At 38.0% G+C, this 273,087-nt stretch overlaps 39 protein-coding genes, 1 long non-coding RNA gene and 1 pseudogene across 74 annotated transcripts in view; 19 read left to right on the top strand and 22 right to left on the bottom strand.

Annotated features, from left to right (window-relative positions):
- Positions 1-769, bottom strand: part of LOC137936739 (protein PIN-LIKES 2-like) — a 2,268-nt gene extending 1,499 nt beyond the window's left edge. Inside the window, exon 1 of the mRNA XM_068781598.1 lies at positions 593-769. The gene's annotated coding sequence lies outside the window, so the exon portion shown is untranslated. The remainder of the gene's footprint in view (positions 1-592) is intronic.
- Positions 770-1,780: 1,011 nt separating this feature from the next.
- Positions 1,781-2,850, top strand: LOC137937770 (probable ribose-5-phosphate isomerase 2). Its single transcript, XM_068782938.1, has one exon. The coding sequence runs from the start codon at positions 1,854-1,856 to the stop codon at positions 2,691-2,693; it is 840 nt and encodes a 279-aa protein (XP_068639039.1). The 5' UTR covers positions 1,781-1,853; the 3' UTR covers positions 2,694-2,850.
- Positions 2,851-10,445: 7,595 nt separating this feature from the next.
- LOC137937560 (uncharacterized) lies at positions 10,446-14,371 on the top strand. Of its 3 annotated transcripts, XM_068782631.1 has the most exons (9): positions 10,446-10,699; positions 11,006-11,053; positions 11,758-12,019; positions 12,741-12,812; positions 12,910-12,977; positions 13,127-13,277; positions 13,489-13,569; positions 13,656-13,745; positions 13,834-14,371. In XM_068782631.1, the coding sequence occupies exons 3-9, from the start codon at positions 11,768-11,770 to the stop codon at positions 13,921-13,923; spliced, it is 804 nt and encodes a 267-aa protein (XP_068638732.1). In that variant the 5' UTR covers positions 10,446-10,699; positions 11,006-11,053; positions 11,758-11,767; the 3' UTR covers positions 13,924-14,371. The 3 variants fall into 3 exon arrangements, with proteins under 3 accessions (XP_068638732.1, XP_068638731.1, XP_068638733.1); XM_068782630.1 differs by lacking the exon at positions 11,006-11,053; XM_068782632.1 differs by lacking the exon at positions 11,006-11,053 and having other exon boundaries at positions 13,656-13,752; positions 13,834-13,926.
- Positions 14,372-14,795: 424 nt separating this feature from the next.
- Positions 14,796-17,483, top strand: LOC137936460 (transcription factor IIIA-like). Its single transcript, XM_068781150.1, has 6 exons — positions 14,796-15,040; positions 15,197-15,334; positions 15,947-16,223; positions 16,399-16,640; positions 16,760-16,903; positions 17,053-17,483. The coding sequence occupies exons 1-6, from the start codon at positions 14,924-14,926 to the stop codon at positions 17,224-17,226; spliced, it is 1,092 nt and encodes a 363-aa protein (XP_068637251.1). The 5' UTR covers positions 14,796-14,923; the 3' UTR covers positions 17,227-17,483.
- Positions 17,484-17,612: 129 nt separating this feature from the next.
- LOC137937086 (uncharacterized) lies at positions 17,613-23,746 on the bottom strand. 4 transcript variants are annotated; one of them, XR_011109604.1, is made up of 11 exons: positions 23,659-23,746; positions 22,297-22,540; positions 22,139-22,204; positions 21,948-21,990; positions 21,716-21,770; positions 21,508-21,556; positions 20,335-20,402; positions 19,730-19,838; positions 18,759-19,244; positions 18,594-18,635; positions 17,613-18,478 (listed from the first exon to the last, which is right to left on the bottom strand). XR_011109604.1 is itself a non-coding variant. In XM_068782138.1 (10 exons), the coding sequence occupies exons 2-9, from the start codon at positions 22,471-22,473 to the stop codon at positions 19,131-19,133; spliced, it is 681 nt and encodes a 226-aa protein (XP_068638239.1). In that variant the 5' UTR covers positions 22,474-22,540; positions 23,659-23,746; the 3' UTR covers positions 17,613-18,635; positions 19,118-19,130. The 4 variants fall into 4 exon arrangements, 2 of the variants coding, with proteins under 2 accessions (XP_068638239.1, XP_068638238.1); XR_011109603.1 differs by having other exon boundaries at positions 17,613-18,635; XM_068782138.1 differs by having other exon boundaries at positions 17,613-18,635; positions 19,118-19,244.
- Positions 23,747-23,932: 186 nt separating this feature from the next.
- On the bottom strand, positions 23,933-31,306 carry LOC137937085 (pentatricopeptide repeat-containing protein At3g24000, mitochondrial-like). 2 transcript variants are annotated; one of them, XM_068782134.1, is made up of 4 exons: positions 31,140-31,306; positions 30,564-30,662; positions 30,387-30,444; positions 23,933-26,068 (listed from the first exon to the last, which is right to left on the bottom strand). In XM_068782134.1, the coding sequence occupies exon 4, from the start codon at positions 25,928-25,930 to the stop codon at positions 23,951-23,953; it is 1,980 nt and encodes a 659-aa protein (XP_068638235.1). In that variant the 5' UTR covers positions 25,931-26,068; positions 30,387-30,444; positions 30,564-30,662; positions 31,140-31,306; the 3' UTR covers positions 23,933-23,950. The 2 variants fall into 2 exon arrangements, with proteins under 2 accessions (XP_068638235.1, XP_068638236.1); XM_068782135.1 differs by lacking the exons at positions 30,387-30,444; positions 30,564-30,662.
- A 1,345-nt stretch (positions 31,307-32,651) lies between these two features.
- On the bottom strand, positions 32,652-35,799 carry LOC137937096 (eukaryotic translation initiation factor 5-like). The gene is made up of 2 exons (XM_068782158.1): positions 35,744-35,799; positions 32,652-34,571 (listed from the first exon to the last, which is right to left on the bottom strand). The coding sequence occupies exon 2, from the start codon at positions 34,220-34,222 to the stop codon at positions 32,888-32,890; it is 1,335 nt and encodes a 444-aa protein (XP_068638259.1). The 5' UTR covers positions 34,223-34,571; positions 35,744-35,799; the 3' UTR covers positions 32,652-32,887.
- A 2,795-nt stretch (positions 35,800-38,594) lies between these two features.
- Positions 38,595-39,881, bottom strand: LOC137937516 (loganic acid O-methyltransferase-like). The gene is made up of 3 exons (XM_068782575.1): positions 39,816-39,881; positions 39,050-39,712; positions 38,595-38,936 (listed from the first exon to the last, which is right to left on the bottom strand). Exons 1-3 carry the CDS (start codon positions 39,879-39,881, stop codon positions 38,595-38,597), a joined length of 1,071 nt encoding a protein of 356 aa, XP_068638676.1.
- Positions 39,882-42,762: 2,881 nt separating this feature from the next.
- LOC137937018 (uncharacterized) lies at positions 42,763-44,056 on the top strand. Its single transcript, XR_011109602.1, has 2 exons — positions 42,763-43,181; positions 43,530-44,056. It is a non-coding gene; the product is annotated as an uncharacterized lncRNA (long non-coding RNA).
- Positions 44,057-44,081: 25 nt separating this feature from the next.
- Positions 44,082-46,546, bottom strand: LOC137937016 (triacylglycerol lipase 1-like). The gene is made up of 9 exons (XM_068782032.1): positions 46,281-46,546; positions 46,090-46,197; positions 45,867-46,007; positions 45,628-45,738; positions 45,356-45,499; positions 45,227-45,267; positions 44,932-45,014; positions 44,671-44,766; positions 44,082-44,548 (listed from the first exon to the last, which is right to left on the bottom strand). The coding sequence occupies exons 1-9, from the start codon at positions 46,428-46,430 to the stop codon at positions 44,247-44,249; spliced, it is 1,176 nt and encodes a 391-aa protein (XP_068638133.1). The 5' UTR covers positions 46,431-46,546; the 3' UTR covers positions 44,082-44,246.
- A 645-nt stretch (positions 46,547-47,191) lies between these two features.
- LOC137936553 (uncharacterized) lies at positions 47,192-53,532 on the bottom strand. Its single transcript, XM_068781297.1, has 7 exons — positions 52,901-53,532; positions 51,831-51,956; positions 50,475-50,681; positions 48,874-48,970; positions 48,076-48,179; positions 47,832-47,883; positions 47,192-47,741 (listed from the first exon to the last, which is right to left on the bottom strand). Exons 1-7 carry the CDS (start codon positions 53,113-53,115, stop codon positions 47,526-47,528), a joined length of 1,017 nt encoding a protein of 338 aa, XP_068637398.1. The 5' UTR covers positions 53,116-53,532; the 3' UTR covers positions 47,192-47,525.
- Positions 53,533-54,117: 585 nt separating this feature from the next.
- Positions 54,118-54,660, bottom strand: LOC137937515 (uncharacterized). Its single transcript, XM_068782574.1, has one exon. It carries the CDS (start codon positions 54,658-54,660, stop codon positions 54,118-54,120), a length of 543 nt encoding a protein of 180 aa, XP_068638675.1.
- A 6,892-nt stretch (positions 54,661-61,552) lies between these two features.
- On the bottom strand, positions 61,553-62,026 carry LOC137937514 (uncharacterized). The gene has a single exon (XM_068782573.1). The coding sequence runs from the start codon at positions 62,024-62,026 to the stop codon at positions 61,553-61,555; it is 474 nt and encodes a 157-aa protein (XP_068638674.1).
- Positions 62,027-63,318: 1,292 nt separating this feature from the next.
- Positions 63,319-67,142, bottom strand: LOC137937513 (GDSL esterase/lipase 6-like). The gene is made up of 5 exons (XM_068782572.1): positions 67,113-67,142; positions 66,591-66,795; positions 66,324-66,504; positions 63,703-63,734; positions 63,319-63,548 (listed from the first exon to the last, which is right to left on the bottom strand). The coding sequence occupies exons 1-5, from the start codon at positions 67,140-67,142 to the stop codon at positions 63,319-63,321; spliced, it is 678 nt and encodes a 225-aa protein (XP_068638673.1).
- Positions 64,632-66,502, bottom strand: LOC137936544 (loganic acid O-methyltransferase-like). Of its 5 annotated transcripts, none has more exons than XM_068781287.1 (5): positions 66,391-66,474; positions 66,157-66,293; positions 65,994-66,086; positions 65,233-65,898; positions 64,632-65,114 (listed from the first exon to the last, which is right to left on the bottom strand). In XM_068781287.1, exons 3-5 carry the CDS (start codon positions 66,057-66,059, stop codon positions 64,770-64,772), a joined length of 1,077 nt encoding a protein of 358 aa, XP_068637388.1. In that variant the 5' UTR covers positions 66,060-66,086; positions 66,157-66,293; positions 66,391-66,474; the 3' UTR covers positions 64,632-64,769. The 5 variants fall into 5 exon arrangements, with proteins under 5 accessions (XP_068637388.1, XP_068637389.1, XP_068637386.1 ...); XM_068781288.1 differs by having other exon boundaries at positions 65,994-66,098; positions 66,204-66,293; XM_068781285.1 differs by having other exon boundaries at positions 65,994-66,293; positions 66,422-66,502.
- Positions 67,143-67,610: 468 nt separating the features above from the next.
- LOC137936953 (uncharacterized) lies at positions 67,611-76,451 on the top strand. Of its 2 annotated transcripts, none has more exons than XM_068781935.1 (14): positions 67,611-67,876; positions 69,365-69,474; positions 69,567-69,677; positions 69,853-69,910; positions 69,986-70,075; positions 71,223-71,317; positions 71,521-71,574; positions 72,159-72,296; positions 73,878-73,935; positions 74,038-74,152; positions 74,762-74,831; positions 75,410-75,481; positions 75,868-76,002; positions 76,136-76,451. In XM_068781935.1, the coding sequence occupies exons 1-13, from the start codon at positions 67,702-67,704 to the stop codon at positions 75,982-75,984; spliced, it is 1,263 nt and encodes a 420-aa protein (XP_068638036.1). In that variant the 5' UTR covers positions 67,611-67,701; the 3' UTR covers positions 75,985-76,002; positions 76,136-76,451. The 2 variants fall into 2 exon arrangements, with proteins under 2 accessions (XP_068638036.1, XP_068638038.1); XM_068781937.1 differs by having other exon boundaries at positions 76,110-76,451.
- A 3,168-nt stretch (positions 76,452-79,619) lies between these two features.
- LOC137937512 (loganic acid O-methyltransferase-like) lies at positions 79,620-80,978 on the top strand. The gene is made up of 3 exons (XM_068782571.1): positions 79,620-79,781; positions 79,857-80,516; positions 80,634-80,978. Exons 1-3 carry the CDS (start codon positions 79,620-79,622, stop codon positions 80,976-80,978), a joined length of 1,167 nt encoding a protein of 388 aa, XP_068638672.1.
- Positions 80,979-101,122: 20,144 nt separating this feature from the next.
- Positions 101,123-107,405, top strand: LOC137937511 (uncharacterized). The gene is made up of 6 exons (XM_068782570.1): positions 101,123-101,269; positions 101,345-102,004; positions 102,122-102,421; positions 105,905-106,126; positions 106,291-106,950; positions 107,061-107,405. The coding sequence occupies exons 1-6, from the start codon at positions 101,123-101,125 to the stop codon at positions 107,403-107,405; spliced, it is 2,334 nt and encodes a 777-aa protein (XP_068638671.1).
- Positions 107,406-119,096: 11,691 nt separating this feature from the next.
- LOC137937510 (loganic acid O-methyltransferase-like) lies at positions 119,097-120,413 on the bottom strand. Its single transcript, XM_068782567.1, has 3 exons — positions 120,348-120,413; positions 119,587-120,252; positions 119,097-119,491 (listed from the first exon to the last, which is right to left on the bottom strand). Exons 1-3 carry the CDS (start codon positions 120,411-120,413, stop codon positions 119,147-119,149), a joined length of 1,077 nt encoding a protein of 358 aa, XP_068638668.1. The 3' UTR covers positions 119,097-119,146.
- Positions 120,414-133,044: 12,631 nt separating this feature from the next.
- Positions 133,045-139,190, top strand: LOC137936649 (transcription factor IIIA-like). Of its 3 annotated transcripts, none has more exons than XM_068781452.1 (6): positions 133,045-133,122; positions 136,800-136,937; positions 137,579-137,855; positions 138,031-138,272; positions 138,402-138,545; positions 138,710-139,190. In XM_068781452.1, exons 2-6 carry the CDS (start codon positions 136,821-136,823, stop codon positions 138,881-138,883), a joined length of 954 nt encoding a protein of 317 aa, XP_068637553.1. In that variant the 5' UTR covers positions 133,045-133,122; positions 136,800-136,820; the 3' UTR covers positions 138,884-139,190. The 3 variants fall into 3 exon arrangements, with proteins under 3 accessions (XP_068637553.1, XP_068637552.1, XP_068637551.1); XM_068781451.1 differs by lacking the exon at positions 133,045-133,122 and adding an exon at positions 134,545-134,589; XM_068781450.1 differs by lacking the exon at positions 133,045-133,122 and adding an exon at positions 136,527-136,643.
- On the top strand, positions 133,079-176,461 carry LOC137936650 (CAX-interacting protein 4). 3 transcript variants are annotated; one of them, XM_068781454.1, is made up of 3 exons: positions 133,079-133,122; positions 174,267-174,341; positions 175,396-176,461. In XM_068781454.1, exon 3 carries the CDS (start codon positions 175,455-175,457, stop codon positions 176,280-176,282), a length of 828 nt encoding a protein of 275 aa, XP_068637555.1. In that variant the 5' UTR covers positions 133,079-133,122; positions 174,267-174,341; positions 175,396-175,454; the 3' UTR covers positions 176,283-176,461. The 3 variants fall into 3 exon arrangements, with proteins under 3 accessions (XP_068637555.1, XP_068637556.1, XP_068637554.1); XM_068781455.1 differs by lacking the exon at positions 133,079-133,122 and adding an exon at positions 171,563-171,643 and having other exon boundaries at positions 175,430-176,461; XM_068781453.1 differs by lacking the exon at positions 133,079-133,122 and adding an exon at positions 171,563-171,643.
- LOC137937509 (loganic acid O-methyltransferase-like) lies at positions 144,770-151,245 on the bottom strand. The gene is made up of 5 exons (XM_068782566.1): positions 151,168-151,245; positions 150,434-151,099; positions 149,994-150,315; positions 145,179-145,262; positions 144,770-144,921 (listed from the first exon to the last, which is right to left on the bottom strand). Exons 1-5 carry the CDS (start codon positions 151,243-151,245, stop codon positions 144,770-144,772), a joined length of 1,302 nt encoding a protein of 433 aa, XP_068638667.1.
- Positions 157,487-158,860, top strand: LOC137937508 (loganic acid O-methyltransferase-like). The gene is made up of 3 exons (XM_068782565.1): positions 157,487-157,633; positions 157,760-158,419; positions 158,516-158,860. Exons 1-3 carry the CDS (start codon positions 157,487-157,489, stop codon positions 158,858-158,860), a joined length of 1,152 nt encoding a protein of 383 aa, XP_068638666.1.
- Positions 160,086-161,768, top strand: LOC137937507 (loganic acid O-methyltransferase-like). Its single transcript, XM_068782564.1, has 3 exons — positions 160,086-160,157; positions 160,319-160,978; positions 161,424-161,768. Exons 1-3 carry the CDS (start codon positions 160,086-160,088, stop codon positions 161,766-161,768), a joined length of 1,077 nt encoding a protein of 358 aa, XP_068638665.1.
- On the bottom strand, positions 167,243-168,513 carry LOC137937506 (loganic acid O-methyltransferase-like). Its single transcript, XM_068782563.1, has 3 exons — positions 168,467-168,513; positions 167,705-168,371; positions 167,243-167,587 (listed from the first exon to the last, which is right to left on the bottom strand). The coding sequence occupies exons 1-3, from the start codon at positions 168,511-168,513 to the stop codon at positions 167,243-167,245; spliced, it is 1,059 nt and encodes a 352-aa protein (XP_068638664.1).
- A 362-nt stretch (positions 176,462-176,823) lies between the features above and the next one.
- LOC137936985 (fruit protein pKIWI502-like) lies at positions 176,824-181,178 on the bottom strand. Of its 3 annotated transcripts, none has more exons than XM_068781979.1 (6): positions 180,455-181,178; positions 179,817-179,916; positions 179,636-179,731; positions 179,390-179,470; positions 177,731-177,796; positions 176,824-176,948 (listed from the first exon to the last, which is right to left on the bottom strand). In XM_068781979.1, the coding sequence occupies exons 1-5, from the start codon at positions 181,036-181,038 to the stop codon at positions 177,734-177,736; spliced, it is 924 nt and encodes a 307-aa protein (XP_068638080.1). In that variant the 5' UTR covers positions 181,039-181,178; the 3' UTR covers positions 176,824-176,948; positions 177,731-177,733. The 3 variants fall into 3 exon arrangements, with proteins under 3 accessions (XP_068638080.1, XP_068638079.1, XP_068638078.1); XM_068781978.1 differs by lacking the exon at positions 176,824-176,948 and adding an exon at positions 177,044-177,255; XM_068781977.1 differs by lacking the exon at positions 176,824-176,948 and having other exon boundaries at positions 177,267-177,796.
- Positions 181,179-181,849: 671 nt separating this feature from the next.
- Positions 181,850-185,802, bottom strand: LOC137935946 (ATP synthase subunit beta, mitochondrial). The gene is made up of 9 exons (XM_068780384.1): positions 185,194-185,802; positions 184,455-184,530; positions 184,264-184,352; positions 184,037-184,154; positions 183,849-183,952; positions 183,590-183,748; positions 183,232-183,456; positions 182,824-183,135; positions 181,850-182,221 (listed from the first exon to the last, which is right to left on the bottom strand). The coding sequence occupies exons 1-9, from the start codon at positions 185,674-185,676 to the stop codon at positions 182,108-182,110; spliced, it is 1,680 nt and encodes a 559-aa protein (XP_068636485.1). The 5' UTR covers positions 185,677-185,802; the 3' UTR covers positions 181,850-182,107.
- A 764-nt stretch (positions 185,803-186,566) lies between these two features.
- LOC137935947 (histone chaperone ASF1B-like) lies at positions 186,567-190,265 on the top strand. Its single transcript, XM_068780386.1, has 3 exons — positions 186,567-186,876; positions 189,367-189,482; positions 189,579-190,265. Exons 1-3 carry the CDS (start codon positions 186,768-186,770, stop codon positions 189,906-189,908), a joined length of 555 nt encoding a protein of 184 aa, XP_068636487.1. The 5' UTR covers positions 186,567-186,767; the 3' UTR covers positions 189,909-190,265.
- A 597-nt stretch (positions 190,266-190,862) lies between these two features.
- On the top strand, positions 190,863-192,773 carry LOC137937772 (uncharacterized). The gene is made up of 4 exons (XM_068782940.1): positions 190,863-191,254; positions 191,649-191,831; positions 191,933-191,992; positions 192,209-192,773. The coding sequence occupies exons 1-4, from the start codon at positions 191,045-191,047 to the stop codon at positions 192,491-192,493; spliced, it is 738 nt and encodes a 245-aa protein (XP_068639041.1). The 5' UTR covers positions 190,863-191,044; the 3' UTR covers positions 192,494-192,773.
- Positions 192,774-196,381: 3,608 nt separating this feature from the next.
- Positions 196,382-200,831, top strand: LOC137936921 (2-hydroxyacyl-CoA lyase). Of its 3 annotated transcripts, none has more exons than XM_068781891.1 (3): positions 196,382-197,937; positions 198,665-198,980; positions 200,421-200,831. In XM_068781891.1, exons 1-2 carry the CDS (start codon positions 196,498-196,500, stop codon positions 198,977-198,979), a joined length of 1,755 nt encoding a protein of 584 aa, XP_068637992.1. In that variant the 5' UTR covers positions 196,382-196,497; the 3' UTR covers position 198,980; positions 200,421-200,831. The 3 variants fall into 3 exon arrangements, with proteins under 3 accessions (XP_068637992.1, XP_068637991.1, XP_068637990.1); XM_068781889.1 differs by having other exon boundaries at positions 196,383-197,937; positions 200,424-200,831; XM_068781890.1 differs by lacking the exon at positions 200,421-200,831 and having other exon boundaries at positions 198,665-200,378.
- Positions 200,832-202,997: 2,166 nt separating this feature from the next.
- On the bottom strand, positions 202,998-207,848 carry LOC137936459 (protein DETOXIFICATION 16-like). 9 transcript variants are annotated; one of them, XR_011109539.1, is made up of 10 exons: positions 207,716-207,848; positions 206,515-206,815; positions 205,719-206,263; positions 205,508-205,594; positions 205,271-205,327; positions 204,955-205,193; positions 204,705-204,823; positions 204,513-204,599; positions 204,292-204,395; positions 202,998-203,783 (listed from the first exon to the last, which is right to left on the bottom strand). XR_011109539.1 is itself a non-coding variant. In XM_068781143.1 (9 exons), the coding sequence occupies exons 2-9, from the start codon at positions 206,788-206,790 to the stop codon at positions 204,345-204,347; spliced, it is 1,461 nt and encodes a 486-aa protein (XP_068637244.1). In that variant the 5' UTR covers positions 206,791-206,815; positions 207,716-207,848; the 3' UTR covers positions 203,812-204,344. The 9 variants fall into 9 exon arrangements, 6 of the variants coding, with proteins under 6 accessions (XP_068637244.1, XP_068637246.1, XP_068637247.1 ...); XR_011109537.1 differs by lacking the exon at positions 202,998-203,783 and adding an exon at positions 203,812-204,208; XR_011109538.1 differs by lacking the exon at positions 202,998-203,783 and adding an exon at positions 203,812-204,197.
- LOC137937505 (DEAD-box ATP-dependent RNA helicase 35-like) lies at positions 203,024-203,768 on the top strand (annotated as a pseudogene).
- Positions 207,849-208,911: 1,063 nt separating the features above from the next.
- LOC137936973 (protein DETOXIFICATION 12-like) lies at positions 208,912-212,985 on the top strand. Its single transcript, XM_068781964.1, has 8 exons — positions 208,912-209,302; positions 210,066-210,610; positions 210,692-210,778; positions 210,874-210,930; positions 211,012-211,250; positions 211,796-212,001; positions 212,152-212,228; positions 212,415-212,985. The coding sequence occupies exons 1-7, from the start codon at positions 209,060-209,062 to the stop codon at positions 212,215-212,217; spliced, it is 1,443 nt and encodes a 480-aa protein (XP_068638065.1). The 5' UTR covers positions 208,912-209,059; the 3' UTR covers positions 212,218-212,228; positions 212,415-212,985.
- Positions 212,986-213,451: 466 nt separating this feature from the next.
- LOC137936621 (uncharacterized) lies at positions 213,452-216,638 on the top strand. 3 transcript variants are annotated; one of them, XM_068781409.1, is made up of 4 exons: positions 213,452-213,678; positions 213,788-213,881; positions 215,355-215,543; positions 215,874-216,638. In XM_068781409.1, the coding sequence occupies exons 1-4, from the start codon at positions 213,604-213,606 to the stop codon at positions 216,575-216,577; spliced, it is 1,062 nt and encodes a 353-aa protein (XP_068637510.1). In that variant the 5' UTR covers positions 213,452-213,603; the 3' UTR covers positions 216,578-216,638. The 3 variants fall into 3 exon arrangements, with proteins under 3 accessions (XP_068637510.1, XP_068637509.1, XP_068637511.1); XM_068781408.1 differs by having other exon boundaries at positions 213,453-213,678; positions 215,334-215,543; XM_068781410.1 differs by lacking the exon at positions 215,355-215,543 and having other exon boundaries at positions 213,453-213,678.
- A 427-nt stretch (positions 216,639-217,065) lies between these two features.
- LOC137937549 (sec-independent protein translocase protein TATC, chloroplastic-like) lies at positions 217,066-220,740 on the bottom strand. Its single transcript, XM_068782617.1, has 4 exons — positions 220,442-220,740; positions 218,012-218,337; positions 217,633-217,923; positions 217,066-217,505 (listed from the first exon to the last, which is right to left on the bottom strand). The coding sequence occupies exons 1-4, from the start codon at positions 220,671-220,673 to the stop codon at positions 217,296-217,298; spliced, it is 1,059 nt and encodes a 352-aa protein (XP_068638718.1). The 5' UTR covers positions 220,674-220,740; the 3' UTR covers positions 217,066-217,295.
- Positions 220,741-221,180: 440 nt separating this feature from the next.
- Positions 221,181-227,901, bottom strand: LOC137936417 (peptidyl-prolyl cis-trans isomerase CYP21-4-like). Its single transcript, XM_068781066.1, has 8 exons — positions 227,603-227,901; positions 227,316-227,512; positions 227,175-227,214; positions 227,004-227,051; positions 224,268-224,353; positions 223,716-223,853; positions 223,404-223,554; positions 221,181-221,538 (listed from the first exon to the last, which is right to left on the bottom strand). Exons 2-8 carry the CDS (start codon positions 227,465-227,467, stop codon positions 221,452-221,454), a joined length of 702 nt encoding a protein of 233 aa, XP_068637167.1. The 5' UTR covers positions 227,468-227,512; positions 227,603-227,901; the 3' UTR covers positions 221,181-221,451.
- A 3,334-nt stretch (positions 227,902-231,235) lies between these two features.
- LOC137937616 (alpha-1,3-arabinosyltransferase XAT3-like) lies at positions 231,236-233,002 on the top strand. Of its 2 annotated transcripts, XM_068782718.1 has the most exons (4): positions 231,236-231,455; positions 231,583-231,657; positions 231,743-231,982; positions 232,061-233,002. In XM_068782718.1, the coding sequence occupies exons 1-4, from the start codon at positions 231,266-231,268 to the stop codon at positions 232,924-232,926; spliced, it is 1,371 nt and encodes a 456-aa protein (XP_068638819.1). In that variant the 5' UTR covers positions 231,236-231,265; the 3' UTR covers positions 232,927-233,002. The 2 variants fall into 2 exon arrangements, with proteins under 2 accessions (XP_068638819.1, XP_068638818.1); XM_068782717.1 differs by having other exon boundaries at positions 231,743-233,002.
- A 1,528-nt stretch (positions 233,003-234,530) lies between these two features.
- LOC137936811 (alpha-1,3-arabinosyltransferase XAT3-like) lies at positions 234,531-236,642 on the bottom strand. 2 transcript variants are annotated; one of them, XM_068781707.1, is made up of 3 exons: positions 236,318-236,642; positions 236,126-236,188; positions 234,531-236,018 (listed from the first exon to the last, which is right to left on the bottom strand). In XM_068781707.1, the coding sequence occupies exons 1-3, from the start codon at positions 236,502-236,504 to the stop codon at positions 234,799-234,801; spliced, it is 1,470 nt and encodes a 489-aa protein (XP_068637808.1). In that variant the 5' UTR covers positions 236,505-236,642; the 3' UTR covers positions 234,531-234,798. The 2 variants fall into 2 exon arrangements, with proteins under 2 accessions (XP_068637808.1, XP_068637809.1); XM_068781708.1 differs by having other exon boundaries at positions 236,357-236,642.
- Positions 236,643-241,964: 5,322 nt separating this feature from the next.
- LOC137937504 (palmitoyl-acyl carrier protein thioesterase, chloroplastic-like) lies at positions 241,965-243,721 on the top strand. Its single transcript, XM_068782562.1, has 6 exons — positions 241,965-242,351; positions 242,496-242,629; positions 242,722-242,835; positions 242,922-243,090; positions 243,188-243,256; positions 243,392-243,721. Exons 1-6 carry the CDS (start codon positions 241,965-241,967, stop codon positions 243,719-243,721), a joined length of 1,203 nt encoding a protein of 400 aa, XP_068638663.1.
- Positions 243,722-244,125: 404 nt separating this feature from the next.
- On the bottom strand, positions 244,126-251,419 carry LOC137936719 (CDP-diacylglycerol--serine O-phosphatidyltransferase 1-like). 4 transcript variants are annotated; one of them, XM_068781568.1, is made up of 13 exons: positions 251,283-251,419; positions 248,744-248,941; positions 248,198-248,263; positions 248,016-248,075; positions 247,312-247,402; positions 246,555-246,609; positions 246,369-246,448; positions 246,148-246,264; positions 245,981-246,065; positions 245,624-245,715; positions 244,813-245,066; positions 244,640-244,728; positions 244,126-244,551 (listed from the first exon to the last, which is right to left on the bottom strand). In XM_068781568.1, the coding sequence occupies exons 2-13, from the start codon at positions 248,929-248,931 to the stop codon at positions 244,424-244,426; spliced, it is 1,305 nt and encodes a 434-aa protein (XP_068637669.1). In that variant the 5' UTR covers positions 248,932-248,941; positions 251,283-251,419; the 3' UTR covers positions 244,126-244,423. The 4 variants fall into 4 exon arrangements, with proteins under 4 accessions (XP_068637669.1, XP_068637668.1, XP_068637670.1 ...); XM_068781567.1 differs by having other exon boundaries at positions 251,287-251,419; XM_068781569.1 differs by lacking the exon at positions 251,283-251,419 and adding an exon at positions 251,260-251,269.
- A 2,593-nt stretch (positions 251,420-254,012) lies between these two features.
- On the bottom strand, positions 254,013-270,665 carry LOC137936085 (DExH-box ATP-dependent RNA helicase DExH3-like). The gene is made up of 19 exons (XM_068780624.1): positions 270,105-270,665; positions 265,786-265,940; positions 265,615-265,702; positions 265,091-265,336; positions 264,664-264,759; positions 263,673-263,861; positions 263,047-263,206; positions 262,816-262,946; positions 260,975-261,142; positions 260,605-260,877; positions 260,094-260,288; positions 258,681-258,884; positions 258,419-258,488; positions 258,150-258,298; positions 257,253-257,561; positions 256,940-256,999; positions 256,667-256,819; positions 256,459-256,569; positions 254,013-254,810 (listed from the first exon to the last, which is right to left on the bottom strand). The coding sequence occupies exons 1-19, from the start codon at positions 270,495-270,497 to the stop codon at positions 254,358-254,360; spliced, it is 3,603 nt and encodes a 1,200-aa protein (XP_068636725.1). The 5' UTR covers positions 270,498-270,665; the 3' UTR covers positions 254,013-254,357.
- Positions 270,666-273,087: the final 2,422 nt, after the last annotated feature.

Below are 273,087 nucleotides of genomic sequence, written 5' to 3'. Positions count from 1 at the left end.
AAAAACCAATAAAAAAGACATCACTAACCAAAGGAAGAAAAAAGACATTATCAATCATCTGAGATGCAGCTCTTGGAACGAAGAAGATCTTCTGATATAATCCATTACTACAAGCCTTGCACCGAATTCACATAATCTTTCATCATACGATCAGAATTCCGAACACCGAGCTATTTTTCAAAACCCTAGTTATGCTATCACTGAATTCGTATTACTTTTTATTAAAATTAATGAATCCATATTCGTTAGTATTTGAAACTACTAAAACTCCATACAACTTTTCAAATCAAGTCCTTAATGTTTGAAAAACATACAAAGAAAAAGAAAAGAAAAAAGTTTCCCAAGGTTAACACACATAAACTATAACTGAAGTGGGGAAGATAGATGATCTGAAAGAGGGGGATCCATGGATATCGTTTTGTGTTCTAGTTAAAACAAAACGAGACCCCTACTTCCTTCCCGACGAAGAAACTAGCAGAGTTTCCGATGGCAGACGAATTTTTAAAACACGGGGCATCAAAGATTTATGGCGAAATTATAGATATACAGAAGGAGAGAATCAATCAGAAGAAGAAGAAGAAAAATAACTTACTGGTTCAGAATCCTCAGCACCTGAAAGAAACGACTGCAGGTAATGTGTAGTGAGGATTAATGGAAGGAGAACGGTAGGAGTAGTGAAAGGATTGGGAAATCCGGGAATCACAGAGATTTCACCCCCTCGAGTAAACGATCTCTCGTGAGTTCAAATCCCATCAACTTGGACGGTCTTTCTCGGCATCCTATTTCAGTTAAAAACTACACGGACTTGGTATGAAATAGCAATGCGAGGCAAAGGTTTGTCCTCGAGCGGTGGGGTCCCACCATTAGGGCTATATTTGAGTTATTTAATGACGCATCAGCATTGCTGTGCCTTTCCCCTGACTCTGACCATCGCGTGCATTGTACCGCGAGACAAATAGCAAAACCGTAATTTCCAATTTGAAATTTTTTTGATTTTTCAATGTTGAAGAAGGAAGAGGTTTATCCTTCAACATTAATTCTCATTGGATTAAAAAATATGATGTGCAATTCGTTTTAAGATGAATCTAAATTAATAAAATACTAAATTTGTTTAAAAGCCAGTAGAAATGTAAATAGGATGTTAATTTGATATTTGATTAATTTGTAAGTGCCCAAGGGGTTTTTCTAAAATGAAAAATACGTTACACAGGTGTCTTTCTTTGAGTCGATGGCTGAGAGGTTTAAAAATTTAATTTCTTTTAAGCTGACGAATCCATGCAAGTGACAGATTCACAGGTGAAAGATGCCGGAATTCGTTATTCTGTCTCGACGTCACTCCCTCGTGCTCCATGCCTTCCAAGTCACAACAAGTCAACAACTCTACTTAACTCAATAAATATTTCCGTTCATATCCCAAGGTCAACAAACACTACACACGTCTATGGCCCACCCCCGGCGTGACCCGCAAGGGCCCGTTTCACCTTACTTTTCAACCGATTTCTCCAAAACTCAGTGCTCCCGATGGCTTTCCGATTCCGAGTGCCTGTTACAACTTACACGAGCCTTTTCCAGTTTCCTAATTCCACTCTCATGACAACTCTGCGAGCTACTAAAACACGCAAGCCAGGTCCACGTGTGCAACTCCTTTTCGGACACAAACTCGTTTCCCTTTCCATTTAGGAAAGCGCGGGCAGTGGGAGCTTCTAGTGTTATTATATAAACCGACGAGGACGAGGCCGAGGAGCACCAGGCATCACCCACCTGATTCTGTGCCAACGAGCGCAGCAAACACCTTCTTTGGTTTCCTACTCCTTTGTATCTTTGGTCTCTTCAAACAAGCTCAAACCCTTGCAATGGCGATTCCATCTACGCACTGTCTCTACCCTGAGAAGACGTCTAGGCAGAAGCCGAAACCCATGCTTTCTCTGTTTCCGCTGTCCATTCCGCAGCCGATGCTCACACAGGACGACCTCAAGCGAATCGCTGCCTACGAAGCTGTGGATTTTTTAAAGTCCGGCATGGTGGTCGGCCTCGGGACTGGTTCCACCGCCAAGCACGCTGTCGTCCGCATCGCAGAGCTCATAAATACAGGCAAGCTGGAGAACATCGTTGGAATCCCGACTTCGAGGGCGACGGAGGCGCAGGCGCTTTCCTTGGGTATTCCTCTCTCTGATCTTGATCGTCATCCGGTCGTGGATATTGCGATCGATGGTGCCGACGAGGTCGATCCTCACTGCAACCTCATCAAAGGTCGCGGCGGCTCGCTTTACCGTGAGAAGCGGGTGGAGTCGGTGTGCCGGAAGTTTATAGTGATTGTGGACAAGACTAAGGTGGTCAAGAATTTGGGGGAAAGCGGTCACGCTATGCCGGTGGAAGTCTTGCAGTTCGGGTGGAACGTGACGCTGGAGAGGCTTCAGTCTCTGTTCAAATCTTTTGGATGCGTGGCCAAGCTTCGGACTGGTGGCAACGGCGAGCCGTTTTTGACGGATAACATGAACTACATCGTCGACCTCTACTTCGAAAAAGGAATCGGTGACGTGAAGGCGACGAGCGATGCGATTAAGCGACAAATCGGAGTGGTGGAGCATGGGATGTTTCTTGACATGGCGACTACTGTAATCGTCGCCGACAGCGTGGGCATCAGTGTGAAAAATAACCCCAGAGCCGAACTCCGTCCGTTTTCAGAGGTTTAGCGGTTGTCAATTAACAGTTAAAACTTTTTTTTTTATTTTTTTTATTTTTTGAAGTTCCATTGTGATTTTCCATTGACTAGAACTGGAAGAGCAATCTATGTTTTTTCTCCAATGTACTCCGGAATACTTCGATTAGAATAGAAATAGAAAGGGAGGAAAGAATACAGTGTGTGCTCTGTTTGGCAATTGGCGAAGGCCTGCGAGAGAGAGAAGCAGGATGAGTAGTGATCGATTGCATTGTTGGATTGCTTCTGATTATATTAGTAACGTGTAATGTCTGGTCTGTAACGGGGAACGACAATTGTAAAGAGCAGAGCGGTGAAGTAAGACCAAGAAGAGTGCGACGATGACGACTCGACTGAGTAGCAGTCTAGCAGAGGCAGGGAACAGGGATTGGCTGCTTCTGATCTGACGCTGCTAATGCTAAACATGGACGAATTAAAAAATATTTTCCTCGTGCTAAGAGAAGGCGATGGATTCTAGGACCTAGGGAGGAGACGACGACAGAAGAAAGAAACTGGAATTGGGAATGTGCCGAGAATCTTGAAATTTTCTCCGAGGCGTGCATCTGCAATCTTTTTACAAAATAACAGCTGAGACCCGAGACAGAAGTAGCAAATCAGCCAAGTTGAAGTCTTAAAACGCTAAAGAACGCTGAAAGAGGAGTTTGAATTGAAAGGAATGAGAAGTGAGCTTTTGTGTCCATTTTAGGGAATGGAAAAAAAATAAAAAATCACCCCACTTTTGAGTTCTGACGATGGTTAAAGTTGACCGGAAAATGGGTTGTTTATCGCTGCAACAGGAAACAACGAAGAGGAGTAATTTGACAAGTATTAAATTACTCCTCGATCACCATCTCTCTCGCTTTTATCTTGTTTTATGTTATTTATAAAACTTTTATTTTTGCTTTTAGTGTAAAAAATAAATACTAAAAACAAATTTCTTATCCTTTCTTAGTACAGATGCAAAAAAATTAATTAATTAATTATTTTTTACTTTATTATTAATTAAAATCAGTTGGATTTGGATTGAGACTCTTTTAGATGTTTAAACATACCAACAAATTTTGTCGGATTTAAATTTGAATTTATTCAAATGATTTTAATAAAATAAAATAATAAAATCACATTAGGTCCTGGATGCCATATTGGATTTTTATAGTCATTGCTACCACTAATAATACTAAATTATTATAATTTTTATTCAATAAGTCTCCTAATATAGGTGATTTGGGTCAAAACCTATGTCTAAATGTTATCAAATATTTATTTTTTAATTGGTTAAATTCAAATTTAACCCATTGAGACTATACAAATTGTTTGTGTTTCCATATATCGATTATACTAAGGTTATTGATTGAGTTGGCAGAGTAAAAGGTGAGTTTATGCAAATTTTTATTAATTTGCTACGAAAATATAGACTCAAAACTGGAATGGTGCAAGGTCTGATTAATTGAACTAATAGTTATAGGAGAAACTGAATCCTTAAATTACAAAATAAAATACATAATTTCATAAAAATATATCAACCATTAATCCTAAAATAAGTATTGTCGTTAGAACCATCCGTGTTATCTAGCTTTTTAAGTTATGGGTTTTGATTAAAATTAAAGAAGATATTTATTTTAAATTATCATAATTTAATCCATCAATTTGGTTTCGTTTTGAAGACAATTTGCAAGAATTGCTCAAATTCAAAGAGAGAAATCCCTTATACAAATACTAGGGACTAGGGAGGGACTTCTACGCGAGCTGCCATCTCACAGGTGGCGGTAGTTAACAGTTAGCAGCACGTTTGAGCATGGGCGCCACGTAATGCCCGTAGCTCGCGCCCTACCATACTGATTTCGTCGAAAAACGGAAAGGGCGAGAGAAATAGAGCAGCGGAAAGTTCGAAAAATATGAAGTTTACTGGCCGGAGGTTCCTCCTTCCCTTCACCGGCTTACAGGTATGCCTCTCTCACTCTCCTCTCGCCCCCCTCCCTCTCCTCCGTCTACAACTCGCTGAAACTTAAAAATCTTTTTGCCCTTTAACTCCTTGAATCGTGTCATTCCACTGCACTGCGCCATCGGATAACAAGTATATATCCTTCTAGTATATCCATGTGTGCGAGATGTGGAACCGCCAAATAAATTAGGCAAATGATGCGCATTCGTTGTAAAGACTCAAATAAAGCAAATGGTATAATGTGGAAGGAGCTAACACCGTTGAGAAGAGAAGCTTACATCTTTGTTTGTTTCTTTCGTTTGTCAGCGACGAGACTATCGTTACTGAGATGTTTTACCAATGTGTACGTAGCAAAACTGTTTCAGATTCAAAGTTGTTCTGTCGACTACATCATTTATTTTTCTCCTATTCAGATTGTAGTTGGATGCACTTTGATCTGTCTCGTTTCTTTGCCATTTTCTTTACATTCTCAGAGGAACCAAGAACTCTTGACTTGCCGAAGAAAGGTAGTAACTTGAAATTTTGCATTTGTGGACGGCAAACTTTATGACTCTACTGGATTTTTTTAGCTCTGATTCCATGGACAGACTCCGGTTTCAACAAAAAACTACATGATATCTTCAAGAGTCTCTGGTAACCTTTTTTCATATTAATGACTCTTCGTGTTTTCAGAGCAGATATGCATATATGTTGAGCTAAAGCTTGCACTTATCTATTATTCATCTTATTACTCTTTTCTTATATGTTTGGTTAGATTTCCTCTCCCCTAAAGGAGAAGATTCCCAGCTTAGTTCAATCAGAAATAGCCTTCCTTTTTTTTTTAAGCTGCCAGGTTTTGTGCAAAATGTCAGGAACCTTTACTTTATTGTTAGCTTTATATGTGGTTGGTTTTGTGTATTGTGGACCAGTCTGGGGCTTGGGAATGAGTTTAATTATGTGAGTAAGCGTATGAGGTAGGATTTCTCTTAGAGTGTGTAGTGAGGATATGTGCTTATGTGTGGCTGAGTGCCGGAAGGAGAGTGGGGGACACTCATTCCAAAAGCTGTAATTGTCTTCCTAGTTAGAAAAGCATCCTTAAGGAACAAGGCGTTGATTCTCACACAAAAATTTCCTTTCTAGCGTGCAAGAGCATTAGAAAGGTAGCTTCCCATTAAAGAAAAAGTTGTTATCCTACTTCGTGTGAATCATTCCGTTACCATCAGTTTTGTCATCTTATGCAAAACTTCCAATCTTTTTGTCTTGCATTGTTTTCTCCAAAAAGTAACACCAGCAAACAACAAAAGGAAATCAGATCTTATCACAACAACACAATTTTGATTCTATCCAATTTCTTTTTTCTCGTATTGAGTTTAATCTTGTAGGTAGGACTTTTGTCTCAATGGATACATGGAGGGAGGGGTTCTCGCTGGGGGTCCTAGGTTTGAATCTTATCAGGGGTTTTGAGTGTGGAATGTAAAATTCAAAATAAAAAATAAAAAAAATGACACAGTCTTCACAAGCAAAGATGATGTATCCATTGATCATTTAATTCATACCATTAATTTTTTTGTGTGGGTTACTATATGAGGATATTCTTTTCACCATTTTTGAGTATTAGGTGGAAATGTGACAATGTGCGCCATGGTCTTTCTAGTAATTTGAGGTATGTCATGTACCATTTGTTGACATGTTCACTTTGAAAAGAAATTGATCCAAAAATCCTCCAATTGTTTGTTTTATGTATATCAAGTTGGAAATTACATGTTATGAATTTAAAGATTCTGATTATCTATGTCAGCTGCAGACTGTTGATAATTGTACACAATGAACTAAGAGACAGACTTACCCTTGATTTGTTGTATGCTATGTCTTTCCTGATCGAGAATCCTTATCTTCTGCTTCTTTTCTATGAAGGATCTTTAGAGATGTAAGTCCATCATACAAATATGTGATAAATGTTGTGAAATATTACCATAGAGGATGATAGTCAGAGAACTCTTCCTAATATCTTCATAATTTTGGAATGTGAACGAAAGACAGTCTACATTTGGAATTTGTTTAAAAATTGTGTTTTTGAAAATCAAGCTCGAATGATGATTTGGTACTATTTGTCAGATGATGCCCCTTTTGACTTCCTTTGTATGTGCCAAAAGGACTGTTTTGCAAGGGCACATTGCTCCATCCGCATATGGCTTTCATGTATAAGATTCATAATGATTTGTATATCTTTATTGAATTACTGTAATTTCTACATGCATCTTGTCTTAAAAGGGGCTGGAAAGTACCATTTGGCATCTAGAATATCCATTTTTGTTGTTGGATCTGGTGACATTTTAAATGTTGGAAAACATACATGTTTCCAAAATCATGTAGTACTCGGATCTGGTGATTGTTAACTGTTAAGCGAATGACTTCTATCAGGCTGAAGCTTAATCAAGTTTGTTGAAGAAGGGAATGCAGGAGAACGTGGCCAGGTATGCTGTAGAAGCTAAAAGATTGCTGGAAGATGTTAATAGAAAAACTGAATATGTAGAAGGCATGGAAAAGGAAGCCAACGAAATGCAGAAGGTATTTTTTCTTTGTTGTATTTGTACTGGGGGCTGGGTTTTCCAACAAAAATATTCTGAAACAGTAGTATTGAAGTGTTAGAAGCTGGATATAGAAAAGCTGACTTAATTGGTTCTAATCAACTCTACTGTTGTGTCTCAGTGTAGAACTATGAACAAACTTTACAAAAGTTGCATCAAACAGACAAATGAAGAAACCTATGTGTGTGTGTGATCTGCTGGCGTTAATTGATAGTGTCTCAACTTATAAGGAACATAAGTAGTTGGAGATCTCGCGGCTGGGGACTCATCTCTCTGACACTGCAGCTTCAATTGCAGAGGCATATAAAGCCTCTTTATGGGATCTGATGTCAGCTTCAATTTGCAAAATATGATGTGGTTATCCGTATCTAATTAAACATGATGTCTGTTGGTATTTCAGCACTATTTCTGATACTTGTCTAGCCATGGTTGAATGGGTGCAAAACCCTCAAGCAGAGACAGCTTTGAGCAACATTTTACCATGTGTTGATGAGAGTACCACCACAAATCGGACTCCCTATCAAAGTAAAGAAGTCATCCCTCAGCTTGTAAATGTCATCAACACAGCAATATACTCCATTGCTAATCCCAATTCTCCTCAGGGCTCAGTGTTCTATTACAATCAATCTGGGCTGGTGATGCCTCCTCTATGCCGTCCTTTTGATTCTCAGCTGCTTGACCGGCAGTGCCAAGAACCAGGGGAAGTGTCTTTTGCCAATGCATCTATGGTACGTTTCACATCACAGCCGCGATTTTGAAACTCTCATTGATGATTAGTATCTGCCTTGACTGGGTGTTTCATTTGCTATTGTTTGCTCCTACTCCCCTTGGTAGTCAGTTGGATTCCTTTTATTGAGAGAGAACATTGAAAGAGCCTTGATATTTTCAACATGCATCGGAAATTTTCTGTTGATTGACTCAATTCTGATTTCTCTTGTGGCAGGTTTGGCAAAACTATACAAGTCAAGTCTCGTCTTCTGGTGTATGTGTCACCAAAGGACGAGTGACTCCAGATATATACAACCAGTTGGCAGGGGCTGTGGATGTAAGTTACGGGCCTTTAGTACTTAAATGTCTCCGGGACTGTTACTTTGTGCGAGACACATTCAGTACCATCACCACGTTCTATTGCTCCCCTTTGAGTCGTTACCTGAAGCTGGTTAATTCAGGATTGACGCTTATCTCTCTTGGGGTTTTTATGGATAGGCTATGCGAACCGTCCCCTGCCAAGGGGAGGTGTTTGTGATAAAGGTTTCTGTTAAAAGTACTTGTTTCAGTAGAAACTGAATCAATTATGCATCTCAACCCAGCGGAGTTAAATTATTTAATCAATTACACTCTTCTCGTCATTGCATATCAAGATCCTATAGGTCCAATATAAGTGATTGGAGGCCACAGCAGACCTAAACTAATGGAGCAATCTTCGATAGACTGAAGTAGTCGTAGTGGTGAAACGCAAACGATGTGGCGTTCTCATCTTTTTGCATCGTACAAGCTCGCTTCACGCGACTGCCTCGTCAATGAAGAAAGTCGAAGCCGTGCCGCTTATTTGTCATTTCTGTTTTCTCCAAGACTTAGCTTTCGGTTATTATTGGCTTAGAGATACGTTTTTCTGCTTAGGTGTCGGTCGGGGTGCCGGGTGGCGGACTCGCATCTAGAAGAAGGCCATAATAATAATAGACTTCTGCTGAGTCCTCACTCCACTCTTTAGGATGATGAAAGCTGATAAGATCATATGCTTGCTCCTTGTACGCTTAATCTCTGCTCTGACGTGAAGCATAGGACAAGTTTGCAGTTTCAAATACGAGAACTGCGTTTCAATTTTCTCCTCGCCGCCACTCGTTGCGAAATTCCTATCCAAGTCCATTAAGCTCATGGGCCCACTTGAAGTTGATGGTTTTGTTGCCGTTGGATCGTCTCCCGCGTCAAACCGACTGGTCGACAGTGGCTTGACTTTTGGTTGGAGTGTGAACGAGTTGGAACGGGAGTAGATGGCAACACGTGTGACAAATAGACATATGAGAAAGGTGTTTGATTTTGACCATTATGGTCCATTGAGATCCCATATCGGACCCACCAAACGGATGGAGGATTTGCCTCGGAAAACAAGAATCTCCGTCGACTGATTTCGAAATTGGTGGGGCCTCATCTGCATCGTCTGGCAAACGCCACCAGGGAAAGTAAAGCGGTTGGGATCTACAAACTACCAAAAGTGGCAAAGTCGCTTCAATTTTCTGAATCTAATTTGTTTAATAATATTGGATTTATTTAGTTTTAAAAAATGGAGGTTTCTGCATGGGGTAGGTTTTGAAATCTGAGGATTACCATCCTCTAAGATCATGCATTACGTAATCTTAACCTATTCCTCTGATTATTTTTGTTCCCTTATAATATAATTAAAAGTAATCTAATAAATACAATAAATAGTCAACCTAGAAGCCTCTTGGTTTATGCTTTGAGTCAGATAAGTGAACCAGGTTGTTCAACCGCACCCTAAGTGAGAAAACCATTAATTATATACTTGATTAATTGCTCTTAGGTGTTAATAAATTAGAGAAAAAGACAAGGTTTCTTTGGAACATTCACATTGAGGAAAAAGTAATTGAAGTGGGTTTGGGCGCTTGCCAACCGAACCAACCAACCAACCAACCAAGGGAGATGTTCATCGTTTCGTTTTTCCAGTGAGGAGACTACTAGAAATGTCTGCTTCTAAATAGGTTAGAGCTTTAGATTATTTTACTTTTAAGAAACGGTGTTAGAGAAATATGTTTATTATTATTTAATGGGTTTTATTGAAATATAATTGAGTCTGTCTTTTGAAAGTTGCGGATTTTTATATAATTTGAATTAAAAATATTAGATATAGTAATGGTTTTTAATTAAGTAGTAGTGATATATAGATATATCTACGTAGTGCGGACTACCGAAGATGGACCCACTAGTTCGGTGGGTTTTTCTTAATGCGGGTCCCACGGCTCCAAAAGCCCGGGGAAGTTGTCAACTGACGCTGAAGAGAAATTTAGACCCTCTCATTTTCTCCCGATATTAAAACGAGGAAATTCTCACATTCATCCTTGCGGTTCATCTCCGCGTTGTTTCAAGCCACGCAATCTAATTTCTCACGAAGTGATGGCTTCAAATTGATGAGATTTTGAAAGGAAAATAACGGCGAAAGCAGCCTCCGCGACAGCAGAAATGGGTCGTGGCGAACGTGGGCTTGCCGTTGGCGTGGCATCTGAGCCTGACTTCCCTTGGCTTTCGTCCACCATAGCGGCATTTTCTCTGTACTTGTAGAGCGAGAGAGAGAGAGAGAGAGAGAGAGGGAGGAAGCTTTAAGGAGGAGATTCACGAGGGGATTACAAGGTTTTTTTTTTCGGGCTTGCCTTGTTCATGTCTGCTAGTAATCGCACTCCATCTCTTGCTTCCATTCAATACCGAGATTTTGAAGAAACCTTTTGCTTTCATTCTTTGAAGAAATCAGATTCTCTTCTTGTAAGTCTTTTCTTCCCTCCTCTTTTATGTTATTTCCTTTCTTCTTCTCTATCATTTCTGGGTTGTTGCTGCTTTTGAACCTCTAAAGCTTCTAACTTTCCCTGCTTTCCTTTTTTCTTTCTGCCTTTTTGGGTATCTCTGTTTTAATTCCGTCCTTTTTGGTGAGGAGAATGCCTTCATTTTATTAACTTTTTTTCGTTTTTTTTTTCTTTCTGAATTTTGTATACGAGGTAGTTTTAGCAAAATTTAGTTTTCTGATTGAATGATTCTTTTGTTTTGTTTTTGTTTGTTGGATCTTTCGGTCAGGTTGAGGGAGTTGCTTCATTTCTGGTTCATTTCAGTTTTATCTTCAACGTGAGTATTTTCTCTTGTTCCTACAACCTGTATGTTGATTTTACCTGTACGTTCTCTGCGCGTTCTATCACCTTTTTTTTGAGTATCTTCTCTCGTAGCTATTAGCCTGCCGACTTGATTTTTTGTATTGCTGGGAGATAAAAAAGATCTCTTCTTACCCTTTGCTCTTTCCCCCTTCCTCTTTTACCTACGTATATAATGTAGTTTTTGGGTTTTGAGAATTATTTTAAATTGAAATTGATCAATTACGGCAGCTTCTAGTTTTTATTTTCTGCTTCGACGCCATATTGGTATTTTCTATGTTTTCATGACTGAAATTTGGATGGGAACCAGTTTTTTTTTCCCAATTTTGACCGAGGAAGATTTTTATTTTGCTGGTTCTTCTCTTTTTTTAGTTGACTTGTTCATTTATATTTCATTTTTCCTGATGGAAAGTCAGGCTATGTTATTTTTGACGCGTTTCCTTTAATGGTAGCCCTGCTTTCTCTTCCTGGATATGTAGATAATGTTTCCGCTTGTTCGTTCTCATGGACATGCCATCCTCTGTATTGGCCTGCATATTATGTTTTATTCTCATTTTAATTGGAGTTAGTCCCTTTCAAATGATAAAAAACATGGATTTTAATTATCAGGAACCGTGGTAAGGAAGACATCATTTATTGCACTTTTTATGCTGTTAGCTGTTTCTGATAAATTTCTTACAGTTTGGAGGGGATGGAGGATCATTTAGTTTTGTTGATGGACCATTTGATTACTGAGTCCACTCTGGAAGCTGCGATTGAGAGAAGAAATCAGTCTCAAACACCCTCTCCCTCAACTGTAGTAGTTGAGACTGAATTTTCTTTGAATAGAAAATTTTATGCTGATCCATCAACTCCAAAACAATTGGTGGAATGCCGGATTTGCCAGGATGAGGATGAAGATTCTAACATGGAGTCCCCGTGCTCATGTAGTGGCAGCTTGAAGGTAAAGCTGTGTTTTGATTTCAATGACAGTATTTTTTTCATATATCTTTTTATAGGGAATAGTTGCATCTTTTTGTTAGGATAGAGCTTCTGCTTGATTTAGTTATCTATGTTTCACTTCTGCATTGCTCTCAACATGGCTAAAATGTAAATACAATGCTGAACAATAAAATGAGAGAAAGTGTGATGTTACATCATTTTACCTTGAACTCGCGAGTGAAATGCTAATTGAATAATTTGATGAAACTATCAAGTCTTTACTTTATTGTAGTATTGATCATTAAAAATAATACAAATCTATGACCGCAGAACATAATCAAACAGCAATGTAGTGGAGAAAGAGTGTTTGTGATCTTCTCATGATTCATTACTTTTCCTTTTTAATGGACTGTTATCTTCTTACTGATATCCCAAATAAAAAGAAGTTAGTGATCAAACCTCCAAAAAATCTGTGGTTTCTAATATGTAAGTAAGCTACTAGTCCTTCTCTACTAAATCACTACTCCCCCCAGTCAAGCTGGTGCTTGATGTTGCATTTGGAGCAGTTGCTGTAGTTTCTGAAGTATGGGTGTCTCCTTTGCACATTTAGTTGCTGACATTTTCATCATTCTTAACTTGTTGGCTTGGGTTCTTCACATATTTTAACTGTGACGACTTCTATTCCTGTAATTTGAGTGAGGTTCCTCAATACTGTCACTTACAAGTTTTGATTTACTTTACAGTATGCTCATAGGAAATGTGTCCAGCGATGGTGTAACGAGAAGGGAGATACCATGTGTGAGATCTGTCACCAGGTCTCACTTTTTTACTCAATCGTCAATCCAGATACTCTTTTTGTGATTCGGTTACTGTCAATGTGATAAACCTCGCTTATTATATGTTAATTGGCAGCAATTCAAGCCGGGATATACCGCACCTCCTCAGTTGTTTCAATATGGGGGCATTCCGATGAATTTTAGGTAATTTCTCAGATTACATCCTCTGTCTTTGATTGCTGTTGAACCTCTTAAAAACACCAATGGACTTGGAGATTTTTGTTTTCGTATGTTTTCTCTTTTCTTCCTTTAGCTGTGCTGTTACTTTAGCTATTTTGATGCTGTTCTGTTAGGGGCAATTGGGAAATTTCTCGGAGAGACATCCATAACTCTCAATTTATAGCCATGGTTGCCACAGATCGTGACTTCCTGGACTCTGATTATGACAATTATTCATCAACCAATACAAGGAGCTTGGTGTGCTGTCGTACAGTTGCTGCAATTGTAAGTGCTTCTTTTGAAATCCAAGATCCTTTGGGTGCTTGGGCAGCTCAGAGGATGATATCTGATTCCATTGTTTTAATAGTCAAAGAAATTGACCAGCCCAATGCAAACATAAATCTGCATACTGCTTCACTATCTTTCTGCAAATGAACAATATGCATTCCCAAGTAAAAATTACAAGCATTTAAGTGGTTTTGTTTCTTTTATGCAGTTCATGCTCCTTTTGGTTGTGCGCCACATTCTTCCTATCATACTCACCGGAACAGACGAGGCTTCATTTACGTTATTTGTAGTAAGGCTTCAGATTCAGAAGATCTCATTGTTGGCATAAATCATCTTACTTGAGTCTTATCCTGATCTCTGGACATTGTCTAATAGCTGTTGCTGTTGAGGACTGCCGGAGTTGTTTTGCCCATTTATGTCATGGGACGCGCTTTTGTTGCAATTCAGAGGAGACGCAACCAACGGGTACATGGCAAGTTTATTGATTTGCTACTCGTTTTAGCTTATATCTTCTCTGCTACTGCGACCTGATGTTTATTGGTGTCATGTGTAGGAGGCCCGTGAATTTTCACTGGCAACTGATGGGCTTGAACAATCTCAACTGCAAGTGCAGCCACAGCCCCACCTCATACATGTTCACTAAGCATTTGCGTTTCATTGGACGTCTGGATGGAAAGACAGCTACTCATATGAAGTTCTTGCATGAAAGTTACATCGATGGAAGCAGAGGAAAGCACAGAAAGGCAAAGAGTGGTTCTCTTTCATTGAAGTCAAGCTCAAAAGAAGACGACACAAAGCCTGAGTGTCTTACGCTGATTTCGTTGTTGGCTCACATAAGTTGCTGTACATACTGTCAAAAAACAGAGGATGGGATGCTTAGTTTGAATTAGAGAAGTAAAGGGAGAAAATGAAAAAGAAAATAGAAAAAATTGTGCAAATATCAAATATGAAAGCATACGGGATGTAATTGATGCATGCATTCAGCTCAAATCAATTGTATACATTCTCCATAATTTGTATTGATGCCCAGAAAAAAAACCAAGTGTTGATAAAGAATAATCTCTCCTCTCAGCTGGTTTTTGCGTGATGTGAATCAGGAATTGATTTTCTTTGTAGACAACACAGTAAAGCAAAGAAACACTTAGTTATGCAGTGTTCAAGGGGCATTTGACTGTCTTTGTAGTAGGTAATCGATTTACAGAGTTAGGGAATACCCACTTACATAGAGTTTGGATCCCACAAGAATATTGATTTGAATCTTAAAATTGATCTTCATCCAACCTCATAATTGCCCACTCACCGAACATGTTTTAATGTGAGAGTTTGGTATGGGTTTTGGCCGACCCCAATGACCCATTTGAGAAAACGGGCCTTTGGCCTAGGTCGTAATCTTTAATGCTTTTCCAAATTATACCAAATATAGCCTTAGTTTTGTATTCTTATTACAAAGTTACCTTTCTCTATATAATCTTCGACAGACAAAGATGCCCTAGTTCTTTCCCAGCTGCCGTCTCCGCTTCTAATCTCTTATCTCTAGTTGCCGCTTGCCACTAGTTGCTGTTACTGCGAGCCTTTCTTCGATCTCTATTCCAATCCATACAGCTTCTCTAGGTTTCACTCCACTGAATTTCGTAGTCTATGATATGGGTGAAGAAAGAGAAGGGACTGGAAAAGATATAAGGCGTTATTATTGCGAATTCTGTGGGATTGGCAGATCGAAGAAGTCTCTGATCAATGCCCACGTTCTTGCTCACCATAAGGTAGTAGCACGAAAGGCTCGTGGATTAGTCTTATTTGTTTATTTCTTTCTTCTGTCTGCATATTTGTTTTTTAACAATTTTCTTTGGTTGAGGATTTTGTTAGTTTGTGTTGTTTATTCTTCTCTTAGATCATTGTCTGTGTTTTTGGTGGTTTAGGAAGAAGCTCAAGATCACCAAATGAGCGAAGATGATGGAGTCGCTGGCCATCGATCTTGTTTCGCTTGTGAAGAATGTGGCGCGACCTTTAGGAAACCGGCATACTTGAAACAACATATGCAAGGGCATTCTCTTGAGGTATTCGCGGTGTCTCTATGAGGCAAAAGGCATTTTGAAATTTAAAGAGAAAGAAGGGGTTTCCATCGCAATTGTTTTTAAGTATCATATCATAGGCACTACTTTTTATCTAAATATTACTGAATCTGCATGGTTTTTCCAAAAATCTTGGCCAGACAAGGCCTATGAAAGAGTTCTATGAAATAATTTTATGTCATAGTTCGAGACTTGTTTAATATGTTTGGAGCATCAAAAGTCCCAAATATCGATCTACTGGGATTTTTTTTCTGATTCGTTGCACTTTGGACTTAACTTGTGGGAATCTGTTTTTTTATATGATGTAGATGATCAAAATTGCCTCGAATTGGTGTGTGAAGCATTGGATCCCATATGAAGAACTCCAAAATGCCGGAGGCTGCATTGAATGGACCAGTAGCAGGTGGGGGACCTCCTGTGAAGCTCCTTCAAGCCTAAGCCTCGGTCACACACAAGGTTTGGTTTTGAAGTATTGTTTTTCTCGTGTTGTCTGAGTATGTATGTTTAGTGCTGTATGTGCTTTTTATGGATATATTTTTCCTTGGTTACATCAACAAAGTAATGTGGCTTAGCCTGGTTTCTTTATCCCAAATGTAGAGGCCATTTGCTTGCACTGTGGATGATTGTCACAAAAACTATAGACGGAAAGACCATTTGACTCGTCACATGCTGAGGCATGAAGGAAAGCTCTTTGTATGCCCCATCGAAAATTGCAGTAGGAGATTTGCTTTCCAGGGTAACATGACTCGACATGTAAATGAGCTCCATGATGGTGAACCCATGGAACGTCAAAAGCAACACATATGTCAGGAAATAGGATGTGGGAAGGTGTTTAAGTTTGCATCACGGCTAAAGAAACATGCAGATTCACATGGTATGCGTCTGATTCTCCTATTAGAGATTTTCCTTGGTATCACTTTTCATGGCCATGGGAGTACCTCCGTCCGATTTAATCAGTGAAATGCCTTTATTAATTAACTAATGTATTTTCTGTTTTCCTAAGGCCAAGTTTAAATGGTCTAATTGTTTCTCTGTCTTTTTATCTATAGTAAAGCTGGACTTCACAGAGGCTATCTGCTCTGAACCCAACTGCATGGAATACTTCTCCAATGCTGAATGCCTAAGAGCTCATGTTCAGTCATGTCATCGCTATGTAGAGTGTGATGTTTGTGATGCTCGACAGCTAAAGAAAAACTTGAAGCGTCACTTGCAATCTCATGAGGGGAAAGTTCCGTCTGCGACTGAGAGAATTAGATGCTCTTACAGTGGGTGCTGTTATACATTTTCAACTGTAAGTCTCTTTAGTGTAACTTGTTCATTCTTCCTATTAAATGGTGTATTTTCCATGTAGTGTAAAGCATTCTAAGAGTATATGTGATAATTTTGAAAACTTGTTTTCTTTCTTTTTAGGTGTCAAACCTCAATCAACACGTAAAAGCTGTCCACCTTGCGCTTCGACCCTTTACCTGTAGATTTTCTGGATGTGGAAAAAGGTTTCCATACAAGCATGTCAGGGATAATCATGAGAAATCTGGGGCTCACGTTTATATCCCTGTAAGTACTACATGCTAGTAGATTTTTTTTTATGTTGATAAATGTTTTTCTAATTTTCCATTCCTCCCTTTTTTTGTTGCCTATCCTTCTTTTGTGTTTTTACTTCATCCCCCTTTTATTCTTATTTATGGGTTCTAACTGCAATGCAGGGTGATTTTGTGGAATCTGACGAGCAGTTCAGGTCCAGGCAAAGGGGTGGACGAAAAAGAAAACCTCTAACTGTTGAAGCATTGCAGAGAAAGAGAGTTGTACCACCTGGCCAGAGCTCTGTTTTGGATAATGGATCGGAATACCTTAGTTGGTTACTTGCTTCCGAGGACTAGTTTTCTTCTTGTGGATATCACACGATCATAATCTAAATACTAGCGCATCATTAATTATGATACACAGTTCTATCTTCAAGTAACCTCGTTTTCCTGCTGGCAGCCCCTCCCTCTCCCCTTTCCTGTTTTCTTTTTCTTATCTCTTCCCTTTCTTTCCTCAGTGATCATCTGTTCATTGTAAATTCTGTGCCTGTATTATGTTCTATGTAATGGCAGTTGGTACTTAATACGATCATACTGGAAGCATTGGCCTTTAAGATTGTGCAATGCATTTTTAAAGCAATTGATGACTAATGGAGTGTCATGACTGCAATAGATGGTGCTCTATGTAGATATCATGGATCTCTTGCAGACATTGAACAGACGTCTGCGAACTCCTTTTTTTTTTTTTCTTCTGAAAATCCATATTAACATATATTAATCCCAATACAGCCCCCAACAGATTTGAGTTCATAAAGTGGGCCAAACCAAATGAGGCCAATGTTTTCAACATTCTAATCTGAAACACATCTAAAAATTGGAACCAGTCTTAGTATTGCTCTATACCAAAACAAGTATGCACAGATTCATGTTGCATTAAGAAAGGATAGTAAGAAAACTACTGTCAGCACCCAACCCATGAATGACATCGACTCTCTTTGGAGAAGATGGTACTGTTCACAAGTAAACCGAATCTATAGCAACCATAAGCATCATGTGAAAGTGATAGCAGTTGAAGGAAGGAGTCTTGACCTGCACCACTCAAGAACTAAGGAATCTTCATGACAAACCCAGATGCCACTCTTATCATCTGTCATTCCTGCCAAAGAAAACCATGACAATCCAGCTCCGTGAAGATAACTTGTTTCTCCGAACAGATACAAATGATTTTTCTGTTTCACGAAGTTTAAATTTTTATCACGTTCCCTAAAGTTGGTACACCATCTCTTTCACCATATTTTGAGTTCGTTCTGCCAGTGGTGGGCGATGCAGAAGATCTTGTTCACCTTTAGCAAGCTTTCCATCCTTACGATGGTAATTATCTCTTAAGATCTGAAGTCTTCTTCATAGTGCTCAAGCTCTTATGGACACTGACTCACTCCCTCTCTCCCTTCCCCTTCCACGTTGTAAACAATCCTGAAAAGATTGTGAAGATTTTCATGGTGTTCTAGCCTTCTCTGAAGCCTCAGTTCTGCAACGCAAAAAGTTTAGGCACATCCTTCTCTATAACCCAAAAGCAGAAAGGTCCATCCTTAGAATCATAAAACGTGAACTGTTGAAATAGCCATAAGAGACAGTAAGTATCCAACATAACTATCCATTTCAACACTTTCAATTATTTTTTTTAGGCTCACCTATCATACCACCACATACCACATACCACATACCTCATAGCTGGTTGGTGTAATCGATTTTAGCAACCACGAATGCTGCAACAAGTCAACATTGGTGCAAACCAATTACATGGCTTTAGATGGAAGATAATGAAGAAAAATGATGTTTGAGGCGTCAGACCAAGGAAATTAAAGAAAAGAGTAGGGTGTGAGACGAACGGCTTCGATTATGTCTCGACATGGCCATGAAGCCCTCTTCCCCCGTCATTCCGCCCGAGGGGAAGGGCCAGCAGAGGGGGGCTCACCTCCTCTCGTCTCAGTTCCTTTTGCCAACAAAGAAGGGCCTCTCTCTCTCATAATTTATAAGCATCTTCTGATGCAGTTAGTTGATGCAACTTCCCAGAAGAACAGTTACAGTTGCCGGTCATGGTTAGTACCCGTGTCTGCTGAGAGAAAACTTCCGGGAACTTTACAAGATGGATAGTCTGAACTGATACTGGAGAGTAATTAATTCAATTTCCAATTCTGACAGTGCAAGAGCATAAAATGTGGAAACATAACGTAAGAGAGAAGCTCACCAGGGAAAGAACTTCAATCACCTTTGGCATGCTTCCATCCTTGGAACACAAGTACGAAGGAGAACGAAGCCAAGACTCCAAGCAAATACCCCGTGACTGCACCGTAACTGACACAAATCGGCCATTCCTGCAAACAATAACAGTACCAAGAAACTTTACCATTTACTTAAACAGAAGAAAACAATTAACATATAATTTATTTTCTATTCAAGAGCCGGATCACATCTTTCAAACATATTAAAACAGTCGAGTAGTATTGCACAAATTTGGGTGATAAAATAAGAAGAAACTAGGAAATAACTTCACTAGTCATGCTCTTGGCATCATCAGCAACACAGACCAAAGATTGTCTGTAGAAGCACTTCAGCCCACAGTAGTTTTTACTATCTAGTTAGTTTAACAGAAAACTGGTTCTAAAATTTTTAAAATAGATATTCTGCTTTTAGGTCACTAGAACCGGTTTAGGTAAGAAGACGACTATCCTACAATTGCTTATATGTGAGAAAAGTTCCATGCTAAAATTTTAGACAAATGCAAATCTTTTTCTTTTTTGAAACCAAAATGAGCACTATGAGATAAGAACTTAAAAGATACAGCTACTTTAGGATGCACCTGCCATGGCCTATCCCAATCTAGTGGCATAGGCCAAGCCCCTAACCACGCGCCAATAACAGCTCCATGTGCCGGTAGACTAATCATATGGTCCACACTTCCAGTAAGCCTGTGACATAAACAGACTAGTTATATTCTGTAACAGACTCACAGTGAAGGATTCCATACCAGTATTGTAAATATATTTAGATGCCTTGGCCAATCCAAACTGTTGCCTGTATCAGTAAACTAATAACTAAATGATTGAGGTAAACATTTGCTATTAAACAAAATGAAGATATCATAAAACAACAAGGACAAAAATTGGCCATCCTTGCATAACTTGTAGTAGCAATATCAGTGACATATTTAAGATATTCCTAGAGAGCAGACAATTCTAAAAATGCCACTTACATGTGTGATCCACTTGTACCTCGCACAAGCTAATCAGTTGTATCCACAGTAGCGTTACTCATTTATTTACTCAACTTCTATCCATTTATTAAGTCTAACTTCTTTCTTAGAATTGATACTTCAAGTTTATTTGCAAGTGGTACTCATGTATTATCTCAACTACATGCTTAGAATTCATATTTACATTTCAAAAAAAGAGAATTGATATTTACTTTGAATTTGCAAATAGACGCTGCCAGTCCGTCCATGATGAGCCAAAAACAGTAGCTGAAGGGACAACCTGTGGAAACACAGTCAAATTATGTAACATCAAAATGAACCCAAAGAATATGGTTGTATACATCAAAACCAAGTGACGACACAAATACCACAAGTGAACAGAGCATCGCTGTCCATGAGGAAAACTACCTTACACCAATGCTGAAACTTTTGTTAATCTAATAATGCTAGAACAAAATGTGCCAAGAGCTACTATGTCATTGCAGCTGAACAAAACAGCAAATACTAAACAATCTAATCCATCCGAGCAAAATCTGTTCTGACTATTGAATTCAAAGGCATTTTTGAGATCATATATACCCCTACTTAAAAATGATCCAAGAACAAACAAGTCTGTTAATGAACATTTGAGATGAGAATTACGAGTCTATCGCCTCACATATTCCATCTAAAGCACGTCTAAAAAGGTCATAACGGCATGATTTGCTGCCAAGCCTTTGGTCAATTTACAGCAAACACGAATTACATGAATATGTCATTGTGCATTGCTTACATGTGGATATTCTATATAAAGAAAGAATCCCCTTGAGTTGAACTTGACAGCATGGTGTAATTTTCATTTTTTGTTTTTACAATAATTTGAAACTTAGAAATGAAATTGTCTACATGAGTACTTTTTTTAGCTATTCATCCAGAGAAAAGTTAGGAAAAGAAGTCCACATAGACGAATAGGTTATTTGAGATGAAACACGGGATTTTATTCCTAAGCCTTAGTTTGAATCTGCCCAAGTTCTTTTAGTAAAATTAAGAAATTAACTCAAGTGGAATGTTCTAAAGTAATCATCTCTGAGATGCTTAGATATACAAACATGCTAATGAAGTAATATAGATGTATTCATAACAGCTAAGGAGCAGGTATATATTTGACCATATGGAGCTTAAATAGTACATGATCCTTGATTAATTTGGTGAAAACCAGTCTCTAAATAAGACTGCATTCAAGATAAATAGATAAACCAAACTCATCTAAAAAGTTATAACGATGGATCAAATAAACTAGTTAAACTAAAATAACCACCAGTTTATAACAAATTCCAATGCATAAAATACGAAAAAACATAAGTACACCTAAGCCAACTTTAAAAGGGTGTTCTTGATTTACTTACGGTGAATAGTGACATAAGAAATGACCAATTAATAGTCTTTGTCAAATATCTGCATAGATTGCAACAAGGAAGCTTTTAGAGAACTGCAAAATCATGATATACAAGACACAAATAATGAACAAAATCAGTATTCCATCTACATTTGGACTTAAAATGAACGAAGTAGTCTTATCTTGTTAAGTGGTCAGCAGAAAAGAAATTCACTTACTCAAGCCCTACTGGAGCACCCAAAATGATAGCCCCAGATGCATTTAGCAAAGCCCCTGCATGTAGAAACAGGATTGAATGCTTTGGAAAATTGAAACTCTAAGAGCTTTTACAAAGTAAAGGGAAAATACCTCTATATAATCACTTCCTACCAGCCAAAAATAAGAAAAAATAAACTCCAAAATCAAATGTTAAAATATTAAGAATAAATCATCAAAATGAGACAGTCCTACCTGCTGGTATTCCTATAATACCCCTTCCAACTGCCTTCCAGTACTGCAAGAGAAGAGCATATTCTCTCAGAAAAATCTCCTACTTTTGTACTTCGATAGGTTCAAATTTGGAAGGAGCAAAAGATCAGAAACTTCCATAAAATATTAAAAAAATAGTAATTTAAAATTAAAAACACTAAGAATTGAATTACTGAACAACTTTCTGGGTCTTGCCGAAAGAAACTATAAGCAAGAAGCACAATTGGGCATTCAGCAATCTACATAAAGAAATTAAAAGGATAAGAAATAAATCAAAGACTAAGGCATCTAATAAAGAATGTGTAAAAAAATGTAGGGCCAGTTTCTTTACCCAGAGCACAAGGAGGGTTTTGGCGGGATCAGATACAAGACTTGAAGAGTCATAAACGTGTGCAACCCAGAATGCAGCTGCTAATGCAAAGCAGCACAGAAAATGCACAACAAAGACCTTAGGAAAAGGTGAATTGCATCTGTCTAGGACTATCTTCACTTCGTTTTGAGGACTCATAGTAATCAGGCTGTAGAGATCTCAAATTTCAAGGTCTGCTTCCTCTTACTCCTCGTTATATTTGTCCCTGTGATCATAAAGTTCTCAAAAGACTCAATAAAAATCTGAAATGACCTTTGCAGGAACTTTCAAAAGAAAGAAAATACAAAAAACAGCACCCTCAGATATCTTGAAAAGAGTAAAACATCACCATTTAGCTGTTATTCCGTGCAATCCACATCGTCAATTATGATGCTGATGATGTTAAATTTGAAGTTTTAAATAGTTGTTGACCTGACACAACCCTCTTACTTTCTACAGTCTTTGATCACCAAATAAGCATTTATATGGCAGGATCAAGTAATCATGAAAGTTACGCCTTTGAAAAAAAAAGAACTTTGAACCAATCCACTTGTAGTCAAGCATAAAGTATACCATTTGCATAAAAAACCAATGAATTCCCTAAATAATCTAGAAATCGAGCCATACAGTTTGTTTATTGCTCCGAATTAACTTCTTAGTGCCTTTCTTCAGAAAAAAATCTCTTCAAGGCTAGGTGGGTAGGCAAATGGTTATATTTCCTTTGGATGGTAATGCTTTTATTTGTAAAATTGAACTTGTACAAAAAAATTTAATACAACAACAACAATCAAAAATTTTTTGCTCTAAAATAAACACAATGAATATTTATGCTAGTAGGTTTTGTTACAGACAAATATTAATAGATTCAAGCACATTGCTGCAGTCATTCCCCCAGAAAATGCAAACCCCTGCAACCAACAGATAGAATTTTGGGCAAGACATAGCTGATACTTTCTCGTCAGATCAACCACTGGACTATTAACAAAAAGCCTATCCCAGTAGATAGTATGGTAAGGCTTATAATTCAAACCATAACAGAACTTTACCCTCAGACCTTTTCCTTGTTATTTTCTTAGTTTCTTCAAAAGTTGGAATATCCTTGTCATGCTCTTCACTACAGAAGAAAATTTTGATACCATTCTTCACTATTGTTTACTTTTTTTTTCTTTTTTTAAATCTATACATTTCAAGGACTTGGAGACATTTCAGAGTACTGACCACCCTTCTCACAATTCCATTAACACTTTGAAGAGTCTGATTTTGCCCACATGAAGGATGCAGGGAGCTGAAACTCCTGAATAACTTGGAAAAAGCACATGCGGTTTTGAAAGAAAAAAAATCCACCTGAAGCTTCTGTTTTTCTCCGTTTTCTCAGAGCATTAACCCAACTAAGATAGCCGTACTGTATATGAATACTCCATTTTGTTCTATCATTTGTTTCCACAAGTCTTCCCTCGATACTTACATAGATGAAATTTCCACCTTGCACTATTCCCTCAAGTAGACTAGGTCTTAATAAAAACTGTCCAAATTATGTGAAGCAACTCCAGTTTATTTTCTTATCACACTGCAAATGCAGCTTATCTCAATCTCCTCAGCACTTGCTCTCCTTTTTATCTTCTCAAAAGCTTCTTAATTACCAATAATCACCACAAGAACAAGAACCGTGACTAAAATGATGAAATCTGTTTTTGTCTCTCACCACAATCTTCCTCTCCATAACCTTTGAAACTAATTTAATGGCAGAATGACAATCACTGCAGATCCTAATATTTTTCTTAATGCGAATGGTGGAACTGGGTGAAGTGTTTAAAAGTGCAAAGGCAAGAGCCAGTTTTTCACTATGGTACTGCAACTTGACCTCCCTCTCTTGGTCATCCACACACAAAAGCACATTACTTGTATCAGGAACATATCCGACTGCCTTAATTTTCTCATATACAGTCTCCCACATTTTATGTATCTTTTCAATCTGGGGATGTGAGTCATCATTTGCCACGAACATGTGAAACAAATTCTCAATCTCCACCCAACTACATGCAGGTTCTTTTTTTACTCCACTCTCTTTCATCATCTTTCTTACCATAGCTGCTTCCTTCCATCTTCCCTGTGATGCATAAATATTAGCGAGTATCACATGAGGACCTGAGTCATGAGGATCAAGCTCAAAAACACGTTCAGCTGCAATCTTTCCCAACTCCATATTGCCATGCATCCGACAGGCACCTAAAAGAGCCCCCCAAATAGCAGCTGCAGGTTCGATTGGCATTTCTCTTATGAATCTTTCAGCTTTTTCAAGATGCCCAGCTCGGCCAAGAAGGTCAACTATAGTTACATAGTGATCAACTCTAGGTTCCACCTTGTAGTCCTTCATCAATTCAAAGTAGTGTTGTCCTTCACTCAATAAGCCACCATGACTACAAGCATTAAGCACACAAAGGAAACTAATTTCATTTGGTTTAATCCCTCTCATTAACATTTCTTCAAACCTTTGAATGGTTTCCTTGCCAAGCCCATGTTGAGCACATGCAGTAAGTATTGTATTCCAGGTAACCACGTCGCTTTTGTCCAACCTATTAAAAACCTTTCTTGCATCCTCAACACTACCAGACTTTGCATACATGTCAAGAAGTGTATTTCCCACAAAAGCTATAAGCTTTTCACCTGATTTTATCATATGGGCATGGATCCATTTCCCCTGTTCTAATGCTCCTATACAAGCACAAGCACTGAAAACGCTAGAATAAGTGAAGTGGGTAGGTTTAAAATTTGCCCTTTGCATCTCCCAGAATAGCTTCAGAGCATCTTCTCCCTCACCCTTCCTAGCATAACAAGCAATCAAGGCATTCCAAGAAACTTCATTCTTAGAATGCAGCCCATCAAAGACTAAATGAGCTTCACTTATGTCATCATGCCTCGCATACATGTCCAACAAAGAACTCCCCACATAAACATCCAAATCAAAGCCATATTTAATACAAAATGCATGTACTTGTCTTCCCTGTCTGTTGCCTGGAGCAGCCCCACATGCCTTCAAAAGACTGGCAAAGGTGAACTGGTTTGGTTTCAAACCCATCAAGACCATTCTTGGAAACAATGTAATAGCCTCCTCAGGTTTATCATTCTGAGCATAAGCTGTAATTAAAGCCGTCCATGTTACCATGTCCTTATATGGCATCTTGTCAAAGGTCTTCTGTGCATCTGCCAAACTACCACATTTCGCATACATGTTAAGGACAGTGTTCTGGAGGAAAAGATCAGATTTGAACTTAGAACCAAGTATGTGGGTATGGACAACTTTACCCACTTTTAGTTTCCTCAGCTGAGTGCACTTTTTGAGCAACCTATTGTATATCTCGAGGTTGGATTCAAGTGACCCTCGATCAATTAGGTCAAGAACATGAAGCCCTGTCCTGGAACTGGAACCAACACTATGACGGAGGAGATCTTTATCTTGGATGATCAGCAACATGGTGTCTTCTACATCTTCATCCAAGTCTGTGGAGGTGGGCTCAGTAGCAGATGTTGTAAATTGGAGAGATGTGTGAGTGATGGCAGGTTTGATGATTTCAGTGAATTTTGTGGAGATAGAATAGATATAAACAAGCTTCTTCATAGATACAATCTGGAGGGGCAACCAAACTCAAAGAGCTTGTGGCTCTTGGTTATCTCTCTGTCACAGAGCAACCAAGAAGCTCTGTCCCCCCAGCACCTGGCTGCATCATCTAATGCCACGCCATGGGAAAGTGGTTCCCTGATGAAAGAAAAAGTAAATGAGTGTTCAAACTTCCAAGAATATCAACATTCTTTCAGGCTATATGTACAATACCTCTCTACAAATTTTACATATTAATAGCTTGTTAAAATATCATTTTATTAAGCTCACTAAATGAAAAAGATACTACTACTCTCCTCCAACAGATGTTGGCACAAATCTTAAATGATCTTGTGCTATTTTAGCTTTTATTATTTTTATAATAACTAAATTTTAAAAATTCTAAGGACTATAGATACATATGCTTTCCAGACAGCGTGTCATTCGGAGAGAGGAAAGACACACCATTCCTAGAAGATCACATAAGTGTAATGTGGAATTTTAATATATCTTTTATAATAATTTCTTTTGAGGAAAATAAGAATGATCACATGGAAAAAAGGCTACGTCTTGACATAAATCAGGAACAACACTGCATTTAAGGACCATGATTGTAGGATTCTCTGATGTTAAAAAAATGCTTTCTCTATCGCCCATATTGCCAACCAAACAACATTATTAATGATCTAAGCTTTTATCTTTAAAATAACATCCTCAAAATCAAATATAAAGTTAGTAATTATATGCGAGTTATGTGTAGCAAGTTGATACTAGTAGTAATTTTTTAATCTAAATCCCTTCCATCATGCTAAATGAACATTATATCAGCTCCATTACATATTAAGGACCTATAGCAGATCAATCTTCAGTCCAACAGGACTTTAAGTGGATCTACTTAAAAATTGAATTTCACTTGTAGTCGAAAGACTTGATTCTGGAGTGGTATGGCCTTTACTGTTGCTTTAGTAGATGAATCCTAAACAACTGGATCTTAATACAACCCACCAAACAACTTAGGTAAAATAAGAGAACCTAACATAGAAATCAAGCAAAAATGGACAACTCTTATATCAAAAAGCAATCTTTAGTAAGGTGGAATCTTATTGTTTTCAACTGGGTCTCTAGTAGTCAATTTCAAATTTTACTTTTGCACATTCTATAGTTTTTTTTTTAAATGATTTTTTTTTTTGGCACATTCTATAGTTAATGACATTTTATCATTGCATAGCTCTCGATCAGTTCAACTTATTACTGTATGTGTTTTCACACTGTCACATCGTGAGAAAGTCTTCAGTGGATTTCAAGAAAAAAAATCTGAAGCAACGCATGCTAATTCTTTTCAAATTCCGGACCTGCTTTTGAGGTTGGAGAGGACTGTTGGACTTTTTTTATCTTCTTGAGCATCTTTCCACAGTCAGAAACCTAAACAAGCAATTCTAGAGACTAAAGAAAGAACATTCTCAATCAAGTTCCCATCTCCATAAAGAAGTGTGGCAGGAGTTATGGAGCCAGTGGCTTATGCTCTGATAATGATATTCTCTTCCACCCAAAAAGATAACAAGTAACAACTAGAAAACAGTAAAGCAGACAGGACAGGGCTTTTCCAGTAAAATGTACAGTAGTTAAGCCGAAAGAAACACCGAGGTGAAGACCTGGTGGAAATGATGAAATTTCATGATTCCGGCCCATATATGTGTATGTATGGGAGAAAAAGAGAAAGAGAGAGACAGAGACCTGCACTCTTCAGTGATAGAGAGGAGGATGGCAAGTACACATTCCACTAATTCACAACAGGAGTGCCCAATAAAATTTACTTCCTGGCTCCTATTTTCTTACATTTTATCTCTTATTCCAGTTGTTAGTCAAAAAGCTTACAACTTCATAAGAAATTAGGAGATCTTGTGAGCGTGCCCCCAATTGAAATTTTTTTTGGCTTTGCTCATTTTAAGAGTGTTATTAGGAATTGTCTCACATAAATAAGCGTTAAGAAAAGTTGATGGCTTGTAAGGTTGAATAATAAGCCGCCTAAGTGGCCAGTCATTAATGGATGGAACCAGGCTCAATCTTAACATAGTATCCGAGAAGAACATCTGCTCGTTGATCCTAGTTTGCGCTCCGTTGAGTTCATACCCTGTTGTATTTTCCACATATCAGGCCCATTATTCGTAAGTGTAAGTTTGGAGAGGCGGGGGAGAGTGTTTGTGAGAATAGTCCCATATAGACAAGTGTTAAGAAAAGTTGTTTGTTTATAAGGTTGAAAAATAGGCTTCCTAAGTAGCTAGTCATTTAGGGACGGAAACAGATCCAACCTTAACAAAAAGGAATCAACATCATTGCAGTTTTCAAACTTTAAGATTTAACTTTGAAAGCAAAAATTGGATGTCTCTTATACTGGCCTAGGGAAACTATACAACTTACCATATTTATTTCTTATTTTTAAAATATATTCTTTTTTGAAACAAGCAAATTTTATTAAGAGGAAAAAAAAGTAGCAACAACAGGAACCCAGCAATGGGCAAAATAGGCTAGAGGTCAGGACAATTAATACAAACAAGGGAAATCTGAAATAACAACTAGGCTATGCTAATGTGACCCATCCTGGGAAATTGGCCAGCCATCCCACTTGCATTTATGGTACATAGCACCAATCAATTGACAATTTCTTGCTAAGGTTGAAGATCTGTGAATATTCCTAATAAAACCTCCACTAAATTGGCTATCTCCTTTAGTCTAGGAAATTATCAACTTGGATCATAGGAAGGAGAAAATACTTTGAGAATATCTTCAACCCATTAAGTAGGGCATGCATCTCAACTATGTTGGAAACCACAACACTAAGCGACCCTAATAGGATAGACTGGTTGCACCTCCATGATCCCTGAAAACTCCCCCAAAACCCACGGGGCCCAGGTTATCGATTGAACTCCCATCGAAGTTTAATAGATGGCCATGAGGTGGTGGTGGTGGGATGTGGGGGTGCAAGGTTTTGCCACCTCACAATTACCTTCAGCTTGTATGTGTCATAGCAGCAATTTCTTCCCAACTCACTAATTAACATGGGGAGAAGGCCCTGAAAGGCAGGCCAGCAGGTTCGCCCATTGGAGGATGGCGTGGATGGATCTCTCAATTTCATCACCGAGATAGTTAGCCTCCAGAGCAACATTCCCATCTTTGGCAACTGGATGGAGAAGGTGCTTGAGAGTAAATCCGATATGCTTGCCAAGAGGCAGGTGGAAAGGCTGAACTGACAGAGGAAGAAGGTCAAGGTTTTCCTCATAAAGGGGTAAAGAAGCAGCAAAGGATCAATATTTTCAGGCTCTGCATGGTAACATTTATAGGTTGGGTTGGACATAATCATATCCCTTTGTTGAAGATGATCATTCAACTCTGATGGTTGGTTAAACTCTGATGGTAGCTCGTGGGTAATCTGGGTATGACTGGAAGGGATGGTATAATTACAAACTCTTCAAGTAACATTCATCTTGTATACACTGCTTCTTTTCGTCTAGAGGATGTTATTATGGCGGAATGGAGGGCCCTACTGCAGAGCATTCAACTTTATGTGAGAAGATTTACAAACCCCTTACTCGTTGAAAGGGACTCTGCAGCTGTCATCAATTAGGCTAGTAGGAAGAAATCACCTCCTGAACGTTTTAATGTACTTTGATGAAATTGAGAGTTTATGTAGAGAAATGATGTATCTTGGCAGCACACCTTAAGAAGTACCAACAACATTAGTGGCAAATTAGCTAGGGAAGGTGTCTCCCAGCAGCACCTTGCTGTAGGAACCTCGTTCTCAGTCTGAACTTTCCTTAGGATTATTTGTTGTGGTGTCCTGCCTTGTTGTTTTCATTTTTCATCTTTCATCTTGTATTTTTGCCAGTGTACTTTTTCCTCCTCCAGGAGCTCTCTTAACGGAATCCAACAGTCCCCCCAACCCCCATTATTATAAAAAAAGAAGTAAATTTGGAAAGTATTCAATCCAGAATAATATTTAAATCCCAAGGCAATGACTCGGATGTGTGTAGATTTTGGAGGATAGGTTGCAGAGGATATGCAGGGCGCTTTGCCTCGTCAATCCATCCATTCAATTTTAAGAGGAAAGCAAAGTGCCAGCTGAAGACATATTGGATGCAGAAAATGGAATTTCTTTTTGAAACCACACAACCCATTAACCAGGAGTTAGCAAAAGTAATGTATGAGATCCATAATTTCATAGCATCACTTGCAAAAGGAGCTAAAGAAATTCAAAGTGGGGATCATGACAATCAGGGATTTGGTTCTTAGTATCTGTTGATAAGGTTTTGCCTGGCGAGTTGGGTGTGGTTAACTTTATATATGAGCCGTCTTTTGTCTTTGCAAAAGCTGCTGAACTGAACTTTAACATTGTGGGTGACAAAGGCATTGGCGGAGAACACAGCATCTCTGACTATGTAGATAAAGTAAGTTTACTACAAATAAGGAAATTCAACCTCACCAAATAAAAGAAAGATTTTCAAGTGATCGTCCCCAAGTTTCTGACTCCATTGCTGACCCTGGAAATTATTCCAGACAAGAGTCTGTAACCCAGCTTTGAACTGAAAGCAAGCAATGCAAGTGCTCACGGAAGGAGATTAAACAGCAGAAATTAGAGAGAAATAATAAAGTATTAGACCTGGTCAGTTGTAACGAGAGTTTGGAGCAGAGAACAGTTCAATTGGATCGAATAGAGAAACTTGTTGAAGAAGTCAAGTCTCAGAAGGAGATAGAAGAGCTGAAATTAGAGAGAGATAACATGTTGTAATGAGAATTTGGAGCAGACAACAGTTCAATTGGATCAAATAGAGAAACTTGTGAAAGAAGTAAAATCTCAGTTAGCTTCTATAAGCTCAAACAGCTAGGCAGAAAAGAAATCGAATTCAAATGTATTTTGGACATAAAAATCAAAATGCTCCAAGGTGTTAAGTAAAAAGATACCCGTTTGGATACGAATACAGTGTTTCACTAAAGCAACTGCACGAAAAAGATCGAACAGCTGCGCACCTTTTAGGATCTAATCTCTCAAATACACAACGAATTCTTCTAAGGTCTAAAGTCTTTGGCACTACAAGTGATAAAAACAAGAAAGCAACTTCCAAACGAATTCTAACAGGAGAAATAAAAGCTGCGAATTCCAACAATGGAGACCGATACTATAAGAGTTAGACACGATTAAATAAAGAAATGGAAGCAGCGAAAACAGCTCGCTCACCTAAGTCCTCCGAAATACCTGCATGGGACCGTTCTTCCGTTTGAGAGAGAAAGAAACCGATTAGTCTGAGAGATCAGGAATTGATCCTTGTAAAAGAGGTCACGGCCGTAGATTTGGGTGAATGGAAGACAAGTGACGATAGGTTTTGTGATGGTTTTAGTCATAAGTTAAACAATCGGAATATGGAGGAAAATCTTTTGATATCTGAAAACCTGGCATTAACCATCTCGAGGTGTTAGTGTGTTTAAGATTGTTATGCTGAGATTTAAAAAATTAAATAATACTAAATAAAAATGAAATTAAAACTACAACTTTTTTATTATATTAAGTTACATAAAATAATTATAAATTATATTATATTATATAAAAATAAAACTAAGAGTGCAATTTCTAGATTATATTAAGTTACATAAGTGAGTATGAAATACATTTTAAAATAATTTTGGTTAACTATTTTATTATAAAATAGTAATTTCATTTAATAAAATTATACAATATTTATTATTTTAGCATTTTTATCATACTACATTACATGTTTCAGAATAACTATATTTTCGCTATTTAATTTTAATATGTTTAAGTACTTTACATTTACTAGGTACTTCAAATTATTATATAAAACACTTTTAAAATATATTTAATAAATTAAATAATTTTAATTAATACTATTATTGTGTTAAATTGTTATCCTATTACCGAGTATATTGCATAATAATGATGCAATTACTATGTTTTAAACGGATTAAGAGATATTACTCATTGAATAATTTAATTTTTAATAAAATAATATAATTTTAATCATTTACTATAAAACAGTAATATTCTAAATAATAAATATACTTTCCACATTATTATTAACTAATCGTATTTAAAATATTTTAAAAGTTATACTCGCTCTTAATATCTTAAAAAATTGCTACATATACTAATGATAAATTCATTTAAAATGATTATAATATTTAAATTAGTTAAATTATTTTCTTACTATTAAAATATTAATTTAAGTTATTATATTTTTAATATATAAAATTTTAAAAACTGCCTAATTTGTATATATTAATATCCAGTACGAGATTCTATTTCAAACTAAATACACTAGCTTCAGAATAAATGCCGATCTTTAATTAAGAGGTTACTCTACATATTAACCCTCATTTATTTCTTAATAGATTTATTTTGTAAAAAGACAGGATCGGCTAATTATCCAACGGAGAGTACAAATGCAGCAACGAACAACTCAGAGAAAGCCTTTGATTGCACTACTTGGACAGGATTAAAGATAACGATCTATCGTCAACCTGAACTCTGGACTCCCTATCTTATGAAAGTTTGACAAAATCCACGTGCATAAAGGCGAAAAATTACAGTTATGAGAAGCCTTTTTTTAAATAAAATAATAAAGAATTTTAATGAAGATGCCTAACTAGTTAAGCAAGGAGATTTTTAGGTCACTTATAAACCAGCCAAGCTGCCACGAGGTTGCTTAGATCTTGTAGGTGCATCTGAAACCCATAACACAAACAACATACCATAGTCTAACAAGCAGCATCATCAAATACGTTGCAATTACTACAACCAAAGACAACCTAGTTAGAAACATATAACAAAGCTGACACTGGCCAGACACATGCTTAACACGCCTAGGACAAGAGCAAGATTGTAGCGACCCATACACCAAACAAACGGACTGGTCCAAAACCGATGGCATAAAAGCATTATACGCCTCCACGTGGAAAGCATCTTTGGGATCACTCCTCTTCTGATTCAGATTCTGCATTTTGAAGCCACTCAATAAAAGGTTTTAGGTTCTTCCATATAGGAGACTTCTTGGTACCTCCAGTCAGACCTTCATGGAACCATTGCATGATATACTCTTCCTTCAATATGTCTGCGTCATAAAGTACCTTCAAAACGAGGGGCACTTCTTTCACTGCATCCGCACTTGCATCCCTGCAAAATGACTCAATGGATCTCAGCAACAGCACCTGGGAACCATCCTCCTGCACGGCAGCTGCCAGGTAAGCTTTCTTCTTCTCCACGTCCTTGGCAAAACCTTTATCAACACCCCGAAATAGAGCTTGGAATAGCGCGTTCAGAACATCCTGAGGGTCTGCAGACAAGGATCCCAGGAAAGACTTGAATTGACTTGGCGTGGACCCTCTCTTCAGGTTAACCTTAATCTCTGAAATGATTGTTTCAACAGAGAGATCGTTGTTTTCACCGTTGGCCTCTTTGGTTGGAGAAGTAGCCTTTTTGTTTGGCTTTGGTTTCTTTTCCTCAGGCTCATGTGTAGAAAGTATCACCATCTCAGCAGTAGCAGCATTAAGCTGCTCCTGGATGCGCCTTTGTGCAGCCTCCCTGGATGTGTCTGTCTGCCACTGGATACCATCATCCTCCTCATCATCACCCAGCATTTCCATTTCGTTATCATCTGCTTGACTTCCAGAAGGAGATTTGCGATCTTCGTCAGATCCGTTAGATTTCTTCTTTGAAATCTTTGAAGCCGGGGCCTCCTTAGAAGTCTTCTTTTTCACCTCTTTCTTTAGCTTTTTCAGTTCTTCATCAGCAACTTCTCCCTCCTTCAGCCGCTCCTTCTCAGCTCTCCTCATTGCCTTCTTGTCTTTACCTCCCTTCTTCTGCTCAGGAGGGTTTTTGAGAATGAAGGTTGTAAGCTTATTCCTCATATCAACATCAGACACATAACCACATGCAGCACACTTAAGGGTAATCATCTGAGTTTTGGTGATTACAATTTCTGTCTCAGGATTACCACATCCATAGCATTGGACATACTTCTTGATGAAGTTCTCAAGGAGCGCTGCCAACTTGGCAGTGTCATGAGCCCCATTCACAAGGGAAACCCCAGTCTTCTCATCAAACTTCGATTGTGCACCCAGTTCACAACCAAAGTATTTTGTAGTGTAGGAAGCAGGTCTGGCCAACGCTTTTGCTATGTCAACCATGTTAACCACATTGGTCTTGATACCATTGCCACGACCTTCAATTTTGGTTACCATTTTAGGCATCTTATACCTGTAGAAGGCATCATCTTTGTTTCCAGAGCCTATGTTCTGCAAAGCCATCTTGCTCTTAAACCACCAAGATCTCGATATAGTCACTAAATAGTAATCAAATGCAGCACGAACTGGTACCACTCAACAAGGGAACAACAGTGTTGCCTGTAAATGCTTGATGTCCTTCAACAAGAAAAGGCTGCACCCCACCAAGATGTTCTATAAAAATCTGATATGGTTCAAGATGCATGTAGCCACCTTCAACACCTTTCAAACAGGGCCAGCACTTTTTTCTAGAAGTAGGGATGTACTCTCCAAGCAACCCAATTGATCCCAAATAGAGCGAATCCTGTTCAGACATAAAAGCTTCAACCTTGACACGCTCCACGTTGGCAACTTCTGCAAGAATGTAAGCTACCTGAACAAAGCAGCATAAAAATGTGAGAGAGGTAAGTAAGCAAGCAGACATCAATTTTTTTTTTTTTAAATCTTTAAACAACCAACTAAAGAGGCTCACGAAGAGGAAAACAGTACTACATGGACAGCATTTCTGTTGTTTTAACACAGCGACAGAATATTCTACTCGTTAATCAGTGTTTTCTGATCACCCACCAAGCACAAAGTTCGTTGACTAAATGCAAGCGGCAAATGTAGAATCAGAACGTTTAAACATTAAAAGCAAATTTTGTCAAGAGTGTTTTGTCAAAGAAATCAGAATATGACAAGTACAGATTATCATTAACTATTCCTACGTTCTGTACACATGATAACTCTTTAACCAACATAAATAGCAACAGAACGTATTTTTTTTCTTATGCAAATAATATGCTCTGTGCATACAACAAGAAATTAACAATCTAAATAGAGTATCGAAATCAATTTCCAGGAACAAATAGTAAACAGAGTATAATCTAGGTCCCGTTCCACTATGGTACAGGAACACTAGCTTGCTTACACAGGACCTGTAACGGAACAATAATCTGCTGATAGAACTTCAACGTAAAGTTCAAAGGCAACTAGCCAATTTCACTCGATTAAACACTAAATACAGGAAAACTAGATCCGAAGAGAAAGTCTTCGACATCGCTCAATCATCGGCATCGGATCTAAATATAAATTCCAAAGCAGATGGAGAAACAAAAGAACTCAAATATAAACGAAGAAACAGGGAAAGCTCATGAAACCAAAAAATAAAAGGAAAATATTTTTCCTCCTACCACCGACGCACTCCCGAGGATCACAGATCACAGATCGTAATCCATCAAAACGTGATAGCATATCGATCGTTATCTACTACGTTTAATAGTTAATAAAAAAATCGAAAGTCTAAATCGTAAAGAAATCAACATACGGCTGCAAATAGTACCAATAAAATCGCCAAGGAAATAATAAACAACCCGAAAAAATCAGTTAAAACATGTCGTCCCCAATCTTATCCATCCAAATTAACAGATAAACTAGAATCGGTAATTTGAAGTCGAATCCAACCATAATCACAACACAATTTAATAAAAAGTATCAGAACAGATTCAACAATAAAAACACAAACACAAATAAAAAAAACAAATGAAACAAGGAGTGAAGAGTTACCTCAACGATACACGAAAGCTTAGACGAATCCTCGCCTCACCTTTGCTTCGTGAAAGAGAAATGAAAGCTTACGCTTTATTTATACGTGTGCGCGATCTAGCAAACCCTATGTGAGAAGGATCCTGCCAAAGAAAGTTACTTGAATACCCTTCCAACTTTTCACCTTTCACCATCTCGACACCTGTTACTTTTAGAACAATAAAGAAAGCTATTTTATTTTTTCTATTCAATGCTGTTGGTTTTTCGCTTTGATGTCGTTAGGCGGTGGAGGCAGGCACGGACCAATTTGTTTTTATTTTTATTTTCCAGAAATTAAAAATTAGAATTTTTATTTAAAAGAAAAAAAAAGAAAAAAAGAAAAACGATTCTTTATATGAGGTCGACCACGATTTGAATCGAAAAGAGACGCGGGAGTTGCCGGAAATGCCCTCGGTAGATAGAAAAAAAGGGGCAAGTGGCGGTGGGTTATCTTTGCCCGATTAAACGACAAAACATGACGCATAAAGGTTCGTTTGATTTTTAATTTAGGCGAATGGATCGACAGAGGGGTACTGGTGTAAATGCATGTGTGATGATACTTGTAACTCTAGTTCCTTCGGGAAGAAATTGGAGTGGCGACGCGATGATGGAAGCCGTTGATGCAAACAAGATGAGCTTATGAACGATCGAAACCGTCAAGAAAGGGCATTTGTGTGACAAAAAGGAAAAAAACCTATTTGGGTTTCCCTAAATCCAACTCGCGAGGGTGAGGTTGGGACTAGACGGAGATGGGGATCGGGTTTGAAGTTTGAGAAATCAACTCTTTTCATAGGGGTTAAATCTTTCTAATCGAGCCTGCCGGCTAAAATTAGCTCCAATTTTTTTGTAGCCATGCTTCTACAATATAAGAATGAAGGGGCCTAATTCCATGAAAGCAGAGCCCCCACGTTGTCTTCTTAGATTTTAATATAAAATCCTTGGCACGGGATGGCGATCAGATTTTCCTCTTGACTCGTACTCTCTAACCATCCTCAAATCGAGATTCTTCCAAAAGACAAAAAATCCATAGTATTCTTTAACCGCATAAGAACCTAGAAACCATCCAAAAACATAATTCCAAAAGACAAATTTTCAGATTTTTTCGCTGCTAGACGAAAGGCCTCCTGGGTAGACCTCTTTCTTGTCTCAACAATCGACAGACTGACCCAAAACAATTCTTTTTCTACGAGAAGCTCCATTAAATCTTGTTCTTTCGTTACACCTGGAAGCTTCAAATGCCGCCCCTTCTGAAAGCTATACAAAATCATATCAAGGGGTCTTCGTTCATGCATTCTCAGCGTTTGAATGATTCGTCTGGGCTTTATTTTACGTCTGACGCTTTGTCTCTGCGTGATGATGAGGAGAAGATGCCAGCTTCTGACTCAATTCTTCTTCATATTATAAGTCAGAAGAATTCATACTAATCAAATATCGACGCCATGGCTTCTTCCCTACAGTCTTGCTTCGCTCTCTGCAAGCGCGTCAAACCTTCTCTTTCCCGTAATGTTCGTGCCTCTGGACGAGTTCGAGCTCAGAGCTCTGAAGACAGAGGTAAAGGGATAACCATTCATGATACTGCCAAATCGAACGTTATGTCGATTGTTACGACCCAGAAGAATTGCATTAATGTTTGAACTATTTCTGTTGTGTTTGGTTTGACAGGTAGATCAACGGATATTGTTGATTCAAATATGAACGTCTTGAGAAAGAGAGTTGAGCAGTTGAGGATGCTGGAAAAGCTGCGGAGGAGCTACAGCGGTCACGAAGCAGGCTGGTATTATCCATCTGGCTACGACTTTAATCTCAAAAGAAAACGGAGAGCATTGGAGTCCATGGAGATCGCAGTTATAATGGTGAGGACTTTTGGATTAACCCTTTTCAGTGGGACTCTTGGCCTCTGCCTCGTCTCCCTTCTGATTCATTTAAACCATTAAGGGAAAAAATAACTGGTACGCACACCAGCTGCGGAATTTATGGTGGCGTCTTGATCGCCGAGAGGAAACTGCTTGGGCATTAATGACGGTCGATATATTCCGAGAGAATTAAGGAGACAAATCTAGTAGAAGACTACCAATTGCAGGCTGGCTTCAGGACCGCGTGGTGTGGATCCTCCTACGGGGGGCTCAGAGAGATTTTGTTCAGATAATATTGTCAAGAGGCAAGTTTTTTTGGAGAATCAGAAACCATGACTCTTCTGTACTACTACAGCTGCAAGCCTGCAAATTACAATATGATAAGGAAAAATTCTTTGATAAACGGCAGCTTTGATGTTTTCTAATAAGAATTTCTTGAACCGCGTCTCAGTCTCATCGCTCGTCCATCCATGGCTGAAGAAAAAAAACAATTATATTTCCCCTACAAATGGAAATTTAGTTGTTGCTTAATTAATTACCAGTAACGTTCAGGGTAAAGAGTGGAAGCAAAGGGGGTTGAACTCGATCTTTGTCAGAGGATAAAAAGCATCTCTGTTGCTTAGACAATAGAAGCTAAAAAAGTAGGAGCTATTCTTTTGAATGCGGAACGAGCAAGCATAGAAGTACTTTCGAGGAACATGTTAGGGTTTAGGTTTTAAGATTTTTAGGAAAAAAAAAAAAATTACTTCTAAACAGAAGCCGGTGAGTCGATCCCATTCAAGAGAAAGCTCTAAAACGACACGAGGAGGACGAACCAAAGCACTCCCACTTCCAATATTGATATAAATATCCTCTCAAGGATTATATACTAATACAGTACTAGGGCGTGAAACTGCAAAGAACTGAACACCACACACCAGAAAAATCACCTATAAGTGGATTATTGGAACCGAGTAAATGAAGGGAAGCTGCCAACGACCTCAAGGTAATCGTTTAAGGAGAACAAACAAATCTTGGCGCGCACCCATGTTCTTTGAGAAGGCGTAAGAGGATTCCTCGACTTTGTAACGGAGCCTCTCGAAGATTTCGTCCACGATTTCGGCTCCAAAGTGTTTGCGCATGATCCCTTCTAAAGGAGCCCTGATGTGCATGCAACACAGCCGGGCATCAAAGGCTATACTAGTCTTCGGCGACGACGGTAAAGGCTGGATCATCTCGACGCTGAAATACCCGTTTCGCTTCACCAGCATTTCGAACTCTTTCGATAGCGGAAGATGGATTGGCAAGTTGAATGAATCGACTGTGTCTTCATCGAGTCTTCCCTGTAAAACGCAAGCGAATCCAATTATTAACCCAGTAAGCTTAACTGCAACCGATCGTATCGTTGTGTGTGAACAGAAAAGGGCGATAAGTATGACAGAATACTCGCACATACAGTGCAAACCATGTCCAAAAGAGTCGCATCCAGGAGCCCGAAGAGTCTTATGAACACGGGCTGATCAACATCGGTCCAACCTCCATTAAATGGAAGCGTGAGTGCCATCAGTCCTCCAGGTACAAGTTCTTGTGCTCTTCCGCGTAGAAAGCAGTCCATGTCACTCTCAAACTGAGCTGCGTAAGCTGCCACAACCTCTGGAGCGCCATACAAGCCGCCGATTCGTCCCCTTTTCCACGCTGGAGACTTCACGTCTCTCACAGCTCTGGGCACCTGAGACAGCCAGTGGAGTGTGTAGGAGGAGTGGAGAAAATGGAGAGATGCCTTGGGAAAGAGACGACCGTGGAAGGACCCAGGCACTCCAGCTGCAAAATATCGACCTTTGCCGAACCGCGGAGAGGCGAACAGAGTGTTGAAATCGTTAGAAACGTGGTCATTGAAGAAGACTTGAAACTCCGGCTGTTTGGATGAGTCGATGCCTTCAGAACTGCACTTGAGCTCCAATGCCTGGATTATGTGTTTGACGGCCAAGAAGGTGTTGGGTCCGACGGAGCAGCCCAAGTCTGCTATGTGATATGGGTTCCAAGAAGACAAATGTTTGATGTCAACATGGTCGCGAATGGCCTCGTCGATCATTGCCTTTATTGCCATGATACCCTTACCCTGTGACACCCATGAAATTAATTCATTCCATAAACGATGATATAAACCTCTTGCAAAAAGCTTGAGAAATCAGAAGCAAGAAGGGAGAAGAGATGAAATTAACCTGTAAGCTAGAATTGTGGGAATAGCTTGTGGGGCCATTTCCACCGTTCATGGGATAGGCTTCCATGTATTTGGCGCTGCAATTTCAGTTTCTTAATCGCAAGTTGTGGCTGTGAGTGTCAAGAATCAGAGGCGTAAGATATATATATATAGAGAGAGAGAGAGAGACAGAGGGAGATCGGTGCATCGTGAATCATGGCACTCAACTACCTGGAATGTAGAGAGGAGCGGCATGAAGCTTGTATAGGCTTAAGATAGAAACTGCATTAATCTGCCTCTCTTCTCCTTGCCGTGAAAGCGGCATGAGGAGGGCTGATTCTCTCATTTGATACGGCAAATTTTAGTTGTATGAAAAAATAATCCTGAGGCATATGGATTTGCTGAAACGACAAATCTCAGTAGGGTGAAAGGTTTGAAGCATATACAATCTTTTTCTCACTGGTTTATTCTGGGAAATTTGACCTCCTTCTCTACGTTATTGATGCATCGGACAACCAGTGAAGCGCATTGGAGGAGTGCACTAAGCGAAGAGATGACACAGGAAAGAGACGACCATGGGGAGTGCACTAATACAAAGTATTCTACTTGAGTAGAGTGTAGTGAGGCAAAGAGGCCGTCTAAATCGTTGGATATTCATTTTCTCTAGTTTTGTTTTAGAGCAATAAGAAACTCAATTTTTTATCCCTTCAACTATAAATGAATTGCAGATACAAAATTCCAACTATAATTTTTTTTTTTATCCCTCTATCACTGTTCTTACTAGGTTAAACTCGTTTTTGATAGAGATAAACGGGTGATAGATATAAAGATAATGATAGAGATAAAGATAACCAATGTTTGAATTAGAGATAAACTCAAATTATAGAGTCCTAATCACCTACAATCTCTGTGTAATTCTATAAATAGTTTAACCTATTCAATAATAATCACGACAATATTATTCTTCATTCTTATATTTTACATGGTATCAGAGCTTCCGATAGATTAAAAAAAAAAAACTCAATGAATTCATCCTATTCGGACAATGCAATTCCATCTATACTAGCCGCCTCTAGTGCCACAGCTCTCCCACCAGATAATGAAATTCCGTCCGCACCCGCCGTCTCCAGTGTCACTACTCTTCCATCAGACAATGCTATTCTGTCCGCCCCAACCGCCTCCAGTGCCACTGCTCTTCCACAAGACGATGCGATTCCGTCTGCCCCAGCCGCCTCCATTGCTGCTGCTCTTCCTCCGGACGATGCGATTCCGTCTGCCTTAGCCGCCTCCGGTGTCGCTACTCTACTTAATCGCAACCAATGTTGTTGCTCTACTCAACTGCTATCGGTGCCATTGCTCTCTCTAAACCACTTCCAAGCACATGCTTCCTCTTCTTGAAGATCAAGATTGTTCTCTCGGAGCTCTATCTTGCAGGGGCATGATAGAGATAAAGATAAACCTAGTGATAGATATAAAGATAATGATAGAGATAAAGATAACCAATGTTTGAATTAGAGATAAACTCTAATTGTAGACTCCTAATCACCTACAATGTCTGTGTAATTCTATTAATAGTTTACACCTGTTCAATAATAATCATAGCAATATTATTCTACATTCTTATATTTTACAATTTTTTCACCCAAAGGAAGAAAAAAAACTGGTTAATCAGGCTGAGATGGCCAATTCTGCTTCCTACAAAAAAACAGATTGATCAAAACTCACAACAATCCAATTCAGGTTCGGCAACAGTGGGAACTGGGAAGGAGAGCTCAAACGCAAACACTCCAAAGTGTTTTAACTTTCACCCTTGATGTAGATTATATATAGAAGGACGGTCCCAAGACTTTCTAAGTTGTGATTTAGTATAGGAATCAAAAATATTTTCATCGATTGGGATGAATTAACAAGACTTGTCTCTTTTAGGGGCCCATTTATTTTTCAAACCCTAGAAAACAGTAAGAAAACCAAATGATCACCCTCCTCTTCCCAAAGGGTGAACCCAGTTTTTCTTATTTAGGACTTCACTAGTTATTTATAAAATCTCAAGTAAAAGCTATACAAATATTAATTAGGAAAGTTTACTATATTATCCATTTTTTTATAAATATTAGCATAAATACCCAACTTTTAAACTTAATATAAAAAATATCCATTTTTGACTTAGTCAATTGCACATGCGTACAATCCAAATCTTCTAATATGTTTAATTAATTTTAAATACAAATTAGAAGAATATTTTTTATTATTTAATATATTAAATTTATATTTTATTATTTTAAGGTAGTAAAACGTGTACTGATAAATTACATTTTTAAACACAAAAATAAAAAAATTAATTAAAAAATATTTAAATCGATTATAAAATGTGTTAAATAGGTAAGAATATAATTTTTTAATCAATTAATATACGAATTTTATATTTTGTTATTATAAAAAAATAAGGTAATAAAATATGTACTAATAAATAAAAAACTTTAAAACTAATTTATTTTTTATAAAATTTTGTATTAAATTTAATAATATCTTAAAGAGATAATGTAAGGTATTAATTACATTAAAAATATAATTTTCTAAATAATTAATAATCAACATTTTATATTTTTATTTTATTAAAGTGAAGGTAATTAAATGTATAAGATTTTTAAAACCAGAAATTAATGTTTTTAATTTTTTAATTAAAAATAAATTAAATCAATAACAAAAGGAAAATGGGAGAAAAATGTAACCTCAAGTGTAGTGCTGGTGTGGCATAATGATGATATGGCAATTTAATGACATGTCATTGGACACTTAAGGTGATGACGTGGTGTGATGACATGGCACCCCCGTTGGGTATTTTTTATATGAAGTTTAAAAGTTAGGTATTTGTGTTAATATTTATAAAAAAATAGGTAATATGTAAAATTCCCTTTTAATTATATACAGGACTGATTCCAAGAATCCAGTTAAAAGTGTTAAAGCTGAAGGCAGGAGAGAGGTTCTGTCCGGGTTACAAAGACTGGGGAGTCAGCTACTTCACTTTCCTAATTCCTGCCGGGGAGTAGATTGTGGCTACCGCTTTGTCAGATATATTATCAATCGAACACTGTCGCGAAGGAACGAGACTAGACAACTCTCCTGGCTTCTTTGATCTGTCTCTGCTCTGTTGGACGGATGGGGCTTCGGGATTACTGGAAATCCTCTTCGGACTCGATCAAGTGGGCAGGCCAGAGTTCCTACAACCTCAGCGCGGCCGCCATCACCAAGCTTGATCATGCTGTACGAGTCGACGGGCTACCGACGGTTAAGTACTACTTTGGGGATCCGGTAGGACGTGAGAAGATCGGCCGATGTGTTTGGTTAGCAGGAACATATGCCGCCCGTCAGTCCATCAATCACGTCCCAGGTTCCTTTCCTTTCTGGTTTTTAACTGAATTTTTGAAGGATCGTCCAACTCTGGTTTAATTAGCTTAGTAAAAAATATGGTATTGAATTCATTGATTTGTTGTTCTCATCGTAATCACCCGATACATAGTAAGATCCTAACGTTAGGATCGAATTACATAGATTGATCATAATTACAGATTCTAATCTATTCTGTACAAGAAAATAAATGTTAGCAAGCTCCGCTTTTTGAACTCTTATGGATAATTTTTGTGATTTCTTCAAAGACAAAAAAAAAAAAAAATCTCCTTTTTTTCTTTCTCTGAGTTACTAATGGATCCAAGAACTTCTCTGCGGTCAATTCCGCCAGGTGCAGGGCCAATTCTGAAGGGCTTTCAGGAAGGATTAAAGGACGAATCTATTTCCGGCTCTAAACGTGACAACAAGGAGATCTTAGAGCAATTCGGCAAAGATTTGAAGGAAGCGCGGAAAGAATTGATGGAGACGAGGGAGTGTTGTCTGAGACTTGAGCGAGAGCTAATCGAAATGAAGCGCCATAATGAAGCTAAAATGGTGCCAATATCTTGTAACCAAACCCTGCACTCTGACGCATTGGGTGCTCAAAAACCAGAAGACGTTGTCAGCGGATTCATGATGAGGGGATTCAAAGGACGAAACTTTTTGGACGATCTCTTAGTTCCTAAGATGGTTGGACACCACACCCAACCTCCTGAGGTTTAATCCCGGAAAATTATTAGTTTTAGTCCACTCCACGAACTACAGATGGGAAATTATATATCTGTTCTTTGCTTGTTATATGTAGAAAATATTTCCGTTCCCCTCTGGTGTTTGTGTTTTGTGTTTTGTGGTGCTCAATGATGCTCATGGTTTCTGCAATTGTTGAACTTGTGACTATCCTCAAATGGTTTACTACAACTTCAGTACTATCAATGGCCAATTTTATGCATCATAGACGAAGGGGAACGCGTAATGAGAGTTTACTAGTTTACTGAGCCGCGGAAACGGAAAAATTTCTACCTCCAAGATCCTTCCAATCGTTTTCTTGAGCTCTTTGCTTTGTGGTAATTCAGCCCTGGAAGAAGCTCAATATCCTCGGGTAAAGATCAACTTGCGCCTGCATTCCGAGGACGAAATCGCTGTGTGAATAGTTGGGTAAGAAGTGAATCTCGACATTCCGTGGGATCTCGGATTTCAGCCGCATTACGTCTTGGGTGTCCGCTAAATAATCGTTACCTCCGTATGCCAACAAGAACGGAAGGTCCTCAGGTAATCTGTGTAGCTTGTATGATGGAGGGATGAAGGACCAGTAGTGAATCAAGTTACGGATGAATCCTCTGTCATACTTGCAAAACTTGCCAGATCTGACGACTACACACATACGTTTTTACGTATATGACGCACCAGCAGACATAAGAGAGAAGAAATGAATTAGGCTTAAAAACAAACTACAAGATCGATGCTGTGTAAAGTTGACACTAACATCAACTTACATTGAGCCATTTGGACGATATTCTTCATCGAGGTCGACTGCATTTCATACTTGTTGTAATAAGATGCTCTTGATCGGTTCAAACAGCAACTGGGACCTGTCCCCAAACCAGAGAAAGAATTGATCCGAGAAGAATGATGAATATATTGCACTTTTGTCTAAAATGAGTCTTATTCATCAGAAGGATCTTATAGGAATGGCTCGTCACTTGTGCTTCATATGCATGAAGATGGATGTAAAAGAGAAGGTAAACGTCACTTACCTTCAATGGCGGTTAGAAGGTCGTTGAGGCAGTATGACTTCGTCCGCAAGCAGGCCATACTGATTATCCTGCTCACAATATCACTGGAAGAGACCCAACAAGTTCAAATCAATGGTTGTCCATGAAAAATTATATGCAGAATATAGGAAAAACGGATTCATCCGCCAGGGCTGCAACTTCGGATTATGGTGGACTTTCGAAAATTGTTAACATATTAAAATCTGATTTTAAGTTTCATCCAGACGCCCAGCCATGATTGGGATGCCAAGTTGCCTCTCACTTGGCCACTACTTACTGGGAAAGACTGAAGCGGGTCACTCCAAGCACAAGTTCAAGCTGTCAAAAAAGTGAGAAATTCCATAAGATCAGTGAACGGGAAGTACTTCCCGGTTGGTAGCTAGGAATTTCTAGAGAGATCCGTCACCTGATCAAGAAACAGGAAAGCGGCCGTCTTTGCCACAATGGATCGAATGTTGGAGAGGTAAGCGACTGGACAAAGCATCACCGCCTTCTCGACCAATCTTGCCAGGCAATTCTCCGTCAAAGCCGCAAACCCGGCCATTGAACCCTGACATTGTTGTTGGAGAAGCAAAATACGATGTAAATATCGAAAAACAGCTAATAAACAACAAGAAAATGGCGGCGTGGCGGAGATTGATCCAGTAAGGACCAAAGGAGGGAGCTTTAAGCCCTTACCTGAGAGAAGCCCACAAAGAGAATACGCTTTTCAGTTACCCCTGAAATGAATCGTAACATGGCAGGGAGATCGTAGGCAACGATGTCGTCGAAACTCCAATCCCAGTATTCCTGCGGGGTAGCACGTGGAAATTTTGTAAGCCTGTTCCCATATAAATATTTCCATAGCAGCCCGTTTCAATAGAAAAGGCGCCAAAATGTTTTAGCGAGTTTTGAAGAGCAGAAGTTCAAGGATTCACCCCCTGAGACGGCGAATAAAGAAGATGCCCGAAAGAGAAATCTGAAGAGCGCGAGTTGCCGATCCAGACATCATAACCTGCCTCCGCTAAAATGAAGCCGAGAGATTCTTCGGCGCCGTTCATCACCCAAACGTCGCCTCCCTGCCTCAATTAAGAAGTGTCAAGATCGACAGAAAGAACGGTAGAAGGCTATAGTCCGAATCTTTCAAGAAGATCAGAAAACCTGCATTATGCCATGGTAGAGGAAAACTGGAATTCTGCCATTTCCAGCTGTGGTGTTTACCGCCAAGATTCGTTGTAGTGAGAGAACGAAGCGATCGTCCGTGCTTACCTGCAAAATCGAAGCAATTCAGAAAAAGGAGAAGGAGAATAATAAGAAAGGAAGATCAGCATGATGAGAGAAATGAAACAAACATGGAACTCTGTACAGAAAAATCCTTTTCCGAGCACGAAGGTCTCGCAAATTCCGTCACTGCGGCCACTGAGGTAGGTTGCTGAGGCCTTCATGAAGACAAAAAAGCAGAAAAGAGATGTGACCGATTTCGCCAAAGAAAGTAGCATCATTCTGACTTCTGAGAGGAGAAGGAGAGACTCAAGGGCGGAGTTTCGATCAAAGCTGCAGCTTCATGGTTCTTGGATGCGGTTTTAACTAATGAAGACACGCTATTTTGGCTTGGCGATGGCGGTTAGCTGTTACAAAGGCTTTTTTTTGTTCATAGTTTTCTTGCTCTGGTTATAGCTACTAACAACTAAGATCTAAGTCAGATGTAAATTGTAATTTCTTTTTGGGACGTGACGTCGGAATCAGGTAGTGCTCTGGACTCTTGGAGTTAGTCTCTCTCTCTCTCTCTCTAGAGGAGATTGTATCTGCTGGACCATACGGCGCAGCAAACCCAATCTTCATTCGAGGGAGAAAATTAATTTTTCCAAACATCAGTTCAAAAAATAAAAAAATTTCATATTCTGTAGAAAAATCCTTTCGTACCATCTTTGTAAATTTATTTATAATAATTAAAATATTACAAAGATTATTAGAACTTACTACAAATTTATTTGGAACTTCGTAATAAAGTTTAAAAAGGTTTGATAGTGTAAAACTTGAAGCAGTTGATTCTAATGCTTGTAAGAATTTATAGGCTAATATGCGTACAAATATTTGAAGGTTAGTATGCTTCGAAAACAAATAATGTTATGTGAGTTCTGATCCTAGTTAACCTTCCAATTAATTCACCTGCAAAAAGATGATAATATTCAACAACCAGCTACGCTGAATGGTTCCTTCCAGGGAAAATGATATACAACAATTTGTACTTGACAGCCAAGAAGCGAGTCTAACGCGACATTCGAACCACTTTACTTTAACAACCAACCCCCTGCAGATTATAGACACATTCAATTTTACTTACAGGATGCCCGAGGGCCAGTGAGTAAAAACAATAACGAGTTACCTCCTAGCAATAATGCCAAGATTTTAATACAGAAACAATCAGCACAAAGTACCATCACAATATTGATCAGACAAACTACCAGCATACTTCTACCCATCCGTTCCAACCTTTCCAAAGTTGAGACTACAGTTGCTTCTGAATCAACCAAGCCAGCAGAATCGACCACAATCACTACGGGAGTACCACACAAGGTATCAAGAGAATCTTGTCTTCAACTTCGGATGAATGCGACTGTCGCAACACGGGAACCTACCAAACCTCCAAACATGAAAGTAGGATAGGACTGGACATGATCGAGGTAACGGAATGGCGATGGCCCTCTCTGGGTTTCAACATCTCCAGCATCCAGTTCACCAATTTTTTTCTGGTTGAAGTTGACCACCTCTTGAACCAATTCATCTTTTGTGCTATTGCATGATGTTATGACCTAGACCAGGACCAACAAGTAGTAAGTATGACATATTATACAAATACTTATAATAATGCTAATGACAACCATGAATGCTATGATGCTAACCAGTACACCGCCTGGTGTAAGCAACCTTGAGACAGACTCCCAATACATGATCCTGAGAAAAATGATAAAATATAATTAAACACAAAAATAAGAAACTGAACCAGTACAAAATATGGTGTCAAATTCTGTAGGTAAAATTGCAATGGTTAGATTTTATTCCACTAATATATGCAACTCTGCCTTATAACTGTTCAGAATCAAATGGTTCTCATCTCTTATCCTCGTACAACAAATTTTCAGTTACCTCCTAAGAGTCCCATCCGGATGTAGCCCAATAGCATCCAAAGTGCCTTTATCCACAACGAGTTGGAATTGTCGCTCCAATTTGGTTTCTAGGATATCATCAACCTACAATGATGCCAATAAGAGACATGACATCTATTAAAAAAAAAGGGAGAGGGAAAGACACATGAACTCTGAATTTGCTGTATTCAGTGGAGCCACATTTAAAACAAAAACCACAAACACTATGTGGAAACTTATCAGGAATTTTTTTTCAAAATATTGTTTTACCGTTACACCCAAGGTTCACCACTTGTCAGACTTGCAACCTAAGCCGGATATTCAGAAACCATCAATGTGGCTATTGAGGTAAGAATTCAACCCACTAGAAATTTAGATTTATAATTATAAAAAAAGAAATTTAGATCTATGAGTGACCGAGAATCTCCTAAGCAATACGTTAGAGAAAATGTAGCATAGAATTTGGCACATCCAATCTAAAATCAAGAAAAAGAAATTGGCATTATGAAACACTCCTTTTCTGCGGAATCGTTTTTAATAATATCTTTATTTCATTCAAATAAATTTTTTTAGTAAACATAATTTTGTAAATATTCAATGGATGTCTCAAATTTTCCTCCAGTAAATGCCTCATTCTACATCAAAAGTGATTGAATAGTTTAAAAAAAAAAATCAAAAAGTGATTGAATAGATACCAATAAAACTAGTCATCAAAGTTACTGTCACTGAGAAACCATTTTGCGACTGTAACAAACAACAAAGTCTCAAAACCAAAACCACCAAATTTTGAGAAGCTTACCAAAAAGTTGATATTCGTGAAACCACCACGAACAGCAAGATTTCGTGCAAGATCAATTGCTGCTTCACTGTAATCAGTTCCCGTCATGTCACAAAACCTAAATCAGGAAATACCTTTGGTCAGTTCATTTTCCAATAAGTATATATCTACATGTTAGAAACAGAAAGTAAGCAACAATTATTGGACTTTAGTTGGAAAAATTCTAACATTGACAAGGAAAGATAATTCTCACTATTAATGAACTTCAAAAGACAAAGTTACAGCTAAAATATAAGAGGACAGATAATGCATTCAGCACCAAAACATCGACATTGAAGGATACCAATTGAAAGTGTTTAGTTAGATAAGCTCAGACACTAGGTACAAATAAATCACATTTAGTACAGGTTTTTGCATAATCATGTATTAATTGCATTTTCCACTTCATGCTAAATGAACTATAAAGTAACAAAAATATATAGCCCATGAAAGAAATTAATTGCTGTGACAGGCTGTGACCAATAAAAATACAAAATTACATCTCCAGACCACATTAATCATTTCCCACAGAGGAAGGAGCAGAGGTATTATGGTCAACTTCTTTTGCCATTTGGTGAGTCTTTTATGCGTATAAATCCTATCCTACATAAAGATACATAAAAATAGCACCATATGCAAAACTGGAAACCACACCTGCAGACAAAAATCCATTATTGGATATTCTTGTTTGAAGAACTAATTGAACTGTTATGTCACCAAAATTAAAAATTTGAATCAAGATGATGGAAAGTGATATATAAGTAGTGCAGTAAACATAATCATTGTCTTGTAACTCAACCAAAGCTGAAAGTAGAGCCTTCTTGAGGGAGCTAAGTGCATCATTAAAAGATTCTCCAGCCTCATCATCATTCAGGGGGTCTCTGCAAATGTTCTATCTTGGATGGAAAAAGGTTAGTTCCATAATGGAGGCTTGGTTTCTTCTTTCATGAAATCAGAACTCTAGTCACTTCCAGGCAAGTGGAATGGAGTCAGAACCCAAGATCAGCCAACAGTCTTTCAGATTGTCACCCAAGTACTATCCACATATTTGCTAGCTTATTATCGCTACCATTTAAAAAAAATAAAATATAGCTACAATTGGGACAACTAAGGCAAAAATATACAAGGTGAAAACCCAAGACACAATGAATTGTTTATTCAACATTGCTTACTCTCAGTTGTTACACAATTTTTAATCTCACTTCTTTTCTAAAAATTATAATGCACTCACTAGTTATGCCTATAAATAAATGAAATAATTTTTTTTCTCTGACAGGTTATAAGAGGAGAAAATGCTCCAAAAACAACTTATCATGACAAATACTATAAGATAGAGCTCATCATGTTGATTTATTGACTCCTCAAGTATGCTACTTTATAGGGGAAGATTTAAAACTCCCAACTTAAAAACACTACTACAAGGAAACATGACATATATAACACTCCAGATTCAAATAAGAAATATGCATACAATACAAGTTCACCCCAAAAGAAATAATAAACATTAGCAATCCTACTAAATTAATTCAGACGAGCTTGTAAATTAGTCAACGATGATATAATACTTAAAGTACGATAACTACCCTTCTTTTCCAAGTTCCTGGAGAAGCACACCATTTCCAGTGCCAATGTCAAGTACACTCCAGGTAGACAACCATTTGTTGACCTCTTCAACTGACTCGCATTTGGAACTGGCTTCATCAGCAAGATTCTGTGTATAATCTTTGGAGATATTGATGCACAAATTTTTGGTCCAATTGACAACAATCTCCATAACTTCAGATCCAAACCTAAGGAAAGTGAAACATGTTTAAGTTAGTTCCTTGTGTTAGAAGAATAGAATGTTCATCAAACAAAAATATGGTAGCCAATCCTACAGTAAAGGAACAAAGTTGAATTACTAAAACACTGAGATATAGGAGTTTGGTGCTTCAACAAAAAAAAGTACTAGAGCGGTATGACTGGAATTACATCTTGTCATTAGGACTAGGAACCTGAAAAAAAAAAAAAAACAATAGATACTTGTTTCGAATGCAATCACTCATTCTTTGCATTCTATATGCAGCCATACAAGTGGAAAGGGGAACATCCAAAAAGTTCAACTGACCTTATTGCTGTTAGATAACTTACATTTAATGATAGCTCTCAAGGTATTCACCTAAGCATTTATTTGATTGGATGTGATAGAAATAATAGACCATGAATAACCCTAACAAAATAGCCACCCAAGAACTCAGAATCATTTCAGTTTTATTTTCCGTTGATGCAACCACAATTACAAGCCAAGTGAATTTAAAAAACAAACAATTTTTACACTAGTGACATGCCTTTTCACTTCACCCCAACCTGGAAATAGTACCACCCACAGATAGTCATGTTCTAGCAACTTGAGGGCATTCTTAGAATATAATAAACCTCCAAACCCATCACCCATTGTGGACATGCATTCATTAGACAACTATTCCACTATATATCTTACCATTGAATCCACTGTCATGGATCAAGAAACATGCCAAAAGAAAAATCAATGTATTTCCACCATGCCATTGGTATTCCCTTTTATCGTGTTCCAGTGTTTCTTTGAGGCAACATTTTTTTCTTGATCCTCAAACCTTTTCTTCAATGCATACCTTGACAACTTGACTAAATCAATTAAAAATAAACAATGGAAAGAAGAAGATAAACCATAAAACTAGCTCCGAAAGTGCAAAAAGACAAAAAGCAACTAAGGAAATAGCAAAAGAAGAACTTTGTGCAGTTATCGGGTATCAAATAACTAATAAACATAAGAAATTAAGAAGAGTTTCACTATGTTAAATAAATGACAATAACTATTCTTCTATGTACTTCTGTCCAGAACCCAAAAAATGAGTAAGCAAAACCACCGGTTGACATGACACAGTCAGCATTCCTCTGTTCCATTTGCTTTTGGTGCTTACCAAATTTCACCTGCATGACCATGTTCATGAAAATTTGCCAGTTCATCTGCATACGCAGCATCCCAATAGCTCTGCAAGCCTAACATAGAGGGCTCAACTTCATCATCTGCCTCATCCTTGTCAGAACTGCATCAACAAAACAACTCTGAAACAATTATTACAACAACAGTGCAAAAGAGTCTGTGCACTACAAATTCATTACAGACCAACTATAACTATCTCTGATTGTTGAAAGTAATGTATAATGTAGTAAATTAAACGAAACAATAACCTATGCAATTAAGGAACTGTTTCAACTTGGAAACTTTGCTAATCCATAATAAATCGAGCATTTCAGTTAGCACAACATCTAACACAATAACTAAAATTTTCCGTAGTGCCATAAGCACAAGGGGGCTATTAGCCTATCATGAAATCATGCTAACGGAATTCATCCCAAATAATCATTTATCACTGTCCAATCAACTGGTCTTACAACTAAAAATGTGTCAATTTCCATCCTAGTCCACACCTATGAGACAAATAAAATTGACAATGAATAACCTCATGTCAGATTCACCAACAAACCAACAGTGGTAAATTGACAAAGAACTAGATAACCAGGAAAATTAACACTAGTAAAATAAATAACCATAACAATTATCACAAAGTCTGACTGCCTTCCTTATTATTACTTACAGGGGTAGGATCGATCTAACACACCTCAAACTCGTGCCTATAACTACATGCCACCAAGGTTATCAAATTACGGGAACCAAACCATGAACCAACAACAATAGTAGCCAAATAGAATTAAAATTAAATGAAACCACGCACAGCTACGTCACGCGAAGTATGAAAGCTACTGTGATCCCTAAAGTTCTTTCACATGGATATAACTACACTGCATTTGTATGACTTAAGAAAACAACAGGCGCCAAGGGTGGGAATTTTCAAACGATATCGGTGAATGCTTTACAAAATCGATGACATTTTGATTTCATCGGCTTGGATTAAACCATTGAAAATTTTGACTCAAATGGTTAAACCACTAGCGCCCCGCAGCTGATGAAAAGGATAATGTAATGCACCTGTAATCAGACGCAGCGGGGAAGTTTCCAACGGAGAGCACCTCGGAAGCATCAACGTGTCGCTGGTCGTCGTCCAACGTGCTTCCATAATCGCTCTTAATGGACCAGGAATCGGCAGCGACGGAGCGGTCATCGTCGGAGATCAGGTCGGCAGTGGTAGGAGCCCTAGCCTGCAAGAGATCGGAATCTTCCGGTGGCCATCGAATTCCGGCCATTAGAAGCTATGAGTGGACCACAAACAAGAAAAAACAAACCCTAGAGATGTACGGAGAAGAATCTTAGAAGATGCTATGGATTAATAATGACAGAAAAGGCAGGCTGGAGATCGCGGATTTATAGGATTTGAAGGGCCTGGTTTTCGGTGTCTGTCCTACTCGACGACCGGGATAAAAAAAACGACGACTGCCCGAGCCATGTGGTTGTCTCAAGTATCAACTCTCCCCCCGCTCTGCTCCCTAACCTCCACCTTCGACTCTCTCGAGTATGAAGCGTCCGAGGCACTGTTACGCAGTAGCAGAGTTGCGGGGCCCGAATCTCAACGACGCCCGTCCGAGGAAACTGACAATTTATGAGATAGCCAACAAAGGGCATTGGGGGTGGACTTTCATTCTTCCGGGCAGGAGGTTTACGCGCGTTACAATCCCGTATCTGGTTGTTACACATTATGTTCTTGTTATACGGCTGATATATGATGTTACATTACGTCACATTCTTGCATCTGAAATAACCTGAGTAAGATTTCAGGTGTACATCGTGGTACTATTTGTGTGTAATCAGTCTCATAAATATCTGATAATAGTTAAAGCCCTTGTGGGAATCGACATCCAAAAGCATCTGAAATAACCTGAATCAAGTAGACGCATCTTAGTACTTTCAGGCATAAATTAGACATCAATTAGTGTTCCAGACAAAAACTTTAATGCACTACATTCTGAGTGTGAGTCGAATGACTCTGGCCGCAGTTCTTTTAAATCAGATCCAAGCCTCAGTCAGGCGCAGAAGAAAATCAATAAAGATTGATTGAGATCACTTAGCTGAGTGTTTAATCCAGATTTCGATCCATTTCTAATTTTCTTTTATTTCTTTACAATTATGGGTGAATCAATATCAAATACAACAATCACCCACGGCCAGAATAAATTGGATAATAAGGCTTTTCCGGTGTAAGTGTCTGCAGTTTGAGGAGGAGAAGAAGAGGATAAAAGACCAAAATCTTGTCATCTTGAGAAAACGTTTTCTTCTACAATCGTCTCCAACATGGGTTTTCTGGACCTACACAAGCTCCACCGTGACTTGAACTCGATCACCCAGTCATCTTCTAACTCATCTAAATTCAGTCTCGGTGCATCGCTTTGCAACCGTTGAAATCCCTCTGTGGCCGCGACCAGCTGGGGAGCCGCTCCAACCTCCGGCAAGATCCTGGCCTTCCCGACAGAAGCTCGACTGACAGCCGAATTGGCGGTGATCAACAAAGCTTCCATGTCGGCCGCGGTGACCACTGAGTTAACTCTCTTCATGTGGAACATAACGTAGACGTTACCGATCTCCAGGTCCTCGTCGGCGGACAAGGGAGCGAACCTGCATCCAATCTTCAACGCCCCAGAATTCACCAAGAAATGGTTGGGCGTCTCGAACATGAGCTCGGCGGCGTTGATAGGGCAGTCGAACTGACGGATGTCGCCGTCGGGGACGATGACCTTGGCGCCCCTGGAGAGGCGGCCGGGGGCGGTGTTGAGGGTGCAAGAGAGGTAGTTGCCCATTGTTCACGAGTGCTTCGAGTTGACGCGTCAGAGCTGAAGGAAACGGGAGTTCGTTTTGCAACCTTGGAGGGTAAGGGATGTGTTTAAATAAAGGAGGGCGAGCCAGAGAAGATAAAGTCACCGCCGATGAGCGAAGTGGATTTTCGGGTTGACAAACGATTTGAATCCGCGATTCCGCGTGAGCCAGCTAAAAAACATAAAAGGAGGAAAAACGTGAATAACCCTGCCCGGCAATTTGAACACATGCTCCGGTTGGGCACTTGGACGTGTGGGACCCACGCGTGTTCGGTCCTTTCTTTCTCCGTAGTAGACTATGTCGATCACACCTGGAAGTGTCCATGCCTTTTTTCGTTTACTCTTTCTCGTACTTGTATCGCGAAACGACGACGTCCGCTGGTGGGCCCTGACCGAGTAAAACTTTAACTAACACTCATCTTTATCAGGCTTACTGTAAGAACTTGCGCTGTCATAAAGCTAATGAGTTGAATATGACCATCCATCTCGCCTTCTACGTATCGTCTCGTACCGCGAGAAATCAGATCACTGAGCTGAAATGTTACGTAGTGCTCAGCAGCTCATCGTGCCAAACCCAAACTAGGTTACGTGATCGTACGCTTCTCCCTGAATATACTTTTAATTTATTTTTAATTAAAAATGGCATAAATAACTAGTTAATATATTATTAATTGTTGAATTAATCGACGCCGGTGCTTCACATTTCTTAGTGTGTGTGACTCGTGTTCTTCGCCGCCAGCGCCCTTCTTTCAACATAATCCAAGACGACTTTTAGCATGACAAATGTGAATACGAGACGTCAGCCGAGTCCAATCAAAAGGCGTCTGAGTTGCATTCCATGGTACAGTTTCTGTGATCGAGAATAATTGGGCTGTCAAAGGGAGTTTATTTTTTTATTTTTAAATATATTTGTCAGACATTCTTAATAATAATTAATTTGGCGCCTTAAAAAAAAAATATTTGTCTGACATTCTTAATAATAATTAATTTGGTGCCTTACTGGTTATGGGGACTTTCTCTTTCTCAATCTCGTCTATGAGTAAGGAAAGGAGATGCCTCCATGGGAGGGGGAGGGGTGTTGTTTAGGTGGGTGCATTTAATATTTTATGAAATATATTTAAATTATAATGGTTGACATACCAAGATAATAATTGATTGTTGACTAAATCTTATTTTTATGTATGTAATCCATTAATTTTTTTATTTTGATTTACTAATTTAGAGAATCGTCCATGTCATGGACAGGGTCAACTGAGTTAGACCGAGTCAAAATTGCAACCTTTCTAAGACTCTTAGATTCATAGAAAAAGTATTTCTTTCTCCACTCGAGCAAACTGAAATATTTGAGACAAATGATGAGTCAGAATCACTCAGAAAAGACGAACATACCAGCAGTTAGCAGTTGCACCTCTTCATGCATTTCTTTCGCAGCAGAAAAGTCGACAAACAATAACAGTCAAGTTGGGTTGGAACTTGGAAGCACGTAAAGTCCTATTAAACTCCAGTCACTGGACGCATCTTTTGCTTGGTCAATTCCCCAATCGATGGCCACGGCAGTTGGCCTGCTCACGCCTCGCTCCTTCTTTTGCTTCCGTTCAAATCTCAAGCTACCTATGGCGATGGAGCCATGCAAGGAGATGGGAACCAGGTCCAGGCTCCTGCCTGTCGATCACGATGAGTATGGACTAACCGGTTGAGGCTAAAGACGAGTCGCGCCCATCTTTTGCCGTTCCGGCGACGGTCTGCTGTTCTTCAGAAGCCGGTTAATGGGAGGATTCCATTAGTGGCAATTTGACATCGCTCGGTTATGCTTTTAAGAAATAACACATGACCCATTTCATGAACAACAAAGTTAGAATCGACGTCTAACACTCAATCAGTTGGTTTTTTTTTATTCAGTTTCATATGGATCCGTAAGATACAGCTTAGAACCCCTGATTTATAACGAGGAAAAAGGGAAACGGAGTGCGGATTCCTTTTTGTGCAAGACTATGAAAGACTAGGGGTGGTATTTAACTGAGCCAGTTCACGGGAGGCTTAGGCTTGGTTTGGTTCCGGCTCGGTTCGATTCGGTTTATCTAGATCGACTTCAAGATCCAGATCAGGCTCGTTAAAGTTAACGAACCATGGTTTGGTTTGAAATCTCGCGAGCCGACTCGTTAACTTAACAAGGGCCCGATCGCGGAGGGAGGGGTCTTCAAGTTTAACTCTTCATTTTATTCTTCGAAAGTTGGAACCGGAGGGGGGGAGTATGGTAAGTCGGGATTCAGCAGCGGAGATTTAGCGAAAATGGGGAGAGAGAGAGAGGAAATTGACTTCAATATGCTCCTTGAGGTATGTTTTGGTTTTTTATTTGATTTCGTCTTCTTATTCTCCGATCATCCTCTTCGATTTCTTCTTCCGAACTTCTTCCTTGTCGACGGAAGTGACGGAACAGAGGTAAGTTCTTTTATATTTATCTTTTTGGTTTTTTTTTTCATCGTCGTCGTATCGATGATTTTTGTTTATTTTTTATCTTCTGTATTTCATTATCTATCTTTGATCTCGCATTAAACCTGCTATGGATGAACGCCTCATGTTGCTTCAGGAGTTCTTCCAACTCATTTCTCGGAGGTAATGGCTCTCACCCTGTTGATTTTTCTATTATTCATCTCTTACGGTTCTGTTGATTTTTTGTGTTTCCATAGTATTATTTTGTTAGGCGTTTTAACTGTTTGGTATGAATGTTTATCTTGCACTTCTTACTTCTTCTTACCCACCCATTTAAAGTGATATGAATCGAACAACCACTCTCAAAATCAAAAGTTCATAATTTTAATTCTTTTTAGGTCATGTTGGAGGATATGATGTAATTAAAGTAGCACTGATGTAGTTAGTTTACATTTTCTCTCTCTTATTCACTCTTATTAGGGTGAATGGTATATATATAATATTGATATTTTTGATACCTATAAATATGAGTTACGGGGGAGGGTTTGGCCTAAGTCCAAAACCTTAATTTCCTATCCTCTCTTCTCTCTTCTTCCTTCTTCCTTCTCTCTTTTTCCTAAAGTTATCATCTATAGACTCCTGAAAATTAACATGGTATCAAAGTTTGATTTTAGGATTCCAATTATTTTTCCCTGCTCGGATTATGAATCATTTAATGGAGTCTTATTATGAGAAGGATCTCTTCTTTGTTGCTTACTGTTGCTGCTATTGATTGATCACTTTGTTACTGTATCTCAGTGATCTTTTGAAAATCTTTTGCCAAGTTATCTGCCTGGCCATTATTCCCATCATTTATCTTACTGCTATTATGGAAGTTATTTCTGGGTCCTCCATATCTAGTTTAATTTTCTGAAACATATTTTTGATGCGCTATCCAAGTTGATTACTGTTGCTGCTGTAAAGCTGCTTCTCTGGAATCGTTGGTTCATGACCGACGACTGTGACGATCCCTCTTTGTCTCTGCCGCTCATCTCGCTCTGTTTGGAAGATGGGAAGAAGACGACACTGGTTGCTCTGTTTAAAATTTGAAAGTTACTATTGTCGATTCTCACAGCTAACTTCTCTGGTTGGAATTGCTTCTCCGTTGGCAAGCCAAAACTATCCCGGCTAGTTTTTCGTTTCGTCACTGCATTGCTGATCTTCGGAAATTGTCTCTGCCGAATCGTTACTGCATCGAGGGGAAGAAGGAGACGTTGGTTCCACTCTCTAGTTGGCATCTTCATTCGGAAACCTTCCGTATTACTGCTAGTTTTCCTTTATTTATTTATCTCTGCACAGAATCTCCTTTGTTGGATTGATTTTCTATTCGGAAAGTTCTCAAAAACTTTCCGTTGGCGGTAGTTATCATCGGTCGAAAAGTTTCCTTCGCTGGTATTTAGTCACTGCTAGCTATCTTCAGAAATATTTTTTGGCAACACACCTATCTCTTCACTGAACTTCCATACCCAGCTGTTGTCCTGCGTTGTTCGGATATCTCTTCATTTGTTGGTTGGTTGGTATCTTTCCGGACTGCTCTTATTTTTTATTCTCTGTTTGTTGGAGTATATTTGCTCTGCCAATTATGCGCTCTAATTGTTATGCTCTGTTTAGTGCCATGGGGAAGAAACTATTGTTGAAAAATTAAAAAGTACCTAAGTTAGGAAACTAGGTTATAATGAGTATGTTCTAACCGAGACCCAAGAGTTATATATTTTGCCGGGTTGACCCAACGGGCAGGCACTGACTCATTCTGTTCCGCTTAGGATTAACCCATAAGGTTGGGTCAACCGAGTCAACTCGGGTCCAGTCAACCTTACTCGACCCACTTATTTTCTGCCTCGGTTATATGGGTCCGGGTCACAAGGCTCATTCCTATTTTTCCTGCAACTAGGCTTTTCCTGCAACTTGGCTATATTGATCTGATATCTTACTCGGCTTGAACCGGTTCTCTTCCTCCAATTGGATTATTATCTTGAATTATTACTCTATTCCAACATACTATGTGGTACAACTTCCTTATTTATTGATGGACTCATTGCAGATTATTTCATGTCTCCTTATTACTCTTAAGGATTTCTATTATTTATCGATTCTCCGCTACTATACAACTATACATGTGGTGCATGTTACTTGGGCATTGGATCTTTTTCGCTGCTACTATTGTGTCTATTTGATTAAGAATTATTTCTAAAGAAGAACTCCTTGGTTGCTTGCCTTGGATTCATTATTTGCTTATTGTTGTTGGCATTGGTTCGTCTGATGCAGAATTTGAATTTCTTAGAAAAATAAAGCATATGGTGGCCTCAACATCTTATTTTCCTCTTTACCCATTACCCTTTGGCAGTCTTTCTCCTACCATCCTTTATTTAACTCTCACTTACCCTTATTGGCCAACCCTTTTAAAGCATTGCTTTGGTTGGTCCCTTTTATTCATATGTGTGTTTTAACATCAAGACTTTTTATTGGTACCCATGGGTCTTTTATCGTCGTCTTGTGAACGACAGGTATTACCCACTTTAGTGATTATTATCACTATATTTATTCAAAAGTCTTTGAGTTAGGTTTCAACTTATGTTTTATAACTCATTTCTACCCTTTGAGAGTTTGTACCTGGTGTCGTACTTATACTTGGGACACCGTGTTGGAGGAGCTTATTACTACATTTATGTTATTCGGTTGAAGCTAGGATCACTGCCATTACCTCCCAGCTTGAGGGGGAGTATTGGAAGATATGATGTAATTAGGGTGACATTGATGTAATTACTTTATATTTTCTGTCTCTTATTCACTCTTATTAGGGTGAAGGGTATACATGTAATATTGATACTTTTGATACCTATAAATATGACTTATGGGGGAGGGTTTAGCCTAAGTCCAAAACCCTAATTTTCTATCCTCTCTTTGGACGTGTAGAATATTTCTATCCTCTATTTTTCTTCTCACTTCTTCCTTCTTCCTTCTCTCTTTTTCCAAAAGTTATCAGCTATGGAATCCTGAAAATCAACAGGTCCCTAAAATTTATCGGTTTGACCTAACCTCCGGATATGAGGAAACATTTCCTCCTTTCCCCCTAAGTATGAGGGGTATTTCAAAAATCTATCCTACTCCTTAAAGATATAAAAAAAAGCATCTACATTTACTTGTTTAGTACAGGTAGTGGATTTAATATGCTTACACCTTGGTAGTTAGTTTAGCATTATCACTTATTTTCTAGAAGGTTGGAAATTTTTATGAACTTGTTTGAGGTAAAAATTAGTAAAGAAACTGCATGATGCTGGATAAAGTTGCAATTTGTATCTCCTCTTATTGTTTGAGGTACTCTCATAATGCTAACTCCACTCAAGTTTTTTAGAAGAACAAATTTTGAGTTCACGAAGTCCGTCTCCCAACCAACAGTATGATCTAGTAGCGTTTTAGAACTGTTGATATATGAATCCATGCTCCAAAGAAAAAATGAAAATGGGTATGCGATTAAGTCATCCAAAACTACTTGTTGTTAACTTTTTCTCTGTCTCGATGATCTAGTTTTCCTGTCCTTGAATCAGAACGATCTCATCGAATACGAATGGACAAAGCTAGTGTTGTTTTTTAAATGAATGTTTTACAACTCTGATATGTAAATAGTGTACGTGATGGGTTAAATGCACTGTTTAACACAATTTGTTATGTAAACAATGTGTAGGATTAATGTACAGAAGTTATGCTCAATTTTAAGTAGAGCCATGTCAAATTTTATATAAAATGTATGTATAAATTTATATACAATTTATTTGACATGTTTTTTTATGCAAAGTTTTAAATGTAGATTGAAGTTTGAACTTGGTTCGAGCTTAATTAAAATTATTGAGCTCGAGCTTGATTACAATTTTAGGCTTGGGTCTAAGCTCGACTCAAACTCAAGTTCGAAATACTTTAATCAAACTCGGCTCGAACATAGGCAGGTTCGGGTTCGGCTCAATTCAATGCCACCCTTATGAAAGACATAAGAGTTCCCATAATATATTTATTTTAAAATTGTATATAATTTATAAAATCATCTTAGATGATTCTAACCTTTACATCTAAGGAGACACAACATTCGTTCCATGGCCTTAGTAGTTTGTATTTAACGTATTCAAATTTCAAGGCTGTCGTTAGCTTCATTAGCTTAATATTCACTTCCCTGAGGATGCTTTTTGCCACGGTTAATCCTCAAAGCTGTCCTTCAAGTATCACCCATACCGTTTTTTGAGCAGCTTCTGGCAACTATTAAAAGTAAACCCAAATTTATTGAACTGATAAACTGCTTTCCCAATTTACTCAGAGGTAGTGAAGCTCGTCGAAAGATAGTTTGTAATCCGCGTATTGTTTGCTGTAAGTAGCTTATAGTGCCAATGAAAAACATAAATAGCCAAGTTGAATTTCTCACTCAGATCCTGGATGGAGTCTCCACAATTGTATCCAATGCAGGTTGCCATGATCTCTGTCTTGCAAATCTTTCCGTTGGTTCTGCGGCTCTTGCATGTTTTGCTTCTGATGGAAATAAGCAAAACTCACCGAGGACAGGGAAGATCTTCGCAATGTTGGTAGAGGCTCCGTTCTTCAAAGAGCCCTTGTGTGAGAGGTAGCTCATTTCCTCACTCGTCAGCACTGAGAAAAGCATGTCCATCGGTAAGAGCAAGTACAGTTGTCGGGGTTCGAGATCTTCGTCGGCAGCCAGGCCGGACACTCGTTGTCCCTCTTCGAGATTGTTGGAGTCGCAAACGAAGTGCCTGGGGTTTTCCAGCATCAGCTCTGCCGCTTTCAGTGGCCTTCTGTATTCTTCAAGTCTGCCATCACGGAACACGACTCTGATCGTTCTGGCTGATGCTATAGACGGAGAGCAAGAAGCAGAGTTCCCCATGAGAAAGAAACAGCAAGCTCGTTCAGTGTAGAAAAAAGGGTAAGACTATTCTAGTGGAAAACTCATTGTGAGGATCTATGCATGAAGATTTGTCGAAAGAGAGATGAAGAGAAGGAAGAGAAGAAATGGGTAGCAAAGTGTGTGATTCTTGATGAATGTGCGAGTCCAAAATTGACAAAAACCATGAACAGGGCATTGACGAATCGCGAATTTATGCATCCTATGGAGTGAAAGGGAAAGAGGAGTGGTTGGCGGCTGGTCCTTTTCCTTCTGGATTAGTTTAATCTGAGCGCACATGGTCAGGCATGGAAGAGAGCACAGAGCTAACTCCAAGAGAGATCCCCACAAATGATTAGACATGGAAGAGGCATTTCTACAAACATTTTATTCGTCTTAGTGGGTCACCTACTCCTGTTCAGTGCCTCGGACAATCTCGTCTTTTCGAGCCTCATGAACAGAAAACAGTGACCCACAGAAACTGATTACCACTTTTACATCCATTCTATTGGTAAATTCAGGGATGAAATATATTCTATCACTTCACAGGGAGCGAGGGGATCTGTTCATCCTCCCAGGTTCATTTCGTTGCTTCGTCTGTTAATGGCCAAGGAGGTCCACCGAAAAGCAAAGCATGGAGATTACCAGCTCTAGTTGGGGCCAAAGTGCAAGATATTGCTGGTTACATGAGGTTGTACCTAACGATTCAGGTGGCTTAACACATGGGCATAGAAAAAAATGCATAACAGAAGAAAGGAATAAAAAACTTCGAAAGCCACCATCTTCTCAAAGTTGTGGTTAGGCTGTCCTCTTTTGACAGGTCGCCATTGCTGCCGCCTTGTTCTTGCATAACGTTAACTTCCATCTAGCGTTAACACGCATACGCCAGCACAAGCCAGTCGTTTCTTGGAGCACTGCTACAGAACTTGGTGTTTAGTAATGGGCGAATTCAGTTCAAAGCGCAATTGGGTCACAACCCAGAAGGTTGCAGGAGATCGGTAATCTTCCTACTTCCACTGTATGCTTAAGATTACGGATCAATGTTTATTCTTTAAAAAATAATGGTGTAACTTCTGCGGAATCTTTAACAGAAAAGAATAGACAAAATGTTGGTTTAGTCTGATTTGGTTCTCATCTGCTGCATGTTAGTGTGATCCATGCTTAAATTCTATACTATTTCTTCTATTACTCTGCCATTTCTTATCACAAGGCTGGCACCGTTTTCCGGGAGAGAGAGAGAGAAATGTTTAAAGAAGAATCAAGAGCTGCAGTTTGCTGTGAGCCTTCACTGCAGTCTACAGAGTTGTATTAGCTAAGGTCTGTAGATTTCGGGGCCTAATTTTCTTCTGATTGCCGGTCCAGAAAGCCTTGGTGAGGAGACTGTACGTGTGCCCCGTCGGATGGAAAAAATCCCAGAAGAGAAACTCGTCAGGCCTATCGCATACTGTGTACTCCCCAACTCCACACTGCCCCATTCCGCGCAGAGTCCCGTCACCACAGCATGCGCTCAATACGTTGGAGTAACCTGTACATTTGATAACCAACTTAGCATTCTAATCGTATTTTCAATTCTCAACTGAAAATGAATCGGAGAAACTAAACTCTAAACTTGGTTTGATTGTGTAGGAGATATCTCAAAGACTTGTTCCTTTGATCATTCTTGTCCGTAAGAAGCAAACCTTCTGATGGGATGGCACCTGGCTTTTGACTGCTGTAGCAATTAGGACCATCCCGTTCATAGGGGTCTTCCATGTGAATGGAAAGGTCAGCTCAAAATAGTAAAAGACAGACAGATTAGAACACTAATCAAAGATACAAACTGACTAGATCATGGCAGTACCCTTTTTCAACCAGAGCCATCGACGACGAGTCACTCTCAGAAAAAAAATCATTCTAAGTTTAGAAGTAAGATTGTCTCGTCACCGTACTGCAGCACAAATTACAGGGTAGCTGCGAAACTCATCTCATCTTAGTTAATGTGATTGATGAGAGCTGCTGTCGATTTCTCATCTGAGCAACGGTCAACTACCCCGAGGACCAGCTATTTAACCTTGTCCTTACACTTAGTTTTGATCTTGTGCACTTTATACAGAGTTGAGATCGGTTGCTTCCACCAGCCTCCTTCAATCACAACAAGGTGAATAGCCAGAGACGGTCGTAAACAGAGAGTCTTATTCATCATTATCCTTTGACTTAAGGAGGTTAATCCTCGCTGCTCCACCTGAGAAACAAATCCCATATCTTTTATACTAATTAAAAACGGCATGTTTAGGGCTCTCTTTGAAATTTCCGCCAGTTAAGATTGGTTTGAGTTATTGTCTTGATAGTGGTGGTGGCAGCATATTCTCTCGTTAAACCTTGGTTGCCTGCTCCTATTGTGGGTTTACTTATTGAAAGTCAGAGAGTTAAGGTCCCTCTAATCACTCTCGTCGAGAGAATGAATGAGACTCATGTTTTAAAATGAACGAGTTTCATTCATCCCCCAAGGTACTAAAAACTTAAAGTGAAACCCACTCAAAGAGCCAATGTGGTGCTTCTGGTTCAGCTCTTAAGGCCGAGCTGACCACCATGAAAGTGGATTTGATCAAATCTAAATATGCAGGCATAATATCTGGAACGAGGTGTTATTATTAGCTTATTATCGAGCCCACTGAGGTAGACAGTAACACAGACACCTGGGATGGAACACAACAATCAGTGTGACCATGCAGATCATGGAACACAACAATCAGTGTGACCATGCAGATCAATTAATCGAGAGAGGTTTACGCTTCAAAAGCACAAACAACTCCGCACCCACACCATGAGGATTTTGAAGGTGAGAGACAATTTTCTTTTGATATCTCTCAAACAAATCATCAATAACTTGACACCCAAAGTGATGGCTAATGATCCCCTCCATGGCAGCTCTGGTGCTCATGCTCACAGCCCGGGCTATGCCATCGTTGGCAGGCATTGATATAGGAGGCAGTGTCTCCATTCGCACAACGCTGAAATACCCGTTGCTCCTGACCAACGTCTTGAACTCTGTGATGGATGGAATATAGATGGGCAAGTTGAAGGAATCCACTTTGCCTTTCTCGATGTCACCCTGTATAGCAAACAAATTTGTCGATGAAATTAGAGGATTAATGCGGTTGCCCAGAAATACTTATCAATGGAGATGAGATTAAAAGGGAGCGTCTGTCACTGTAAAGTGGGACACACACCGTCTTGGCCATGTCCATGAGTGTCGATCCCAATAAACTGAAGACTTTGGCAAGCGGTGACTCATTCGAAGAGTTTCCGTTTTGACAACAGGGAAAAAGTAGGGCCATCAATCCGCCCACAACAACCTCTTGTGCCCGAGCTTGTAGAAAGGATTCTAGGTCTTTGGCGTATTGAGCTGCATAGGCGGTCCCAACTTCAGTTGGAGCCCCTGTGTAAAAAATCCTCCCTTTATTCCATGCCAGAGAATTCTCGTCTCTAACCTCTTTAGGCACTTGGGATAGCCATTGATTAGCATAGGAGGAGTGGACAAAATGTAGAGAAGCCTTCGGGAAGAGACGGTGGTAAAAGGATCCAGGCATGCCGGCAGCAAAATATCTGCCTTCCGATGGAAGCGACCGGAAAAGAGTGTTGAAATCGTTGGCTACCTGGTCGTTGAAGAAAACTAGGAACTCGGGCATATCATCGAAAAACAAGCCGATGGACGACTTGTATTTGAGTTTCACTGCCTCTATAATCGCCTGGACTGCCAGGAATGTGTTGGGTCCGATAGAGCAACCCAAGTCCGCAATGACAATTGAGTTCCTTGCACAAGGGTATTGTCCAATTTCAAATTCCTTAGCAATGCCATCTTGTAGAAATACAGTAGCTGCAGAAACTCCAGCTCTCTGTAACACAAGATGAAGTTTTGTTAAAACATAAAAAGTATGATGAATTCTGAATATCAAGAAACAGCATAGAGGATTCAGAAGATCGTTCGTACCTGGTAGGATGAATTCTGGGCGTAACTGTTGGGACCTTCGCCTCCATTCATAGGTTGTGATTCCATCTTCTTTTTCTCTCTCTCTCTCTCATCCTAGCATAGATGCTTGTTTAAAACGTACAAGGGAAACAGTTAAAAAAATAAATAATAAGAAAACACTTACAAGAAGACAACTTTTAAAAAGTATTAGATGCTATCCTGCTGTCTCACAGATTCCTTAGACAAGCTTGATGGGTGGGTGACCCCGGTGAGTAGTGGAAATGTGTAACTACTGTTACTTCCCTCTCTCTGCAAAGACCCCTGCTCGACAATTACCGCATGAAATGTCACTTTGGGATCATTAAATATGACAATAGAGTATTAAATAAAGAAAAAGTAGTGTCATTTAGGACGCCACTTCCAACGCTTGCGAAGTTGATGCCGTTTACAGGGTACTTGTTGAGGATTCCTTTCGCGATCTCCAGCTCTACTTCGAGGTAGGGTTTTTGCAGTTCGACGCCCAGGAGCTCACCTGCAGTCGAACGATGTCAAATCTGTCACGATTAGAACTAATTGTAAGGTGCAGCAAAGGGTAAAGAAAGTGGGAGAGGAACCTACTGACGAAGTCTATGACTGTTCTGCCATTCGTAAACCTCCCCGTCCGACCGTAGGGAGGAAAATCTGCTTGGATGGAACAATTGGGATTAAAATGGTTATTTCCTGCATCAAAGATTGAATCTCCGAAAGTGAAGATCGCCCGAATGTTACCGGCGACGGCGGAAGAAGAAACAAAGAAGAAGAAGAAGGAGAAAGGGTTTGTAAGCTTTTAAGGGAGAGAATAAAAGAGAGAAACAAAGGAGGGGAAACAATGACAAAAAAAAAACTGACCTCACAAGTAAAGCGTCGGTGCTAGGATTTCTTTATGTAAAGAGAGAAAGCTTTTCCGGCCAGTATTTCGTTGCAACGCCCTGTCAGTTTTGCTTCCGATCAAAATTTTCAGTTAATCTAACAAACGATGGACTCCAACAACTGACCCCTCTTTCGAAGCGAATGGATCTTATTTGTTTTTCCATACTGACTTTGGTAGTGGGTTCAAAACTTGAGTATGGACTACCCTCTTCATCTCTTCGTCTCATCCACCTCTTCCATCTTATGCTTCAGATATCCCATTCGCCGCTTCTTTGGTAGGACTGGAAGTGACTAATCTCCACAGGTTTATGCTGTAGAATCACAAATCAGGCACTAAAACGCTTACAGGTCCTGTATTAGAAATTTTTTTTTTTGTCTAATCTTCGTTGTTAATCTTATAATTTTTAAAATTTCCAATTGTATATCTATCTATACTTATCTTATGGCAAAATTTTACTTATATAAATTTGTATCCACTAATTAGGTCCATCTACTGGTAAGGAAAAATAACAGTCATCGATGTTTATTCGTGGTCTTATCATCTTTATGTGGTACATAAGGATGGTTTCTTTTCATTTCTACAAAGGCTGTAACAGTAAAATCTCAAAGGCATCCTCTTCCGTTGATCAAATTCGGGCGGGCTCGAAATTAAGAAGCCTATGGAGCCTAATTTCGCCCAAGTTCATCAAGACCATCGTAATGCGGACCGAGCTGGCATGTCTACAGGTGGCCTTGACTGTTTTAAAATTCAGGAGTTTGGACACATAAAAATTTCCCGTTTCTCTCCTTGATTCTCAGTCGCCTTCGAGCTCCTGCTAGAATGAGTGGCCCTAGCGAGGTCGAGAATCGGGATTTGTTTTCAGAGGCAGCAGCTGCAGCTGAATCTCTCTACCATCTCTGCGACACTTATTTTCCCGCCAACCCCGATGAGAAAATTTCCGGATTGCAGAAAGAAGCAGATCTGGCGCTTGGCTTTCTCGATTCCATTCCTCCAGGTATGTTACTTATTGGAACCGACTCTCTAGTCATTTCATCAGAAACACTTCATAATCTTTTTTTTTTGCCTAAAATGTCACCTAGTTCCAGATTTGGATTCAGGACTACGAAGTATTTGCACTAATTGGCAATTCTTTCTTTGGTTCCTTTTGAATTGGTTGTCCGTCTTGTCGGTTCCTGTAACCTTCATTCAGTTGTGACTGACAACTTTTTAATCGCAGACTCAAAATAGTTTCCTCATGTATTTATGATTTCATTTGAAATGTAAGAGATCATTCAACACGCTTTATACAGTCTCTGCTTCCAAAAAAAAAAAAAAAAATTCTTCTGATTTACATCATTTATATACAAAAATAGATTACATAAATCACCAGATTTCCTCCTGAAATCTCTCGGAGGATCAATCAGAATCCTCTGATTGATTTAATTGTCGTATGAGAATGAGAGAATGTCCTATCGGAATGAGAAATAGGAGGAAGAAGAATAGAGAAGAGAGAAGAAGAAGAAGAAAGGGGAGGCAGAGAGGGACAGACCCGAAACAGGGAGGTTTCAAAAATTCATTGTCAAAGCTGAATTCAATATCCTGTGACAGCATTTAAATAACTAAAATTAAAATTTAAAATTCAAGATAGATAAGATTACTATTTGATCAAGTCTAATAAAATTAGAAAAGATAAACTAAAATTTGAATTGAAATTTAAAATTCAAAATAGATAATATTATTTTATCAAATCCAGTAAAACTTGGAAAGATAAAATAAAAATAATTTTAACCATAATTGGTAGGTCCACTGGGGCAAGTCTAATAAAATTAGAAAAGATAAACTAAAATTTGAATTGAAATTCAAAATTCAAAATAGATAATATTATTTGATCAAATCTAGTAAAACTAGGAAAGATAAAATAAAAATAATTTTAACTATAATTGGTGGGTCCACTGGGGCCCAATGGGCATACTGGCATCCCCACCAATATAACTCCCAGCCACGGCCAGCAGTGTGGGTCTTTCCATGCTCAAGGACATGACTTTGCCTGATAGTTTCCTGTCTTTTGAGATTGTTGGTATGGAGGTTTGACAAATTTATGATCCCCTTAAACGCAAATGAATAAAACCATTCCTGTTGCATTTGGTTTAGTTGCATCCCTTCTGTGTAGATGCACATTAACTTCAGCATATGTCTTAGTGTCTTCCTTTCATCCCTTATGATTGCTTTTCTCTGATTGGTGTGATCAAAGGAAACAAATAGCATTTGGTCACATTGGATATTGAGCATGAGGTTCAATTCACTGCTATTGCGACTGGAGACCATTGAGTTGTTTTTTCTATATGTGTTCTTGGGTTCATGTCTCAAGCAGGTTCAGCTGTCTTAAGCATCTTGCTGCGGCTTATGTGGCTTTCTTTATGCATTCTACTTTCCAGGTAGAGATGCCATCTCAAGATTGTAACACTAAGCTGGCTTTAAATGCATGTTCCATGTGTTCTTGCAGAAGAGAGGAGAACATCATCACAGCGAGCAACTTATGAATTCTTGAGAGGAAAGATACTGGATGTTTTTCCTGATTATCGGAAAGAAGCTGAAGATCATCTTTCAAAAGCTGTATGTCATACAAGCGTCTTGTTCTGGCAGTTTAATTTTACTTGTATTAAAAATAGTGTTCTAAATTGAGAATAAATGATTTCATGTTTCAGGTTAAGCTGAACCCATCTCTTGCAGATGCTTGGCTAAGTTTAGGTAACAGCCTTTGGAAGAAAGGGGACCTTACTTCAGCCAAGAATTGCCTGTCTCTAGCATTAAGCAAGGTAATTGTGTGGGCATTGTTTCTTTCGTTCTTCTTCTTCTTCTTCTTCTTCTTCTTTTATTTTTTGAAAAAGGTGTAGGCAATTTTGTAGGACTTTTCTTCAAATTTTTTTTTGTAGGACTTTCAATTGAAATTGCATATATCAATTATTTCGTTAAACTTTTCTTCTGAAACAGGGTCCGAATAAGAAAATTCTTTGCCAGTTATCAATGCTGGAAAGAAGACTGGCTCAAGGTAAAAAGCTTAACTGGTGACTCTCTCTTTGTCATGCTTTTCATCTGAATGTTATGTCTTACTCTGTTCCCGCAGGCTCTGAGAATCCGGCTCAGATAGTTGAAGAAAGCATTAAACATGCAAGGGAAGCTGTATCATTGGATGTCAAGGATGGAAACTCTTGGTGTAAGACTTGATCCTTTGCTTGATTTTATGATATTTACTAGGTTAGCTCTTTATAGTTAATACATTTGCTCACTGCCTCTACTGGAATCTCCATGGCAAGTATTTTACATAAGGATGCAAGTATGTCAGACTTTAAAGTTGTTATTTTAACATGGTCTATTTGCACAAATGTTATACAACATAGAGGGATTCTAACATTTTATACAATAAATGCTGAAGTAAGAAGAATTAAGAGAAAATATGGATTTCAGTAACTATTGCACTATAAATGTTAAAACAGGGCAGCAGCCTTCATAGCTATCTGCTGTCCTTCTTTCCTCTTTCATCAAAATAGTATTAGGTTCAGATTAAAGGACAAAAATGCCCTTACAAAGTAACTAACAACACACTACATTTTTTTGAATAATGGAAAATTTATTAAAAATGCAACCACCCCAACAACAAGGGAGGAAAGCCAACAGCACTGATACATTGTATTAGTACATCCCTAGATCAATCTCTCTGGAGTCTTTATTTTACATATAGTTTACAGAAAAAGTCCCTCTCTAGCTGAAGAGTATTAAACATTGCAAGCTTGATGAAAACGTTCCAATTTTTATGCCACTGGCTACGTGCATTACATACCTATTTAGTTCTTTTTATGCTGGTGAGAGAGTTAATGGAAGGAAAAGAAAGAATGAGTCTGTTCAAAGAAAAGGAAAATTGGTAAAGAATTTTTATTTTTAAATAGTAAGGAATATAAACTTATGCAGTTGGCATCAAAGGTGTTTATTTTGTCCACGTCTCAAATTCGTTGTTAATTTATTTAAGTCTGGACATTAGAAAAAAGTGTTAGGGGGACTAATCCCACGTAGGATAAAGTCAGGAAAAATCTTGTGTTTATTAGCTGGGAAAAAAAACTCCTTTAGCTAGTCATTTTGAGATGGACTTGAATTCAACTATAATAAAACCTTTAAAAAAAAAGGTTTTCAAAAATGTAATTAAAGGAAAAAAATCTGAGAACTTTAAGTTCAATTCAATCTACACAACATTGTCCTCTCTCTCTCTCTCTCTCTCTCTCTCTCTCTCTTCTACTATGTGTTGTTTGACTGCACAATTAATTTTTAATCATTCAGGTGCACTTCATTATGTTCATTGGCTTTGACAGACAACTTAGGAAATGCATGCCTTACTAGCTTTTTCGTCACTGGAGCGTGGGACCACCAAAAACTTTCGCAAGCACTGAAAGCTTATCAGCATGCTGTAAGTTGTGATGTTCATACTTTTGGAATGCACTATAAATCTCTTCTAATGATTTTGTGTTCGTAGTTGGCATGTCATTTAGTTTTTGGTAGCAATTCAGATGCATATATCTCATGCACTATCACTGTTTCAGGTCTCAGAGTTCAACTGGTTTTGACCTATTCAAAGTCTTATTTATTCTTTCTTCTGTTTACATATTTCAGGAAAAAAATGAATCAATGAAGTCTAACCCAGATCTTTACTTCAATTGTGCAACTGTAAGTGCGAACCTTTCCTAGTGCTTCTTGATTTGTTGCAATGGACAAATAACTGAATCTATAATCTGCTGCTGGATTATTTAAGTACTAAAACTCATTAGGACAGTTTGCTTCTCCTGGTCCTGCACATTGCTTACACTTCCGAGACAATCAATTACTAACTAGTTCTGCTAAATTTGTTTTAACTTTTTAATGTTATTTTTGCTTTTAATTAGTAACCTATTCAGTGCTTTAGGCATTCAAAAGTTTCTAGCTGCTTGAATCCTGCTTTAGTACTTTGTTCTTGAATTGGGTGATGCATTTAGTGCCATTCTAGTGCATACATTAAGAGTTGTGAGAATGTTTTTCATAACCTCATTGATTGCCTTGCATTTTCAGAATTTGCCATACAGTCATTGAGGAGCATTCAAAACATTGGACTCTTCATTAAGAAAAAAAAAACATTGGAATATTTTTTCTCTATGGATTTTCATCCTTGCAAAAGATTCCATGTTTATTGATCTGTGTTGTAAAGCATGTGATCCTGTGTACCATTGAGAGTTATTCCTATCTTACCATTTTTAATTGGCTGTTCAAATTTTCAGGTGAATAAATATCTGGAAAACTATGAGAGGGCTCTTACTGGGTTTGAAGCAGCTGCTCTCAAAGATCCTGGCCTCAATGCAAGTGAAGAGGTGCAAAAAATGGTCAACCTTCTTGACAAGATAGAGTCTTCCATGAAGGTAAAGCACTTTCATTCCTACCATTTCTCTCTCTTTCAAGTGCTTGTCTCTGTATCTTGCACTTGAATCTTCCTGGCTGCTTGTTCTAAACTTTTGCCTCTTGCGATAGCATTTCATGTAATTGGCTTTGAGCAGTTATAATCTTGTCATCTTGGGATGCATCTGCATGCAGTCTTGAAGTTTTGTTCATTCTAGATCTTTTCTGATAAGAAAACTGGCTTAAAGCCTGGATTGCGTTTACTTATACTTGTTATCCTTCATTGAGAACCATTTTGTTGTAGATCTACTGTCATAAAATTATCTTCCGGTATGGATGGTTGCTTCTGATTTTGCCTCTTTACTGGATCTACTATTGCTTTTTAATTTTTTAATTCCTTTTTAATTTCTTTTGTATTATCCTTTAAAAAGAGAATAAATTATTTACATAAAGTCTAAAAAGTAGCTTAAACCTCTGGAAACTAGTGGCAGCACACCCAATATTAAGCCCGACTCAATCAGGTCTAGTTGAACCCAGGTCAACTGGGTATGGTCATTTGTTGACCCCATAATAATGTGATCATTTTTAAGAAAAACTGGAAAAAAATTCAGATGTATTGTTCCAAGAAAAAGGGGGAAGGGGCCGCCATCCCTCATCCCTCCCTTTTTTGGTGCCACCCTTCCCAGTGTTGATGGCGGGGTGGGTGGGCCTCCTCTCTAGTTGTTGTTGAAAAAGAGAAAGGCAGATGGTCACTTTCTTCTTTCACCGGAGGAATTCTTCTCAACCTCACATCCATATGACAACATCGCTTGGTTGTTCGGGCCATTGTCTGCCAGTTGAACTAGCAAACCCTCCATGGTTGACTGGTTTAACCTAATTCTGAGTCTGTGGGTGTTTTGCTAGCTGACCTTGATGAGGGATCGCTGCTGATTGAATCTGGTATAATCGGCTGGTCTAGTCTAGGTTTTATAACACTAGATATGCTCTTGAAAAATCAAGAACATTACTCATATTCGAATACTGAGGTCCGTTACCTTAAACCAGGATGTGGATAAGACCGCTACTCCTATATCGTACGGGCTCTTCTCACATGGGACTGCTGACTGTAGGATGGAAGTCTATAGCAGTCCCACGTCAGATTTGTGGAAACAAATTGGTATGGTAGGTTCAATTGTCCTAGCAATGGGAAAGACACAGTAACTATTTTGGAGGTGTTTTAATTTTGTTTCACTTTAATTTTATTTCTTTGTATATGTTTTTAGTCATCTTGTTAACTAATAAAATAGACATCATCTAATTAGATATCTCAAGAATGTCTAAATTTGTCATTAGCTTATTCAAGATTGTCTGAATTTGTCATTTTCACGGGGGAGTGTAACAACTAAGTGTTTTTTTTTTTTATTTAAATTTTTGTTTAAAAATCTCTAGAGGTAGGTGGCAGTAGAAGTCTCTTTATCATGCTGCTATATGTTTTGATGAAAGATCATGAATATTTTGAGTTGCTTACGACTTCACTTGCATAATGCAATATCAGAAAATGGATCACATTGTTGGTGGGATTCTTCTTTTAGTGTTGGAGCTGATTCTCATCAACCTTTTTTTAGAGTCAAACTAAGGCCAAGCGACTTGCAGCTGTGGCATCATCCTTGGTTGAGTTCAAGTGTAAGCATCTCAAGTTACTGGCTGACATAATCACATTGTGTATAGGCATCCCTAACTTGAAGTATAATCTATTTTGTTTTGTTTTCTGCTTTCACCTTGAAGTGAACTCACCACTCCAGGGTTCAAAAATAAGCAGCCTTCTGGAAGGGTCAAACAGAGCAGTAGCAGTTGTCGGAAAAGTGCTATTCTTCATTAAGCATGACAATGTTTCTCCTTCGTGAGTGCCCTAATTTTAGTTTTTTAGTCTTGTGTTACCTGGTATTGATCTTTATTGTGTCGTCGTCAATGTGATTCCTGCAAAGTGGGGTGCAAAAGTACTGTGAACATGCACATAAAACGAAAGCTACCTTTGCATCTTTGACATATTTTTTATGAGATTGAAGACTGTGTTAGAGACTTCACCATGTTCTGATGTCATTCTTCCAGTTTGGTCAATTGTAACTGCTGTTAGATTAACTAGGAAGTGAGTGGATTTTCAATCTCTCCTTTTGATGAACGACCTCTTTTCATGTAACTTCAATCTTTGCTTTTACTAGGTTTTGAGGCATTGTATGTCTTTGGACTCTTTGTTTGTTTAATAAAAGCACCATCTTTCCAGAAGGGAAAAAAAGAAGAAGCATAAGAGTATTGGATAACTATATGGTGTGTCATATCACTCTCATCTCATCAACTAGTGTGTCAGTTATACTGTAGAACTCCTGCAGATTGTACCTGGTAGTGTATGTTTAAAATAAAAAGGCATTTTCTGCAGAATTTGACATGTCAGATGCTGTTAGAGAGAAGACTTTATAACGTAATTGTAGACACTGACTTTGTAAGTTTGCAGGTACTATTTGGTATGTGATTCAGATCAGATCTGTTTCGTACTATCAGTATATGGGTTGCGAAGTGATGCTGTAAGAATGATTTTCTTTTCCATTTGGTCCTCTCTCTCTCTCTCTCTCTCTCATTGGCAATTTTGTTTGCTAAATTTTCTAATTATTTTTAGAAACATTAACATTTCAAGTATTCAAAAAACGTTAAAAGTGGGAGTCAATTATGTATCCTTACTCTCATTAAAAAAACTGATTTTCCTTGTTCAGAATCTTAGGGCTTTCCTCTTTTGACTTGGCAATTTACTTCTAGAGTTTAGGTTGCTAGCTCTTGTGAGGATGCATAGACTGCTGACATTCTGGGTTTTTGTGTAAGTTGGTCAGATATGCCTTTTGGTTTTTCTAAGTTCTTAGGTACCTTTTTTTTTTTTGTTTTTTGTTTTTTTTAGTACAACTTTCTTAAGTACTTTGGCATTTTCAAACTCTTTAAGGAATATAATTTTCAGATTACCTATTTGTATAAAAGCTTCATAAATGTATAGGACATTTTTTAATGAACTTAAATATGATCTGTTTAAATTTTTGGAGTTTCATGCAGCTTCTAGCTTCATTTTTTATGGTTTAAATATTAAATTTACTAAGAGTATCATCATTTCTATTAGATTAAAGAAGGAGATCAAGTAACCTTGATGGGACCGCACCATCGAAGTGTGGATTTTTCATGGAAAGCCAAGGTATGTTGTTATGCCTCTCATCTCATTTTCTATGTTTGTCTTGTTTTCTATCTTGTTAAAGGAAATTGCTGAGAGGGACTATGGTTTCTTGGCTTCCTACAAGTTTCTCATGCATTTAAGGCAATAAGTGCTAATTGTAACGGGTGCATAAGTTACAAAAAATAAAACTCTACTAGCATATGATGTAGTGTCATCTCCATGCAAAGATTAACATAGCCTCCTCTTTGTTTTGGAATCCAATTAAAGTTCAAAATTGCTGATGTAGCATGACCTAACTCCTGTTTATTTTTTAATCCAATTAAAGCTTTAAAATTGCTGATATAGCATGATCTTACCTACTTGTTCCTCATGATTGGTAATATTTCTGTTTGACCAATGTGAAGCAGAAATACTTCTTCAAGTCTATACGTGTAGATTTCTTGGAGCAAATTCTTGTGAATGGGAAAACACCCTCTCCACATCAATCGAGCCAAACATCCTTCCATGCTCAGCACAAGCCATGAACTGTTACTTGTTTGAGTGTAAGCCATGAGACCGTTGTCTATTATGTTTCTTGTGATGTCTTTTTGTTTATCATTTATTTTCATGGTGCTTGTTGAACTGAAGTAATGGAAAAACGCTTGAAAAGGATGTTCAAATCTGGATTCTGCGCAGAGGTAATGTGGACCGGGCATCTTCTGTTCCAGATTGTTCTCTTATGAGATGGTGCTTCATGCAATGATGCGTTTTTTAGGAGAGGCAGATGAGGAAATACGAAACGACTATGGTGATTAAGGGTTCAATTTCTGAACTTCTGACCTCCCACTTGATGTTATCTAATATAATATATACTAAGCAGACTGCTCCTTTGATTCTCTAAAGTTTTTTCACACTCGTCAATATATGTCCATGTAGCAAAACAATATGTAGATTTATGGATGATACTTGGGAAGAATAACTCGTTTAATGCACTTTTGTTATACGTATACGATGGTGGGTAGTTGATAAATTAATCAATATCCCCTCTTGTTGTTTGTCTATAAATTGTTTGTGCTATGGCTTAAAAAGCAGAAAGCTGTCCTCCGAGAAAGCCTCAATTGAGTCAAATATAAGAATTATTTTGCTAATGATGGTTCAATAACACTATTAGTAGCACAATTTAAAGTTATCTATTTTGTTATCATCAAAATAACGGAGACCAACATGATTTTACCATTGGTTTTAACACTTTTCACTTGAAAATCTGAACGACAAATATAAATTAAGAAGTTGAACAACTTGAAGAAGAGGAAGAGGCATTTAGCAAAGATTGTTCGTTCGGTCCACAATAGTTAAAATGGCCCATTCTAAATTTTGTAAGTGACTAAGCTATGTGATTCACTACTCAAAAATAAAATTTTAATGATTCCATCAAGATTTTTAGTTTAGATTTTATTGAGTTTCCCAAATGGGCAAAAAATTCATTCCTAAGCTTAACAGTTCACATTTTGATCATTCAGAACTTATTTATTTAAGTTGCTCTACCTGTGAAGGCAAAAGTGACCACTCCCAAGTGCTATGTTACATTGAAACCAAATTTGGGGATTATATTTGGATATTTGAAAACTCATCTAGTAAAGAGGTTAATATTTCTTGTGCTTTTATTTTGAAATATTATTTGCTTAGCCTAATTCTTGCTAGTTTTTTGTTTTGTGCATAAGTTCTTTGAAATCATATCTTTCATCTAGCAAGAGAGAAGATTTAGTGGCATTTACATTGTGTTAAGGGATTTGGGGCTGTGGGGGGATAACTTACAAAAAATCCAAGTGCTTTGCTGCTCTTATTTTGAAATCAATTTGAAACACTTGGTCAAATAAATCTTAGCTTGAGCTCTCTTTCTTTGAAATTGTATTGTTGAGTTCAATATATTACTTGTGGGTTTATACCATAAAATCATTAGTTTATATTTAGAAGCTTTTAATAGTCCTATTTGAAAGAAAAAAATTGAATTTTCTCTTGGACTTTGAATATTGAAATGTGGTGAATTAAGGACCTAATTAAGCTTCTATTATACAGAATAGGCACTTAGAATTAATGTATCTATCGTTGGTGCTAATATTGTGAATTTTGCCTATTGTAGAAATCTTTTGTGATGTGGCTGAATTCTACCCAATTAATTCTTGCATTGTTGGGTCTAGCCTTGGCAAGCCAAGACCATCTTTACCTAAAACTTTATTGAGAGGGTCTAGGTTGGATAACCTAGTTGCTATGATATTTATATGTGAGGGTGAGTTGTTGTAAGTTACTAGTTGTGGGTAATTGAGTGGCTTAAGTCCATTTGTGAGCAATATTATAATTGACTTTAGAACAAATTTGCTTTTAAGTGCTGTTTGACAACCCAAAACATAGTAAATTAACTCTATGTGTAAACACATTCGGAGTGGATTAACAATCCATGAAGATAATTGTCATCCACTTTAAACCCTTTGTTTGAGATCATGAATATAATAAAAGGCTAAACGTAAAGTTTGGTTGAAGGTGCTACTTTTCTTAGTAATTGTGAATCACATTACCATGGGATTCATACTTGTGGACTTATACATTTGACTTCCTGATAGAAACATTGCCATTGAACTGAAAACGTGTCTGGCACTTTAGTAAGTGGAAGCAGATAGCCAAAAACCTGTGAGTCACATGAAGGTGGTATTAACATCAACATCTGAATGGCACTAATCATAACTTTTATGTATTATCACGAAGGAGAAGCGGTAGTGGCAGGCAGCCGAAGGGTCTCCCTAGGACTTGTTCTGTTCGTCTTCCCCCCTTCATCAGGACTTTTGAAGCGTTCATTCCTGCTGTCTTTGCACCTCTAAACTACTCGTCTGGTCTTGCGTCGTCTTCTCTTACATGACAAATGCCTAGATGCCTTGTATAATTGAGGTAGGTGATGTAGGCCGGTATCTGACGTGTTTCCATTATATGATTACTGTATTTTATTAAGTATTTAAAAGTCTGATAGGTATCATAGAGCTTAATATAAGTTTTTATTGATCTTCTATATATATATATTTTAACTTTTGTCTGGATCTATTTTCTAACTCTGCTCTATTTCCTGAGCTTTTGTTTAGCAAGAAAAGGAGGTGGGAGTGGGAATCTCGTCAACGAATGACCCCTATTCCGTCTCTGATGAGAGTGGAAAGACTTCGACCTGGTTAGAAACGACCTTTGTTGATGGATTCATCTATTGTGGAAGACAGCTTTACCTCTTATCTTCGTAAATGTCTCTGTTATTCAGCCCATTATTTTCTCTTGAATCAAATCTGCATCACAGGCCAAGACACCTTCTTTGACCATACAAAGCCAAGCAGTGACGATTCGTAGTTGGCTGATGAAGGGAACGGAAGTCGGTCGTTCACGAATCAATCTATGGTCACTTGGACCAAGACGCCGTTGCTTGCGGCTTTACTCAGAGAATTTGTCGACTACACTTACACCGTTACACCCTCTTTGAATTCTCTACTGGTTGGCGACCTTATCCGTTGCGTTCAAGTCGAGAGAAAGTATAAAGATGCCCAAACTAACCGATCAACTGTGAACACAGGAATTGTATTATCTAAACCCATCCGGTGCCGGATCTTGTCGGAGAGCCCAGGAATGAAGGTAGTAGCTCATCCAAGATTCGTCAACTTGGCCCAGAATTCGAGATCGAGGCCCTTCAAAAATCAAAACCTTTTTGAGATAACAAATAATTAGTGAGTCAACTTTCCGAGATTTTAAACAATTTTACCCTCAATAGTGGTTCCATTTGATTTACCTATACAATGATTGCATTGATAACTATACCATATGAGATTGTAGTTGAGAACGTGTTGTGAGTTGGTAGTGTGATCTTCGTCAGTCAATGTTGGTATGCTGAACGCAACGTTTGAATATTTTTGTCTTCTTTTTGTATTTTCGTTTCTGAGATCATTTGTTTCTTTACATTTATGTGATGGCTACCAGTTTGCTATTATTTTTGCTATGTGAGAGGTAGCTTCCCTTCCCTATCTTTAAGCGTCCGTCCCTCATCAGAATTGTATATATACCAGTCCATCCATCCGTTTCAAATAATGAAAAGCTCAAACTGAGATTCATTAGTCACACAGAAAGAGAGAAAGAGGGTGAAAATATAGTCCAAGAAATGGAGTCAGGTCGCAAGAATGGCTATCACATGCAAGGCAGCGAAGAGGTTTCAACGGAAGCCTATCCTGGCAATGGCGATGGGAGGGTTAAGCCTGTGGAATCCTATCCCATGAACGGAGGTGATGGACCAACCAGCTATTCTCACAACTCTCACTATCAGGTACATGTCCGTCCATTCCTTCCTTCCTCTTGCTCATCTTGCAAAGTGGCTTATGTTGTGATTTTGATGCTGCAGGGAGAGGGCGTGAACGTTTCAAAGCAACTGATCAGCCAAGCCATCGAAAACAACATTACCCTGAAATTCCTCTCCTCCATGGAGACTTATCACATTGCAGACCTTGGCTGCTCCGTCGGACCCAACACCTTCTCCGTCGTGCAGAACATCATCGGAGCCGTGGAACACAAGCTCCTAAGCCTCGGTTCCTCTTCCAAAGTCTTGGATTTCCAAGTGTCTTTCAATGACCATGTGTCCAACGATTTTAACACCCTGTTCGCTTCTCTGCAATCCAAAGGCCGACGATATTTCGCAGCAGGAGTGCCGGGGTCTTTCCATGGCCGTCTCTTCCCCAAGGCGTCTCTTCATTTTGTCCACTCCTCCTATGCGGTCCACTGGCTCTCACAGGTGCCTGACGAGGTGAAAGATGATACCTCTCCGGCATGGAATAAGGGGAAGATTTTTAGCATTAAGGCCAAGCAAGAGGTTGAGGAGGCATATTCAGCTCAGTTTGCCAAGGACATGGAGGTCATCCTGCAAGCCAGAGCGGAGGAGGTTGCTGTTGACGGGTTGATGGCATTTACTTTGCCCTATACAAAAGGACCTGTTTACGTCGAACAGGCTCTCTTTTACAGACTCTTCCACATCTTGGAGCTAGCTCTAAACGACATGGCCGACAAGGTGGACACATCTTTCACTGCAACTTCTAATTTCTAATTTCCCATTTTCCCCTTTTCTTTCCTAGGTGATCCTATGATACATGATGAAACGTGCTCATTGAATCGTGGGTTTTTTCAGGGTCGATTGGATGAAGTAAAAGTGAACTCCTTCAACCTACCCATTTACATTCCCTATGCACAGGAGATCCAGAAGCTGGTGGAAAGAAACGGGACCTTCACCATCGAGAACATGCAACCGCTAGCTTCTGCGACGAAAGGGTTTAGTTCCAGACTAGACGCACGGCAGTGCAGCATGATAGTGCGGGCGCCCATGGAAGGGATCATGGGCCAATACTTCGGTAGTGAAGTCATTGATGAAATCTTTGAGAAATACGTGGAAATCGCTGAAGAGAACTCGGACTTCATCGCACAAAGTGCAGCATTGACTGAAGACTTATTTGTGCTCCTTAAGCGCAAGGCTTAATGATCCCACCTTTCCCAAACCTACTCGATGCTTGTAATTTTTGTTGCTATTTTAATTTTTTTTTAAAACGTTCTTATGCTTACCCCCTCCTATTCTCACAAGAAATTGAGAAGTATATTTTCCCAAAAAAATGTGAGAAATATATAATTTCTACCTTAACTCAAGTGTTGAAGTTTTATATCTTTTTAGCATAGTCTAGTTAATTACTGAGTTCGATCTTTTCACTCGGGTTGTAACGGAGTAAAATTTAGACTTGGAATTAGTAAATGAAAGAATGACATCAAAAGATAGAAGGTAGAGGATCTAGCCACAGTCCGTGGCTTCTTAGAACTCCAAGAGATAGGATTGCGACCGAGGTAAACAATATATGCACCGGTTGAAGTGAAATCATCTTTGTTACCTGCCCAATCAACATAAGAGAACGCATGAAGGGACAAAGAAGATTGCCGACGTAAGACGATACCATGATCCAGAGTCCCACGGAGATATCGTAATAATCGCTAGACGTCATCCCAATGATCAGTAGTGGGGCAGTGCATAAACTGAGATAACTTATTTACCACATAAGCAATGTCTGGACGAATGAGAGACAAATATTGTAGACTTCCAACAACCGTTCGATATTCAGATGCATCAGATAGGGTCGTGCCAAACTGAAGTGTGAGTGTAGATGATATGGCAAAGGGTGTAGCGACAGGCTTCACATTGGTCATGCGTGTGCGAGCAAGGAGATCACAGATATACTAGCGTTGAGAGAGAAGAAGGCCTTGAGAATCTCTGAGCAAGTAGGTGAATGAATGTCGTCATAGCTTGATCATTGTTTCTTGTAATAATAATGTCATCAACATAGACCAGAATATACAACACATCTGAACCTGTGTGTGAGATAAATAGAGATGAGTCTGCATAAGAGTTGGAGAAGCTCGAGATAATAAGAAATTGGCGCAACTCATGACACCAAACACGAGGTGCTTGCTTAAGACCATAGATAGCCTTGCGAAGTTTGCAGACATGATTTGGATTATCACGGTCAATGAAACCCGGTGGTTATGTCATAAATATATCATCAGATAGAGTGCCTTGGAGAAACGCATTATTAACATCAAGTTAGCGAAACGACCAACTACGACTTACTGCAAGGGTAAGAACAATGTGAATAGTGGTAGGCATGATAACAGGACTAAATGTTTCATGATAATCAACTCCAGGGCTCTGGTGAAACCCTTTGGCAACTAAACGAGCTTTGTACCTATCAATGGAGCCATCAGAATGATATTTAGTATGAAAAATCCGTTTGCAACCAACCAGATTCTGCGAGGGATCCGAGGTAACAAGTTCCCATGTACCATTCCAAACAAGAGCATCATACTCCTCAGACATAGCCTAACGCCATTTGGGATTGGTGAGAGCTTGAGTTACAATTGTGGCTTCACGGTTGGTAGATGTGGGAACTTGGGCTGTGAGGTTTAGTTTTTGGATGAGTTTGGAAATGTTGTTCTTGGATCTGGTGACAATAATACGAGGGGGGGGGGGGGGGGGGGGGTTGATGAAGTAGATAGGGATGATGGGTGTGGGTCAGCCGAAGTGGGGTTGTGGGTTGGAGGGGGGAGTGGTGAAGGAGAGGGCCGAGGAGGGGGGTCGTGAACAGGGTTGGCCGGGGGTGCAGGGATCAAAGCTGCAGATGATGTGCCAGTAGTCAAAGGGACACAAAGGAACACCAGTGAGAGAATGTGTCAGATGAGGGGCGGTCAAGATGAGAATGAAGTGAAGTGAATGGGAAAATAGATTCAACGAATTTAACATGACGCGACACATAAAGACGAGATGTAGTGGGATCAAGACATATATATGCACTTTGAGTAGTAGAATACCCTAAGAAAACACAGGGAGAGGAGCGAGGAGTGAGTTTGTGAGAAGAGTATGACCGGAGCCACGGATAACAAAGACAACCAAAACTACGTAGTTTAGAATAGTTAGGAGGATTGCCAAAAAGTTTGGCATAAGGTGAAAGAAAACTTAGTGTGGGTGTGGGAAGCCAATTGATAAGATAGACAACAATAGAGAAAACATATGACTAGTAAGAGAGAGGTATAGAGGCATGTGAAAGAAGCGACAAACCTGTTTCTATAATGTGATGATGTCGTCGTTCAGAATACCCATTGTGTTCAAGTGTATGAGGAGGAGATGTACGATGAGAGATACCATTGGATGCCCAAAAAGAAGACATTGCTTTGTATTTCCCCCCATTATCAGAGTAGAGTGTCTTAATTCGTTTACCAAAGAAATTTTCAACTATAGATTTAAATCGAATAAAAGTATCAAGTACGTGTGATTTTTGTTTGAGAGGATAAAATCAAATATACTTTGTAAATGATCCACAAAAATGACATAATACTTGAAATTATCAATAGAATAAATTGGGGAAGTCCAGACATCTTAATATATAATATCAAAAGGGGAAGAAGAGACAAGTGTGGAGTGGGAAAAAAGTAATTTGTAACTCTTATTGCACTGACAAAAATTGTGAGTAAAATTAAAATTTAGAGGATGAGACAAATCTAACTGAAAAGTGGCTATGATATGCCGTAGAATCGGAGACAATGGATGACCTAGACGATGATGCCAAGTAGACGAAGTGGTCTTGACACTAGAGAAAGCAATTATTGGTGGAGACTGGACTGGGGACGAAGGCCATTCTTACACACCATCCTTAGTTCGACCCTGCAAAAGTGTTACCCCCGTACGAAGATCCTTCACACAAAAAGAAGTGGGTAAGAATTCAATGGAAGTATGATTAGTTTGGAAAAACTGAGAAATAGAAATAAGATTCTTTTGCATGGTGGGAACACAAAGAACATTATTTAATAAAAATGTACGAGAGGGTGTAGAGAGAGATTTGGAACCAGTGTGAGTAATAGGAAGGCCCGTGCCATCACCAATCATAATGTCATCAGAACCGTCATAAGGAGTATGAAGAGATAAATTATTTAAGTCGGTGGTGACATAGTGTGATGCTTCACTATCCAAAAGCCAAGGAGAACCAATAGAAGCGGTGGTGGTTTCAAGATGAGCACGTGGTTGCCATGATGCATAGGACGATGTTGTCAATGAGAGGTGATGCGAAGAGCATGGGGAGGTGGCAGAGATTGTTGCATCTGAGACTATAGCATCTGGCGAAAGACAGGATACTGTGGAACGTTGAGTCCTTTTTCCTGGCACAACTGGCAACGGCCAAGATAAGGTCGAGGTTGAAATCGACCATCCGGAGTGACTATATTGTGGAGACCGGAGGTAGTACCTGGTTGTGGGCGTGATGAGGGCGCCCCTTGCTGTCGATGATTACAATTACCGGTCCTACCGGAATTGGACCGAGCACTGGTAGGATTTGCAGAAGCTAGAAACGAAGAGGAGTGAACTTGTTCAACACGTAGCGAGACTTCTTTGTTGATGAGTTTTTCATGCAGCTCATTAAAAGAGATGGGTGTGTCACGACCATTGATATTGTCAATAAGTGGTTTGTACTCATCATTGAGCCCATCCAAAATTATCTCAGTGAGATCCTCTTGATCCATAGGTTTGCCTAGGGCCGCAAGATCATCAGCTCGCGTTTTAATATACCGCATATACTCGAAAATCGATTGAGATCCCTTAGCGGTATGTTTGAGTTGCTCATTGGTCTGTTTAATGTGATCTCGCGAGGGCTGAGCATATGTAGTGGCCAAAATAGTCCAGGCTTCATGAGAGGTGTTTGAGTGAGTAATAAGTGGAATAATAGATGGCATTAGAGTTCCAATAAGAGCACAAAAAGAAGTTTATCCTGACAAAGCCACGTAGTGTATTCGGGATTCATAACAGCATGATTATTGATCATCTTTGTGGCAGGCGACAGAGAATAAGAACCTTCAACAAACTTGAGGAGATCATAACAAAAAAGAATATCCTCTGTCTGAGCTTTCCAACTAAAATAATTTGTGGATGTGGTGTACCATCAACGGTGTGGTTGGGTCATGAGCATTGGGACTAGTAATACGAGAATCTTCAAAAGCCATGAGTAAAAACCATTTTTTTTTTGGTTTCACATGTGTGACGGTCACACGTGCGCTTCTTCTTCCCGAGATTTAATCTGACCTCGGATTAAACCGAAGGTCGCTGAAAAAAAATTGGGAGATCAGTGACTCGCTTTGACGGCCTGCGGCGACGGTTGGTTGCAGAGACTTCTTGGAACCGTCACGGTCTGCGGCAACGGCGAGCGGTGACGAGTGGTAGCGGGACCAGAGGACCAGAGGGGCTCACGGTAATGTCTACGATAGTGGAACCAGAGGGGTTGCAAATATAGGCAGAGAGAACCAGAGGTCACTAGAGATTGAGCTCGGTGTCGGGAGGTCGAGACTCAACCAGTCGGCAGCGGTGGGGCAGAGAGAAAAATCAGATCATAAACTCTCATACTATATAGAAGATAGATAAAAAGAATAATTTCCCGATAGTATTACTTTCATTGATACTTATATTTATAGTTATAAAATGATAAAAGGATGTACATGAATGTAGATTTACAAGTGTACATGACTGTAGAGTTAAAAGTTGAGACAATCTCAACTTCTCTTATCCTGATCATCTTGATCTGTATCATAAGTTATCTGCCAACTTTTACATTGTCACAATTCAAAGACCAAACTCAACCTAGATTCTCTTGGATTTAAAGAGAAACATGTTGAGAAAATATGGTACTTTGGCATCAAAACAAAAAGAAACATGTTGAGAAAATAGGGTACTTTGGCATCAAAACAAAAAGAAACATGTTGAGAAAAAAGGCAAATACACACAAAGGTTGTTTGGGAATTTGATATTGAAAATTTTGAGCCATGTCTCAGTATTAGAAGGAATCAAGGGAGCATCCCACACTAATAAAATCAATGAACTGATTTTAATACCTTCTTTAATTTAATTATTGTAAAAGAATTTTGTTGAACCATATCTTGTTACAAGTGCATTGCTAGTGGAAGAGGTGTTTGGATGGGGTAGTAACAAACATATGAATCTACTTTACTTCTAACTCAAATTTGATAACTTAGTCGACTAACTTGTGAAGCATTTAAGGTAATGTAGGTGAAATTGTCACATATACTTCCTAGCTAGAGAGTAGTGAATATGTTTGTTAACTTTTACTTATGATTTTAACTTCTTTTGGTTTAATCCCTGGTTTTGCCTTCTCATGGCTTATACTTACAAATTCTATGGGATGGAAATGGTGTTGGCCACTCAAGGATTGAGCCAAATTGATAATATTACTCACTTACAATGGCCCCCCAATGTAATTTGCCTCTCAATAGGCTTTTACTAGCTCTGATTTAATTTGAAAATATAGGCATCTCATATAGTCTTTAGTGAGTTAATTAGAAAATAGAAACAAATCAAGATAATACTTAATGAGTTGATTTTAAAATATTGACTCAATGTAAATTATTATTAAATAAAAGTCAATTACAAAATTGTTGAATCACATATAATTTTCTTTAGGGAGGGTTAGTGCACAATGTAAGTTCAGGGGGAAAGTGAGAGGGAATGTAAAGTACTTGTTTGTGTTAGTGTGTGCAATAGAAAGTGCAGTGTAAAGTACTTGTTTGTGTTAGTGTGCACAATAGAAGGTGTGGTGTAAAGTGCAGATAAATTATTTATTAAATAAAATATTTTGATATATATGACTTTTAGAAAATTAAATTAATATTCGTTAATAAATAAAATATATTAAATATAAAAATTAAATAAATGCTTACTTTTATATTATTAAAATTATAATATATGAAATAATTATACAAACATCCTACTACGCAGCGTACTACAGAAACATTGTAATAATAAAAATAAAAATAATACAAATATAACGCAATCACTTATTTAATATAAAAAAATTACAATTGTATATACAAAAATACAACACACAAAATATTTGTCAAATTAGGGTGGGAAAATAGGGTGGATCTAGTTCCTTTTTTTAGACCTTTTTTTTTGTCAAATTAAAAGTAGGGGTTTAAGGTTAAGGGTTTGGGGGTAAAGTTGAGTTCTTAAAAATATGGCTCGAGGTTAGATTGATTGTTTAGAAACTCCACTTGACCCAAACATTAAACAAAGTTAAAATTATTTTAAAATGAACGAAAGAAAATAAAAATAAATTATTAGTTTTAATTATAGTTTATAATTAAAAAATAAAATTGGGAAGTAATTAAATACTAAGTATTACATAATGAAAAAGTCCAAAATATGAATATAAAATATAAAACAAAAAAACGAGATTATAAAAAAATAAAACATAACATAAATAATAAAAATGGTTATTTAAAAGGAAAATTTAATAATAATAATTATTTAAAACGAGTTACTGTAGCATGTCTTCCTCGCTCAGCTAGTGGAACGAATAACAAAGGTTGCAGCGAGTGGAACGAATAACGGAGGCTGCAGAGAGGGGAGAGAAGTCGTTGGTGCAGGGGATGGCGAGAAGAAAAGAGTCGAGCGCCGGGGAGAGGTCGCAGATGGGGCGACTGAAATCACCAAAGGTCGTGAACGAGAGAGGAGTCGGAGAGGGGAGAAAAGTCGTCGAAGGTCGTCGATGTTGGGGACGGCGAGAGGAAGGGAGTCAAGCGCTGGAGACAGGTCGCATAGAGGATGATTGAAATCGCTGAAGGTCGGTCGCGAGCAAGAGAGAATTTTTTTTCTCCAAAGCCCTCGCTCGGCGGAGCCTTCCTTCTCGTCGAGATCTGAATTTGATCTCTCCCATTATGCCTAAAGCGGGGGAAAGTGAAATACATTTGTATTTTACTTTCCCCTTGCACTTACGCTTCGTACTAACAGATTTTGGCATATTTTACCCAGGCACAACATATTTAATACATATTATTAACAATTTAAATATTTATCATTATCAAAATTATTGCAATAATGATTTTGATACCGAAACCCATCTCCACTTTGGTCCCCCATCTTTTTCCACAACGTCGTTCACATGGTAAAGTATCGCCATATGCGTACCTAAACAACTTACCCACTTGAATGCGACGGCTTAGACGTTTCCTTAAACTCTTCGACCTTTGAAATTGAAAGACATGTGATTGAATAATGTGGTTCTAATTTATTGAAGGGAAGGGACAAGTTTTGCGTGAACCATAATCGTTTACGTGAACCAGACGCACTGTCAACTATGACACGATTCTGAGAATTTATTTCTCCATTCGATTTTTAGAGATTAGACCCAATTGCAATGGCTATTATTATTAGTCGGGGCGACTTTGACCATGTAGCGAATACACCAATATCGGTAGATTGAATTTCTTTGCGTATTTTTATCGTATAGTTTTATTTTTATGGCAACAAGAGCCAATGAATGACTCATCTTTTATAGTCAGGGGTGAAAGGTCAGTTTGTACGAACTGATTGGGAGGGTCACTCCCACTTCCATGAGGTCGACAAGACACAGCATTCCCATCATCAGTGTACCACCCTATCAGTTTAAAAACTAGAACAGAGATTGCTTAGGGGGGTTAGTCAACTTGACTCAGGAGATGAACTTCAGCCGTATTATTCAGTTCATCTCCTGAGGTCGTTCGTGGAGAGCCAGACTTCAAATCATGTCCAAGGCATAAGCCTGTGCTTTCCGCCCATATTTGCCATTCATGCACATGAAACGATCGCCGGGGTTCGAACCCTCGATGATTCCCCCCCCCCCCCCCCCCCCCCCCCCCCCCCTCTCTCTCTCTCTCACTCTCTCTCTCTCTCACACCCTCTGATGCTCTCTTCTCATTTCATTTTTTTTCACCCTATCTCCCGTACCCCCTCTCTCGTCTCCCTGCGGCCCCCGAGCTCTTTGCTCCCTCTCTCGTCTCCATCGTCTCTCTCTGGTCTCCCTCTCTACGACCTCCATATCTCGGTGTGAACGTCCTTTCGGCGTCCTTCTCTCCATCTCGGACTCGCTCTCCCTCTAAACCTCCCGCTCGCTTCTCCCTCTCTCTTATCCCTCTCAGCTTCCCTCTCTTCTCTCTCTCTCTCTTCCATGCGTTTTGCGGCCCCATAGGTGTCAAAAAACCAATTTTTGAAACCTAGATTATTGGGGTAAAAGAATTCAGCTTTAATTGCTGCTCGGTCCACCACGAAAGGTGGTGGTTCCTGGAGACTCTGTTGAGGTGTAAAAATCATAATCATAGAGTAAAACCAGTCATTTCACTGGGAGTGGGAGAAGTCCTTTCATGCTCCCTTTCTCGGTAGACCCCATGCGGTATCTGGGTGTCTGATAAGTGGATGCCTTTTAATGAGGAATCATCCTTGATGGATTGTTTTTCAACCAATTCCTGCAGGCGCGTAGATGGGCCTACATCCGAATATCGGGATGACGTGGGTGGTAAAGAGACTCGGTAAGGAGTATTGTCTTTGAAATTGATTACCACATCGCCATCGGTTAATTGGATGACATGATCAATATCCTGATTAATCAGGAGTCGTGGAGGAACAGCCTGAGGAATGGTCCAGTTGGCTGGGAAACGAACTTCCTCCCAATTGATCATTCTTGGAGTGGCAACATTTGCACTCATAAGATCAGTTTCGATCAATACAATCTTACCTTGATATGGTAAGTGTAATACCTTAGGGATTAAGGTATTCATGATTTTGAAATGAATCCTTGCTATGACAGCAATGGTTTCAGTTCCAGGAATAAAATTGTATCCCTGTGTTAGAATCCGCAATTGGATAGATTCTAACAAATTCCTATCGGTTAATGATAGGGTGAGATTTGGATGGACATTAAAGTAAACAGGTCCCCTACTGAGACTTGTCTCTACAATACCCATTAATGAGGGTTTCCAATCCAAACATCGACCATCTCGGAGGATGGCTTGCAGACATGTGTTCATCCCTAATAAGGTCAAGGGTTTGAACGCAATCTGTATGCATCCTATATGCATATATTTATTCTCAGTATCTGCCAGATACTTATGGAGATCTGTTAACTCTAATAATTTTAGAGTTGAATCTTGATTTTCAAGATTGATTGTTTGTTCCATGGTTTTAATGCCCATGGTACTCGAAAGGGTGAAAGTTTCTTTCTTGTAAATTGAAGTAGGTTTAATGGACGGAATTGTCCAATCATTCAATTGTTGTTGAACTTTATATTCAACTAAAGATGCATTTTTAACTGATCCAGTACTCCTATTACTGGATGCCATGTTTTAACAAATTACAACACAACACAATGCAAGTAAACTAAAGTAAACTACAACTACGATGGTAAAAGAAAACCAGAAGGAGGAATATCCTAGTATGAAGTAAACATATTATAAACAGAATATATAGTAATCATGAACGAAGCAAAATTTAATTCCTAATATCATAATAAATTTACTGTTCATCATCTTCTTGATCAGATACACGTCTGTCAATGATTTAAGAGTATAGCGGCCCTTCAACGCCTACACCTATCCACGGCAACAGCAACACGGGCATACCTCAACGCGACTTGGGTGACGTCCCATATCATAACAAGAAGGATGATGAATAGTAAAGTATTATAACATTATGAAATAAGTTAACTCCACTGATGATTAAGATATAAAAAATTTATAATAACTTACTCCATACCTGGATATTCAGTGTTTAGCCTTCCATGGCTCTGATACCAATTACAGCGGGAAGAAGAAAATTGACAGAAGGCAAGTAATAACGGAGAAACAGGCAGAGAATAACTTTAACTCACTACTATTTATTCACAATATCATAAAGTACTTACAGAAAACTTCAATACTGTCAAACACACTAGTAGGCAACCTTGATGACAAAGGGGAAGGTTTTTTCAGTGATGCCTTTCTAAATGAAACTAACGCCTTATATAGACGGAGTAAACAAAAGTGGATTGGAAAACATTTGAAATCCACCACTAAAACTAAAAAGTAACCTCTATGATTGAGGTGGCTGTGAGTCATCATCTCTATAATTGGGATTCTTGGATGAGTCATCTCGATCATCCTTATCACCTTGATCTCCCTGATTGAGATTAGGACAAGACTTTTGATGTGCTTGGGCCCATAGCAACTTTTGTTGACGAAGAGCTTTCACTCTTATCCTTTGAAGGCAGCTACTAGCGGCATCCCATGAGTGTGACTTGATAGAAAATGGCCGACCAAAGATATTGTAGGAGCCTTGATTAATATGACAAATAGGCCAGCTGGAGGCTGGAGGATAAGATTTCCTCTGATGATTCTGGACGGACTTGGACGACGAATCTGGAACATATTTATCTGTCATAGTAATATCCTGCAAAATTATTTCTTTTTAGATGTTGCTTGAAATGCCTGCAACATTAGATTAATATATTCTTCCGAATCCTCATCGGGTGGCTGACTTTTCGGTAAAGAGTCTTGAGCATTATCATCTGCTCAATGCTATTATAATCAATTTCTTCATCATCTTCAACAGCAAAAGGTTCAAACACTGACATATTGTCGTCTGCTGGTTGAGAGGAAGTGCCTTCATTGCACTGAGTAGCCATAGAATCCTTCATTGTTTTGAATAATTTTTTCATAATATCTTTTTCCGATATATTCAGAATCAAACTCTTTAATTGAGTTTTGAAACTTGCAAATAAATTGTCGGAGTCATAATGGACTTCCGGGATGCGACGCAATCCAAGATTGTTTTCATTGTGCATGATAGCAGACTTAATTTCTGCAACTTTTGTATCAATGTTGGGGAAATTTTTCCACCAACGAACATGAAATGTTCTTTATAATACTGGTAGGCTTTTATCATTAAAGCATGTAGTACAATCCCATCTCCAAATCCATGGTAAAGAAAATACCATAAAGAAGATAAGACTGTCCCAATTCTTTGAGGGTTTTTCATAACCCAGAGCTTTTAGCTCAGGACTGGATTGAGTCCATTTTATAAAATAAGCCTTAATGGGCTCAGGTAAGATAGAAATGGGTGGCCCAAATTTGTTCCACCATGCAAATACCCAACTGCGTAGAGGTAATGACCTCTGAAACACAGTCTTTTCCCATTGGAAAAACCATGAATATCTATGGGAGAAATTTTGGTAATAAAAGGTGTTATACCAAGAATCCATGTAATCCCAATAATTAAATTCCTTATCATTAGGAAGGTTGGCTGCTTTAGCTAAATCAAATTTACCCCATGTTGAGGGATGCATGAATCTTTGTATTGTACATTTACTGTACGCTCTTGGGCTATCCCATTTAGCCACATTAGTCAGTGTATGATGCACTGATATAGAATTCAAATGAACCAAAATGGATTCAAAGGAATACCATCGTTTTCCTGCACAGATGGGACAGTAGGCTTCTCCAAGCCATTTCTGTAACATCTCCCAGGAATCCAATGTACCCTCAAGGTCCTCTTTATTGAGGAGTAAAATTGTCTCCGTATCTGGAAGAGTAATATACTCTGGTTCTACTTCAAGTGTCTCTTTATACGACACTGGGGCTTTGCCCTTCTTGTCTGAGGAATTTCCTCTTTCTGGATTCTTTCGGCCTCGGCCTCTGGATTGTTGATTACCACGTCCTCTCATTGGGAGTGGATTGCCCCTTGCGGGGTTATACATGATTTTGACCCTGGAGAAATTCACGGGTTAGAAAATCAGGTAAGGAGTTTAATTCTCCTTTGATATGTTCTATATCAAAATCAAAGGTGCTTAATTCTGCCTGCCATCTGGCAAAGATTTGTTTGGAAGTAAGATTCTTCACATCCTTCTTAAGAATCGATTTGGCTGCTGAATTTTTGATTTAATAAATCATCCTGAAATTTATGAATGCACTTAATTATTGCCAATATTTCTTGTTTCACAGTGGAATAATTAATTTGTGCATCATGCCAATTTCCAGAGGTAAATCGAACAAATTCTTCTTTACCAGATGGATTTCTTTGTTTTAAGATGCCACCATAGCCTATAAGGGAAGCATCAGTTTCTACAACCTTCAGATAAGAAGGGTTTGTCAGGTTAAGACGAGGGAGTTGTTTAACCTTGCTTTTAATTAATTGGACTGCCTGAGTATGTTTTAGAGTCCATGGCTCAGGATTCTTTCTGAGTCTTTTATGCAATATTGCAGAATCTTGTGCAAGATGAGGATAATAATCTGCAATATAGTTGAGACTTCCTAGAAATCTCTGAAGTTGAGTTTTCTCTAGTAATTCATCAGGGAACTTAGAGGCAAACTTAATACTTCTATTAATGGGAACTATTTGTCCCTTGTGAATATTGTGACCTAAAAATCTAACAGAGGTCAGAAGGAAATTGACAGAAGGCAAGTAATAACGGAGAAACAGGCAGAGAATAACTTTAAATCACTACTATTTATTCACAATATCATAAAGTACTTACAGAAAACTTCAATACTGTCAAACACACTAGTAGGCAACCTTGATGACAAAGGGGAAGGTTTTTTCAGTGATGCCTTTCCAAATGAAACTAACGCCTTATATAGACGGCCTCTATATAAGGCGTCTCCCGCACCCCCTCTCTCGTCTCCCTGCGGCCCTCGAGCTCTTTGCTCCCTCTCTACAACCTCCATATCTTGGTGCGAACATCCTTTCGGCGTCCTTCTCTCCATCTCGGACTCGCTCTCCCTCTAAACCTCCCGCTCGCTTCTCCCTCTCAGCTTCCCTCTCTTCTCTCTCTCTTCTCTCTCTCTCTTCTCCCTCTCTTTTCCCTTTCGGCCTCTCACTCTCTTCTCCCTCTCGCTATTCTCTTTTTCCCCAAAATACCTTCCAATTTTGTTCGATCTCCCCTATTTCGGATTCTATTTTCTTCGATTTTGACATTTGGGTTTCAATTTCTTAATTTCTACTTCTATTCGGCATCGATTTCACCCTTGGACTTCGGTTTTTTCAATTAAATTAGTGTTGTATGTGATTTAATTTTAGTTTCAGTGCCTAATTTGGGGTTATTTGTGCATAATTGCGGCATTTAGGGTTACGGTTTAGGGTATAAAGTCTTGATTAAGGTTAGGGTTTCGTGTTTTTAGAGTTTGGTGCTATGTATTTAAGGGTTAAGAATGCCTCTTTTGTCATTTTTTCTCAGAAATATGTTTTTGCCTTCTATGTATAATGAGTTCCGGAAGCAAGCTTTGGAGGATGCAGCAGCCAAATATAATTATGGAATAGAATGCCTTTTTAGATTTTACAGGTATTGCTCAAAAGATATTAAATCTTCAAAAAATTAGTTTAGTAAATAGTTCTACACAACCTCTGGTTTATTGTACTTCATCTGCAACCTAATGTAGCATTCCTGGTTTTTTATGCTATTATTGCACTGATGGCATTTTCATTTAGTTATGGATTGGAGAAACAATTCAGAGAAGACCTGTACGAGGATTTTGAGCAGCATACCCTTGAATTTTATAAAAAGGGAAATCTGTGTGGCCTTGAAAAGTACTGGTGAGTTTTTATGTATTGTACTGCTATTGTTACTATTTTGGAAATTGTATTTATTTATGAGGGTGCAGGGCATTCCACCACTATCAGAAGTCACGAGACCAGAAAGAAGCATCCAGAGTTGGAGAGGCTATATTATTGAGGGAAGAGTACCGGAACTTTGGATGATTTCAGAGCAAGTGAGAATGCTGCAAGAGAGGGTGGCAGCAGCGGGCAGAGGGATTGAACCCATGTGTAAGTGTGACCAGAAGCAGGTCTAATTTGGGCGGAGAAGTGGAGTTAGCCGCACACTGAAGCAAATGAGAGGTGCGAACGGGGTTGAATAGAATTTTGGAGTTGAAGAGTTGAAGATTATTATAATGTATTTTTGGTTTTACAAATCTGTTTAGCCCTAGGGCATTTTTGTGCAGATTTTGGAGTGACCCTGCGGGTAAAGAAAATCTTGATTTTTTTTTTGTCAGATTTCTAAACAAAAAAATAATGGCTGTATCTGGTATTGTGGAAATGACCAATAAAAAACTGGATTTCGGGCCAGTCCGTATCTTGATATTTTCTTCTTATTGATGCCTGTATCATGTGTTTGGAAGAGTTATCTGCTGTATGCAAGCCGTGCCTTAAATCATATGCATCATTCATGTGTGAGCTGCCCTTCCTGGGACATTTGGAAGTATTTGTGATTGCTAGAACATCAATTGCTCCACGGCTTCAGTTTTATTTGGAGTTTTAAATGTGGCATCCGTTTTTTCTGAACAGACAGGAACCAAACCAAACGAATGCATGTTTTACCTAATTTGAGGTTTAAAGATTATGTAGTAATAATGCATGTTTTACCTAATTTGAGGTTTAAGGATTATTCGTGTAGTAATAATGCATGTTTTACCTAATTTGAGGTTTAAGGATTATTTTTTAATTAAGTGTTTTGTAAGGGTTTAGGGATTCTCTTGTTTTTTATGTTTTTCTTATGTTGGGCCACTAACATTGGAAATTATTTTCCAGTGCACATGAAGTCGTCAACACTAAGGGGGGGGTTAGTCTACAATGAAGTGGAATGAATTCCCCCCGCATTACCTAGGTCATTACAAATAAGGCGTTAGTGTAAAAAGACTTGAATTGAAGTGAGATTACACCATTTCATCTGCCCAGACAAAAACCGGAGGAAAGTTGATTCCTACCTTTTTTTTTCGAATCATTCACTTACCACAAGCGACGGCGTCGTTTCTTCCCTCCCCCCCCCCCCCCCCCCCCCCCCCCCACTCATTTCCTCCTCTCCTCTCCTCTCGCTCGGCCTTCGTCTCCCGACGAATTTTTTCGCCTGACCTTCTTCTCTCGTTTTCGCTCTCTCTGCTCCCTCTGCTGGCACTCGTCTGCTTTCTCTGCTCCCTCTACTTTCTCTTGTTATCTCTTGTTTTCGCCCCATCTCCCTCTCTCGTCTCTTTCTCTCTCGGCCTTTCTCTTCCTTCTCCCTCTCTCGTCTCCCTCTCTCTTTTCCCTCTCGGCCTCCCTCTCTTCTCACTCTCGGCCTCCCTCTCCCTTTTCGTTCTCGCTCTTCTCTTTCCTCCTCGCCCGATTTCCTTTGATTTAACCTATTCCGGTTTCGATATCCTTCGATTTCCTTCGATCTTCTTCGATTTTTTACAGTTAGGCATTGTTTTCTTCCATTGGGCATACATTTCCCCATTCGACTGTGATTTTCCCCAAATTTCAGAAGGTAAGCCGAAACCCTAATTTTTTTTCAACTAATTTAGTGTTGTATTTGAGTTAATTTTAATTTTTGTGTGTAATTTATCTTGATTGTGGCCTAATTGTGGGATTTAGGGTTCAATTTCATCTTGATAGGGTTTAATTTCGGGATTAGAGTTGGGGTTTGGGACTTTTAGTTTTAATTTCTGCAGATGCCCTTTTATCTTGAAAGATACTTGATAACTTTTCTGATATATTTATTATTTTTTAGGCCATTGTTGTTACTCTCACTGTCTGTTCTGCTTCCTCTCTTTTCACTCCTATCTTAGTCTGCGATAAAGTTTTATTCTTGGTACTGTTAAACTAAAAAATGAAGAGGAAAAAGAAGAAGAAGAAGAAAGAAAATTGAGTTAAATGTCTACTATTCTTTTTTCTGGTGTTTTGGCTTTCCTATATTTGAATCAGTGGTAGTATACTAGAAACATGAATTTCTTTTTGTACACTTTATAGCCATTATTAGACCAAGGATTTTCAATTTGTATTAATTACTATTAACTTGTCTAAGCTCGATGGTTACTCACTGGTGTTCTCTTCTAGGTCCTCAAGGCCCACAATTGCAAAAGGTCTTGGCAAGGCTAACTGGGCACAACACTGTTCCAAATGTTTTTATTGGTAATCTAACCCTTTGGAATGCCTTCGCTCTGATGACAAATTTTCCAAGTTGATCTGCATTTTTAGACCTGTCAATTTGGTGTATTAAACGCGTGTCAGATTCCAAGCATTCTTCTATGGTAATATAGTGATGTTTTGGACCACCCAAAAGTTTGAGTATCGATATAATGTATAGCACTAGATGATTTGGTTCTCTGTTTATTGTGTATGACATGTTTTTCCTTTTTCACCTGCCCCTTAACTGTATACATTGGACGCATTTATCTAATTTTATGTGCATGATACATAACTCTACAAATTTTGTGGCTTGTTTTTCTGCTGGGGAAATTTTATTTTATTTTGTTTTGATGATACTAAGATGGCTTGTCCAAAGGTCAAGTTTTACTTTTTGTATTTCTCTTCTTTGTTGTTATCTGGCAATTTCTTTTTAGAGATGAAAGTTTAATTTATGAGGAACAAGTGCTATACTGTTTTAAGCAATCAACTGCCTGCTATACTTGCTCCTGTCACTGTTTGGCATTTGTATATCTGCATGTTTTCACATACAACTTCACCATATTTCTTTTGGATATAATTCTATAGGTTGTTTTACTTGGTGACCAGGTGGTAAGCACATTGGTGGCTGTACAGGTGCTTACCAATGTTCTTCTTCATAATATATATATAGTATGACAAAAAGGGTTTTCTAACTATGGGTGTTGAATATGATTTTATGTCAACATATACTATGAGATTGCATAAAAAATGAGAGCTTACATCATTGTTATCAGAAGCTGGCAGCACTAGCACTCAAAATTTACAACCCTAAGCTTAACGGTTGTTGACTGATACCCTGTCGATCCCATCTTGCTGTTTTGTTTCAATGTGATGAACCATATGTACTTCGTTGGGTCTTTGATATATATCTATTTTAATCAATCTGTGCAATCTTTGTAGGTCACTCTGTATAGTTTGAAACAACCACTAATCATACCGAAAAGGTCATCCTCAAAGAAGAGCGAAGAAATGAACAGGAAGATAGAGAAGCAGAATTATAAAGAAATATTCCGAGTCTAACAAACAGATGAAGAAAATATGAAGAAAAAAAGCAAATATTGATGCCAAACAACACATCAATAAAGAAATTATACTGACAGTAAAAGGGCAAGGAGCTATCTTGATCCGTGAAGTCTTTGATTTCGTGGACTGCGCATTAGTCTCCATGAACGAGAACAAGAACCTCATGGCTGATAGGACTTGTTCTTCTTATTTTCTGCAAGTCCCTCTGCCTCACCAAATCCAACCTTTGAATTCAAAAAAACTAACCCAACTCATTACTCTAGTAATCAGACCAAACTTCTAGTCACGGTTCCATGGTTTTGATTTTTCTACTTAATAAAACCCTAAATTACTTAAAATACTTACCGATAAATTAAATGAATACTTAAAATATACTTAAATAACAATTGACAAGCAAAGAAAATTAGAATCCAATTGTTAAGTTATTTATGTTTAAAATTTTAAATAATTGAGTACATAATAACTATTATTTATATTTTTGTTTGATAAATAAAAAATAGATGAATTATCTGTAATTATTTTTATTGTATGTTCAATTATAAACGGATTAAATTATGATTCGAACTGCTAATCCGCTGAACGGTGAAACCGAGAACGTCATAGGGCCATACCCGATGAGGTATTCAATAAGTAAGTTGATGATGTTAAACGCACAAACTCGTTGTTAAAAATAATTTACTCTAATTATATTCGTTTTTGTCATTTTATACCTTTTTGTCACATGTTTTAATTTTATTTATTAAGTATTTTTATACTATATATTATGTTATTACAAAATAATTTATTTATTAATTATATTCATTTATGTTATTTTTAACTATTTTATGTAGTTTAAATAATTTATTCTAGTCACCCGTAATTAGTATATTAATTTATAATAAACTTTAATCATTAATTGGTTTAATTATGCAATTTCTATAATTAATTAAACAATTAGGTTTATTTATTATATTCCCTTATGTTATTTTTTAATTTTTATTAATTTTATATAATTTATTCTAGTCACACGTAATTAGTATATTATTTTATAATGAATTTTAATCATTAATTGGTTAATTATCCAATTTTTATAATTAATTAAACCATTAGGTTTATTTATTATATTCCCTTATGTAATTTTTTAATTTTTATTAATTTTATATAATATATTCATGTCACACGTAATTAGTATATTAATTTATAATGAAATTTAATCATTAATTGGTTAATTATCCAATTTCTATAATTAATTAAACCATTAGGTTTATTTATTATATTCCCTTTTGTTATTTTTTATTTTTTTTATTAATTTTATATAATTTATTCATGTCACACATAATTATTGTTTTAATTTATAATAAAATTTAATCATTAATTGGTTTAATTATCCAATTGTTATAATTAATTAACCATTAGGTTTATTTTTTATATTCCCTTATGTTATTTTTAAATTTTTATATTAATTTTATTTAATTTATTGTAGTCACACGTAATTATTGTTTTAATTTATAATAAACTATAATCATAAAAGGTTACTCATTATCTTCTTTATTTAGAAAAGGATACTAGAATCTGTTTTCCAGGCACTAACATTGGAATCTGTTTTCCAGCCACTTCAACTGGCCTTAACTAACACCCAAACATGAGTTGAAGTGGAAGCAATTCATCTCACTTCAATTCAATTTTCCACTTCATTGTGGACTAACCCCCCTAACACCCTATTTTGAAGATTTCGAACATGAACTTGTCTACAGTGTGGACAAGTTCATCTTCATCTTTGAAATTTAAAACCATTAATTTTATTAATTATAAAAATAAGTTAATTAAACCAAGTGTTTGAGTTAACAATATTTTAATTACTACTATTAAATCACTAATACAATAGAGTAAATAAAAAATAAATATGAGTAATGAATAAAAAGTATTATATTAATAACATAAGATAGATTTTTTACATGGTATTAATTAATAATATATTTTTCACAAAATTAAAAGTAATTAATTAATCAAATGTATACTTTAATTATATTTTATTTACCAGAGACTTAAATATGAAGTTTAATATAGTAATAAAATTAATATTGTGTTGGGTTGCATCAGGCGCTGAACCGGTGCAACATTAATTTTTTCCTAACTTAGGAAAATCAAAATTTCCAACAGTGTCTCCTTCCCACAGCGCCGAAAAACCAGAGATCACGATGAATAGAGGAAATCAATCCAGGCAGTTGATCAAACTCCAATTGAATTTACGGAGCAGATCAATACGGCTTGTCCTCAAGCTCGAAAGTAGGGTCTATATGTCGACGTCTCCGTCTGTGCCCCAGTAGCATCCGCGATAGCTATGTTCACCCTTTGGATACCCAAAACTGGATCTTATTTATTTTTTTATATTTATTTTGATACCGAAACCCATCTCCACATTGGTCTCCCATCGGTCTCCCATCTTTTTCCACAACGCGTTCACATGGTAAAGGCTTACCCACTTAAATGCGACGGCTTAGACTTTTCCTGAAACCCTTCGACCTTTGAAATTGAAAGACATGTGCTTGAATAATGTGGTTCTAATTTATTGAAGGGAAGGGATAAGTTTTGCGTGACCCATAGAACAAGCGCACTGTCAACTGCCACACGATTCTGAGAATTTTCGACTTTTAGAGATTAGACCCAACTGCGCTGGCTATTATTATTAGTCGGTAGATTGAATTTCTTTAATTCTTTGCGTATTTTTATCGTATAGTTTTAATTCAATAAAGGGAAAAAAATAAAAAATAAAACCTTTTACAATGAAGCTAGTAATTGCTAAAGTAAGACATACGTTGCTGCTATAGTGATTTCCCATAAATCAAATGATATAAAAATCAAGGTCAAGACGGTTTAAGCATAAAAAAAAACCCTTCCACACTTTTGGAAAGCAAGTATTCAAACAAATCTAAAAATCAATGCTTTCAATGGTAAACTTGGCCTTCTTGGCTCTTAACGGGACTAGCACTTTGAGAAATATCTTGGAAGCTTTGAAACCTTTTCTTGGCGGTGAGTCTCATTTAGGAGTTGAATCACAACCTTCTATTTCAGAGTCTTTAAATTATCTTATTTCAAGGAATTCGAACCTTTTTCCATTATCTCATTCACCAAGTCAGGCCTCTATCCATTGTCAGGAGTTAGTCAGCATATGCGGCCTGAGGGGGGCGACCAATGTTGTGGAAGCTAAAAGCTTCATCAAAAGCCCCATCATCGGACTTGGGACTTGTATAAATACCAGTCCATCCTCACAATTCATGAAAAAACTCCAACAGCACTGAGGCCTGTGAGAGAGAGTGAAATATCAAATGGCTTCAGGTTACACGAACGGTGGTGAAGAGGTTTCAACGGAAGCCTATCCTGGCAATGGCGATAGGAGGGTTGAGCCTGTGGAATCGTATCCCATGAACGGAGGTGATGGACCAACCAGCTATTCTCACAACTCTCACTATCAGGTACTTCTCCCTCTATTCCTTCCTTCCTCTTGCTCATCTTGCAAAGTGGCTTATGTTATGATTTTGATGCTGCAGGGAGAGGGCGTGAACCTTTCGAATCAACTGATCAGACAAGCGATTGCAAACAACAGTAGCCTGAAACTGCTCACCTCCATGGAGACTTATCGCATTGCAGACCTTGGCTGCTCCGTCGGACCCAACACCTTCTCCGTCGTGCAAAACATCATCGGAGCCGTGGAGCACAAGCTCCTAAGCCTCGGCTACTCTTCCAAAGTCTTGGATTTCCAAGTGTCTTTCAATGACCATGTGTCCAACGATTTTAACACCCTGTTCGCTTCTCTGCAATCCAAAGGCCGACGATATTTCGCAGCAGGAGTGCCGGGGTCTTTCCATGGCCGTCTCTTCCCCAAGGCGTCTCTTCATTTTGTCCACTCCTCCTATGCGGTTCACTGGCTCTCACAGGTGCCTGACGAGGTGAAAGATGATACCTCTCCGGCATGGAATAAGGGGAAGATTTTTAGCGTTAAGGCCAAGCAAGAGGTTGAGGAGGCATATTCAGCTCAATTTGCCAAGGACATGGAGGTCATCCTGCAAGCTAGAGCGGAGGAGGTTGCCGTTGGCGGGTTGATGGCACTTACTTTGCCCTATACAAAAGGACCTGTTTACGTCGAACAGTCTCTCTTTTACAGACTCTTCCGCATCTTGGAGCTAGCTCTAAACGACATGGCCGACAAGGTGGACACATCTTTCACTGCTACTTCTAATTTCTAATTTCCCACTTTTCCCTTTTCTTTCCTAGGTGATCCTATGATACATGATGAAACGTGCTCATTGAATAGTGGGTTTTTTCAGGGTCGATTTGATGAAGTAAAAGTGAACTCCTTCAACCTACCCATCTACATTCCCAATGCACAGGAAATCCAGCAGCTGGTGGAAAGAAACAGGTCCTTCACCATCGAGAAGATGCAGCCATTAACTTCTGCGACGAAAGGGTTTAGTTCCAGACTAGACGCACGGCAGTGCAGCATGATAGTGCGGGCGCCCATGGAAGGGATCATGGGCCAATACTTCGGTAGTGAAGTCATTGATGAAATCTTTGAGAAATACGTGGAAATCGCTGAAGAGAACTCGGACTTCATCGCACAAAGTGCGGCATTGACTGAAGACTTATTTGTGCTCCTTAAGCGCAAGGCTTAATGATCCCACCTTTTCCAGACCTGCTCGATGCTTGTAAATTTTGTTGCTATTATATATATATATATATATATATATTTTTTTTTTTTTTTAAGCACAAGAAATTGGGAAGTATATTTTTCCAAAGAAAATGTGAGAAATATATAATTTCTACCTTAACTCAGGTGTTGAAGTTTTATATCTTTTTAGCATAGTCTAGTTAATTACTGAGTTGGATCTTTTCACTTGGGTTGTAACGGAGTAAAATTTGGACTTGGAATTAGTGAATGAAAGAATGACATCAAAAGATACAAGGGTTAAAGTTATCTGCCAGTTTTTTCATTGTCACAGTTCAAAGACCAAACTCAACCTAGATTCTCTTGGATTTAAAGAGAAACATGTTGAGAAAATAGGCAAATACACACAAAGGTTGTTTGGGAATTTGATATTGAGATTTTTGAGCCATGTCTCAGAAGGAATCAAGGGAGAGTCCCACATTAATAAAATCAATGAACTGATTTTAATACCTTCTTTAATTTAATTATTGTAAAAGAATTTTGTTGAACCATGTCTTGTTACAAGTGCATTGCTAGTGGAAGAGGTGTTTGGATGGGGGTAGTAACAAACATATATTTGATAACTTAGTCGACTAACTTGTGAAATTGTCACATATACTTCCTGGCTAGAGAGTAGTAACTTTTACTTATGATTTTAATTTCTTTTGGTTTAATCCCTGGTTTTCCCTTCTCATGGGTTATTCTATGGGGTGGAAATGGTGTTGGCCACTCAAGGATTGAGCCAAATTGCTAATATTACTCACTTACAATGGATCCCCAATGTAATTTGCCTCTCAATAGGCTTTAACTAGCTCTGATTTAATTTGAAAATATAGTATAGTCTTTAGTGACTTAATTAGAAAATAGAAACAACTCAAGATAATACTTAATGACTAATGGTTTTAAAACATTGACTCAATGTAAATTATTATTAAATAAAAGTCAATTACATATAATTTTCTTTAAAGACTTTTTGAGCTCCACAACATATTTAATACATATTATTAATAGTTTAAATATTTATCATTATCAAAATTATTGCAATAATGATTTTGATACCGAAACCCATCTCCACTTTGGTCCCCCTTCCACAACGTTGTCCACGTGGTAAAGGATCGCCATATGCCCTACCTAAACAGCTTACCCACTTGAATGCGACGGCTTAGACGTTTCCTTAAACCCTTCGACCTTTGAAATTGAAAGACATGTGATTGAATAATGTGGTTCTAATTAATGGAAGGGAAGGGAAGGGAAGGGACAAGTTTTGCGTCAACCATAATCGTTTACGTGAACCATAATAGATTCTGAGAATCTATTTCTCCATTCGACTTTTAGAGATTAGACCCAACTGCGCTGGCTATTATTATTAGTCGGTAGATTGAATTTCTGTGCGTATTTTTATCATATAGTTTTATTATTATGGCAACAAGAGCCAAAGAATGGCTCATCTTTTATAGTCAGTTTGTGCGAACTGACTGGAGTGGAGGGCCACTCCCACTTCCATGAGGTCGACAAGACACAGCATTCCCATCATCAGCGTACCGCTCCATCCGTTTCATCTCAGGAAAAACTCGAACAGAGATTGCTTAGTACTCTGAGCGAAAGAAATGGCTTGAGGTCGCAAGAACAGCTGCTACATGAACCGTTGTGGAGAGATTTCGACAGATGTGCTAGGGTTTAGCCCCTTGGAGTCGTATCCCATGAACGGAGGTGATGGAGGAGCAACCAGCTACTTCCACAACTCTCGTTACCAGGTACATCATTTCATCTTTTCTCATATCCTTTCCAATCTTTCTTTTTTCTTTTGCAAAGTTAACTCATATTGTGATGCTGATGCGGCAGGGAGAGGGTGTGGACTTTTCAAAGCAATTGAAAGCCATCGCAAACAAAATCATGGCTATCCATGCATGTAAGCCCGCACATATGAAGAAAACCAATGTGCTCATTCTAATATCTTCTTTAGTTTGAACACCACAATTTTTTTTTTTTTTTGAAGTAAAAATAGAAATTTACTATCTTAAACTAAAGAAAACTAGAAACTTACAATCAAATATACTGAATCAAGATAAAAAAAAAAAATTATAGTCTTAACCACTTTAATGATCGGCCCATGAATTGATTATATAGGTAATTTTTAATCCCCCACCCTCTTTTTAATATCGGTGGTTGAATAAGTATGGGATACTTAGCTCATTACAATTCCACATCCAATCCAATTCTCAGTTAACAGGAAGCAAACAAATCATATCGGGTCTCTGTGTATGATGTTCATGTGCGTTTGTATGCATTGATTCATCCTGTTGTTGATTAATTTGGTGATTGAGTCAAGCTCGCTTATCTCATCCATGTTAAATTTGTCCCCAAAGGAAGCGAATAAGTCAATTCCATGAAGTTATAGTGTATGATTTGGCCGAATCAGCCAAATTGACTCGAACCAATTCTTAGGGCTACGATGGAAGAAGTCTGAGGGTAACTCCAATGCCGGTCAAAATATAAATAAGTGTTTATTTGAATTTCAAGCGTAGGCATATGAGAAGAAATAAACTATCCTGTGATTTTCAAACGTCTCACGTAAGCTACCAATCCATGCTGTCCACCATTCACACGGGTTCTACTAGAGTGAATGACCCTAGTGTAAGTCTCATACTGACTTACATTAAAAAATTCTTAGCCAAAAAAATTATGCGTAATTATGTTTAGATGAGCCAAGAACCGGCCTCGGGAGGGAAGACCCCAGTGTCTGACCTTGTAAACGATGACGGGAGAAGAGTAGAATTGGTCCTGGTCTTTAATTTGCTAATTGGACGGATTAAACTTTATTTGATTAGGTTTTCGAACTGATGACTTCTTCATAGTCAACATACATCGACAGCTTTGTTGGATCAAAGCATTCCGAAACAAGTATGATGTATAAACTGTATATTGCCTTTCTGAAGAGTTTCTCTCCGATACACATCCAAATGCTATAGAAGGAAGGTCTTTGCCGTTATACATGAGACATCTCACTTGATTTGTCTGTAAGAGAAGACGTCTACCTAAAGCTATTTATGTAATCCCCGTGAATGTAAGCATCTCTGACTTTAATATGATGCAACAGAAATTTCGGGGCAACTTGGGGTTACGACGACTTTCCTGTTAGTAACTCTATTTTAACGAAGTGGTACCTCATCCACTGACGACTAGTGGATCCTCTAATGGACGTTTAATGTATGTTATCCTGACTTTCATAGATGTTCGTTAAACCTTTTATTCTCTACATTCAGCACAGGGATTCATATTATAGTACTTGCTTCCTGTTTTTCCTCAACGACCATTTTCGAACTAGTAATTAAGGTGATCAGCACGTTCAGACTGAAGTACGGTTGCCTTTTGTGTGCCTGCATCTATAAATACCCATTTCGTCTAGAGAACAGCTCAACCGCAGAAGGGGAAGGTTAGACAAATAGAGAAGCCAAGAGAGAGACAGAAAGAAATGGATTCAAGCAGTCAGAAGGGTTCTGACAGAGATGTGGGTGAGAAGATTTCGGTTGAATTACTTCCCACCAAGTTTGATAAAATTAAGGCTGTTGAATCTCCCATGAATGGAGGCAACGGACCAACCAGCTACTCAAAAAACTCTCATTATCAGGTACCTTCGCTGATCATCTGCACATCTCCTGTCATTTGCAAAGTCGTCTTAGTCAGTTGTTTGTCTTGCTACGCCACTAGAATTAACTGTTACTACCAGACATCAAATCATTTACTGTATGTTCTTTGTGGTTGTAGTAACTGATTTCACGATTTTTGCAACAGGGAGAGGGTGTAAACGCAGCAAAACAATTTATCAGCGAAGCCATAGATAAGCACAGTTGTCTGAAGCAGCTATCCTCCTTGAGGACTTATCATGTTGTAGACCTTGGGTGCTCGGTCGGACCAAACACATTCGCCGTGGTGCAGAACATCATCGGTAGTGTGGAGCACAAGCTGCTCAGCCTCGGTCGCTCCTCCAACGTCATGGAATTTCAAGTGTCTTTCAATGATCACACATCCAACGATTTCAACACCCTTTTCACTTCAGTTCCCTCCCAAGGGCCGCGATATTTCGCAGCCGGCGTGCCGGGGTCCTTCCACGGCCGTCTCTTCCCCACGGCATCCCTTCATTTTGTCCACTCCTCGTATGCAATTCACTGGTTGTCTCGGGTACCCAACGAGCTGACAGATGAGAAATCTCCGGCATGGAATAGCGGAAGGATAGGGAGCATCGGTGCTAAACGTGAGGTTGAGGACGCTTATGCAGCTCAATTTGCCGCGGATATGGAGATTTTCCTACAAGCCAGAGCAGACGAGCTTGCTACTGGTGGCCTAATGGCGCTTACTGTTCCATATAGTAAAGGTTCCGTGTACGTCCAACGAGGTCTCTATAGCAGACTCTTTCGCATCTTGGAGCTGACTCTAAATGACATAGCCGCCAAGGTAGATATGCACATGTTCACAACCTTAAAATTCTATGTTTTGTGATCTATATACGCTTTCCAAAGCCATGGAACGAGGAAATATGCTCGGTTTGTGTTGTGCTTTTATAGGGTCGATTGGATGAAGTGAAAGTGAACTCCTTCAACCTACCCATCTACATTCCCCATGCACAGGAGATCCAGAAGCTGGTAGAAAGAAACGGGTCCTTCACCATCGAGAAGATGCAGCCTTTGACTTCTGCAGCAAAAGGGTATAGTTCCAGACTTGATGCTAGGCAGTGCAGCATGATGGTGCGGGCTCCCATGGAAAGGATCATGAGCGAGTACTTTGGTAGTGAAGCCATCGATGAAATCTTCGAGAGATACGTTGAAATAGCTGAAGAGAACTCTGAGTTCATCGCACAAAGTGCAGCATTGACTGAAGACTTATTTGTGCTTCTCAAGCGCAAGGATTAGCAACTCTAATCCTTCCTGCAGTTGTCCAATGCTCGTAATCTCCTAGCTTTATTATTAAATTTTTTAAATATTTTTGTGTTTCTTCTTTCCGTCGTATCCCTCTCAGAAGATAGATCTCTAGGGAAGTCATCGGACAAAGTGATTTACTCTCTTGATTACTACTCATTACTTCTTACCAACGAGAGACTTGTATGTTCTTTGTAATCTCGTGTAGTATTCATATGTAATTATGCCTATAAATGCCAGGATCAGAGATGCCAGGATCATCTTTTTCTTTTTATTTTATTCTTTTGACACATACCCACAAACACTACATAAAAGTAATAATAACTACCATGCATTTGATTTTAGATCTAAAATTTGAAAGGTTCAAGTCAGTGTCATTTTGAATGGGTTATTTTTGAAATGTGTCATTTGCAATCTAGGTTATCTAACCTAGACCCTCAAAGGGATTTATAACAGTTCACTAGGTATACTAGCCTAAACCCACTAAAAAAAGCAACTTTACTGTGTGGCAACTCCTTTTGCATCTTTTTGGATTAGACAGTTGGGGTTTTACCATGACAGGAGTTGATTTCAAGGCATGAGTTAGCTTGCTTTACTCTTGGTATGGGCTATTTGGACAGACCATGATCAGTTGGAAATTGTAGGGAATTTTACCAAAATATCAGTTTGAAAAAACTTATTTATGAAAACAACGACGATCTCAATTTATTTGCAAAACTACCGAACTTTGACCGGTCCACTATACATGTGGATAGTCGAAGGCGACACGTAAGCTTTGACCGCTTAGGTGTTGCCATATCATCAGTGTAACGTGAATAAATTAAAACATAAGCCGCCACATCATTATCCCGTCACATCATCTGCCACGTAACCTACCACGTCATTATATATTACCTTATTTTTGCCTTGTCATCTTGGGCCATGTAAGCACCCACCACGTCAGCCCTCACATATATTTTTCATTCTAATCTCTTCCACGATTTTTCTCCTCGCCTCTCGTCTCGGCCCCTCTCCTCTCGTCGCCCCCTCTCTCAAAACCGAAAACTATCATTTCATCTCTTCGTCCCCCCCTCTCTCAAAACTGAACCCTATAATTTCCTCTCAGCGCCCCTTCTCTTAATACCCTATTATTTCACTCTCTCGTCGCCCCTTCTCTCAAAACTGAAGCCCTACCCACCCTCCAAACCCCAATTTTAATTTCAAAAGCCGATTTAGCAGGGTGATTTTTTAGGGCGTTTGTTAATTGAATCTAATTACTGTGTTTAGTTATAATGTTGATTTGAATTTAGGTGTTTAATTACTATATTTTTTGTGGTTTACTGTTTAATTTCTGATTTTATATTAATGAAATTTCTGTCAATCGCAGATAAATTAAAATTATTGTAAAGTTTAATTTTAGTTTATGGATTTTCTGTATAATTTTTTGTATTTTAGTTTATGGATTCCTATGTCATTGAATGTTGTATTTTCTGAAGTTGCTAGTTTAATTTTAGTTAATTTCGTTTAATTTTCTGATTTATGAAGTTGCATTTTACTCTATTGAGATAAGATTTGTAGGATTTTTAGTTGCTAGTTGTTGTTAAATAAATTTGAAGTGTCATGGAAATATCATTCCATGTGGTGAGGAGCTTTGGGTGTTATAAATATCCACCACATGGGTTTTTTTGTTTTATTTTTGTTTTATTATGTTTGCCCTAGTTACTAGGATGAGTACAAATTCTGATTAATAGTAGGTTGCATAGTGGAAAGTGGGTTGAGTCCAGTTCAAACTAGGTTGAGTCGCCTGCACGGGCGTCCATTAGCCAATGAAACCCGACCCCCATCACTGACAAGGTACAGTTTGTAGTGACTGTGAAGTCATATGGGGCTCTACCAAGGGTGTTCGGTGAATTTGGACTGAGGTGTGTTTTTGCATTGTTAGGACTAGTCATCTGTTATAGAATTAGTTCGATTAATTTTTAAATGTTGTAGAATGTTGTTGAATAATTTTGAAGTATTATGGAATGATTTTGCCATGTGATGAGGAGATTCGGGTGTTATACATAACCACCACATGGTATTTTTTTTGTTTATGTTTTTTTGAGTTTCAATGTGTCCCTAGGGATGGGTAGAGAATCTGATTAAGAGTAGGTTGGGTCCAGTTCAAACTAGGCTGAGTTGCCTGCACGGGCGTCCATTAGCCAACGAAGCCCGACCCCCATCCATGACGAGGTACGGTTCGTAGTGACTGCGAAGTCATATGGAGCTCTACCAGGGGTGTTCGGTGAATTTAGACTTAGGTGTGTTTTTGCATTGTTAGGACTAATCATAAAAATTAAAACTTAGATAATTTTTTGAATAAATAAACTCTTCCTAATGTATGTAGTTTTTATAGATAATATGGCATCAGTTGTTGGGTTCTTCTGTCGATACAATGGAAAATTGAAGGAGAAGTCTGGATATCTTGATAGTTATGATGGAGGTGAATCACAAATGAAAAGGATTGCAGTTTTGACCAAGTTTAGCGAATTCTTAGTAATGATGTACAAATTCACGGGGTGGGATGGTGATAAAGACTGGTAATAATTCTATCGTTTTCTTTGTATTATTTGTTTCATTTCAATATATAGAGTACTTAGTTGAATGCATTAAGGTTTATTTTTCCTCGTTTCATGTAGGTTCAAGATTTAATCTCCCCATCTAAAAATAATCAATCAAAAGCTTGGATGGGTCCTCCGGATTTGTTTGTAGAACTTGTCCAACAGGTAAGAACTTGTCAACTTTAGAGATAATTCACTTTTAAACAGCTACATCTAATGTCTTTTCAAATCAGGTCAAGCCGGTTCTTGTAAAGAAATGTGGTCTTAATGCTTGTAAGGTTTGTCTTGTTTCAGGAAATGTTGGCTAGTGTTTTTTGAGCGTTAAAAATGAGAACAAATCAAAGTGGATACCGGAAGGTCTTTGTGTTTTCAGTTTAATGAATTTCAGAAACTTCACAACTTCGTTTGTTTGGTAGGAAATATAAGTATGTTCCCTTGAATTTGATCCTTTTCAGTCATCATGGACGAAAACTGTTTTGAGAAAATGGCTAAACATTAGAACTAGAGCCGATGAGTTTCATTGCGATAACATTGTAAAAGGTGAGTACTCTCTCTCGCTCTTTAAGTTTTTTTTGTAATGGAAGTCGCACTAGTTTCATGGTCCCTCACTTTCATGCCTCAATGTGCTTTTCCTTTTTCAGAATAGAGAAGGAAGAGTTGTTTCGACAAAGACCGATACGTTTATCTAAATGAAGAAATTTCAGGCAAGGCCCTTTGTTATAATCCGACAAAAGAGTGGAATGAGAATTTTAATATTCTTTGATATTTTGAAAACTGTGTGTAGATTGGTAATGGGTGGATAGACCCGGAGACAGACCAGAATGGCTTTGTAGATTATGCACGGAGTCATGCAATGATATCAGATAAGAGTTACAGGGAGATTTTAATTTTTCTCTGATTGATGAAACTACTTGGTAGAAGGATGACTCTGATGATGAGGAAAAGGAGCATTATGATGACGAATGAGCTAGGTGTACCTTTGGCTGTTGAGACTTGAGACAACTTTTAAACTTGTTGAATGCATAATTTTATCTTGCTAAATAAATTTTATGTTGGGTTTGCTTTACAGCTTGAGTCTATTTGGTTCGTCCTCTATGAAGGTTGTTAGAAAAACTGGGTGTGCTATAACTTGGTTCAATAAATGTAATTTCACTCTTTTGAAGCCATGTCATATATGTTGGGACGCCATGGCTCCCATTAATGATCTCTTTGACGTCATTGTATAACATTTACTTTCTTTTGTACATTGATCACAATTTAACATTTTTTGCTTCAATTCTTCTATCATATTTTTAAATATTCATATTTTTTTAGTTAATAAATATTTTAAATTAATAATAAAAGGTGTTGTAATATTTTTAATTAAATAAAGTATTTTTTTTAATTTATTATTTAGTAAATAAGGTCATAAAATTATACAAATAAATTGTATTTTTAAACTCTAAAATATATTTTTTGTATATTTTTTATTTTTAAATATTTTAAATCCATAGTATATGGGTAAGAGATAGATTTTTTCTACTTATAAATATTTTAAATTTCTAAATATTATTATATTTTAAGTAAGGTGATAAAATTATACAAATAAATTGTATTTTTAAACTCTAAAATAACTTTTTTGTATATTTTTTTAGTTTATAAATATTTTAAATCGATAATATATGGGTAAAATTTAAGAGTAAGATTTTTTAAATCCATAATAAATGGGTTAGAGCTAGATTTTTTCTATTTATAAATATTTAAATATTTAAATATTATTAATTTTTAAATAAGGTGATAAAAAGTATACAAATAAATTGTATTTTTAAACTCTAAAATAACTTTTTGTATATTTTTTTAATTTATAAATATTTTAAATCGATAATATGTGGGTAAGACTTAAGAGTAAGATTTTTTCTCTTCATAAATATTTTAAATCTAATTATTTTACTTATTTTATTTTATTTTTTAAAATATAAAGTAATAAAAAGTGTAATGATAATTTTTTTCTAATTAATAAGAGTTATTAATTGATATTAAATGGTGTTAAATAAGTAAGAGTTATTTTTTTAGTTGTTTATTAAAAATTTTAACAATTTTTTATTTTAGATATAAGTAATAAAAAGGGTATTTGATTTTTTGATTTTTTAAAATTTATTCAAATTTTTAATATAATGACGTAGCATATGACGTGTCAACAATAATGATGTGGCAGCGTCTGCGTTCATCTACAGTATCGCACTGATGACGGGGCAACGCATAAGTAGTCAAAATTTACGTGCCGCCTTTGACTGTCCACACGTATAGTGGACCGGTCAAAGTTTGGTAGTTTTGCAAATAAGTTGAGGTCGTCGTTGTTTTCATAAATAAGTTTTTTCAAACAGGTATTTTGGTAAAAAGCCCGAAATTGTATTTATATTCCTAGAAATCTGACTTGAGGTTTTTGAGTGGCAAATCACAAGTGGGAGAGATTAAAACTAACAATCATGTTAAGAATCTAGAAAAAAATCCTTTTTTTATAGGTTTAACGTGAATCGCTTGAACTTAGTAGAGGTAAAGGGGGACAGCTAATTACCTGGTTAACATATGCTGCTGAAACACAGAAACGTGAATGAATCAGTAAATGAGATTAAGATACAATTGACTCATGTGAATATGCGTCACTCAACGGGTGTCTGTGAGTTAAAAAAAAAAGAAAAGAAGAGAGAGTTATGGATGTTAGATGCTATGTGGCTCATTCCTTTGGATCTGTTGCAGATGCGCGGCCGAGTTGTCCCTTGCAGACCTGAACTCCAGTCCCAGATCAAATCGTTCCGACCCTGGGTCCAACCTGAACTCCGTAAATTTGTCCCATGCAAAGCCGATTTGCATATCCTAGTGTAAAAAACCGGCAAACAAAACCTATGGTGTACTTGGTACTCTTCCGGTCATTTCAAGGAAGAAGCAGACGAGGTTGTTTTACAAGAGCAAGAATTTTTCTCGTTTTATTTTCCCATTTGGACGGGTTCATAACTCGTAAATCGTTTGGTCCCCTGGGTGAACGACGGTATACTAGCAGCGAATGGTTTCGTTTAAAGTTTATTTTAATCCTTCGGTTGTGATAATTATTATTTCTGGTGTTTCTTCCGGAAGACCCTAATGTTTAAGACATATCCAAAAGGTGCTCTTCTTGTTGTCTACATCTCCTCCATTATCAATGTCGGTGTTATCAATAAGGCTCGAGTCTTCAGAGGTGATGTAGAAAAGGCCATGACCAACTGTACCTTTGATGTATTGCAGTTGGCTACTATCTCACTTAGACTACTCCATGAATGTTCTAACCAGGCCAACAACCATTGTCTTCTTGTGGTGTGTGTCTTTTGAGAAGCCAACTGCAATACATCAAAAACCATATTTAGAAACCAGAGAAGTTAAAATTAAAATATATTACTTCAAGTGCCCTAGAAGCTTTCGGTTTACAAGAAAAAACGTGAGGGGAGTTTGATTCCAACACTAGATCCAACGTTAGCATTCATGGTGAAGGAGAGAATGGGGAAGAAAGAAAGAAGCTTGTGTAGTGAATGGGTAAAGGGGACATGTAAGGCTAGTGAAGATTGATTTGAATGAAAATTTCTTTAAATACCCATTTTTCTTTAACCTCAGAGTAGCTTCACCCGATTGGAAATCTTCTATAAATACCCATTTTTGCGTAATGAACTAGTAACTCATTGCACAAGGAAGAGATTAGAGAGAAATTGAGTCATTTCGCACTTATCACATAATGGTGGTAGAGATCAGAATCCGACGGAATTATTATCATCCAAGGTCAGTAAACTTAAACTCTGTCGAATCGTATCCCATGAACGGAGGCGATGGACCAACCAGCTATTCTCATAACTCTCATTATCAGGGACCTTCTTTAATCCACTCTGCTTTGTCTCTAGATTTTCCTGGACTGTTGTTAATTCTTGTCGCTTATTATATGAGTCTTCCTAAGAGAGTAGCTGCACATGAAAACTTAAAAATAGTTTTAAGGCATCGATAAGGGTGCCAAGTCAAATTAAAACTTCATGTTGTATGAGTAAACTCCCCCTCAAGCTAAGCCATAAAAACAAACAGGTTCAGCTTATTATATGAGTAAACAAAATCCTTACTATTTAAAGCTCTCATAAAAATATCACCAAGTTGCTCTAAGGATTTCACATAAGGAGGAGAGATCTTCCTACTCAATATAGCATACGATGAAATGATAATCCACTTTTACATATTTTGCTCTCTCATAAAAATTTGGATTACTCAAACAAAAATAAGTGTTTGATTGTACAAACCATCTGAGAAACTAAATTCTTCCATTAACAATTTGCCTTGCATTTCACCTCTGCACTGAATCTTGTTACTACGGTTTACTTCTTACTCTTCTATATTACTAAATTTTCTCCAACAAATGTGCGAAATCTACTAGTAGAACTTTTATGTATTTTAGATTCAGCATAGTCTGCATTGGAAACCCCTTTAACCTCAAGATTTCCATGAGTTTACACAATAATTTATTTCCTTGTAACTATTTCAAGTAGCTCAAGATCCTATAAATAGTATCACGATCAACAACTCTAGGTCATTCCACAAGTTGACTAATCACAATCTATAAAATAAATATTCGATCAAGTTATAGTAACATATAACAACTTGCCACTAGTTTAAGATACAAGGTCTTTATCTCTCAACAAGAAGCCGGTCTCACAATACAACCCATGCCCACCTTTCATTAGAGTATCTACTTGTTAGCTCCTAGTAGTTATTTCTTGCAAGAGATCTATCATATAAGTCCTTCGGGAGAACAACACCCTAGACAAACTCAGAGCTATTTCAATACAAAATACCTCAGCATCCCAAGTTATTGGTCTAGGAATGAGCTTGCAAATGGCAATTCACGTCTTATGTAACATGTATATTATTTCTCAACAAGAATATATCATCTACATACAACAATAAAACAATAATACTTATCTTATACTTCATAACAAATACTTAGTGATCATAATGACTTATCAAAAAACCAAAATCCTAGTAAATTTCTCAAATCACACTCTAGGGCTCTATTTAAAATCATCATTTTTTTACTAATCTAACAAACCATACTCGTCTCCTCTTGAGTAATATAGCCCAACAATTGCTCCATGTACTTCTCCTTATGCAAATCACTATACAAGAATACATTCTTAACGTCAAGGTGAAACAAGGTCAATTCTAATCAATAACCACAAAGAAAGCCACAAAAAGAGACAATCTCGATATAATCCTCACCATATGTCTGTGTATAACCCATTCTCAAATGAGAGTGAATTTTGAGAATCTTAAATGGAGTCTAACCACAACAGTGGTGATGGAATTTAGTAACAATGTAACATGCAGTAGGTATAGACTCTTCCTAATATGTCTTTGGAACATTCATATGGAAAATAAATTTATTAGTAACATCATGCAAATGTTTATCTTTCCTCTTAGCCACTATATTTTGTTGAGGGTGTAAATATTAAGGTGTTTGATGTACAACTCTATGTAAGGAGCAATAACTACCAAAAGTAGAATTCATAAATTAAAAACCCTAATTGTGCAAAATATTTGAATAGGAACTCCAAACTAAGTTTTAATCACTTGGTGAAATTTATAAAACACATAATACACTTCATACTTTTCTTTCAACAAATAAATCCATGAAATTGTAAAATCATAAACAAATTTAAAAAAATAATGACAACTAGAGACAATAGAAATCTAACTTGGACCTCGTACATTAGAATGTGCTAAATTAAAAGGAGAATGACTCTATTTATCAACTCTATTGGGATAAGAAGAATGATGATGTTTCCCCAACTAACATGTTCACAATCAAATCTTGGACAAAACAGAATTGAAGAAAAAAAACTATAAGGCTTCTTTATAAACGGATGCCCTATCATAGACGTCAATCATATATTGAAGTAGAATTGGCTAAGGTAACTCGAATGAGCATCAATCTATTGAAGGACTCGTGTCTCACAATGTATACCAGTCATCCTCTTCAACTACAAATTCTAAAATACATAATACGACAAAAAGAAAGTGATGGATAAATTCAAATGAGAACCAATTTTGCTGATAAATAAAAAAATTTAGAAAACATTTAGGAACATAATACACATATGATAATAATATTGTAGTACTTCACTACACCTTCATCAACTCTAGATTATGACCCATCAACAAGGATAACAAAAGAAACAGAAGAAGAACAAACAAAAGAAGAAGACATACACTTGTCACCTATCATATGTGTAGAGGTACCGGAATCAAGAACCCAATGAGTGAACTAAAAGGCATTCATACTTGAGCGTGCAAATATTGTGTTTGTAGTGGTAGAAGGGCTCCACTTATTTGAAGAGCTAACTCTACGTGAGTCATTTGACCCATTTTCCCACTTTTGTGCTAGCTTTACTAGCTCATCAATGGAATTAGCATCACCCTCTAAACTCTCTAGGGTTCCAGCTACACTATTGTTAGACCAATTTTGTTTACCAGATGTTTTTGCAGCATTATGCAAAAACATGACCAACTTTACTACAATAATAACATGTCTTATCTTGACCTCTACATCTCCCACTGTCTCCGCCTTAACCACGACATTTGCCTCTTATACCGTTTCCTCTTCCTCGAGGTGCTTCTTGTTGATTGGGAAGAAAATAAGGCAAATTTATCTTGTAATTGAGACTGAGGTGTCAAATCACCAACCTCGGTCATTGTAGTCATGGTCCACAAGAATGCATATATAATCACTAATAAACATGTGTATATCTGCACTAGATAACATTTGTGCTTGAACATTCTCATACTTTGGTCCAAGTCCATGAAAACACCATGATACAAGAAGTTCAACTTGCTACTTCCTCAACTGTGTATGATTAGTGGTATGCGGAGACTAAAACCTCCTTCAACATGCTATTGAGTTAACTAAAGTACTTACTCACATTTCACTACCGACGTTGGATACTAGAAAATTTAGAATGGATTTCATACACTTTCAACAAATTATTCTCATGAGAATAAGCTACTTTCAACATCTCTCAAATTTCTTTAGTACTGGAACAAAAGAAATTTGAGTTGATTTTTAAATGTAAACTCCATACTATTTATCAACCATGTCTTCACTATAGCATTATCCTTTTTTCTCTGTTTTTTAAGTAGTATACGGTGGATCATCAATGAGGGCATAATCTTTCTCACGAGCCTCAAGAAAAATCTTCACAACTTTAGACCACACTAAGGCCTTGTTAGTGCCCCTGGTTGGAAATTTATATACCAAGGAATTCTAAAAATATTTTTCCTTGGATATACATTTCTAAGAAACCTTCAGATAAAATCCTATTAGTGACTTATTAGGAAATTATATAAAAAATAAAAATTTTCAAGAAAAATTAAATGGACCTACTTTTTTCAAGGAAATAAATAGAAATTAATAATATTCTATACATTACTATACTTATTGGTAAATTTTCAGTAATCAAATTAAAATTAGGTTAATTCACGCCAACAATAGTATATCAATTTGCCATTGAATTTGACACATAGTTGACAAGGTCTAGTTCAACTGGATAAAAGTCATGTTATAACATTATATATCCAATAAAACTAAAAACTTAGAAAATCTAAAGTAAATAAGCACAAGTGTTAAAGTTACGCACCCCAAAAATGACTAGTTAAAGGTAAAAGTATACAACTATACGCTTCTTGTGAACATCTATATAAGATTGTTCTCAATAATTCTCTCTCCTCATGTCTAGACCTATACAAATAGAAAATAGGACTAAGATGTGAATGACATCAATAGGGGAGAATATAAACGAAAAACAATCTACACCCAACAAAATATACATTGTAGTTTTATACTATTTTAAAGTTGAGCACATGTTCATCCCAATGTGACTAGCCAAAGTAGAAAAACTAATTTTTCTAACTAATACCCTAAGACTTTTTATGACAATTGCCTATGTGTAATTTTTCTCATTAACAAAGTTGAGCTACCCCTTTCTCTTCAATGTGCACATGTTTTTTAATATAAATTCCAGGGGTGAACTTTAATTCATTGATGGCTTAGAATGAGGAGACATGAGCTGGCTGGTGTGGTTTGTGACCATGAGCTGAGCTGCTTGCTCCCTTTTTGTATGGGCCATTCCAACTGTCCTCGATTGATTGAATGGATATGCTCCTAGAAATTTTCTTTCGGATTTTTTGAGCTATAAGGTATACTTAATACATATCATTAGTAACTCAAGTGTTTATTATAATCAAAATTATTCCGATAAGGATCTAGAAGCCAACAATAACCTTACTCTATAGTGTAGTCCCCAGCTCATTTGTCAACGAGTTTATTCTTTAATCTTGCTCCTACATTGCCTTATATAGCTGTTGATAAATAAAATTATATAATAATAGTAAAAATTAAACTAAAAGATTGAATTGAACTAAATATATTTCAATTATAAAAAATAAAATTAATTGCTCTTGTTAAAAGGAAGGTGCAAAGTGGGTATGACTTATGAGAAACCCCATCTTCACCTTGAACCTGCCTTGGTTTTTAAGCTTCACCCCGCAAGACAAATAACAACCTCATCCATGCATTTAGTGGCCAATTTATGTAGTGAGACCCACACTACTTGGTCATTAAATATGAAGAGTTGGGGTCAACTACAATTTAAAACTTGGGCCCAAATTGCTCACCTACAACAAAAGCACAAACATTTGGTGTGCAGTGGAACACTTCAATAGACCGCAATGTGAAACATGAGACAATAACATCAAATGCCAGGACTAAAGCATAGAAATACTTTGGTCCATGACTCTTTAATTTATGCATTCTCGGATTAAATGTGTTGAAGATGTCTCCTTAGGATTACCTGAGGTCTTTCTTGTCGTCTCTCATTATTTTCAAAGAGTCAGCTCTTAAGGCCAAGCTGACCACCATGAAAGTGAACATTAATTTGCCAGAAACGCAAATAACCAATCAATGTAACTGAGAGTGGATTTGATCAAATCTAAATATGCAGGCATAATATCTAGAATGAGGCGTTGTTATTAGCTTATTACCGATCCCACTAAGGTAGACAGTAACATAGACACCTCGGATGGAACATAATAATCAGTGTGACCATCACATAGCGTAGATCAATTAATCGAGAGAGGTTTACGCTTTAGAAGCACAAACAACTCCGCACCCACACCAGGAGGATTTTGAAGGTGAGAGACAATTTTATTTTGATATCTCTCAAACAAATCATCGACAACTTGGCACCCAAAGTGATCGCTAATGATCCCCTCCATGGCAGCCCTGATGCTCATGCTCATAGCCCGAGCTATGCCGTCGTTGGCAGGCATTGATATAGGAGGCACTTTCTCCATTTGCACAACGCTGAAATAACCGTTGCTCCCGACCAACGTCTTGAACTCTGTGATGGACGGAATATAGATGGGCAAGTTGAAGGAATCCACTTTGCCTTCCTCGATGTCACCCTACAGAGCAAACAATTTCGTTGATGAAATAAGAGGATTAATGCGGTTGCCCAGAAATACTTATCAATGGAGATGAGATTAAAAGGGACACACACCGTCTTGGCCATGTCCATGAGTGTCGATCCCAATAAATTGAAGACTTTGGCAATCGGCGACTCATTCGAAGAGTTTCCATTTTGACAGCAAGGAAAAAGAAGGGCCATCAATCCGCCCACGACGACCTCTTGTGCCTGAGCTTGTAGAAAGGATTCTAGGTCTTTGGCGTATTGTGCTGCATAGGCGGTCCAAACTTCAGTTGGAGCCCCTGTGTAAAAAATCCTCCCTTTATTCCACGCCAGAGAATTCTCGTCTCTAACCTCTTTAGGCACTTGGGACAACCATTGATTAGCATAGGAGGAGTGGACAAAATGTAGAGAAGCCTTCGGGAAGAGACAGTGGTAAAATGACCCAGGCATGCCGGCGGCAAAATATCTATCTTCCGACGGAAGCGACCGAAAAAGAGTGTTGAAATCATTGGCTACCTGGTCGTTGAAGAAAACTAGGAACTCGGGCATATCACTGGAAAACAAGCTGATGGATGACATGTACTTGAGTCTCAATGCATCTATAATCGCTTGGACTACGAGGAATGTGTTGGGTCCGACGGAGCAACCCAAGTCCGCAATGACAATTGAGTTCCTTGCACAAGGGTACTGTCCAATTTCAAATTCCTTTGCAATGCCAGCTTGTAGAAATGCAGTAGCTGCAGAAACTCCAACTCTCTGTAACACAAGATGAAGTTTTGTTAAAGCATAAAAAGTATGATGAATTCTGAATATCAAGAAACAACATAGAGGATTCAGAAGATCATTCGTACCTGGTAGGATGAATTCTGGGCGTAACTATTGGGACCTTCACCTCCATTCATAGGTTGTGATTCCATCTTCTCTCTCTTTGTCTCTCTCTCCCTCTTTGAAGACGATGTATTTATAGAGTTGTTTAATGGCCTTATTTCTAGAGGTCGTTCTCCTGCTGTAGATGCTTGCTTAAAACGTACAAAGGAAACAGTTAATAAAAAGATAATAAGAAAACACTTACGAGAATACAACTTTGAAAAAGAATTAGATGCTATCCTGTTGTCCCAATGATTCCTTAGACAAGCTTGATGGGTGACCCCTGTGAGTAGTTATAAGCCCCTCATCAAGGAAATGAGACAATAGAGCATCTATTACTTCCTCTTTCTATAAAGACTTAGATACTATTACTTCCTCTATTACGAGAATACAACTTTGAAAAAGAATTAGATACTATTACTTCCTCTTTCTATAAAGACTCATGCTCGACCATTCCCGCAGGAAATGTCACTTTGGGATCATTAAATATGACAATAGAGCATTAAATAATGACAAAGTAGACTTAGCTCTATTGTCATATATGGCAATAGAGCAAATATGACAATAAATCAATAAATAATGACAGAGTAGACTAGCTCTATTGTCATATTTGCCTATCTAGAGGCTTAAATGTGTTTTAATTAGAAGAGCTAATCACCCTTGTATGTAATCAAATCAAAACTTGTATACGATATATTTGGAAATTTCTGGAAAAAAAATCCCTTCAATAGGTTCTAGGTGCTTGTGGCTAATAATTATTGACCATAAGTCTCGAAGTGTTTGGGTAGGTGTCATAATCAAACTTCTTGAGGTTATTTATTGTAGATATCGTTTGGCTTTTGATAGTGGAATCTTTAATTTGAAACCAGGGCTACGACTCCCTAGGAGTAGAGTAGCAATTTGTAGTGATTCTAAACCGCTATAAAAATTGAGATGTAACGGTGGATTAAATGGTACCTCTGTTATTTGCAAAATTAAGAAATCAATCATTGAATTTAACCTTATAAATTTGATAATATTGTTCTCCTTACTCCCCCTAGGTTTATTTATGTAGGACCTTACAAGGGCCATTAGAGTGAGTGTTTTTAAAGTGGCTTTAATTAAGGAGGTGGAATCTTAATTTTTCAAATAATAGATAAACCATTTAATCCACCGTAACATCTAAATTTTTATAGTGGTTCAGAATCACTACATATTGCTACTCTACTCCTAAGGAATCATTGCCCTAGAGTTAAATTAAAGAATCCACTATCAAAAACCAAACAACATCTACAATAAATAACCTCAAGAAGTTTGATTACGACATTTGCCCAAGCACTTCGAGACTTATGGTCAATAAGTATTAGCCACAAGCACCTAGACCCAATTGAAGGTATATTTTCAAGCAATTTCCCAATATCGCTTATACAAGTCTTGATTTGATTACATGTAGGGGTGACTAGCTCTTCTAATTAAAGCACATTTAAGCCACTAGATAGGCAAATATGACAATAGAGCATTAAATAATGACAAAGTAGACTAGCTCTATTGTCATATTTGCCTATCTAGAGGCTTAAATGTGCTTTAATTAGAAGAGCTAGTCACCCATGTAATCAAATCAAGACTTGTATAAATGATATTTGCAAATGACCAAAAAAAATCCCTCAATAGGGTCTAGGTGTTTGTGTCTAATAATTATTGACAAGAAGTCTCATAATGTTTGACTCCAAGGTTGGTCAAACCTCAAGTTGAGTATCAAAGATCCACAAATGGCTTACAACACCTCCTATTGGCATGTTGTTGGAAGATAGGGCCCAAGCCCACATGACCAAGGAACATCTATACATCCAAGAGATATATAAGACGGGCTCAGGGCTCACATACAATGATGACATGATGTAAATAAAGAGTAATCTCATAGAGATGATATTGATGTAATTAGGCTAAAGTTCTAGGGTTAAAACCCTAAACCCTAAACCTTAAGTTTAGGATTATTATTGTAATACAGTAGTTTCATTCATTTATAAATAGAGCTTCAGGGGGAGGGTTAGGACATGAAGTTCATAACCTCTTTTTCCTTTGGTTTTCTCCCAATGGGTCTCTCTCCCTTTTTCTCCATGAGTTGAATCCATGGAATCTTAAAAATCAACATGGTATCAGAGCTTTGATTTTCAGGACTCACATCTATGGTTTTTTGGGATACAAAACCCATCAATTTTTTTTTCTTTGCTAATATTAGTACTTAGTTTTTTTCTTCATATTGTTGTTAGTTTTTCTCTCTTCAGCTAGTAGACCTGCTCCGGCAAATCGCCCAACGGCAAGCTTTGTCTTTCCTACTTTATGCTCTCTGCTTTCTAACCGATATTCAATCTCTGTGCTTCTGGTCGTCTAACTGGTTGTCCATCCTATCGATTTTGAAGGTGAAGTATTTACAAGTTCCACAACTTCTTGTTGTGGGTTGTATTAGTCAAGATAAGAAGAAGTAGTAACAGAAGAGAGGAAGTCATGGGTGACGTTGAAGTTCCAAGTCCATATACCAGGAAGCAGAAATATCCTGATTACAAGCGCCCTACCTTATGTTAATAATGTTCCACATATCAGAAACATCATCAATTGTATTTTGACTGCTGATGTATTTGCTCGAAACCATGGCTATAATGCCATATGTGGATCGATTTTTTCTCTCCTTTTGGACGAAAGTCGTATTTTTTCTCCTGAGGTTACTACTGCAAACTCGGAGGTGTAATTAGCCAACTTAGGGTGTTGTAATTCCGAGTTGCTTTATTTGCTCTATTGATTGATTCATGGCCTACCTTCTAATTCTGGAAGTTCGGCTCCGAGAGGAAGAAGAAGGCATTGTTGCCATCTCCTACTGTTGTTGTCGTCCGAAGATCGTTCTCCATTGCCATTCAAATATGAACGCGGTGATGATATTCCATTTCTGGTTTTCCACTCTGTTCTGAAGCAAGCCTCGCCAAAGAAAAAATCTTATTCTTCGTTGGCCTTTCCTGGGCCAGATGGGTTTCCGGTTTGGGAGGACGAAGATGTCAGCCAAATTGATTTTCCGTTTCTTCAGCGATGAACCAGCACACCAACAATCCGAAAAGTTGCCTTCCGAAGAGCTCTAATTTTCCGGTTTTCGGGTAAGAAGGCATTGTTGCTGATTTAAATTGTTTCGTAAGTTAGGAAACCTCAATTAATCAGCCTGGTCGCTCCTATTCTACCGAGACCCGAAGTCGCCCGAGTCAAACTAGCGAACCAGCAACCAGAGGGTCTTGGCCGACTCAGACCGAGTCAACCCAGTCCAGGTCAACTCAGTGGTTCAACTCGGGTTTGGGTCAACCTGACTCGGGCCACTTATTTTTTACCTTGGTATATGTGTCTAGACTAAAACTTATACATATTTCTACAATGACTCAGATATATCGACTTGGCACGACTCAGTAAATTTTTCTATAGCATGATTACTATTTTGAAAAAATGACAAATAATTCTTTGGTTAGCATATTATTTGGAATAGATGTTTGCATTAGATTATTTTATGGTTCAATTTGACAAGGATTATTTGTTTTCGTGTTATATGGGCCCAAACCTTTTTCAGGTACTGCTATTGTGTCTCTTTGGATAAGATATTGGTATTGAAGATATGTGGGTCTTCCTTAGTCGTGTGGGTTTGGGCCCTATCTTCTAACACATGTGTGTCACAAGACCCCCTCTATTTGAGGGAACCAACTATTCCCATTGGGAATAAAGAATGAAATATTTCCTCCATGGATATTAGTTTGATTTGTGGGAAATAACTGCTCAAGTGCCTTATATTCCCATGAAATGGAAGGTGTTAAAGAAGTAAAAAAAATTTAAAGGGAGTATGCCAATGATGAGAAAAAGAGCCTCTAAATCACAAAACATTGACTTTACTCTTGTATTCACTAAGGGGGGATTAGTCCACAATGAACTTGAATTAAAGTGAAAAATTGAATTGAAGTGAAATGAATTGATCCAACTTCAACTCATGTTTGAGTGTTAGTGTAGACGAGTTCAAGTAGCTGGAAAACAGATTCCAATATTAGTGTCCCCAAATAAAAAGTATTATATAAAGAAGACAATAAGTAACCTTTTATAATATACTTAAATAGAACATATACCTAAACATAGAATTAACCAAAATAAACGTGGTTACTACACTTATAAGTGATTTAATGTGTAGTATTAGAATATATTAATATCTTAATTAATGAAAAACTACATTATATTACTTAACGATTATAGTTTATCATAAATTAAAACAATAATTACATGTGACTAGAATAAATTATTTAAAATAAATAAATAAAATAAAAATAACGTAAGTGAATATAATAAATAAATCAATTATTTTGTAATAACATAAGATATAGTTTAAAATTAAAACTCATTATTTTAATAATGAATAAACAAATACATAATAAATAAATAAATATATTAATTTATCAATAACATAATATATATTTACATATTATTAATTAATAATATATTAAAAAATGAAAAAGTAATGGTTTAATTAATTGGATAATTAAAACAATTACGACGATGGTTTAATTTTTTCTAACTTAGGAAAAATTAAACATCGTCTTCTTTAGCGCGCGTCGTCTTCCTTAGTGGCGGGCCAGCAGGCAACGGCGACGCTCCGACGGTACACCGAGAGGGAGAAAAGAGGGAGGCCAAGAGAGAGCCAGGTTCAGGTCATCGGCTCGGGAATCGGTTTGTTTTAACGAGCGACGATTCGGGAATCGGGGGGAATTAGGAAAATTTTCGGGAAAGAGAGTCCAGTCTCTTCCCTTCCGTGCTGCCGTCTGGGAACCCATACTTCTCTGCCATTTCAGCATGATTTTCTTGCGGAAATCACTGTCCGTCGGCTGGTATTCATGGGAAACGGGGGATTTTGGTCTTCAAATCCCTCGTTCTCCCTCTCTGATTCCTCAATCTCTATCAAAGACTTCGATTTTTTCGTTTTCCTATGCGATTTCTTCCTCTTCTATCTTCTTCCTCTTCGATTTCTTCATCTGAAGTTCTTCCTCGCCAACGAACGAAAACCACAGTTCGACGGGAGGTAAGATTTTTATTTAATGTTTTTTTTTGCGTCGTCGACCTAACCCTACAAAATCTCTAACTCTCGCATCGTTTCAGCAGTGATCCTTCATTCTTTGAAAGGTTTTTGAGATATACCCGAACAACGAACACTCTATTTTTGTAATTGTTGATTTTTTTTTCATCTTTATCTTCTGTACGTTTTCTTCCTCTGCAATTCCGGTGTTGATTTTTGTTTTTTATATTTATCTTCTGTACATTTTCTTCCTCTGCGATTTCGGTGTTGATTTTTTTTCATTTTTATCTTCTGTACATTTTCTTCCTCTGTGATTTCAGTGTTGATTTTTTTTTTCATTTTTATCTTTTGTAAGTCTAGTTAGCCTTTGGTTGACAGGACTCTGGGGTTCGTTGTATATGTTCCAGATAAAGTTAAATACATCATTTTAATCATTTTTTTACCTTTTTTCCTCAATCAATAAGTTTATCTCGTATTCGTTTTCTATCATGTGGTTTTTTTTAAGCATGAAGAGAATTTAGCAGACCATGTAGTTGATTATTATCTTATTACTCACAGGCCTAAACTTTGACCTTCCAATTTCCACCTATATTGCTATCAGCAGTTTTGGTTTTAAATGCATAAAACTTATGTTCACTCTTAAAAATCTGTTTAAGCAGGATAGGATCATTCATCCTTAGCTCGGCATTGCATTTGTCGTTATTTATATGTTGTCCTACATTTGGTATCCTATACGATTTTCCTGTGGACAAAGTCTCAAAACCCTTCTTTTAGTCACAATATATGGATTAGCAACATTTTCAATGTACAGTGCACATCTACTTTTGCTAGTTCACTACTTGTATTGATCTCTGTTCATATAGATTGTGTCCATATTAATTATATTTTATCTAGTAGTGGATTTTTTTATCCAAAATGCAATGATTAGTCTTTATCTTTTTTCTGCAGCTTCTATTGTGACTTGGTTCTGTTTTTTTTTTTTTTCAATAACTTGAGAGAATTAAAATTACGATAACATGCTCTTTGAAGCAATTGTGTAGACAAAAATCTTGTCCTAACTGAAAAACTGTAAAAAAAAAACCTATCTGGTGTGATTAGAGCTTGTTCTTTCTTCATGTGTCTTTTTCTTATTCCTATGGAACTCTTCCTATTCCTAAATATAATATTGTGGTCCATAAAACAACCATAATAATTAAATTGTTGTTCACCAAAACAAAACATTTTTTATGCATATGGAACTCAACCCAATTTTGTTATGTTAGACTAGTAACAATTCTAGTAAGCATGTATTCATCATACATATTAGATCAGAACATTTCGGAATACAATACAGAATTTTTATTTTAGACCCAATATTTCGTTGAATTGATACGTTAGATACAAACGGATGTAAATTATGTCTCTTTTTTGCAATCAATTTTTATCCTTCCTCTTCAATATCTTCATCCGAAGTTCTTCCTCGCTGACGAGACGAAAGCGATGGTCCGACGGGAGCTAAGATTTTTATTTAATGTTCTTTTTTTTTTTCGTCGCCGACCTAACCCTACAAAATTTCTAACTCTCATTTCGTTTCAGTAGTGCTCCTTCATTCTTGGAAAGACTTTTGGAGATATCCTTGAACGACGAACACATTTTCTGTTTTTGTAAGTGTTGATTTTTTTTTCATTTTTATCATTAATTTCTTGGTATTGAGGTTGAATTTCATCAAAATATTAGAAGATAATGTTGGTGTGCTTATTTCCTTCTCTTAGATGTTTTTAAATTTATATATAAAAAAAGGATCGATATATTGGACTGGAAACTTTTGGGTGTAGGGCTACTAGCTCAAAGAGACCCCGCTGCATTGAAAGACAAGGGTCGTTCCCGATTGTCACAACGTCACGTACCTTCCTCTAAGAATAAACAAGTATCTTAAATTATGTATAGGATCTTTGTTGTTTGGATAACTTTTTTTTCTCTATGTTTTTAATTTGTAATTTTGTTTTTTTGTAGAAGTGAGAATGTCAACACCTCCTCAATTGACATCAATAATTAACACTAGTTCTAGTGTGGCCATAAATAGTGACTCAACTCCACCAGATTCACTACCCTCTGTCATAGAAGTGGGCCCAGATAAAATTACCATAAATGACGATGAAGATAACTCTACCTATACTTCAAAAAGATAAAAAAAGTCTCATGTGTGGTTGGAATTCAAAGAAGTATCACTTAATGGTACAAAAAAGGCTCAGTGTATTCATTGTAAAATCAATTTGAGTGTTATTAATAGTGGAGTGACCACACATATGAGTCGACATTTGAAACGTTGCACTAGTAGAAAAGTGACAATGAGAAAACATAAAACCTTAAACTTTCAACCAGTGGGAGCGGGGTCTAATGTTGATCAGAGTCCATCTGGACTTCCTTTTATGGATTTTGGAGGAAAATATAATCAAGCTAAAATGAGAGTACTCATTGCTTATTGAATTCTTATGCACGAGCATCCATTCATGATAGTAGAAGATGAGAGATTTAATTTTGTAATGAAGATGGCAAATATGAATTATGAGAACATATCTCGTAAGACCATTAAGAAGGAGTGTAAGGAGGTGTATGAGGCAGAGAAAAAGACATTGAAAATTTTGTTAAAAGAGATTAACAAGATTAATCTTACCACGGATCTTTAGAAGTCCCAAAATCAAAAGATTGAATACATGGTTATTACTGGGCATTTTATTGACAGTAATTGGAAGTTACAAAAACGAGTCTTGAGTTTTGTGCATGTTCATCCTCCTCCTCGTGGTGTTGATATAACAGATGCTATTTACAAGTGTTCGAAAGAGTGGGAGATCAAAAATAAAGTTTTTAGTATTTCAGTTGATAATGCTGCATATAATGATGTTTATATCAAAGTTTTGAAATAAGATTTTTCAAGGAAAAAAAAATTGGTGTGTGGTGAAAAATTGTTTCATGTGCGTTCTTGTGCTCATATTTTGAACTTATTAGTCCAAGATGGTATTGTTCAGATTAAGGATATCACTGATGATGTGCGTGAAAGTGTCAAATTCATAAATCTGTGTGAGGCTAGACTTCGCACTTTTTTTATGAAATTGTACAACAATTAGAACTTAGTGAAAAGAGGTTGGTTATTGATTGTCCAACTCGTTGGAACTCCACTTATGACATGTTATCTTCTGCATTAAAATTCAAAGATACATTATCTAGATTTAAAGTTAGATAACCAACTTATGATTGTTTGCCAAGTTTTGATGAATGAGAAAAGGTTGACATGGTGTGTGAGATTCTAAAAGTTTTTAATGCAGTTACTAATATAATTTCTGGGAGTGACTACCCTACTTCTAATTTGTACCTTAGTGAGGTATATAGGGTAAAAGAAGTTCCGGTTTTTCATTCTACAAATGAAAATATTTTCATTAGGACAATGGTTAGTAGAATGAAAGAGAAATTTGAGAAGTACTGGGGTGAATGCAATTTATTGATGGTTGTTGCTGTAGTTTTGGATCCAAGGGTCAAATTAAAGTTGATCGAAATGTGTTTTCCAGTGATATATTCTAAGGAGGAAGCTACAATGAATATAAATTTAGTTCAACGCTCCTTATATGAGATCTACAATGAATATGTATCCTTATAATGTAGATATTAGAAATGAGGAGATTGTTTCAAGTACTAGCTCTATGGGTGTTTCCACAAGTCGTAGCCTTCATCAAGTTCAAGTTGGTCAAAGTTAATGAGTTATATGAAACGAAATGATGTAGTTAATTCACCAAGGTCAGAATTGGAAATTTATCATGAAGAAGGTGTAAATAGTTGTGATAAAACTTCACAATATGATTTTGATGTTTTAGAATGGTGGAAAGTGAATCATATGAAATTTCGGGTATTATCTAAGATGGCAACACACATCCTTGTAATTCTCATATCCACAGTAGCTTCAAAGTCTACATTTAGTGCTGGTGGTAGAGTAATAGACTCATATCGTTCTTCCTTGGCACCAAATACAGTTCAAGTTTTGATTTGTGGCAGTGATTGGGTTCGGGTTCTTCACTATGTAAAGAAAAATCAAACGGTGAATTTCTTTGATTAATTATTTATTATGATATTTTTAGTATATTTTTTAGTTTTATTTATTAAAATTTTTTTTATGCTTACAGCTTGAGAAGAAGATTGTAGAGATAATGCTACCAGCTTGGAAATTTTGCTCATGCAGGGACATATATTATTTTCTAGCATTAAGAAAAAAAACTATAGTTTGTAATTTTATAATGGATTTATAGTTTTTATTTGAGTGATTGTAAATTGATAGTGATATTTCATTTAATTTTGTTGTGTTTGATTATTGTATGGAGTTTATTTATAACGTTATGCAGTGTATGGAGTGTTTAGACTATTTTATGGAGTGTATAAACAATTTCATGGAGTGTTTATGGAATGTATAGAGTGTTTATGGAGTGTTTATGCAGGTATTATGTATATTGATTATGCCGAATTTTAAGTAGAGGTCATGCCAAATTTTATACAGGTATTATATACATAGATTATGCTACCAGCTACATGATTTTTCATGTTTCTCTCAGTATGGTAATTTTAATATTTTTAACGACAATAAGTAACTAGTAGTGGAAGAGTATTTTTTTATTTGACAATAACTAATTTTTTTTTTAATCATAGGTGGAAATTTTGCTCATGCAGGGACGTATATTATTTTCTAGCAATAAGAAAAAAACTATAGTTTGTAATTTTATAATGGATTTATAGTTTTTATTTGAGTGATTGTAAATTGATAGTGATATTTCATTTAATTTTGTTGTGTTTGATTATTGTATGGAGTTTATTTATAACGTTATGCAGTGTATGGAGTGTTTAGACTATTTTATGGAGTGTATAAACAATTTCATGGAGTGTTTATGGAATGTATAGAGTGTTTATGGAGTGTTTATGCAGGTATTATGTATATTGATTATGCCCAATTTTAAGTCGAGGTCATGCCAAATTTTATACAGGTATTATATACATAGATTATGCTACCAGCTACATGATTGTTCATGTTTCTCTCAGTATGGTAATTTTAATATTTTTAACGACAATAAGTAACTAGTAGTGGAAGAGTATTTTTTTATTTGACAATAACTAATTTTTTTTTTTAATCATAGGTGGAAATTTTGCTCATGCAGGGACGTATATTATTTTCTAGCAATAAGAAAAAAACTATAGTTTGTAATTTTATAATGGATTTATAGTTTTTATTTGGGTGATTGTAAATTGATAGTGATATTTCATTTAATTTTGTTGTGTTTGATTATTGTATGGAGTTTATTTATAACGTTATGCAGTGTATGGAGTGTTTAGACTATTTTATGGAGTGTATAAACAATTTCATGGAGTGTTTATGGAATGTATAGAGTGTTTATGCAGGTATTATGTATATTGATTATTTCCAATTTTAAGTAGAGGTCATGCCGAATTTTATACAGGTATTATATACATAGATTATGCTACCAGCTACATGATTTTTCATGTTTCTCTCATCATGGTAATTTTATATTTTTAACGACATTAAGTAGCTAGTAGTGGAAGAGTATTTTTTTATCTGACAATAACTAATTTTATTTTTTTGTTTTTGTCATAGGTGGAGATTTTGCTCATGCAGGGACGTATATTATTTTCTAGCACTAAGAGAAACAACTATAGTTTGTAATTTTATAATGGATTTATAGTTTTTTTTTGGGTGATCGTAAATTGATAGTGATATTTCATTTAATTTTGTTGTGTTTGATTATTGTATGGAGTTTATTTATAACATTATGCAGTGTATGGAGTGTTTAAACTATTTTATGGAGTGTATAAATAATTTCATGGAGTGTTTATGGAATGTATAGATAATTTTATGGAGTGTTTATGAAGTATTTATGCAGGTATTATGTATATTGATTATGCCCAATTTTAAGTAGAGGTCATGCCGAATTTTATATATGTATTATATACATAGATTATGCTCAATTTTAAGAAGAGTTTATGCCCAATCTTATACATGTATTATATATATAGGTTATGCCTAATTTTATGTAGATGTCATGTCCAATTTTATGTAAAACGTATGTATAATTTTATATACAATTTATTTGATATATATTTTTTGAAAAATTTTAAATATATGTTGAGGCTCGAGCTTGATAACAATTTTAGGCTCGAGACGAGGCTCGGCTCGATGCCACCCCTATCAAGAGGGAGAGGAGAGGAAGGCCGACGTCGGGAGACGAAGGCCAAGGGAGAGGAGAGGAGAATAGCGAATGACGATAAAATTTTCCTTTGGGGGGGGGAGTAACGTGCGTCGCCCGAGGAAAGTGGTTGATTTGCAAAATAGGTATGAATCAACTTTCCCCCATTTTTGCCTGAACGAATGAAATGGTGTAATCTCACTTTAATTCAATTCTTTTTACAGTAACGCCATTATTTGACCAACCCCCCCCCCCCCCCCCCCCCCCCCAATAATTCTGAAGTCATTGGTGCAATTAATGTTAAAGAAGTATGGAACAAAGTTTGAAGTGACCTATAATAGCACTACTCAAGTAAAGGAGGCCAAGGTAAATACTTTTAAATACTGAGCAACAAACCCTAAAAATAATCCATACACGAATCAAGAATTTAGACTATAAACCGTAACCCTAAATCCCACAATAATGCACAAATAACCCCCAATTAGGCACTGAAAATAAATTTAAATCAAATAAAACACTAATTTAATGAAAAAATTAGGGTTTAGGCATACCTTATGAAATTTGGGGAAAACTGAAGTCGAAGGGTGAAATCGATACCTAATCGAAGTAGAAATTAAGCAATCGATGCCCAAATGTCCAAAATCGAAAAAAATTGAAATGGAAATGGGTAAATCGAACGAAATCGGAAGGTATTTTTGGAGGAAAAGAGAACAGTCAGAGAGAGAAGGGAGTGGGAGGCCGAAAGGGAGAAGACAGAGAAGAAAGGGAGGTCGGGAGGGATAAGAGAGAGAGAAGCGAGAGAGAGCAAGTCCGAGAGAAGAGAGGGAGTCACAAAGACGAGAGAGATGAAGTTTCATCTGCGCTCCACTAAGGACTTCAAGTGTTGAAGGGCGTTATGCAGTTGAAGATCGTCTCGTCCTTCAAGTTGACTAACCCCCCCACCTAAAGAAGTATGGAACAAAGTTTGAAGTGACCTATAATAGCATTACTCAAAGTAAAGGAGGCCAAGGTAAATACCTTTACTAGAGTAAATGAAAACTTTAGGATGAAACCTAGGGAATCAATTAAAAGTATGAGCAAAAGATTCAATAGTAACCCTAATAAACAAGCATTATTTGATGCTACATTCACTCGCAAACAAAAAACTAAAAGGTAGATAAAATTCTTAGGAGACTACCCAAGAAATGGATGTCCCATGGCACAACCCGTGACTGTGAGATTATGAATAATGATACCACGAAAGTTAAAAATAAGGCTTACCGGATTTACCCAATTCGGCCGACCCGTTTTCATGACCGCGTAGAGACAGACGTTAGACGACGTTGAACATGTTGACCTCGTGATTTATTTAAGAGTTCCGACTCCAGTGTCCGCACGACTTTTCTTTTTGTCTATAGACGGAGGCTAAGTCTCTCTCTTCGAAGAAGAAGAAGAGGATCGAAGGAACGGATCCGCCCTCTGCCTTCTCGTCCCTCTCTTGAGGTATGTGCTATGTGCTCTTATCATCAAAGCTTTTCTTCTGTTCGCTTTTGGTTTTATTTTCTTCTATCGATTTCCTTCGTGACTATAACCTTAAATTTGGGTTTTAGGGTTTCGAAGGCGGAAGTTTCCGCACAAGGTCTATGTTTTCTTGCTAGTAAGTTTTTGTCCGTATACTGTTTCGGTGTCTGGAGTAGATGCTGTTGCCTTGGCGAGAAAAACTTCTGAAAGATGCATCTATTCTACTCCCAAAATTTATTCTTGGGGGTTTTAAAAGCTTTTTCTGTTTATTTTATGAATTTATTTATTTTTCCCTTGAATGTGCGAAAGATATTCTTCTTTTTTTTTGACAGGAACATCAGATTTTTCGTTTAATTTTTCAGATTTCTGTTTCACGGACTCAGGATTGGTATTTTACTTTTCCTTCGCTGCTTCCCGTTTTTGAACTTTGTTTACCTGCGATCCTCGTGTTCGTGCTGTTCCTCTAAATGATCACTTCAATATGTGAGGCTTCAGAATCTAGGAATCCACATTTAGTGATGGAAGTGTAGCGGGTTTCGAGCATGTTTTCAAAAACCCAACTCTATTCACGACCGGCTCCGGAACCCTGCCCCTGCCCCCACCCCGTGATGGGGTTGATTTTCATCCCCGTCCCGTTCCACAACCCACCCTGCACCTACGGCCCGTTATTTGTGCATGAAAAAAAATCATATTTATTAAAAAATGAGTCTGATGTGTTAAATAAAGTATCTAACTCTTTTAACTCATTATTATTTTGAGCATTAAAAAGTTAAAAGATATATTTTTTTTAAAAAAAGTTATATAATGTAACATATATATTTACATAGGGAAGTGCTTTCACGAGTTGGGGACGGAAAAAACCTGTCCAAACCCTGAAGCCACACTGCGATTTGGGGTTTATTCAATCCTTGCCTCGTGAGGAAAATATATGTCCCCGTCCCTGCATTCAGCAGGGTGGATTCTATTGGAAACGTGCCCCGCTGTCACATTGTTCTCATTGGTTAAGTGTCAAACAATGGATTACTTATAGTGAGAATTCCTGTCACTGAATTCTCATGTCTTAAAATATGCTAATGTTATATACATAAATGAGAATGCTTCTTATAGAAGCAAATGATGGTAATGGCATGTAGTTCTAAATGTGATACCATGTTCCTACATTTTTTAGGCTAAAGCTATGAGAATCTGATACCTTCAAGTCATTCAGATGAAGTGGATTGTATTTGGCTAGATGGAAATGCAGGTGGTTGTTTTATGAGAGTTCTTTTATTCAAGTTTCAAGGTGGTTATGTGGTATGATGTAAATGTGCATCATCAATATTCGAAAAGTTAATACAGTGGTAGTTTGTTTCTAGTTCTATGTGGAGTTCTGGTATATGTTATTGGAGCTTTAACAGCCATTAATGGAGGATACCAAAATGAGTAACAGGGGTGATGGACTCAGACCAGGTACTTGGTGGTGTCTCAACATGAGAAGTTATAATGTTTATAGAACTGCTACTTTCTCCTCTTCTGTATTTTCAACAGTGCAATTATCACTTATCAGTTAATGTTAGGAAAAAGGAGAAAAGCTGAAGTATGTGCCCAAGCATGAACCGGAAGGAACAAAAAATATTACAAAGTGAAGAAATGAAACTCAAGCTTTAAAACAGGCTCGTGCACCTAATTTGAATGGATTTAGGACTATATTATAAAATCTGACCAAGTATTTAGTTTGCCCAGTTGAATATGAGATAATAATGAGCTTATTAAAAATAGTAAATTACTGAGAAAAGTGGTGAGGTTTAAACTTATTTTATTTGGAACTATCTGTCGTTTCTCAAAAAGAAAGAATGACAATACATGTTGGAGACAAACGCTCAGGGGTTATGGATGCATGTAGGAGAGAGAATCAAAAACCAGATTCCCTCTCTCAGTATTTGATTTTTCCTTTTTTCTTTTCTTATCACGATTTTATTTCATTGGATTTTATCACTTCTTATGTTCTTATATTGGTATCTGATGTCTAGTTTGGACCATTGGAAAGCTACAAAATGGTCCAAAGCGGGATTACTTTGATATTTGCCTAATATTCCCATTGCATATGCTATGTCAGGTCTTGTGCAAACCTGAGCATACATTAAACTCCCAACTACGAAAGCATATGGAATATTTTTCATTTGTTCCCTCTCTAAGTTATTTCGTGGACCTTGTTCCAAACTTAATTTGTCACCTTTCACAATAGTTGCAATACCAGATAAACAATTATTCATACGATATCTCTCTAGAATTTTGTTGATATAGGCTTCTTGAGACAATCCTAATGTCCCTTGGGATCATTCTCTATCAATTTTTATGCCTATGACATAAGCAGCTTCGCCCATATCCTTCATATCAAATTTCAACGAGAGAAATCGTTTGACCTCATGAAGTAATCCTAAATCACTTCCTCTTTCTAAGATGTCAGCAAGGAAAAATTGCAGCCGAGGGAGGAAGGCCTCCCTCTCCTCTCCCCCTCGACCTCCGTCGCAGAGCCTCTCGGCCTCCCGTACTCTACGACGGAGGTCGAGAGGGAGAGGCCGTAGATAGGGAGACCGGAGAGAGGGTGACCGGAGTGAGATGCTGAAGCTGAGAGAGGAGGAATGAAATGAGAAGAGAGCGATCGTTTCATGTGCATGAAGGCCAAATTTGGGCGGAAAGCACATTCCGTCGTTTATGCTTTGGACATGATCTCCTGAGTCATGTTAGTCATGTGCATGACTTGAAGTCCGACTCTCCACTAACGATCTAACGATCTCAGAAGATGAACTGAGTAATGTGGCTGAAGTTCATCTCCTGAGTTAAGTTGACTAACCCCCCATTAGTTATGCAGTGTTCAAGGGGCATTTTGTTGTCTTTGTAGGTAATCGATTTACAGAGTTTGTCTCAAAGCTGGGAATACCACTTACATAGAGAAATTATGCTATACGAGATACAAATTGGATCCCACAAGAATATTGATTTGAATCTTAAAATCGTTCTTCATCCAACCTCATAATTGCCCACTCACTGTACCTGTTTTAATGGGCCAGACGTTAGTTTTCCCGTTGAGAGATTGGTATGGGCCTTGGGCGACCCCAATGACCCATTTGAGAAAACGGGCCTTTGGCCTAGGTCGTAATCTATAATGCTTTTCTGCATTATACCAAATATAGCCTTAGTTTTGTATTCTTATTACAAAGTTACCTTTCTCTATATAATCTTCGACAGACAAAGTTACCCTAGTTCTTTCCCAGCTGCCTTCTCCGCTTCTTATCTCCAGTTGCCGCTTGCCAGTAGTTGCTGTTAGTGCGAGCCTTTCTCCGATCTCTATACCAATCCATATAGCTTCTCTAGGTTTCACTCTACTGAATTTCGTAGTCTATGATATGGGTGAAGAAAGAGAAGGGATTGGAAAAGATATAAGGCGTTATTATTGCGAATTCTGTGGGATTTGCAGATCGAAGAAGTCTCTGATCAATGTCCACGTTCTTGCTCACCATAAGGTAGTAGCACGAAAGGCTCGTGGATTAGTCTTATTTGTTTATTTCTTTCTTCTATCTGCGTATTCGTTTTTTAACACTTTTCTTTGGTTGAGGTTTTTGTTAGTTTGTGTTGTTTATTCTTCTCTTAGATCATTTCCTGTGTTTTTGGTGGTTTAGGAAGAAGCCCAAGATCACCAAATGAGCGAAGATGATAGAGTCGCCGGCCATCTATTTTGTTTCGCTTGTGAAGAATGTGGCGCGAGCTTTAGGAAACCGGCATATTTGAAACAACATATGCAAGGCCATTCTCTTGAGGTATTCACGGTCTTTCTATGGGGCAAAAGACATTTTGAAATTTAAAGAGAAAAAGAAGGGGTTGCCATCGAAATTGTTTTAAATTATCATATCATAGGCACTATTTTTTATCTAAGTATTACTGAATCTGCATGGTTTTTCCAAAAATCTTAGTCGACAAGGCCTACGAAAGAGTTCTATGAAATAATTTTATGTCATAGTTCGAGACTTGTTTAATATGTTTGGAGCATCAAAAGTGGATAGCAGAGTCGTCTTATTTTGACAGTAACAAATATCGATCTACTGGGATTTTTTTCTGAATCGTTGCACTTTGGACTTAACTTGTGGGAATCTGTTTTTTTATATGATGTAGATGATCAAAATTGCCTCGAATTGGTGTGTGAAGCATTGGATCCCATATGAAGAACTCCAAAATGCTGGAGGCTGCATTGAATGGACCAGTAGCAGGTGGGGGACCTCCTGTGAAGCTCCTTCAAGCCTAAGCCTCGGTCACACACAAGGTTTGGTTTTAAAGTATTGTTTTTCTCGTGTTGTCTGTGTATATATGTATAGTGCTCTATATGCTTTGTATGGATATATTTTTCCTTGGTTACGTCAACAAGGTAATGTGGCTTAGCCTGGTTTCTTTATCCCAAATGTAGAGGCCATTTGCTTGCACTGTGGATGATTGTCACAAGAACTATAGACGGAAAGACCATTTGACTCGTCACATGCTGAGGCATGAAGGAAAGCTCTTTGTATGCCCCATCGAAAATTGCAGTAGGAGATTTGCTTTCCAGGGTAACATGACTCGACATGTAAACGAGCTTCATGATGGTGAACCCATGGAACGTCAAAAGCAACACATGTGTCAGGAAATAGGATGTGGGAAGGTGTTTAAGTTTGCGTCACGGCTAAAGAAACATGCAGATTCACATGGTATGCGTCTGATCTTCCTGTTAGGGATTTTCCATGGTATCACTTTTCATGGCCATGGCAGTATCTCCATCCGATTTAATGAGTGAAATGCCTTTATTAATAAACTAATTTATTTTCTGTTTTCCTAAGGCCACGTTTAAATGGTTTAATTGTTTCTCTATCTTTTTCTCCATAGTAAAGCTGGACTTCACAGAGGCTATCTGCTCTGAGCCCAACTGCATGGAATACTTCTCCAATGCTGAATGCCTAAGAGCTCATGTTCAGTCATGTCATCGCTATGTAGAGTGTGATGTTTGTGGGGCTCGACAGCTAAAGAAAAACTTGAAGCGTCACTTGCAGTCTCATGAGGGGAAAGTTCCCTCTGCGACTGAGAGAATTAGATGCTCTTACAGTGGGTGCTGCTATACATTTTCAACTGTAAGCCTCTTTAGTGTAACCTGTTCTTTCTTCCTATTAAATGGTGTCTTTTCCATGTAGTGTAAAGCATTCTAAGAGTATCAGATGGTATATGTGATAATTTTGAAAACTTGTTTTCTTTCTTTTTAGGTGTCAAACCTCAATCAACACGTAAAAGCTGTCCACCTTGCGCTTCGACCCTTTGCCTGTAGATTTTCTGGATGTGGAAAAAGGTTTCCATACAAGCATGTCAGGGATAATCATGAGAAATCTGGGGCTCACATTTTTATCCCTGTAAGTACTACGCGAGGTCTCCTAGTAGATTTTTTTTTTTTTTTCATGTTGATAAATGTTTTTCTAATTTTCCATTCTTCCCTTTTTTTGTTGCCTATCCTTCTTTTGTGGTTTTTACTTCATCCCCCTTGTATTCTTATTTATGGGTTCTAACTGCAATGCAGGGTGATTTTGTGGAATCTGACGAGCAGTTCAGGTCCAGGCAAAGGGGTGGACGAAAAAGAAAACCTCTAACTGTTGAAGCATTGCAGAGAAAGAGAGTTGTACCTCCTGGCCAGAGCTCTGTTTTGGATGATGGATCGGAATACCTTAGTTGGTTACTTGCTTCCGAGGACTAGTTTTCTTCTTGTGGGTATCATACGATCATAGTCTAAATACTAGCGCATCAATAATTATGATACACAGTTCTATCTTCCAGTTCCCTCGTTTTCCTACTGGCAGCCTTCCCCTTTTCAATTTTCTTTTTCTCATCTCTTCCCTTTCTTTCCTCATCATCTTTTCATTGTAAATTATGAGCCTGTATTATGTTCTATGTAATGGCAGTGGGTACTTAATACGATCATATTGTAGGCATTGGCCTTTAAGGATGTGCAATGCATTTTTAAAGTGGTTCAAAAGCGAAAAGAAAAACCACGCATGGACTGAAGAACAAGGTCTCTGTGCTCCTTTGCAGCAGACACCAAAAAATACGTAACCTTTAAAAACAAAATAATACTATTATTTGACCATTGATCATTAACAATAAAATAAGTATGTGGACATAGGCTTCCACCCAATATTGTCCATGTGTAGGCTATGCGGAAGAAAGGGTATAAGAGTAGCCTGACATAAATCCAGAATAAAAAAGATTTTGTGCTTATTACTGGGGAGTGAGTCTTCTAACTTGATTAGTCATTTTGGGATAGATTTGTACTAAACTTTTAACACAATAACTAGCTGACGTTAGAAAACTTCTTCCTAAACTTTTAACACAATAATTAGTTGAAGTTAGAAAACCTCTTCCTAATCAGTAATCACAGGATCCTTTAACCTGAAATCAAGGGGGCAATCTAATCCAATTCCATTACTTCTCTCAATTTGTAGATAACTAACATGAGATGTGGACTGTGGACATAAGGCCCCAAAATGATGGGACTTTTTTTTTTCAACCACCCCTCATGTAAACTGTAAACAAACAACCCAGCCCAAACATGGGGAAAATGCACATATGGGCTAGAGCATAACACAGAATATACACATGAGTTAAACATATACAAAAAAAAAAAAAAAAAAAACTAGGATCCAAATTCACTTTGACACCATTTAAAGTTGTTAAGTAATAGTCCCATATAGATTAGTGAGTACAAAGATCTTGAGTTTATTAGTTGGTAAAGAGGTTTCTTAAGTTGACTAATCATTTTGGGATAGGGCCTTAGACCCAATTTAACATGGTAAAACCACTTCGAATCAATAAGCACAAGATTTTCCAAGATCAAACTGATGTAGGACAATCTTTCGCACTCATATAACTAGTTTGATACATGCAGCACACATGTAGCCATAGAATAATGAGGTTCTTTTACACACTCACTATGGCATTGAAAAATTTGTCAAGTAAAAAGTTTATTGCTTACAGTATTAGTGTCATGATCCTATTGTCTCCCATGTTTTGGACAAGCGGATGTTTAGATGGCATATTCATGGGTGTATTAACAGGTCTGTAATATCTCAGAGGCATATTCTCATCATCTCTGTCTTGGAGCTGTGTGTTGACCCTAAGCTTGACCATCAAATTTGATGGCATTCCACATTCGTGATATCTTACCTTTGACATGTCACTTACTCCAGGTTTTTAAAAAATAAGGTGATCGTTTTTATTTAATTTTAATTTTTCAAAACCAGTGAGAGGATAAGTAATAAAGACAGTAGCATAAAATCTCAATAAGAAATGGACATTGCCTTAGGAGACTCAACAGCATGCTGATACAATACACAAAGATATCTCTTGGGTTTCTAAATAAGAAACTATACTTGCCTTTCTATTACATATGAAACTCAGACAGCAGAGTATGGTCCAACAACCTAGGAGTGATGAGCAACAGCTCCATAATTGATAATAACCAGTGAATTACATCTATAACTACTCAAGAGTGTTGAGGAACACAATCATTAGAAAAAAAATTGGGCAGCGCAATGCTCCAGCACTTGAGACCAAAATACCAAGAAAAAATGTATAGAAAAGGATGTCATCATACCTGAAGCCTCTGGTGTCATTTTTACAAAATATCTGCAAAAACCTAACATGTTACAAAACCAGAAGTGCTCTTTACCTGCAACATGAACACCCTACATTTGCAATACTGCAGATACCAAGAGGTTGCACAGCAAGTAACTATGAAAGCAAAACGAGACAGGAAATAAGAAATATGAAACAAGGATATTTGTTGCATAAACAGAAGTGCTTTTTGCTTGCAAAATGCACATCATAAATTGGCAATACTTTGTAAGTACCAAAGAGGTTGTACAGCTAGTAACAACGGCACCAAAATGAGAAATAAAAAAAATACAAAAACAACCTTTTTTTTTTTTTTTTGTTATTTGTGGTGGGGTTGGGGGTGGTCTGTGCCTGTGCATGGTACAGACATAAAGTTGCACCAGAAATTTGAGATGTGCCAAAAAAATAGAGAGCACACACCCAGTATCCATGAGGAACATCTTTGCCACAAATCCTGAAACTCTGAAGCATATTGTTTTCAGAAGGAAGAGAAGCTTCCTGTTGAGTTGCTGAACAGATTTGGAGGTCAAAAAACTCATCAAATTTTACAAGCATTTCGGCACTTCCCCTACGGCACCTGATGCATGATCCAGCATGTATATACAAGAATCAAAAGATATTGCACATGGGATGCATATTGAACAAACAATAATTTCTGTAACCATTTAGAAGGGTGATGAGCCACCAAGAGCTGCAGGAACATTATAAGAGAGGCCCGAGTCTCATACTTAATCATCTAAACGCATTTGTTGTTGCTTCCTCAACATCATAGAAAGCTCTAGCAATCTTCACAAATCATCAAATACACAAGTTCCAGTCAAATTACTTTAAAAGATCAAGAGTCTAATGAATTAGAAAAGAAAAAGGATCTATGAAGAAAAGACCTGTCCAGGGTCTGAAGCATTAACCCTTTTGCATATCTTCATTCTCATATTTGTCATCCTCCAAGCTAAATGAACGAAGAATCATGGGATCCAATCCCATTACCAAAGAGATTATTCACCTGCTAACAACTTGTTTCACATACTCAAATCAACAGCTTGGGATGCACATAAGTTCAGGGCCTTGAGATAAGAGCTTCCCACTCTCCAACTCGTTATTTTGAAACCAATAACTAAAATTTAACAGCAAGAGTCAACCAAATGACAAGATAAGAGCTTCACACCCTCCAACATGCTCTTTTGAAACAAGTAAGTAAAAATTTAACAGCAAGAATCAACCAAATGACGTACAAGTACAGTTTCACAGAGACTATTAAGACGTCCAATAGTGAGGTACACGGTTTAGCTAAAGAAAGAAAAAGAAGAGACTAGATGATCATTTGAAGCACCGGATTAAAATGGTTAAGATAATATACCGTCAAAGCACAGTCCACCCTAGCCATGAATATAATCCCAGGGTGCCCTGCCTCAGGTCCATCGAATAGTTTTTCTACTGTTTCATATTGAGGCTGCATCATACATGAAAGAATATGAGTTACTTGATGCATCAGCAGATAGTACTAAGCTGATTTAACATACAGTACCTTATAATTTCTACAAGCTGGACACCTGTAAATCCCAGCAGAAGAAAACAATGTGGTTAGAATCAAAACAAGATATCACTAGAACACAAGCTTAACAGGGTATCTGCTAGAACACTAATTAGCCAAGATAGGAGGGTTTATGTACAACCACAAAAGAAAATAAACAACTACAAGAACACATTTCAATAAAAGAAATTAACATCAGGTAAGTCTTTTATGTCATTTCCTTTTTTTCTGTTTTTGAAAAGTCTTTCTATATGCAATAATAATCTTTTTCAAATGCATCATACAAACAATAAAAGAAGTTAGGATATCTATTGATGACTAATGGAGAGTGTCATGACTGCAATAGACGGTGCTCTATGTAGATATCATGGATCTCTTACGTGTGGTTTTTGACTGCACATATAGGCATTTGACTGGTCAAAGTTGCGTAGTTTTAGAAATATTTTGATGACATTGGTGTTTTTGAAAATAATTTATTTTAAATAAGTATTTTAAGGAAATTCCCTTTAATAAACCAGTAACTTGAAATGATTTCAAAGAAGAAAAACGAGAAGGTGTACGTTTTCCTCCTGGTTGCACGTCTCGATTTCGTATGTTTACGGCAGGGAATGCTAACGTGCGCGGAAAGGTGTTTATTTTATGACTTCAGTCCCATCGAGGGTAAGGGGTGTAAGGATTTCCATTTGTCTTTTCAAAGTATCATTGTTTGGACAAAAATATGGAACGTTAAAAACTAGGTTTTTTTGGATTCGACTCTTCTAATATAGTTCATGAAAAAAAAACAAAAAAAAAATCCCACATAAAATCCCACATATATATATATATATATATAGGCTCATCTATCATACCACATACCACATGCTGGTTGGTGTAATCGATTTTAACAACCACGAATGTTGCAACAAGTCAACATTGGTCCAAACCAACTACATGGCTTTAGATAGGAAGATAATGAAGGAAAATGATGTTTGAGGCATCAGACGAAGGACATTAAAAAAAAGAGTAGTTGTGAAACGAACAGCTTCGATTATGTCTCGCCATGGCCATGAAGCCCTCTTCCCCGTCATTCCGCCAGAGGGGAAGGGCAATCTCCATACAACACATTTCCATCTTCATCATCGTTATACACATGCTCTTCAATCTCCTCAGTTTCGTCTACCATGTCTTCCTCAATTAGGAGATTTTTGCCCTTCTGACTAGCAGGCTTCCTACACTTAGTTGTTTTATGTCCCTACTCACCACCTCAGAAACATCTAATATTTGAGTTAGAAGTACCCTGTGGTGGCTGCTGGGTAGGACATGATTCTTGATGGCAAATTGGCTGAGTGCTTTGATCGCTTCTGATCATTGGCCTCTTGTTCTGCTATTTTTCCACAAAAGTGCACGTAGAGGAGGTCCAATGGGGGCTGTCGTAATCCCCCCAAATACCGTGCCACCATCTGCTCTTCCGTCTCAGATAAATCATTTTGGGCTATCAATTGATAAAGCTCTTTCATGTAATCATCAACCGATCTTGTGCCTTGCCTCAACGAATGAAGTCGCTGAAACAAGGTTTGAGTGTAGCCGAAAGGAAGGAAGTGACCCTTTATCTTCTTCTTCATCTTCTCCCAATCAATTATCTTGGCTTTGCCTTGCCGGTCTTGTGATCGCTTCAACTGCTCCCACCACGCAGATGCTTTGCCCTTGAGTTTGATGGCAACCAGTTTCACTTTGACATGATATGGGACTTTCTTATACTCAAAAATATGCTATATTTCATCCAACCAATTGATGAATTCTTTGGCCTGTAACGTACTAGAAAACTCAGGTAGAGCCACTCTGAAGCCGAGGTCTCGAGATCAATTCCCCCGACAGCGGTGCTCCCCGAATTGAGCATGATTGCGATATGGGTTTTTGAAATTGACATCAGAATCGTGATTTTGTATCTCACGATCACCGAAATCTTGCGTCGTTAGACGCTGGGTTAACTCTGCAACTTGCCTCTGTAAATCCTCAATCATCACATCCTAAACGTTTCGACCACGATGTGGGCCTTCCTCGTTCAGAACCGGCCCGCGATGACCACGACCACGACCACGACCACCAACCAAGAAAACTGATGAAATCTCACCCTAGGAAGATGTTGAAGCTCTGGTATATCAGACACGTCGAGCGTCAATCTCGTTTTCTCCTGGAAATCTGCACCGTGCGATTTACGAAATTGAGACCATCCCGAAATTAAAATTTCAGAACCCCCATTCCGGAAATCGAGACATCTCCGACGGCCCTCTCCGGTCATCCTCCTGTGGTCTCTAGCAGATGGTTGCCTCCTGCGATGCTTCTTCTCTCCAGGTTCTGTTGTTTTACACAATGTTCTCCCTTCTTGGACGAAACCTCTATTTTCGGCACTCTGTTTTCTGCATGCTTTGTTTGCCTCTCTTCCGGTAACAACACCAAGTCTTAGAGCTCTTTTCTTCCGGCAATGACATCGACTTCACTCGAGCCTTCTAGCTGCTTCTCACCGTAGCGTCTTTGGCGAGACCGAAGCTTCTCCTTCAGCCTGAAGCTCTGATACCAATTGACGCCGGACAGAATAGCGATTATCCTGCAGGCTAGTTCAACCGATAATCCACAGGGAAGAACACAAGAGATTCGCCCCAAAAAAACTCAGAGAAAACCTTCTGATGTTCAATTAAAAATTATCCCATCCAATAATGTCGAAAATCAGCCCACAAGTCGGGCTATATAGCTAAAGATCGGCATTATTACAATTTTGGCCAAAATAGCAAACCCCAATAACCACGCCAAAAATCTAGCCCAACTCGGGTTCAGAATCACTTCCGAGCGACGCTTGATGACCACGAGGTACCCTCTTTGCGCTGATCTGCCAACTCAAGGTATCTCAATGCCAACAACGTGTTATCTGACAATTCAGCATCATCTGACTCAGATCCTGCATCATTATATCTATACATCAATTTAATTCAAACAATTCTTTTTGTTCCTCTCTTGGTGGGATGAAGACTTGGCATTATGCATTGAAGGTCCTTCTCAATTCTTCCATGGCTTAATTTTCAGAGGCTAGTCCCTAGATGTGGCCAAGGTAAGAGCAACCCAAATAATTTTGGGATAAACTACAAGACTAAACAATTCCTCATAGTTTAATCCTGCATGTTTACAATGATGACCTTGGGCTACTAGTCTATCTTTAAACTTATTAAGAGTTTTGTCTGATTTAATTTAGTTTAAAATACCTATTTAGCCTACTATATCCATGGTAGGGGTTTGAAGAACACGTTCATGTGTTTCATTCAAGATTAGGGCATTGTATTCTTCTAACATGACTTGTTTCATTATGGTATGGAGAGAGCTTCTTTATAATTTTCAGGTTCTTGAAGAGATAGAGCATGCAAGGCCAGTGTACAGGACTACCAACCTTTTGCCCTAGTAACCATTGGATGAATATTGGAAGAGGGTATTTGTAGGAGGACTACTTCAAGTTGTCATGTGGCTCAATAGCAACTAGTTGGGTAGAATGTTAGACTCGATAAAAGAAGAAGAGGTTGATGTAGAGGAAGAACTAGTCATGGAAGTGGGGGGAGAGTTGGTTCATGAGACTAGATGAAGAAGAGAATTATGGGCAAGGTTGCTTAGGGATGAAGATATTTGTTCATGAGGTTGGCTTGGTAGTGTATTAATAAGATTTTCATGAGCTGGGATGTTGATAACAAACACTCAAGTACTAATGATGGGCATTAAAATATATTGTTCAGGTCAATAAGCTCCAAAAGTAAACTTCCTTAACATATCTGTTCGAGCTGCAAGAGAATGTTCAACCAACTCCATACATCAAAAGGGAACAAATAATTCATGTAAGAAAGCATACCATCTAAACTGCCTACCAACACTGTGGGCCAAAATAAGGGGTAGAAGAATCATTTTTACAAGAGAAGTAAGTAAGCCAGTTAAGAAAAGGCAAGAAGAGTAAAACAAGTAAAAGAAGACAATTAAATGAAGTGCCAAAAGCTGAAAGAGTCAAGCTCATGCATAGAAGTCAAGAACATCAGTTAAAAGGATGAAACCTTGAAGTGAAAAGACAAATGAAATTGGACATTAATCAGTCTTCAATTGGTTAATACTACCTTTTCTATGTAGGTACTCTAGTCATGGTTTTGAATTCTCTCTCTATTAATTTTTTTTTCACCATTTCATCACAAGAAAATGATTCAGTTCTATTTAAGTTTAGTCTAGACCAACTAGCTAGGTGTTTATTTTTTAAGCTGAAAACTCTTTTTCTGAAGTAAGAATCGAAAAAGGGTCAGGTTCCAATTCAATCAAAGTCCGGTTCTGACCACATTGCTAAAAACTGAATGTTTTACTTCTTGAGTGTGCAAATATTGTGTTTGTAGTGGTAGAAGGGCTCCATTTATTTCAAGAGCTAACTCTACATGAGTCTTTTGACCCATTTCCCACTTTTGTGCTAGCTTTACTAGCTCATCAATGGAATTAGTATCACCCTCTAAACTCTCTGGGGTTCTAGCTACATTATTGTTAGCCCAATTTTGTTTACCAGATGTTTTTGCAGCATTATGCAAAAACATGACCAACTTTACTACAATAATAACATGTCTTATTTTGACCTCTACATCTGCCACTTTCTCCGCCTTGACCACGACATCTGCCTCTTCCACCGCTTCCTCTTCCTTGAGGTGCTTCTTGTTGATTGGTTGTATGGGAAGAAAATAAGGCAAATTTATCTTGTAATTGAGATTAAGGTGTCAAATCACCAACCTCGATCATTGTAGTCATGGTCCAAAAGAATGCATATATAATCACTAATAAACATGTGTATATCTGCACTAGATAACATTTGTGCATGAACATTCTCATAATTTGGTCCAAGTCCAAGAAAACACTATGACACATGAAGTTCAACTTGCTACTTCCTCAACTGCGTATGATTTGTGGTATGCGGAGACTCAAACCTCCTGGAACATGCTATTGAGCTCACTAAAGTGCTTACTCACACTTCGCTACCTCCAATGGATACTAGAAAATTTAGAATAGATTTCATACTCTTTCAACAAATTATTCTCATTAGAGTAAGCTACTTTCAACATCTCTCAAATTTCTTTAGCACTGGAACAAAAGAAATTGAGTTAATTTTTAAATGTAAACTCCATACTATTTATCAACCCTGTCTTTACTATAGCATTATCCTGTTTTCTATGTTTTTGAAGAAGAACTCGGTGGATCATCAATGAAGACATAATCTTTCTCACGAGCCTCAAGAAAAATCTTCACAACACCACGCTAAGGCCTTGTTAGTGCCCCTGGTTAGAAATTTATATACTAAGGAATTCTAAAAATATTTTTCTTGGGGTACACATTTCTAAGAAACCTTTAGATATAACCTTATTAGTGACTTACTAAGAAATTATATAAAAAATTTAGAAATTTTCAAGAAAAATTAAATGGACCTGTTTTTTTCAAGAAATTAAATAAAAATTAATAATATTTTATACATTACTATACTTATCCATAAATTTTCAGTAATCAAATTAAAATTAAGTTAATTCACGACAACAATAGTATAGCAATTTGCCATTGAATTTGACACAGCTAGCAAGGTCTAGTTCAACTGGATTAAAGTCATTTTATAACATTATATATCTAATAAAACTAAAAACTTATAAAATCTAAAGTAAACAAGCACAAGTACAGTGTTAAAGTTACGCACCCCAAAAATGACTAATTGAAGGTAAAAGTATACAACTATACACTTCTTGTGAACATCTATGTAAGATTGTTCTCAATAATTCTCTCTCCTCATGTCTAGACCTATACAAATAGAAAATAGGACTAAGATGTGAATGACATCAATAGGGGAGAATATAAACGAAAAAAAATCTACACCCAACAAAATATACATTGTAGTTTTATACTATTTTAAAGTTGAGCACATGTTCATCCCAATGTGACTAGCCAAAGTAGAAAAACTAATTTTTCTAACTAATACCCTAAGACTTTTTATGACATCTGCATATGTGTAATTGTTCTCATTAACAAAGTCGAGCTACCCCTTTCTCTTCAATGTGCACATGTTTTTTTATATAAATTCCAGGGGTGAACTTTAATTCATTGATGGCTTAGAATGAGGATACATGAGCTGGCTGGTGTGGTTTGTGACCATAAGCTGAGCTGCTTGCTCCCTGTTTGTATGGGCCGTTCCAACAGTCCTCGATTGATTGAATGGATATGCTGCTACAAATTTTCTTTGGGATTTTTTTTAAGCTATAAGGTATACTTAAAAGATATCATTAGTAACTCATGTGTTTGTTATAAGTAAAATTATTCCAATAAGGATCTAGAGGCCAACAATAACCTTACTCTATCGTGTCGTTCCCACCTCATTTGTCAATGAGTTTATTCTTTAATCTTGCTCCTACATTGCCTAATACAGTTGTTGATAAATAAAATTATATAATAATATTAAAAATTAAACTAAAAAATTCAATTGAATCAAATATATTTCAATGATAAAAATAAAAATAAAAACTAGTTGCTCTTGTTAAAAGGAAGGTGCAACTTAGGCGTATAGTGTTATAGTCCTGGGGTTAAATACCTATGTCTTCCGCACCTAACTAATCGGTCTTTTGGGATGTATTGGGTTATGGTCCTGTGGTTAAGTACTTATGTCTTCCGCTCCTAACATGCCGGTCTTTTGGGATGTATTGGCTAGGTGCTTAACATTTGGTATCAGAGCGGGCGCTATGTCTCGACTTCGAGTCCCCACGAACGCAGGTGGACTGCACGCCCTTGGCAGGACGCCGTAAGGGATTATGGGATCCCTGCCCCGGTGTCGCATTGCTGTGTTATTGCCGCCGTGGTCGTTGGCTCGGGCCGGCGGGTTGTAATGTTATGGTCCTGGGGTTAAGTACTTACGTCTCCCGCTCCTAATAGGCTGGTCTTTTGGGATGTATTGGTTAGGTGCTTAACATATAGGTGGGTATGACTTATGAGAAACCCCATCTTCACCTTGAACCTGCCTTGGTTTTTAAGCTTTACCCCGCAAGACAAATGAAACCTCATCCATGCATTTAGTGGCCAATTTATGTAGTGAAACCCACCCTACTTGGTCATTAAATATGAAGAGTTGGGGTCAACTATAATATGAAACTTGGGCCCTAATTTCTCACCTGCAACAAAAGCACAAACATTTGGTGTGCAACTTGACCTTTTCTTCAGTGTGGACTCTTCAGTAGACCGCAATGTGAAACATGTGACAATAACATCAAATGCCAAGACTAAAGCTTAGAAACACTGGTCCATGACTCTTATGGTATAATTTATGCATTCTCGGATTAAATGTGTTGAAGATGTCTCCTTAGGATTACCCGAGGTCTTTCTTGTCTCTCATTATTTTAAAAGAGTCAGCTCTTAAGGCCAAGTTGACCACCATGAAAGTGGACATTAATTTGCCAGAAACGCTACTATCAATCAATATAACTAAGAGTGGATTTGATCAAATCTAAATAAGTATGCATAATATCTAGGATGAGGTATTTTTTTTAGCTTATTACCGAGCCCACTGAGGTAGACAGTAATATAGACACCTCGGATAGAACATAACAATCAGTGTGACCATCACATAGCGCATATCAATTAATTGAGAGAGGTTTACGCTTCAGAAGCACAAACAACTCCGCACCCACACCAAGAGGATTTTGAAAGTGAGAGACAAGTTTCTTCTGATATCTCTCAAACAAATCATTGACAACTTGGCACCCAAAGTGATCGCTAATGATCCCCTCCATGGCAGCCCTGCTACTCATGCTCACAGCCCGGGCTATGCCGTCATTGGCAGGCATTGATATAGGAGGCATTGCCTCCATTCGCACAACACTGAAATACCCGTTGCACCCGACCAACATCTTGAACTCTGTGATGGACGGTATATAGACAGGCAAGTTGAAGGAATCCACTTTGCCTTCCTCGATGTCACCCTGCAGAGCAAACAAATTCGTTGATGAAATGAGAGGATTAATGCGGTTGCCCAGAAATACTTATCAATGGAGATGAGATTAAAAGGGAGCGTTTGTCGCTGTAAAGTGGGAGACACACCGTCTTGGCCATGTCCATGAGTGTCGATCCTAATAAACTGAAGATTTTTGCAAGCGGCGACTCATTCGAAGAGTTTCCATTTTGACAGCAGGGAAAAAGTAGGGCCATCAATCCGCCCACGACGACCTCTTGTGCCCGAGCTTGTAGAAAGGATTCTAGGTCTTTGGCGTATTGAGCTGCATAGGCGGCCCAAACTTCAGTTGGAGCCCCCGTGTAAAAAATCCTCCCTTTATTCCAGGCCAGAGAATTCTCGTCTCTAACCTCTTTAGGCACTTGGGATAGCCATTGATTAGCATAGGAGGAGTGGACAAAATGTAGAGAAGCCTTCGGGAAGAGACGGTGGTAAAAGGACCCAGGTATGCCGGCGGCAAAATATCTGCCTTCCGACGGAAGCGACCGGAAAAGAGTGTTGAAATCATTGGCTACCTGGTCGTTGAATAAAATTAGGAACTCGGGCATATCACCAGAAAACAAGTCGATGGATGACTTGTACTTGAGTCTCACTGCCTCTATAATAGCCTGGACTGCCAGGAATGTGTTAGGTCCGACGGAGCAACCCAAGTCCGCAATGACAATTGAGTTCCTTGCACAAGGGTGTTGTCCAAGTTCAAATTCCTTAGCAATGCCATCTTGTAGAAATGCAGTAGCTGCCAAAACTCCAGCTCTCTGTAACACAGGATGAAGTTTTGTTAAAGCATAAAAAGTATGATGAGTTCTGAATATCAAGAAACAACATAGAGGTTACAGAAGATCATTCGTACCTGGTAGGATGAATTCTGGGCGTAACTTTTGGGACCTTCGCCTCCATTCATAGGTTGTGATTCCATCTTCTCTCTCTCTCTCTCCCCTCCCTTCCTTTCTGAAGGATGATGTATTTATGAAGTTGTTTAATGGCCTTATTTATAGAGGTCGTTCTCCTGCTGTAGATGTTTGCTTAAAACGTACAAGGGAAACAGTTCGAAAAAGATAATAAGAAAACACATACGAGAAGACAACTTTGAAAAAGAATTAGATGCTATCTTGCTGTCCCACAGATTCCTTAGACAAGCTTGATGGGTGGCCCCGGTGAGTCGTTATAAACCCCTCATCAAGGAAATGTGTAACTACTATTACTTCCCTCTTTCTGCAAAGACTCATGCTCGACCATTCCCGCAGGAAATGTAATTTGGGATCATTAAATATGACAATAGAGCATTAAATAATGAATCTGTGGTATCAACATCCATATCTGAATGGCACTAATCATAACTTTAGTGTATTATCACGAAGGAGAAGGCTGCCCATCTTTGAATCGAGATTTGAGAAGGAGAAGCGGTAGTGGTAGGCAGCCGATCCCCTTGGACTTGTTCTGTTTGTCTCGTCCCCTTCATCAGGACTTTGAAGCGTTCATTCCTGCTTTCTTTGCACCTCTAAACTACTCCTTCCCTGAACGCCATCTGCTCTTGCGTTGGCTTCTCTTACATGACAAATGCCTAGATGCCTTGTATAATTGAGCAGGGTGATGTAGGCCGGTATCTGACGTGTTTCCATTATATGATTACTGTATTTTATTAAGTATTTAAAAGTCTGATAGGTATCATAGAGCTTAATATAAGTTTTTATTGATCTTCTATATATATATTTTAACTTTTGTCTGGATCTATTTTCTAACTCTGCTCTCTCTCCTGAGCTTTGTTTAGCTAGAAAAGGAGGTGGGAGTGGGAATCTCGTCAACGAATGACCCCTATTCCGTCTGTGATGAGAGTGGAAAGACTTCGACCTTTGTTGATGGATTCATCTATTGTGGAAGACAGCTTTACCTCTTATCTTCGTAAATGTCTCTGTTATTCAGCCCATGATTTTCTCTTCAATCAAATCTGCATCACAGACCAAGACACCTTCTTTGACCTTACAAAGCCAAGCAGTGACGATTCGTAGTGGGCTGTTCATGAATCAATCTATGGTCACTTGGACTGAGACGCCGTTGCTTGCGGCTTGACTGAGAGAATTTGTCGACTACACTTACACCGTTACACCCTCTTTGAATTCTCTACTGGTTGGCGACCTTATCCGTTCATAAGTCGAGAGAAAGTATAAAGATGCCCAAACTTACCGGTCAGCTGTGAACACAGGAAATGTATTATCTAAACCCATCCAGTGCCGGATCTTGTCGGAGAGCCCAGGAATGAAGTAGTAGCTCATCCAAGATTCGTCAACTTGGCCCAGAATTCGAGATCGAGGCCCTTCAAAAATCAAAACCTTTTTGAGAAAACAAACAATTAGTGAGTCAACTTTCCGAGATTTTAAACTATTTTACCCTCAATAGTGGTTCCATTTGATTACCTATACAATGATTGCATTGATAACTATACCATATCAGATTGTAGTTGAGAACGTGTTGTGAGTTGGTAGTGTGATCTTCGTCAGTCAATGTTGGTATGCTGAACGCAACGTTTGAATACTTTTGTCTTCTTTTTGTATTTTCTGTTTTTTGAGATCATTTGTTTCTTTACATTTATGTGATGGCTACCAGTTTGCTATTATTTTTGCTATGTGAGAGGTAGCTTCCCTTCCCTATCTTTAAGCGTCCGTCCCTCATCAGAATTGCATATATACCAGTCCATCCATCCGTTTCAAATAAAGAAAAGCTCAAACTGAGATTCATTAGTCACACAGAAAGAGAGAAAGAGGGTGAAAATATAGTCAAAGAAATGGAGTCAGGTCGAGAGAATGGCAATCACATGCATGTCAGAGAAGAGGTTTCAACGGAAGCCTATCCTGGCAATGGCGATGGGAGGGTTAAGCCTGTGTAATCGTATCCCATGAACGGAGGTGATGGACCACAACTCTCACTATCAGGTTAAGTAGAATTTGCCTCATGAGTTTGTTCATGAACCCATTCGGCCTCATTGATGAGGAACAAACCTAGAGATGAAGGAGGGTGGTGAATAGGTTTGTTAACTTTTACTTATGATTTTAACTTCTTTTGGTTTAATCCTTGTGTGTGCGTGTGTTTAATCATTTTAATTAATAAAAGTGTAAGGCTAATCTCACTATTTAAGTTTATGCTCAATAATCAATCACATGTCAAGTACACATGTTTTGTAGATGGCTCACAAAACCCACCCCGAGATGTTTTTAACACATTGACACACTGCAAGATAAAATCATTTCTACCAGTAAAAAATTCTGCCAATGAATTTAAATTCACAAGCGAAAAGATTTTTCCCAGTAAATTTTGGCAGAAATAACTTTATGCAAATGAATTTGAAATTTTGCTAGGATTTGAAGTTTACCCACTAGAATGCGACGGCAGAGACTTTTCCTTTAAACTCGTCGACCTTTGAAGCGAAGACATGTGATTGAATAATATTTATTGAAGGGAAGGGAAGGGATTCCTTAACTTATGCCATTCTAATTTAACTGAACTATGAGACTAATGTATTTCCTAGGAAAATCGCATGGACAGTAGAGGAGCGATGTCACCCTGCTCAATCAGCATTAGAAAAACCAAAGAGATTAAGGGAAGAGGCATTGTTTATCACTAAACGAAAGTGTTGAGAGCCTAGTAATTCTTTTCATGAGACTAAAATGAAATTCTACTGCCCCTTTAAGGCAATGATAGAGGGTTGGGTTAGAGAAGGGAATAAGTGGCGTGGAGACGGGAGAGCATGAGCTCTTTCTTACCTGATGGTGAAGAACAGCAAGTAGATACTTATGTTGAGAAACAAAGAGACCCTTTTGTCCATAAACCACCTGCACTTGAAGGAAAAAATTTAACCAACCTAAAACCTTAATAGAAAATTCATTAGAAAGAGTTCTTAAATAAATAAATAAATTTAGGGGAAATTACTACCAAAACAAGTAAATAGAGTGATGGAGTAATAGTAAGGAAAAAAATGAGTCTACTAACTTATCATGAAAATTTAATGTAAAATAAAAGAATGTAAATGAGTGGGAAAAAATGAAATTTCAAAGCCTAGCGGTCGTTTCATAAAAAAAAATTGAAGAAACCCATTGAGAAAAACATTATTTATTTTAAACTAAAGGATAGGTAGTTACACAACCTAAAGTTATACAAAGAAACATGAACATAGAATTCATGCCCAAGGAAATCTTACACAAAGAAACATCTACTTCACTCAAGTAAAGCCATGCAACGGAGACGTCCACATCACTCATGCAAAGCCATGCAAAGAGGGACATTCTCATGCATGGATGAATCTCAGCCACCTCTAGGGCCTTCTAGAATAAGTTCTCTTACAATCACTCATATGAGGTACCCACCACAAACTTCTTTAGCTATTCAAGATACTCCTACTAATCATACTTAATCAATCCAAATCAATCGAGGACAATTATCCTCACTAATCACTCAATCAAAGGGAGAGAATCGAAGGCAAATTAACCAATCAAGTGAAGAGGATCAAGATCCAAGAATCATGGAAGAAGTATGGAATGAACTAACACTGGATTTGTATGAAATTGCCAAGGCACCTAGATGACACTAAGATACTCCAACTTGTGAAATTCTACACTTTCTTATTTCCCTTTTTGGTGTTTTAAAAAACTATATAAACCCTTGTATTCATATATCTACACATCAATTCAATTCAAGCAATTCTTTTTGTTCCTCTGTTGGTGGTTTGAAGACTTGTTATTGTGCATTGAAGGTCCTTATCAAATCTTCCATGGCTTAATTTTCTTAGAGGCTAGTCCTTAGATATGGCCAAGGTAAGAGCAACCCAAATAATTTGGGAATAAACTACAATTCCTCATAGTTTAATCCTGCATGTTTTCAATGATGACCTTGGGCTACTAGTTTATCTTTAAACTTATCAAGAGTTTTGTCTGATTTTAATTTAGTTTAAAATACCTATTTAGCCTACTATATTCATTGTAGGGGTTTGAGGAACATGTTCATGTGTTTCATTCAAGATTAGGGCATTGTATTCTTCTAACATGGCTTGTTTCATTGTGGTATGGAGAGAATTTCTTTATAATTTTGAGGTTCTTGAAGAGATAGAGCATGCAAGGCCAGTGTATAGGACTACCTACCTTCTGCCCTAGTAACCATTGGATGAATATTTGAAGAGGGGGTTTCTAGGAGGACTACTTCAAGTTGTCATGTGGCTCAATAGCAACTAGTTGGGTAGAATGTTAGACTCAATAAAAGAAGAAAGAGGTTGATGTAGAGGAAGAACTAGTCATGGGAGTGGGGGGAGAGTTGGTTCATGAGACTAGATGAAGAAGAGAATTATGGGCAAGTTTGCTTAGGGATGAAGATATTTGTTCATGAGGTGGGCTTGGTAGTGTAATAATAAGATTTTCATGAGCTGGGGATGTTGATAACAAACACTCAAGTACTAATGATGTGCATCAAAATATATTGTTCAGGTCAATAAGCTCCAAAAGTAAACTTCCTTAACATATATGTTCGAGCTGCAAGAGACTGTTTCAACAAACTCCATACATCGAAAGGGAACAAGTAATTCATGTAAGAAATCATACCATCTAAACTGCCTACCAACACTATATGCCAAAATAAGGGGTAGAAGAATCATTTTTACAAGAGAAGTAAGTAAGCCAATTAAGAAAAGGCAAGAAGAGTAAAACAAGTAAAAGAAGACAATCAAATGAAGTGTCAAAAGCTGAAAGAGTCAAGCTCATGCATAGAAGTCAAGAACATCAGTTGATAAGATGAAACCTTGAAGTGAAAAGACAAATGAAGTTGGACATTAATCAGTCTTCAATTGATTAATACTACCTTTTCTATGTAGGTACTCTAGTCATGGTTTTCAATTCTCTCTCTATTAAATTTTTTTCATCATTTCGCCACAAGAAAATGATTCAGTCCGATTTAAGTTTAGACCAGACCAACTACCTAGGTATTTCTTTTAAGCTGAAAACTCTTTTTCTGAAGTAAGAATCGAAAAAGGGTCCGGCTCCAATTGAATCAAAGTTCGGTTGCTAAAAACTGATGTTTTACTTGGGAGATTGGAAGATCAAGTTATTCCACAACCCAATCTGCTCCCAATTTTCAAATCTTAAAATTAACAGATTGGATTAGTTCACACATCAACCGCTAACCATGCATAATATGGATCAGTATTGACGCATAGAGAGGAAACTCAAAAAAAAAAAAAAAAATGGTCTATTCAACTTAAAAATCTAATCTAGTATGCAGATCATGACTAACATGGTCCATGAATTTTTTAATTAGTTTTTTATACAATAGTTATCATGTAGTTCATATCATATATACATACAATCATACGATTAGTTAATCTTTGATGCCCCAATACACTGATCAGATTCACATAAGCCCATTTGATTGGTGAAGAACTCAGAAAAATGTAGAAACTCTTGTTGCCGGTTTGTGAATCACTTGAACTTACCTGGTTAACTTATGCTGCTAAAGCACAGAAACGTGAATGAACCAGTAAATGAAATCAGATTCAAAAAAAAAAAAAAAAACAGAAGAGAGAGTTATGGATGTTAGATGCTATGTAGCGTCTTTCCTTTGGATCTGTTGCAGACCTGAACTCCAGTCCCAGATCAAATCGTTCCAACCCTGGGTCCATTGAAAAAGGGACCTGAGCTCCGTAAATTTGTCCCATGCAAAGCCGATTTGCAATCCTAGTGTAAAAAACAGACAAACAAAACCTATGGTGTACTTGGTACTCTTCCGGTCATTTCAAGGAAGAAGCAGACGAGGTTGTTTTACAAGAGCAAGAATTTTTCTCGTTTTATTTTCCCATTTGGACGGGTTCATAACTCATAAATCGTTTGGTCCCCCAGGTGAACGACGGTATACTAACAGCGAATGGTTTCGTTTAAAGTTTATTTTAATCCTTCGGTTGTGATAATTATTATTTCTGGTGTTTCTTCCGGAAGACCCAGTCTAAGAACATCTCCCGCATTCGCTTTCTAAGAGCTGCTTCGACGATTTCATCTTTCAGTGGCATGGCCACCTTGCAAACTTAAGTAGTACCCATTTCAGCTGATAAACTAATTACTCATTCACAAAAGTCGTAACTAGATCCTAGACAGAGAGACGAGAGACTGAAGGAAATGAAGTCAAATGGCCAGAATGCTCATCACAATAATGTCGGTGAAGGATCAGCTCCATCCAAGGTTGGTAAACTTAACTCTGCGGGATCATATCCCATGAATGAAGGTGATGGACCAACCAGCTATTCGAATAACTCTCATTACCAGGTGCGCCTTCTTCAATTATCCAGCCAGGCCTTCTTCGCACATTCATTAAATCCTCGAGTAACTGCTCACGTTATGCCTTTTAAAATTGCTTCGTTGTGATGGGTTCGTGAACATTTTTATCTACAGGGAGAGGGCGTCAATGCGGCAAAACAATTGATCGCCGAGGTGATCGCAGGTAACGTTTGTGTCGAGCAACTGTCCTCGTTGAGGACTTACCATGTTGCAGACCTTGGGTGCTCCGTCGGGCCAAACACATTCGCCGCGGTGGAGAATATCATCGGGGCCGTGGAGCACAAGCTGCTCAACGTCGGTTCCGCTTCCAACGTCTTGGATATTCAAGTCTCGTTCAATGACCACACCTCCAACGATTTCAATACCCTTTTTGCTTCTCTTCCGACGAAAGGCCGACGTTATTTAGCGGCAGGCGTCCCGGGGTCCTTCCATGGACGTCTCTTTCCTAAGGCGTCTCTTCATTTTGTTCACTCCTCGTATGCACTTCATTGGTTGTCTCAGGTGCCTAACGAGGTGAAAGATGAAAACTCTGCGGCATGGAATAAGGGTAAGATTTTACATGTCGCGGCTAAACCTGAGGTTGAAGAGGCATATTCGGTTCAGTTTACTAAGGACATGGACATGTTCCTACTAGCCAGAGCCGAGGAAGTTGCAGTCGGTGGCTTCATGGTGCTTATCTTTCCGTATACTAGAGGCTCCGTTTACGTCGAACAGGCACTCTTTTACAGACTCTTCCACGTATTGGAGTTAGCTCTAAACGACATGGCCACCACGGTATATTAACATTAAAAGAACCTTGATCCGCATCTTAGTTTTTTCTTGCTATGGAATATTGTTGAAAAATATCGAGCGCGTCTTAATCTTTTCCAGGGTCGACTGGATAAAGTGAAAGTGAACGCTTTCAACCTACCCGTCTACATTCCTTACGCACAGGAAATCCAGAAGCTGGTACAAAGAAACGGGTCCTTCAGCATCGAGAAGATGCAGCCATTAACTTTTGGAACTAAAGGGTTTACTTCCAGACTTGACGCTCGGCAATGCAGCCTAATAGTCCGAGCACCAACGGAAGGAATCGTGAGAAAATACTTGGGTAGTGAAAACATCGATGAAACCTTCGAGAGGTACGTCGAGATAGCTAAAGACAATTCGAACTACATCGCACAAGGTGCAGCATTTACTGAAGACTTATTTGTGCTTCTTAAGCGCAAAGGTTAATCTTTCAGAGATTCAAGCGTTGGTTACAGCAATAAGAAAATATATGTTGAGAATGCAGCTACCCTAATGTTGAAGACATATCCAAAAGGTGCTCTTCTTGTTGTCTAATGTCGATGTTACCAATAAGACTCGAGTCTTCAGAGGTGGTGTAGAAAAGGCCATGACCAACTGTACCTTTGATGTATTGCAGTATTCTTTTGGCTACTATCTCTGACTTAGACTACTCCATGAATGTACTAACCAGCCAGGCCACGAGGATAATTAACTTTTTTCTGCTAATTTATTCTGTCAAAAAATTTGGAAATTCGCCACGAGGATAATTAACTTTTTTATATTTTATCAATTAAACATTTTTTGGGAAATTGATAATTATTAAATTGTGTTTAATAACAATATTTTAATATATATATATATATATATATATAAAAAATCAAATGTATACAATAAGGTCCCAAAAACAATCAATTAAATTATAAAATCACATGTATACAATAAACCCAAAAATTTACAATAAATAACAAAAAATTAAAATCCCAAAAAAATTACTTTCCTCTTCTTCTTCGATCATATAAAACTCTGCGTAGCCTGATCTATAGTGCGTGATCGATCATTGACTTTTTTTAAAGGTTGAGAATTCATTGATTCATGCCCTGATTGATCAATATCAATAGGTTTAGGGAGCACACAAAAAATATATAACCATTGTACATGGTTGATCGATCACACTTTTTTACTAATCGATCAATACTTTTTATTGCTTTTTTGTAAATGGAAAAAAAATAACTAGAATGATTGGAAAAGTCCCCCCAACCTCGCTCGTGGGAGGAAGCGAGCATTTATTGGCCATTCAAAACACTCCAAATGTCCTTTCAATTGAAATTTTATACAAATCCATTTTGGGAGAAAAAAAAGTTGTTTATCTTGGAAAATCACTCAGCATTCCTAACTATATCAAGCTCTTTTACTCAAAGAATTTTACAATCTCTTAGGGAGAGATTAAATTCTATAATTGGGGATTCATTTGGTGTCACATGGTTTTGCCTTATTTAGATCGGCAAGCCATAGATATTGGTCAACAAGCAAGTGGCACAAGAGAAATATTTTATCTTTTCTTTTCCTGCAGCATAACCTCAGAGTGCCTTCACCCGATTGGAAATCTTCTATAAATACCCATTTTTGCGTAATGAACTAGTAACTCATTGCACAAGGAAGAGATTAGAGAGAAATGGAGTCATTTCGCACTTATCACATTAATGGTGGTAGAGATCAGAATCCGACGGCATTAGTATCATCCAAGGTCAGTAAACTTCACTCTGTCGAATCGTATCCCATGAACGGAGGCGATGGACCAACCAGCTATTCTCATAACTCCCACTATCAGGTACCTTCTTTAATCCACTCTGCTTTGTCACTAGATTTTCCTGTACTGTTATTAATTCTTGTTGCATTTTGCTATAGGGAGAGGGCATCCATGCTACAGTGCAATTGATCAGTGAAGCCATAGATGAGCACATTAGCCTTAAGCAGTTGTCCACCTTGAAGAGTTATCATATCACCGACCTTGGGTGCTCCGTTGGACCCAACACATTCGCCGTAGTGCAGAACGTCATCGGAGCCGTGGAGCACAAGCTGCTCAGCCTCGGCGTCCCCTCCAACGTCATTGATTTTCAAGTGTCGTTCAACGACCACGAGTCCAACGATTTCAATACCCTTTTCTCTGCTCTTCCTGCCAATGGCCGACGATATTTTGCCGCCGGTGCGCCGGGGTCTTTCCATGGCCGTCTCTTCCCCAAGGCGTCCCTTCATTTCGTCCACTCCTCTTATGCAATTCACTGGATGTCTCAAGTGCCCGACGAGGTGAGGGATGAGAAATCTCACGCATGGAATAAGGGGCGAATTTTAAGTATCGCAGCTAAAAAAGAGGTTGCTGAGGCGTATGCAGCCCAGTTTGCTAAGGACATAGAGGTCTTCCTGAAGTCCAGAGCAGAAGAGGTTGCTGCTGATGGGCTGATGGCACTCACCTTTCCTTTCAGTAAAGGTTTCACTTACGTCGAACAGTCTCTCTTTTACAGACTCTTCCGCATTTTGGAGTTAACTCTAAACGACATGGCCGCCGGTGTAAGCATCATATGAGAAATCTTCAAGATTTAGTTTCTACTCATTATTAAGCAGTTACTTTAGTTACAGTATTGGACGCCATTAAAGTGGAACTGCGAGGAAGAAAGCGTAAGCACTAAAGAACGAGCAGGAGAGGACGTTCTGACCTTTTTCTTTCTTTTCTTTCTTTCTTTTTCGAGAGAAAGAAATTAGTGCCTCAATACAGATTCCTCTATCGTCTTACATTTCAAGACATTGAACAAGTTTTCCTGTTCAGTATTATTTAAAGCTTAGGCTTGCATTATCTCGGGAGTCAACTTTGCTTTGTGAGCTGGATATAGATAACTCTAATTCTCGAGCTTGCGAACCGAGATTTACAGCCATGGAGATCTTTCTCTTTCAATCTCTCCATAGCCTATCCCAATATTGCCATGAGAATATGCTGACAGTGTCTTGTGTTTTTCAGGGTCGACTGGATGCAATGAAAGTGAACTCCTTCAACCTACCCATCTACATTCCTCCAGCAGAGGAGATCCAGAAGCTGATAGAAAGAAATGGGTCCTTCACTATCGAGAATATGCAACCACTAACTTCCGCAACAAAGGGGTTTAGTTCCAGACTTGATGCTAGGAAATGCAGCATGATAGTGCGAGCACCCATGGAAGGAATCATGACCAATTACTTTGGTGCTGAAGCCATTGATAAAGTCTTTGAAAGGTACGTTGAGATAGCCCAAGAGAACTCCGAGTTCATCTCACAAAGTGCAGCATTGACTGAAGACTTATTTGTACTTCTTAAGCGCAAAGGTTAATTAACAAATCCTAGAGATTTACTAATGGCTGGAGGAGAAAGCTGAGATGCATGAAACCTTCCGTGCCATTGCGTTTGTATCGAACTTTGGGCTATTGATAAAAAGAAAACACAACTTGTTTACTATTTCATGCCATGGCGTCTGTTTTTTATGGCATCAACTCATCTCATAGATTATAATTAACAAGCGGAAATGGGAAACAGTCAGTTCATGCACAGCAACCCAGTTAGACCTACTTGGAAAGTTGCACTTGCACTCTCGTAGAGGACTCATTCATAAAAAAACACTCAAAGATTTAGTTGTATCGATTAGTCTGTTTGGTTCTAAAGTCTTCCTAAGAGAGGAGCTGCACATGAAAACTTAAAAATAGTCTTAAGGCATCGATAAGGGTGCCAACTGAGATTAAAACTTCAAGTTGTGTGAGTAAACTCCCCCTCAAGCTAAGCCATAAAGACAAACAGCTTCAGCTTATTATATGAGTAAACAAAATCCTTACTATATAAAGCTCTCATAAAAATATTACCAAGTTGCTCTAAGGATTTCACATAAGGAATAGAGATCTTCCTACTCAATATCGCATATGTGATGAAATGATAAAGGGAGTTACATAGTTTGCACTCTCATAAAAATTTGGATTACAAAAATAAAAATAGTTGTTTGATTGTACAACTAAATTCCTCCATTAACAATTTGCCTTGTATTTCACCTCTATACTGAATCTTGCTACTACAGTTTGCTTCTTACTCTTCTATATTACTAGATTTTCTCCAACAAATATGCAAAATCTACTAATAGAACTTTTATGTATTTTAGATTCAGCATAGTCTGCATTTGAAAACCCTTTAACCTCAAGATTTCCATGAGTTTACACAATAATTTATTTCCTTGTGACTATTTCAAGTACCTCAAGATCCTATAAATAGCATCAGGATGAACAACTCGAGGTCATTCCACAAGTTGACTAATCACAATGTCTATAAAATAAATATTCGATCAAGTTATAGTAACATATTACAACTAGCCCACCGGTTTAAGATACAAGGTCTTTATCTCTCAACAACAAGCCAGTCTCACAATACAACCCATGCCCACCTTTCATTAGAGTTTCTACTTGTTAGCTCCTAGTAGCTATTTCTTGCAAGAGATCTGTCATATAAGTCCTTCGGGAGAACAACACCCTAGACCAACTCGGAGCTATTTCAATACGAAATACCTCAACATCCCAAGTTCTTGATCTAGTAATGCGCTTGCAAATGGCATTTCACGTATTATGTAACATGTATGTTATTTCTCAACAAGAATATATCATCCACATATAACAATAAAACAATAATACTTGTCTTCTACTTCATAACAAATATTTAGTGATCATAATGACTTATCAAAAAACCAAACTCCTAGTAGATTTCTCAAACTACACTCTAGGACTCTATTTAAAATCATAAATTGTTTTTTCTAATCTAACAAACCATACTCGTCTCCTCTTGAGTAATATATCCTAACAATTGCTCCATGTACTTCTCCTTATGCAAATCACCATACAAAAATACGTTCTTAACATCAAGTTGAAACAAGGTCAAGTCTAATCAATAGTCACAAAGATTAAAATACAAACCGAATTAAGGAAAACCACAAAAGAGACAGTCTCGATATAATCCGCACCATATGTTTGTATATAACCCATTCTCAAATGAGAGTGGATTTTGAGAATCTTAAATGGAGTCTAACCACAACAGTGACGATGGAATTTAGTAACTAAGTAACATGCAGTAGGTATAGTCTCTTCCCAATAGGTCTTTGGAACATTCATATGGAAAATAAATTTATTAGTAACATCATGGAAATGTTTATTTTTCCTCTTAACCACTCCATTTTGTTGAGGGTCTAAATATTAAGGTGTTTGATGTACAACTCTATGTAAGGAGCAATAACTACCAACCTAAGTTTGAATCTCTTGGTGACAAATAAATCATACTTTTCTTTCAACAAATAAATCCATGAAATTTTAAAATCATCAACAAATTTTAAAAAAAATAATGACAACTAGAGACAATAAAAATCTAACTTGGACCTCGTACATTATAATGTGCTAAATTAAAAGGAGAATGACTCTCTTTATCAACTCTATTGGAATAAGAAGAATGATGATGTTTCCCCAACTAACATGTTCACAATCAAATCTTGGACAAGACAAAATTGAAGGGAAAAATTATAATACTTCTTTATAAATGGATGCCCTATCATAGATGGCGGTCATATATTGAAGTAGAATTGGCTAACGCAACTCGAATGATCTTCAATCTATTAAAGGCCTTATGTCTTACTATGCATATCAGTCATCCTTTTCAACTACAAATCCTAAAATACTTAATATGACAAAAAGAAAATAATGGAGAAATTCAAATGAGAACCAATTTTGCTGATAAATAAAAAAAATTAAAAACATTTAGGAACATAAGACATATAAGATAATAAGATTGTGGTGCTTTCAACTTCACCTTCATCAACTCTAGATTATCAGCCATCAACAAAGATAACAAAAGAAATAGAAGATGAACAACCAAAAGAAGAAGACATACACTTGTCTATCATATGTGTAGAGGTACCAGAATCAAGAACCCAAAAATTGGCATGAGTGAACTAAAAGGCATTCATACTTGAGTGTGCAAATATTGTGTTTGTAGTGGTAGAAGGGCTCCACGTATTTGAAGAGCTAACTCTACATGAGTCATTATACCCATTTTCCCACTTTTGGTCTAGCTTTAATAGCCCATCAATGAAATTAGCATCACCCTCTAAACTCTCCAAGGTTCTAGCTACACTAGTGTTAGCCCAATTTTGTTTGCCAGATGTTTTGCAGCTTTATGAAAAAATATGACTAACTTTACTACAATAATAACATGTCTTATCTTGACCTCTACATCAGCCAATGTCTCTACCTTGACCACCACATTTGCCTCTTCCGCTTCCGCTTCTTGTTGATTGGATGTATGGGAAGAAAATAAGGCAAATTTATCTTGTAATTGAGACTGAGGTGTCAAATCACCAACCTCGATCATTGTAGTCGTGGTCCAAAAGAAGGCATAAATAATCACTAATAAACATGTGTATATCTGCACTAGATAACATTTGTGCATGAACATTCTCATACTTTGGTCCAAGTCCATGAAAACACCATGACACATGAAGTTCAACTTGCTACTTCCTCAATTGTGTATGATTTGTGGTGTGCAGAGACTCAAACCTTTTGCAACATGTTATTGAGTTCACTAAAGTACTCACTCACACTTCGCTACCTCCGTTGGATACTAGAAAATTTAGAATGGATTTCATACACTTTCAACAAATTATTCTCATGAGAATAAGTTACTTTCAACATCTCTCAAATTTCTTTAGTAATGGAACAAAAGAAATTTGAGTTGATTTTTAAATGTAAACTCCATACGATTTATCAACCATGTCTTCGCTATAGCATTATCTTTTTTTCTTTGTTTTTTAAGTAGTACTCGATGGATCATCAATGAGGGCATAATCTTTCTCACAAGCCTCAAGAAAAATCTTCACAACTTTAGACCACACTAAGGCCTTGTTAGTGCCCCTGGTTGAAAATTTATATACTAAAGAATTCTAAAAATATTTTTCCTCGGATATACATTTCTAAGAAACCTTCAGATAAAATTCTATTAGTGACTTACTAGGAAATTATATAAAAAATATATAAATTTTCAAGAAAAATTTAATGGACCTACTTTTTTCAAGGAAATATATAGAAATTAATAATGTTTTATACATTACTATACTTATTGATAAATTTTTAGTAATCAAATTAAAATTAAATTAATTCACGCCAACAATAGTATATCAATTTGCCATTGAATTTGACACATAGTTGGCAAGGTCTAGTTCAACTAGATAAAAGTCATGTTATAACATTATATATCTAATAAAACTAAAAACTTAGATAATCTAAAGTAAACAAGCACAAGTATAGTGTTAAAGTTACGCACCCCAAAAATGACTAGTTGAAGGTAAAAGTATACAACTATACGCTTTTTGTGAACATCTATGTAAGATTGTTCTCAATAATTCTCTCTCCTCATGTCTAGACCTATACAAATAGAAAATAGGACTAAGATGTGAATGACATCAATAGGGGAGAATATAAACGAAAAACAATCTACACCCAACAAAATATACATTGTAGTTTTATACTATTTTAAAGTTGAGCACATGTTCATCCAATTTGACTAGCCAAAGTAGAAAAACTACTTTTTCTAACTAATACTCTTAAGATTTTTTATAACAATTGCCTATGTGTAATTTTTCTCATTAACAAAGTCGAGCTACCCCTTTCTCTTCAATGTGCACATGTTTTTTAATATAAATTCCAGGGGTGAACTTTAATTCATTGATGGCTTAGAATGAGGAGACATGAGTTGGCTGGTGTGGTTTGTGACCATGAGCTGAGCTGCTTGCTCCCTATTTGTATGGGCCATTCCAACAGTCCTCGATTGATTGAATGGATATGCTCCTAGAAATTTTCTTTCAGATTTTTTAAGCTATAAGGTATACTTAATACATATCATTAGTAACTCAAGTGTTTATTATAATCAAAATTATTTCGATAAGGATCTAGAAGCCAGCAATAACCTTACTCTATAGTGTGGTCCCCAGCTCATTTGTCAACGAGTTTATTCTTTAATCTTGCTCCTACATTGCCTTATATAGTTGTTGATAAATAAAATTATATAATAATAGTAAAAATTAAACTAAAAGATTCAATTGAATTAAATATATTTCAATTATAAAAAATAAAATTAGTTGCTCTTGTTAAAAGGAAGGTGCAACTTTAGAAACCCCATCTTCACCTTGAACCTGCCTTGGTTTTTAAGCTTCACCCCGCAAGACAAATAACAACCTCATCCATGCATTTAGTGGCCAATTTATGTAGTGAAACCCACCCTACTTGATCATTAAATATGAAGAGTTAGGGTCAACTACAATTTGAAACTTGGGCCCAAATTGCTCACCTACAACAAAAGCACAAACATTTGGTGTGCAGTGGAACACTTCTGTAGACCACAATGTGAAACATGAGACAATAACATCAAATGCCACGACTAAAGCATAGAAACACTTTGGTCCATGACTCTTTAATTTATGCATTCTCGGATTAAATGTGTTGAAGATGTGTCCTTAGGATTACCCGAGGTCTTTCTTGTCGTCTCTCATTATTTTAAAAGAGTCAGCTCTTAAGGCCAAGCTGACCACCATGAAAGTGAACATTAATTTGCCAGAAATGCAAATAACCAATCAATGTAACTGAGAGTGGATTTGATCAAATCTAAATATGCAGGCATAATATCTAAAATGAGGCGTTGTTATTAGCTTATTACTGATCCCACTAAGGTAGACAGTAACACAGACACCTCGGATGGAACATAATAATCAGTGTGACCATCACATAGCGCAGATCAATTAATCGAGAGAGGTTTACGCTTCAGAAGCACAAACAACTCCGCACCCACACCAGGAGGATTTTGAAGGTGAGAGACAATTTTATTTTGATATCTCTCAAACAAATCATCGACAACTTGGCACCCAAAGTGATCGCTAATGATCCCCCCCATGGCAGCCCTGATGCTCATGCTCACAGCCCGAGCTATGCCGTCGTTGGCAGGCATTGATATAGGAGGCACTTTCTCCATTTGCACAATGCTGAAATACCCGTTGGTCCCGACCAACTTCTTGAACTCTGTGATGGACGGAATATAGACGGGCAAGTTGAAGGAATCCACTTTGCCTTCCTCGATGTCACCCTACAGAGCAAACAAATTCGTCGATGAAATAAGAGGATTAATGCAGTTGCCTAGAAATACTTATCAATGGAGATGAGGTTAAAAGGGAGCGTTTTTCGCTATAAAGTGGACACACACCGTCTTGGCCATGTCCATGAGTGTCGATCCCAATAAACTGAAGACTTTGGCAATTGGCGACTCATTCGAAGAGTTTCCATTTTGACAGCAGGGAAAAAGCAGGGCCATCAATCCGCCCATGACGACCTCTTGTGCCCGAGCTTGTAGAAAGGATTCTAGGTCTTTGGCATATTGTGCTGCATAGGCGGTCCAAACTTTAGTTGGAGCCCCCGTGTAAAAAATCCTCCCTTTATTCCACGCCAGAGAATTCTCGTCTCTAACCTCTTTAGGCACTTGGGACAGCCATTGATTAGCATAGGAGGAGTGGACAAAATGTATAGAAGCCTTCGGGAAGAGACGGTGGTAAAAGGACCCAGGTATGCCGGCGGCAAAATATCTATCTTCTGACGGAAGCGACTGGAAAAGAGTGTTGAAATCGTTGGCTACCTGGTCGTTGAAGAAAACTAGGAACTCAGGCATATCACTGGAAAACAAGCTGATGGACGACTTGTACTTGAGTCTCAATGCATCTATAATCGCCTGGACAACCAGGAATGTGTTGGGCCCGACAGAGCAACCCAAGTCCGCAATGACAACTGAGTTCCTTACACAAGGGTACTGTCCAATTTCAAATTCCTTAGCAATGCCATCTTGTAGAAATGCAGTAGCTGCAGAAACTCCCAACTCTCTGTAACACAAGATGAAGTTTTGTTAAAGCATAAAAAGTATGATGAATTCTGAATATAAAGAAACAACATAGAGGATTCAGAAGATCGTCCGTGCCTGGTAGGATGAATTATGGGCGTAACTGTTGGGACCTTCACCTCCATTCATAGGTTGTGATTCCATCTTCTCTCCCTCTGTCTCTCTCTCCCTCTCTGAAGACGATGTATTTATAGAGTTGTTTAATGGCCTTATTTCTAGAGATCGTTCTCCTGTTAGATGCTATCCTGCTGTCCCACATATCCCTTAGACAAGCTTGATGGGTGACCCCGGTGAGTAGTTATAAGCCCCTCATCAAGGAAATGTGTAACTACTATTACGTCCTTCTTTCTGCAAAGACTCATGCTAGACCATTCTGGCAGGAAATGTCACTTTGGGATCATTAAATATGACAATAGAGCATTAAATAATGATAAAGTAGACTTAGTTCTATTGTCATATATGACAATAGAGCAAATATGACAATAAAGCAATAAATAATGACAAAGTAGACTAGCTCTATTGTCATATTTGCCTATCTAGAGGCTTACATGTGCTTTAATAAGAAGAGCTAATAACCCTTGTATGTAATCGAATCAAAACTTGTATATGATATATTTGGAAATTTCTGGAAAAAAAAAATCCCTTCAATAGGTTCTAGGTGCTTGTGGCTAATAATTATTGACCATAAGTCTCGAAGTGTTTGGGTAGGTGTCGTAATCAAACTTCTTGAGGTTATTTATTGTAGATATCGTTTGGCTTTTGATAGTGGAATCTTTAATTTGACTCCAGGGCTAGGACTCCCTAGGAGTAGAGTAGCAATTTGTAGTGATTTTAAACCGCTATAAAAATTGAGATGTAACGGTGGATTAAATGGTATCTTTGTTATTTGCAAAATTAAGAAAGCAATCATTGAATTTAACCTTATAAAGTTGATAATATTGTTCTCCTTACTCCCCCTAGGTTTATTTATATAGGACTTTACAAGTGCCATTAAAGCGAGTGTTTTTAAAGTGGATTTAAAATTAAGGAGGTGGAATCTTAATTTTTTTAAATAATAGAGAAACCATTTAATCCACCATAACATCTAAATGTTTATAGTGGTTCATAATCACTACGTATTCCTACTCTACTCCTAAGGAATCATTGCCCTTGAGTTAAATTAAAGAATCCACTATCAAAAGTCAAACAACATCTACAGTAAATAACCTCAAGAAGTTTGATTACAACACATGCCGAAACACTTTGAGACTTATGGTCAATAAGAATTAGCCACAAGCACCTAGACCCATTTGAAGGTATTTTTTCAAGCAATTTTCAAATGTGTTTTATACAAGCCTTGATTTGATTACATATAAGGGTGATTATCTCTTCAAATTAAAGCACCTTGAAGCCACTAGATAGGCAAATATGACAATAAAGTATTAAATAATGACAAAGTAGACTAGTTTTATTGTCATATTTGCCTAAGTAGAGGCATAAATGTGCTTTAATTAGAAGAACTAGTCACTCTTATATGTAATCAAATCAAGATTTGTATAAGAGATATTTGGAAATTTTTGGAAAAAAATCCCTTCAATAGGGTCTAGGTGCTTGTGGTTAGGGATGGCTTCGAACCAAGCCGGCTCACGAGCGGCTCGGTTCGATTCGGTATCTCTCAAGCTCGAGATCAGGAATCGGCTCGTTTAAATTAACGAGTCGAGCTTGACCGAATTCAGGTTTGGCTCGACGACTCGCGCACTGGCTCGTTAATGAGCTAAGTCAAGAGCGGGAGTGGGGGCGGGGGAACGAGAGCAGGAGCGGGACCGAGAGCGAGACCAAGAGTGAGGGGGGGGGGATTCTTCCTCCCCTCGTCACTGCCAAGCCCCTCATGTCCGCTATTGTCGCCGCCTCTATCGTTGGTCATTCAATTTCTTCCTCCCCTCGCCTTCGCCTCTGTTTTTGTCGCTGCAACTTCGGTCGTCGTCGCAGTTGTCATCCCCGACGACACCGGCGTCGTAACCACCTTCCTCCTCCTCGTCTTGGCAGAATACCTAAGTTCAGGGGGGGGGGGGGGGCGAAGAAATTATTTCTTTCCTTAAATTCTCCTTCCTTATGGCTCTTGAAGAAATTGATAATACATTTTACTAGAAATATGTTTCTAGAGACTATTAGTGTCTCATGTTTTTTGTAAACATTTTTCTAATTGAAAATTCTTATTAAAAAAATCAAATAATTTTCTCAGTAAGATTTACCTGCCCAGATGGGCTAGAAAACCATATAGAAAATTTTGGAATAAATATTCGACAGTTGATGCTATAATACTTTTAGCATGAGGCAATTTTTATTGTAATTTTGTGTTTGACATTTTATTTGATTAAAATTTTATCGATAAGTATAGTAATATATTAGATTGATTATTAATTTTTATTTATTTCCCTAGAAGTGGCAATAAATGTCCATTTAAATTTCCTAAAAAAAATTAAAATATTTCTTGTAATTTTCTTATAAATCACTAATAGTAATAGGATTTTATTTAAATTTTTTCTAAAAATATGTATCATAGGGAAAACATTTCTAGTTTTTCCTAAAATATAAGTTTCAACCAAGGGCACTAAGGAGGTCATAGTAAATTTATGGCAAGATTCAAAAATTACAAAACAAGCTAGACAATATTTGGAGTAAAAAAAATTAATATTAGTACATTTTAATCCATTATTGAAATTCAATCCTGAACCTCTCCTATCATTCTTTTTGTTAAAATGAATACATAATTTTATATATAATTTATTTGATATATATTTTATATATGACAATAGAGCATTAAATAATGACAAAGTAGATTAGCTCTATTGTCATATTTGCAAGGCTTAAATGTGCTTTAATTAGAAGAGCCAGCCACCCTTATATGGCATCAAATCAAGACTTGTATAAGTGCAATTTGGAAATTACCAGAAAAAATCCTATGAAAGGAGGACAAAGAAGTAAATGCAATGAATGCAATGAAAGGAGGACAAAGAAGTAAGAGGATAATGCAAAATAATACCACGAAAGTTAAAAATAAAACTACCCAATTCAGCCGACCCGTTTTCATGACCGCGTAGAGACAGACGTTAGACGACGTAGAACATGTTAACCTCGTGATTTATTTAAGAGTTCCGACTCGAGTGTCTGTACGACTTTTCTTTTTGTCTATATAATAGACGGAGGCTAAGCCTCTCTCCTCTTCGAGGATCGAAGGAACGGATCCGCCCGCTGCCTTCTCGTCCCTCTCTTGAGGTATGTGCTATGTGCTCTTATCATCAGAGCTTTTCTTCTGTTAGCATTTGGTTTTATTTTCTTCTATCGATTTCCTTCGTGGCTATAACCTTAAATTTGGGTTTTAGGGTTTCGAAGGCGGAAGTTTCCGCACAAGGTCTATGTTTTCTTGCTAGTAATTTTTTGTCCGTATACTGTTTCGGTGTCTGGAGTAGATGCTGTTGCCCTGGCGAGAAAAAACTTCTGAAAGATGCATCTATTCTACTCCCAAAATTTATTCTTGGGGGTTTAAAAGCTTTTTCTGTTTATTTTATGAATTTATTTATTTTTCCCTTGAATCTGCGAAAGATATTCTTTTTTTTGTTGACAGGAACATCAGATTTTTCGTTTAATTTTTCAGATTTCTGTTTCACGGACTCGGGATTGGTATCTTACTTTTCCTTCGCTGCTTCTCGTTTTTTAACTTTGTTTCCCTGCGATCCTCGTGTTCGGGCTGGTCCTCTAAACGATCCCTTCAATATGTGAGGCTTCAGTATCTAGGAATCCACATTTAGGGATGGCAGTGTAGGGGGTTTTGTGCATGTTTTCGAAAACCCAACTCTATCCACAACCCGCTCCGGAACCCGGTCCCTGCCCTCACCCGTGATGGGGTTGATTTTCATTCCCGTCCCGTTCCACAACCCATCTGCAACCTCGTCGCCTCTCTTCAACCTCAGTGCCCACCCTGTCCCCGTAATGACGTTGATTTTTCAATCTTATCCCTACGGCCCGTTATTTGTGCAAATCATATTTATTATAAAATGAGTCTGATGTGTTAAAGAAAGTATCTAATTCTTTAAATCAATATTATTTTGAGCATTAAAAAGTTAAAAGATCTATTTTTTAAAAAAGTCATATAATGTAACATATATATTTACATAGGGAAGGGCTTTCACGAGTTGGGAACAGAAAAAACCTGTCCAGACCCTGAAGCCACACGGCGATTTAGCTTAATTCAATCATTGCCTCGTGAGGAAAATATGTGACCCCGTCCCTGCATTCAGCAGGGTGGATTCTATTGGAAATGTGTCCCGCTGCCATATCTGTCCACATTGTCATGCTTCTTTAAGATTTTTAGAATTTTTATTTGCCTACCTTGTCTAGTACTCTATGAGTAAAAACATATTGTTTAAGTGTCAAACAATGGATTACTTAACATGACAATTCCTGTCCCCGAATTCTCGTGTCCTAAAATATGTTAATGTTATGTACATAGATGAGAATGCTTCTTATAGAAGCAAATGTTGGTAATGGCATGTAGTTCTAAATGTGATACCATGTTCCTACATTTTTTAGGCTAAAGCTATGAGATTCTGATACCTTCAATTCATTCAGATGGAGTGGATTGTATTTGGCTAGATGGAAATGCACGTAGTTGTTTTATGAGAGTTCTTTTATTCAAGTCTCAAGGTGGTTATGTGGTATGATGTAAATGTGCATCATCAATATTCGAAAAGTTAATACAGTGGTAGTTTGTTTCTAGTTCTATGTGGAGTCATGGTATATGTTATTGGAGCTTTAACAGCCATTAATGGAGGATACCAAAATGAGTAGCATGGGTGATGGACTCAGACCAGGTACTTGGTAGTGTCACCCTGAGTTCAACATGAGAAGTTATAATGTTTATAGAACTGCTACTTTCTCCTCTTCTGTATTTTCAACAGTGCAATTATCACTTATCAGTTAATGTTAGGAAAAAGGAGAAAAGCTGAAGTATGTGCCCGAGCATGAACTTGAAGGAATGAAAAATAGTACAAAGTGAAGAAATGAAACTCAAGCTTTAAAATAGGCTTGTGCACCTAATCTGATTGGATTTGGGACTATATTATAAAATCTGACCAAGTATTTAGTTTACCCAGTTGAAAATAAGAGATAATAATGAGCTTATTAAAAATAGTAAATTACTGAGAAAAGTGATGAAGTTTAAACTTTTTTTATTTGGAACTATCTGTCGTTTCTCAAAAAGAAAGAATGACAATACATGTTGGAGACAAACGCTCAGGGGTTATGGATGCATGCAGGAGAGAGAATCAAAAACCAGATTCCCTCTCTCTGTATTTGATTTTTTCTTTTTCTTTTCTTATCACGATTTTATTTCATTGGATTTTGTTACTTCTTATGTTCTTATATTGGTATCTGATGTCTAGTTTTTTTATTTGTGATGGAAGGGGATATTTTTTGTTCTCTTTCATTGTTCGTTACTCCACTCATTCATTATTTGGAAAACTGTCTGCTTCTGTTTCTATTGTTCTTTAACCATGTGACTTCCCTTTGGTGTCACATCTTACAACTTCTCAATTCAATTGCTGTGTCTGTTGCTACTCAGTTGAACATAACATGAAGTAATGTATCTAAAATTTTATGGTAGTTTTTGTGTTTTGAGGCCAAAACTTTAACCCCTCTTGAGAACATTGACACTGTTTTTTTTTATGTATGAATTTGTTGTTGTCATCATCATCATAGACTCATCCCGACTGTGTTGGGTTCGAGCAGATTACTCCATTTTCTTCCATAACTGTTTATATTTACAAATGTAAATGTTTTTGACATTAACTTTATCAATCAGTTCTATATTTCCTCGCTGAATGCCCCAACTTTTAAACAGGAACAAAAGAACGTGGTTGTCCTCTGTGAGCTTTAAGGCGGATCTGTTTCTGGTTGTTGTGTTCTTCTGCATAAGGTAAGACAGCTTAATCGGTTTTCTTCTTAAGTAACTTGTTTTAAACATTCTGAAACCTGAACCTCTACTGCTGCTACTTCTTCAATTTGGAAGCACAGATATGAAAGAAAATACTTTTTCTTTTTGTAATTTTAGAATTCTTGGTTGATGAGAAAAACTATGACAGGCCATCGACTTTGAGTTATGTCATTATTGAAGTTTTATAAAATGTTGATTTCTGTTGGCGAATGCATACCTTAGGGCCTTTGATGCACATTGGAACAAAAAAGAAACATAGAGGAGCTGGTTCTTTGACATCTCTTATTTAGTAGTAGTTCATGCTACCCGCCTGCAAAGAGTTTACCTGAATTGACTAGTTTCTATGAAAAAATTCTGTATAGCATTGGTATTATAATGTATTGTTTTTTTTTAACTTTTAATTATGAAATGCGATCTTTATCCTATGTTGTGGGTTACGAGGAGATGGTATTATATTGTGTATGGTTGGTGTTACTTATGCATTGAGTGCAAGCATTGTGTTCTTGTGGAATCCTTGGTAACAAACTGTATGAGTTGTCTTGTAATTTGCTGGTCTCTTTGGAAAGAAACGTATACTTCCCTAACCCTTAAATATAGAAGCAATAGAGCACATCTTAGATGGTTTTATATGCCCATGAAACACATTTTGATTGAAGTATGGAGTCTTGGCCATTTTTTCTTGTGAAGATCTTTGATTGAAAGCTAGTGGCTGATATCAGAGATTGGTCTTTGACTTGCCAAGAATGCCTTCTAATATTTTGCAAGTTTCCTTGGTGATTTCTTTTTTTTCCTGGAAGCTGCTTGCCATGGCATTATTTATGAGTTTTATGTTCTTTGATATTGCAGTATCAGTTGTTTAAAGTTTCGGCTGTACAAATCAATGATTTTTCAACCATGTTATCTATATTCAATCTATGGCACATATGAAATACTTCACCTAGATGTCACAAATGCGTGTTCTTCTGCCTTCATGTATCAAATATTTCTGAGATTATATATGACGGAAGAGCTAACATTGTTTGTTCTCTTCTGTGAGATGCACTTGCTGGCATCATCATACCAAAATGCAGGGATTAAGTTGGTTTCTGTCAGCAAATGGACAGCAAGAAGTTCATGCAATTGGTTGAGGAGAAGAAGAAGAGAGCTCTGGAAAAGAAAGAAGCCCCCTTGAAATGGGAACAGAAGTTGGAAGCTGCTGCTGAAGCCAAAGAGAGAAGACTGAAAACCACAAAGCAGAAGAGAAAATCCTCGGGATCTGATGTCAGCGATAGTGAAAGTGATGATGCAGGTAGAAAGGCTATTAGGAGGTGCCATCGCAAGAGGCACAAGAAGCACCACCATAGCCACAAGTCTGGTTCTTCTAGTGATAGTGAGAAAAGAAAGGAAAAGAAATCCAGCAGAAGAAGAAGAATAAAAAGACACAGCATAAACTCAAGTGGTGATGATAGCAGTGAAGAATTTGAAAGTGGATCTGAGGAACATCAGAGGAAAAGAAAACATCATAGCCATCACCATGGGAGGAGAGGACGAAGGCACCATTCTCCAAAAAGATCAGACGGTTTGAGCAGCAGTGACTCAGGTTCCTCAAATGAAGAAGATGGTGAATTATCGAGGAAAAATCATCACAGGAGACTCAAGAAACACCACCATCGCAGATCTAGTGCTGATGAGTACTCTGACTTTTCAGGTTCAGAGTTCTCTGATAACAATCAAGAAGGAAATGAATCAGGCAAACTTTCAAGAAGACTCCGAAAGAAATGTCATCGTCATCATCATCGACATGCTCATCATGAGCACCACAGTAGGCACAAGGACCAAAGCCCGAATCGTAGTGGTTATGGTGCGGGTGGTTTGGAATTTGGAGAATTAACTGGGAACCCACCTGAAGAGGGAGGAAAGAAAGGGGACGGGTTAGTGTGTTGATCATGGTGGTTGCCACCGTTTATGAGGAAGCTGTGAAAATCTTATTCTTGACTTAAAAAACTGCTTGGCTTGAAAATGTTGAGACACTGTCAGACTAAAACTCGAACAGGAGCAACATTTGTTTTCTAGACAGTCTAACTTTGGTTTGAAATTCTATTTAATTAGGCATCGTTTGGGAACGGTGAAGTGTTTTGCTGTTGTCTCGTCTCATTGTTTACAGAGACGATTTAGTTTCTGTGAGCCGAACCAACCGACTTAGAAGTTTGTTTGATGCACAATTTCATTGGTACTAAACATGTTTTGAGCATTTAAATAGTTTTGGATTTGATGAAAATTTTGATATACTGTAACACTGCAGCCTGTTCGAAATCCTCGGTCAAGAATTAATACAATTATTGATCAACAGACAGTCGGATCTTTCTTCGTCAAATTAATTAATCTCCAATTGCATAATATATTTGTTGGCATCCCTAATCGTAACCAAGATTTGGACGTTTGTGAAAGTCCCTTGTAAGACTTTCACATTTATTCTTCTGCACTTTTCATCTTTCTGTCCGACGTTCATCAACCTTCTAGATCAAGCTTGCAGAAACCTACTGCCTTTCGTTGACCCTCTGAATACAGCAGCCCGTTTCTCACCGTTGCATTATCATCGACAAAATAGAACTGCCAAAGCAGGGAAAATAATCACGTGTTTTCCTGGAAGAACGACTGTTTTGGTAAAGGTATAGATAGACATCAAAGCCCAATTTGCCTCATATTTACGCCAATTTTACACCAAAACGCACTGTTAATAGAACTGTATTTGATTGTTATTCCGCGTGCAAGCATCAACTGCCACTACTCTCGCGTCCTATCATTCATGCCCGAATACGCATACCCCAACACTGCCTACTGGGACAGATTGAAGGAGCAGCGATAGTCATTTGTAATATGACCCTCTCCTAGCCAGTAGGCCTTCTATTCCAGGTTCCTGGATATTATTACAAACAATAGTGAATCCATCAATAGTTGTGTTTTGAAGCTTCGGTCTCTTACCTTGCCACCATCAGTTGATGAAAACAAGTATCAAATGGACCAGTGGTCGAGAACCGCAAGTGCACACCTAGATAGGCTGCAGAATGACACTGTCCACACACCACAGATAATGGCAACATGACCTGAATACATGGTACCTTCCCACATCTTCATAACAATTATTCCACAGATCTCCAGTGGCCCAGCTAAATCTTACCCGCCAAAAATATATACCCACAACAGATATACAAAGTACAGGAACGTAGTTGTAATATCCACATGAACTTTTAAAGCAAGAACCCTTTTATTTGTCGATTACTTTCTCCAAAAAACTTGGAAATTTTGATTTCCAAAACACTTTCTCTTTTGACAAAAGAGCAAACAAATTAAATTTCAATATTTCTTAAAGATGTTACAGTGGGAAGGCGTACCAATCATAAATTATCCAAGATCTTATCACTTGAGACTCCTTCTCCCGTGAGAAGAGAAACAATAGCCTGCAAAGCACATCATTTACAGCACTTAGTTCCTGACACTTAAAAGACAAAACAAATCAAAGAAATCAGAATAACATTTTATTCCGCAGTATGGTATTGTTCACCAAAGTCGTGGAGCAGCTATTTCACATAAAAATTAATCTTGTAAAATCAATTAATTTCTTTGAAATTTGCAATGCATAAACAAAAATCTCCACTTCATAAATCATTTCTGGGGAAAAAATGTTCAAGACATGAAGAGGACAATTTTCTGGCAAAGTCAAACTGAGATTTTTTGTATTGTTATGTTGATGGACCTGCAAAGTCAAAAGTATTGTCATGTACCAATCATAACTTCCAATTATCCCATACTAGAGAATCGATGTCCAACAGCAAAGAAGGTCAATTTCACAAGACCCAATCAGTAGCTATAATAAAGAACAGTCAAGTTTCGTTGATCATATTTTTCGTCTTCTTTTGATTTTTCTGTTTCTGTTGTTTTTTCTTAACCAGCAGCCACACTCATTCTCCAACAGGAACAGGCGTAAACCCTACTAATACTACAAACTTTTTAGCCAGTTGCTCTATCATTAGCCAACTACAGATCAACAAATGCTCCCCGAAGGAGATAAGAGTTTCTGAACAGGGATGCAACTTGTAGTACTTAGTCATAAAAAGCAAAATAAACAAAAAGAGGAAGGAGTGAACTTTATTAAAATTTAAACTCAGGCAAGTTTTAATTTAACACGTTATATGTCACATTAAATTCAAATAATAGTTGTTATGCTGTTAAACTAATAATAGTTCCTAGTAAATATGTCTTCTGACAAATTGATTTCACTTAATCCTCACTTTGACCTCATGGTCACATGTCAGATTTACAGCATATGTGTCATGCTGTTAGTTATTGACAAGAATGAAAAAACAATCGTGAAAGAAATGAAAACCTTGAGGTAAAGTGCTTCATGTAATAACTAATGAAAGAAGTGTACATAAGAGAGATGTGCCCTGGGAGCCACCACGTTTGTTTCATACACAGTGTAAGCTAAAACAAGCATGCAGTCATCCTCCTGTGCCAAAAACAAGTGCTCTAGGATCTCATGTTCTTAAGAATGATATCTGTTAAATTGGGTCCGAGGCCCTATCCCAAAATGACTAGCCAACTTAGGAAACCTTTTTCCCAACTAATAAACTCAAAATCTTTGTACTCACTAATCTATGTGAGACTATTCTTTAACACTCTCCCTCACGTGTAGACCCTCTTTTGTGGCTCTACAAGTGGATAATTTTAGGTATAGGCCCTTTTTTGTGGCTCTACAAGTAGATAGTTTAGGTGTAGGCCCACATATGAGTACCTGCTCTGATACCATGTTAAATTAGGTCCAAGGCCCTATCCCAAAATGACTAGCCAACTTAGGAAACCTATTTACCAACTAATAAACTCAAGATCTTTGTACTCACTAATCTATGTGAGACAATACCTTAACACGATTCAGAAACAGTTTGCAACTAAAAGCTGGTACAAATTTCAGACAACCTTCCCTACAAATGAATAATTGAGCAGGGTATCATCTTCTCTAAAGATGAATTAATTAAGTAGAAAATAATACGAACCTCAGTCATTTCTTTAGGCCCACAGAGCACTGCACCAGTGGATTGAGGATCAGATATTCGCTTATCTCTACCAAAAGCATCCTGAAATGAAATAGTCAAAGACAAGTAGAACTGAGAAGGGACACTTGAAAAACAAAATTTAAAGTATGTTTTTTGAACTGGATCACAAAAGTATGTTTAAAAAACTAAAATAAATAAGAATTAGAAAGAAAATTAGTACACGGTACTAGAAGATGAATGCATCACCTGTACATAGCCTCTTTCACCATTCCAATTATCATCAGGTTCGGATAACACAGGTACTATTTTAATACCGGAAGATTCCCAGCCCTTGAACTTATCCTGTGCGCAAGGAAAAACAAATTTCCTTCAGAAAAAAGAAATCCACCTGATTTTCAATCTTTCACAAAGTTCCATCTTTACAAACCTGGTAAGCCATTTGCTCAAGGTTACTGGTTCCATAATATAGCCTCACATCAGATCTCTTGTCAGCACCAAATCCCCACTCAATAAGAGATCGTATCGGACTGTACACAAGGCAACAATGTAAAGATCATGTAATTTAAGGACAAACGATAATGCTTGATCCAAGAGATTAAATGCTAGCATGTTGAGAACATCAAACATTAAAAAGAACAATATTGAGAACAGTCCAAGGGACGAAAATGTGGTTTTTACAGTAGTTACTAGACAATTTTTCACCACATTAATCACCAGAAATTCAGCCAAGATCAGATAGGGAAGTCCAGACAAGGAAATTTCCAAGTTTTAATAATGCGCACATTATCCTACCTGTATGTATTCAAATTGTATATGAAGGTTTTCAGTGAAGTAGCTCAAAGAAGTAAGAACAACAATGTGAAGTGGAGAACTAGTCAATCAACCGCGATTTGATACCATTTGAGTTTCCAAATTGTTTAAAAAAAAAATCAGTTTAATATCTACACCCGATGCAAATAAAAATCACCTATTGGCATTAAAAAAAAGGTGCAAATTTAACATTTCCATAAAAGTTTTAGAACAGAAAAAGGGCAAAGAAAAAAAGGGAAAGATATAGCAGCGTACCTGATTCCGGCCCCACTGGCGAAGAGAAGAACTGTAGGGAACTCCTCAGGCGGAGAAATCTGATCGATATCGTAGCCCTTCCCCATAACCATGCTCAATTCTACAAGGTCCCCTTGGCGAAGGCCACATAGAGCTTCTGCGGTGGTCCCCGGGACGGACTTGACGAGGAATTCCATCTCACCGCGGGAGGAAGGTGAGGAGGCGATGGCAAGGAAAACCGGCTTGGGCACAGTGGGGACTCTGAGCTGCAGGTATTGACCAGGGCGCGTGAAGGAGGTGGCAACGTCGGGGCAATCAGACAGATCGACGGAGACGTTGAAGAGAGACTGGGCGGCGCCCTCGACTAGAGAGAGAGGCGCGGGAGACCAGACGGTGGTGTCTTGTCGGACGGCAGCGGCGACGGGAAAGAAGGAACGGCGTGGAAGATAGCGGTGGAGGTTAAGGGCGCGAACGTTGAGACGGGGCAGGATAGTCATGGCGGAGGCATGGGGGCGGGTGGAGAGGTAAGGAAGGCGGGGGGCGAACGATAAGTGCACAGGAGAGAGGATCGCATTCCCACCGGCGGGCGCGGTGGTAGCAGCCATTTTGACGAAGGTTAGGGAGCTTGGACTTCGGAAACACCCTGGGCAGGCTCACTGGCCGACGCGTAAGGTGAGCTCGAGGCACCGGGCAGCCGGAGAGAAGGATCCCAATTATCTGTAGGAATATACCTCGACCAGTAGTTCTAAACGGGCATCACATCATGTGGATAATGTTTCAAGGGCACAAGAGGTCTCAAATGGCCTGTTTCAACTTCATCAATAAAAGTTACATGGACCGATTCAATACTTCTCAACCCCTTAAATATAATACAAATTACTGGTCATGTACTTGACCGGAGTTCCATTAAGGCTTCACTTTTTCTCTACAACTTCGAGAGCAAAAAGGGCAAGAACTCTACAAGACCACCAGACTTAGCTCAATTTATCTGTCTCAAACTCAGATACAAATGGGAGGCCAACAGGAGGTATTTAAATAGACTCAGAGTACACGAGTTTCACGGAAAATCTTACCCGACCTCGAAAGTCCTAGATTCGGATTCTAAGTTTCACCACTGGCTCAGAGATTAAACGGAGATAAGTCGGAGATCAAGGAGATCAAATCAGGGTCAAAGTCGTAGTAGGGGGGTTAGCAAAAGACTTAATTTTGAAAATCTTAGTAAACTCGGGACCTCAAGAGCAGATGGAGAGACACAGGCTAATATCCGTCCCTCCAAGACTTAGGCTACTAACCGTGTACAGCAGAAACGTGGCTTACTGGCACAGTCACTCATCTTGCCAATAAAATCTCACTATAATAGCCTCAAAAAAGCGAAGAGCGTAGAGACAAAAGGAGACCTGCAGAATGACCTCGAAATTGTTTTGAGTGTCCGAAGATTTGCTTTATTGCATTGAAAGAAGAAAAAAAAGGCCGGCCCGTTTTAAGTTCGAGCCCTTGTTCAGTTTTCCTCTACACCTACTCACAAAATCCTGTAAAAAATAAACCATATGAAAATCCCAAACACTGTTGAGCTCAAAAATGCAAAGTCGTTTTGGGCTGGCAACGCATTGCCCCTGGCGATCAAATTATTAACTTCTAAAAGTCCTGGGTACAAGCTGAATAACCAGATTTCTCTCACGCAGCAGACTCCTTGGCAATCTTGTCAGCCTTTGCGATAACCTCATCAATTCCTCCCACCATGTAAAATGACTGCTCGGGCAGATCATCATATTTTCCATCCAAAACACCCTGAGTGAGCAAACAGAAATCCAGACTGAATTAGGTATCAACCAAATATTGTACCTATAAAATAATTAATCACAAGATATGGTGAAGAGGTTATGCCAATCCAAAGAATTCTCGTATAATTTTATGATCCCAATGAAAGGCTGAAAAGGATAAAACGAAATGTAGAATGTAAAACCTCAGCAGCTAAAAATGTAAAATACCAGTTTCTAAATTATGTTCAATTAAGACTCAATACGACACCAACAGTTTCAAATGGTAAACCCAGATCACTGCCACGAAATTAGCTTAGTACAACCAGAACCCTCTCACACTTTTAAATGCAACAAAATATTTTTCTAGCATCATTATCCAATTTCATCACATGTTCTAAAACAGAATTTGAGAAGTCATAATTCTTACAATCAGCTTTAAAACTTCGTCCAACTTGCCAACTATTTATTATATTTCTCCTGAATAAGGGTTGTCAATTTTACTTCACTTTGAATGCTTCAACCACATAAACACTACCAAATTCTCCCACTAATTTACAAGCTTTTAAGTGTCTTTGCATGTGTTTACATAGGAAATGAGGTATAGTGAGAAAGAAAAGGCTTATCAAATACCTGGAAGCTGGCAACACTCTCCTTCAACTCTACATATTTGCCAGGAGCACCAGTGAACACCTCAGCGACATGGAAAGGCTGGCTCAAGAAACGTTGTATCTTACGGGCACGAGAAACAGTCAACTTGTCGTCTTCACTGAGCTCATCCATACCCAAAATTGCAATAATATCTTGAAGATTCTTATAGTTTTGAAGAACCTGTTGTACACCACGAGCAGTGTTATAGTGCTCTAATCCTAGAATATGAGGAGAAAGCATACGGGAGGTAGAGTCAAGAGGATCCACTGCAGGATAGATACCAAGCTCTGAGATCTGTACATAAGAAGTAGACATCAATGAGCTACAAATAGCAATTTCAAACAAGTATTTAAACAACATAGTCAATTCTAATCAATTTTTAGTATAAACCTGTCGTGACAACACAGTAGTGGCATCAAGATGTGCAAAGGTTGTAGCAGGAGCTGGATCAGTCAAGTCGTCAGCAGGCACATATATAGCTTGGACAGATGTAATAGAACCTTTCTTGGTGGTGGTAATACGCTCTTGCAAGCCTCCAAGATCCGTTGCCAAAGTGGGTTGATACCCGACAGCAGATGGAATACGACCAAGCAATGCAGACACTTCAGAGTTAGCCTGTAGAATTGACAAGAATAAAAATTTCAACTGCTCATACATCTAGTCAAAGAACCACTGCTCGTACATCCATTCAAATGGAAAAGGAAATTAAAAAAAAAATGTAAAAAAAATTGCGAATAAGCATGTGCACCTGGGTGAAACGGAAAATGTTGTCAATGAAGAGAAGCACATCTTGCCCTTCAGCATCTCTGAAATGCTCTGCGACAGTCAGGCCAGTGAGCCCAACACGAGCACGAGCACCAGGGGGTTCATTCATTTGGCCATAAACAAGAGCACACTTGCTTTCACTCTGCAATACAGACAGAATAATATTGACAAAACAGAAAAGAAGTTGACTGAAAATCATAATATAAAATAAATGACAGCACATGAACTTCTAGCATATGTACCTGTTTCTCTCCGAGCTTAATGACACCACTCTCAATCATTTCACGGTAGAGATCATTCCCCTCTCGAGTACGTTCACCAACACCGGCAAAGACAGAGAAACCACCTGATAAAAAAAAGATTCAGCAAATATGATAAATAAGCAAATGCCACTGTACTCACTTAAAAAGAGTTTTCTTTTAATTCGAACCATGAGCTTTTGCAACATTATTAATCAGCTCCATAATAAGCACTGTCTTCCCCACGCCAGCACCGCCAAAAAGCCCGATCTTTCCTCCTCTTTGGTATGGAGCAAGAAGATCGACAACCTAGAGAATTTTACAAAGAAAAATGGTTGGACAACTACCGGGTAACTTCTAACAGGTAGGCAAAGAAGAAGCTGGAAGAAACATCAGACAAAAATAACAAATCATATACCTTAATACCAGTGACAAGGATCTGCTGCTCAGTTGCCTGTTCAACAAATGCAGGGGCTTCACGATGGATGGGCAGGTAGTGATCAGTCTCTATAAATGACAAAATGAAAACATCGTAAGTTAAAGCATATGAACCATGCTTAGAAAGAAGGCGCCAACTCTCATTCTTAATAAAGCATTTAGCAGTCTTACTAAGTTCTCCTTTTTCATCAATAGGTTCTCCAATAACATTCATGATGCGGCCAAGGGTAGCCCTCCCAACGGGAACCTACAGTTAAGATAAATCCAAACAACTAATAAGTATTCAATAAGAAAACAAGGAGAAAAGTGATAACAGTACAGAAAGTAACAATAATAGGCATCAAAACAAACAATGGGAAGTACATTGACCAGCAAGAACACCCAGCAATGCCAAGGAAATTTATCTCAAGCACAACAACACGTCCAAATACATGTCAAAAGATCGATACAGAGTATCAATGAAGCTATTGATAAGTGAAATATAATGCTGAACTATATTATTTACTGTGACGAAACAGGGTTAAAGACCACATTTTGCGAACTTTGGAAATGGATAATCTGGCTTATCTGGAAAGCACATTCCACATAGCATAAAAAAATTTACAGCATAACTAAACTAACACAAATTTATGGACATACAAACATAATCACAATTGCTTAGATCACGACGATCGGAGGCGAAATGAATTAGGGATTCTAAAAGTAGATTGCTTGAATGTGATTTAATACACAAAAATCAGAATAAAAGAAACTGATGACAAATTTTTGTACCAAAATACATTACCTAGTTGACAATATTCAAAAAAACGGAAAAATAAAAAAAAACTAAGATCCACGAAGAGGAAAGACACCACGAAAAAATCCTACAAAAAGAAAAAAGGACGAGTAGACAAGATAAGGACCAGCTTACAGTGATAGGAGAACCGGTATTCAGAACCCTTTGACCCCGGACAAGGCCCTCCGTTCCGTCCATGGCGATCGTCCTCACCATGCTCTCTCCCAAGTGCTGGGCCACCTCGAGAACCAGACGGATCGAGTTATCCAAGACCTCCAATGCGGTCAAAATGGGAGGCAAGCCCTCGTCAAATCTAACATCGACGACGGCACCGATGACCTGACAGACCTTGCCGATGGAACCAGCCCCAGTGAACTCATCAGTAATCTTGCCGCTGGGTCCAGCGCCCTTGGTCGCCGGAGCAGCCGATGATGCGGGAGCTGCAGCCGCCGCGGACGTCGCATAGTCGACGGCGCGATTGAGAAGAAATCCCTTAGGAGAAGCGCGATGGGCCGGCGCCGGCGAGGGAGATCTGGGACTAAAGACTGAAGAGGGTTTGGAAGCAGGACGGCGGGAGGATGATCTGAGGAGAGAAGCCAACACCCTTCTCGTGGCCATGGGGTACAGATCGGGTGAGAATTTCAAGAAGAGGAGTTCGAATAGGGTTTTCTATATCAGCTGTTGCAGTGGCTGCGCCTGATATGATGCCTCATTAGAGGAAGTTTATTCTCTTTACGTTCGGTGGAGGAGATGAAAAATGATATGGGGATCTCGGTTTAAAGCGATTATGATGAGAGAGAAAATGAGCGGACTTCAACGGGATTTCGAGAAATTTAGCGGGGGTTTGGCGTCCGAGTATTTGCTAGTGGAAAGAGTATTTACTGACTAGGGCTATATGCGGAGTGTAAAAACCTCTCCTACAGTCGCTTCCACCCCCAATTTCGCACCTAGGGATGATGATCGGGCACACAGCTGGCTGATGACGTGTTACAGGCTTCTAGTACACGTAGGAATGGAGTTCAGACCGGGACTAGAACAGAACTAAAGAGGAAAACAAATCATCTGATAGTATGCTAAGATATTGAAGATGTGACATTCGATTATGATTAATAAAACCAATCAATATTAAAAATAAGATTAAATTTAATTTTGGTTAATGTTAAATATCTAAAATTAGTAATTATAAAAATAAATACTTTCATATATTTTTGTACTAATTAATTAGTGTTATATATTATAAAATTAATTTTCATAATAAATCTACTGAATGAATCAAATAAATACATTAAATTATAAATATTAATTTTAAAATTATAATCGACTTTATTTTAATATTTAATATAAATTAAGGCTTGGATATTCAGTTTGTGGGCGAGAGTGAAGAAGAATTTGGTCGAGTCTCTAAGTTTTTTAACACAACACAAACTCAAATCTCCCGCCAATCTCCACTCCTTGCGCATCTTTTACCGGATACTCCCGGTAAATTCCCTCCGCACCGCTGCCACGACTTAGTACATATATAAAATCCGTCTAATAACCCCATGCCGGTCTCTCTCCCCTCTCTGCTACTTCTGTTCGTCTTTTCCTCGTCTCTTCGTTCTTCTTCCTTTTGATTCTTCGATTGCTCGAGTCTGGCGCTTTCGTTTGATGAGGGTGTCCCATTTTAGGGTCTTGATTTATTTCCCCAAGGGCTTGGTCTTGTGGATGCCATGAGCGCCGTCAATATAACAAACGTTACCGTCTTGGACAATCCTGCCGCATTTCTCAACCCGTTTCAGTTCGAGATCTCTTACGAGTGTTTGATTCCCCTCAAAGACGGTACGAATATCTTATGTTCTCTGTATTTTTATTACTGATTAAAGTTTGTCTCAAGAGTTTTGTCTAATGGCCGCATTATTGATCGTTTCTGTCGCCTCTTATGAGGCTATTTAGGGTTTGACTGCTGCATGCTCGCCTTTTAGGGTTTTTCTTTCCTCTTGGTATTTCCGTTTCTTTTGTACCCTTTGGATCTTGGGTGTTTTTTTGGTATGTGATGAAGTGTTCAAGGAGGAAGAACTAGCGTGCGCTTTCTTGTGTCCCTCTATCTTATTCCTTTGTACTTTGTGAGAATTTTTGGGTCCAAGTCAATTAGTAGTTATTAGCTTTTGATGGAGGCTTGATTGTGAAATGGTTGCAACGATTAAATGCTGATTTTGTAAGGCGAATGCGACAATCAATCACTTTAACTGAACTTAATAAAGATACCTTGTTATGAGAATTTCGTAATGGTTTTCTATGGTTGTGATATGTGAATAAATATTTTAATCTTATAATATGTAGCTTATCTATATTTACTGTTTGCAGCAAGTGCAAGCCCACAGAAATTATAAATCTGTTTAATTTTAGGAAGAAACTACTGAATTATTCCATCGCTCTTATTTACAGATGAGATTTTTTGGTGGGTCATATGAAAATGTGTTGCGCTCTTCTACTAAGGGTAAAACAAACGAATTATCTTAATCATGGACCTCTACCTGAAAATTCTATCCATTTCTAAGAGCCACAAAGTCATGTATGAGGGAGAGTTGTAAAATTAGTCTTACATAGATCAAGGAATTGAAAAATCTTGTAGTTGTTATTAGGGAAGTGGCCTCCTAACAATGTATCTTGGGATGGAGTTGGATCCAGCTTTTAAATGAGATTCATTATTGTTTAATAGTTCTGGAAGACCCTCTTCCGGCAAATCTTAATGAGAGAAACTGGTTACTGAGAAAGGATCCTACTTAATTCAAATAACAAAAACCTCTCTTTGAGTGAAGAGAATCAGAAAACGCATGAATGGTTCTTTATGAAATTTTGTTTCCTCAATGTTCTCATGTTGAGGGAAAATCTCTTGGTCCTTTGTTTTGGTGGATAATATAATTCTCAGTATTACCATCCTTAAGTTTTCTCAGTAGATGCCAAGGTGTGGGAAGTAGCTTGATAAAACAAAAGTTCAATTAAAAATATATTATGTGCAAGTCCATTAAATAAATTTTCTTTGTTGTTTCCAGCAGTGTTATCTATTGTTATACATATGCTTCATTGTCTCTGTTGATAACAATTATTTTGTAGTTTAAGCTTCCATTTGTTTGATATATACTCTATTTATTATTTGCTTATGGAGAAACTTTGGAGAAAATGGAAGGCATATTCTTTTCTATGACGGGTCTCCTTTCAAATATATCCATAAAAAAAGGAAAATGCATGAGAAGCTTTTAGCTGACAGTGTTTAAGAAACTTAACTGGATAAGTGCATGAAATATAATGTCTAAAGTGGTGTCAATTATTTTGTAGTTTAAGCTTCCATTTGTTTGATATATACTCTATTTATTATTTGCTTATTGAGAAACTTTGGAGAAAATGGAAGGCATATTCTTTTCTATGACGGGTCTCCTTTCAAATATATCCATAAAAAAAGGAAAATGCATGAGAAGCTTTTAGCTGACTGTGTTTAAGAAACTTAACTGGATAAGTGCATGAACTAAAGTGGTGTCAAATACATTTGGTAATGTGTAAAAACCTTGGGTGATGTCTGTAGGTTGATGCATCTTTGAATTTCCTCTTGTCAATGGCCTTTTGAGTGTTGCTGGAGTAGATCACTTGGCATAGTCAAAGACACTTTATTTTATCTATTTAGTTCTTGCTATTAGAGCTATAGTATTTCGTCTAGAATCGATATTATGTTTCTTAACAGGCTTAATTAGGTTTTTCTTATATGTCTGTTGTTTACGGTAACAATTGCCAATATGGAGGAAAGTTCTGTGGTTTAAATTGGACTTTTTAGTTTAAGATTGTGTGTTTCCTTCTTAACTGCTTGATTCTATTAACTTCCTGAACTTATCATTCAGATTAGATTCTATATTGCTATGCAGATTTTTATGGAAAGTGGCTACAATGTGAATTCTCCTGTTTTTTTTTTTTGGCTAATAACATCTTGGTAGATCTTCTCATTAACATTGTGCTGATTTTATCATTGATTGGACCTGCCAACTTTTCGTGGGAGCTGTTCTTTTTTTATTAGTTTCACTTTTGGTTTGGGTAAATGACACTGTTCTCCTTGATACATAAAATCAATGAGACTTTTCTGATTGCATTTGATTAGGATGTCAAGATTCATTATCTTGTCACTGGGTGTTTTATTGAAGTGTGTACAGCTTTGGCTGGAATGTTTGTCTCAAAAAGTTTTAGCTGTGTCCAAATATTTTTGGGTGCAATTTGCCCGTGGTCCAATTGACCCTTTCTGGTCACTCGGATGAAGTCTCATGTCTTGATTTTTTTCTCATTCAGATTTGGAGTGGAAGCTCACATATGTAGGATCTGCTGAAGATGAGACCTATGACCAACTGTTGGATAGTGTTCTTGTTGGTCCTGTCAACATTGGGAATTACAGATTTGTCTTTCAGGCAATATCATCAGATCCTCTAAAGCCTCTCCTTGCTTGAGTCCAATTTTGATATATTATGCAATCATTTTTTGTGCTGACTTCCTTTTGATTGCAGGCTGACCCACCAGATCCCTCTAAGATTCGAGAAGAAGACATCATTGGTGTTACAGTGCTTCTATTGACTTGTTCTTATCTGGGTCATGAATTTATCAGGGTGGGTTACTATGTGAACAACGATTATGATGATGAGCAACTACGAGAGGAACCACCCCCAAGGGTCTTGATTGACAGGGTTCAAAGGAACATCTTGGCTGACAAACCCCGTGTGACAAAATTTCCCATTAATTTCCATCCAGAACCCAATGAGAATGGTGAGCCACCTACCCCTCCATCACCACCAGAACAATCTAATGGAGAAACCAAAGAGCCACCCAAGGAAGCATAAAGATTTCTCATCAGTGTATCAGCTCTCAAAATCTTCACCAGAGTCAAAACTGCTTTGACTCGTGTGGAATCGTGAATAGAGAAACTATTTGGTGTGATGGAGCTTTGAACTCACTTCTAACAGATGTATATTGTTGTTTCTTTTGACCAAATTTGTTCTACCTGCGCCAGCAAGTTGCCAAAGTTTCATAGTATTGGTCTTGTATGCTTGTAACATATGTGCATCTGTTTGAGTTGAGGGGAACACTGGAGTCGAGTATAAGTTTCTGTATTTACAGACTGATTAGTGTAAACCTCAATCCAATTTTTTGAAGATGCTCAGTGTTTTTTTACTTTCATAAAGGAGCTGCTGTTTTGGGACGGATCTGGTAATTATCAATTTTCTTTAACAGCGAGGTTGACTGTTATAGGATTCTGCAATGTTTGTAGAAAATAACTGTTGCTGAACTGGAACATTATCATAATATCGTTGTTTCTGGTAGAAATTTTTTGACTTTTTTTTTCTCAGAAGCAGGTTTCATTTCTTTTGACTGAAAACAAGTATTCTGATCCGTCAGTCAATGAAATCAATAAGCGGATATGAGTGAGGTTAGCTGCTTTATTTGAAGCCATTTGGGATTGATTAAACCTGAGAGTCTAGGGGGAATACGTGGATGTGTCAACTGCCTTTAAGTATCCTAATGAACATTATTCCATGTTTTCTTTGGAATAAACTTAAGTCTTCCTCAAATTACAAGTTACGGTTTTAGCTGATGATTGTACGCATTATTTTAAAACTAAAGTGTCGGTAGTCCTTTTTTTTAACAAATATCGAAATTGTGTTCTACCCATCAGATAAAACCGCTCTTTTACCCTAAACAAAATGAAAATGATCTTGAGTTGCCAAAAGAAAAGAAACGGAACGATCTAAGCAAAAGACTCGTAAAAGTTCCCCAAGGAGGACAACATTTTTCATTTCGTTTATTCAAATAAGAGAAGCACCTTATGTTTCGACCAGACAAAAAAAAAGATAAAAATCGAAGAATTATAAAAAAAAAAAAAGTACCTGCCGATATCTTCTCGTTCACAGACAAATCAGAATCACCAGATTCACCACTCACCACCCACCACCACCGTTTATACGAACCCGACTAAAAAATGGCAAATATAGCAGTGACGACCTTCTCTCCCCCTGCATCTTCCTTCTCCTTCATTTCCGCGCGCTCTTCTCTAGGAATCGGTGGCATTCTGAAGCCCTCTTCCAATTCCATTAGTCACCCAGTACCAGTATTAAGCGCCAGCAACCAGCTGTTGAGAGTGCCAGTTCGAGCCTTACAGAAAGAGGCTGCTGTGATTCAAACGGACAAGGTCGGTTGCAGATTGGTTTTTTCCCTGCCTTTGGTTTCTTGATAACCAATCTTTCACAACCTCGAATTTTGTTTTGATTTGAACTACTTAAAGGAATTCGATTCTACTATTTCTGGGTTCATTTATTTTCGTAGCGAGGTATTCAAATAATCTTGCTAGACTTTTTGTGCCTCTGGTTTTTAAATACGTATTCAGGATCAATGTTCTTCTTTCTCTAGCTATTCTAATTTTGGCTATTGTGATCTATTGAAATATTTTGAATCTACTTTGGTCCGTCTTTGGGCTCCGACTTTTTTCTGAAATTGCCTTCTTTCTCTTTTCTGTATCGTGCGCAATTCTTGTTATGGATCCTTCTGAACTTGTTTGCCTCTTTCTGTCATTCATGGAATCTTAGGATGTTGCTGAAAGCGTCAAGGTGCTAAAAAATGCAGCAAAGACGAGAAAAGTCCCGGCAGAGGAGGTCCTTTCTGCGCTTGATGTAATCAAGAAAGCTAAAATCGACCCATCTTCTTTTCTTGAGACTCTCGGCGGAACAGAGTCTCCTGGGAAAACATGGATGCTTATTTTCACAGCTCAGGTATGTCAAACTCCTCGATTTTCTCGTCTGGCTCTCGTCCCTGTATAGACTACAGATTGTCTCTATCCTTAATTCAAATTCATTATTTAATGGCCTCACAGGGCCGTTTAGAGCGTGGTAGCTACTTCCCAATCACTGCTATTCAACGATTTGACGCTACGGTGAGTTTTTCCTTTCACTTGATTCTGCTTGGCGATATTGTGAAATTTTTATACTGTTCAACGATGTTTTCTCTGATTCAAACGAGTGGTGCTGTAAGCCTCTTTCCTCCATTAAAAAATGTCTTCTTGTTCTGCACTTGTCACCGATTCAATTCAGTTCCATCCTCACGCAAACACTGATTTTTTGACTAATATCATTAGTCTGGTTTCTGACAGGCAAAGAGGATTGAGAATGGAGTGTACCTGGGACCAGTGGGATGTGTGACATTCGAGGGCAAGTTTTCGTGGAAGAAGAGAATCTTGGCATTTGTTTTTGAGTGCTTGAAAATAAAGATTGGACCGTTGGGTCCCCTGCAGGTAAGTCTGGGGAAAGAAGATGAGAGGGAACCAAGCACCAAGGACCCTTTCTTCGTCTGGTTCTACATAGACGAAGAAATAGCTGTTGCACAAGGCAGAGGAGGTGGGACTGCATTTTGGTGCCGGTGCCGTCGCCTGACATAATCATATACTCGTATAATTTATGAAAAAAAGCACAAAAGCTCAATCTGCATACCCTTTTTCTGTATCTGAATGTTGCTGTGTTTCACCATTATTGTGTATTTGAAAAGCTCGAGCAAGTTTCAGCATCTATATATCAGAAGTCTAGCAAAGTTTAATATGCCCATAATACAATTTGAGGATCCTCAGGACTCAGGAGTGTTTCTGTACCGGAGTTATTGGGGGGGTTTCCCTACCGGATTTGTTTCTGAAAACGCTGTCTAAACCTGAAGGTGCAGGTGTTGTCCAACCAAAGGTTTTCAATTGTGTTCTCTTTCTTCTTTTATAATGATTAATTGATGAGGAAGGTCTCTATTTATCGCTTCCATTTTTATTTTGATCGATAAAGACTGTTATTGTTAGGGACTTTTAGGATATTATCTACCTTTTTAAACATAATTAGACAAATAATCAAATTTTTAATAAATTTGCAAAAATACCAAACTTTGACAGGTCAATTGCACATGTCTATAATCAAAAGTGACACGGAGGCTATGATCGATTACATGTTACCATGTCATCATGACACATCAGTACTCGATGAGTCGAATGACACGCCATCACCCATGTAGGATGCCACATTATTTGCCAAGTCATTAAATAGAAAAAATATTTGAAAATAATTATTTTAGTGTTTAAAAATTAAATTTATTGGTACATTTTTTTATTATGTTATATTTCAAATAATAAAAATAAAATAACTATTCTAATTAATTAAAAAATCTTTCACTTACCTATTTAACACGTTTTATTTATTGATTTAAATTATTTATTAATTAAAATAATTTTTTCAAATATTTTTTATTTGATGACGTGGTATCATGCATGACTATACACATATACATCTACAATTGAGCAGTCAAAATTGGGTATATTTGTAAATAAATTAATTATTTATATAATTATGTTTAAAAAGTTAGATAATATCGTAAAAGTCCGTTATTATCACCGGTGAAATCATGGTCAAACTAAAACTTCACTTCCCTAATTAATGAAGTGGAATCCAAGTTACATTACAACTTTCATTCTGAGAAAGTAAGGAATTCGATCGTCAGTCTTGCTTTAAATCCTCCAATTCGATCGTCCTCTCAGCTCTCAACTCCACTCTTCACTCCACTGAATCTTCTTCCTTCTCTCAACCCTCTTCGCTCTTCTCTTCCCATCAATATTATGAATCCTCAATTCACGTCGTCGGAGCTCTTCTTTTACTCGTACCACTACAATCTGGAATCAATACCATCCGCGGTTGATAAACTGGAGTTGGTCATTAGAGTCGACGAGAAAACTGTACTGGAAGTGGAGACGCCCGACGAAATCGGTGGGTGGGAGTGGACTGCGACCTCTCGTCCATACGAGTCGGGAAGCCGCTCACTGACCTGCTCCTTCGATCTTAACGAGCAGCTTATGCTTCCATCTTTTCCTGTCTTCGTTGCTTGCATGCTTCATGAAGTCGGTATCTGCTCGGAATTCTTGGAGGATCTGGAGCTACAGATTACCTCCTTCGTCCGCAGGAAGATGCAAGAACAGACCTCTGGTGACGTTCGTCGTGGGTTAACTGTTCTCACCAGCATAGAGGAGAGGTGGACGATGAGAATCAGGGACGGAGCTTCCGGAAGTCCATCATTGGCCCCAGAGAGTACTCTAGTGAGAAGGGCGATTTACGATCGAACGGATTCAGAAGACAGCTGCTCGATATGCTTGAGCGAGTTTTCCGTCGGTGTAGAAATTGGTCGAACGCCGTGCGGGCATATTTTCCATCCAGAATGCGTGGGCAGGTGGTTGAATCGTAGCAGGTCTTGCCCATTGTGTCGTTATCAAATTATCAGCTGATCATTCGACGTGATTCCTTCAATTTTCATCATCCCTCTTCGATTGTCTTAAGCAGATCCTTTCTGTGATTAGCGTAGCATCTGTTATGTATGAATTTAGGTTTTATGTAAATTTTTAAAGCTTTTTTTAAGCTTTTTTTTTTGTCTTTCATTGAAAATCATTGATAAAATCGCAATTTGTGAAAAAGTAATTTCTCCTTATCAGTTTTTCTATCATTGTCAGATCATCCATTTGCTTAATGCAAGCTCTTTGGACTCAATTTCAGCCATTAAAAGTCCGTTAAATTTACCCTTTATATAAAAATCAGCACTTAATCAACCTACACAACACGAACATCTAAATCAATTGAAGTAATGGGAATGCTTTAGAAAGTAATTAATTACTCTTTAAAGAGAAAAAAAATGTTAATTTACTGGTCTTGCAATGTTGAAGATGGACCGAACTTATCTTCGAAGGTGAGTGCAAGTAAGATAAAAGAAACCTGCTATATGTGAGATCTTAGTCTGCAAACCAGTCATGGAATCCTAGTAAAATCCCAACTCCGTTTTACCAACTTACCAAAAACCCGCACTGCTCTTCTTTTCAATAAACCCACCTTATTTTTTTATTTATCTCCTCCTCTGTTTCCCATCTTCTTCATCACTCCCACTGGGTACTCATAAAACTTTTTTCTCTTCCCATTGATCGGTCGGTTCATTCTGAGATCATATCGTTGTCGTTAGGGCGCGGCGTATGATCTGCGATCAACCCCATGCACGGACAAGAAAGTGAAGCTGATAGTGAAAAAATCCACCATAAACTGCTAGACGACTTATCCTTCAACACCCCTTAAAGACTTGCTCCTTCACTCTGAAGGAGATGCTCCTGCCTGAAATGTTGCCTTTCAACATCGCTAATTACAATGTCTTTTCGCCTCCTTCATCCGCTGCAAGGTGCAAGAACAGATCACCCATATTGATTGTTGTCACCGAGATACGGGAAGAATCAAAACCAGAAACGAATTTAGTTTGAGTGATAGCAAGACGACGAATGAGACCATTGGGGGAAGAATTACTTCTAACAAGTGAGTGGAGAAATCTCGACACAATCTACGACCTTTTCCAGAGAAAACAAAGCAGAATGCATTTATTCTCCGGTGTCCGGGTTGAACCAGGTGTGGAACTCAATTGACTTCGATTCAGTGAGACATCTCGGGTGGGTGACCTGATCCGACTCGGTAGTTTATAATATTCATATGTCGCTCTCCTCCAACAAAAATCGTCTGACACGATCAACTACCAGCGGTTTCTCTCCTTCGTCCTCTGGAGATGGCAAGGTTCCGTCCTGGAAGCGACCTCCTAAACTACGGAATGGCGGAATGGCGGAATGGCAGGGATTAGCCAATCGGTCTGTCGGACTCGAGGTCCGAAGGACAACGTCAGTGCTTTCGTAAGCTTTTTGGCCATCAATTCTCAACAGTAGAGCCGTCGAACAATTTGGGAAGTACCTGGGGAGGGTGTGATGTGATGTAACCCCTTCAAATTCCGTGCACGAGTTGCTAAACAGCCCAATTTTACGCTTTGACCTTTCCAATTCTCACGCCTACCCACCATTTTTACTCTTAAATATATGAGACATTTTCGTCTCAAAGAATATGAATCGATTTAATATTATTTAACATCTAATCCATAAAATTTTCAAATTTTCATCTTAAATATAAAATAAATTTTCAGACTTAGAAAATTTTAAAATAATTAAATAATGTTAAAAATAAAAAAAATTATAAAAATATTTAGAAGCACGTCAAATATACCATTATTATTATTTATGTTGGTAGGAATTTAGCGTATTTTTACTGATAAATAAATTGCCCAAATATTTTCTTTAATTAGAAAAATTTTAAAAGACCAATCTCACCTTGCCTCTCTCTGAAATGCTGACGAGCCCACTCACCGGCGGCGGTGTTCACGCACATGTACTTGAAGAGTGCAGTCCAAGTATTAGGATGGAATTACGCCCGGGGATTAAAGGACATTTTTGACGCACAAACTTATATATATTTTCTGCGGTGTGCTGCCTTCGATATTCGTTCCCCCAGGTCCGATACGCCTTCGCTACTCTCTGGTGACTCTCTTTAGTCTGTCCGGTTCGCGTCTCAAATGGCTGAATCAGTCGAGTCCCTATCAGAAAAGCTTCAGAACTTGGAAAGCTTTATCGATGGCAATGTCCTTGCCGCTCGGTCGCTGGCCCGGGCTGGGGTGGTCCACATGTTCGGCGTCGTGGGAATTCCGGTCACTTCTCTCGCTACCCGTTCCGTCGTTCTAGGTATCCGATTCATCGCTTTCCACAACGAGCAGTCTGCGGGCTACGCCGCCTCCGCGTATGGGTATCTCACCGGCCGCCCTGGGGTTCTTCTCACTGTTTCGGGTCCTGGTTGCGTCCACGGCCTCGCTGGGCTCTCCAACGCTGGCGTTAACACCTGGCCCTTGATTATGATATCTGGCTCCTGCGACCAAAAGGATTTCGGAAAAGGGGATTTTCAAGAACTCGATCAGATGGCTGCGGTCAAGCCCTTTAGTAAATTTGCAGCTAAGGTTACTGATATCAGGGACATACCCGCGCTTGTGTTTGAGGTAATTCGCCATTCTGTATCGGATCGGCCTGGTGGTTGTTATTTGGATCTTCCGACCGATGTTCTTCACCAGAGGATAACCGAGTCAGAAGCCGAGGAATTCTTGGTTGCTGCTGAAAAACATAATCAAGAACAGGTGCATAAGACCAGCCAAACGGTTGCCCCCCTTGAAAGGGAAATTGAGAAAGCCGCGTCTCTGCTGAGGCACGCCGAAAGGCCCTTGGTTGTGTTCGGCAAAGGTGCAGCTTTTGCTCGGGCAGAAAATGAATTAAAAAAACTCGTCGAGTTGACTGGAATTCCCTTCTTGCCGACTCCAATGGGGAAGGGATTGCTGCCTGATACGCACGAATTGGCGGCAACAGCTGCACGGTCTCTCGCAATTGGCCGCTGCGACGTAGCACTCATTGTTGGGGCTCGGCTTAATTGGCTTCTTCACTTTGGTGAGCCTCCGAAGTGGTCTGAAGGTGTCAAATTTATCATCGTAGATGTCTCTAAAAAAGAAATTGAGCTCCGGAAACATTGCGTTGGCCTGGTGGGTGATGCAAAACAGATATTGAATTTAATTAACAAGGAGATTAAGGACGACCCTTTTTGCCTGGCGAAGTCCCATCCATGGGTGGAAGCTATTCAGAGAAAGGCAAAAGAGAACGTCGATAGAATGGAGGTTCAGCTGGCTAAGGATGTGGTGCCCTTTAATTTTCTGACGCCAATGAGGATTATAAGGGATGCAATACTTTCAGCAGGAAGTCCTTCTCCAATTTTGGTCTCAGAGGGTGCTAACACTATGGACGTGGGTCGAGCTGTTCTGGTTCAAACAGAGCCAAGATCAAGGTTGGATGCAGGGACATGGGGGACCATGGGAGTGGGTCTAGGATACTGCATTGCAGCAGCAGTGGCGGAGCCTGGTCGTCTCGTTGTTGCCGTAGAAGGAGATTCCGGGTTTGGGTTTAGTGCCATGGAAGTAGAGGTAAAGTCCCTTCCTGTACAAGTATAGTTCGTTTGCATAGTTTTACATCCATTATATGTAGATATAGAACGTTCACACACTATGGTTTGTGCACAATGAATATAAACACAGAGATGACGGTAAGAATAAAAAATTTGCACAAAATTAAAATAAATATATAGGTGTTTCAATCAATTCGCACTGGTCAGTAAAAGATACAAAGCAAGATAAACTCCCTCGAATGACCCACATTATTAGATGACGAATCAAGTCAACATGAACGATGTTATGCTGATCGCATAGGCCTTCTTTTACTGCATGTTGACTGGACGGCTACTTCTCAAAAAACTGGCCATTTTTTGTGTCTTAGGAAGTTCACCCTCAGCCCTTAAACCTGGCCACTTTATTGCCACTGTCTATGTTTTTGTGCTCTTGTCTTAAGCTGCAGGGGGCAGTACCAGGAAGTCATCTAATGGCAGTTCCATACATATTTCTCTAATCAAAAGGGGTTTACTCTAAATACTATCATTACTACTACTGGGAATAGTGAGGCCAGACACGTTATAATAAGCTCAATAGTTTCTCGAAAAGAGGATTTCTTTGTTTCTTTCGAACCATCAGGTTAAATTAGATATCTAAATACGGGCCAAAACTAGATATTGGAAGCCGAATATTGCGCCAAACTTAAAAAAGCGTCTCCACATGTCCACAATACTGGTTTTCTGATTTGTTTTGTTATCTTTGGCAGACTTTGGTGAGGTATCAGCTGCCTGTAGTTGTGATCGTTTTCAACAACGGTGGTGTATATGGGGGAGATCGAAGGGGTGCTGAAGAAATTGCAGGGCCTTATAAAGATGATCCAGCTCCAACTTCTTTTGTACCTGGTGCAGCTTATCATACTCTTATTGAAGCATTTGGTGGCAAAGGCTATCTTGTTGGGACACCGGAAGAGCTCAAGTGTGCTCTGGCTGAATCATTTTCAGCACGGAAACCAACTGTAATAAATGTGATCATTGATCCATATGCTGGTGGAGAGAGTGGGAGAATGCAACACAAAAACTGAGGTGAGAATGCCTTGTTGATATACAATTGATCTATATGTGGAAAGTATTAAAACCGGTGAGTGATATCTCACCTAGCATTTTCTGCTTCAAGTTTTAGTCAAAATCTTGACAATTGAAAAACTAGGCACCTGTTTAGTGTCTAATTCAATGTCTATAGTCTTATGAGTTTATGTATGAGTGTTATTAGTGGGAATAATCCTACATGGGTTAATATAGGAAAAAGTCTTATGGTAATTAGTTGGGCCTAGATTGTGCTTTGTTTAGTTTATACATTGTTTGTGTTATCCACATCTCAAATCCATTGTTTGTTTGTAGGAACTTGGGTGTGGGGGAGTGTTAGTTGGAAAAATCACACGAAGATAGGTGTCAAGAAAAATCATATGGTTATTAGATGGAAAATGAGCTCCAAATTTTGTCTAGTCATTTTGGGATGGACTTAAACCCAACTTTAACATGATTTTAGAGTAGGGCATTTGCCTTTATGGGCCTAGGTTGGCCTAGGTTGTGCATAGTTTAGTTTATATTTTGTTGTGTTGTCCACATTTTAGGCATATTGTTCATTTGAGGGGGAGTGTTAGTATGAATAGTCCTGCAATCCTTATAAAGAAAAAATTTATGATTATCAATCCGGAACCTTCAAATTTTAGCTAGTCATTTTGAGATAGACTTAGACCCAACTTTAACATGGTACCAACATAGGATGCTTGCCTTACTGGGTTTAGTTTGTGCCTCATTTAATTTGTATCCCCTTAGTTTTTTTCACGTCTTTGGATCTTTATCTATTTTAGTAGTCCGGGACATGGAGGGGGGACTATTATTGGAATAATCCTACTTGGCTGAATATGAGAAAAAGTGATGTGGTAATTAGTTGGGAAAAAAGACCTCATAACTTCGATTAGCCATTTTGGAGTAAACCTGGACCCAACTTTATATGGTTCAGTGGGAATAGTCACACATAATAAGTTTCAAGAATTGTTTGAGAAATGACCTCTTAATTTGGCTAGTAATTTTGGGTTGAACTTGAACCTGACTTTATCATGGTGTCAAAGTAGAATGTCTACCTTATTGGGACCTGTTTGTGCCCTGTTTAATTTGTACCTTGTTTATGTTGTCTACTTCTCTAACTTGTTGTCCATTTATGTAAGTTTGGAGGGGAGAGGGAGTGTTCGTAGGAATAGTCCCACATTGATAAATGTTAAGAAGAATTTTTTGATTTGTATTGGAGAAATGACCTCATAATTTGGCTAGCCGTTTTATGATGGGCTTGGACCAACTTTAACAACTAATGGTACTGTCAACCACTACTTAGAAATATCAATTATTTCTTGGCTTTAGAGAAGTATCAATTATTACTTGTCTTACATAAATCACGAGGAAAGTCTTTACCATATTTTGTTTTATTTTCAACTTTAAGAATCATTTTTGTGCATTGACTATTAGCAGGGTCCACCTGCACTCAAGACCAGTTTTGCTCCTATCTATGTGAATCAATTGGAGAATGCACTTGTGCCATTAGGTTGACACTTGCATGAGATTTGCCAATTGACAGTGAGCAGAGCAAAGAGAGTCTGACTTAAAGGTTTGTAATTACATGCAGAGAGATGTTGTTATAAAGAAATAGTAGTCCTGGATGAGCAGGCTTTCAACGAGTTTTTTGTTTTCAAATCAAAATGAAATATGGTCATGGATTGAATGACTTGCCTTTGTTTGTTTGTTATGCTTGTAAAAGCTTTCTGCATTTTGTGTGGACTGAACTAGGTGGTGGAAACACTTGGGCGAGTCAATCTTGATGAAGATGGTTCTTCAAGAGACTCAGATGTATCTGGTTTGTAAAAGAAAAATAAATACCAATCCTACTTTGCTCTAGATGCGTGCTCATCTCAAGCACCTTCCTACAATCAGCCCTCTTTTGGAAAACTCAACATTTTCCTTTTTACTCTCTTTTTAAAAATAGATACACTTTTTTAAACTAAACCAAGGCCACAGTTACGATATATTTGCATTTGGTTAAGGTGGCAGCTTATACTGACCGAAGAGGAAATCCTTCATCATGCTGTAGCCACAGGTATGCTGGAGTTCTGAACTCTCCTGGGCCCCTTTTGCCTGATAAAAGAATTAGGCCTTATTAAGTTAATATGAATACACAAGTGAACGTATAAACTTTAAAAAAGGAATGTTCGTACACCAATTTAAGCTTCACATGCAATTTTCTCAAACGAAAGGGTAAAAGCTTCTACAAATCATAGATTCCTTTCTTTGCTTCATCCTATTCTTCTGGCATTATATACATAAGATTGGTTATATAAATGCACCCAATGAAAATTTTGATCTAGAGTTGGTTTGTGGACAGATATTCAAAACAATTTTGTGCAATATACATATCATAATACCACTGAAACAGTCATAGCTGCTACTACAAATATGCAGCTTTTGGATGCCCAGAGCCCAGTTCATTGGAAACACGAACGCTGAATAGAAAAAGAGTAAGAAGAAAGACTGGCAGAGCAGCAACAAAAATAAGGAGATGCTAGTAAGGACTGTTCATGCATTCAACTAGACTGACCTCACTGTGTTCCCAAGAGCCAAGGGGATAGCGAAGAGCAATGTCGACGTATTGAGGCTGGTCGTATAGGCAACTGTTAATATAGATTTTATTTAAATAATTGAAAAAATAGATATGTAGATTAAGTCAAGGATGAACCTGATTGTGATGTGAGTTTATCTTTCGTTGTGTCGCCTTTTTCTGATACTACTGGAATCAACGAAAATTTGCTGATCAAATGTCCAGAGTTGCAGTTATAGAAGAGGCTAACCCAATTGACATTACTACTGATTGCTTGAGCAAATGAACTTACCAAATCATGCAAGCAGAAGGTACAGCAAGTCTCACAAACCTCATAGTATTATGCATGGCTGCCTTTGAAAATCCTGTCCAAGTCTTCTCACAGGCAGAAGAAAATTTAACATAAAGGGCCAACAGGAACACATTGAGCCAATAGGAGATGCCTATCGCCAGAGCAGGGCCATTTCCTCCAAACCTAAACTTGATCAAAAGAATCCAACACAGAAGGATGTGGAGTAGAGATGTGATCCCTGTGCTTATCATCATTGGAAATATCTTGTGTTGGCTCTGTAGGAACCTGAACAGGCACTGAAGGATGGCATGGGCGAATACACTCGGGATCGTCCAGCGAGCAAACAATCCAGCTTCTGCTGATACATTTGGATCTTGTCGAAGCAAAACAAGTATGTGATCTGTATTGGCCCAAATAGAAGCTAGGGAAATGCATACGAGTAGAAGGATAAACATAGCTCCATTGCAAGGAAGAAGAGGTGGATTGGTAGTATTTAAAACATAACATCTAAAAGGATGTAGCCACATCTGTTCTTCTCTTGGATGGTATGTACCTGGGTGATAAGCATAGTTCTATTTAATATAATTTAATCAAGATTTTAATAAAAAATATATTTAAAAGTATAATCATTATTTTACCTATATCTAATTACTCCATTAAATCTGACGAACAACAAAGCCACATTTTTCGTTAGATCTTCACAAAGCCGCATTTGAAATTTTATATTACTCAAATGATCGTCCTTGAAAAGCAGACAATAAAATTTAGTTCTACTGCGGGTTAATTAAAACCAAATGATGGGTACTCTAGACTTGTGAAATTTCCATTTTTTTTTCACAATCTTTAGCAAAAAACCGCCCATCAATCTGGTCAGACCATTGATCGACTCAAAAGTAAAGCATACCACCACGCTGAACCCGTGACCGGAGTAAAGCAGGTCGCCATGGAAGCACCGGCTAGAGGAAGCGCTCCTAAATGACCCACGAACATGGCCGAAACCAGGGTCAAACTGAACTGCAAAAGAGTGACGGCTATCAACGGCAATGCCAGCCACAGCTGCCTCTTCGCCTCCGCTACGATGTCTTCCCTGTTGAAGACTCCTTCCATTTCTCTATCCAGCGGATTCCGAATCTCCTCTCACGAAGTTATGGACTTGAGGGGAGCGAAGGGGAGGGACGACGACACGCCATGCCAAGTGCCATCTACTCTTTATCTGGGTCACTCATGCGCTTGCAGAGAGTGGAAACTGAAAACAACGTTGCCCAAAAAAATCCAAAATTTTGCCCCAAGTGCTCTAGTCAAAACTGTGACTGTGAAGTAGAGTACGTGAAACAAGAAGCAAAAACTAGTCTCTCCTTGAATGCCTGAAAAAGACTCCGCCTCCTGTTCTTATTTTTTGCGAGAATAAGGTTGATGTTGATGACATCCATGAATATCTTGTTAAAAGTGTTGAGGCAGTGGCCATACATAAGGATCAGCAAGTAAGAGAAGAAGCCATTACTTTCTTTAAATCTGGGAATAAGGACGTTTCGGTCGTCGCAACGGATGTGGCTTCAAAGGGGTTGGACTTTCCTGACATCCAACATGTAATTAATTACAATATGCCTGCTGAGATAGAGAACTATGTCCACAGAATTGGTCGGACAGGACGTTGATTTTCATAAACAAGAACCAGAGTGAAACCACTCTTCTTGATTTGAAGCACCTCTTGCAAGAAGCATATCGTATCCCACCGGTGCTTGGAGAACTAAACGATCCAATGGAAGATGTGGATGCCATTAGCAGCACCAATGGAATGAAAGGTTGTGCCTATTCTGGTGGGCTTGGCCACCGGATCCAGAACTGCCCAAAGCTGGAACACCGGAAGAGCATTGCTATTGCTGGTTCAAGAAGAGATTATTTTGGTTCTGGTGGTTATCGAGGGGAGATGTGATGTATGTCAGTCCATCTGCAAATGTTTCTCCATGTTTAATATTTCATAAGCAGATTTTGGGTATGATGTATTTGACAGGAAATGGATAAATACAAATGCTGCCGTGAACGCAGAAGCTGAAGGTCTGCATCTATTTTCTCATCCTTCAGGTGATGTGTACATTATTTAGTGTTACCTTGGATATGTTGATGGTGGTTGCCCCTTTGTGACATCTTAGACCAATCACGAAGAAAACTCACCATGCAAGTGTAATATTTTATTTAGATGAACAAGTGGAATTGCTCCAAGTGTAATATTCACGGGATCTCCTTTCTTAATTTTTCACGATTTTATGCACTGCAGTCATTCTACACACAGGAAAACAAACTCCCAATAGGCCACAGGAAGGGAAGAGAGTGACAAACAACTATAAATAGTATTTGTGCCAGCCTGCATAGATTCTGTTTAGCCCATGTTAGCTTGCACCTGTAGGCTATAAATAATGGACGATCCTTATATAGCACGAAAGAGCAGAGGTCATTACCTCCATTGAGCTTTGCTTTGTATGGCAAAACGATGGCACACCCCACATGGTTTTTAGTTTATGGGGATAGTGGAGAAGTGAACTCTCTCACCAGCGTGTCTTGCCTGTTTAGACATCAAAGAAAAACTCTTATCATTTCTCTAAGAATTAATATTCGGCAAGTTACTAATTGATCTATTCCGTCTCTCCATCTATTCCGTCTCTCCATGGAAGTTACTCACTTCTTCGTCCCAATTGGTTCTTAGCATTGTGATTAGAAGCATCAATACCTGTGCCACAAGTCCGCTTATAATGCCCATCCAAAGTCCCTGTTAGGAACAGTTCAAACAACCGAAAATTATGAGAAGAGCATCCTAAACCATAAATCTAATATGCATAAATGAAACGTAAACAAAACAAATAAAAATTGCCACCTCTCCTCCAATACGGAAGACAAATGCAAATAGAACAGCTACAGGAATAGCAACACCATAATAAGCTACAAGGTTGATAAAAGCACACATCTTTTGCCGGCCACATCCTCTAGCGGCCCCTAAGAATAGAGAGAGGTATATCTGGGTTCAATAAGCATCTAAAGCTATAAGTGATAGTGATTCACATGTTAAAGCTAATATAGTTTGGGTATGTTGTAGCCAGTTGGTTTGCAACACTTCCAGTTGATACCTGAAAGAACGCATTGGATTCCATCAAGAAAGTTTGATGTTACAAGGAGAGGCATCATAGTTGAGATATGTTCCACTACTTGTTCTTCATTGCTATACAGGTGGCCCCATGACCGCCGCACTAAAATGCTGGTGAGGCCCACTACCGTTCCTTCTGATAATGTCATGATAGCTGCAACAGATACTGCTAAGCGTGCTGCCTGTGGACGACTTGCACCCAGCTCGTTTGAAACTCTCGTACTGAGAAAGTAAGGAGAACATTATTAGACACTTGGATTGACTTGGCACACAATGTCACTAATTGCAATCCAACCAACCTTATTGCACTGCTGAGGCCAAAGGGAATCATATAGACCAACCACATCGTGTTGATGCTAAAAATTTCATAACAGAACCACTTTTGTCAGATTCAAAGCTGAAGTAGCAAATGTGAAGTAAATATTCAAATTTTTAGTTCATCTATTTACGACATTAATAAATTTAATGATTTCACCAAACCAATCAAGCGATCCTAAACATCAGGAAGTGATTAAGAAACAGAAAAGCAATTGAACCTGATTGACAAAATTGACATTTCTAGCTTCGGGTTGGGAAGAAGACCAGATAGGAGAACTACCAGCTCAAATGACCAGTACTCCAAGCTTCATTGTCACACAAGACAACCAAACCACAGAAGTTTAGAAGCTACATTTTCACTGAATAGAAGTATAAGATTATCGTTTATATGTTTGAAGGATATTTTCTCATATGTAAAGTGTAACTTACCAAACCATAACAGCTGAAGGAATAGCGAGACTTAAAAATACACAGGATTGTGTAAAGGCTTCTTTAGATAAACCATTCCATGACTCCTTGCAAGTGTTTGAGAACTTAACATAAAATGCCAATAACAATACATTTAACCAATAAGAGATGGAATTAGCAAGAGCTGCTCCTTTTTGGCCAAGCCCAAACTTGAGCACTAGAAGCCAACACATAAGGATGTGAAGTAAAGTTGTTATCCCGGAGCATACTATCATAGGATAGACAATACCTTGGGCTTGCAGGAACTTCACCAGACATTGAAGGAAGCCATAGGCAAAAAGGCTTGGGATCATCCAGCGAGCATATAATTCAGCTCCTGAAGATATTTCTGGGTCTTGTCCTAGCACCATTAGAATGAGACCCATGTACATCCAGATGACAGCAAGGGGCACACTCACAAGTAGGATAACAAATAAAGCTCTCTGCATGTGTATACCAAGCATATGATACTGTTTTGCCCCATAGGCTTGCCCGCACAAGGTATCCAATGCACTTCCCAGTCCTAACTAGTTCCAACAGAATTGGTATGTTTTCAGTAACAGACACAATATAGTTTTTCTAAACAAAATGCCAAACTCATATAAATTGAAGTGTTTATGTATTTCAGTTCACATGTTCTTTCGTACCAGCATACTCTTCTTTGAATGTATTGCATGTTTAGTTTTGAAGGCATGTTTTGAGACTGTTGAAAATTTCTGAGGACAAGATAATTGTAAGGAGAATAGACTCCAACAGGCAAATAAACAAACTCATGTACCAGCACACTGTAACCAGTCACCCCAGCAAAGGAAGTTGCCAAAGAAGCACTGGAGAGAGCAAGTTCACCAAGATGTCCCACAAATGCCACTGAGATTACTTGCAAACAGTACTGCAGGAGACTGACAGCTACCAGGGGCCCAGCTAAGAACAACTGCGTTTTTGCCTCCTGAAAAATTTCTCTTCTGATGCAAGTAGTTGCCGTCCTCTCAAGTTCCCCTTGATGGACTGCAATTAGTGGAAACTGCATAGATGAGCACTGTTCTTTTTCTTCCATCTCTTGCTTTACTTTTGACTTGTCCCTGAGACAACATATCCTTAAACCATGATATAAAGGTCAAGGTTTGTATCAAGTGCTCAAGAAATGTTAATTATGCAACGGTGGTGAAACATCACACTGACACAGCAATGTTGATCAAACTCTTTCTTAATCAGGCTGAGACATCAAATTGATCCTTAAAAAAATTCTAAGACTTTGTAGATAAATTTTTTGACCTTCTATAATAATACTACGTAATTTGAAAATGCTAATAATAGGAGAATTAACGATAACCATAACTAAGTAAACAACGAAAGTCTACAAGTAACAAGGTAATATCTGTTGAAAAGTATGACTTTAGAGCACCAGCTACCAGTTTTATGTAAAGAGAAGGACAAATTATGCATTTATCGACTCTTGTCTAATAAACTGAAGAAAATAAATGCAGAAATCTGGCTCAAAGATGAGCATGCGGAATTTAGGATTACTCAAACAATCGCGTGGTGGGTTCCCCCTCCCTTAAGGATCCCTGATATAAAGGTCTTCGCATACTATTTTAGTCAATCGAAGGATGGGTCGTCAAAGGAGCGACTAATTTTAGAAGCCAAGTGAAAACTATCAAATGATAAGAACAAAGCACTAAGATCCAGATCTGATGTCTTGTGTCAAAAATGAGAACAAGGCAGATATTTCAGAGGAAAAAATTTCCGAACAAGCACAGATCTGATTGCCAAAAGATATGACAAAGCTGAAATTGACTTCAGCAACGGAGGACCGGACGCAGAAAGGATAAAAAAAAAAAGCACGGGCGAGCCAGAATCAAAATTTAAAGATGAGAGCAGAGTTGAAGACGAGTAGATATATCAGAAAAAACAAACTTATTTTCTGATTTATCAGAGGTAAAAACCAGAATTCGTCGACTCTGACAGAGATTCATGCATACCTTTTACATAGCTTTATGAAGATTCCCAGATCTTTTTCTTTGAACCTCGAATGACTAATCTTTCTATCCCTTCCGTCACAATTTTTAATCTTAAGGTCTCTCTCAGTCTCAAACTCGTTTTCCAATTCCAAATTTCCAATCCGTAAGGCGTCTCAGAGTCCGTGTTTCATTTTCAGCTGATCAATGGTGGACTCCGGTTCGAATTGTTCCCGCCTAAGTGGACGGTCGGGTTGAATGCGGGCCATCCATACGTATTCTCCTATGAGGTCCATGTTTTTTTTGCCCTTTCGGGCGTATTTTCTGATTTTATATTAAAAAATATTATTTACTTTTTAAATTATTAGAGAGTTTACTTTATATAAATTTCATTTCTTCCATAGATGCTTGTGAATCAATGTCATACCTTCAACTGTGATGCCAAAATTACTCATGTTCATGCATGTTATGTATATCGCATACGAGAGCCCATCAAATCGAATATAGACCACACGACTTAACTATAGCCAATACAATTGTGTCTTAGGTTAATAATTGCATGATGATCTTTACACATTACATGTATGACACTTATGAAACATGTAAGAGCTTCCACATTACCTTCTTATTTGAAATTCAGATTTTTTTATAAATTATAATTTATATAAAAGAATAAAATATAAAGGAGAAAAGAATAGATCTAAGTTTATAATCTTAGGTGTTTTTAAAATTTAATTTATCTATTTAAATTGAATGATTTAAATTTTTATTTATTTAGTATCTCTCGGTTTCATGTTGATGTTCATTTAAGGTATTTAATTATTACATACTTAGTCTAACCATCACGATTTTCGTGTGATAGACACTTTTCCAAATACAGTGCATCCACGTCAGCCGTCAACGACGTCGTGGAGGAGAATCAATTAAGGTTTTGGAGCTTAGCTGCTCAGTGGTCGATCTGCAGTTTTTATTGACTAGAAGTCAAAAACAAAATTGAAATCTACCCAGAAGCCTTCTGTGAACCTCAGCCAGTTAGCCTTCACGTCATTTAGGCCCAATTCAGTGATCCTCCATTCCTTCAAGGCTTCAACTAATCTGGACCATTTATCGTCTCCTTGTCGTCTATCTCCCCTTCTCCCGGCTACTTCTCATGTGCATCTCACGGTAAAGAACTCTCTAAGTTTTTGTATCTATCCGTATAAATCTGGAGGACTGGATTCACCATTTTTGCAACATCCCGTCGACGAAATTTTTTGTAAGAAAACGCATAAAATACTACTCGACCCATCGCAACGCTGCGATTTCTTCGTCTATTCCGACTTCTGAGAGATAGAGAGTGGAGGGGAAGGACCGGTGGGAGTAAAGAAGATGGAAGAGTCTCTGCTGAGGAACGAGAAGGAAGAAGAGATCTATGGGAGATTGAGATGGAGTACTTTCGCGGAGGAAGTGAAGAGACTCGGCTACTTAGCAGGGCCTATGGTGACTGTCACTCTGTTCCAGTATCTTCAGCAGGTTATCTCTCTGATGATGGTCGGCCATCTGAGCGAGCTTTCCCTCTCTAGTGCCGCCATCGCCACTTCCCTCTCCGGCGTTACAGGTTTCAGCCTTCTCGTAAGTACTCTTTTTTTTTTTTTTTTTCTAAAAATGTCTCTAGGAATCTCGATGATTGAAATTTCGCCGTCACTGACTCGGATCATCTCACTTCCATACTTGATTGACATATCTCTAATATGTTTCTGCTTCTCTACTTTTATCTCGTTGACCACTTCTCCCAACTCCGCGTCCAAGAGGCCAACGTCTGCCTTGGTTTTTGGGTCTTTGAGGTCCTATTCTAAGATCTAGCTCATGTTATGTGGAAAAAAAAAGTCACTTCTGAAGTGTAATTCGTAAGCTTGGTATTCGAGCCGACAGAACCGGTCCTGCCCAAGTCAAGGGCCTCGAGGCATGTGGAGTACTGTTCAGGCTTGCCACAGGAAGTACTGAGAGAGAGAGAGAGAGAGAGAGAGAGAGAGTTGGATTTTGTCACAGCCGGGTGCAGTGTTGGCACAGTGCCAAACCAAAATAATCGTTCTCTCGAGTGGCATAAAATACTTGCCCAAACTAAAATTTTCTCAATCAAACAGCTACAATGCGCATGGCTCCATGCACCCAAAGAATTTGAGCTCCGCTACGAAGTGGTTATTAGTTATACCGTGCATACTTAAATATTTCCTAGTGGCTGCAGCGCCTCCACCCTCCATAGACCATATAAGAGGACTAAATCGATCTAGTCGGTGGTGAGAGAACATTGTATATGAATCGAAGAAATGGCTTTTTGATGACATTTTTCTGATCATTACAGTGATTTGTTAATTTTGATTCTACTTTGCAACAGCTTGGACTGGCCAGTGCGTTAGATACTTTGTGTGGTCAAGCTTACGGAGCAGCACAATATCAAAAGCTAGGACTGCACTTGCATAGAGCGATATTCTCTCTTATCTTGGTCTGTATCCCTGTCTCGATCTTATGGCTCTCAACGGGAAAACTCCTATCGTTCATAGGACAAGACCCTGAGATCTCACTGGAAGCAGGGAAATATATTAGCTGGTTGATCCCTGCACTATTCGCCTATGCTCTTATCCAATCACTTACGAAATTCCTTCAATCTCAAAGCTTGATTCTTCCCTTGCTATTATGCTCCTCAGCAACTCTTTGTGTTCACATTCCTTTATGCTGGGCGTTAGTGTTTAAGTCGAGCTTGAAAAATGTGGGGGCGCCGTTAGCAATTGGTCTATCATCCTGGTTGAATGTGGTCATGTTAGGACTCTACGTCATATGTTCTCCATCTTGTCAGAGAACCCGAGCACCATTCTCGAAAGAAGTGTTTCAAGGGGTTCACGAGTTCTTCCGCCTAGCAATTCCATCGGCTGTAATGATCTGGTAATTTATTTTTCCTAGTTATGATTCTAGAAAATTTAGTCTTTTTGTGCTTTTTTGATGGATTCTTTCCATGATGTTCAGTCTTGAGTGGTGGTCGTATGAGCTGCTGGTTTTGCTGTCTGGGCTTTTACCAAATCCAAAGCTAGAAACATCTGTGCTTTCTGTATGGTATGGATATATTTATTAGGTTTGCTAATATAAAAATGATCTTGTGCTCTGGAGCCAAAGACCTACAATTAAGACCTTACTCTCTGTACTGACAGCCTCACTACGATCTCATTTCTTTATGCAATACCCTATGGGCTTGGTGCTGGTGCCAGGTGAGTTACAGAGTTGTATCTTCTGACACTCGAGTATCAACATGGACAAAAATAAATTTATAATATTCCTTCGGGTTACAGCACAAGAATTGCAAATGAGTTGGGAGCCGGAAAGCCACAGGCTGCTCGATTAGTTGTTTGCGTTTTGATGATCCTTGCAGTGACAGAGACTACCATAATAAGCTCAGTCGTTTTTGGCATCAGAGGCATTCTGGGTTATGCTTATAGCAATGAGAAGGAAGTTGTTGACTATGTGACAAGTATGGTGCCTCTGATTTGCATCTCAATCATCATGGATAGCCTACAAGGAGTCCTCTCAGGTTACATTTATCCATTATAAATCTTTCTTGAACTTTCTAATATTCCTTTTGATTTGTCTTTGTTTAATTTGGGCTGGTTTTTAAAAAATGACATGTTGAAGTTAGAGGGGCTCTTCCTAACTAATAAAAATAACATTTCTCAAGTTCTAAGCCCTTGATGAGTGGCAGTTGTCCCTTGAAAACTTCTCTCTCTTTCTTTCTAACAACTTGCTTGAAACAAACAACCTGATTCAAGACTTGGAGAAGTACACACTTAGGCCACATAAAACACAATAGCGGGTGGGCTTGTATTTGCTCTGTTACCATTGTTGAAGTTAGGTAGCCACATTTGAGAATCCTCTTCCAAACGAATAAATAGAGAATCTGTTCAAGCACATGCTAATGTAGGTTGTCTACAGAAACTTCTCTCACTCTTAAGCAACTAGCTTGAAATGTCAAACATAGTATCACTACTCAAACAGTGGGATTTTTTTATCAACAAATAATTTTTTTTCCTTTAAAACAAACAACTTTTCCTTATCCCCCATCTTGTTTACATTTTGTAGGTGTTGCTAGAGGGTGTGGATGGCAGCATTTAGGTGCTTTTGTGAATCTCGGTGCATTTTATCTAGCTGGAATTCCTATTGCTGCTGTATTGGGTTTTGTGGTACATTTACATGGAAGGGGCCTTTGGATTGGAATACTGAGTGGTGCTTCTATACAAACTGCTCTTCTTGCTCTCATAACGGGTCTTACGAATTGGCAGGATCAGGTTTGATTTCCTTTTCTTGTCTTTGACTGAATCTTTAGTTAAAATTTGAGTCTGAGAGTTCTTCAGAGAGCCATTAAAGAACATTGAATTGGTGATAATGCTATGAAACTTAGTCAAAGATTGAAGATCATTTGTCTGTGATTCTTTCAGGCCAACAAAGCTAGGGAGAGAGTATTCAAGGAGAGATTGTTGATGGGTAATGAATTCTTGAAGTGAACTAGGCAAAGGTAACTTTTCGTTTCATCTTCATTGATTCTTGGTAGACGGCTGTCCATTGGAACGCAGTTTTTTTCTATTTCATGTCTTTTTGACTGCACTCGTTATGCAATTTATATGAACTTAAATTCTAGTGTTTGTGCCTTAATTCTGACTGGTTGATCCTGAGGCTATCTAACAATTTAAACCTGGTTTAGGAGTCAAAAGCAGCTGTTGCATTTCAGGTGGATGACTGATCAAAGAAGTATTAAGCAATTTATTTACGTGCTCGAAGAATTTGAAATTTTGATGACCTCTCCGTGGCAACTGCCTAATGAATAGGATCGAGTCTCTACCTTATTTTAGTTTTCCTGTTGGCTGAAGGCCTCAGCAAAATTTGAACAGGGGGCAGCCACTGGGGCGTTAAGCTTATCTTCCTACTTACAGCAACTGAATAAATATCATATTTATACTTATATAGATCAAAGTTCGAACTTTAATTAAGTAATTTATTTTTTTTCCAGATAATGTCCGGATAATTTTTTTTTACTTGGCCTTCGGAGATGGGTAAAATTTATCTAATAAAAATTCCAAAATCAATCTGCATTAGACTCGGATTGACACGGTACACGACTGCCACCGATAACTTGGAGCCCTTGTATCGTTGATATTGACTGATAAGTTTCAAATTTTTGCTTCCCAGTTAATGTGAAATCCTGCTTGATTTAAATAAACTTTAATATTGCTTCTCTTCCCTTGGTTAGCACTGGATGTGGCGAAAATTTTAAATAAATTTTTGTTTCTGTTCTTTTAAGTATAGTAAGTTAAAACTTGAGATATCCCAGACTCGGAATGTTATTTCATGAGCCGACTGGTTAGTATAATTTTTTTACGAAAATATCTTTTTATTTTATTTACTCTCGTTAATTCCTTTTTCAATTGGTTAATAATTTTTTCTCTTTTACCTAAAAAACTATCTGACTGTTCAGCCATTTTGGGTCATTCAATATTTAATGTTGTTGTTTGCCAATAGAATAAATATTATTGATGGAAGTGTTTATTTTTTCTTTTACGTTCCATTACAAAGTCTTTGACTCGTAATAACTGGTAGTTTAATGGTATTAAGTTCATCGTAATATTTTTTTTATTTTTTTTAATTTGTTAATTTTAAAATTTTAAATGTAAGTTGAGTTTGATCTCAAACTCAAACTCAAACTCAGATAAATTGTTTAAGAAATTTTTTGGGTTACAGTTTGATTCTAATTTGAGGCTCCAGGTTTTAGTTCTAAGTATGTACGATCGACCTTGGGTCGGTTCAATCCGGTCACACAGCGCCGATAGAAACCTAGCTGAGAAGGTGGCAAGAAAGCTGTAGACTCCAGTAGCCGAGGAAACCGTTTCCCTGACATGGCGAAAGCTGCAAAAATCCGCCTCACTCAAGCCTTCGATTCACACGCCCAAAATATCAATGAGACATTTCAGGTAAGAACCGCCCATTTCAGATTTTCTTTGCTTCGCACGACCCTTTTTACTTCCGTGCTCTTTCGCTTGTTGTGTCCTAATGAATCCTTGCTTGCCGTCTTTGCTGCAGATGTTGGATCAAACTGATGGTGGGTCTCTTAAGAAAGTTGAGTGGAGTGAAGTGATCAAATTGGGAGATGAAGTATCAAAACAAGCGACCATAGGTGCTGCGTATTTGTCTGTTTCTCTAACAAAATTTTTATGTTTTGCTTGATTAGTTTGTTGGACGTGCATGTAGGTTGTGTATTTGATGAATTTTGTTTGTGCCTGCGATGGTCTCTCATTTTTGTAATTGGACTTACGGTCTCTGTTTTGATCTTGTCTAAATAAATTGCGTGTTATTTTTACTCTTGAGGCTGGTTAGTCCGGTGCTCTTTCTGTGTTTAAATGTCAGTATTGCAATGCTGTTCGAGTTTGTGCGCTCTGAAGATTTATGATTTGACCTAACTGGTTAGACAAAATCTATTTATGCTCCATCAGTGAATGTTCTGATGGGGTGTGATCTGTTAGCTTTTCTGAATACTGACTTAAAAATTGAGTTAGATCAACAACTTCCTATAGGATTGTGATAATTCCTCTGTTATGCAAGATACCTGATTTATTTTGATTCATTTAATTTTTATGTTTTATTTATTTGTATATCTCATCTCGATACTTGTGAAGCTGCATAGTCATATTTCGACTGTCTTGATTCCCCCCTTATTCAAATAAACTTCTTTAAGAAATTAATTAACACTGCTCAAGTACTTCATGTGCTCATTCTTGACTTCTTTATCTAAGTAATTACTAGTTTCCTCCCTGTCAACCTCTAAAGTACTGTTTTCTTTTTAGTTAGTTTTTTCTTAAAAAAAAAAATTGAGTAACTTCTGATTTTTTTTAAGTGGAGTTATTTCTGAATATTAGGTTGTTGAGATCTGTTTTCTGTACTTTAAAGTGCACAAGTAAGTTGGAAGAGAAAGTAACCATTTTGATCATATAATGAATGTTGATTTCACTTCTCATCATTTAAACTAAATAAAAAGAATATCTATCCCAACTAGATTTCAAATGTATGTCCTGCAGTTTGCTGGACTTGAGTTGTTTTCTGCTGTTACTAAGAAATTATAGATACTGTTGGATGAGCTTTTCATTCCGTTTTGCATTTAATGGAAGAGTTACTTGGATGAGGCTTCCAAAACTGATAGCATGATAGTTGAAACTGGCAAATCATGGAGTCGAATGGAGGAGCATGAGTCATGTGGCTGGCCCTATCATAGTTGGAGCATGACTTTTCCGTAGGTTGGGAGTACATCCAATTTCCCAAATTCATTGATGTCTTATTTGGACGATGGGTGATCATCTGATTTAAGTGTGTAGGAAACATCAGGATCATTGCAAACTTAAAATATGTTCTTTCTAGGTGTTCTTATGCTACAATATTTATGGTTTTTGACATAGATATGTTTTAATTGAAATGCAACTGGTACATTGCAATTTAGCCAAACTTTTGTCTAGGCAAATATGGTCACTGAATTTGTTTTTTCCCCTAGCTTACGCAGAATGTTAGGGCATTAGTTTCAATTATGGATGTCGAGTGGGTTCAACTGTCTTGTCAGCTTTTCATGTCCCTTATGCAGCCGGAATGCTATGGAGTGCAGACACTCTAAATGTGGGTGAGGTAGAGCAGAACATGGGAGTATATTGCAACATTCTTCAGGGTTTCCTTTTGAACTGTGTTGCAAGTATGGTTGGAGCAGGACCTACCCTTAGTTCCAATATCCGTGCATCGGCAAAGCAAGTAACAGATTCCAGTATGACATTTTTTAGAGGAGCAATATCTTCCTATGGTACTCTCTCTCTCTCTCTCTTGCTGTTTATCTCTGTAGAGGCCTGAAACTTCCCAGATTCTATTATTAGTCTTTCTAGGTAGTTTTTTGAAACGCACTTGATCGTGCTCCACAATTTTGAAGTTTCTATCACTGAGGTGCCTTAAGATGGTTGTATATTATCATTTACAGTTTGTTCTCATTCAGGAAGCAGTCATGGTTTATTTATCACAAAAATGAACTAATCTTGACAAGTCAACTTGGTAACTGTAAGAAGGATCACAAAACCCTGAGACCAGGACTGCACCATGTTCTTAAACATAACTCACTTTCCCTGTGGCTGTTGTACAGAATCTCGCAAGGGAGAGAGGAAACTGGTCATTCCACGCTTATCAGGTTCTGTTTGGGAGGCATGTGCAGCCCTCAAGAAAACTCCCTCCTCCAATTATACGGCAGTTGGGCGAGCAATAACACAGGTTGCTGTGTCCATTAAAGATGTTATTCGGGAAATGAAAGAGCTCAAAATGGACTCAACCTTGGACCATTCAGCTGAAGGTACAGACAAATTTGCTGATGTTTCTAACCAGCCCAATGAAGACGATGGATTGAACATGGATGAACTTGGCACCGACCTATCACCAGAAGAAATGACTGTAGCCCAGTCGACAATCAGTGTCATATCTGACGCACTTCTTGTCATTAAAGAGCTCATTCGTTTCATTTCTGGTTTAGCGAGGCAACCAAATATGAGCGAGTCTGTTGATTCCTTAGAGCGATTGCTGGGCATCTGCCAAGGGATTGGAGGGGATGTTGATGAGCTCGGAGCTTCTGTTTACCCACCACAAGAATTATCTCTGATGAAAACAACAGGAGCAAAAATCTCCAGTAGAATTGAAAGGATTCGAACAGAAGTTGCAATGCTTCCAGGCTCACCAGAAGGTTTATACCAGGTTTGTGACTGTTTAGATTGCTCTTTACGGAAATTTGAGACTCTGTTGGGGCAGTTGAATACTGGTCTAGAAGATAAAATTGAAGGCCTATCCATAAGAGTGTAACTTGTACCAGTCAGTATAATTTATTATATGATAACTGTTATCTACTTCAATATATTGCATATATCAAACTGTAAATCACTTGTAAACATCATTTATCTTTTTTTTTTTTTTTAAAGCCACGACGAAACTGTCACTCAATCTGACTATTGACAATATTGTAACTGGGTAAGTATGGTAGAGGCGTTTGAATTTTTACTGCTATTCGTTTACTTCTCTTCCAACGATCCGTTGTTTTGACGTAGCATAAGAACAAAAACCTCCTCCCATGGGAAGGAAGGCCCATAGAATAATCAGTTTATCACCTCGTAATCACCAACGTGTAGGCAATCTTGGCTTCTTTTTCTAAAAAAAATTGTCTCTTTCTGAGATTATAAAATCAAATTCAGTATAAAACCCAAAATCTATGTATGTAGGAAACCTACAGGAGGATGAAGATTTCATCACCTGAATTACTGAATCTTTTTGTGAATCCCAATCTATATCCAATCTAATCTGCAGCTAAACGCGTCAATTCTGGTGTAGTGAGATGAAAATTTACGGAAAAGGGTGCAATTCTTTGTTAAAATAAGTGAGGGGAGAGCCACCAAATCAACCCGAGAGGATGCTAACAAAAAAATAGTAAATTTATAAACAAAGAGGGTGCTTACCCTCTGCTTTGTCTATGGTACATTACCGGTTCTCGTTAAGCCACGGAAACCAACAAAACATGGAATACCGTTCAACGACCAATTAGCTTAACCATCCAAGCCCCACCCAAGTAGAGACCCAACAGTGGCCCTGCCAGCAGTAATTGAGTGAGAGGATCAGTTGACGGCGTAAGAATAGCAGCTGCCACAACTGCGCCAACTACAACGTATCTCCAGATTGATAGCATTTGGTCTCCAGACACTAAACCAACCTGTCCTAACAGAAGTTGGATAACAGGAACCTGAGGAAGAGAGAAACCAACTTAGAGCATCAAATGGAAGACAGTTGGTTTACGGTGCGCCATACAAAGTCTCAATCAAATGACGATTAAGAAAAACTAATTAATCTACAATAGCTGGAGTTCGTACCTGGAAAGATAAGCCTGTGCTGAACATGAGCACCAATACAAACTCAAAGTACCGATCAATTGACCATAATGATTCCACAGCCCCTTCAGCATAGTTGACAAAGAAGCTCAAGGCAGCAGGAGTGAGTACAGCATAGGAGAAGAAGATACCGGTATAGAAGAGCACTGAAGAACCTAAGACAATAGGCCCCAAGAACTTTCTCTCATCTCTCGTTAATCCGGGGAGAACAAAAGCTATTATCTCATAAAGAATAACAGGGCTTCCAAGAAGAAGACCAGTGTATCCAGATACCTGTTCAGAAGATTGTTACTAAACTGAATTCCATCAAAATTGCATTAACAAATCTGCACCATAACATAAAGAAGGGTGAGATGGTTACCTTAAGAGTTGTAAAAAAAAATTCCCCAGGTGATAGTTGGAGAAATCGAACACCCTGAGAACTAACAGGAGCCTCAAGAAGCACTACCAATTGTTTAGAAAATGCAAAGCAGCCTAAAATAGCTGCTCCAACAGCCAAAACTGAGAAAAAGATTCGCTCGCGCAGCTCCTCTAGATGATCAAATATACTCATCTCTTTATCATCCGGGAGAAGCTCTTTACGAGGGTAGAGAAGGTTATAGAGGGCACTGCCTTCAGAGTTTCCTTGCTCTTTCTGTGAAGATTCTGCTTGTGTGGCTATTCTTTCTAGTGAAGAATCTGCCAGTCCTGCAGTGACTTGTAAGTATGAGAATTCCAAATGAACATCCACACTTCTTCCTCAAAAATGTTTCTAATGATTAGATTACCCATGTCATACAGGCTTAGTTTTATTAAGACAGAACCCACTGTGATGTGACCAAAAACAAGGCAGAGAATGACAAACCAGTTGTCTAGTTGGGCACCCCACAAATGAAAATCTATTAGTGTTATATGTTAGTCAGCATAAAAGGAGTAGATAGATGCCTTGTCAAGAACTTCTTGTGCACAGCAGATATTCTCAAGTGCTTTATCTTTCATACAACTCCCTCACAAGAGATGTGTTGACATCTGATGCAGATGGTTGATATTTGCTGACAGATATCATGAAAAATCTAAACAGAAACAACAACTAAAAATTATTCATAAAGAAACAACAGTTAAAAAATCTATAAAGAAACAACTTAATGGTGTCTGTAGACTCATCCCTTTCCAAATGGCAATCCCTTCAATTTAATGCTCAGTGAACAAGGCAAGTTAACTTAAGGATGATTTTTCCTTAAGAATATTGAAAAGAAAGGAAAAGGTATGAGAAATAAAGAACTCCAACGATCCCATCTAGGCCCGCCAGCATTTGCAATGATGGACTTAGGCTGACTTTCAAACAAGCAGGCAACAGACAATTAAGCAACAAATTACTATTTTCTACTCCTTTTTAGTGTTTATATTGCTATATGTAAATTTTCTTCACTGAACGACCATGTAGACCGCCAAAAAAATTAACCTCTGCATTAGCCTGCCTTTAACAGCTTTTTCTTTTCGCATTTTTTTCAAAATAGTAACCTCAAAAGCATTTGTACTGAGACAGAAAACCCAGAAATAAATTATTCAAATGAAATGCAATTCATTAAAAAAACTGGAAAAATGTAAACCATTCAAAGTAAAGGTTAAAGACAGTCAACTACCACAAAAACTCTGAAATTACACTCACTCCCACCCTATCAAATTCCATTACACCTTGCCTTTCTGCTCCTTCATAAGTTGAAAAAGATAATATAAACCTATTACAAATCATTAAATAAATTTCTTAATGTTAAATAATTTATTTAAAATATGTAAAGAGTTTATTAAAAAAATGGGTGCTTTGCATCTTCTTCCTCTTCTCTTCAAGCACCAGGAGAGAAGGGGAAGAGGACAGGAAGTAGAGCACACTAGGAGAAAAGAGGGAAGAGGTCAGTGCCCCAGTATTATTTTGAAATAAATACTTAATTCTAAACATAATCACTATATTGATTTCTTAACAAGGGTATCTTTATGCTAGCCACTTCCAACCACTCTTCAAGGGTTTCATGTTGACTATCTCTTCTTCCTCAGCTACAAGTGTGGCCAATAAGATTTCAGCCCTTGAAAGAAGATTTCAACATCTAAAGTCATTCACTGAAGGTACTTTCCTCCTTCATCAAGTAAATTGATAGACAGTTTCCTTCAAGAGATTGTTATGATCCTCTAATTTTAGAGTATGCTTTAGTTTATAAAATCTCTGTTCCTGGATCTTGTTGTTTCCGTTTCCAAATTTCTTTAGCTCTATTTATGAGTTGCCTCTGTCCAGCTTTTCCGGTACCAATTGGTCTCACTCATTGTGCTTTCTAATTAAAATAAAAAAAAAACTCAACAATAGGAGGGAGGGGAAAAGCTGGTGTGAGCTGAGTGAACACGATACAAAAGCCTAAAAAATAAATAAAAATGGATATTCGAAATTCTGTAACTAAAAATAAAAATTCTCAGCAAAATTAGCAGGAGCAAGAACTGCAGCAACGGAGAGAACAAAAACCATCTAATCTAAAGTGCAGAAACAGGAAAACAGCTCACGAAATATATAGCCATAAAAGATAAAGCAGTAGCTCCAGCCATTCAAAATGCCCACGACAACGAAGGACGATTCTGCTAAATACTGCCCGCAAACTAAAAGTAAAATCACTAGATAAACTCGGACAGTGCGACTTTATGAATAGACCTCTAAATAAAGAGAACCCGAATCACATAATCCAAAGTACTAGGGAGAAACAGTCAAGTGAGTCATTTAACAAACAAGCAGCAAAGAAGCAACAAGCGAACCGAGAGGTTTTGACGTTACCATTCGGCCTCTCTTCAACAACAGAACCAACGCCACCAACCACCAATCCTTGTTCCGATTCTTTACCACTTTCAACAGCACAACAAGCGGTTCTAACTTTCATCTTTCTACTTTCTAGGATCCCCAAGTTCAGTCTCCTCCATCCAATCTGCAGAGAAGTTTGTTTCCTACTTGAACCGATACTGCGAAAGCAATCGACCTGAAGATGAGGAACAAGGGCCGTGCTCCCCATTTTTGCTCCTTTTCTTCAGAGGCGAAAAAAATTGGTCGAAAATTCGAAGATGATTGAATGTTGATGGCTGATGGTCAATCGGGATTGGAAGATATTATGCCGCCTCCGGCTGTGAAGGATCGGAAAAGCCACTCGTGCGTTAAGCCATGTCATGGGCTAAGCTACTAGCCCAGTAGCTCGCATGGGCCCGTGATAGTTCTCCAAAATATAACCTAAAAATAGTCATGATTTCTTTCTCCCCCAAATTTCATGACATGTTAGCTAAATAAAACACAATCTTACCTAATTACTCAAATAATCTTACAGGTACTGTCTAAAATAATTAGATAATCGAATAAAATTGAAATGGATTTTATTCGATTATTGCTCATTTTCAGCCACACTTCTGCCTATGCCCCCAGATTTTTAGTGTCTGGACTACTTGTCAAGGAATTAACGCTTAGCATTGCCATAAAATGCCTACAGTAGCACAAACTCAATGTTCCTTTCGCCTTTAAAAAACCAACATAAGAATACTTCATTTCATTGGTTTATGTAATACAAAAAAGTAACAAAAAATATGGTAAAACTGAAGTAAAGTAATGATACAACTGACAAAATAGAGGTCGAGCTAATACATTCGAATCTACTTTATCCCTACAAAAGCCATCTTCTTGTCAAAGTCTGGTTTACATTCTGAAAGGTGCTGAGGTGGGTTCAACCGGCTGTGCAACGTAAAATCCCAGACAAAAGTCGAGTAACTCAATTTTAGAAAGCGTTCGTCATCGAAGAACGAAGATCATGGTTCTCGTTTCAATATGATATTGATGATCCCTATAGGAGACTTTGGGCGGAAATGTTCGTCGGTATCAACCTCTTCAATTTCCTGAATCCACCAAGCAGAGAAAATTCACAGAAAAAATAAATTCTTAAAGAGACTTTTCCCAGTCACGAAACAAGAACTGTAATTTCATAAAGTAGACAGCAAAATGATATATGCAAATCACAAATATGGAAGCAGTATTCTTTCAAAGTGAATACAGACAGTGCATAAGTATATCATGCGTGAAAATTTTAAATGTGTCTAACATAAGTTTTAACAGGCTCTAATAATAATTGTGACCTTGTTAAGTGCCCTTTTATCAGTTCAGCAAAAGAACAAAATGCAAAAGGTTTTTTTTTTTTTTTTTATGAATAAAGGAAGGCAAAAGCAATGAAATAAATGAGATTATTATCTCCCAGTACTTTTATTGCTAATTTAGGTTTTTGAGGCATCCTCATAAACAACTTAAAAATCCTCTGTTTTCTCCCAAAATCATACCGATATTTACATTATACACATATAAGTGCAAACTGGTTAGCAATTCAGTGACAAATACAAGCCCACTTTCTAAGATCACAAAATTCTGTTAAAAGATAAGGTTGAGCAAAGACTTCCTGGATAGACAAGCTAAAATTGTCAAAGAAAGGAATGGAGGTGGCACTTAAGAGGGTGACAAAAAAGTTTGGCATGGGAGAAATAGTATGACAGCTATAAAAATTCAGTAATCCAACAAACTTGCAAAGCATCGCAGGCTTGATAATCACACCTGATACCAAAGCCACCAGCTGACAAGAAAGAATAGTAGTAAAAGTGTACTTTGAAGTTGTAGGAATAAAAATCTGAAACAGTTGTGTATTGTCTAGTTAACAACAATAATCTTCCTCGATTAAGAAGTCAATGCAAGAGTGATCAAAGATCTAATGGAGCTAGAAAGTAACATCCCAAGAAGGGGCTCAAATTCTGCATGGTAAGGACAAAAACGACCATTAAATTTGTACCAGTTTCAAGTTATTTTCATAATGACATCCCAATTTACAACTCAGAATACTGTTCTTTTTTTTTTGCCTTTTCACTTAGGAAAGGAAGTCAAGAAGAAAGTATCCTTAACTCTTAATTAACATTGTTTTTTTAGATGACGCAAACTTTATTAAGAGGAGAGTTGCAGAGAGGCCAAAATCATGCATGGTAGTGAAGTAAGGAAAACATACTCATGAAGATTTACTTGGAAATCAAAATACTAAACACGCCAAAAAAGTTGATGAGACAGCACCAACTTATGAAGGAGGCAAGCTATCAGAATTCGTAAGATTTCCAAAAAGGACTACCACAAGCAAAAAAAAGATTATAGTTCAAGTAGCTGTTGTAAACCAAAAATTAATCATTTTCAGAAAAAAAAAAAGTTAAAAAAGTATCCCCAGGTAAAAATTTTGAGAACCCTTGGGAATTTTGCACCTCTAAAGGTCCTCAACTATTATGGCAAGCATCTCAGACACCCTTTAGATAAGTTCCATTTTCTACCTCCAAAACTTCCTTGGCCACAGTGGATAGGAACAAGCAAATAATATGTAAAAGGCATGGTTGCACTAGTGGACAATGATGTCAAAACTTATTGATAGCTGGTTTCAGTTCAATCCATCTTGTCATATATAAAGTTCTGCCGAAGAGATGTTTTAGGTGCAGAGTCCTCCGGGAAGGTGACATGGAATTTTTTTATTTTTGAATAGCAAGGTGCCAGTGAATTGAAATGCAAGGTAGCACAAGTTTTTGTTTCTGAAGACAAAACTAGTTTTTCCTTTGTGCTTAAACAAAACTAATACAATTCTCTAAAATGTTCTGGACAGAAAAACAAAAAAGGGAAGAGAAACTTCACTTAATAGAACAACCATGACAAAATTTTCAAACTAACAACTTGCGAATATTTGGCTTACCTGAACAACATCCTCGCCCTTGATGACCCGGCCAAAAACAATTAGCTTATCATTTAAGTCAGGGATAGGTGCAGTTGTGATGAAAAGCTGAAACCCTTGGTTATCATGCTTCATCTTCGAAGTTCCAAGCATAAAAGCCTCATGCTTTGGGCTGAAGATATCATCAAAGCAAAGACAATTAATCATTCTTTGCTTTTTTCAAATGTGAAAAATGATTTTACAAGAATCAAAGCAGAAACAGATAATTTAACCATGGAATGACAGGTAATTCTATCAAATAATAAAAACAATGAAACCTAGAAGCAAACAAACCTAGTTGCAAGTTGACTCTGAGTTTTCTCTCGGGAAGTCCAGTCTTCTGTAGTTCCAACTCGTTGAGGCTCTCCTCCCTCAATCACAAAGTTCTTCACCACACGATGAAAAAGCATGCCTTTGAAGTATCCCTTGTTACTGCATGAGCAGATTTTTATCAGCTTTTCCATCCAGAAGAGAACCAAGAACATGGAAGAAACAGCTACAAATATTATCCAGAAAATGTAGACTTCTTTAATAATTCAGAAAAGGCCGCACAAAACAAAATGATAATGAAAAATCTTTTCCACAGAGGAAATGAAAGCTCAGAGGACAAAATATTTTGGATTACAGCTTCAACAATGCATTGCCAACAAAAAAAAAAAAAGTTCAATGTCCAACAGAGGGTTCATTGTACTAGTGTAACAATTTGTCTCTCGCCTTATACAGACTGAGAATGTTTTGTCAATGGTAAAAGAGTTTTGGGTACCTATCATGGTTCAATTATGGTTCATCCAGGCTCCCTATTTCCTTACATATATTTTTTGCATAATAGCATGTCTCAGGACTCACCTCAGGTCAAGGAATCTATCCACAATCTCAGGAGAAGAGTCTTTGTGAAGCTCCACGGTTATCAAACCTTTTGAGGTATTTAAAACCTAGGACAATACAGTAAAAAGGTAAATGGCATGCCGACAATGAAATCAAAATTATATACATGACAGGAAAAGAACATATCAGTCTGAATAATACTTAATAATCCCATTTGGCATCCAAGCAAACCAGCAAAAAAACGATTATCATGAATTGGCCTTGTCAAAAAAATAATAACTAGGAGTCTGGTCCAAGGAAGTAAATATTTCATAAACAATAATATGTTATTTATAACAAGGACATTATCATGCCACATATCACATTATCATATGGTCTTTGGTCCAAGGATGAACCTGTGTTATTAACCAAAGAGGCTGTTAGTCAAACTCCAGCAGTTGGCCAAGCATAAAGAGAAACAGCCTATCCAGTTGATCATAGATCTGAGCAATTCGGTTTAATTTACTTTAGAAGAAGCAGGTGGAAGGTGAGTACGGAGGTCACTTGTAGTAAAAATATGATGAGTCTAAAATTTTTTTATACAAGGGTTTAACATCAATCAAAATACAAAATTGTACAAATTTCTAACGTTGGGAGCTTAAAATGATTGTCAACAATGACATCAGGTGAATGTCCTCTCTTCAAGCTGTTCTTCTTAGTGATCTTGTTGTAAACAGGCTCTCTTCATAACGTCCTTCTGTTTTTCTATTTTTATTTTTTCCCTCTGTTTTATTTGTAGCAGCTGATGCCATCTCCTGTAGGAGGCCCACCTGTTTCCCTTCTCTTATTAAATTCTACACTTTTCCCAAAAAAAAAAAAACATCCGGTGAATAAAAGAAGAAATAACAAGACTTTGCAAAAATACATGTAAGAGAAATTTTAAAAAATGAAATTTATAAAAAAGGGTAAAAAGAAGAAACAAAAATCATTATTTTATTAATATAATATCGTATGATGTGTCACTTCCACAAAGATATTTTTTTTTTTGGAATGTTAATTGCACTTGAGGCCCACACCCAATATCCCTCGTGAGACATGAATTCAAGACCTCAGACTAGCAACCCACCATGTGGTCAAAACAACGAAAAAGAAAAAGAAAAAGAACAGAAGGCAACTTGAGAACAAAATTTTAAAACACAGGAATATGCTTCACTTGGTTTTCTCCCTATCCAAGTTAACAAAGTGACTCAGATGGGTTTTTGACCGAGAAGTGAGTCAAGACTCAGTATATATGTACACAAACACACACACACACACACACACATATATATATATACACATGTATATAATAAATGAAAATAATAGAAAATTTAACAAAGCACAGAAAACATAAAAATTAACTTGTAAAATAGATACTAATACATAGAAAGTAACAAGAAAACTACCTAATATTTTTATCTTTCCTGTGAAAATAGAATCAAATCAATAGCCAGTTCTCTTAAACTTTAAACACTAATTTTTTCTTTAAATAAGATGGTGACATGGTAGTAATATGAAATATAGTCAAGTACTTGTAGCATATCAGGTAAAATGTACTTTAAATTTCATATAATACTAGAGCAAAAATAATCTCAATCCAATATTTATTTCACTCTAAAGAAATATCCTCACTTATCAATTGTCATAAACATATTTTGCATTGATGGTCAATAGTAAAATATTATGTCAGCATCAAATCTACAACCATGATATCAATGAGAATTATGAAAGTGAAAGAGTGCTCAAATCAATATATCTTAAATTCAATTACTTATTATTTAAACTCCCTCTTGCCAATTGCCATTACCTTTGTAGGTGCAAACAAAAAAAAAGTAAAACCAAGTAAATAACTAATGTAATATAAACAAGACAGTACTCAAGGACAAGATGGGAGTACAAGTGGAATTAATTAGCAAGGATTCTTCGAGGAAAAAATTCAATGACCAAAGAGAGACATCCCTGTTTTTCTGATTTCCACATAAAGAAAAAGTCATGGATATTCAACAACTTCATATAGGTTGATTTTGCCCTGTGGGACTCCTAAAGTAACCACCTAACTGCCTAGTTAGATGCCACTAGAAGGAGCACTTTAATGCAATCGTCAGAAATATGGATCCATGTTCATTCCAGTGTCAAGTGACCCAAATCAGCTTATAACTCGTCTGCAAACAAAGTCTAATTCAACAAAGTAGCAACCACCTTGAGGAATCTCCTTAATGATTTCATCACAGTAAAACAGCTTTTGCATATGACATATGTCTGCTGATAACTTAAATCTCCTACAGTGGTTTTTTATTTTTACAGCGGCATATGCTCGCATCTCTTTATAACTTAAGTCTCCTATATTTAACAGGAAGACCATTATTCCTTTTACATTAGGAATTCATAACAAAACCTTTAAATCGCTGGGAATTGAAACTTGTTCTCAAAGTTGGGTTTATCAAAAGTACAACCAACCATTCCCTGCTATTGATTGACACTATTGCAACATACGATAGGCGAACAATAGGAAAAGAGAAAACAAAGAGGTCCACATAAAGGAGAATTTCCAGATGCAGATACAAGTCTGACAAGCCACTAACTTTTCGTCTTTTTCTTACCTTTCTATGTTCCTAGATCCATGGTAGGAGAAGCAACAAAGGTTTTATGCTGGTTGTCCTCTTTTATCAAGCTTGAATCATTTACATAATTAACAGCCATAAACTGATGTATTAAACTACTGTGGGTGAAGAAACTTACAGCATAACTAGGAAGCTCAAATTTCAATTCTCTGAGAGTTTCAGCATCCTGTAATCAAAACCCATCGAGTAGAAAAAAATGTTATTCACAAAATACACTAGTAGACAGCAGATCTGATAAGGAAAACTCTAAAAGAAGTACATTTGCACAAAAGTGCGACAAATAACATGCCTCAAGAATTTGTGAGCCATATTCGTGTTCAGTTATCGACCTGAAACAGAGTGATCACATATTTCTTAACAGCATGATTTGCAATTGGATAAATGAACTCGACAAGCACGTATGCAATAGAAAAGGGGAAACACGACCAACCTATGCGACCAATGCCTGTATGCGGCGATCAACGACAAGACGACCAAGACAACAATCAAATTGCAAGTGACTATAGTGCTGATGCTGATGCGAGTAGGACCTTTTTTCTTCTTGCTTTGAATAAGAAGAGCCTGGGGTTTGATTCTCGCCATCCAGGTCTCTTTACACAGTTCCAGAAGAAATCGAATACGGAACTTCTAAAATCGCACAAAAGAACGCTCTTACAATACTTAAAATTAACAAAAAATTATCAGAAATTTTAGAAGCAGATGGTTATAGAGGATTACCAGAGTATGCGCAGAGCAGAAATGACAACAGAATTGGTGTACGTAGAAAGGAAATTTTTCTCCAATATTTTCCGTCTGAGAGATTGACTACTTTTCTCTTCCTTTCTCCACTCTCGTTCTCCAGCAATGGATCTGCTTTCTCACACTTTCCTCGCCATGTCTGCTTCGGTTCGAGATTCTTTGTTCCGTTAAAAGTCTTCGGCTCGGTAAATTTTATCAATGAGCAGCGGATGATGCGAGCTCAGAAAGCGGAGTTGTCAAGACTCGGTGTACCAAATACCAACGTCATGGGCTGGGAGTAGGTTCTCGGTGGCCGCCAATTTGGATCTCCAAACGAGTCAAATAAGTTGGATTTGCTTGTTTTTCCCTACTGAACGCTCGTACGATACTATGAAAGCATGAGTCATCTCCAATGTCTAGTTAACTCATTTAAGACTGAGTTGCTAGTCCCCTCGTCGAGTCAGATAGTTCTAAGGTTACATTAGGGGGAGTGAAAATCCTACTTTAGAAAACCTTTAAGAAAAATTAATAAATTATAAGATTAAATAATTGATCTGTTTTAAAAAATTATTTAACATAAACTGAGTGGGAATTAGATGATAGAAATGGATTAGGTATTTCGTTTTTTTTTTTTTTACTTAGAATGCAATTAGATATGCTTAGTAAATGATGAATGTTATGATTGATTTAAATGGATTAGGTCGTAACCCTCTAAGATCTAAATGCATGTTATGATTGATTTGATCCCAAACATGACACCCATCAGGGTTCACCAAACTCAAATCAAATAATAATTTTAATAAAATAATTGGTGAAAAGTAATAAAAATATTTTTTAATATAATAATTTTCAATTTTATTCTTCAAAATTAAAATTTGTCCCCACAGATGAATTTTTCTTAAAATAAAAATTTTCAATTCAATATAAAATGTAAATTATTTAAGTGGTTAGATGCATCAAATAGTCAAATTATTGCAATCTTTTCCACTCTAAAAGAACCACATGCCTCACATAATTAGATTGAATAATGATAAGCAAGTGATTGAATTCATAAATTGAATGCTTAATTACCTAATCAAGTGGTCTTTATATTACATACTCCAAATATTTCATAAAGATGAGATATCTTGTCGATGCATGGTCTAACACCTCTCATCCACTTAACTATTATAGACGCTTAAAAGATTTTAAGCACAAAGCTCCATGACTTTTAAATCAACAAGGGAAAAAGAAAGTGAAAGCGAATGTTCATTTTAACGTGACCAATAATCCTTAGATAATGGTCTTTCGTATGTCAAAGCATGTAAAAGGAAAGTATAAAAGAAATGGCACGAACTCGTAAATATTTATCTTAAATCTATGGTTGAAATTCTATCACTCAAAGTAGAATTTCATAAACGAGGTAATTCATAGTCTAGCTAATGTAAATCCTACTTAAGTTTTATATATTTAGGCATTTTTTTGAGTGTTCCCCAAGTTTCACCAAATGTGCCTTAATAATTGAGTGTCCCTTCCTATATGGCTATAACTTTAGCAATTACGAGTTGGTGAAAAAGTTTTAATTGTTTCATCGAATGCAATCAACAATATTCGATATATAATAGCATCCATTGCGGGCAATCACGTGGGTTTTTATAATATTGACCGAGTGTTTTACGTTTTAGGATGATGATTCTGATATGTAGAGGTGACACCAAGCTAAACTGGCTAGCAAACCGTTCAAACTCAGCTAAAAAAAAAACTCGGCCCAATTCAATTTTTACTTGAGCCCGACTTGAGCTCAAACTTCAAATAAGGCCCATTAAGTATAACAAGCCAAACTAGAGATTTTTCATGCTCAACTTGTTAGCTTGTGAGCTGATTTGTTAGCATATATTTTTTTTTACGAAAATATTCTTTACCCTAATTGCTCTCATCAATTCCCTTTTTAGTTGGTCGATAAGTGCTCTTATTTACCTCAAACCTCAAAGACGATCGATAATTCAATCCTTTTGGGTCCCTCAATATCTAATATTATTGTTTATCAATAGAATAAACATTACTTACGAAGTTATTTGCTCTTTCTTTTAAGTCTATTAAGCTGGTTATTATACATTAGTATGCTCAATTGCAAAAGTTTGGACTTCTTTGCTATAATTTGCAATTCAATGGTACTAAGTTCATCACAATATTCTCTTTATGTATTTTTTATTTTTATAGTTTTAAATATAGGTTAAAGCTAGAACCCGACTCGAGTTAGAGTTCAAACTCGGTTAAAAGTTTTGGGCTCGAGCTCGATTCTACTTTTAGGCTCGAGGCAAAACTGAGTTTGAAATATTCAGATCAAGCCAAACTCGAATATATATAGGTTCGAATTTGGTTCGATTCGATGCCACCCCTACCGATATGCACTACCCTAGCTAGCATCGCAATTGCCCTTTCCATAAGCCACAAAACAACCACTTTCTCCCCACTGAGTGCTGCTTTCTAACAAAAAATTGCTAGTCAACTTCTAGTTTCAAGCTCTGTGAAATTCAAAGGAAACAGAAAGAAGACTAAAAAAACTCACCGTCTACCAAACTGGGTCTCAGTGACCATTTGGAATGATATGATGACACATAATTACATCCTACCGACAAACCCTGGAAATTAAAATATTCTTTTTCCCCCGATTCTTGAAACTTGGAAGGAAACGTGGGAATCCAAGGACGTTGAACTTGAATATGCCACCCACAAACCTAATCTTCGCAATCATCAAAATAATGGAAAAGCGATTCCTGTAGAACGAACTCCGTTCAGTATTCAATATTAACGAGGACATGTTAGATTAGTTCATATATTCCTCTGCGAAGGACAAAAGAAAAATTAGAATAAGATGAGATGTCCTAATCCGTTTCTCTTAAGAACAATATGCTGCATGATCATGCGCCCAACAAATGGCCGTATTTGTGCACTGTGTTGAAATGTCTCGCTCCACCATTACCAACTCCTTGTACCAACCTCTTGACTTGTTATTTGTTGTTGGTAGTGGTTAAATGAGCCAAATAGTGAAACCCCGTTAGCAGCAGATTGGGTAAGATCCATGTTAAGTAAAATAAATGACTGGGATTCTTTCGGGGGATGAGCTGTCCCAGATGAATGGATTTGATAAAATTAAATTCAGGTTTTTGGGTGAGTTTCCTTCTGAATCACGTCTGTCTGTATTGATTTTTGAAAGCTCTTCTCTGATTTCAATTCAGTTGAGGCTGTGACACAGTCGATCGGCTTTTCAGCCATTACTGGGGGAGGAATGACATGGACCCTTCACCAACAACCCTCAAGAGTGCTGCTTTTTCTAACTGTTCGATGTGGATTTATCGAACCATTTTGACATGGGGAATCGCCTTTGCTTCAACTGGAAGTTCAATCAAAGACGCTAAAAAGTGGAAATTATTTCACTGAAAAGAAGAGGTTTGTTATGAACTACCAGGCCGGCGTCTTGTCTCCGAAAAAGAAATCAAACGGAAGGAGTGGTGGGTATCGCAGGGGTCAACCGTGGAGTCCCTTTCAGCATTTTTTAAGAAGAAAATCATGCAAGAATATCAATAACAGACCATTCGTGGGGAGCATTAAAAGGATATGGCGTCTGAAGACTCTGAACCGCTCCTGATTCGCAGTCAGAACTCGTGATCTTATAGTCGCAGAATGCTGCACTTCCATTCCGAGACCCAGAAGCAGAAGAAGATGGCGTTTCCTTATGATGTGAAACTCGTAAGAAGCTTTAGGAGAGATGAACAGGTAAAGCTAGGATGCGCGGGAATTCTAGGATGTTTTTTCGTCTCGGTGGTTTTCCTCGCTTTGTTAAAGCCTTACTTGATTAGCTCGCTGCCCATCTGTAAGTGCGTTTTCACATAAACTTTCTTCTTCTGAAATTACTTGATAATTCAAATGATCACCGATGCACAATGTAGAGGAGAAATGGGTTTCTTTCTTCTGCTCACTTTCGTTAATTTCCTTTGCAGCAAATTTGCAGATACCAGTGCGCAGCGGCCTGACTCTGCTTAGGATTGAAGATACGAGCACTCGGCAACAGGGAGGTAAGGAGAGAGCCGAGCTCAATAGTTTGGAGAGACAACTTGACTCGAGATCCCCCGACTGACTGCATTTTTTTCTGATATGCAGAGTCGCAGAGTTTGGTGTTGCAGAGCAAGCTGGTATGCAATGTTACAGACCCAAAAACAGATCACTGTGAAATGACGGGAGATGTTAGAGTTCATGGGAATTCTTCTGAAGTCTTTCTGGTGTCGTCGCCAATGGATGCTAAGGCTGGCAATGCATCACTGGAAATCAAACCTTATCCTAGAAAGAAAGACCCGGGGGCGATGGCAAATGTGAATAAATTAACTTTGAAATTGCTGAAAGGTAATGAAGAAGCAGCTCCTACATGCACTCTGAATCACAAAGTTCCTGCAGTTATGTTCTCCATTGCTGGGTACACAGGAAACCTCTTCCATGACTTCAGCGATGTACTGGTTCCTCTTTTCCTTACGACCCGTCACTTCCACGGGGAAGTTCAGTTCGTCATTACCGATTACAAATCTTGGTGGGTCAACAGATACAGTGCAGTGCTGAAACAGCTCTCCAACTACGGAATCATCGACTTCGATCGTGACAACCGCACCCACTGCTTCCAAGCCGCGCACGTGGGTCTTAAATTTCACAAAGAACTAAGCATCGATTCAACAAGAACTCCACAAGGGTACTCCATGCATGACTTCAGTAAGTTCTTAAGAAGCTCCTACTCTTTACAGAGGGAAACTGCGATCAAAGTCAATGATGGCTCAAACAAGAAGCCAAGGCTGCTTATAATATCACGAAAGAGGTCCAGATCATTCACAAATGAAGGAGAAATAGGCGAACTAGCTAGAAGCTTGGGTTTCGAAGTTATAGTAGCAGAGGCGAATTTGTCCACCGATTTTTCGAAATTCTTGCACATAGTCAACTCCTGCGATGTGTTGATGGGTGTCCATGGAGCTGGTTTGACCAACCTTGTCTTCCTTCCCACTAACGCTGTAGTAATACAAATCATTCCTTTGGGACGATTGGGATCGTTTGGTAGAGCTGATTTTGGAGTTCCTGCAATAGACATGAAGCTCAGGTACTTGGAGTACAAGATAAAGGAGAATGAGAGCTCCCTGATAGAACATTACCCACTCAATCATCCAGTGTTTAGAAATCCCATTTCTATCCACCGGCGAGGATGGACTGCCATTAAGTCTGTGTATCTAGACAATCAGAACGTAAAACTTGATGTGGTTAGGTTTAGATCCACTTTGTTAGAAGCTCTTGAGCTCCTTCGCCGTTAGAACGAGAGGTTTATAGTAGATACAATTTTTTTTTTTTTTCTCTTTACATAAATGAGTTCTTCCTGTTAATCCGTTATCCTTTCCTTGTCATTATAGGCATCTCTGTGCTATACAATAACGGAGTTACAATTCATTTTCCGACCCAAAAATGGCACAAACACAGAAGATTTTCAGTCAATGAAATTGATTTTTGTACACTTTCTAATTGAGACAATACTAACTTCAATAAAATATAGAACTTTTGGTTGGTAAACTGGGGTCCAGATCAACATCAACATGGATTAGCACCATTTCCACATTTATAATCAAGTCTTAAACTTCTTTGGCGTTTACATAACAAGGTCCTTGGACTTGGGTTTTCTAAACTGCATTCATCTAGACAAAATCCTTCTTGTCCATTTCTTTGGGTCCCATACGAGTAGTTGTCCTTGATTTGTTCTCTTGCTAAGACAAGAGTTAGGAAAGCACAGGGTACCATCTTGGCAGCACAAAGCACTGGTTCAATGAAGATCATTATGTTGATGGCTGAGGCATGTCATAAGAATAAAATTTCCAGATAGTTTCTTCATCAATGTTATAAAATGTTAGAAACTGTAATTGTGGATTAATGGCTCAATTCATGTTTAGTTAGAATCTAATAGTTAGTTCCCTATCATCTCTAGTTGCTATACCAGTAAGTCAATAAGGACACTGTTTCTTTTTTTGTTCTAATTGCATCCCGTCTGCCATCCATTTGCCAGTGTGTATTTAATTGGAAAAATCAAGTGAAGCTGAATTCTACAAGGACTCATGTAAGTTTTTGGTTTATTGAGATGAGTTCCAAACTGAATAATGGATTCTGTATTTTAACGAAAATTAATAATTCTTTGAGAACCATGAAGCTATCTATTATAGAATATAGGAATGATGAATTATATTGTTGTCATTGTTATTGATCAGGTATCATCTATTTATAGAATTACACAGAGAGATTGTAGGTGATTAGGACTCTACAATCGAGAAGAAAATATCACTGGGTCGTTGTAGCAGCGTTCGGTGGCGAGTGGCAGCGGCTTGCGGCTACGGCGTGTGGCGTTGGCGAGGGAGCAGACGGCGGCAGAAGGTGTTTTTTTTTTTTCAAAAATTCCTCCGGCTAGATTGCACGGAGAAAAGGGTAGAGAAATACCTGGTATGGGCGGCGGTAGTGGGTTGCAACTAAGGAGGTTGTTTCCAATAAGGATTTCGACGACAAACTGGTTCTGATTAATTGATCGGAAGCTCTGATATCTTATAGAATATAGGAATAATGAATAATATTGTCGTCATTATTATTGATCAGGTGTGATCTATTTATAGAATTACACAGAGAGATTGTAAGTGATTAGGACTCTACAATCTCTAATTCAAACACTAGTCATCTTTATCTTTATATTTTATCATTATGTTTATCTCTATCTCTATCACTTTGACCTATGAGATTTCTGGAGACGAGTCTCTGCTTGAGTAGTAAGTTAGAACCGGTCATTTGCTCAGGATCACCTATTCATATTGAGATGCGACTAGAAAACCCGTAAAGTTTTTTAATTTTTTTTAATGACCTCTAAGAAGTATTTCAATCGGAATTCCAGAAGATGGTAAGAAGATTATTCACCATATCCAAATTGAGTTTATCAATTTTTTACGATAACATCTGACTGAAAATCAATCAGCGAGTACAATGATATGGCCATAGAGTTGTCTACCTAAAAAAACTAAGAAGTAATGAAATGATGATCTAGGAGAAAATTAAGCCTGCACTCGTGGGAAGGGGCTGTCCGAGATGAAATGAAGTTCCTTCGCAACCTTGATTCAGTTTCACCGTCAGAGGCCGTGCTCAGAAAATTTGAGGGGGCTTCAGATGGACTCCTGCGGACTCTTTAGTAGCTCAAGAGATTCTAACAGTTTGCTCCGAAGCCTACCCAGATGAGGCTTCACGTTTTGCTTCACCAGATAAACCGATCTAACCATACTCCAACCTTGTTTGTGGATTTGCAGAGGATGTTTCAGAACAGGATCGTCACGAGGGTACTGCTCGCTCAGAGAGGTTTCATCTTCTCGTAAGCTGTACTCCAAGTATCTCACCTTCATCTTTACAGCAGGATCCTTGAAGCTGGACCTGGCCACCCACTCTAACCGGCCAAAAGGGATCAGCTGGATCAACACAGCCCCGTGAGGGAGGAAGATCATGTTCGTCAGTCCCGCCCCATGGACGCCCAACATCACGTCGCAGGAGTTCACAAGACGCGCAAATTTGCCAACATCTGTGCTCAAATTGGCCTCTGCAACGACTACTTCGAATCCCAGACTCTTGGCCAGATCCACTATCTCCCTTACGTTCATGAAAGCTCTTGAACGTTTCCTCGAAATGATCAATAGCCTAGGAGGCCGCGAAGCTGTAGTGTTCCCTCCAACAACTGGAGTCACAGTTTCCCTCTCCAGGGAAAATGCGCGCCTTAGGAGCTGCTTGAAGCCCAAAATGGAGGACCCTGTTGGAAATTTGAGCGGATTGACACCTAGTTCCTGGTGAAAAATAGTGCCGATGATTGCTCGCCGGAAGCAATGGACGCCGTCCTCTCCGTGATTGACGTCGATCACTTGGTACCTTGACAGCTGCCGGAGGATTAACTGGAACTTGCTGATCCACAGCGGTTTCATGTCGGTGACCAGGAACTGGACCTCTCCATGGAAACGATGAGAAGTGATAAAAAGTGGGACGAGAACGTCTGTGAAGTCATGGAAAAAGTTGCCGGTGTATCCAGCGGTAGAGAAGATAAGTGCAGGAACTGTGTGATTACGAGTGCAGCGAGGCGGGTTCCGGGGATCAGTCTGCAACAGTATCTCGGTAACATGGTTCATGGCGGTCACGTCACCCTTTCGAGCGTAGGGTCTGATCCTCCATTCTTCTGCTCTTCGTTGGCTGTTAAAAGAACCAGAAATGGTGACTGTGGTTGAATTGGCTGTGGAGTTCCTTCCATGGGTTACCACCCTTATATCGGCAACAACGTCGCAAGTATCAGATCTCTTGCCGGAAATATCACAAATGGGCTGTTCGCGTGCTTCGTCTGAGATCAAATCTGCAAATTCAATGCCAATACAGTCAAAAATAGCGTAATTATTATGCTTACTAAGATTGAAGAGCCAAATATATACTGTCACTTGACAAAGGGTCAGAGATCATTACGGGAAGAACTCTCGTTCTGGACCATGGCCGTCCTTGAGCCAAGGGACCTTGTATTTATAATCCCTGCACGAGAGATTGAAATAACGAATGATCAGAGAAACTCAAGGTTGTTTTTCAATGTAGCTTGAATGAATTTATGTTTTGATCTGCAGTGGATTCTCATTAGTTTATGAAGATCAGATCATTATTTACCAAACATGGGACGAACGTGTTTGAACAAACATCTAGTACCAGTGGAAGCCGGGCAAAATCGCGCTTTGAGGAGGAAGAAGATGCACAGAAAGATCAGCATACAAGAGATGACAGACCCATTTCCGAGCTTCATCACATTTTGTCCCGCAAAGCTCTTGAGACGCTTCACTTTGCTAAAACCAAACATCTCCACCCTCTCTCTCCCTCTCCGTCTCTCCCTCTCCCTCGATCACTCACATTTTATGACTGATTCTCTAGATTCTTTTCATCTGTGGTTGGTAGTGACATTGATGGTTGCATATATCAGTCGACAACGAAGAGATACTAAGCTTCAATCAGTAGTAGAAGAAGGAAAAAAAAACACTTTTGGAAGTAAAAAGCTAAAAAATTACATAAAATGTTAAAGGCTACTACTACAAGACAATAGATCTTTGGTCTGATTTCATATTTTAGAATCTAAAGATAAAAAGAACTCTGGATTTTAATACTGGGTTTTCCTCCCACCCTGAGATGAAATCAGGGTCATGAGACGCAGTTCCTAAAACCCGAAAATCATAAAAAATCTGGTCGATGGACATTAAAAGTCCAGGATGTCAATGTCTTGCATGTTCATTTTCACCATATAGAAGAAAGGCATTTGAAATCATCTCAAGAAAGTTAGGATGTCAATGTCCAAGGCTGAGTGGTTAGCCTTTCATATGGGTTCGTTTTGCATCATTCACAGAAAGAAGGTATTATATCTATGCCAAATTTGAGAAAACTGAATAACGTTTCATAAGATTCTTTAGCTTTTGATTGTTTGTCGTAGTTCTTTAATGTGCATTTCGGTGCGCACTACGTAAGCAGCATCGTGATCAAACATCTTGGAAGGTAGAAGCAACATTGATGGCGAATAACGGATCAACAAGCAAACTCTGGTTGTCATGAGCGAGTAAGAGTAATATTGTTTTCAACGCTTAGAGACGAAGGCCATCCGGTGAAGTTGAAATCTGGGTATTGATCAAACTACCTAATCGAATAATAAAACGATTGATCCAGGAAACTTGTACGTAATTGCACCAATTTGGACTTTGTTCTTTACTGAAGAAAGGTAGGAGAGAGTGACCTCTCAACCACAGCCTCTGGAAATGGGGATCTGCTGGCCACAGGTGAATGTACTCCGTTGGGATTTCGTACCAGGGAAGTCGTATGAAATCCATGGGACTTGAATTATCCAATGCCTCATGGCACTGACTTTAGTTTGAAGCACAACGTGTCCCTTAGATGGCACACAGTGATTTGTTAGGTGAAAGACACCATTCATCCCGATGTGAATGGATCTCATTTACCCTGACATACCATTTCGAGGTACAGACTTTTCCTTTATCAGCAAGCAGGTGCAACATCTCAACTTGTTGCACCAATTAGGAGGTACGAGTTGTTAACCCATAAACGAACATTAGCCCTATTTGCATAGGGAGACAAATCTCAATCATAAACCCTAATAGCACCATTCATCTTCTAAACCATTAGATTTCTAGTGAATCCCAACTCACCTATCTTATAAGTAGAGGAGAGGAGTCTTCACAAAGTGTAACCAAGAATTCCGAGTATAATTCGATCTCATTCGTGGGTTTACTTGCCTAAGGGGTTTTTTTCATTCTCAAGTAAAAGGGTCTCAATTCACAAGATCGATTCATTTAATGCATGCAATAATTCCATAAAATTGAGATTTTCGTGTTGTTGAAATTTTTGGAGAGAAATAATTCATTTGATTGATTGTAAGTTAGGTACATTGGTATTCTATTTATAATAGGGAAAACACATAGAGTTAGAGTAAAATTAAATTACTGATGTCGTATTTACATTTATAGTAGAATATTTAAAAAAAGTTCTAAAATAACTAAACAACTAATAAAATTAGAACTAAAACAATGATTTTCTTCATGTAAAACTTTACCATATCAATGTTATAGTATGAGACTCATTTACTATGCATGAGAGTCACATCTTCTATATTTATTTTTTTAGCACTCCCCCTTCAAGCTGCAATTGCTAACTTTAGCTTGCATACGTGTTGGCGGCCATGTTCTGTTCTAGGGAGCCCGAATTACGTTACTTGGCCCGAAGAATGAATCTTTCATAGAGACTAAACTTCAGGTCTTCTAAGATTGTGCCGGCTAATTTGTCCAATCTAATTCCAAATACTAGCTTTGAAGCAATAGAGTTGATCATGCAACTATGCTCATGGAACCCCAAAGAAGACCGACCACTAAACAAGAACTACAACATCCCTTTTTCCTTGTTGGATCATTGGTGCCCTTCTCTGCCAAGGACTCCAAGCACCTTTTCTACCAAAGTCCAGCTCAGAGATAGTAGCAAAATAGAAGCTGGAGCTTTTAACCAAGTTTCGAACACCACGAATGACAACAACAAAACTGGATCGGGAAGTTAAAAAAAAACACAAACAAAGAAAAGAAGGCAAATAGATTAGGTCAAGAAGACGACCACCCTAAGGAAAGGATCTACAGATTCGAGAGGAAGAATTAAACGAATAGAAGGCAATATGTAATATTCTCTTGCTTCAAGTAGCACCTAAATTTATCTCTTCAATTTAAAGAACCTACCGCAAAGATTCAAGTAGCACTTGTTAGAAATTGAAGTGAACCACACCTTTACAATTGATTAAGAGTAGTATTTATACAATTTAGAATATAAAAGATAAGTTTTACATGAGAGGATAATTACAACATGGGATAAATACAATGAGATCTTATCTGATAACTAAAGGGATAATGCTAATCCCTTATCATGCCCCCTCAAGATAGGCCACTATTAGAGAGGTCAATCTTGTCTTGTAGCAACTGAATATGTGAACTTAGCACTGGCTATGTAAGGAGATTTGTTTTGAGGGTTCTTGGAAGTAAAAGGACATGAAGAGCAACGACATTGGTAGTGGTTGGGGCGGACGAAATTAGAGAGAGCATCATCTGGTGAAGAGATGTGGAAGAGCAGCAGCACTGGTAGCGGTTGGGGCAGACATAATCAAAGAGAGAGCATCGTCCGGTGAAGAGATGTGGAAGAGCAACGACAGGGTCAGATGAAATCAGAGAGAGTGCATCGTCCAATAAAGAGATGTGGAAGAGCAACGACATTGGTAGCGGTTTGGGTGAATAGAATCTAAGAGAGTGCATTGTCCAATGAAAAGATGTGGAAGAGCAACGACATTGGTAGTGGTTGGAGCGGACGAAATCAGAGAGAATTCATCATCCGGTGAAGAGAAATGACACTGGTAGTGGCCGAGGCAGATAGAATCAGAGAGAGTGCAATGTCTAGTTAAGAGATGTGGAAGATCAGCGACACTGGTAGCAACTAGGGCAGATGAAATTGGAGAGAGGGCATCGTCCAGTGAAGAGATGTGGAGCAGCAGTACAGGTAGCGGTTGGGGTGGATGGAATCGGAGTGAGTACATGGTTCGGTGAAGAGATGTGGAAGAACAACGACATTGGTAGTGGCTGAGGTGGATGGAATCAGAGAGAGTGCATTGTCTAGTGAGGTTCTGTGGAAGAGTAGTGGCACTGGTTGCAATTGGGCTAGACGAAATCGAAGAGTGTGCATTGTCCGATGAAGAGATGTGGAGCAGTGGCACTAATAGCGGCTGGGGTGGACTGAATCGGAGAGAGAGTACATCATCCAGTGAAGAAATATGGAAGAGCAGTGGCACTAGTAGCGGCTGGGGTGGACAAAATCGGAGAGAGTGCATCGTCCGATTGAAAAGATGTGGAAGAGCAATAACACTGGTAGCGGTTGGGGCGACAGAATCAGAGAGAGTGCATCGTCCGGTGAAGAGATGTGGAAGAGCAGCGGCACTAGTAGCGGCTGGGGCAGATGGAATCGGAGATAGTGCATCGTCTGATGAAGAAATGTGGAGGAGTAGTGGTACTGGTAGCGGCAAAGGCAGACAAAATCGAAGAGAGTGCATCGTTTGGTGGTTTAGCTTGGAAGGGTGTGGTAGAGAGTGAGTTACGGGTGGGGAAGCAGATGAAGCAAAATAAAAATAAAAATTGGAGGATGACAAATATAAAAGATTGATTTGCTCTGATACTATGTTAGATATTGAACTAAACCACACATTTACAATTGATTAAGGGTGATATTTATACTACTTAGAATAGACAAGATAAGTTTTAGAGAAGATAATTATAAGATGGGATAAATACAATGATATCTTACCCGATAATTGATTATGCTAATCCCTTATAACACCAAAGAAAAAATATTCTAATGCTTACTCAACATAGGAGTATATGCAAAAAGAAAAATCTACTCGCGCGAGAGGAAACCAAAGAAACTCCTTTACATTTTTGCTCGAGTTCTTGTGGGTATGCCGGTCAACACAAACCGAGTCAACTTTTTGGGTCAAGATTTCCGGGCCATCTCTTTGACGAACATACTAGAACTGCAACAAACACACCTCATTGATGTCTTCTTCTTCGTCGGTGCAACAGAAATAATTTACCTTGATTCAAGAGGTAAGAAAGTCAAGGTCGTCGCCGCTGCCGCTGAATAGGGCGACCAATTGCTCTTCGATGAGCTTAAACAGATTGTCCGTAGTTTTGTTTCTGAAGGTGCTGATGGGTTCTAACGTTTCTGCTGTTTTCATCTCGTGGGTCTCAACCATTGAATGCCAAATCCAAAACAATAAAATTGCCCCATTCCTGCACTGTTAGTTAAGCATCCGATGAATTTGATACATACAAGTGAGAACTTCCGAAGACCCAAGTCATTCATATTGATTCACCACACAAATCAGTGTGCCAATATTTCAGAGAGAGTGTCTTAACAGATTCGATCCCCGTCTGTCTTACGTACTCAGTTCTGTCCACCAAAGACGCCAATGGCTGCTCAAGAAAATTTCCCTTTGCTCAATTCAAGCAACAACTAAATCTGATGGAAGAATCTAGTGTTTCGGATTTTCAACCTGTGTTTAAAGCAGGAAAAGCATGTTTTTTTATATTGTGATTGCCAGTAGAATCTGTCAAAGAGAAGTAATTTAAAGAGGAATCTAGTCTACAATTCTCCAGCAACCATCGTACTTTTTAAAGTTTTCTGGACTCTTTGGATTCTATTAAGAGGAATAATTCCTGAGAAAGCTTTCAGTTTTAGCATATTGGAGAAGTTTTTAGAGTGTAACGCTGTTGGACGTGGGAGAGATCTCACCCATTATGTTAATCAGCAATGTGACCCAAATCGATTGGATTCTAAGTTAGAATATTGTAACAGAGAGAGACCGAGACAGACAGAGTGAGTAGGTTTGGCCAGTTCGATAAATCCCACCCCAAGCACAGAGGACCAGATGGAGTGGTGTCAACCGAGCCCTCATTCCCCCAGCCAAATGACAAGAGCATCTTCAACAAATGAGTTTGTCCTACACTGGAAACGATCTCCCCAATGCTTTTAACACCCCAAATCCCACCACGCACAACTACGACCCAAGGCCTTGTTCTACTCATCTTTCTCTATGAAAAGAGCTTCACAAGTTTGTCTTTCAATCTTCACATTCCATCGACAGGTCCGCCAGCTCTCCTCTATAACATCATCGCCAAACGCCTCCCACCTTTCCAAACTTTTCTCTGTCTCTCTCTTTCACTCGAACCCACGACGAGCAATGGCCTCTATGTCCTCTTCCATGTTTGCTTATAGAGTCAGATGTTGGAGCATCACAGGCCGTGACACGTCTAGCCAGAAGCCAAGTATGAACTCCACCGAGATCAATGGGAACCCTTGTATGGGAGAAACAGGTAAAGGTGAGGGTCCTAATTATACATCCAGCACTGCGGCGGCTCTTTCTTCCGTCGCCTCCGTCACCAAGCCCACCTACGTTGAAGATCAGTATCGTCAGAATATCCCAACCAAGAAGCAATTGGTTGATCCATTTCGACATGGACTCCTCATTGAAGGTGGGGTTGGGTACAGACAAACGGTTGTTATCAGGTCCTACGAAGTTGGCCCTGATAAGACAGCAACATTAGAGACCATTCTTAATCTTCTTCAGGTTCCAACTTCCATTTCTCTATCTCGTCACTCTCTCTCTCTCTCTCTCTACAAAGAGTTCAGAACCAAAGATGATGAAATGCATTCATTGACCCAACTAACGTTTTCAGGGTGTTTCCAATCTGTGACTTGTCTGAGCTTGTAGGAAACTGCGCTGAATCACGTATGGATGTCTGGTCTTCTAGGCGATGGATTTGGCGCAACGCATGGCATGATGAGGAATAATTTAATATGGGTTGTGACCAGAATGCAAGTCCAAGTAGATAGCTACCCCATCTGGTGAATTCTTCCTCAATGACTGTTTACTACTGTTCTCTCCAGCATCATGATCGTCAACAATGGTTAACTTGCTCTCTCAACTTGGATTATAGGGGAGAGATAGTGGAAATTGACACATGGGTTGGAGCATCAGGGAAGAATGGTATGCGAAGGGATTGGTTGATTCGAAGCCATCTATCAGGACAAGTTTTTGCACGCGGTACCAGGTTGAGCAAACTGAACTTATATCAATTCCTTCACTAATCTCTTCTTAAATATAATGAGTTACCTGAAAGAGGGCCACCGTGTGCAGTACCTGGGTGATGATGAACCAACACACCAGACGCCTCTCTAAAATGCCAGAAGAAGTGAGGAACGAAATTTCACCTTGGTTTATTGACAGGCAGGCAATACCAGAAGACTCTTCCGATAAGATAGAGAAATTGGATGATAAGGCGAAATATGTGAACTGCAACTTAAAGGTATATGCTAATACGGCATCAACCAATCAATGCTTCATTCTCCTAACCAATTGCTTATCAATTGACATTTCTTCCTCCCTAATTTTCTATATTCCAGCCAAAGAGGAGTGACTTGGACATGAATCACCATGTCAACAATGTGAAGTATTTGAAGTGGATGCTTGAGGTAAACGAAACCCCAAAGCAGAATCTATTGATTCATTCATTGAGTTAGCATATGTTTCAGCACTCACTAGACTTCCCGAGTGAAATGCCAACAAAGAGTTGAGAAGGCCTAAAGACGGAATTGTTTCATCTGCAGACCATCCCCGACTCCTTCTTGGAAAGTCACCAACTTTTCAGTATAATACTGGAGTACAGGAGGGAGTGCGGAAGTTCAGATAGCGTCCAGTCCCTCTGCCAACCTGATCAAGAAACAACAAAAGAAGGCAACGAAACCGAGCTACTCAGAAGGTTCTCTCTTGCGGCGGAGATTCTCAAGGGCAACGGAATGATGAGCTCCCTTCAGAAATGGCCACTAAGGTATACACATCTACTTCAGACAAAGGGAGAGAGCAAAAACGAAGAGATTGTCAGGGGAAGAACGACTTGGAAGAAGAAACCTTCTCTGAAGCCGTTCTCCAACCTTTAGGAAGTTGGGCACTCCAATTGTTAATCAAGCAGATAAAAACAATGCCAAGTGCATATATTGTTTTTGAAGATTTGATGCTGTCAAAGGGAATTTCTTGAACTCATTGTACAAATAATAATAAAAAAAAGAGGCTGATGTTGCATTTGGAAGCCATTAGTATGTCAATTGCCAAGTTACTAAATGCAATATTTCTCGTGCATATAACTAGATTTTAATAAAACAAAGAGCCCTACGGTAATGCCTATGGATCTTTTAGTTATTTATAAGTTGACAGAATCTAAAACCCACCAACTACGTCGTTCCATCGCGAGTATACAACAAATTCATTCTAAACATGGCAGCTTTAACTGATTCGTCGCCTCAATGTTTCCGCTGGAAAGATACAGACAACCGTAAGAAGGCTATGCCGAGAAGAAGCAAGCAGCTATCACTTTCATGCCCTTCAATTGGTGCAAGTGAAACCGATCAACTCGTCCTTTTTGCACGTACATCAAAATCCGAAAAACTAAGCTCAATAGCAGCGAACTGATGATCGCTTATATCGACCAGAAGCAACATAATAAAGAAAACCTATTGAGACCTAATCAGACAAAATAATGGCCTAAACATTTACAAAACATGAAGGTAATATATTTATATACAGGAAGAATATCCCGCAAAATGATCAATCAAAAAATATTCTACCCTCAAAAGGCAAAATCATTATCGCCACTTTTTCCCTAGGGTACGATTTAGCTGCCGTGACCATGCCAGAAGAAAGATCACAAGAGCCACCCCAAACGTTGCCCAGAAAACTACCAACCACGCAGGCATTGGGTTGGGAAATAATCCTGAGAAGATCAGGAACAAGTCAGTTATACATTTGTTGAACTATAGCAGACTCTTTAAACCAGACATATTCAATACCGTAAGATTTACCATGACCAAACTTGATGCAGATCAGGAGCTCCACAATACATATGGCAAGAGAAAGCCAACAAAAAGCTCCCACTTTTTTAACCGGTTTCCTGGAACAAAGAAACACGTGTAAAATCGCAAGAGAAAAAGAGAGAAAGAGAGAGAGAGAGAGAGAGAGAGAGAGAGAGAGAGACCTGTCTTGCAAGTATGAGTTGTATTCACGAATGGTTGGTATTGCAATTAACCACCATAAAATCAATCTGTATACAATCACGGGGTTCCTAGGAGGAATCCACAGGCAGAACTTGAGAAAGAAGGTATTGAGCTCCACAGTTAAAAAAACAATACACAAGTTTAGCACTTGTATGAACCGCCATGGGCCAAGAAGAGGGTGCCACTCATCCTTGTCCCAGTGAGCTGGTGTGAATTGGCCCAACGTCCGTTTCACCTTTCCAGAGAAAGCAAAGAGATAAGTCAAGAAAAGAGAAAGGGAACCAAACACTTGCTTTTACTTTTATAACAAAAATAACAAAAATATGAAAATTAGCTTTAATCTCATAACCAACAACTCACATTTTATTCCTATCCTGAGCTTAATCATTCCCATTCTTTTTCTGTTTTCTCTCCTATATGTATTTTTTACTTTCCAATGTTACTACAACCTATTTCCTGTTTCTTTCCACCCAGCATAGAACAGGTCATGACGGAATGCTAATAATGATAATGAAGGTCTTGAATTATGATTTTCAATGAACTAGAGGCATTTAACTGGGAGGATGAAAAAATTATTTATTAGGTTTATCTTCACAACTCGATCAGTTTTAGATCTGAAGGAACGTTTCAAGCAGTAAAGCCTACTACAAAACAGAAACTAAAAAAAGTAATACATGATAGTGGAAAAAAATTAAGAGTCATATGTTAAAGTAGAAGCACATGAAGATTGGTTTTGTTTTTAGTATGAAACCATAACTAACGCAAGATACAGAGTCACGCCGAAAAACATACTTTACTAATGATATTTGGCTGGCGACTAACACCAACCCACTCATAGGTTTTTCCATCAAAGTATCGCACTGTATGCATTCCAGCCCATATACCTGTATTTTTTAATAAAAGTAGAGAAGATTAAGCACCAACCAGTGTTTTATACTGCTTGTCTAGTAAATCATTGCAAGAATTCAAGATGTATAGCAATTGACCAGGCTTAGTATCCGATGCTTAGTTGGGAGAATGAATTTATGACTGAATTGGAATAAAACCAATCTTCCTACCTAGCCAATAGCTACCAATTTTATCCTCTTGACAAAAATAAATCAATAAATAAAACAATAAATAAAATAACATATAACAATTTTTACTTACCAAACCAATTGCAAATTAGAATATCGAGTATGATACTGTCCCACCAACACTCATTGAAGTTTGGTAACATATGACGAAATGTTAGCTGCAACATGTTAATATTAGAGCTTCAAGTACCCAAATACAAAGAAAAATCAAGCAAAAAAAAACCCCCCAAAGAAGCTAACCTCCATTAGCTCGAAGCCGATTGACAATACCCACAGCAGGGGTTGATTACGAATCATTATAGCTTTACCCCACCATCCAAAAATATGAGCTAGGACAAACTCATCAAATAATGTTTCCTTAAATGTAAATTAGCCACTGTCACTTTCAAACCAATCTTGTGCCATATATAAGTGACTGATAGAGAAAATCAAAAGATGGAAAGTGAATGAATTTATCATACATAAACATTCTTAAACCTGCTTGTGGGGTTTTCTGGTACATATATGCGGCAGTCAGCTCCATATGATCTTTCAGGAAGTTCTGTGACAAAGTAAATAAAATAAAAGCAAAGAAAATAATCTCGTTATCACATAAATACAATGTCAATAAAACAGAGTGTAATAGTTTGCAAAATCAGATGCAGTACCAACACCAAGATCTGGATGGAGGTATTTCATGAACTGCTGAGCGTCATCACGTTGCTGGAGACGAAAAAGTGAAAGAGAAAAAATATTAGCTGCTACATCTTTACAGCTAAAACTCTATAACATGTGAAATATATAAGTAAAAATATAAATGAATAAGTTTTTATCAATGCAAAAACCTATGCCTAACTATAAAAAATAATACAAGAACAGTAAAAGAAACAGTGAAAGCATAGAAAAGACAAATTAATACCAATATGCTTTCTGAAAATCATTCTCATCATCAAAATCCCAAAGCTTTCCACTCTATCACTTATTAGTCTCACTAAAACCCTCATCATCCACAAATATAAAGACATTATCTTCAAAATTTGTCATGTTATGTACTGTAATTGAGTGAAGTGGAAAAAAGAAACCTAAACTACATAATCTAGGCGAATGTCATAATCGAGATCATGGAGATGCCGTTCAGAAATACTGATTCATCAACCAAGTAATCAGCAGTTATGATCATATTGAACCATATTTATCTGCTTTAAGCAAGGTTCTTCAAGAAGTTCCATTTGAACCACTTTGTGATGGGTAAAAAAAAACAATCCACAATGTTCTCCATAATGCACCTTAATACATCAATATTTTTTAAAAGGACAACAGAAACCAAATGAAACTAGAAAAGAAGCAGAATTGTACATTTCTAGTTTGCTTTGTTTGTAAGAATAGTAAAATATAGTAATAAAACAGAGACAACGGAAAATGTACCTGGAAAAGCAAAAAAGTAAGGGCAATGAGGTAAACAACTGCCATCCCATGAACTAAACGCCAAATTGCAGGGTGTGGCCGAATCAGTACCCTAGGAAATATAAAGAGCACCTTACAATTGAACACTTTCAAGCCCGACAAGAACACAATGAATATACACATACAAACTTCCTCGTAATTTAACTGTCTTTCGCATTATTCAGCAGGGTAACTACATTATCTACTTTAGTGTACAAATCCTGCTAGAGTTTCGTTTTTTTCCTTTTCTTTTTGATGTGTTTATAGATTTGAATGAGGGAAAGGGCAGGTTGACAGATGTAGCAGTCAAAATTAAAAGAAGATAAACCAAATGATGGATACGATCAAACTTCAAATGTGAAAGAACCATGATCATGAAATGTGATGGCTATCAAATCAATGCAGAAGATGATGACAGAGCATAGAAAATGTAGCCTAGAGACAACCCATGAATACCACTATTTTATGCTGGTAAGAAGTCAAAAAATAAATTACTTTTTTCTTAAAAAGCTTAACATGCTACTGATTCTTAACAACTAAAACATCACCAGTACCATATAAAAGAAGTAAGACAGTACTAATACAAAAGGAAATGGCAAAACAACCTCTCACAATACAGTTCAATTATTTTTCAAACACGAGTTTACAAGAGACAGAAAGGAGGGCAGAAGATGGTTCAAACTTACGTTGGAGGAGCTTGAAACAAGCAATAAGCAAGAAAAACTGCAACCATAGCCCATACTCCTCTGTGAATTTTTTTTTTATCAATTATGAATTTCGACATATGAAATAAAATAAGATAAATAGAAAAAGGGGAACAGATATAAATCATATATACCTATCAAACAGATAGATGAAAATGTAATACCTCTTAACAGAAGTAACAACATCAGCAGGAGAAATGTTTTCTGGATGTAGAGCCCCACTAGCCCATCTGAAAGTAAGTATAATCGAGCATTGGATCAACCACATCTCTTAAGAACCGAGAACATTATAAAATCCTACAAATATTTCTTGTATCATGCCTTTATTAGCCAGCAATTTCCTCCCTTATTGAGCATTATTTTCACATGTTCCCCCTAAAAAACATGATTGAATGCTCTCACCCCACCTAAGAGAGTAACTTCTAAAAGATCTGTTCCAATTAAAAACTAAAATCTGTTAACAAAAGCAGCACTTTTTTGCAGATTTGCACCGACGAACATTAAAAAACAAAAAGTGTCCTGATTGTAGAATATGATAACAAACAATGGTTATCAATCCTCCAAGCCGTGTAATTACTTTGGGGTTTTTATTTGGATTCGTATCATGCAACATAAAAGAAGGTTTGAGCAAATTCATAGTCCTTAAACTAAGAATGAGCAACAAATGTCTACATCAGAAACATTAGAATTTACAGAGCTCAAAGACTCACATGAGCAGGCAAGCACCAATAAGCAGCAATGTAATAGTATGTGGCTTGTAGGCCCATGCTGTCCATGGATCAAGTTCCTCAACATCTTTCAACCATGTAAAATCACGATGCTCTTGACATACAGTATCCCTTCTTCTCATTTTCCTGTGACCATTAGGCTCCATCTGCCCCATGCCTTGGACATACATAGACTGCTATCTGTGAATAAAAAAAAAACAATAATAATAATGTAAGCATTCATGAGGAGCATCATCATTTGCAGAGCAGCATAGAATAAGTTATCAAAATTCAAATGTGTGATACGTATTATGTAAATTGAAGCCAGATTCATTTCTGAAACATGATAATTTTCTTGCAGTGTTATTTTGTAAGAAATCGAGTAATTTAATATGTTCACAGACGATGCTAGAGATTTCTGTGTGCCATGATGTATAATTCAAACAATAGGTTTATGATGGACATTAAAAAAAAAAAAAAAACAAAGGCATCCTACTCTAAAAGTGACAACAAGAGGTGCCATTGACATGCTTCATAACAGCACAGATCGAGGGAATCAAAATGTACATGAATATTATACAGTTGACCAGGCAACATCTTAATTTGGCTTCTCAATTAGATAAACCTAAATGATAGCCCAACTCCAAACCTAGCATGCTAATTGGATAAAGATTTGTAAGGCCCAGAGGACATAGAAACAGCAGGGTCCAGAGAAAAAAATCGGTCAACAACTGCCAGTGAGTTAATATAATGAGGCATGCAAATACCATATGGTATGCACCTAGGTTTTTTTTTTATGAGCATGAAAATTTCTGTACAGACTGAATATTTAATGGCTTCACAATCCCAGGTGTGCCAATAGCATGGCTGATGCTTTGACGCAAAAGGGGGTTGGCCAGTAGCACCTCACTGTTGGAAACACCCTCCAGCTCAGAACTTATCCTTCTCAACTTTTGTTCCTTATTCGTTGGCAATATTCTGTATTCTCACTAATTGAGTACCTTCAGAATTGCTTTCTCTCCACAGAGAGACCCTTCTAATGAATTCAATTTTCTCACAGGTGTAAAAAAATCATATGGTATGCACCTTTGATTGCATTCCTTAATTTTTCAAATGGTTTCTTCATCGAGAATGATTTCTTTTCTTCGTGGCATGTTGAGGAAAATTTCATTTTCCCCCTAAATAAAAAATGATTTAACAAACTTCAATAGGATGAACATCTTAGTTACAATGTCAAAACTCTAAGCATATATTCTAAACATGCATACGCACTTGAAGATAGTAACTTAAAAAATGCCAGCCTAAAATAACCACGAGTCTTGAAGAACAATTTGAATCCAACCATCAGTACGCATGTTAATTGCCTTTCATGAACTGAAGCTTCAAAACCATAAACAAGACCATGTCATGCAACCTGACACCATTGCTGGCAGTACTACTTCTACCTTGAAATCAACAGGACATGAAAATCCTTGAGTAATATGTTAAATATCCAGCAGCGGGAGAATCACACACTCTTGTTCATAAAGCAAATCCCAACTAACGACAAAGTAAAATATTTGCTCAAATTCCTGTTGATAATGAAATTTAACCACATGTTCGGGATTTTTACAATTTGCTTTATAAACCACTTGTATGAACTCAAGCTCTGGTATATTACATCTTCTCAACAAACAGAAAAGGATTCGCCTAATCAATTAACTCCACTAAGAAACATTTAAGGTGACCATAAAGTGAATAGAAGCTGAAGAATGAAAACACTTCTAACATCCGATAAAAGGAAACAAACTCAGTTTTTAGGCAATTCTTAGTTCGAACAAAGACAACAAATCAGAAAGGAAACCAAACCGGCCTCACTCACCTGATGCGTGCGGTGAGGATTAATGGACAAACCATACAGGGAGAGAAAACACTTCGCGACAGACGAAAGCCAATTCCAACACGAAATCTTCGGAAGAGAGCTCGAGAAAAATAAAATTTTAATTGAATCCAAACATCATAAGAAAATCAACAATTGAAACCAGAACTCTAACAACAGGCCAAAAGTTTGTTCCGAAATTTTTTTAAAAAAAAAAAATCGTTCCTCTTCGACTTCAAACACCTACACTCAAACTTCTGCTTCATGTTTCAGCGAAAAAGAAAAACCACGAAAGACAAATGCACACGAGGAAAGATCTGAATCATATTATAGAGTTCAGCAGAAGAGTAACGAAATATCAAATGCATGTAACGTTGAATCACCCATCAATACATGAATTTATATCGGACGAGTGTCAAGGAAGTCGAGAAGAGAACCTCTTGGAACTCCGAAATAAAAAGGCAAATAAAAAAAAAAAAAAAAGAGTAGAGAATACGAGAACAATTCATCACGTATAAACAGCCATCACAATTTTCAACTCAAAAAGAACATTGATTCCCTACAGTACCTTCGTTGCAGAGCAGGCAGGAAGAAGGAAATGAAAACCAGGAAGAGAGAGAGAGAAAGGAATTACAAAACAGTAAAACGCAAGAACTTTTACTAGAGTATATTCGTTCCATTCACCTACGTAGAGTCCGCCGGCGCCGTCTGATCAACAGCCGAAGAGATCTGACCCGTACGAAATCCCAAGCGAATGACAGAGGAGTGAAACGCGACTCACAAATCGTGAGGTAAGATTTGGCGAGGAAGCTAGTGAGAGAAACGATGCGAGGAGGAAACCAAAGAGAGAGACTGCGACGGTCAAAGCTAGTTCTTAAGGTGTTCTAGATACGGTGGCAAAAAGCGCCTTTTCATTTAGATGACCAATTTGCCCCTAAATCTTAAGTCCATCTGGTTGGGAAAGGACCCAAATGCCCTTTTTTGAGGATCCGGTTCGTACAATATCTCAGGATCCGTTGAACCAAAAAAACCCGTTGTCATCATAACCACCTTGACATGGAATATTTGCCAGTTCAGTTATGGTCATTCTTTAGCGTTTATTAACTCTACCTCCATTTATGATGGGCCCACGGTCATCAAGTGAGCGTTACCGAGCATATTCTGTTCTGGGTCCCAGCTAGTTACACCAAGTAGTCACATTATTATAGGTTAGTACGTCCTAGAACCAATTTGGAACTCCCAAAATCATCATTACAAAAGTATGAAGCGATCACACTAATTAAGAATATTATTAGCAGCTAATTCTTTAAAAAGCTATCATTTGTGAGATCCATGATTGATTTGATATATTTACATGGAATATTCTCGAAGACTTTCATATTATATTAACAAAAGAACGGCTAATGCAGATACTAGTGAGGGGCAGTTTAGTCAAAATAATGTAGATAAGATAGGACCTAGAACGGGGGGGGGGGGAGGGGACAGAAGGAGGTCCGATGAAAAGGAAAATTTAGCGAGAAAGGGGGTTTGAAAACCGTTCTTTCTGAGGTCTGACAAATAGCGCAGACTGTCCTTTCTATGTTTATCATATTATTTCATGAGTCTTACGTCTTCCAAGTACTGTACAGTTATGGTCCAACTATTTAATTCCAATATGCTCCCTTAAAGACACCCCCCCCCCCCTCGCGTAAGCTTGAGGTATAATTGAAGTGACCATATTACCCTACACGTAAGCCCCATATTACTCTGCTGGTTGAAGCTAAACGAGTTTGCTTTCTTGATTAACAAGCATTACAGGATAATAAAAGGAATCAAAGGTGGCGGAGGGAAGGGTAAGAAGGTAAATTGGAAGGAAAGGAGGGAGGCAAAGGGGGGGGGGGGGGGGGCGTCTTCACGTGCCTCGGACGGCGAATGCGGTCTCGAGAGGAGGCTAACCGAGGCAAAGATATAAAGGTTGTGGGAACTGGAAGCTTTTATGTCTGATGACGTGGCAGGGGTAATTGCTGGGGCGGAGAGCAGATTCGTGTAAAAGGAGGAAGGAAAAAATTGAAATTTTAAGTGGGGCCTATCTGCAGGAAAATTCTTTTAAAGTTGACACTGATTAATAAATGAGTGGAAACCGACAACATAAAGCTGGTCCCACCGTCAAATCTGCTACTCTGCCAGCCCCCCCCGGGGACTAGTTGTTCACAAACTCACTTCACTCTCTCCCTCCATTCAAATTCCGATTCGTAACTCCACGCTCGTCGCACCGAATCAGATATTCGGATTCTCCACATCAGGGGCCCACACTCATTGTCGCTCTTGCCTTAGCTGGTGGGCCCAGGGTTGGATGGTTTTAGCTGTCAGAACCCGTTAACAGAATCGTTCAACATGAAAATTGGAAGGCCAGGAATCCTGTCTACATGTCTGTGAGGTTCACAAAACCTGATCCGCCCGGTGGGTCCCAGGGCTGAACGCGCGGTTCCGAATGGTTAAATTCGGGACCACCGGGGCACGACTAGGTGTGACAATTGGAAACGACAGGATTTGGGACCCATCGGAGCACGACAGTGTGTAACAAGTAACGGTCTGAGAAGCCCGTGATGGGCTTTTGACCATTGACCAGATGTCTTCACTAGAGAAGAGATGTGGCAAAGCTTTTCCGAGTAAAAAAAAGTGGGATCAGGCTGGGAGGAGTGGTCACTGGTCACTGATCGCTTATGTCTTACTCTTAAAACGGGGAGTGGGATTGGAGCGTTCGTAGTAATTAATTCTGGTAGACGTAATGGACGAGATACCAACCAGCAGGCAGCAGATGTGATATAGTTCTTTTCTGTTGGGGAGAAGCACATCAATGAGATCAGTAATGGTTGATATCGTACGAAACAGAAGTTCCCATTTAGAAGCACGCATCCGTGGTCTCGCGCCTGTGTTTCTAATTTGTACACATTAGACGATCGCGACTCTCCCTGACATTCACATTGTCAAATTAATGACAAGGAGATAGATTCCGTCCTGGAGAGCTTTGATCCGGTTCGCCTACTTATGACTGCTGTGCTGGGTTGGTCCAAAATACTAAAAATCCTTGCAAATGTCTATCGAATTATAGGATAGAATGGTGGTGATGGGTGAAACACAAAACCGAACGAAGGGAACAACCTCTCTCCCATCACCTAATGGAATGCTTATTCTTAAACGACAACACTGGCCTACCACAATCACGTTACAGAGTAATTTTATCGCCTCCAGATATCCTGACTTATCTTGGAAACAACCTTTCACACTTGGGTCTTTACATCAAATGATCTAATTTACATTATGAACACAGAATATACACTGAACAACACTAGGGGAAATTTTGACTGTACTCTGTAAGCGTTTTGTGATCCTGAAGGACTTCATCCTCGATGCAAAGAAACTCATTGGTGCTCGTAAGAAAATGATGTTCCTTTTTACTGGCATTTTATAACAATAAGCTACAACGGTATAATATACAGGAGCCTGAGCAGCAAGTCACACACTTTTTCTATGTATAAATGACCTACAAAAATTACCCTTGTCACATCACCCTCTCAATTCACCCAACAAAAATCCTACTGAATTTCTGGCTTCGCTAATACTGCCTGAAATTTATATTGAGATCTCCACAACCGCCCAAAAAAAAAAACAGAAGAATCCATATGCTTTTCTCATTTTCAGCTGGAAGAGAAAGTCCCCTCTTCTTAAAAGAATCAGTGTTTCTGTTTTTCATCTCAAGCTTGTTGGTCATAGATCAATTCATGACCGTCGACGGGGCTGCTTTTTGCTCTTTTTAAGCAGCATAGACATGTGATTAACATCTTTGTGGACGGGTACAGCACCGCCTATCAACCACTCTATTGCCTCAGCAGCCGCTTCTTTTTCTGCTAGCTTTTTGCTGGCGCAGGGCTGTCCAACAAATTGCATTCCATTGAACTCAACACATGCTCTGAACGTACTGTTCTTCAATTCCTTAGTCCTATAAGTTGGAGCCTCATGACCAGCTCGGGCTAACAATGTTTGAAGCTGGTTCTTCGAGTTACTTCCACCTGCACCTTTCCCAACTGCTGAAAAGGGTGCAGCCTTCATCATGGGTTTTACTTCCTGACGACCAAAGACAAAGCGACCTTCACGTGGGTCCTCAGAAACCAGCATCCGTATAGCTGAGAGGAGTTGTTCATGGACATAAATGTCTGCTTTTGGATTCAGGAGCTGCCAGACAAAAGTACTTCAATAAGGAATTTCAATAGGTGAGAAGACCAGATGATACGTATGCATATGGGAAAGTTGAGATAAGTTTTTCATGGACATAAAATGTCTGCTTTTGGATTCAGGAGCTGCCAAACGAAAATATGAGGAACTTAAATACGTGAGAAGACCAGATGATTTCTTAGAAATGATGACGTCTGCAAAAGAAGGTAAACCGAGACATAAATGCATAAAGATACTGCAATTGCAATGTAAGCATTTGTAAAAGAAACTTTGGCAAGTGACCAACTGGAATGCCTTTCTTTGGCTGACACAATCCAAAAACCCACCTCTCACATTATCTCAAGTTGAAATCCTATTAGAACCTAGAGGAAAGCAACAATCAAGCTTCACCCAAACACCCACACTCAGAGACTCAGGACGCCTATGATAAATTTTAGGAAAGTAAGATAATTGAAAATTGTTAAAGCAACCAAAGAACCTCAGGTGATCAACACAAGACAACAGAACTATATCCATTAGTATTTCAAAAAATAGAGAAATGGTTTCAGCACAAAAAAAGCGTAAGGTTGCAATCAAAGAATACAGGACCAAAATCTGAAGTTCAACAACCAAAGAAAGTATTTGGGAAGCTCCACTGATGTGCTTAGAAGTTGCTAATTTTATTTCTGGAAGCCTATGTGCTTATAAGTTACTAATTCTAAGTTCAACGAATCCACCAAAATAGCACATTTTATGAAAACAAGTGAACAAAGAAAGCAAGTCATCTCATTTTGGTAAGAAAATATCTTAAACTTCAGTTCCATTTCTAAGCTATTCTCATCTATAACTAGTTCTTATTAGAACCTCAAAGTGAAAAACATGTCACAAGCTCCTATTCTAGATATTGAATAAGAGAAAATCAAACCATGGTCTAGATCAAGTAAATTCTTTCGTCAATTACTTAAATACAGAACATAATAACATGTGAACTCTAGTGCTACATCTGGTGCTAGGCTTAACCAAAGTTGCCAAAATTTTAAATTTCCTGGTTTAGGTGTTACAAGTCTAACTGGAATAAGGCCTTCCAAAATGAAGTTGAAAAGCCTACAGAGATGATATTGTCTTTAAAGAACCTATCCATTGAATTTCTTGAATTGCAAGCTTTCTGTAAGCTTGAGCCCAAACCAAAACAAGGCCACTAGTCGGTTACAATCTTCAGATTCTAGTGTGGGGTTATCGCCCAGATCCTGCCTCCCTTCACAATTTCTTTTACACCCAAGGCATTCCCCTTGCTTTTCTTCTTTTGATGTTTGGACTGCAATCAAGTTTTCCCATCTCAGCTTGATTACCTTCCAACTCTTTCGTCCATATAAACCCAGATTTGCATCCAGGTCACTTTCAAAGAAGAGAACTTTAACTCAGCTGGCAACAGAAACCACCTTGATTTATTTTTTTCTGAATGTCGAAACCCTTTAGCTTGGTGAGACTTGAACCCAAGACCTCATACTAGAAACACCCCCCCATCCCCATGTGACCATTGAGCCAAAGGCACCAGTAATCTCCTTGATTTGATTTCTTACTTACAGTCACTTCAAATCGTCCAGAAACACCACACTTTGAAGGCTGAAAGATAATTTTCTATTTTAAAGCAAAAGAGGAAACAGCTTACTTTTGTTTGAATTAGCTCATCAAGCTCTTGCTTCAGAGTCAGGTAAGTTTCTGCTAAGTCAGACTTCATAAAGAACTCCAAGTAACCACCTAACATTTTCAAGCATCCATCCTGTCCAACAGAAAAGCAGAAATATAAGTTTAACTTAAAACATGAAAAAATTACAACTAAATTGAACGAGGCAGAGAAACAACCAAATGGAACTTACGAAGCCTCTAGAGGAAATATTTCCTCCAAATAGTAGTAACATTGAATCAGACACTGCTGTTGAATCTCGAAGGAATACCGCATTTACTTTCACCTTCTCATTGAACACAAGCCATGGATATGGAATTTTTGCTTCCCGAGCATTCACCGAGTTCTAAAGCAAATAGAGCTACTAAGATAAATAAATAAATAAACAAATTGAAAGAAATAATAGCAGAAGATCACTTGAAAGAAATAATAGCAGCATCAATCACAGTGGTATGGAAGAACTTACAGAGTGAAGCAAGACCTGACCATCCTCCATAGTCTTCAATTTTATTGATTTCTCCTTATTCTGTAAAACAAAAGAAAAAAGAAAAAAAGTTACTGACATCTGGATCACAAAAAATGGTACTTGGCAAAGTTTGTGTACATTTTCACCCAAATCAATGTCATCCCCATGCAGATAATAGACTGAGACAACTGCAGTCGCATTTCAAATCAATACGGCCACCTACACAACTCAACTGACTAGAAAACCAACAAATAGAAACATAATTGGGATTGCCAAATTGACACTAAAATTAATTGCAAGAAACATCACTAACCACAACAGAGGAAATTCCAGGATAAAGGCCAGAACATATGACAGCCCGAACAAGATCTTCATCATGGCTCCACATGTTGCATGTGCCAGAATGCTCATCAGTCAGGCTGGTGTCCTTGAGCAGAGAAAAAAATTGCTTCCGAAGGGAATCAATAGCCTTTAGAGTCTGCACTGAAAGAAAATTCCTCCAAGCATATTCATGTCCATTCTGTGCCCTTTCTGCATGTTTCCAACCCTCATAAGCTCGAATGAGTGCCAGATGATCGCTGAAATCCCGGGCAGAGAACTGTGCTTTAGCGGTTTCTGCAAGCTGCAAAAAATGAGTAGAAACATTAAAAAAATAGAAATCTCTCGCATACAAAATATTAATAAAGTCAACTCAATTGTATAAAAGATAAATAAATAGTCATTAAGGAAATAGAAGAGCTAATGGATTTAAACTTCAACAGTCAACTGCTTTTCAGAAAGCACTCACGATCTCATCAAGATGCTGTACCATTGGCTCAATTGCAGACTACAAAAAGTTTGAGAGTTAAACAAACCACCTGAATTACAGAGTGGAAGCACTCAATCCTAAGCATGAGCTGAAGTTAGATTTGGCAAAACCTAGTGCTTGTGATAGCTAACATGACCAACATCAAAGAGAATATCTTCACATTCTTCATGACTCCGTTCATAGTATATGAGTATAAAGAAAACATTTACCAGCTATGCCCAAGAAAAAAGAACTTTCATTTTGCTTTGAAAGCAATGAGAAATAAAAAAATTTATAACATCAAGGGGAGTAAAACCAGAAGAAAAGAAAAAGAAACATACCAGAAACAAATAAAAAAATATCAACACAATGCACTGATGCACATATTAAAAGCACTATGAAACACAATGGAAGACCACTTACATCCTTTCTGTCAAACGGCATCAGAAATGGATCTCTGACACTTAAACCAGCAACAACTGTTAAGATAGGATCCAGGCAGCGGAATATGGCTCCATATATAAGCATTTTTCCCAATTTAGGTTCCACTGGAAGCATTGACAGGTGTCGTCCTGACAAGGGAAGAAAAATGGTATAAGATGAATGTCAAGTAAAAACATTGCAGTGGAGAATGAAAAACATTGAGACCCATTTTAACATTATTTTGAAAACACATTTGTACAGCTGCATACCTAAAATTGTCAAATTTTCCTCTTCATCAAAAGCCCCAATGATCTTTAAGTATTCTACAGCATTTTGAACCTACAAGAATAGTGAGATACAAGAGCTAGAGTAACATAAAAGAAATTTAAAACAAATCTGGAAACACATGGTTATGGCAATTTACACGTGTGCACATGACACCATCACGTGTACATGACACCATCAAATTAGAAGCATCAAATATAAGTCAGGATAACAATGACGTCGTGGATAACTATTATTTAGGTATACCGATAATAGCTCTGGCGATTGTAAGGCCTTGGATAAGAACTCAGAGACGCTTCCAAGCTTAAGAGTCTTTATTTGCAAGCACAGAGATTGCAGAGGCGTCCTCAACAGCTCTGGTAATTGATAATCAGCAAAAGAATCATGTACACATCTGGGGTAGAGATGGTAACACTCGCCTGGCTGAACCCGGCCAGCTCTTCCTCTTCTCTACAAAAATTGAAGAAAGAGGAAATAATACTTTATATACCATTGATATTATACACGTAAAAAATGAAAGGAGTCTGTGAAAGATATCAAACGAGCAAGCAACATGGGTAAAATCTCTGGTCATAGCCTATAAATCAAAGGATCAGTGACAAGGGGAGCTGCACACTTCCCAATATGATCGTTAAAAGAATACTTGATTGTCCTGCTGCAATTGGCTTCTTTTTCTGAAATTTATTTTGTTAGAAAATATGTCCAGGGGTATTTTGGTCATTTCACCACTTCCATTGTTTTATTTTTATATGTAATCTTGTTCTATGTGTTGAATTATGTCAGTGTTTAAATTTTCATGCTCATAGGATACATAGTTAGGGAGATGTGAGGAGAATAAGCATTATTGAGTGTATAGGGGTAGTATTGTAATTTTGATCAAACCTTATTATTCAATAGAGCTGGGAGTTGTGCACAACCCCCAACCAGCCTTCTTGTGGCTTTTTCTCTCAGTCTCTCTCTTCCCTTTTTCTCTCTCTCACTTTTCTCTTCTTCCACCACCAAAACCTTAATTTTTACATCTTTTCTTAATACAGGATATTTAGAGCAGCACACGATACTTTTGTTTTTAAAACATCTGCTTTCATTAGATTAATCAAGTCTTTTTTTAAAAAAAAATATTGAGAAATTTAAGAAGAAGAAAGAAAAAAAAAATTACATTTACAATAGGCAATGAAGGCAAATGCCAGCAAAGACAAAGGTGGCCGGCAATGGTTTATAGCTACTCTATAACAAATTAAAAATCCAATCTATTTGTGCTCCACGAAATTGTCCATGGCTGTGAAGGCAAAATTTGAGAGCTTCTAGTAGTGCTGAAATTATCCTTGAGAAACAAACCAGTTGCCAGCTAATATTACATTCTAGTATCAGGTCAAATGCTCACATTTTTTGAAAAAGAAAATTGAGGATTTATGCACAGCTGGCAAACAAATGATTTCACATATTATTTTACTATGGAAGAGAGTACAACTAACCTCATCCTACCAACTTCTATAACTGATAACTTCAAACTTTTTCCCTTTATTACTCCTTTACAAATGTAAATTTCATCATCTTCGTTATCATCAATAAAATTCACCTTAGAACTTGGAAAAGGAAAATTTTATCCAACAGTTCACTAAATAAAATGCTATTACAAGTAAGAGACAAATACAATCTTACTTGGCGAGCTGCAGCCTTCGAGATCCAGGAAGGAAGGAGACATGGAGTATTATTTAATGCATCATATGATGTTTCTTTCGCCTTCCCACAGTCAACAACGAAAACCACATCGTTAATGGTGATACTTGTCTCAGCCATGTTAGTAGCAAGAACTATTTTCCGCACTCCCTCTTCGGGCTTTTCAAAAATTAATTTCTGCAAGAAAAACAATATTAGAAACTAGCAATATCAAGGAATAACATGACAGGAGCAGAAGAAATATACGTCTCAACGTCCACCAACTATAACTTAGTATGAAGATGAATAATGTGCACACTACACTATGAGAAACAACCAAATGGATAATAAGCACTAAGAGGCTTGGTGTGTGAAGTTTTAGATGAAAAGCAGTACATTGAAATGAGAGTAAAATTCAGAAAATACTCAAAATGGAAACTAAGACCAATAAAAAGTGCATTGCTAAATGAAAACAACCAAGAAAATGACAACAACATTTTGACTGTGAAGTCACCTGCTCAGAGCTGGCCATTGAACCATGACATGCAAGAAGCAAAACTCTTGTAGGATCTCCCAGTAACGAATGGGCTTGAAGCTGTTCTTTCATAGAATTTATGTCATCCCAACCAGTCATAAATACCAGAACGGCTCCAGGCCTTCCCTTCCTACATATATGGCACAAGACATTCTCTATAAGGTTGAAACCAATAGAATCTGGATTCCAGCAGGACAAGGATTGACGGGTCCTCATGCTATATTCCTTAAAATCAGCAGCTTCTAATGCATCCTGGACCAAGAGTGAGGAAGGATAAAGAAAGAAGAAGAGTAATATTGGACATTAAAAAAAGAAATAGCAAATGTAATATCACAAAAGACCTACTTACCTCAACAACTGAAGCAATTTGACTTTTCCTTTTCCTCAGAGTTTGTTTCTGCATTTTCCACATTTTGTCTGCTCCATAATCGTCAATTTGATTCTCAGGTGTCAATCGGTAACCAGACATTTCCAGAACATTTTCCAGAAAATGAGTCTGCACTGGGTATGTGAAACCCTGAAAATGAATTGGAAACCCCAACCTGAGTTATGAACTACACCCAGATATTCACAAATATATGACCATCACCAGAACCATGTCTAAGCCAACTTAGGATTCATACTACTACACGAATCCTTTGCCTCCATTCTGATCTATCAGATGCTAGGTCTATTTTCCATTAAAGAATATCTAACAAATGCGAGTAAGAGAGACAGAATTCACGAATTAATTTCTACCATGAAGAACTTAAACAGAGTATAAGTACACTGTTAAAAGATATACAGGGTTTTTTTTTGTCATTTTCAGTGATCAGCGTATACTACTGATGTTAGCAGTAGAATATATGCCTTATTAGTTAAAATTTGTTTGAATTCTGATATGTGTACATGAAGTAATTGTGTGAGAGCTATGAGGGGCATTTTTGTAAACTTACTCTTGTAATCACTTAAGTTAGATAATAAAAGAGGGAGGTCAACTTTCTAAGCCTCCAATGAGTGTCTTTTGCACTCTCCCCTCATCTCTTTATCCTCTGTTCTCATCATTCTTCTTCCTCGGTTTCTTCCTTTTTACATACACCATTCCAATAGTTTCTTTCTTTTTCTTGGGCAAGGATAGGCTGGACATTTGCACTAGGAGCTAGAACAATGCTGATGAGCATGGCAACAGCACATTAAAGAAATGCATTTTTTTAGGTTACCTATATGAGCCCCTGAAAATTTGTGAAATTACACTCAACCCCACTTACTTTGAAATTTCACTTCACTCACCTCCTTCCCAATTCTTCTGCATAAAGGCAATAAAAATACAAAAATAAAACTTATTTCCTCAAAATCATTGGATTAAAAATTCTAATTTTTTAAAGCAAAACATGAAGTGTGAGAAATCCAACTCTTCCTCCTCACATAACACCCCCAGTTCCTTCCCAGAGAAATGAAGGTTTAGGGGGATGGGATATTTCTACTGCCTTCATATTCTAAGAAGAAAGACAGCCCACCCTTCGTCTTCCTAGCATCTCTGTCCAGAACAAAAAGGATAGGAGGGAGCCCCTAACCTCCTTTCAACAAAAAGGATTGAAGGGAGCACCTAAACTCCTTTCTCTCCAGGAGGAAGTTGAGGACATTGCCCAGATCTTCCCCATCTCTGACCTGACGCGGGGGAAGAAGTGGGCCTTTCATTTCGAAATACTTTTTCAAATTGAAAGTTATATGATGATTCATAGTACCAAGGGTATTTTTATTTTTTCATAATAAAAAAAGAGGAAAAAAAGATTGCAGAAATTTCAAAATCAGGAGAGTGAGTATAACAATCACTATTCGAAGGGGGTTAGTGAAATTTTTACAATATTTCCTCACCGTTTTTTCTTTTAACTGATTTTATTATATATAGACGGTGCTTATAGGTTTTATTTCTTTCCAGTATACAGACAAGCAATCAAACACACACACACACACACACACACACACACACACTGTACGAATCCTCCTTAATTCTAGTTTACTGTTTGCTAACACCACTAATAGCTTCTTCCTTTTCAAGTCTCTCCTCACCCTTGAATGAATTACAAAGCACAAATTTGAACATATCTGTATCATTGAAGATGAATACAACCCTCTAAATAAATACCACCAACAAAAATTCATCAGAAGGAGACTATAGAGAAAGGCCCTCATGTTTTGTATAACACTTACAGGAATATGAATTTTTGGAGCTCCACCAAAATACGATGAAAAAAGTTCAGCATTTAAGGTCGCACTCATTAACATAAGTCGAAGCTCTGGCCGCCGTGGAAGAAGCTCCTTTAGGACAATGAGCAAAAAATCTACAACCAATGCACGTTGATAAGAATCTACTTTCTCAAAATATTAGATTCTACTTTCACAATATTTCAAAGTGAAATTTGAATGACACCATAAGCACACCTTCATTCATCCCACGCTCATGAATCTCATCCACAATAACATGAGTTACACCATTGAGATTTCTATCAACCAGTAATCTCCTTAATAAAACACCTGTGGTGCAAAACAGTAAACGAGTATCCCTTCCTTTTATGCCTTCCAGACGAACTTTATAACCAACCTGCAAAGAAAAACCAATTCCCCATAAGAATAAAAGAGGCATTTGACACATTATTTTTTTAATAAAAGAAGACTGCACTTAATACCCACACATCATAATATATATATGTATGTATGTATATATATATATATATATATACACACCAAACATTACTATTCAGAAATAATAATATATAGGACATTACTTCATATTTCAACCAAAAAGGAACTTGCACAAAGCCGCTTCAGACTATACACCATTTTGAATTCAAATGGAATTTTAATTGCTTGAAGTGGTTAAGGCTAGAGTCTAGACCATATGATTGGATAAGTCATAAACCACATGCTAAATTAAAGTAAAAACTGCTTTGAATGAGATCAAATTGTATTTCCTTAAGATGCAAAGATAACTAGACAAGTCACTGAATCATCTGACAAAAAATAATCAGTGGACTGAAATAAAGATGAAAACATCTGATGAAACTCACAGATCCTCCCAACTTCTCCCCTCTCTCAGCAGCAACTCGCTCCGAAACAGACATAGCTGATATTCTTCTAGGCTGAGTACAAATGATACTACAAGATGCTCCACGAGCAGCATCAATCTCAGATTCCAAAATGTACTGGGGAAGCTGTGTTGTCTTACCACATCCAGTTTCTCCAGAGACAACAACAACCTGCACAATCATTAAATATATTTCATTGATGTCATCACAAAATAAACAAGGCCGAAGAGATAGCTTTACATATAAGAGATAGACATCACTTAGTAATGGAAAGAACATTCCAAAAGAGATATAAAAGCGTTCTTCATTCACTATTGAGAGAACAGCATAAGATGCAAAAGACTGGCACAAGTTATCTAACATGAACATTCCATACACCTCCTCATCCTCAATTCTTTATAAATAACGATGCACCACATAAAAAACCATAAAAAAATAATACAACAAAAAGCAGAGGACACAATTTTTCTATTCAAATGGAAGAGATTTTGAAATTTCAAGGGGGCCTCCCTCCATGCTCCTCTTGTAAGGGGGAGGCCTGCCTAATCTTGTTTATTGTTTCTGGTTTAATGAATTCATCTCTTTCTCACAAAAAAAAAAAAAAAATCAAGGAGAGAAAAGACATTAGTTACTCCTTCAAAGCTTTTTGTGTACAATGGCAATCAAGAGAGCAGCAATTTATCAGTAACTGGAATTTCAAAAGGCTGACAGTTATCACATAATCATGTACTTTACTGAGATTTGTGAAAAAATGAAAAACTCACCACTCAAGTTGTCAATTGAGACCCAGACATTTTCCCCATACAAACGAAAAATAGAAGCACTCAAGAAAGAAAAATCAAACCCACTCAAATCAATCATATGTGAAACAACAACACTAGAGTGATATCATTTCAGGCTCCCCAGATCTCTAATCAGGTAACTTTTCTCTAATGGTTAAAGAAGCTAGAAGACAGAGGGAATAACAAGAGACCTGATTTTCAGAGATGGCCTTTAGTAGTGCATCCCTTTCTTTATAAGCAGGAAGACTTCTTCGAAACTCTTGCATATTGTGCCCTTCTGGCGATTCCTGCAGAAAATAGGTATTAGCAGTTAACATTCCAGGAATTGCATATTTTCAGAGTCACATATAAAATGCAGACAGGACTTCTGCTACATTGAATGCAGACCTTGTCATAGAGAAAATTCTCATAGGTCCAAAGCTAGAATGATACTAGCCAGAAAAAATTTGAACAATCTAAAATGCTAGAGGTAGGGAAAAGTGCTCAAAGAGCTCAAACATGCAATATATACAATCGACTTGAAAGCAGCTAAACTTTAAGCAATGACACAAAGGATTAGTTCAAGGTTGAACTATAAACAGAAAAAAAAAAAAGGAAAGGCGACTGAAAAGAACATACCTTCCATGCTTGTTGCTGATTGCGCAACCGCAAGCTTCGTTGTCTGAGGACATTCTCCATAAGAACACTAGCTGCATGTAGAGGTCCCTGTTGCTCAGAAAGTCCATCATCCATACCAATACTTTCATCACTGCTAGATCTTGAAAAAGCAGAGTCTCCAAAACGTCCCCTATCATTACCCTTCCTAGAAAGATGCTCCCGAAGTAGAGTATCCACTCTCCTGTGGAGACCCAATGGGATTGTAACCTGTCATGGCCTGATAACATCAATCCAATCCCTATTAAGAGCAACAGGACTTCCAAAGATAAGAAAACGCGAGAAAACTTTTGAGAAAAAACAGAAATTTGTTTTAGACAACTTACTGGAAAAAAAAAAGTGTTAACACCAACACTTCCCTTTTCAAGAAGCATGCAGACAAAGTTCAAAGCACAGGAAAAACTTCTCATAGACATCAATATACAATTGAACTCCTGTAAAACAAAATCAATTGCTTTGGGAGTGCAAGTTAAAAAAGATATATATACCTCTCTCTGAGGACGTTTAGTATCCAAATCAGACCGGTAGTTTGGCAGTGGGACCTTACTAATAACAACAACTTTTTCATATTGTCGGCTGTCACAGTCATTGAACTTATTTCAAATTCTACGAATAGGTAATACAAAGCAAACGAAAAACAAATATGCAAGTCGAACTACCTATATAAACCCATTCGAGAAGCCAAAGTAGCAAGTTGCTCAAAATCACGCCTGTCCTTTTTCTCAGTTGTAGTTATCTCTTGCTCCTCCTTGTTGCGAGCAAACATGCTTAATTTCCACTTCCACTCATCTATGTTGTCAAGTGTTGAAGCACCCTGAAAATTCTCATAATAAGACAGTAAACAAAACCAAACCACGAGTATTGAAAAGTAAATAAAGAAATATTTTCCAAAATATTCAAGATAAGTACACACTCAGAAAACTATAAAACACTATGACCAGCAAAACTGAAACAACAATAACAGATAGGGAATTACAATTAAAAGAAAAAAAAAATCCTCATCCTTGTCACAATCACAATTTTTTTTTAACCATCAAATGCTTTAATTTCTCAACTACTTTAAAAAGGGGTAAAGAACATCAAAAATGAAAGTAGACAAGTAGATTAGCCTTGGCTGAAAAAGAAGACAGCAAAAGGATTATATTTGTATTCAAGACTACAAAGCATTCAGAAGACTGACAAACACTCGGATGATAAAGCACTAAAAATAGGAGGGGGAGAAAAAGATAGGAGGAACCTTCAGTGTTAAGAAACTTACAAGTGAAAATAATACAATAAAACTTCAGAAAGGCTCATGAAACACGGATCATGTAAGGCTGTTGGACATAGACTCTGAGCACCTGCCCAGACTACCTGTCATAACAAATGCTGAACATGCACACTTGGAAAATTCCTAAAACCTAGTAAACACAGTAGGATCAACTAAGCCAGGAAGGTCCACAACACCCTCTCAGTTAAACATAAAAAAAAGAAAGCTAGCACAACAGTAAGGCATGGAAAGGATAAAAAGATAGAGGCCACTCCCCACTATCATCATTCATCAACAGATAAGAAAGTTGTCCTCTTCACCTGCAAAATTATTCATCAACTTGCTTTTGTTTCTTCTACTCCACAGAGCATACATTCTTTACTTTCAATCAAATATGCCCCCAAGATTAGATAATTGACATTGTACTTTCCGAAATATTTACAGAAGTATTTTACACATCGACACCTCCTCCTCCTGGCTCCCTTAAACTCAACTGTGATGGTAGTTCCTGTTAAAATTCCTGTGTTTGGCCGTGGAGGTGGATTTATATCGGACTCTTTTAAGTTGCATCAGTCTAGTTTATTCTGCTCTCTTGGGACTCTTGTCTGATAGGTACCCTATGCCTCTTTTTGTTGAAGGAGACTTGTTGGTGGTTATTGTCTCCTACAGAGCTTTTTTTTATATACTGTGGTGAGATTGTATACTAGTAATAATCTTAACATCTTTTCATTTCAAAAAGAAAAAAAATCTTAACAGTTTTTGGGCTCATGTTCACAGGAGAGTAAATGGGGTGGCTGAGGTGTTGACTTGAGGAAGGTGCCACTCGGCAATAACACCATTCTTGAGACCTTTCTTCTCCTTTGATGTTGTTTTATTTCCAGTTACTATGCTCATTTGTTGCATTCTCATACCATGATACATTTTATGTCCATCCCTTAATTGACTCTTTTTCTTATTGTCATTGAAAAAAAAATCTTGCCAGTGGATAACCTTTGTCCTTTTTTGTTTTGAAAAATTGTAATTGCTGTTATTAAGTGGATAACCTTTGTCTTTTCGTATGCACTTTTCTTTTAAATGGAAGAATTTCTATTAGATTAAAAAACGGAAGCTTACAAGACTGAAGCCAAATTATAACTGAGAATTTAGCCTAGGCTTGATGACCACATGGGTGGTTAAGGTCTTTGGTTCACACCCAGGGACAAGAGTGCAGTGTGCATTTAACATTCAAAAAACAAGAAGAAAAAACAAGCTACCTGAAAATCTTACAACGAGACTGCCAACAATGCTCAATCAATACAAATGATGCACCATATAATTTGTCAGATGAAGGACATGAGACCATGCAACCTCAAGGGAGGACACAATATTGCCAACATGTAGAAACTGCCGGTCAGATCTCCATGGAATATCTACCAGCTCCCATAGCCCAGTAAATAAAACTTTAGGGGGCAAAAAATATCTCTTATATAAAATAAGGCCATGCACTTCAGTCTTAGTTGTCTTCCTCATATATCTCTACTTCCCGAGCTTACTGTATGGTTTAATGGCTTCCCAAGCTATAATTTTGCCATTTCAATTTTCTTCTAATGGAAAAAAACAGTAAAAATTCTCACTAAAACACCTTTTTTTTAAAAGTTACTTCACATAATGCATCTTTCTTTTAAACATGATGAGAAATAGCACTCATTAATAAGCAAGTACAATAACACCTTGAAATCGGATCAAGACTACAATAGAACAGATAAACCACAAACTGAGCTAGTAGAGAAGCATTGCCCCCAACAAGAAGTTGAAGGCAAGCTTTGCTTATAGCCAAGAAATCAGTCATGTACTAATACTTCTTGAGGTGGAGGTGGTCAAACATCAGCAGGAGTCCAGTCTCATCAAAGCACTGCAAGATGTACCCAAGGCAGATTTCTCCCCTGAAACAAGCTGATGGTAACATCCCAGTCTCTCCCAACCAGAAGGAGTTTAGACATCATTTCAAAAAAAAAAAAAAAAAGCTGTCGACAGAAGCCCTGAGTTCCTCGAGAAGACCCTTCAACTTTGCTTCTTAAAATCACAACGACCAAGAGGTACAAAACAAAAAGGCAAGCTGAGGCCCATATATTGATAAATTAACACCACATTTAATTTGAACAGGGCTATAACTCTTTATCTTATATCCAAAAATTCATTTTTCTGTGCAGATTCTATATTCTCAAAAATACTCAATACTTTTCTTGTCAGGATATGGTGTTACTAATGATGACTATTCTCCTCAATTGCCTCTTCCTTTCACACTTGCGGATGACCATGTAGGCAAGCCTTTGAAGGTGTATCCATGCAAAAGGAAACCATGATTTCTGGTCCTTTCACTCAACTGTCACTTTATGATGCGGTTTTATGATCAAGTTAGTAATCCTTCACCAGCTAAACCCTTATATAATCTAGATAAGCTCAATGGCCACTGGGAGGGTTTCTGGTGTGAGGTCTTAGTTTCAAGTCTCACCAGAGTATGGGGCTCAACATTCCAAGAGAAAAAAAAAAAAAAAAAAAAAGAGCTCAAACTCATGGCCAAAGTTGATTCTCTTGAATCTCCGTAACTGTAATCTAAATCTCTTGTTTTATCATTGTTTTTTTGTTTCCATCTCAAAAACTTATAAGGAGCTTTACAAAATTTTGGCAAGAAGAGCGCAATGAAGGAGAAAATGCAGGATTTTGTGTCTTTTGGTACATGCCACATCATGGCTGCTCCACCTAGTTATAAAGTTGTCAATTGTCATTGGGTGATTACCCTTCAATATTATACTCCGATACCAATAAATAGTTGAAACCTGTTCTGTAGCTTAAGGCAAACTTTAATCGATTATTTGTGACACTCTCTCCCGCATCACATTATAGTTTGCTGCATATCTTAATTTTTCTGTTTCCAACCTACAATTACTTAGTAAGGCTGAGATTTGTACATGTTCCTCAACATAGCCCACTTTTAAAGCCAACTGATTTCAGACTACGGCAATAAGGGATAAGCCCTCATGTTGGACCAGGTTTTGCGTGGTGTTGTTTTATCTTTCTCACCTTGATTCTTCAATAAAATTTTCCCATACACTGAAACGAGAAACTCCAGAATCAATTCTAGCTTTCACAAACCTCCTAATTCTTCCTAGCTATATATCACTATAATAAGTAATGAAACAAAAGAGATGAAAAGAAAGCACACGGTCAGAAACAACAAAAATCAACATGTCAAGCCCAAGATAGCCTCCAAAGGCACAAATCCTGTCTTCATAAACTCCAAAACTTGTGCTGAAATGATCCTCCCTGTTTCTAGGGATTTGGTGCAATAGACACCTCCCACATTATTGGAGAAAAGGGAAAGATCCACATTTATGACCAGCTCTAATGGAAGATAACAGGACTTAGCCTAGATACTTAGCTTTTGGGCTAAGGACTGATACTTAATACTAACGAGTAGATGTATTATCAAAGATGTGTAACATTCAACCTCAATACTGACAAATCTATCTAAAGCATAAGAAACTAAAAACAAAATTGGATGCATTTCTATCTCCCATTAGAGAAAGCAAATTAACAAAGCCACTACTTATTCATGTCTCCCGAACTCATTTTTCGACGAAATCAGAGAAAGCCACTAATGTTTTTTTTTTCTCGTAGCAGGCAACATATTCCAGTTTCGCAAGTGCAAAGATGGGCATATAAAAAAGGAAACTCGAAACAGGAAGTTACCTTAGCCGACGACTCGATTTCGCGATCAGACTCCTCGGAGTAGTCATCGTACGCGTATCTCCCGTAACTTTTACTCGGCTGCTGAAAAAGCTGAAACGAGTCATTTCTGGGATTGAACACCAAACCCCTGTTCTCCCTCCAATCGAAATCAAGAGAGCGAGTTGTCATGCCGCCTGCCGCAGATGACGCGATAACAGAGCGTCTCTGCGGAACACAGACGAATGCATAGCCCATGGCGTGACTTCTCAAACTCATAAATGGGAATGGACAAGTGAAAAATCTGGACTTCCGAGGAGTTACGCAGAGCGACGTGGGAAGAGCAAAGGTCCTCTGAGACATGGTAAGCCGATGGCCGTATTGAAAAGAGCTCCGCAAGAAGGCGGAATACGGCATGTTAAGGGTTTTCAGAGTTGTCTTGCGGACATCTCCGAAAAAACTCTTAGGATATAGGGTTCAGTCAAAGAGGGAGAAGGCTCAGAGTTGAGCCTATGTAAGAAACTGGCGGAGGGAAGCAGAGTAGTACAATGCAGGTTCGTTTCCGGCCTTCCTGGGACAGGGCAGGCGAGATACTTCGTTGGCGGTAAGCGTGGGAGTCCACGACCCGCTTCATACATGAGAGCGTAAATTGTGAAGTGATTCCTCGGTTGCCAGTTGGCCACGCTAGAGTACCATGTCACAACCAGCGGCTACTGAGTAAGGACCCGTTAGTGTCATCGTTAAAAATTTATATCTTAAAAAAAATAAAAATTTATTTTCATATTTTTAATAAACCATCGGATAAAATTCTATTAGCGTCTTATTAAGAAATTATATGAAGAATTTTAAAAAATTTCAAAAAAAATTAAATAGACTTATTAGTACAATAAGTAAAAAATAATAATCGATCTCATACATTAACTTATTTATTCCTTAAAATTTCAGTAAAATAAAATATCAAATAAAAATTACCCTGTATTGAAAGTATTACAACAATTATCAAATATTTATTCAAAAGAATTTCATAGTTTTCTTATCCAATCTTAACTTAAAAATCTTATGATTTTTCTAACAAAAAATTTCGGTTAAAAAAGTATTTCCAATAAACATGAGACACTAATAATCCTTGAAAATATATTATTACTAGAAATATTTTTTTATTGTTTCCAAGAAACAGATCCACTAGCGTCGGCGGCGACAGTCCGTAGGGAGCAAGTAAATTCGATGAGAAAATTAGGTCATGCCCTAAGCACAAATATACAACTAAGGAAAAACTGGTAATATTGTTTTCAAAAGCAGATTTTCATGGAATTTAGAAGTTGAGATCTTATTAATGCTCTACTAAAAAATTATTATATAATTTATTAAAAATTTTGTGTTTTATGTATGGTTCATGTCTATAAGGTAATCAGGTTTTACGGACCCTGATACGATTTTTACACCAATATGGGCAACCTGAGTTTACTTGTCAACTGGATTTTGCATTTAGGCAAGCCAAATTTATGATTAATTTGATTAAACCTGATATCATATATCAGATTGGTCTCACTTGGATGATTAAAAAAACACCAAGATCCTCCCGTTGAAGACCCCCTGGAAGGTCAACCATGTCATGTTTGATGAGTGAAGACAGAAAAGGCAGCTACCCTCTGGTTGTCTTTCATTACTATTGATACTACTCTTACATCCACCTTTCCCCCTCCCCTCCTGTGTTTTTTTTACACTTACAAATTGAATCAAAGCCACAAGTTACACTCCTTTCATTGCCAAACAAGCTATTCTTTAAATACCACCTCTAAACAAATCCAGAATAGATAAGCCAAAATAAAAGAGAAATTTTCCAATCAGACACTGTTAAAATAAAATTTTCCCTCTGCTCAAGTATCACAAATGGGGCAGGTTATGTAAATGTTGTGATTGTACATTCAATGCAGACACTGTTAAATAGCAAACAAGTCCAATTCTGTTTCCTACTACCAGTCGTGTCTAAAATTTACACTCAATGGTCTGCTCAACGATAACAACTAAAGCTGGTCATTACGTAAGGCTTGTAGACAGTAAAACTAGTAAGACAAAGTCCCTAATAGAAGACGATCACACCTACCTCCCCATGAATCTTCACAGTGGATTTATAGTTCTATGAAAAAACAGACACTTAATCCGACAACTAGGCACTAGTAAGTCTTCATGATACAATCACTAGCTCTCTTTTGTTGGTGATATCTGCATATAAAATATGATAGACCAGCTACTTGCCTAGTTAAAATACAATCAAGGACTGCCACTAGGTCGTATACCCCAACACAATTTCAACATTGCTAAACCACTCAAGAGTCACCTTCAAAAACCCACTTCAATGAGACTTCAAAAAGGATCAGGAAAGACGCCCATCACCTTTCAAGAAACCAAATAACCTCAAACAGCATAGAAACTTTTCACAACCTGTAGCTTGATAACCAATTATGATGTTAGACATCGATATAACTTTAAGATAACTAGGATTTGCATTTATTTCTTCTTTGATGTTGGCTACTAAATTAATAGAGTAAAGTTCCTTTCTTTGATGTTGGCTACTAAGTTAATTGAGCAAAGTTACATCCTCAATGCTTGTCCAATTTGAACCAATATCATACAAATCAATTGTTTACTTCAAGACAAGCAATTTAGAGCAACCAACATTCTTTTTTTGAAGAGAGAGTAAAAGAAGCAACCAGAATCACCAACAATACCAAACTGTACACTAAATCATATTTTGCATCATACCTTTCAATAAAAGAACATCTCGTGAGATCAGAGATGTACATGCTTTGTCTGCTAAGGATTCATCCCCAACATTTCAAATAAAATGCACTTCCAAAGGTGTTCTACCCCAATGACTCGATAACCGAGTAGGAACAATAGCTCATAAACCTTTTGAGTTCAAAAACGTTCCAGAGAGTCAACAGATCACGAAATTCTCCTTCCCGGTACTTTTAGCTATATAGAAGCAGCTAATTTTGTAAAATCA

Source organism: Aristolochia californica, unplaced genomic scaffold (assembly GCF_029961685.1).
Source record: "Aristolochia californica isolate CCGP_79_NKW_82.1479 unplaced genomic scaffold, dmAriCali1.0.hap1 SCAF_7, whole genome shotgun sequence".
In the NCBI taxonomy this organism is placed as follows: Eukaryota; Viridiplantae; Streptophyta; class Magnoliopsida; order Piperales; family Aristolochiaceae; genus Aristolochia; species Aristolochia californica.
Note: the sequence above shows the minus strand (reverse complement) of the source record. Positions and strands in the feature narration are given on the sequence as shown.

Excerpts from the sequence above, each read along its gene's own strand:
- LOC137936649 (XM_068781450.1), top strand. The coding sequence starts at position 136,527 with ATGGGTGAAGAAAGAGAAGGGATTGGAAAAGATATAAGGCGTTATTAT. Across the intron at positions 138,273-138,401 it reads GCTGCTATACATTTTCAACT|GTGTCAAACCTCAATCAACA; the intron begins GTAAGCCTCTTT and ends CTTTCTTTTTAG. Across the intron at positions 138,546-138,709 it reads GGGCTCACATTTTTATCCCT|GGTGATTTTGTGGAATCTGA; the intron begins GTAAGTACTACG and ends ACTGCAATGCAG.
- LOC137936650 (XM_068781454.1), top strand. The coding sequence starts at position 175,455 with ATGGACAGCAAGAAGTTCATGCAATTGGTTGAGGAGAAGAAGAAGAGA.
- LOC137937560 (XM_068782630.1), top strand. The coding sequence starts at position 11,768 with ATGGAGGATCATTTAGTTTTGTTGATGGACCATTTGATTACTGAGTCC. Across the intron at positions 13,278-13,488 it reads GTCGTACAGTTGCTGCAATT|TTCATGCTCCTTTTGGTTGT; the intron begins GTAAGTGCTTCT and ends TCTTTTATGCAG. Across the intron at positions 13,746-13,833 it reads AGAGGAGACGCAACCAACGG|GAGGCCCGTGAATTTTCACT; the intron begins GTACATGGCAAG and ends TGTCATGTGTAG.
- LOC137936544 (XM_068781285.1), bottom strand. The coding sequence starts at position 66,059 with ATGGAATCACAACCTATGAATGGAGGCGAAGGTCCCAACAGTTACGCC. Across the intron at positions 65,899-65,993 it reads CCCAGAATTCATCCTACCAG|AGAGCTGGAGTTTCTGCAGC; the intron begins GTACGAACGATC and ends CTTGTGTTACAG. Across the intron at positions 65,115-65,232 it reads TCATGGACATGGCCAAGACG|GGTGACATCGAGAAAGGCAA; the intron begins GTGTGTGTCCCA and ends TTTGCTATACAG.
- LOC137937516 (XM_068782575.1), bottom strand. The coding sequence starts at position 39,881 with ATGGAAGCCTATCCCATGAACGGTGGAAATGGCCCCACAAGCTATTCC. Across the intron at positions 39,713-39,815 it reads CCCACAATTCTAGCTTACAG|GGTAAGGGTATCATGGCAAT; the intron begins GTTAATTTCATC and ends TGGGTGTCACAG. Across the intron at positions 38,937-39,049 it reads TTTTGGACATGGTTTGCACT|GGAAGACTCGATGAAGACAC; the intron begins GTATGTGCGAGT and ends TGCGTTTTACAG.
- LOC137937772 (XM_068782940.1), top strand. The coding sequence starts at position 191,045 with ATGGCAAATATAGCAGTGACGACCTTCTCTCCCCCTGCATCTTCCTTC. Across the intron at positions 191,255-191,648 it reads CTGTGATTCAAACGGACAAG|GATGTTGCTGAAAGCGTCAA; the intron begins GTCGGTTGCAGA and ends ATGGAATCTTAG. Across the intron at positions 191,832-191,932 it reads TGCTTATTTTCACAGCTCAG|GGCCGTTTAGAGCGTGGTAG; the intron begins GTATGTCAAACT and ends ATGGCCTCACAG.
- LOC137937510 (XM_068782567.1), bottom strand. The coding sequence starts at position 120,413 with ATGGAATCACAACCTATGAATGGAGGTGAAGGTCCCAATAGTTACGCC. Across the intron at positions 120,253-120,347 it reads CCCAGAATTCATCCTACCAG|AGAGTTGGAGTTTCTGCAGC; the intron begins GTACGAATGATC and ends CTTGTGTTACAG. Across the intron at positions 119,492-119,586 it reads TCATGGACATGGCCAAGACG|GGTGACATCGAGGAAGGCAA; the intron begins GTGTGTGTCCCT and ends TTTGCTCTGTAG.
- LOC137937512 (XM_068782571.1), top strand. The coding sequence starts at position 79,620 with ATGGAGTCAGGTCGCAAGAATGGCTATCACATGCAAGGCAGCGAAGAG. Across the intron at positions 79,782-79,856 it reads CTCACAACTCTCACTATCAG|GGAGAGGGCGTGAACGTTTC; the intron begins GTACATGTCCGT and ends TTGATGCTGCAG. Across the intron at positions 80,517-80,633 it reads TAAACGACATGGCCGACAAG|GGTCGATTGGATGAAGTAAA; the intron begins GTGGACACATCT and ends GGGTTTTTTCAG.
- LOC137936621 (XM_068781408.1), top strand. The coding sequence starts at position 213,604 with ATGGCGAAAGCTGCAAAAATCCGCCTCACTCAAGCCTTCGATTCACAC. Across the intron at positions 213,679-213,787 it reads ATATCAATGAGACATTTCAG|ATGTTGGATCAAACTGATGG; the intron begins GTAAGAACCGCC and ends TCTTTGCTGCAG. Across the intron at positions 213,882-215,333 it reads ATCAAAACAAGCGACCATAG|CCGGAATGCTATGGAGTGCA; the intron begins GTGCTGCGTATT and ends TCCCTTATGCAG.
- LOC137937515 (XM_068782574.1), bottom strand. The coding sequence starts at position 54,660 with ATGGGCAACTACCTCTCTTGCACCCTCAACACCGCCCCCGGCCGCCTC.
- LOC137937509 (XM_068782566.1), bottom strand. The coding sequence starts at position 151,245 with ATGAATGGAGGCGAAGGTCCCAAAAGTTACGCCCAGAATTCATCCTAC. Across the intron at positions 150,316-150,433 it reads TCATGGACATGGCCAAGACG|GGTGACATCGAGGAAGGCAA; the intron begins GTGTGTCTCCCA and ends TTTGCTCTGCAG. Across the intron at positions 145,263-149,993 it reads GTTGTTTGTGCTTCTGAAGC|GATCTGAGTCAGATGATGCT; the intron begins GTAAACCTCTCT and ends ATAATGATGCAG.
- LOC137937016 (XM_068782032.1), bottom strand. The coding sequence starts at position 46,430 with ATGATGCTACTTTCTTTGGCGAAATCGGTCACATCTCTTTTCTGCTTT. Across the intron at positions 45,500-45,627 it reads TCTTTGTGGGCTTCTCTCAG|GGTTCAATGGCCGGGTTTGC; the intron begins GTAAGGGCTTAA and ends CAACAATGTCAG. Across the intron at positions 45,268-45,355 it reads CTTTCCTGTTTCTTGATCAG|CTTGAACTTGTGCTTGGAGT; the intron begins GTGACGGATCTC and ends CTTTTTTGACAG.
- LOC137937770 (XM_068782938.1), top strand. The coding sequence starts at position 1,854 with ATGGCGATTCCATCTACGCACTGTCTCTACCCTGAGAAGACGTCTAGG.
- LOC137936921 (XM_068781891.1), top strand. The coding sequence starts at position 196,498 with ATGGCTGAATCAGTCGAGTCCCTATCAGAAAAGCTTCAGAACTTGGAA. Across the intron at positions 197,938-198,664 it reads TTAGTGCCATGGAAGTAGAG|ACTTTGGTGAGGTATCAGCT; the intron begins GTAAAGTCCCTT and ends TATCTTTGGCAG.
- LOC137937616 (XM_068782717.1), top strand. The coding sequence starts at position 231,266 with ATGCTGCACTTCCATTCCGAGACCCAGAAGCAGAAGAAGATGGCGTTT. Across the intron at positions 231,456-231,582 it reads GATTAGCTCGCTGCCCATCT|CAAATTTGCAGATACCAGTG; the intron begins GTAAGTGCGTTT and ends TTTCCTTTGCAG. Across the intron at positions 231,658-231,742 it reads GAGCACTCGGCAACAGGGAG|AGTCGCAGAGTTTGGTGTTG; the intron begins GTAAGGAGAGAG and ends TCTGATATGCAG.
- LOC137936953 (XM_068781935.1), top strand. The coding sequence starts at position 67,702 with ATGAGTGGCCCTAGCGAGGTCGAGAATCGGGATTTGTTTTCAGAGGCA. Across the intron at positions 71,318-71,520 it reads TGAAAGCTTATCAGCATGCT|GAAAAAAATGAATCAATGAA; the intron begins GTAAGTTGTGAT and ends TACATATTTCAG. Across the intron at positions 74,153-74,761 it reads CATGACAATGTTTCTCCTTC|GTACTATTTGGTATGTGATT; the intron begins GTGAGTGCCCTA and ends GTAAGTTTGCAG.
- LOC137936811 (XM_068781707.1), bottom strand. The coding sequence starts at position 236,504 with ATGTTTGGTTTTAGCAAAGTGAAGCGTCTCAAGAGCTTTGCGGGACAA. Across the intron at positions 236,189-236,317 it reads ACACGTTCGTCCCATGTTTG|GGATTATAAATACAAGGTCC; the intron begins GTAAATAATGAT and ends TCTCTCGTGCAG. Across the intron at positions 236,019-236,125 it reads CCAGAACGAGAGTTCTTCCC|ATTTGATCTCAGACGAAGCA; the intron begins GTAATGATCTCT and ends TTGAATTTGCAG.
- LOC137937514 (XM_068782573.1), bottom strand. The coding sequence starts at position 62,026 with ATGGGGAACTCTGCTTCTTGCTCTCCGTCTATAGCATCAGCCAGAACG.
- LOC137936085 (XM_068780624.1), bottom strand. The coding sequence starts at position 270,497 with ATGCCGTATTCCGCCTTCTTGCGGAGCTCTTTTCAATACGGCCATCGG. Across the intron at positions 263,207-263,672 it reads GGGAGAAGTTGGGAGGATCT|GTTGGTTATAAAGTTCGTCT; the intron begins GTGAGTTTCATC and ends TTTTCTTTGCAG. Across the intron at positions 260,289-260,604 it reads CAATGGCCAGCTCTGAGCAG|AAATTAATTTTTGAAAAGCC; the intron begins GTGACTTCACAG and ends TTTTTCTTGCAG.
- LOC137937096 (XM_068782158.1), bottom strand. The coding sequence starts at position 34,222 with ATGGCTTTGCAGAACATAGGCTCTGGAAACAAAGATGATGCCTTCTAC.
- LOC137936553 (XM_068781297.1), bottom strand. The coding sequence starts at position 53,115 with ATGGCCGGAATTCGATGGCCACCGGAAGATTCCGATCTCTTGCAGGCT. Across the intron at positions 50,682-51,830 it reads GGTCATGCAGGTGAAATTTG|GTTTGGATCTGAAGTTATGG; the intron begins GTAAGCACCAAA and ends CACTTTCCTTAG. Across the intron at positions 48,971-50,474 it reads CAGGAACTTGGAAAAGAAGG|GTTTTGTGACATGACGGGAA; the intron begins GTAGTTATCGTA and ends TTCCTGATTTAG.
- LOC137936460 (XM_068781150.1), top strand. The coding sequence starts at position 14,924 with ATGGGTGAAGAAAGAGAAGGGACTGGAAAAGATATAAGGCGTTATTAT. Across the intron at positions 16,641-16,759 it reads GCTGTTATACATTTTCAACT|GTGTCAAACCTCAATCAACA; the intron begins GTAAGTCTCTTT and ends CTTTCTTTTTAG. Across the intron at positions 16,904-17,052 it reads GGGCTCACGTTTATATCCCT|GGTGATTTTGTGGAATCTGA; the intron begins GTAAGTACTACA and ends ACTGCAATGCAG.
- LOC137937506 (XM_068782563.1), bottom strand. The coding sequence starts at position 168,513 with ATGGAGGTGAAGGTCCCAACAGTTACGCCCATAATTCATCCTACCAG. Across the intron at positions 168,372-168,466 it reads CCCATAATTCATCCTACCAG|AGAGTTGGGAGTTTCTGCAG; the intron begins GCACGGACGATC and ends CTTGTGTTACAG. Across the intron at positions 167,588-167,704 it reads TCATGGACATGGCCAAGACG|GGTGACATCGAGGAAGGCAA; the intron begins GTGTGTGTCCAC and ends TTTGCTCTGTAG.
- LOC137937507 (XM_068782564.1), top strand. The coding sequence starts at position 160,086 with ATGGAGTCATTTCGCACTTATCACATTAATGGTGGTAGAGATCAGAAT. Across the intron at positions 160,158-160,318 it reads CGGCATTAGTATCATCCAAG|GGAGAGGGCATCCATGCTAC; the intron begins GTCAGTAAACTT and ends ATTTTGCTATAG. Across the intron at positions 160,979-161,423 it reads TAAACGACATGGCCGCCGGT|GGTCGACTGGATGCAATGAA; the intron begins GTAAGCATCATA and ends TGTGTTTTTCAG.
- LOC137936973 (XM_068781964.1), top strand. The coding sequence starts at position 209,060 with ATGGAAGAGTCTCTGCTGAGGAACGAGAAGGAAGAAGAGATCTATGGG. Across the intron at positions 209,303-210,065 it reads TTACAGGTTTCAGCCTTCTC|CTTGGACTGGCCAGTGCGTT; the intron begins GTAAGTACTCTT and ends ACTTTGCAACAG. Across the intron at positions 210,611-210,691 it reads CCATCGGCTGTAATGATCTG|TCTTGAGTGGTGGTCGTATG; the intron begins GTAATTTATTTT and ends CATGATGTTCAG.
- LOC137937085 (XM_068782134.1), bottom strand. The coding sequence starts at position 25,930 with ATGAAGAAGCTTGTTTATATCTATTCTATCTCCACAAAATTCACTGAA.
- LOC137937086 (XM_068782137.1), bottom strand. The coding sequence starts at position 22,473 with ATGAGTCCTCAAAACGAAGTGAAGATAGTCCTAGACAGATGCAATTCA. Across the intron at positions 21,991-22,138 it reads AAGACCCAGAAAGTTGTTCA|TACTGGAAGGCAGTTGGAAG; the intron begins GTAATTCAATTC and ends CTTCTCTTGCAG. Across the intron at positions 21,557-21,715 it reads GGTGCTCCAGTAGGGCTTGA|ATATTTGACAAAGACTATTA; the intron begins GTAAGTGAATTT and ends CAATCTATGCAG.
- LOC137936417 (XM_068781066.1), bottom strand. The coding sequence starts at position 227,467 with ATGGCGAGAATCAAACCCCAGGCTCTTCTTATTCAAAGCAAGAAGAAA. Across the intron at positions 223,555-223,715 it reads CAGAGTCAACTTGCAACTAG|CCCAAAGCATGAGGCTTTTA; the intron begins GTTTGTTTGCTT and ends TGATATCTTCAG. Across the intron at positions 221,539-223,403 it reads AGGGCGAGGATGTTGTTCAG|GAAATTGAAGAGGTTGATAC; the intron begins GTAAGCCAAATA and ends TGGTGGATTCAG.
- LOC137935946 (XM_068780384.1), bottom strand. The coding sequence starts at position 185,676 with ATGGCCACGAGAAGGGTGTTGGCTTCTCTCCTCAGATCATCCTCCCGC. Across the intron at positions 183,749-183,848 it reads TTAAGCTCGGAGAGAAACAG|AGTGAAAGCAAGTGTGCTCT; the intron begins GTACATATGCTA and ends TCTGTATTGCAG. Across the intron at positions 182,222-182,823 it reads AGAGTGTTGCCAGCTTCCAG|GGTGTTTTGGATGGAAAATA; the intron begins GTATTTGATAAG and ends TTGCTCACTCAG.
- LOC137936459 (XM_068781143.1), bottom strand. The coding sequence starts at position 206,790 with ATGGAAGAAAAAGAACAGTGCTCATCTATGCAGTTTCCACTAATTGCA. Across the intron at positions 205,595-205,718 it reads CCTTCAGCTGTTATGGTTTG|CTTGGAGTACTGGTCATTTG; the intron begins GTAAGTTACACT and ends GTGACAATGAAG. Across the intron at positions 205,328-205,507 it reads ATGTCAATTTTGTCAATCAG|CATCAACACGATGTGGTTGG; the intron begins GTTCAATTGCTT and ends TGAAATTTTTAG.
- LOC137936985 (XM_068781979.1), bottom strand. The coding sequence starts at position 181,038 with ATGGCTGCTACCACCGCGCCCGCCGGTGGGAATGCGATCCTCTCTCCT. Across the intron at positions 179,732-179,816 it reads TTGAGCAAATGGCTTACCAG|GATAAGTTCAAGGGCTGGGA; the intron begins GTTTGTAAAGAT and ends CCTTGCGCACAG. Across the intron at positions 177,797-179,389 it reads GGCCTAAAGAAATGACTGAG|GCTATTGTTTCTCTTCTCAC; the intron begins GTTCGTATTATT and ends TGTGCTTTGCAG.
- LOC137935947 (XM_068780386.1), top strand. The coding sequence starts at position 186,768 with ATGAGCGCCGTCAATATAACAAACGTTACCGTCTTGGACAATCCTGCC. Across the intron at positions 186,877-189,366 it reads TTTGATTCCCCTCAAAGACG|ATTTGGAGTGGAAGCTCACA; the intron begins GTACGAATATCT and ends TTTCTCATTCAG. Across the intron at positions 189,483-189,578 it reads ATTACAGATTTGTCTTTCAG|GCTGACCCACCAGATCCCTC; the intron begins GCAATATCATCA and ends TTTTGATTGCAG.
- LOC137937549 (XM_068782617.1), bottom strand. The coding sequence starts at position 220,673 with ATGGGGAGCACGGCCCTTGTTCCTCATCTTCAGGTCGATTGCTTTCGC. Across the intron at positions 218,338-220,441 it reads TGTTGAAGAGAGGCCGAATG|GACTGGCAGATTCTTCACTA; the intron begins GTAACGTCAAAA and ends AAGTCACTGCAG. Across the intron at positions 217,924-218,011 it reads TTTTTTTTACAACTCTTAAG|GTATCTGGATACACTGGTCT; the intron begins GTAACCATCTCA and ends TCTTCTGAACAG.
- LOC137937513 (XM_068782572.1), bottom strand. The coding sequence starts at position 67,142 with ATGGGATATCTGAAGCATAAGATGGAAGAG. Across the intron at positions 66,505-66,590 it reads AACAGTCATAGACTTCGTCA|GTGAGCTCCTGGGCGTCGAA; the intron begins GTAGGTTCCTCT and ends GTTCGACTGCAG. Across the intron at positions 63,735-66,323 it reads TCATATTTAATGATCCCAAA|CAGTCAAAAGCCAGGTGCCA; the intron begins GTGACATTTCAT and ends TAATTGCTACAG.
- LOC137937511 (XM_068782570.1), top strand. The coding sequence starts at position 101,123 with ATGGCTTCAGGTTACACGAACGGTGGTGAAGAGGTTTCAACGGAAGCC. Across the intron at positions 102,005-102,121 it reads TAAACGACATGGCCGACAAG|GGTCGATTTGATGAAGTAAA; the intron begins GTGGACACATCT and ends GGGTTTTTTCAG. Across the intron at positions 102,422-105,904 it reads ACTTCATCGCACAAAGTGCG|AGAACAGCTCAACCGCAGAA; the intron begins GCATTGACTGAA and ends CATTTCGTCTAG.
- LOC137937508 (XM_068782565.1), top strand. The coding sequence starts at position 157,487 with ATGAAGTCAAATGGCCAGAATGCTCATCACAATAATGTCGGTGAAGGA. Across the intron at positions 157,634-157,759 it reads CGAATAACTCTCATTACCAG|GGAGAGGGCGTCAATGCGGC; the intron begins GTGCGCCTTCTT and ends TTTTATCTACAG. Across the intron at positions 158,420-158,515 it reads TAAACGACATGGCCACCACG|GGTCGACTGGATAAAGTGAA; the intron begins GTATATTAACAT and ends AATCTTTTCCAG.
- LOC137937504 (XM_068782562.1), top strand. The coding sequence starts at position 241,965 with ATGGCCTCTATGTCCTCTTCCATGTTTGCTTATAGAGTCAGATGTTGG. Across the intron at positions 242,836-242,921 it reads GTTTTTGCACGCGGTACCAG|TACCTGGGTGATGATGAACC; the intron begins GTTGAGCAAACT and ends CACCGTGTGCAG. Across the intron at positions 243,257-243,391 it reads ATTTGAAGTGGATGCTTGAG|ACCATCCCCGACTCCTTCTT; the intron begins GTAAACGAAACC and ends TTTCATCTGCAG.
- LOC137936719 (XM_068781568.1), bottom strand. The coding sequence starts at position 248,931 with ATGTATGTCCAAGGCATGGGGCAGATGGAGCCTAATGGTCACAGGAAA. Across the intron at positions 246,610-247,311 it reads TTACTTTTTTGCTTTTCCAG|CAACGTGATGACGCTCAGCA; the intron begins GTACATTTTCCG and ends TTTCGTCTCCAG. Across the intron at positions 244,729-244,812 it reads AACTCATACTTGCAAGACAG|GAAACCGGTTAAAAAAGTGG; the intron begins GTCTCTCTCTCT and ends TCTTTGTTCCAG.